The sequence below is a fragment of the Pan paniscus genome, chromosome 22 (genome assembly GCF_029289425.2).
Source record: "Pan paniscus chromosome 22, NHGRI_mPanPan1-v2.0_pri, whole genome shotgun sequence".
Lineage (NCBI taxonomy): Eukaryota > Metazoa > Chordata > Mammalia > Primates > Hominidae > Pan > Pan paniscus.
Window position 1 is genome coordinate 14681785 of NC_073271.2, and position 288358 is coordinate 14970142.

A 288358-nucleotide genomic window follows, 5' to 3' on the forward strand; every position below is an offset into this window, starting at 1 on the left:
TATGTCATGAAATTTTCATATAATTGGCATTTTTCTCGTTTATGTATTTATTATGCCCTTCTATCTTACATTTTGTTAACTTCTGTATTTTATGTGTCTGGTGGTCCAAGGCAATGATTTTTAAAAATATGTGAGATGAGAGAGGAAGATTCTAGGCCTAGGTGTCCACACCATCTTAGGAATAATTTTGCTGCACCAGTGCAACAAGGGAAACAACACAAATCCTTTTGAATGAAAGCTACTTATAGGTAGATTTTTTGTTGTCTAGAAATCCAGTTCCATTGAATTCCATTCCTATTCCATCATGCTCTGTTTGTGGGAAAAAAATTGATGAACGTAGCAATGGCTTCTGCACAATTAAAAAAGACACTTCACGGCAAATCCTAATCATCTGAAAAGTAAAAGTGCTGATTATTTTAAGTCATTGGATTCTCAAGAGAGAGTAAAGATTTTGCTGAAAATGTCTTACTCAGTAAAAAGGCTCAGGAAGCACATTATTTAGTAGCAGAAGCAGAATTTATTTCTTAGAAAACTTTATGTTGGTGAGAACCCACTAATGGTAGTGTGTACAATTATGGGGAGTGAAATTCTAGGGAAAGTTGAGACATTTCCTCTCTGCAGTGGTTTGATATGTCAAGTCATCATATCACGTAAGGCTGAAGAGATTTTGTATAGCAATCTGATAAAAACAATAAGAAGTTTTCTATTTAGGTTGTTGTGTCAACAGATTTCACCAATAATTGTCATACTGTAGTATTTGTAAGATTTGTAATATGATGGTGAAATCCAAGAAAAATATTTTGCTGAAAAGAGTTACTTGATATTAGTGAAGTCCAAGATAGATTTAATTTTCTTTCGTGTCTGGAAATAAAAGGCCTGTTTTGGAGGTTCCCTGCTTACATCAGTACAAATGGTAGGTCATCAATACTGGCTCCATGAAATATTTTTGTCAACCCAGTAATAACCCCCTGATTTCTTCAGAGAGGAGTTTGTATAAAAACTCTTAGAGATAAAAGTTTTTAAAAATTTTAGATGAATATACAAAATTATCAACTTCATCAACCATCAAATGGTTGGCTTTATTAATTTGTATTAATTAATTTTATTATCATTCAAGGGTGATTTAAAAACTCTAGAAACCTGAACTCAGAGCACATAAATGTCCTCCTGGTGCTGTAGCAATTTGTTATCTTAGCAGAAGCAGAGGTCTGAAAAGTAAGCGTAGGAGTGCTTTCAAGAAAAGCGTAGGCCAAATTTTGCTGAGTCAGTTGAAGATAAAAAAAATGGTTATAGAACATAACCTACTCAGCTAACACACTTTTCCTCATATGAAATAGTTGCCAGGGCTCTGCAAGGTCCTGGGGAAAATGTTTTGACCTCAAGTAGCAAGAATCTTGCACTTAAAGCTCATAATAGCCATCCTCATAGATGTGAGGTAATATGTCATTGTGATTTTAACTTGTCTTTCTCTGATGATTAATGTTGCTGGGTATCTTTTTGTAGAACCTATTGGTCATTTGTATGTCATCTTTGGAAAAATGTTTACTACAGTGTTTAGCCCAGGTTTTCATCACGTTGTTAGATTTTTGTGATTGAGGTGTAGAAGTACTTAAGTCAAAGAAGTCAGAGTCACAGAAGTATGAATGCTGCATGATTTCACTTATATATGAGGTATATAAAATAGTCACACTCACAAAATCAGAGAGTAGTATTGTGATTTCCAGGAGGTTGGGGGCAGGGAGAAATAGGGGGTTGTTTTTCAAAAGGTATGAAGTTTCATTTGTGCTACGTTAGTAAGTTCTAGAGATCTGCTGTGTAACAATCTCCCTATAGTTAACAATATTGTATTGTATACTTAAAATTTTGTTGAGTGTTTAAAAAAGGAAACTTGTGAAAATCATGTTGCAAATGAAAGTCTTTAGATGTTTCCTTGGCTGCTTGGGTTTGAGAAAGAGGAAGGCAAGTATTGAGAGAAGGCATGTGTCATGTGTAAGGTGTCATTGAAACCCTCTGGAAGAACTACATAACATTGAATACCCCTGTCCCTCCTTCTCAACACAAGCTTATGGCAAGGGAGGATCCTTTCTCTGCTTCTCCCACTCAGCCTCGGAACTTGACTTTAAGAGAAGGACGGCAATCTGATCATACAGTCAGTATGAGATATACTGATCTGACTCTAGACAAGTTCTGGATTTTTATGAAGGGTATCCAGACATTCACAGGACGGTAATGAACTTTTTTTTTGCTGCAGTTTCCAACTTGTTAGATGCATGAGCAAGAGTTTTCTTCTTTTATAAGCATCATGAACAAGGAAGAAAATCACTTCATTTCTGTTGAAAAAGAAATGTGTATGCATCTCAAGTTTGGTTTCAAATGAGTATTTTTGCAGCAAAATAAACATAAGTTTCACATGAAAGACAAAAGTCCTATCTTTAGTTTAAAACACAATACTTGTTACGGTTATATAGCTTAATTCAAAAAGTCACAACATCAACACATTTACATAGGTTTACTAGTGCTATATTTTAACTTGGACATATCATTTTGAAAATGTATTTCCAAAGTCTTGTATAAAAAGAGACATTAGGCTATATTTTTGTTTGTATTGCTTTGGTTAAAGGTTTTAGTTGCTTTATTATTCAACATGGTCAATAAAATTTTATTTACATAAATAAAATTATTTAAAACCCATTTTATATCTTTATTAAAATTAAATCTACTCACTTCATCTTTAGAACAAATTAATCCCATTTTGGCTTAAGCTAGGTGTTATGTTGTCCTCATGAGCCTTTAAAATTTATGAAAAGAAAAGAAAGAGATTAATTTCAAGAATCATAAAATAAGCTCTACTACTTTTTTAAAAAGAGTAGGCATTAACTTTAAAGCTATTTAACTTGGAAGAAAAATTACCTTTATACCACATAGCATTGCTCTTTAGCATCTTGTATAGTAGCAAATTGTGGTGAGACATTTAGGTCTACGTAGATACACTAAAAATATAGTCAAATGTGAACTAAATAAAGGAAAATATGAAGTTTTCTTTGGCTAAATACTGACTAGCATTAGAATTAATAGTATCTGTGAGAAGGGATAACCACAGAAAAAGAGAAGGACAAGTTGGCTAAAGTCAATAAATGAAATTATGATTGAATTATTATACTCATTATGTAATTATACAAGATATTGAAATGACTATATTTATGTAGGGGTTCCCTGAGATCCACAATGTTTTTTAAGGGTTCTTCCAGTGTACAAATTTGAGAAAGGCTGATCTAGGCATATCAGGATTATTTTACTCAAAGCATTTCATAGAAATCACTACACAGCAACCTTAACAAATCCTTTGGCCAGGTGCGGTGGCTCACACCTGTAATCCCAGCATTTTGGGAGGCCGAGGCAGGTGGATCATGAGGTCAGGAGTTTGAGACCATCCTGCCCAACATGGTGAAACCCAGTCTCTACTAAAAAAATACAAAAATTAGCCACACATGGTGGCCCACGCCTGTAATCCCAGCTACTTGAGAGGCTGAGGCAGGAGATTTGTTTGAACCCAGGAGGCAGAGGTTGCAGTGAGCTGAGATTATGCCACTGCACTCCAGCCTGGGCAACAGAGCAAGACTCTGTCTCAGAAAAAAATTAAAAAAAAAAAAAATAAATAAATAAATAAAAAATAAACTTAAAAAAAAGTCCTTTGTTTATCCTCCAGCTAGTAAACTCATCATTCAAGATTTACAATGGTTCCAAACTTTCTCAGTTTTCTGAGAAGGGAATTCAGTATTCAGACCTACCAATAGTGATTTTCTTTCTCGCCCTAGAAACCTGCCCCTCCTTGGTAAATGACACCATTATCCATCGTCATTCAATTTTCAGTTTGAAATGTCTCCTTTCCTCACTCTCTCCTGCCACTTAGTAGAGCAAGTCCAATCCAATCTACCTTTGTAGCATATCCTGAATCCTCACACACCTCTTTCCATTGCCACTGCTACCCCCCTGTGCAAAACACAACGATCTTTTGCCCTGATTATCAAAATAGCTACCTAACTAGCCTCCCTCCATTCACTGTTTCCTTCTGCCTGTCCAATCTTCTCTGTAAAGAAACTGTGAAAAATTATCAAAATCTCAAATCATCATATCCTTTCAGTTTCCCCATCCTTCTCCCCAAATTGAGATTCTTCAATGGTTTCCAATCATGTTTAAAATAAAATAGATTTCCTATCCCCAAGGCCTGTAATCAGCCCCCTGCCCACATCTGTGGCTTCATCCTGTTTGATTCCCCTGACTCTAGGTCTCCATGCTTCAGCCCCCTTGCCCCTTCTGTTCTCTGAAGGAGCCAAGCTCATCCCCAGCTTTCTCCTTTGCACTAGTTTGTTCCTTTTCCTCGAGATGTCTAGCTCCTGATTTTCACACGGCTATTTATTTTATTTACATAAATAAAACTTCTTGTGTTTCAAGTCATCTCTTAAAGTCATTTATCAGAGAGCCCTTTCCTGAGCCTCAATTTAAATTAGTCACTGAGTTACTCTTAAAAAAAAAAACAACTAATGTGTATTTGACAAATAAAAATTGTATGCATGTATTTACAGTGTATAAGGTGACATTTTGATATAGGTATACATTGAAATAGTTAAATCAAGCTAATTGACATATCTATCACCTTACATACTTATCATTTTTCATTGTGGGAATATTTAAGATCTATTCCTTAGGAATTTTCGAGTATTCAATACATTATTTTTTCTTTCTTTTTTTAAAATGACAAAAAATTGCATTTATTTGTTGTGTACAACATGTTGTTTTGAAGTATGTATGTATTGTGGAATGACTACGCTGAGCTTAAATTAACATATGCATTACTTCACATGCTTATCATTTTTTGTGGGGAGAAAACCTAAAATCTACTCATTTTGCAATTTTCAAGAATACAATACATTGTTATTAATACAATACTTTATTTATTTATTTATTTATTTATTTATTTATTTTTGACGTGGAGTCTCGCTCTGTCGCCCAGGCTGGAGTGCAGTGGTGCGATCTCCACTCACTGCAAGCTCTGCCTCCCAGGTTCACGCCATTCTCCTTCCTCAGCCTCCCGAGTAGCTGGGACTACAGGCGCCCGCCACCACACCTGGCTAATTTTTTGTATTTTTAGTAGAGATGGGGTTTCACCGTGTTAGCCAGGATGGTCTCGATCTCCTGATCTCGTGATCTGCCTGCCTCAGCCTCCCAAAGTGCTGGGATTACAGGCGTGAGCCACCGCACCCGGCCCAATGCATTATTATTAACTATAGTCACCATGCTATATAGTAGATCTCCTGAACTTATTTCTCCTTTCTAACTGAAACTTCGTACCCTTTGAACAACATCTCCTCATTTCCTCACCATCACCCCCAGTCCTCAGCAATCGCCATTCTACTCCCTGCTTCTATGAGTTCAGCTTTTTCTGATTTCACATGTAATTGGGATCATGTGGTATTTGTCTTTCTGTGCCTGGCTTATTCCACTTAGCATAATGTCCTCCACGTTTATCCATGTTTCATATGACAGAATTTCTGTATTATATCTGTTTCAATTATCTGCAGGGCACTTGGCATTTTTGCAGGTTTCTGATTTATGTATAATTTATTTACTTGTTTTGGGTTTCTTCCCAATAGAAAGCAAACTTAATGAAAGCAGGGAGGTTATATATTATCTGTATTGTTCACCACTGTATCCCCAGCCAATAATACTACCTGGCACAGAAAAGTATTTAAATAATAAATAAATCAGTCTTTTTTTATGGCCACACTAATGAAAATACAGATTGTTAGTGACTGGCATATTATCTCCCTTCCAAGTGGGTTATGAGGAGAAGGTCAGAGGCATGTGACAACCCTTCTGACCATGGCGAACATCATGTGACTTACACAAGTTATATGGATATCCTCATCACCTTAGTTTCCTCGTGTGTAATATAAGAGTGTTGGATCAGAATTATGTCCAAGGTGCTTTCCAGCTCTACATATGTACATTTCATAAATAAATGTGAACTGTACCTTAAGATTCCAGTAGCTGTAATTACTAAGTATCTGTATCAATCTCTACTTTCAACTGTAACAGCAAGAATATCATGCATATTAACACAGAGATCCTTCATGTGCCTGAGATATTCTAATCAGCTCTTATAACATGGTATGTTATACACTATATCTCAAACAACTCTTGCTATTGCTATAAAATTTTCAACATGGAACTTTGATTAAGATAAAGTGAAGAGATAATAATGTTTCGAAATCTTAGGAAATTTTTTCCTGTTACTGAGGTGGGGGACTTTTCCAAAATGTATTTCTGTCTTTTGCTGGAAATATTTATTTCAGTTTCCTACAGCATTGCTATAGCATTGCTGTAGGAAATTAACAGTAATTGGTGACTGGCAGTTCAACTGACAGAAACACATTATTTTGCGGGGAGGTGGAGGAAAAGCATTCGCAAACTCAATATGAATCCATTTCGGAAAGTAGAGTTGTTTAGAGAAATACAAATATCTTCACTCAGTTTTTGCCCACTTACTGAAAACACAGTGTGAAACTAAAATTGAAAAAGCAATGTTCTTCTGAACATCTTTCCATTAAATATTGCATCATATAAAAATAGGATTTTATGGTTATTATTACACATATTTTCTTCCGTTTCATATGCAGAATCTAAAAAAGTCAAAGTTATAGAAGCAGAGACTAGAATGGTGGTTGCTGGGGGTGGGAGCAATGGGGTGATGTTAGTGAAAGGTTACAAAGTTTCAGTTATGCCAATGAATTGTTCTGGAGACCTAATGTACAGCGTAGTGATTGCAGTTAATAATAATGTATACTTGACATTTGCTAAGAAAATAGATCCTATATGTTCTCACGACACACACACATGTGCATGCACACAAGCACACACACAAATAGTAACAATGTGAGTTAATATGTTAGGTAGCTTGATCATAGTAATAATTTCACAATGTATATGTACATCAAAATATTACATTTGACCCATGAATTATGTATAGTTTTATTTGTCAATTGCACCTCAGTAAAGCTGAAAATATAAATGTGTGTGCTTTTATAAATATAACTAATATACTGAAGTAAATATAAATTTAAGTATATACTTTAATTAAATTTGAGAATGATGTGTTAAATAGCTGTAATATGAAGGATAATGTATGAAACCATTATTCTCAATTTAACATAGTGCCAATTAGCTTAAAAAATTTATCATGGCTGAGCGCAGTGGCTCATGCCTGTAATCCCAGCACTTTGGGAGGCCAAGGTGGACAAATCACTTGAGGTCAGGAGTTCGAGACCAACCTGGCCAACATGGTGAAACCCTGTCTCTACCAAAAAAATACAAAAGATTAGCCAGGCGTGGTGGTGGTGCATGCCTGTAATCCCAACTAATCTGGAGGCTGCAGTGGGAGAATTGCTTGAACCCGGGATGCGGAGGTTGCGGTGAGCCAGGATTGCACCACTGCACTCAACCTGGGTGATAGAGCTAGACTCCATCTCAAAAAACAAAACAAAACAAAAATTTATTGTAACCCTTTAAGAAACTGTGAAGAGATAAAACAGACAGATGAGGTTTGAAGAGTAAAACCGAGGGAGAAAATAGCCAACTTGATAGCACACTGGGTGCCATTTTGAATTCCAAAATTGGGGTCCCAAGAAAGCCCAGGAAATGATATAGAGGCACAAGTCACCTGGGCAAAGGACCATCAAATGGGAGGAAGAAGAAGAAACTGTAACAGCCAAGAGGAAACTTTGTCAACCGTATGATTACTCACATGAGCGTATAATTTGCAAATGCAACCAAATACATATTTCACGACAGTTTAAACTTACCTAAGCATTTCAAGTCATCATTAAAGAGAGAGACATACAGTTGAGTTGGCCATCACAAAGCATTTAGTTAATGAAAAGCCATTGTTATTAGTAGCTTTATTATTTATTTGAAAATAGCAAGCTGAAAGTTATCTACAGGTCAGCAAATAGCATAGACAATTGAAAGCACATAGATTCCTTTAGCATCTACAGTTTTACCTAATTAGATTTTTCAATTAGATGCTATACAGTGCATTATACAAAGAACTTCCATATTCCCTAGGTAGATATAATAGTTTATGGATGCCTTACATTCTGTTAATCTTGATAAAATGGGAAATCAACAGCAAGATTATACTCTTCATTCCCAAAGATCATGTAAATATTTTCAACCATATTAAAACAGACTGTATTTCCATCAACTATTTGTACTTTTTCCTCCTTTGTGTCTCAAATGGTAACATATAATTTATAAAGTTTTATTGTAAAACAGTGATTTTTTAACTAAAAATAGAAGGCGGCATTATAGTTATTCAAAACAAAGAATAATATAACATCCTATGATACCATAACAAATTTAACCCATATGATTTGACATTGTTATTTGGGATAATTTGTCTCTATACAAAACAAAATATAATCTCCAAACTCCCAAAGAGCAGAATTTCTCAATGTTTTGCAACTTTTAGATTTCTGGTGGTGTTTTGTGGTAGAATAGTAGAAGGGTAAAAGACATTCCTGAGATAAAATTAATTTTTCTCTGTGACTCCAGGATGTGCCCATTATATTAATATGTCATATTTTTACTACATAAACATGGAAAACTTCGAATAAAGGAAGTAATTACATCATTAAAAGGAAAAGTTATATTCTGTGGCTCTGGACAGCCATGTTGTATGACCACCCAAAGTGAGAGAGTGGAAATCAAAAATTTAGCATATATTAGAATTTTGATATTGTCATTTAACACAAACAATTTTTCTTAAATATGCAATATTATAAAATTACTAGGAAACAGCATTTTGGTTTAAAAGTAAACTTTTCAGTCCCTGTCTACTACCATTTTAAATATATTGAAAGAGATGCTACAGGCCAAGGAATTAAAATAAGTTGATTAAGTAATTTCCTGCTGGATAGAAAACTTAAAATGCTAATAAGTTTACATTCAGAGATTTAGTTCTCAAATAACAGATTTGATTTATTTGTCAGCTTTTAGATATCATAGTAACAGAACTCCAGAAAATATGTAAAAGAGGAAAATAAAGTGACTGCTCATAAACCAGGCAGCATGGTCTCAGGAGGATAATCCACAGTAACTTTTAAGGGCGGTATTGTTTCAATCAAACTTGATTTAGGATAAAAGAAACAAAACTTGTTACTTTTTAATAGACTTATTTTTTAGAACAGTTTTAGATTTATGGAAAATTGAGCAGACAGCACAGAGAGAGTTTCCTTCCCATACACTCCCTCTGCCCAGACAGTTTCCTCTATTATTAACATCTTGATTAGTGTGATAATTTTTTACAATTGACATATCAATACTGATACATTACTATGAACTAAAATCCATAGCTGATGTTAGGATTCACTCTGTATTGTGTAGTGTGTAGTTTTTGATGAATGTATAGTGTCATATATATCATATATCCACCATTACCTAAAAAATCCCCTTTGTTCCACCTATTTATCCATTCTCTCCTATCCTAAATCTCTGCCAGTCACTGAACTTTTTCCTATATCTATGGTTTTGTCTATTACATAATGTCATATAGTTGGAATCCTACAATATGTAGTCTTTTCAGGCTGGCTTCTTTATCCATTTAAGTTTCTCCTACATCTTTTCATGGCTTAAGAGCTTGTTTCTTTTTATTACTGAATAATATTCCATCCTATGGATATACCAGTTTGTTTGTCCATTCACTGTTTGAAAGACATCTTGGTTGTTTCCAGATTGGGGCAGTCATGAACAAAGCTGCTGTAATCAATCATTCATACACAGATTTCTATGCAGATGTAAACCTTCAACTCATTTAGGTAAGTATACAGGAAGGCGATCTCTTGATCTTCTGGAAAGACTATGTTTAGCTTTGTAAGAAACTTTCAAACTCTTGAAAAGTGGCTGTACCATTTTTCATCCCCATCAGCAATGAATGATAGTTCTATTTGTTCTGCATTCTTGCAGCATTTGATTTTGTAATTTTTTTTTATTTCAGCCATTAGAGATTTGGGCTTAGTGTTGATTTGGGTATTTTTAAAAATCTTTTTTAATTTGCATAGTTATAATATCATGAAGGCAGTGAAATCTATTGACTCAAATACAAAAAGTAAAAATTGTAGACATAGTTATATCTAAAGAATTATACTGACAAAATGTATAAAATTTGCAATATAAATTCAATAATCTATTAAATTGAGCTTTCAAGTAAGTTGTTTACCTCAAGATAATAACCTTAAAGCTGAATATTTCCACCAGTTTTTTTGTTTCTTTCACAAGGGAAGTACTTTTATCTGTGGAAGTCTTTCTCTTTTTATCCCGTTAGAAATATAATTTACTTCAGAGAAAGTAATGTGAACATGAGAAGTAATTATAAACAAAGATAACTGGTTTTCCTCTTAATATCTCCTATCTCATTTCTCACAGATTGCATACATTTGATACATTTCACAAAACCTTAACAATTCTTAGAATGGAAAAAAAGATTGAAGCAGCTCAATTTTTTATTCCAATTACTTAATTGGAACCGGCAGTGAGTTGAATTGTGCATTCAAGTCCTAACCCCTGGAAACTATGAATGTGATCTTCGTTGGAAATAGTGTCTTTGAAATTTAATTAGTTAAGCATCTTGAGATGGCCTTAAATCCGATGACTTGTATACTTATAAGAGGAGGACAGGACAATCAAAAAGAGAGAGAGAAGGTCATGTGAAGACAGAGGGAGAGATTGGAGTGATGCAGATACAAGTTAGGGAACTGGAAGTATTGCTGGGAGTCACCAAAAGCTAGGAAGAAACAGGGAGGAATTATTCCCCAGAACCCTCAGAAGGAACAGAGCCCTGCCTACTCCTTGATTGCAGACTTCTGGCCTTCAGAATTGTGAATAAATAAATTTCTATTGTCTTAAGCCACCCAGTTTGTGGCAATATGTTATGCAGTCGTACTAAAAAAAATAGGGAATATTTAATATCTGAATAATATCTGGTTAACGTCTTATTCTCAGGAACACAAAGATATGAACCAGGCTATAGGATTAATGAAGCTGAGTTTATTCCTTAACTATAAAAGTTACTTATTTTTTGTTATTGGCAATTATTTTTTATTTCACTACTGTAAGCATGTTATTGCCTAAACATTTTAGGGCTTAGATTTTATAAATGGGGAATTGTTAAAATGTTCATATAAATTTTTATTTTAATAAACTCTTATATGGTACAAAATCATTTACTTGCTTCAGAATAGGTAATCAAAATGTAGCCTCATTATATTTAAACTCAGTTCCCATAGGGTACTTTGCTTATTAATTTGGTGTTAATTTAATAACAAAAAAAAGACTTCTAGTTTGAAGGCCAGAAGATAAGTGAATTTCCTTGGCTAGGGAAAAGTACAACCAAACATTTCATAGAGACTTATTTTGAAGGTTTTTTTCTTTCCTTGGTATATTAAACTAGGACAGGAAACATTTCTAATAAAACAGTGAACAACTGACATAATGAATTGTTTGACTTAATCTGTAATCTAAAAGTAGACTTCTTTAAATGCAGAAAATATTTTGGATTTTAGAGGTTGTGTCCTGAAAGAATTTGAGTTACGTGTTGTGACTTATAGACCAGCAAAAGACAGAAGCACATTTGAATAAAGTTCATATTTTTAAAAACTTTTTTTTTTTTTTGAGAGGGAGTCTCACTCTGTCGCCCAGGCTGGAGTGCAGTGACGCGATCTCGGCTCACTGGAAGCTCTGCCTCCCGGATTCCCGCCATTCTCCTGCCTCAGCCTCCTGAGTAGCTGGGACTACAGGCGACCGCCACCACACTCGACTAATTTTTTGTATTTTTTAGTAGAGACGGGGCTTCACCATGTTAGCCAGGATGGTCTCGATCTCCTGACCTCGTGATCTGCCTGCCTCAGTCTCCCAAAGTGCGGGGATTACAGGCGTCAGCCACCGCGCCCAGCCTACAGACATTTTTTATTAAAGTCCACAAGGTTACCATGAAAGCTTCTTTCAATTGGTATAAAAAGAAAATTGTATTCAAATAATTTCTGAGAAAATGAAATGGATAGTTTCTGAAATTAATCATTTAATACATTTCAAGTTAGAATGTTTTATTGATAATGTGGATGAAAAAAGGAGAGCATATATTATGGACTGAATGCATGTGTTCCCCAAAATTGACTTCTAGTGTGCTGTATTTGGAGTAAGGAAATCACTAACATTAAATAAGTTCGCAGGGTAGAACCCTAACTCAATAGAATTAGTCTCCTTATGAAAAGAGACACCAGGAAGCTCTCACCCCTTCTCCACCCTTGGCACATGCATCAAGGAAAGGTCATGCCTTTCTTCATACATACTTCTTCAGACATAGAAAGAAGGTGGCTGTTTACAAGCAAGGAAGAGAGCCCTCACCAAAAATCAAATTAGTCTGCCCTTTTGTCATGGGCTCCTAGCCTCTAGAACTGTGAGAAAATAAATTTCTGTTGTTTAAGCCATCCAGTCTGTGGTGTCTTATTACAGCAGCCCAAACAGACTAATACAGCATGTAACCACAAAATTAGTCCTTAACTGATCATGTTTCTTAGTGATTTTATATAAACTTCACTTTTAACCAAATGAACTGAAGACAATGGAAAAACCATTTGGTTTTTAATACAGTGACATCAAATTTTCATATTGGTGCATCTTTGACCTTAAAAGTATAATATTCTGCACAGTTTAACATAGACAGTAAATATGCTGGCTACGTCTACATCTACCAAAGCCAGCTTATTGTTCAATGTCAGTTCTTAGCGTGAATAATTTAAAAGGAAGATCCATCTCGAAAAATCTTTGTTAGAGAATGCTGTCTGATATAAATAAAAAATAGTAGTTTAGATGGTAAAGAATGATCCAATTATTAAATGAAACTTTGTTTAAAATTCAGTGTTTTTTTGTATTTGCAAACCAAACTAATTTTAAAATTGTCAAAATTATTCACTTACATTATTTAGTGTTTCTGGGTTTACAAGAACTTTGTTTTGCTTAAATCTGAGAGGATTCTGGCTCAGATAATGTTTTCATGATAAGGGAAATAGCTAAGAGACAAGCAAAGATCTATAGGAACCATTTGAGTATTTACTAGCTTTTGACATATGAGGAAGATGTCAGCTTAGAGGGCTAATATATAACTTTTAAAATCAAGTTTTGAAAGAATTTCTGCAGTATTCATAAGTGATTAATAAAAAGCTTACATGTAAAAATGTGTGCATAAATAGGCATGCAGTTCGTTCTAAAACTTCAAACACTGTTTCTTCTAAGTTGCATTCAAATCTCCATCAAAACATTATTAATTTATAATTTTAAGTTTTGTTTCTAGCTACACATTCCATTTTCTTGTTATAATTGAAAGTATAAAGAAGCTTTCAGTTATATTAATTTGGGTCTGTAATTATACTTACAACACTGTCGTTCCCAAGTTTTTCACCACAAGAGTATTTTTTTACTACTTTCTCTCATTTACCTCACACTTGGTAAGATTTTGTTCACCGAATATATAGTGTTTAGAAAATAAAGCCTAACTAATTTGACATTAATCAAAGGAACATATTAACTTGCTTCTGATCAACATAAGATATTCAGTCTGGCCACTGGGCTGATATAATTTCAGTTAAAAGAAAAGCAGTCTGGTATTTTAGATAACCTGGGAAGTTTGAACCAAAGCAAAGGTAAGCAAATACATGGCTGTGATTGATCGTTATGAAATATTAATCTGTGGACTCCATTCTTATCTTAAGTGATTCCCTCAAGGAAAAATGCCACCTGGAAAACAACTGATACAAATCTTCAAATTCTATTTCTGTTCTTTATATGCTAAAATAACCTAACATAGTGTCCTTTATTACCTAACATCTCATTTTTACTCAAAAGCTGTTATAACATTTGGTATCTTGGAAATGAAGTAAAACACATTTCTATTAAAAGTAACAAATTAATTAAAGTCTATTGTTATACTTTTTAATACTACTTAACGTGATAGCTAAGAGAACATATTTTGAAATGAAAGAACTCATAGCAATACTTTGAGCAAGGCATAATTATTTAGCGAGTCTGTGACTAAAAAAATCTTAAATACATCAGCTTATTGAAAATATCTTTTAAAAAACCTGCATCTTCTTTTTTGTGTTTTATTGACAAATTAATTTTTAAAACTTTAGGATAATATCTCGAAGCATCTCTGCAGTTTACCAATTAAGATGCTGTATATTTTAAGAAACTAGTATAACTATTGAAATGGAACAGAAACCCTTACCAGCAACTATTTAAGATGCCATGATGGATGCTTATCTCTAGGTCATACCATAGGTCATGCCATAGACCTATAACCTTGTTTTCAAATAAGTACTGCAGTTATCCGGGAAATAGGTAAATAAATGTCAGTAATGATACTAATACTTCACAAATGGATTGCAACTACATTAAATGTCAGATTCTGTCATTCTATGATACTTAGCATATTTTTGATATGAAACGTAGCTCATGTTAACCACTGTAGTTTCTTATTTCCATCTGAGTTTCTGTATCTGGAAAATCACTTAACACCCCTGAGTATAACCCTGGAGTGAATTTCAAATGATGAAACACTAGAGTTTGGCCTACTTAATGTAATAACATAGATATTCAATTTTTCAAAATATATACCATATTAAATATTTTTCTTCTTCATTCATTTATGGGTACAAACAAAGGAACCCCTGAAAACTATTTTTCTGGGATCATAATGAGCCTGTAATTTTTAGAAAGAAAACTCTATTGTCACATATATTTTATACGTTCACAAAAGAATCCTGGCTAGAAGTCCATTGAGAAAACCACATTGCTTAATTCTAGTGAGACTGAAACTTTGTAGAAAGGGTGTAGTTTACCTAACAGGTGCCACTAGGATGCCCTTTCTTTCTCTTGTGTGATTGCTCTAGCTAGGACTTCCAGTACTATGTTGAATAATAGCAATGAAAGTGGGCCTCCTTGTGGTGTTCCAGATATTGGGGAAAAGGCTTTCAGCTTTTCCCCATTCAGTATGATACTAGCTGTGGATCTGTTGTACATGGTTTGTATTATGATAAGGTATATTCTTTCTATACCCAGTTTTTCAGTTTTTATCATGAAGGGATGTTGAATTTTATCAAATGCTTTTTCAGCATGAATTGAAATGATCATATGGTTTTTTGACCTTCATTCTGTTGATATGATGTATGACATTGACTGATTTGTATATGTTGAACCATCCTTGTATCCCTGGGATAATTCTCACTAGATCGTGATAATGATTTATTTATTTCTGCTCTGATCTTTATTATTTCTTTTCTTCTACTAATTTTGCATTTGGCTTGCTCTTCTTTTTCTAGTTCTTTAAGATGCATTGTTAGGTTGTTTATTTGAAGTTTTTCTACTCTTTTGATGTAGATGCTTATAGCTAAAAACTTTCCTCTAAGTACTGATTTTACTATATCCCATCATTTTTGGTCCATTGTTTCCTTCATCATTTGTTTTAAGAATTTTTAAAATTTCTCTCTTAATTTCTTCATTGACCTACTAATCATTAAGGAGTATACTTTTTTTTTTTTTTTGAGATAGAGTCTCACTCTGTTGCCCAGGCTGGAGTGCAGTGGTGCAATCTCAGCTCACTGCAACCTCAGCCTCCTGTGTTCAGGTGATTCTTCTGCCTCAACCTCCCATGTAGCTTGGATTACAGGAATGTGCCACCACGCCTGGCTAATTTAGGAGCATACTTTTAATTTCCATGTGTTTGTATAGTTTTCAAAATTCCTCTTGTTACTGATTTTTAGTTTTATTCCACTCTGGTCAGATAAGATACTTGATATAATTTCAGTTTTAAAAAGTTAAACACTTGTTTTGTGGCCTAACATGTAGTCTATCCTTGATAATAATACATGCGCTGAAGAGAAAAATGTGTAACCTGGAATCACTGGATAAAATGTTCCATAAATATCTGCTTGGTCTATTTTGGTCTGTAGTGTAGATTAAGTCCAATGTTTCTTTGTTGACTTTCTGTCTGGATGACTTGTTCAATGCTAAAGTAGGGTGTTGAAATCTCCAACTATTATTGTATTGAAGTTGATCTCTCTCCTTAGCTTTAATAATATTTGCTTTGTATATCAGAATACTGCAGTAGTAGGTACATATATATTTCCAATTCTTGTGTCCTCTTGCTGAATTGACCCCTTTATCATTTTATAGTAACCTTTCTTGTCTCTTTTTATAGTTTTTATCTTGAATTCTATTTTGTCTGATTTAAGTATATCTACTTCTGCTCTTTTTTGGTTTCCACTTTTGTGAAATACCTTTTTCCATTTCTTTATTTTTAGTCTCTGTGTGTCTTCATAGGTGTTGTGTGTTTCTTTCAGGGAACAGATTGTTGGCTCTTGTGTTTTTTTGTTTGTATTTTTTTAAATTCAGTCACTCTGTGTTTTGCTTGAGGAATCTAGTCCATTTACATTCAATGTTATTATTGATAAGTAAGAACTTACTCCTGCCATTTTGTTGTTTGTTTTCTGGTTGTTTTGTGGTCTCCTCTTCCTTCTTTACTTCTTTATAGTAAAGGTGTTTTTCTCTGGTGGTGTTCTACTTTCTTACTTTTAATTTTTTGTCTATACATTATATGTTTTTTGATTTGAGGTTGTCATTAGGCTTGCAAATAATATCTTATAACCCATTATTATTATTATTATTATTTTATTATACTTTGAGTTCTAGGGTACATGTGCACAAGGTGCAGGTTTGTTACATAGGTATACATGTGCCATGTTGGTTTGCTGCACCCATCAACTCATCATTTACATTAGGTATTTCTCCTAACGCTATCCCTCCTCCAGCCCCCAACCCATGACAGGCCCTGGTGTGTGATGTTCCCCGCCCTGTGTCCAAGTGCTCTCATTGTTCAATTCCCACCTATGCGTGAGAACATGCCGTGTTTGGTTTTCTGTCCTTGTGATACTTTGCTGAGAATGATGGTTTCCAGCTTCATCTATGTCCCTGCAAAGGACATGAATTCATCCTTTTTTATGGCTGCACAGTACTTCACGGTGTATATGTGCCACATTTTCTTAATCCAGTCTATCATATAACCCATTATTTTAAATTGATGACAACACTGATTGCATAAACAAAGAAAAAACAAATAAAAACTCGACATTTTAATTTTATCTACCCACTTTTTAACCTTTTGCTGTTTGTGTCTTATTATACTGTCTATGTTTCAAAAAGTGGTCATACTTCTTATTTTTGATTGTTTCAACTTTTAGTGTTTCTACTCAAGATATGATTAGTTTACATATAACAATTACAGTGCTATAATATTCTGTGTTTTCCTGTGTACTTACTGGTGAGTTTGATGCCTTCAGATAATTTTTTATTGCTCATTAATGTCATTTTATCTTGGACTGAAGAACTCCCTTCAGTATTGTAGGACAGGTCTGGTGGTGGTGATGAAATCTCTCAGCTTTTTTTTTTTTTTTTTTTTTTTTTTGCAGGGAAAATCTTTATTTATCTTTCATGTTTAAAGGATATTACCATGGGATATAGTATTATAGGATAAAAATTTTTTCCTCTAATACTTTAAATATCTCATGCTACTCTCTCCTGGCCTGTAAGGAAAAGTCTACTGCCAGATGTATTGCAGATATATTTTATTTTATTTGTTTCTTTTATCTTGCTGCTTTTAGGATTCTTTCTTGATCTTTAACTTTTAGAAGTTTGACTATTAAAACTTTGTTTATTGAGGTAGTCTTCTTCGGGATATATCTGCTTAGTGTTCTATAACCTTCTTGTACTTGAACATTATCTTTCTCTAGGTTTGGGAAGTTCTGTGTTATTATCCTTTTGAATAAACTTTCTATCCCTATCTGTTTCTCTATCTCCTCTTTAAGGTGTATAACTTGAATTAGATTAAGATTTACTGTTTTGAGTTTATTTCTAGATTTTGCAGGTGTGTTTCATTCTTTTTAATTCTTCTTCTTTTTTTTTTTTTTTTTTGGTCTGCTCTGACTGTGCAATTTCAAATAGCCTGTCTTCAAGCTTACCAATTCTTTCTTCTGCTTGATCAATTCTATTAAGACTCTGAAACATTCTTCAGTATGTCAATTGTATTTTTCGACTCCAGAATTTAGGCTTGAATCTTTTTGATTATTTTAATCTTTTTGTTAAAGTAATGTGATAGGATTCTGAATTCCTTCTCTGTGTTATCTTTAATTTCATTGAGTTTCCTTAAAAACAGCTACTTTGAATTCTGTATCTGAAAGATCACATATCTCTGTCTTTTCAGGATTGGTCCCTTATGTCTTATTTAGTTTGTTTCGTGAGGTCGTGTTTTCATGGATGATCTTGATGCTTGTGAATGTTTGTCGGTGTCTTTCTGGGCATTGAATAGCTAAGCATTTATTGCAGTCTTCATACTCTGGGCTTGTGTGTATCCATTTATCTTGTGAAGGCTTTCCAGGCATTCAAAGGGACTTGGGTATTATAATCTATCTTTTTGGTTACTGCAGCCGTATCTGCATTAGGAGACACCCCAAGCCCAGTAATGACATGGCTCTTGCAGACTCAGAGGTACAAATTTGGTTGTCTTTGGTAAGATGCAGAAGAATTCTCTGAGACTCTTGTTCTCTTCCCTTACTTTCTCCCAAACAGAGTCATTCTCTCTCTCTCTCTCTTTCTCTGTCTTTCCCCCCGCCACCCCCGCCCCTCTGTGCTCAGCTGCCTGGAGCTGTGAAGGGGTTACACTAGCAGCTCTGTGGCCTCCACCACCGGGACTGTGCTGGATCATACCTGAAGCCAGTACAGTACTGGCTGTCACCTGAGGCCCATGGTAACCATTGCCTGTCTACTGCCTGTGTTTGCTCAAGGCCCTGGGGCTCTACTATCAGCAGGTGTCAAAGTCAGCCAGGCTTGTGTTCTTTTCTTCAGGGTGGCAAGATCCCCCTGGCCCTGGGCAGATCCAGAGATGCTGTCCAGGAGCCAGGGCCAAGAGTTGGAAACCTTAGAAATCTGTGTGGTGCTCTATTCTACTGTGGCTCAGCTGGCACTCAAGCCACAAGACAAAAAGTTCTTCCTGCTCATTCTTCCCTTTTCTACAAGCAGGGGAGTCTCTTCTCGTGGCCACTACTGACCCAGGCCCACAGTGAGTACTTCCTGGCTACAGCTGATGTTTACTCAAGGTTCAAGGGCTCTTCAGCCAGCTTATGGTAAATTTTAGCAGGCCTCTGACTCTCTCTTTGGGACAGTGGGCTCCCCTCTGGCCCAGGAGAGGTCCAGAAATGCTATCCCAGAGCCAAGGCCTAGAATTGGCAACCTCAAGAGGCTACTTTGTGCTTTACCCCACGTGGCTGAGCTTGTACCTAAGTTGTAAGACAAAGTTTCCTTTACTCTTTCCACTCCTTTTCTCAAGCTGAAGGACACTCTCCCCATAACCATGACAGCTGGGACTGTGCTGGGTCACATCTGAAGCCAGCACAGCTCTGAGTCTCACTCAAGGCTGACAAGTACAACGTGGGTATTGCTGCTCATTAATTCAGGGACCAAGGGCTCCTTAGTCAGCAGATGAGGAATCTTTCCAGGACTGGGTTCTTCCCTTCAAGGCAGTAGGTTCCCTTCTGGCCCAGTGTGTGTCTAGAAATGTTGTCCAGGAGCTAGGACCTGGAATGGGAGGACTTAGGACTCTGCCTGGTGCCCTATTCTACTGTGGCTGAGATAGTATCCAAGTTCCAAGTCCTCTTTATTCTTCTCTCTCCTTTTCTCAAGTGGAAGATAGAATTTTCTGCTGGAGCTGCAAGCTGCAAGCTGAACTGCCTTGGGTTGGGGTATAAGTGGTGCAGGGACTCCTAAGTCCACTGGCTCTGAGCCCCGCACAACACCAGGACTTGCCAGGAATTACAGTCCTTGTGAACTATACTGCCTTCAAGTTTATTTAGCTGCCCAGAGTACTTCATCCCAGGATGGTGAAGCTTGCCAGAACTCAGGTCCTGACTGCTGGAATGGGTCATTCTCCTCTGGCTAGGGCTGGGCTAAACACTCCCTTTGTGGTCTCTAGCTGAGTTATGCTCCATGTTGCTTTCTGCTGTGACAGAGCAGCACTGAGTTCCAATGCAATGTCCCACAATCACGGCACTTCCCCTCCCCGATGTGCACAGATTCTCTCTCTGTGCCACATGGCCACTGCCTGGGGGATGGGATGCAGGTGGTGTTGGCAATTTAAGACTCTTTCCTACTCTCTTCAGTGACTCCTTCAGTGATATGAGGTCAAAACCAGGTATGTGATTGCTCACCTAGCTTGGTTCTTATGAAGGTGCTTTTTTGTGTGGATAGTTGTTCAATGTGATGTTCTTGTCGGGAGGACAACTGGTGAAGTCTTGTATTCAATTATCTTGCTCTGCCTGCTCAGGTTAAAAACCTTGACTCCTCTTTTCACATCTCCAATAGACCCATCCAGTCCAATCCATTTATTGTACCTGAAAACATCTAGAAATTTATTCCTCCTTATCACTTCCACAGCTACTACCTTGGTTAGGCTGCTGTCATTTCTTACGTGGTCTACTGCAAAGTCTCCTAATCATGAACTACTAAACAGAAGCAAAAGCAACTTTTGCTCTTGACCCCTCACAGTCTTATTTCAACACAGTAGCAAGAATGTCAGAGTAACTCTATCAAAACTCACATTACTCCTCCAAAGTTGTTCCATCACATTCAGAATAAAAGTTAAAGTCCTTAAAATGGCCTTCAAGGTTTACACTGTTTGGCACTTGTTACCTCTCTGAACCACCTCCTACTATCATCCCTGATTGAATTTTGTTCCAGCTACACATTACTTTTGACTTGCCTCAAAATAACCAGGCATGCCTCTGCCTCAAAGACTCCCACGCAAGCCTCACCACTCCTGTTCATACACCTGCCTCTTTTCCTTTAAATATTTATATATTTTATTCCCTTGCATCCTACACATGGACACACACACACACACACACACTCACACTCACACCCTGGCCGCATTCCTGCTGTATTTTGTTCCATAGCACTTGTCATTCAGTAGCATAAAATGTGTTTTAATTACATAGTCTCTTCATTTACTGTATATTCCCCCTCTCTGGTTTTGAGCTCTAGAAGGCAGGGATTTTCTGTTTCGTTCAGATCTGTACCTGTATTTAGGACACTGAACAGCATATAGGTGATACTCAATAACTATTGAATGAATGAGTTACTTAAGCTAGAGGAAAGCATGTCAAATTAAAAACAATCAATGGCCCAGCAATGAGTCCAAAAGGAAAAAGTTAGCATCAGAATCTCAACAGGTCAGGAAGAGGTTTGGTGGTCTTGGGACATTGTGAGTTAGACTAGGACATTCTGGAAATTCTATGCCTGAGACCCACAGGTTTCAAGATGGATTGATAAGTCACTGCTTTTCAGTTGCCAACCATATTGGCCATTACTATCTTTCACATTTACTTTACTTTTTTCCCCCCACTTCTGGGGCTTACTAATTAATCATGATGGCAAAAGTCGTCAATTTTGAAGAATTCATATATCAAGTGTGCAATAGTCACATATGGTTAGTGGTTCCTGTATTAGACAGAACCGACCTGGAACTTTTCAATCATTGCACAAAGTTTTATTGATCGTGCCTCTCTAGGCTTGTTTTTGCTAGTTGCATTTTTTTATTTATTTGTCCACCATAAATTTATTCATTTGAAAACAGTTATTCCATGATGAATATATGAGAGTCTATCTATTAAGAGTGGTAGTGAAATTTAAAGAACTTAGAATCCATGCAGAAAAATAAATCATAATTGTTACACAATAAATGTTCCATTAGAAGCATATGCAGCGTACTAAATGGACAAAAATAAAGCAGTAATTAATTTTGCTTCGGGAATGGGAATGGTCATTTAATACATGCTTTGAGTCTTTCTTTTTGCTATGGTTATAACTGTCAGAAAGAAATAGCTGAACACTGATGTCTAATATGTTTATATTTATTGTTGAAAAAATCCAATTGATATCAGTCTGAATGTTAACGAATAGCATGACTTTGCCACTGCCTAAACAATATCATAGTTAATAGCAATTTTGATGTCTGAAGCCACCATAATTGCTCTCAGAAATCAATAGATCAATAAGAGACTCTTTTTGGTTTTAGATACAAGTATTGAACCACACATCATAGTTTGAAAAGGTTACTTTTGATCACGACAACCCGGATAAATTTAGAATTAGTTTGAAAAACAAATAGAAACAAGTGAATTCTTATTTTTAAAGCCTATACCTTTAGACTTAAAGCAGTACAAACATGCATTTACAATTTTGTTATATATTATTTAAATTTCATGAGGCTTTGGGTGTTTTCATTGGATGTACAAATTTATTAAACTACAATAGTTAATAAATAAAGCCACAGCTAAACAATTTTCTAAACACACTCAGAATTTGTCTACATTATAGTTTAAAAAGTAAATTATAAAAAATTAATTGGGACAATATTTAATACCTGAAATTTAATCAGGAAAAGTTTTAGAGAAAGCTTTCTGTAAATATTCACTTGAATTGAGAATTTCTAAATTCATCTCTTTCTTTGATTCTTTCTTCATCTATATAAAAATTGTGTGCTGATATTCTTCTATGACAATGTCATATTTGAAACATTTCTCTCCAAGGGAAATAATCCCACAATGAGATGTGTAAATACCATGCTTATCTTAGCTGGAACTACAAACAAAGATGAAAGCAAAACGCCTATGTCCATCATGTTATTTGGAAGAAGTGATGGCATTATCATTTAAAGAGCAATTGCTTGTATTGATTGCATTCAGCATTTAGGAAACACTAATAGAGATGGAGATGTGATGGTTTGTTTGTTTTCGAAGTAGTTAGGTAATGTCAAACAAATGATCTGGGTCCAAATCTGACATATGAACAATTCTTCTTTCAGCATATGTTACTGGAATTGCAAGTAATGATCTGATCGAAGATACATCTTTTGAGACACTCTTATAATTTAGTCAGCTTTACTGGTTTAGATTGTTATTTGGACATTTTCAACCTTTAATAACTGTAAGGCTTGTACCAGTACAGATTATTTATTGCTTATGAAATGATTATTAGCAATGTTAAAATGCCTACATTTTCTAAGGAGGTAGAAAGAAATCTTTCCTGACCTAGAATCCAAACAAAATGTCCCAAAGGTACTGAGCATTTTCTCTTATTTAGTATACACCAACTAAACAACCAAATGCTATTATTGCCCAGTTCTGTTTTGGCTGTGTTGGGACACAAAAAACACTTTTCAGTTATTGCAACTAACAGGGTTTGAGTACAGTAGCATGCTTCTAGTCATTCACTGGGAATGAAATTGGGGTGGATGAAATTAATGGAAAGATAGAAGAAAAGAAAATACTCTGAGGTAGACTTGGGTGTAAAGGACGCCCAGCTGAGATTGGAGTATAAACTTGAACAAGGATGGAGAAAATAAGACTAGATACTAAGAACTTGGGGTCATCTGATTGAATTATGGCTGGGTATCTTCAAAGCCACCTAGCATAGTCAATGGAGATTTCAATTAGGACTGTATACCAGTATAGGGATTTTTATCTATAAAATTGAGGCAGCAGGAAAAAGAGCTGAGACCAGCAAATAGGAAATGAGTCAAGTCAAAATGAGTTTATTTATCAAATGTTAGAGTTCAGGCAGTCACTATCCCCACCAGTTTTTTCCAGTGATCTGGATTGACAAGTGGGAAGGAGGGAAAGACCCTTAATAACTTTTTCATCTTAATAACTATTTCTTCTATACTGGGAAGGTGCAAGCCAGAAATTCTAAAATATGTGGGGAACAATGCCAAGTCTTTTCTCAAGAAGTTCAATGAGTCTAAAGTAACTTTTTTTCTATCCGTAGACTCTAATAAATTTGCAATGCCAACTTTGTCATCCACCTATTTCTTCCCTGTATCCAATTTCCTTATTACTGGTTTAAATTTTGACTTGTATTATTACATTAGCCTGATATTCTCCCCTCTTGACCTTCATAAGTCTTATTTATCCATTAAGAAATGTTGAAAGTCGCCTCAGTTCTAAAGCTTTATCATGTCTGTTCATTATATTGGATCACACCTTCCTCTGACCTTTCTCGTTACTTTAAGTAGTAATTATTTTATAATATGGTTCAGTTTGTTCCATATTTTTCCTACTAGACTGCATGCTTAGAATGGATAAGACTAGTGTTTTAATTATCTTTCAATCTCTCTAGCACCTAGCGAAATTCTTCCCATACAGTACACGCCAATAAATGTCTATTCAATCAGATTATAACCTATCTACACATATTATAAGCCTGGTTCAATCACTTATTGTCTTCAGAGAGATTTTTTGCCTATCTTGCCATTAGCTCTTCATTTGCAAATTGAGGAAGCAATCTACTTTCACTGAATATGTAAAATAATTTTAGACTTAAGGAATGCATATATGGAAGAACCAGGAACAGCAGTTATAGACTCATCACGTACGTCTCGAACATCTAAAATTTGCCAAGCACTCTTCTAGGTATTGTTAATTACTAGAAGAGTCTTATCAGGGCCAACTCAGTACAGAGAACATTTGAACTGAGCCAGAATCACTTAGGCGATAGTCACCTTATGTCCCTAACTTACAGCGTAGGCCAATCTCACACACAGCTGCATTGTTTGAAAGATTCTTTAAAAAATAGTATAGAAATAATAAGAGTGTAAAATTAACAACATACATACAGTTAGAGGAAAACATAGCATCCAAAAGGATAAAAATGGTAAACCAAAATGATATTTAACAAGAAAATATAAGCAAAGATATTCATGATAAAACAACTGTAATAAATCTAAGAAAAATTAAATAAATAATTTTCACAAAGAAGGTACTTTGTTCTGTGACTGTCCATGATTGGCAGCCGTCTTGCCTCATAATTGTCTCCCAGTTTGAACTCACTTTAGGTAATCCATAAAGGGAAGAGAGAACTCAGGCTTATTTCGTTTCTCAAACATGAAAAAAAAAAAAAAGGTTTTATCAGAATCTCCTGCTTTGGGAAATCCTCTTCTTTCATACTATGATAATCTTGTGCAGTCCAGGTAGGGCTAGTCCTCCTACCTACAAACTTCCACCTCAGGAGATAGGCAATTGATCTTCTCCAGCATGAAAGCAGGAGCAATCAGGTTTGCAGGAATTTATTTTATGTGGAAGGAATACGTCTAATAATAAGATCAAACATAGCAGAGAGATATATAAAGAGGCATGGTCTTGACGATATCTTTTGAATCCCTTCATTCAGCCTTCTTCAAATTTAGTTCAATTCCTTGACTCCCAGGTATGTTGGGCTACTGTATTGTCTTTGGCCTTAAGTTAGTTTGAGTTGAAATATATACTTACATCTGAACAGCAATCCAGATTAATGCTTTTTCTTTCAGTCTTATATTTAGCATATTTAGCTTGTCCTTAAGTCATCGATGATTCAGGGACCAAGTTAATTCTTGAATTTGCCATTTGATTTGGGTTTCCTCCTAATGGTTATTCTGAAGGATTTGGTTGGTTCTGGAATTTGGAGCCCTAACTAATATCAAACACTGGTTAATCCGGAAGAGGCATACATCTGGAGAACTCGCTACTTCTATCTATGAGTTTACTCTCAAACTTCTTGGGAAATCTTAACTAAATTGGTCTCTCTGCATGGGGAGGATACAGTGACATTTTTATCTGGGTGAAATTACCATTAGACTCTATTTAAGCAATTAACAAAGAGGTTTTTAATATGGAGGTTTAGCTTTGGAGTCAAATAATTTTTTTCCTTTGGTATTATTTATCTTTTTCCTTTTTTTGCAATGCTAAGATATGCAAAATATACGTTTACATTATTTCTTCTCTTATATGTTAATTTCTTACTTTATGTTCCCTTTTCTTATTTCCTTCCTTTCTTTCTTGTTTTTTTATGGTTTGTTGGATTGATTGATACATAACAATTGTACATATTTATGGGGTACGTGTAATATTTTGATATATGCATATGAAGTATAATGATTAAATCAGGGTGATTGGAATATCCATTACTTCAAATATTTATCATTTCTTTGTGATGAGAACATACCAAATCTTTTCTCCTAGCTATTTTAAAATAGACGATAAATTTCTGATAACTATAGTCCTCGCATTATGCTATAAACCACTACAACACATTTCTTCTATCTAACTGTGTTTTTGTACCCATTAACAAGCCTCTCTTCAGTTATTCCTCCCCATTACACTTCCCACTCATAGGTAACAACAATTCTACTCTCTACTTCTAGGAGATTCATTTTTTTAGCTTCCAAATGTGAGTGAGAACATGCTGTATTTGTGTTTTTGTGCCTGGCTTGTTTCATTCACATAATGTCCTCCAAGCTCATTCATGTTGTTGCAAATGACAAGCGTATTAGTCAGTTTTCGCACTGCTATAAAAAATACCTGAGACTGGGTAATTTATAAAGGAAAGAGGTTTAATTGACTCACAGTTCCACATGGCTGGGGAGGAATCAGGAAACTTACAATTATGGTGGAAGGCAAAAAGGAAGCAAGCACCTTCTTCATGAGGTGGCAGGTGAGAGAAAAAGAGAAGCGGGGAAGTCCCAGACACTTATCACACAACCAGATCTCGTGAGAACTCCCTTACTATCATAAGAACAGCATGGGGGAAACCGCCCCCATGATCCCATCACCTCCCAACAGGTTCCTCCCATGACACGTGGAGATTACAATTCAAGATGAGATTTGGGTGGGGACACAGATCCAAACCATATCAACAGGATTTCATCCTTTTTTATTGCTGAATAATATTACAATATATACCACATTTTCTTTATTCGTTAGTCTGTTTATAGACAAGTAATTTAGTTCCATATCTTGGCTTTTGTTAACAGTGCTGGCATAAATGTGGAAGTGCATATATCTTTTTGATATACTGATTTTCTTTCTTTTGCATATATACTCAGCAATGGGGGTGCTGGATCACATGGTAGTTTTATTTTTAGTTTTCTAAGGAATCTTTGTGTTAGTCCATTCTCATGCTGCTATAAAGAACTGGCTGAGACTGAGTAATTCATATGGGAAAGAGGTTTAATTGGCTTACAGTTTTGCAGGGCTGGGGAGGCCTCAGGAAACTTACAATCATGTCAGAAGGGGAACCAAACAGATCCTTATCCACATGATGGCAGGAAGGAGAAGTGCCAAGCAAAAGGGGGAAAAGCCCCTTACAAAACCATCAGATCTCATGAGAACTCACTTATTATGAGAACAGCAGCATGAGGGTAACTGCCCCCCTGACTCAATAACCTCCCATTGCGTCCTTCCCAACAGAGGTGGGGATTACAGGAACTACGATTCAAGATGAGATTTGGGTGGGGACACAGCCAAACCATATCATGTCACCCTGGCCCCTCTCAAATATCATATCCTTACATTTCAAAACCAATTATGCCTTCCCAACAGTCCACCAAAGTCTTAACTTATTCCAGCATTAACCCAAAAGTCCAAGTCCAAAGTCTCATCTGAGACAAGTCAAGTCCCTTTCACCTATGAGCCTGCAAGTTAGTAACTTCCTAGATACAATGGGGTACAGGCATTGGGTAAATACACCCATTTAAAATGGGGAAATATTGGCCAAAACAAAGGGGCCACAGGCCCCATGTAAGTACAAAATTCAGTGGGGCAGTCATATCATAAAGCTCCAAAATTATCTCCTTTGACTCCATGTCCCACATCCAAATCACACTGATGCAAGAGGTGGGCTCCCAGGGCCTTGGGCAGCTTCACACATGTAGCTTTACCGTGTACAGTCCCACTCTGGGCTGCTTTCACAGGCTGGCATTGAGTGTGGCTTTTCCAGGTACACTGTGCAAGCTGTCAGTGGATCTACCATTTGAGGTCTGGAGGATGGTGGCCCTCTTCTCACAGCTTCACCAGGCAGCGCCCCAGTGGGGACTCTGTATGGGGGCTGTGATCCTACATTTCCCTTCCACACTGCCCTAGCAGAGGTTCTCCATGAGGGTTCTGCCCTGCAGCAGACTTCTGTCTGGACACCCTCTGAAATCTAGGCAGAAGTTCCCAAACCTCAGTTCTTGACTTCTGTGTACCTGCAGGCTCAACAGCATGTGGAAGCTGCTAAGGCTTGGGGCTTGCACCCTCTGAAGCCATGGCCTGAACTGTACCTTGTCCACTTTCAGCCACAGCTTGAGTGGCTGGGATGTAGGACACCAAGTCCCTAGGCTGCACACAGTAGGGGGGATTTGGGCCTGGCCCACAAAACCATTTTTTCATCCTAGACCTCTAGGTTCATGATGAGAGAGGCTGCCACAAAGGTCCCTGACATACCCTGGAGACATCCCCATTGTCTTGGTGATTAACATTGGGCTCCTCATTACTTATGCAAATTTCTGCAGTCAGCTTGAATTTCTCCCCAGAGAATGGGTTTTTCTTTCCTATTTCGTTGCCAGGCTGCAAAAATTCCAAACTTTTGTGCTCTGTTTCCTCTTGAACACTTCACTGCTTAGAAATTTCTTCCACCGGTCAAGTTCAAAATTCCACAGATCTCTGGGGCAGGGACAAAATGCCACCAGTCTCTGCATAGCAACAGTAACCTTTACTTCAGTTCCCGGCAAGTTTCTCATCTCCATCTGAGACCACCTCAGCCTGGACTTCATTGTCCATATTAGTATCAGCATTTTGGTCAAAGCTATTTAACAAGTCTCTAGGAAGTTTCAAACTTTCTCACATCTTCCTGTCTTCCTAGCCCTCAAAGTCTCTTAGAAGTTCCAAACTTTCCCACATTTTTGTCTTCTGAGCCCTCTAAACTGTTCCAACCTCTGCTTCCACATTTTTGGGTATCTTTATAGCAACACCCCACTCTGCAGTATCAATTTACTGTATTAGTCCAATCTCATGCTACTGTAAAGAACTGCCTGAGACTTGGTAATTTATAAGGGAAAGAGGTTTATTGACTCACAGTTCCACAGGGCTGGGGAGTCCTCAGGAAACTTACAGTCATGGCAGAACTGAAAGCAAACATGTCTTTCACATGATGGCAGGAAGGAGAAGTGCCAAACAAAAGGGAAAATGCCCCTTGTAAAACCATCAGATCTCAAGAGAGCTCACTCACTATCAGGAGAACAGCAACATGGGGGTAATTGCCCCCATGATTTAATTACCTCCCACAGGGTCCCTCCCAAGACACATGGATATTATGGGAACTACAATTCAAGGTGAGATTTGGGTGGGGACACAGCCAAACCATATCAACCTTCATACTGTCTTATATAGTGGCTATACAAATTTACATTCTCACCAACAGAGTATGAGAGTTCCCCTTTCTCCACATCCTCCCCAAACTCTGTTATTTTTTGTCTTTTTGATAATAGACATTTTAATTGGGATAAGTTTATGTCTTATTGTGGTGTTGATTTGTATTTCCATGATTATTAGGGATATGCAGCATTTTTTATATACCTGTTGGCCATTTGTATGTCTTCTTTTGAGATATTTCTATTCAGTTCATTTGCCCATTTTTAATTGGTTAGTGGTTTTTTTTTTTTGCTGATGCATTATTTGAGTTCCTTATATATTAAAATTATTAGTCCCCTGTCAAATAGATAGTTTGCAAATATTTTCTCCCATTCTGTAAGTTGTCTCTTCACTCTGTTGATTGTTGCTGTACTGTGCTGAAGCATTTTAGCTTGATGTAATCCCATTTGTCTATTTTTACTTTTGTATCCTGTGTTTTTGACATCTTAGCCCCCAAAATATTTGTCCAGACTAATGTCCTGAAGTGCTGTCCCAATATTTTCATTTAGTAGTTACAGAGCTTCAGGTCTTACATTTAAGTTATTAATCATTTAAATTTGATTTTTGTATATGATAGTCCATTTCCTCTTATGTAAGCATAACTACTCTTGCATGCTTTTGGTTTCCACTTGCATGGAATATCTTTTTTTCATCCCTTCACTTGCAGTCTATGTGTGTCTTTACAAGTGAAGTGAGATTTTCGTAGGTAGCATATAGTTCAGTCACTTTTAAGTCCATTCAGCCAGTGTATATCTTCTAATTGAGGAATTTAAACTATTTACATTCAAACTTATTATTGATAGGTAAGGACTTACTCTTGTCATTTAAAAATTGTTTTCTTCTTGTTTTGTATATTTTTGTTTGTTTCTTTCTTTCTCTCTTATTTCTTATCTTAGTGATTTGGTGGCTTTCTGTACTAACAATGTTTGATTTCTTTTTCATTTATTTATCTGGTCTTCCAGTGATTTTTATACTTACATGTATTTTACAATGGTAGATATTGTTCTTTCATTTCCAGATATAGGACTCCCTTAAGCATTTCTTGTAGGCCTGATCTAGTCATGAATTCTCATAATTTTTGTTTGTTCATGGAAAACTTTATTTCTCTTTCATTTTTGAATAATAGCTTTGATGGATATAGTATTCTTGGCTCGCAGTTGTTTTCTTTCAGCACTTTGACTATATCATCCCATTCTCTTTCTGCTGAGATATCTGTGATTAGTCTGATGATAATCCTTTTGTATGTGATTTGATGCTTTTCTTTTGCTGTTTTTAGAATTATCTTTGTCTTTGGTTTTTGACAGTTTGACTATAATGTGCCTCGGAGAGGATCTTTTTGGGTTCAATTCATTTGTGGTTCTTTGAGCTTCCTGTATCTGGATGTCAATATCTGTTGCAAGACTTACAAAGTTTTCAGCCATTATTTTGTTAAATAGGTTTTCTTTGCTTTTTTCCATCATTTCTCCTTCTGGAACTACCAAAATTGAAATATTTGTTCACTTGAGGGTGTCCCATGTGTCACATAGGTTTTCTTCATACTTTTTAATTCTTTTTTTTAGTCTAATTGGATTATTCCAAAACGCTTGTCTTCAAGTTTAGAAATTCTTTCTTCTGCTTAATCTAGTCTTTTGTTGAAGCTCTCAATTGTATTTTTAAATTTTGTTTGTTGAATTCTACAGTTCTGCGATTTATGTTTGGTCCCTTTTTATATCTCTTTATTGAATTTCTCATTGAGATCATTGTTTTCCTGATTTTTAAATATTGTTTATCTGCATTCTCTTATATCTTGCTGCATTTCTTTAACATCATGATTTTGAATTCCTTCTCAGGCATTTTATGGATTTCCTTTTCTTTAGGATTTCTTACTGAAAAACTATTGTGTTCTCTTGGAGATATCATGTTTCCTTAATTTTTAATGTTTCTTACTTCCTTATGTTGATATGTGCACATCTTGTGTAATTGTCACTTCTTTTAGTTTTATGGAGTGTGTTCTGTAGAGACTTCTCTCTTTCAGTCATCTCAATTAGATAGAGTGCTTTCATTTTCTTCCTGGTTAGGTACCATAGTATAGTCTTAGTATGATTTATTTGGCTATAAGCAACACAGGTTATGTCTGTGAATTCTTTAGTGTCTTAGGCTGTGGTTGTTTGGATACTCTGGTAAGGCTTTGCTGTCAATGGGTGTGCCAAATGAGCTGGTCCTCAGGACCCTAGATGGCACTTACAGGTATCAGCATTAGTGGTGGCAGGCCCCTGTTGGTCTCATATTTGAGCCTCTGAGCAGGGTGCACAGACACCATTAGGGGCAGCAGGATAGTTGTGCCAGTCCTCAGGATCCAGAGTGATGTGCATGGGCACTGGTAGTGTCAATGGTGGGTCTATCCTTGGGCTTATGAGTGGTACCCATAAGCACTGGTAGTATTGGCAGTGGGGAAGTGGGGTTGCTCCGTCAGCCTCTGTGTAGGGTGCATCAGCACCAATGGGATGGGTGGCAAGGTGGACAGACTGCTCCTCAAGACCCCAAGTGGGATGCATAAGCCTGCAGTGACTCCAGTGCTGGAGGGAGGTAGGTTTGCTTTTGGTGGTAGTGGCCTCAGGTAGGTGCTTTCAGGCCTTGAGGAGCTCATGCTTCAGTTTAGTTATCTATGTTCTCAGGAGAGCCTCCCTGATGTGCTGGACTGTCTCTATCCTGGGTTATAGGGTACTGCGTGGGCTCAGGTGCTGGTGGTGTGGTTGCAATCCTGAAGCTGTCTGCACTAATGTAGGGGGATCTTGGTGGGTCCCTGAGGATTTGGAAATGCAAGAGCTATTTGGCTTCAGGGCAGGATGTAGTCTAGTATGGGCTTTACTCAGAAAATCGTGGTGTGCTACAGCAACTTGGATACTGAAAGGTGGGAACCTGCACTAATTCCTTCTCTGAAACAATGCAGTTGTGTGATGTCCTGGCAGCTCCTTATACTATCTTCAGGGCCTGTGAGAGCTGAGGGGCTTTTTTTGTGGCTTGGGCTGCAGCTGTCTGTGGTGGGAATGTGGACTGCTGAAGACCTCTTACTTACCTAATTCCTGCAAGGGGGAGTCTCTCCTGGCTTCGAGTTGATCTGGCCAGCTGCCTTGCTTCCCTCACTGTGCTGCAATCTTAAGCTTCTGAACTTCAGAGGGTCTCTGTTGCTACCCTGCTGGATTCTAGAATTTTCCCATAGAGGCTCTGTTTGACATTTAGTTATGTACTTGATGTTTAGGTCTTTTTTTGTGGAGGAGGCAAGTCTGCTGTGTGTCTCAAGTCAGTCATCTTGATGATATCTCTCCCCAAATAATGAATTTTGAATGCAATAAGGCAAGATAAAATTTCTAAGACTACTATAAACACAAGGATGCAAGGAGATTCTCTGCCAGTACAGTCCCATATTAGAGATATGAAACTATTATAAATTTCACTTGAGGAATTAAGTAGAAAAAATATTAAAATGTAAAAAGAGCCAATGACTGAAAGGTATATAATCACCTAAGTGGGAAAAACTGATCAGAAAATATTAAAAAGTAAAATGATCCAGTGACTAGGAGGTATGTAATAACATAAGTGGGAAAAACTGATCAGAAATTATGGAGTGGTAATCAGTAAAAGTCATGGAAATTTAGAACCAAAGCATTTTGTTGGAAGAATTCAATCAGTGTATTTTCCAGGCTACTGTATCTCCAACAGCTATCATATTTTATCACTGGCATCAGAAGAAAATGATAGAAAAGATGTTCCCCGCTCTCCAAATTATAAAATTAAATTAATTTAAATTACATTAAAGTGTAGCTTTTTTGCAGAAGGTCATGTCCATAGCATTCCCTACAAGAAATACAACTTGTATAAGAGCTCAGAGGCCTCCTAGGAGAAATGGTCCATGAAATTTGAGACTTACGATTTACCAACCAGAATGCTAAGATCAATACTCCAGAATAAGTAAGGGTAACAGGAATTTCCTTATCTTTTGAAGGGTCAGACTGCATGTGGTAGGCAGATACGATTTACTAAATATATGCCTCTATATTTCTCAGCTTAAACTGCAGTTAGGACTTAGAGCACAAGGTGATTTGCAGTAGGTGTGTTTCTCCCGTTGTTCTCTCATTCTTTCATGGTGACCTCAAACCCACCAGCACCAAATGGCATAATTAAAAAAAGGAGAAAGGCTACTTTACCCACATCTGATTCTATGATAATAAAATAAACTTCTGTTGTCTAAAGCCATTGAAATATAAGGGTTTGTTACTCGAACCAACGTTGATTAATACAAGAAGGCAGGGAATGATCTCCTCCAACAGGAAAGAGTATATTCATTAGTCAATTTAGAATAATACTTCAGTAGCAAGAATCATGAAAATAAATGGAGCCAATTATTACCAAGAGCCCAGTGTTAGCGATAGAGTAAGAGAATACTAGTTGCTGGAGGGAAATAGCTTCAATCAGGGAGACTCTCTGTATCTAAAACTACTTTAGAGGGAAATCACAATGGAATAAATGAGGAAGAGCCCAATACGGCCCTTGCTGAATCTTCTTGGGACTCTGAATACTGATTTGTACTCCAGTTCCCTGAACCCTTCAGTCTGGAGCTCTGTCATAAGCTGCTACCAAATTGACTGAGGTCTCTCATATATTCCACCACTTTTTATAAGGCTGATTCTTGGAATTTTTAGACCCCCTTGACAGACACTTTCTGAGCCACTGATCTGCAAGAATAAGACTGATTGGTTTTGAATCCTGGCTTTTCCAAGCTGGATGACCCACTTTTAATTGTTTTATATAACTAGCTCCTCTCTGCCTTACTTTCTTGTCTTTAAAATTTGAATAATAATTATTCTTACCTCAAAGAGTTGACACAAAGATTAAATAAGATTGTCATGTAAAGTGCTTAAAACAGTTTGCATAAAACTACAATATTCAGTGTGGTTAAGTTCCCTCATTATTATTGTTATTTTTGCACAGGTGTCCAAAAGATGCTGAGGGATGGTACCCACCAGAAGCCTTGACAGTATTCCTGGATCTCCATTTAGGGTATAGTCTCTGGGATTTAAATTCTGAGCACAAATTAGTATAGAGCTTATTCCTCTTGGGAATGGGAATATAGATTTATGTGTTCTTCCCATATATATTCCATTGTTGAAAATTGCAATTTCCTTGGTTTTAAACATAAATTGTTTTTATAACATTTAGTATGAAAGCTGAGAAGGTAGTAGGGTATAGCCAGAGAATGAAGTATTAGAGTTAATATTTCAGGATTATAGTAGTTTTTTTTTCCTTCAACTTCTTATAAGAAATATTTGTTCTGTTTTCAGTCAGTATAATACCACTGCTTGTTCTTTTCATCAGGGCGGCTTTAGGGAGGCTGGTATTATTCATTCATTTCTTTATTAGAATGCTGGTTATACAGATGTGTTCACTTTGTGATGGTAAATTTATAGACTAGACATTTATAGAGAAGGTGATTTTTCAATAGGTGTGTTTCCTGTGTGTACAGTATGTTATAATTCATAAGAAAGTTTGAATGGAATTGCAGGCTGGTGTTCCTTACATTGTAGTGCTGACTTTTCTTCTAGATTGGAAACTTTAAGCACATCTACACATTATTTTATAACTTGTGTTATTACATAAAATAGCTGTTATCATGAATGTAGTAACCATAAGGATGCAATTGTTAAGAGGTGATATATTTAACTTGAATAAAACTTAGATTATCTTAGCTGAAAATGTAACCATTCTCAAAAAATAGCCATTATCTTTTGTTTACTTCTGAGTGTGTAACAAAAGTGTTTGGTCTTGCATTTAAGGACAATTGCTTTTCACTTATAGTTGTCACCTTATAGACTCAAATTTGCTCACCATTAAAAAAAAATCTGATAAAACTGTGTAACTTAATTATGTATTATTATTCTATTTGACATTTAAACTAATTTGGAGACATGTCCACCTTTTATATTGTTAACATAAATAAAGTAAATATGTAGCAATTTAAAAGAAAAATCTATTAAGTAGTTCATTGTAAAATATCCAAAGCATGTTGTGAACTTTTAAGAAAGACAACATAAAAAACTTTATATATGGTACTCTATTATTTTAGTAAAAAATAATGGGTAAGGAGAGAGAATACATATTTATTTTTTCTTACATATGCTTATAATATATCTAAAAGAAAACATAAGAGAGTAATAAAAATGAGCTTTTTTTGATGGGATGGATGGGAACAGGAGAAATTGGGAACAAGGTAGAAACCAGACACATAACAGTAAATATCTTTATGATTCCCAGTTATTGAAAAATATAAATAGACTGCCTACTCCAAATTAAATAAAAAACATACAAGTCTATAATAAACCTCTTAAAATATGAATTCTCTAGGTCTGGGGGGCCTTTATGCTCAAGACCCATATCAAATCATAGACATACAGAGATAATATACACCTCCTGGAGGAATGACCCTGTAAGCAAAGGAATCTAGCCCGTTGGGGAGAAAAATTGAGGGGAGGAAGGAGGAATCTAAAAAAGATGTCAGACAGGAGCCAAAAGAGAATCTTGTTGCCATGTAAGGTAGCTCTCGTTACAATAGCTGTGATGGCTACCAACTTTGAGAAAAAACTGAAGTGTATAATTTTCACAGACTTTTCCTTCACACTTGGGAGGATAGATTACGTATTTCTCCCAGAGTTCCAAGGAATAGATTTATGAGTTTAAGTTATAGATAAAATGAGTCATGATTGAAAAGGAAATGTTTTATTATTATTTTTTCTTTTGAGACAGAGTCTTGCTTGCTCTCTCAGGCTGGAGTGTAGTGGCGTGATCTCAGCTCACTGCAACCTTCACCTCCCAGGTTCAAGGGATTCTCCTGCCTCAGCCTCCCAAGTAGCTGGCATTATAGGTGCATGCCACCATGCCCAGCTAATTTTTCTGTTTAGTAGAGACAGGGTTTCTTCATGTTGGCCAGGCCGGTCTTGAACTTGTGACCTCAATTGGTCTGCCTGCCTCGGCTTCCCAAAGTACTGGGATTACAGGTGTAAGCCACCACGTTTGGCCATGTTTTACATTTTATATACTAAGTAGAAAATACTCTTCCTGTCTCTTAGCAATACTCATTGAAGTATTATTATATTATCTTTTATTTTTATATAAATTGATCTTTTATAATCACAGCCCTCTAGAACATCATGTTTTCTGTCATTTTGAATAAAGTAAATATATGGATTAATATATTTAAACCAGTTGATTAAAGTAGTAGTAATTTTTTTCTCCAGAAGAGAGAGAGAGAAATGATGGTTATGCAGAAAAAGCTTACATTTTCTGAAACATTGCTAAGCTATTCTGTTTTATTTATCTTCATCTTTCTGCCAAATGAATTTTAAGTGAAATAGCTGTCTTAGTCCATTCCGGCTGCGATAACAAAATATCATAAACTGAGTAGAAATAGAAATTTCTCACAGTTTTGGAGGCTAGAAAGTCCATGACCAAGGCTCCTGCAGATTTGGTGTCTGGTGAGGGCCCATATTCTCACAGACAGCACCTTCTTACTGTGTCCTCACATAGTGGAAGGGGCAAGGCAACTTTTTGGGGCTTGTTTTATAAGGACATTGATTCTATTCATGAGGGCTTTGGCCTCATGACCTAATCACCTCCAAAAAGGCCTCACCTCCTAATACCAAGATCTTGGGGGTTAGGAGTTCAACATATGAATTTTGGGGAGACACAGACATTCAGACTGTAGCAATAATTGTCTTAAATACTATAGAATTTTCTAATTGCAATAAGTTTTAACATAAATAGCTCTGCTATGAAACCAAGATTCTAAACATAAAAACTGTCAAGATTTCCTTTGTCTGATATTTACATTTTAAAACATTGTTTAAACACCTCTTTTAAAACTTTACAACATATATGTTGTGTGTAGTGGGTATTTAATTTTGCCTTGTCTATGTAATACTCATATGAAGAAGACAAACATGATCATTAAACTAGTAAATAAAATCTTCTCTTCACATAGTGGAAAGTCAATTTGATTAGAAAATACATATATTCAAGTTTAGCCTCTTCCAGTTACCATCTATGCAATGACATGGGAGGACAGGGAAATTGATATGTCCAGGTCTTGGGTGCCTCATGGTTAAATGCAGATGACATTATCTAATACACACAGGATAGTTAATGGAATTAAATAATAAAATTGTATAAAACATTTAATAAATTGTAATAATTTATAAAACATTCACTTGCTTATGGTATAGATAAAATAAATCTCTTGCAATACTTTGTTGGGAATATTTTTCTGCAGGGAAAAATTATAGCAACAATATCTAAATGAAAATATTGCTTTGCAATAAATACAAATAAAATTCTAACTTTCTAGAAGAACAAGACTTTTGTTTTGAAATCACTATTATATAACTGACAACTAACAATAATAAGTTGGCTATGGTTGGACCACACTAATTTTTCAGTTTTTTATCTTTTGACTGGATGGGAACCAACCTAGCCATTTGTGTGATACTGCCATTTGTCCACTGTTTTTAAAAACTATTGACATTAATCTAAGATTGACTTCCCTGAAGTCCTCTTATGTACTGCATCAATATTTCACACTAAAAATTAATTAATTTGATAGCTTACTCATTGCTGCCAATGGTTTAATTTTTTAAGCTACTGGGGTCACACACACAAGAGTGTGGATGTTGCAACATGAGACAGCAGAGTGATAGAGAGTTTCAAATTTCTGGACAAGTAGTCATTAGGCCATGTCTACGTACTAATAAACTTCTCATGTAAATCGCTTTCTCTGTCATGTTTTTTTTTCTTAATGTACATCTATAAGTGACAAAATGGTGAATAAATAAACCCACAGATGGTTTTATCTTAATGGCTGCATCATGGGATGCATCGTTAGTTTCATGTCTGTGCTACGCAAGGAACACTGGCTTTACTGCAGGCATCTGGCTGGCAGTTCCTCGGGGGTTTGTCACACACATAATCCAAGCATCCCAGCTGTGTTTTCAGTTCTCTGCTGTATAATTTGGCATGGAAAGATGCTCTTGGGCCAGCCTGATCCTTTAGGCAATTCTGTGAGCAGCTAGAAGAGAACTTGTACATCCCAAAACTCTATTATCTGCCCTGACTCCCTTCTTTCATTTAGATTGATTGATTTATCAACAATTTTCTCTTTTTAGTTTTGATTAGTGATATTTAGAATTATTGTAAAACAGAAGATGCTTCATCTTAACTAAAAGTGTTGACATAATGAGATAAAATATATAGTGGAATAATAATTAAATAACGAGAGCCCTACTAAATTCAATTACAAGTATTGTTGTTTTGTACTTTAGCTCACCAACTTAAAATAGCAGCTAGTGTGCAGTTTTTACCAATGCCTTCCTAATTTACCATACAAAGACAAATCCTCTCAGATTAAATGTCTATAAAGTATGTCTGGGAGAATTTCTAGGTTGAACTCATGAGGTCAATAATTTATTTATGAATCTTCTGTAGCTTCTTGGATGTTGTAGGGACATATAGTAAAAACAACAGACAATAGCAAAAGTATGCCTTTGCAATATATGATGGAGCATATAAAATATATAAAAATGGAAGAAAGTATAAAGAGGGCAGTATCAGATGAAATCAGGTGAAATATGACTTTTGCCTTCTTATATGTGCAGATTGCTGATTTGATGCTCATGAACTTGTGTATTCGTAAGATTTTCTGTGATAATTTTGAATAGCAAACAACCCACAATACTTCAATGGCTTACATCACAAATAAAATGGCTTATTTATTGCTTATTCACAGGTCTGTGGGATGGCAGAGGCATCTCTTCTCCAGGCCCTGAGTGCATTAGGTGTGTTCGATATATCTGGCATTCTGAGATCCAGGCTGAAGAAACACTGGTTAACAGGGTCATATTTTTCTCATGGTAGAAGGGAATAAATAAGAGACCAAACCAAAATGTGTAAGCATGTTTAAAGCTGCTGTGTGAAAAAAAGTGTATGCCATGTCCTATCTCATTTCCTTGGTCAAAACAAATCACATAATCAAGCCAGTATCAATGGGATGGACGCTCATAATTCTTCAGTGTTAGGGTGGGGGAGAATGGATATTTGTGGAATAATAATACAAACTACCCACAATTTGTTTTCTGGGCAACAAATATTAACTTCTTTTTCTTCTGCCCACAGAATGTATTCACCCCTACTCCAAACAACACGTCCATCCCCTCAAAGTTGTACACTTTTACAGCATCAGACTTAAGTCTTAAATCTTGTGATAATCGCTACATCATGTTTTCTCTTCAGTCCCAGAATTCAATCATGGAACACGAAAGGATAATCTTCGCAAAGAAGAAGTTTCCTGGTCACCTACATTTGGCCCCAAAGCCAATACCATGAATTTTAGATTTTCTTTCAAGCAGCGACTTGACTGTCAAATCAATTAATTGGGGAATTATACTCCTCCCAAAGAAGGTGTGAGGAAAAAGTAAATTTTTTTGCGCAGTCATACAATGTACCTCAAATGATTAAGTAGGTTGTAGTTGTGGAACTCAGGGGAAAAAAGTTTCTGTACTTACCCTGAGAAAACTGTTACCGTTAAAATGGTCTCGTTTCCTTTGATAATTTTCTCAGTGCCATTCAGGGTCCTCTTAGTCCTGGCTCCACATGAAGTTTGCTTTGCTAAAAAATTCCTTGCTGAAAAGAGCTGGGAAGACCTGGAACCACATGATATAAATCATTCAAATTTTAGGCCACAGATAGTTATTCTTTTATTACATGGAAGACATAGAAGAGATGATTTTCAATGAAGCAATCATGCAAGATTCAGGATTACATTCAGAATCACAAAATTAGCATTATTAGTTACTTGTTGTGAAATTGTGATTTTTAAATTAAATATTCTTACATTCCTGTGATTATTAAGAAGGGGAAAGAGGAATAAAAACTAAAAAGAATGTCAGCTATTGAGAGTTGTGATTACTTGGATTTTGTTATTTGAGATGCTTGTTGATACCATATAATATGGTTTCATAATTTTTTATGGAATATTAGAAACAAAGTGAAGGAAATACAAATGCAAAGAAGAACTTAACAGAAAATTTATGTCTAGTGGCATTTCATAAATATAAAGCTTGTTTAAAGAGGATTGTCTGGAGTCAAAAGGTGGGCTAATATGTCTCTTAATAGCATCATTATGTGTTAAAATACCAATCAAAAGGTAAAATGTATGACTAAGAATCACTAAGCAATCATAGTTATAATGCTTTTGGCGTAATTTTTGTCATTATAGACTAAAATTATTTTTATGCTAATGACTTTCTCAAAAGATGATTATAAAAGAAGTAAATATAAACTGCTAGAAATACAAATGCTTTTCTATTTTATGATTTTTTTCTTTCATTCGTACTTAGATGATTTTCATTTATCCCTGCACAGGTGTTTCAACCCTTATAATGAATTTGATTAAATTCAACCAATGTTTATGTAGCCCCGACCATGGGCGGAACACCTTAAGGACAAAAGTGGCCTTTTAATTTAGTGATACTATCGTCCATTGGGGAGAATACGGGCATTGTAGCTTGCTTTTGAAGAAACCATCTTACTCAGCTTTTAAGTTGAGGAAAGAACTAGTCAATGTTATAACAAAGTAGCGGTATTCCAATAAACATTTTGACAAGGTAAATTTCAGCTCCTTTCCCTGCCAGCCCACTAAAATGCTCAGGGTTTTGGATCCAACGTCATGAAATGACACTGCTCAGAGAGTGTCCTGCAGTCGCCTATTTATTTTATAACCTATTCAGCAGAAATTGTTTCCATGATTGCCAGCCACTGTGCATGTGCTCTATCTGTGACTTGGCACAGCAGTGCTTCCATCTGACTTAATTTAAACATGCCTCTTTTCCAACTATAACTTCCATTAAAGCCTGAAGCCTTTCCAAAAATGGGGCTAGACAGAGCATTGAACTGGCCATTCAAATATCCAGGTTGTAGTTCAGGGTTCATGACTATGTGGCTTGCCTTGCATTGTTTTTTAACCTATTGAAAAGAGTATCTGATACATACCTTTTCAAGGTTCTTGCACCCTTTTTTCATCCACTCTGTATCACTTCCCTTCTTCAGTATCTACAGTAAAGTGCAAAAGTCATCCAGCTTCAGAGTCTTTTCATCTGTCCTTTCTTTTCCGTCTGTTTGCTCCTCAGGCCTTAACCAAAGGGCCTGGTTAGGTGTTCTGAGGATGGCAGAGACTAGTCCTACTGTGCTTTGTATGGGGTTATGGATAATGGCTTCCCAAGCCACGGCACAGTAATGGGGATAACTGTCTTGGTGGTCCTGGGTAGTTACCGCTGGAGAAACTTGTATATAGTTTTATATAATAAAATGATGGGGAGGGCCAGCCATACTATAACACAGATCTAGTGATCCTGCCCCAGTTTCACTGGAACACTCCAGGCCTGGTCTATGCGGAAATTTAGCTCAGAGAGAAGAGCACTGTTGAACTTGATGTTTGGCAAACTTCCATCAGACACATGCTGTCTTCAACATTTCTACCATTAATTCTTAACTTAGCATTTGTTCAATTTGTTTACCATTAGTTCTATTATTTACTTAATAGTTTTTCTTTAAAATGATATAAATTATTCACTATTTTATTGTCTTATTCAAGCAGTAATATTTATAAAATCATCATTTTCGATGTGCTAATTATACTGATTTCTTAATACATATAAAATAAATATATAACTATTTGTCTTATTCCATTTGGCTGTTATAACAAAAATATCATAACCTGGGTCACTGAACGACAGAAATTTATTTCTCACAGTTCTGGAGGCAGGGAAGTCCAAGATCAAGAGGCTGAAAGATGTAGTGTCTAGTGAGGGCCTCTTCCTCATACATGGCACCTTCTGACTGTGTCTCCACATGGTGGAAGGAATGAACAAATGCCTCTTTAACGAGGGCACTAATCCCATTCATGAGAGGGGAGCTCCCTGACCTAATCATCTTCCAAAGTCCCCACCTCTTAATACCCACAATATTGTGGATTTGGTTTCAACATGTAAGTTTTGTGGGGAGCAAACATTCAGACGATAGCAGTATTAAATTTTTAAAAATCTATATCTAACCTTAAACCATCTCAGTCACCTTTGGGAAACATTGGTTTAGTCTTGGTGATATTTGGCTGTGTGACGGCTGAAGAATTAGGTGTCTGAAGGAGGAAATAAATAATGGTTAGTGGAGTCTCCAGTCTTACTAGTTCTGTAGCACAGCAGGATATATTATGTTTTTATGCTTTACATTGTTTTTAAAATGTTTTTGACAAATTATATAGTCAAAATAATTATGGGGTCCGTATAATTATAATGGTCCATATAATTATGGGGTCCACATGATGTTATGATATATATATATATATATATATATATATATATATATGTATATATATGACCTATGTATCCATCTATATATACACACACAGTGTGGAATGATTGAATCAAGCTAATTAACATATCAATAACCTTAAATACTTATAATTTATTCCTCCTGTCTAAGTGCAACTTTGTACCCTTTGACCAACATCTTCCCATTGCTCCCACTCTCCAGCCTCTCATAACCACTGTTCTACTTTCTGCTTCTATGAGATGGATTGCTTTAGATTCCACATAGAAGTGAGAACATATGGTTTTTGTCTTTCCGTGCCTGGCTTATTTCATTCATCATAAAGAAAGGCACATTCTTAAGAGGTGGTTTGACATTGTGTTTAAGAACACAGATGCTAGAGCCAGACTGCCTGGGTTGAAATACCAGCTGTCCACCCTTTTGCTGTGTGTATGACCTTGGGCAAGGTACTTAACATCCTTTTGCTGCAATTTCCTTATCTTTAAAACTGGGGACGGCTATAGTATCATAAGACATTCATGAGGATGAAATGAGTTAATATATTAAATGTTTCAAAACAGTGCCAGATACATGGTAACTATTAATTGTTGTTATTATTGTTATAGTTACTCTCCTAAGAGCAAGAAGGCCAAATTAAATCCCAGAGTTTTCGATAACATTATCCAGTGTGAAGATCTAAGTTTAGCTTTAACAGTTCAGCTTTCATTTTGCTAAAACACCGGAGCCAATATTGGGGGCCTTTTTTAAAAAAAAATAAGATAATTTGGCCTTCTTTCATAATGGTTAGGCTGCTGCTGGTAAGACTTTATGCATTCCCTTTTCTTCTCCTCTAAAGAGCCAATTAAAAGATTTCATATTTGAAATTTTCTCATTTATTACTTTACAGTGTGACTTACAACAATAAATATAATCAAGGTTTAAAAGTTTAAGCCAATAAAATACTGTCTATATTCCAACCGTAACTTCTTAAAACATATAATGCAGAATGCATAATATTTTAAGTTTTTGATGACATACTGAAGAATGATATTCCAGATTATATTATTCACACAATGAATCAATAGAGCATTAACTTCTTAAAATGCTGGAATAAATAAAGAAATTTACCATGTCCAAGGCTTTTTGGTTAATTGTGCACATTAATATAAGTGCAATAAAACAAATCATACCTTTTTATTTTAACCTTAAAGACAATAAATACTACTCGGCGTGAAAACAAATATGTTCTCTCGTTCGAATGCGCTACTTTTACTCTGTGACCGCCATCAGAGTCCCCTCTGTGAGCGGAAGTGATGTTTGCCGGATGAATGTAGCCTATTCCCTACAGAGCGTTACTTGCTGAGGTAGGCCCTCTCTTGGAAGGTTATCAGGTGACTTCCTTAGGTGTGCAGGAAATGGAAGCAGAGTGTGAACTATTTTCTTGCCCTCTACTGGTCGTGAAGCCTCAAAATGGCACAGCTGGCGTTTAAGCCAGAAAGAAACACCTGCTTCTCTCTGGTACATGTTTTTTTCCTACCTTTTCAGTCCTCTTCAAAGCTTTCATTATGCATATTTCGAGTGTATGCTAAGGTCTCTTACGGGTAACTCATGAAAGAAATTGTTCTTTGTAACATTTACGCAATATCTGGGGTAAAAGAGGATAATGCAACTAAAAGGGGAGGCAGGGAACAATCCACCCCTTTACCTTTGATTACCAGAAGTGGTCCCATGAGGCTGCTGATGTATGGGCACAAAGTGGGCTATCTACACATGTCACTGGAACATAAGGAGGAGGTAGAACAAAACTTCTGCACTGAAGGCTCTGCGAAGAAACTTTATTAAATAAAGTAGACATCTTTGGCGTTGAGTCGGAAAATGATGTACCAGACATGGTTCTGGTTCTGGGTTAACTTACCTTCTTGTTGAGAAGGTAAAATAAGTACATGTAAGCAGCTAAGTAATTTGAAAAATTAAATAGTATGAAAAGTTCCAGAAGGTAGATTTTCTTCAAGTACTAAATGAATTAGTTTTATCCATCTGGAAAAGGAAAGAAATAAAGTGGCCTGATGTGGCTTATTTGAGAAAAGAAGAGACAATTTTAGGAGAATAATAACATAAGAGCCAGGAATTGCAAAGGCAGAGAAAATTATGGAGGTGCCCAGTGTGGTAAGATAACATAAGACAGTCACTTGGTGTTGCTGGCTGATTTGTGAAAGCAGAATGTGGACATGAAGTACAAAAGATAAAGAGGGTCAGAATTTCAAGGGCCACAAATGAGGGACAAAGAAGCCCAAAATTTGTTCTGTAGTCCAGAGTGTAATTAAAAGCTTTAGAGCAGATGAATATGTAAAAGCCTGTGCATGTTTTTTTAATAGGACCTTCTGATGGTAGCATTATGCATTTTTTTCTAATTTTGTACTAGATTTTCTGCAAGTATATTCATATTAACATTGGAAGAAAATTTAAAAAACTAAAATACTGAATATATGATTAATCTATATTTTAGACAAAACAATGTGTTGATTATTAAGATTGTCTGTACTGGGCTGGAGGAGACTAAACCTAAACCCCAGTTAACTCTTTGGATTGGCTACAGGCATATCTTCAGTGAAGTAATTCCTGTTATTGTCTATAAAATTTAAGGGTTATTTTTGTTATAAAAGAGTTAAGAAGTAGTAGTCACCAAGGATAATATGATCAAATAATTTCTTATAAAATAGAAGAATCTGTCACACATGCAGCCAACTGAATGCATTCCACTTATAATAAATTACGTGTTCCAAACAGGTTTTCTACTAAAACTTATTGAAAATAGCATTTGGTTGCTATGACAACCTGGAACAGCAATTGGAAACTAGAACATTAAAGGTGAGACAGAAAAGACAGACAAATAGTTCATATTTAGCTGAATTGTATTCCTTTTTAATTCTTATAAATCCAGGGAGGAATGGAAATTCTTATCATGTTCAGAAATGAATAGTTTTCTACCTTAGCATCATATAGATTTAGAATGTCCAGTGTATTTACATCATCTGTTGGTTATTAAGTAAGATGAATCAATTGTCCTCCTTTTTTTTCTGAATCTCAGAAGTCTTCTCATCTATGAGCTTTGTATTAGTACATTATCACGCTGCTGTAAAGAACTGCCCAGGACTGGGTAATTTACAAGCGAAAGAGGTTTAATTGATTCACAGTTCCACGTGGCTGGGAAGGCCTCAGGAAACTTACAATCATGGCAAAAGGAGAAGCAAACACGTCCTTTTTCACAGGGCAGCAGAAAGAGAAGAATGAAAGCCAAGTGAAGTGGGAAGCCCCTTATAAAACCATTAGAGCTTGTGAGAACTTACTTACATCATGAGACTAGCATAAGGGAAAACCGCCTCCATGATTCAATTACGTCCTATAGGGTCCTTTCCACAGCACATGGGGATTATGGGAACTACAATTCAAGATGAGACTTCGGTGGGGACACAGCCAAACCATATCAAGCTTTGATTACTTTTTGTAGCTTTTGAGCATTTAGACCCTTATCTCAGGATATTATAGCTATTTATTAATTGAAACTCTGACTTTCAAAGTGTGTTTTATGAATCCTAAGAGTTTCACAAATTATCTCTAAGGTTTCTTTGGAAGGAAGTATGGTCACATGGCCACTTGACTCCAGTATTTTCCATGTCTTTTAGGTTTTACCTCAACACCACACTAGAAATTATAATGATGCAGCTCAGAAAGTGAGCAGGCAGTTTCATAATTCAAAAAATTTTGCAACATTTGATTAAAAATCTGTAAAATATTTTAAATCTCAATAATTTTGACATGAATTTCAGATAACCACTTGCACAATACATGACAAGTTTTCTACTTATATTTATAAGATATCCTCAATAAAAATGTGCTTATATTAACAGATAGATAAAATTTTATTTTGTGTTGTAATTTGTAGTCTTTTTAAAAATCTTAAAAATCAAAAAGTCACTTATTGACTTCCTAGTGTGCAAGACACTGTTAGGCATGGAGGATACAGAATATGTTATAGTATAGTATTTTTCCTGTAGGAGACTGGTGTGTCCACATAAAGAGGCATAATTTATACAGCTAACTATTGGAGAAGAAATATGCTGTGATTTTAAAAAATCAGAGCAAGAAAATTATTTTTGTGGAAATTAAAAAGTAAGCTTCATGTAGGATGTGAAAATCAACCACATGTTAAATATCAGGGTATGAACTGCACTGTTCTGGGCAAATTAGTACTTTGTCAGGCAACACAAGATGTGTGGTTACCATATTCTTGGAAGATGTTACTGGTGGGAGCATATAGCAGTGTGGAAGTAGAAAAGCAAAATTTAGACTATCTATCTAGGAATATACATCTGAATTTTGCATTTATCTCCACTCTCTCTCAGAAGAAATTACGTATAGCTAAAGTAAGGGCTACTCAGTGACTTCTGCAGAATAGGAAGCAAACATTAACCTAAGATTCTAGAATGCAGGTTACATGGATTACTCTTGAAAACCTCCACCTTTGCAAGCCTGACATCCTTGAGTGTTAGCAAAGGAAAGGAAGGTACTGGGGGGCTTTTCAGAATTGCCAAAGCCTTCTTTCATCTCCTTTACAGGAGTAAGGAAGTGTGGAAGAAAGGAGAATATCCTTCCTGTGTTGGTTGCAGTTCTTATTATACATCCCTCTTCTCTCCCACCCTTGTCACTCTAGAGAGTAGACAGGGGAAAAATCTTTAAAACCTGGATGCAGGTGAAGATTAAAAAACATTAATTCAGAGATTCAGTTTTGGATAAATATTTACCAAATACATAGCAAGTATTCTCCACCTACTGTTTGTTAATTAAAATTAACCCAAATTTCCCACCTACTGTTTATTTATTGAATAAACATAAAAATTTCCCATCTATTGTTTATTTACAGTAGGTGAAGAATAAAACCACCTACTGGTGGAGAATAAACTAGCTCAGAGCTTACAACTTAGTAGAGATGGACAAACATTAAATAAATACGCCCACAATTTTAACAGAATAAGTGCAATATGTGCTCAATAAATGTTTGTTAAATTATAGATGCAGTCATAGAAAAAACTGGGGGAGGATAAGCAGAGATGGACTTAGATCATTAGTCAGGGAAAGGCTTTCTGTAGATGGAGGCAAGGACAGAAAGACAGTATCTTCACTTCCTTTATGATTGTCCTAAAGCTTCTCAGCACTCTGAACTATTAACTTGGGTTAGAGAAAACCAATATAGAGTCTGGGAAGAGACACCAGAGTTCTAGTGGTCCTTAACATGTTAGAATAAGCCATGTAAACTGATGCGCATATTAGTCCATTTTCATGCTGCTGATAAAGACATACCCGAGACTGGGAAGAGAAAGAGGTTTCATTGGACTTACAGTTTCACAAGGCTGGGGATGCCTCAGAATCATGGTGGGAGGCGAAAGGCACTTCTTACATGGTGGTGGCAAGAGAAAATGAGAAAGATGCAAAACAGGAAACCCCAGATAAAACCATCAGATCTTGTGAGACTCATTCACTACCTTGAGGACAATATGGGGAAAGTGCTCCCATGATTCAAGTTATCTCCCAGTGGGTCCCTCCCACAACATGCGGGAATTATGGGAGTACAATTCAAGATGAGATTTGGGTGGGGACACAGAACCAAACCATACCAATGTGGTTATGTGAAAGTTCAGGGAGGGGTTGCTGTGGATGGGTGGTGGACTTGATTAGAGTATTAAGATTGTGAGGTCTAGCTTTATGCTCCATTTTATTCCCAGTAAGTAATATTTTTTCCAGAAGTCTTTACAGTCACAAGTAAATGAGTCTCAGCACAGACGGGCCTGAGTCCACTATGATTATCCTAGTCTTGTATGAAGAACTTTATATACATATTTTTGTAATTGTTGTATTATTCAACATCATAAATATTTAAACATCAAAAACATTATTTCTGATTTTTTAGTGCCAGATTAAATGACTCTTACCTATTAGAGAAGACAGGAAGTACATGACTAAGACATTCATGGTAATTTTGTAGCTCTCTGATGTTCTTTAACACTCTAGAAAATTAAGACTACCTTATGAATTTTTGTGCCCATTCTTTGGAGAAAAATATTATAGCACAAATTTCTTACTGTAACATGCTCCGTTAAATTTTTCTGCTGTAAAGGATCAAGCAATAGAAATACACTTACTTTTGTTGTTTTTCCCTTTCTGTTCATGTTTATTTTATAGGAGTTTCTTTGGAATGTAGAATATGTATACCTTATTGCAGATAAATAATAACTTTTCCTTTTTAAAAGGTAACCTAGAGGATAAAGAAACGTTTACGGGTGCTGATATCTATGGCTTATCTGACAGAGTATTCCTTATTATTTCCAAAATTTCTATATTGCTGTCCTGCATTATACACATGTATTTGGCATGTGAGCTACTTACGCTTAGAAACAATGTATGAAAGAGCAGCAGAGTGACAGATGTACCTCCAGAAGGATATTTAAATTGATTTTTTTCTTAATACCTTTGGTTTTTTTCCGTTAAATTCCCTCTAACTTTATATGTCAGCTCACATAATACAGTTTATTGCTATTATGGCTGGCTTTGGCACCATTGTTTCCTAGTCATTTGATATATTTGGAGAAACATTTAATATTTATGAATGCCACAAAGGAATATTTTACATTTTTTTAGGTCTTTAGCTATTCCTTTTCTTTACACCCTTTCCCTTTTAGTAAAATAAAACACTTTTATAGAAAATATCTTGCTTTATCAAAAATTCGTTTACAGTTTTATGGCCTCTTAGTTGGATTATCTTTTACTCAACTTGGCCGTCAATTTTATTTTGCTTTATTTGGATTTTTCATTTTTTGTGGCATCTGTGATATGTTGATTTATTAGTCAAAGGACCATAGAAAATTTTCAGAACTCCCATTTTCTGAATAATTTTGAAATTAAATGAGGATATAGCCATTTATTATAAATCAAACCATTGTCATTTTTATAGGAAAAAATAGAAGAGAAAGAAAGAGAGAGGGAGGGAGGAAGGGAAGAAAATAAAAAGAGATGGAAGATGTTAAGCTTTTTTTTCTTTAGTGAAATAAATTGTAAAGCTGAAAAGGACTCTAGAAATATCTAGCATAGCGATTTCCAACTTCGTTGAGTATGAAGCCCTATCTTTAACATACGTATTGTTTTTCAGACCTCGCATAATAGCAATTGTTATTTTGGTAAATATTGATCAGAATATATGGGAAAAGATTTATAAATTAAGTGACATTTTACAATTAAATTTACATTTCATTAGAACCATAGCATCTATATATATTTGGAAAATTAGTGCATATATGCAAATAACATATGACATTCTGGCTGGGGAGAATAAAGATGAACATTAGGAAAGTTTATGAAATAACAGTATTTCTGCAGTAGAATCTCATTCAGTCAGGAAACACAGAACTTCTGCAATTCATTCTTTTTATATTTATAAAGTGAAAACCAAACAGATGAGGAAAGTTGACCAAGATCAGGTTAATGAAAAATTTAGATTAATGTTTCTGCTAGCCAAATAATCTTACCGTAGTACAATATCACCCCCAATAAGGAGTTAGTCAATTATGTATCTAATAACTCAGATCAGACCCTTGAGGCAAAGTTGACTTTAGCTTACACATTTTTTGTTTGATTATCTCAATTTTGTTTGGTTGTATTAACATATATTAAGGCAAGATTTAGTAATTAAGCTGTGATTAGAATAAAAAGTATTGGTTTATACCAGATTACCAGCAATAGAAACAGATTTCATTACTTTAAATTAATAAAGAAGCATTAAAAAGAAATTTTAATTGAGTTGATAGTTAAACATGCACATATATTTATATGATTCTTTAGATCTGATAGGATATATTACTAGTAATAGAGTTCTATAAATATTTTTAACTGATCACCTGAATGATCAGAGCATGCAACAGACTGAACAGTTATGAAATTTTAACTTCAAGTTATAGAAAATCATGTGTATTAATGTGTATAATTCTTCATTATATTTCTGATATCGTTATGAACAATGAAGTTCCCCTAGACAGCCCTGCAAAAACTGACTTCTGGGATTATGAGGAAGGCGGAACTGGCTCCTGAATGAGGTAGGTCATGTATTCTACAGCATAGACATGTTTTGAAAAGAGCAAGTAAATCTCAGGTGAATTTGGCCAACTGCTTATCCTTACATTTAAGCCAGTTACACACCCACACAGGTGCCAAGGTGTCATCTCTAAAATATTGGGAGGGAAAACCTTGGATTCAATGCTGTCTTACTGGAAGTGATAACCAAGCATTACTCAGAAAAAAAAAAAACTTTTTGCCTATTGCTGAAGTGGTTATGTAGTAATGATTTTACTTTTAAACTTTCAAATATTTATTTTTCTATATCCTGGCAATACTATTGATAGTGCTCAGGAGAATCGTTAACTGTTATTAGATAAAGTATAATAGAATAAATAATATTGGTTAGTTAATGTTGGATTCTGAAAACATCTCAAATGTATTAATGTAAAGTTGTAATAATTTTAAACATTGTAACAAATCTCCTTTGAAGATTCTATTTGTCACTGTTCGATCTGGAGCGCAAATGAATGAAGCCTGCTGTGACTTAGGCTGAAGCCACTGTATGGAGTTGCCCATGTGAAGAGCCACTGAGTGCAGATCAGTGGCTGGAATTTAGGCTGTCTTTCCTTGAGACGTATTGATGGGCGCGTGAAGCAGATGCTCACTGGGAATTGCAGACATTTGAAAGTGAATGGTGAGAGTGAAGGAGTTCGTGATATATTTGGGATATTATATAGATTCCATAGTATACCCTTAAGAGTTCTGATATCACTTTTGAAAGCGTTGGATTCCAAATAATGTTTCTGTATTGATGTTTCAGAGCCTCTGGAGATTCAGCGATCGACTTATTCCTGAGATTCCTTTGTGGCCACTTTTACTGAGATCATCCTTCTATTTGGGGGCTTGAAGAAAGTGATGCATTTTAGGTGTTGAATAGATGCTGAGCTCCTTAGCCTAATCAGTTTGAAGTTCTCATTTGAATCTTTTTTTTTTAATGGACAAAGACCCTTAACTTGTGGGGGACCTCTCTCCTGACTGCCAGTCATATGGTCTTGTTTGGTATGAGCTGACCTGGAGCCCAGCTCCAGACATACACAATTCCTCACATAACCCTAAAGTCTCTTCTCTTGCTTGCCATAGAAAGAGCCCTTAATTTCTGGGTCAATTTGCAAACAATTCTTAAACTTCTAATTTTTTTTAGTTAATTTGGAACTAAAATGTGTCATCAGAAAACCATGTGTCTTCTATGACACCTTATGCATATCCACAAGAGGGAAAAATTAAAATCCTTTGTTAATAAAATTATGGAATATTTGTTGCTTTCCCCCAACTCCCAATAACCTTGTAACATTTTTCCAAAATACAATTTTGTTGAAAAATTTTAATTTATAGCCCCTACTTTTTTCCATATTGTATGGGAAAAAAAAGGAAGCCAAGAGAATCTTCCATCAGGGCTCTCCAAAGAGCATGCCTAGTAACACTCAGTGTTATATTTAAGACAACTCAAACTGTGATCTCTGAACTCAGTGATGACCCATCCAGATGTTTTGAAGTGACGGAGACACAAACAAAAAAAGCTGTTCTTGTCAGCCAGTCACCTTAAAAAACATCATATCTAAAAAGAACCTGTAAGAATTTATTTTCCTGATAAGTCAAACAACATCCAGAATAACTGCTGAACAGCCTTAGTTAATGAATGTGGCCAACTTAAACTGATATAATTCTAGCCTAAAGATAAGAAACTGTATGTTAGGAAGTCTGTGCAAACATATTGAGGATACAATTATTATTATAGTTTGGACTTCTGAATTACTAATACCATGAAGATGCTTCCTGACAAAAAATGCCTTCATTCGTGCTAGCTTTGTAGGCATGAGAGACATTTGGGCCTACTGATATATAGGAATATTTATCTAGTGCTTATGTTGTAATTTACTGGTATTCTTTCCCAAAGAAGGACCTGTTTACAGTAGCTCTGGACTGCATGAGTAACTGAGAGTAGGGTGGCATGAAAGGGGAAAGGAGATCCCCTTCAGAACCCTAGTTCTACAGGTATTTGGAGAAGCCATGGGGATCACCAGCATCAACCTTGACTGCTGCTAAAGAATTCCTGCAAATATGCCTCCAAATGAATTTCTCATCTATGCTAGCCATGACACTTGATTCATCCTTCCATTACAGCATTTATACACAGAGTTATTATTTTATTTCTTTCTCTACACTGGACTCTGAGCCCCTGGAGGACAGCTCTCCTACCATGGCTATGCCCAGTGATACTCTTTGACATGGTTTCCGGGGCTGAGCTATAGCTCTGTTGCCTGGAGGCATATCAGTTTTCCATTTTTCATTCAGAATCCCAGCAGTGTCTGTTTCTCGTGAATAATTAGCTAGTGTGAAAGTCACAGAATCCATAGCCTCTACAAGGTGCAAATTTATTAACTGCCCATGGTTCTGCAATGAATTAGTGTTTTTAAAGCGAATATAAGAAAAAGGAAGTGATAGAATAGACATTATTGTAGTTATTTTAGAATTCTATTTTTTTTTTTTTTTGAGACAGGATTTTGCATGTCCCCAGAACTGGAATGCAGTGGCTGGATTGTAGCTCACTGCAGCGTCAAACTCCTACCTCAGCCTCTGGAATAGCTGGGACTCCAGACGGAGCTAGAATTCTACTGTCACGAGTAGGGTGCATTTAATAATCTTTAAGGTCTTTCCAAGTGCTAAAATTTCTGATTCTGGAAGATTTGTCCTTATTGTATCAGTATTTACTTCCTTTTTCCAATAAAACAGTCCAACAGATGCTTACACTGTACCCGTGGCTTATGAAACCAAAGACATGAGGAAGTTAGAGGAAAGCGTACTTCCTATAAGACAAGTAATGTTATTTAACAAATTCTCATGCATTTAAAGCAACATAATGAGAAAATACCAATTCTACCGAAGCTCATTATGAGAACATTTTCAGAGTTCATACTATGGACTTGATATACATTAAATTCTTAAGAACTTCTCTCCAGTACTCCTGGAAACTAGGTATCACAGTCCTTGGGTAGACTGTTTTAATAAAGAGAGCGGGTCAGGTTACGAAAAATGCAGGTTTTCCAATGAGCTTTACTTCTAATGTATATCGTAGATCACTGATAGACGATTGCAAAGAAATACATACATTTCATTTTACCTCCAGGAAATTCCCAAGAATTCAGAATGTCTACTTTGTGTTGACGGTTTTCTCTGGAGTTGCAAACACTGAGAGTGAAATCAGTTTCGAAAACCATGCTTCAAATATTCCTTTCAATTTGCTCTTGTGGCAGTTTTCGTCAAACAACCTGCTTGGAGATAATCTATTTGCAGAACCTAGGTGGGGACAAACCTGCCACATTATATAATTCACTGAGCAGGTTTTGGCTCTCACTTCACCAATCCACCTTAAATAGTGGCTAGTGCCCTGCATCTAGCAATACATATGATTAAGCAATTTAGCACAGAAAGAGAAAGGCCACGCAACTTGGCAACCCCGTAGACATTTATCTTTGAGAAAACTAAACGGATCCAACTTTTTGCCAGAGTTTAATAGCAAAGCTGTCACATTTTACACAAATGAGTATCCAGTCCGCTAGCGAATGGAAAGAGGGGACAGGGAGGAGGGGACCAGAGGAGGCGGGCTGCTGACTGGACTGTTTTCAAAGGGGCTCCCGTGTTTAGGGGAGGTGCTGGGATGCTCCACATGGCTGGAGAGACGAAGTAGTTAAAAATTATTACTAGGGAGGGGGCCGGAACCTCGGGACGTGGGTATATAAGACGGTGCCTGAGCGCAGAGCGGCTGCTGCTGCTGTGATCCAGGACCAGGGCGCACCGGCTCAGCCTCTCACTTGTCAGAGGCCGGGGAAGAGAAGCAAAGCGCAACGGTGTGGTCCAAGCCGGGGCTTCTGCTTCGCCTCTAGGACATACACGGGACCCCCTAACTTCAGTCCCCCAAACGCGCACCCTCGAAGTCTTGAACTCCAGCCCGGCACATCCACGCGCGGCACAGGCGCGGCAGGCGGCAGGTCCCGGCCGAAGGCGATGCGCGCAGGGGGTCGGGCAGCTGGGCTCGGGCGGCGGGAGTAGGGCCCAGCAGGGAGGCAGGGAGGCTGCAGAGTCAGAGTCGCGGGCTGCGCCCTGGGCAGAGGCCGCCCTCGCTCCACGCAACACCTGCTGCTGCCACCGCGCCGCGATGAGCCGCGTGGTCTCGCTGCTGCTGGGCGCCGCGCTGCTCTGCGGCCACGGAGCCTTCTGCCGCCGCGTGGTCAGCGGTGAGTCAGGGGCCGTCTCCCCGAAGAACGAGCGGGCAGAGGGGACCACGGGGCGCGGCGGGCAGCCTGTTCTCGGGCGGAGGCTCTCCGGGGCGTTGGAAACCTGCATGGTGTAAGGGCCCGGGAGGAGGCGGGGAGAAATTGATTGTGCTGTTCTCCTCCCTCTCTTCTCTAACACACACGCGGAAAAGTTTAAATTTTTGTGAAGCGCTTGCTTAAGTAGCTGCGGAGCGAGCCTCTGCTTCATTACGAGCGGCATAGCCTTTTTCAGGAGTGATTTCCACTGTCTTTGTGAGAGAGTTGACCACACGGCCGGGCTCAGCACCTGCCAAAGGGGTGGGGTAGGGCGGAGGCAGAGGGAACCCAGAGACAGAAGAGCCACCGCAGAAATGCCACCCTCTGTCGCTCTGACTGGACTTTGGTCCCAGCACCATGTTCACTCGGATGCTTTCTGTGACCAGATCAGTTCGCTGTGGGTCGCCTCCGGATGCCTGGGCATTCGGTCTTTGTTCTCAGCAGGACTACTGGCAAGGAACTGAAGTGTGGTCATTGCGTGTAGATGCCTTTCCTTTGCACACTGCGTTCCAAGTTGGGGACTTCCCAGAAAATGAAGTCAGCTGGAGTTGGGCCGAGGTATACTTGGTAATGACTGCAGGTTCGGCACACAGTAGGTGCACAATTAAGTCGGTCGAGTCAGTGCATGGGAAATGGATCAAAATTGGCAAGCTTCCCAGGTTGTCTTTGATTTTTCTTTTTTTGACTCTCACTGTCCTGTCGTTGAACAATTTATATTGCAATTACTCTCCCTTACTTTTTGGGACGGTCTCTTCAAAAGGATACAGATTCTCGACGACCTAGGGTGAATGTGCTTAGGGCCTTACATAAAGGCTGATCATAGCTACACTTTATTGAAATCTCTTACTATGCTCATTGAAACATTGCAATAAGTATTTGTTGGATATATGTGTTTTGAGGTTGAAAAGTTTTTTTAAAACATAAAAAGCACAAATAGCCCTTTTCACTTTTGTACACCTATACAACAGGTGTCACTAGATGTAGAAATAGATGACAGATGACAGCAACTAATTCAGCTGTGAAGCCAGACCTTTAGACATTGGCATATTAAGCTTAATTGTCACTGATCTTCCCCTTAGCAATTTGTGATGTTCTACAGCTTCAGAATATAGTTCTTACATGTGTAGTTACCGATCACTCTACACTTTTTTCAGAATTTTCAGAATCTGTGACATTAGATCCTTTTCCTCCCTAAGTTAGCTGCAAAGAAAAAGTTCATTATATAGACTCATCTGATTTTGTGAATTACTTATCTGTCTTTGTATTTATCAGAATTATTCATGCAACTGAATGAAAAGCAGAGACCATGCTTTGAACATAAGATGTTTTTTACTCATTGACCTAAATAATATCCTTTAGATATGCTCTTGTTCCTAGGCCTCAACATTTTAAAGGGAGGAAAAATAATATCTAAAGTAAAAACAGAGCTTAAAAAATTGTTGAAGAGGTGTATTTTGCGTTCTATGAGTACATAATTTTTTCCAAACCTTTTGTTAGGTTTTCTTATTAAGCATTTATAGGCATCTTGTAGGTGACATCTGGAAAATTTCTAATTAACTGAACATGATCTATTTGATTTAGCATAAATGATGATGTTTATTTGATATTAAAATAATTAGTTATGTTTTTCTTATGAATAATTCAATTGTCTTTGGTCATAAAATTCACATTGAAATTTAACCATCTATAAATTGATTTGTGACTTTTATTCTTTGAAGACTAACTTCTTAAAAAGATATATTTTGACCACAGTGGCCGGAGAACAGAGCAGCCTGAAGCCTGACATTTTTGTAGCAATAGTTTCTAATGGATCTATTGTCTACCTGGTCAATGTAAGTTTTGAATTGGTGCATCAATTTTTCGTGCCACTTGGGACCATTCACCAAATCTTTATTGAAGAGTAAGAGCCTCTTTGGGGCTGTTATTAGGAACATACTTGCAACATATGGAATATATTTCTATTTGTTAAATTTCAGTACAACAATTTATAATTTCTATGTAGGATACTCAAATAATCACTGACCGCAGAAAAATAGACACTCACAAAATAATTCTCCACAGAAATTATCTTTAATACTTTAAAATATTCAATAAGGTACTTTCCAATACTTTTAAATACATCACCTTTTCTAAAGTTTAGAGCATTACTTAAAAATAAAGTGGATATATTTTAGCAAGAAATGACATTTCAAACAACTTCGTCATCGTAATCTGACCCATGAGATTTAGTGGCATCTAGTAGTAATAAGAAAGTATTTTTTCTAGGTCAGTGGTCATGATTATTTTGATGTACGAATATGCAAAACAATATGTGACATGATGATAGTAATCAAAGCCTATTTATTGAATTTATGATGCTAATTTGGAAACTACCTTTAGGAGCTTAGACCTGTACTGATTTCTTACTACACACAGATGTGTAGAGAATATCTATGGGAGCTGCAATCATTTAATTTTGTGAAGTGACTGGTGAGTAGTGATGTCTTCTTTAGGACAAAGGTAAAAGGATTTTACTTGTAGGCATAAGGATAAATATGAAGGATTCCAAATTCAGGTCTCTAAGTTGGGAGGATATGTTTGAAGAGCAAGTGATACTTTTAAACATTTTAAGTGTTTTGAAGTAATGTGTTTCTTTTTTTTTTTCCTTTTTCTTTCTAGTGTGCATAGCAGTGATCCCCCACCTATTTTTGCTGCAAAATGACATTATGAATATTTCATGGTGCTTCCAGATTTCTCCAGGACACTTTTATATATATCAGTTTAACTTTATTAAAACTGGCACATGTTTTATTTAGGAGACTGGGTGATTTAGAGGCCTCTCTTCTTATCCTGTGGATACCATAGAATATTGCAAATTCATGGGTGGTGAACAGTAGCACATACATTAATACAATATAATATAATATATACCAAGGGAGATACAAGAAAAACTGCTGAGCCTTTCTCAGCCTATGGAACTATTCTATGACATCATTAAAAGCATAAAATGATGACAGTGCAGTTTTCAGAGATGCAATTACTTTAAGTATCTCTCGGGCATGAAAGGAACAAATTAATCTTATTACCAGTCATTTAATGAACTAACCATTTATCATAGCCATTATTCTTCAACTGCTGTTTGTCATCATTTTATGGTTTTGTTTTATAACTCTTTCCCAAAGATGGCAGTATCTGTTACATTACCTTTATAAAAGGTAATGTATTTTTTATATATATATAAAATATATGTATAATACATATATAATATATATAATACATATATGTATATATTATATACATATAATATATATGTATAATACATATATGTATATAATATATGTATATTATATATGTATATATACATAATATATGTATATATGTTATATATAATATATGTGTGTATATATGTATATGTGTGTATATGTATGTATATTATATAAGTATGTATATTGTATATGTATGTATATATACATTGTATATGTGTATATATGTATTGTACCTATAATATAATACATATATAATATACGTATATAATACATATATAATATACGTATATAATACATATATAATATACGTATATAATACATATATTATATACGTATATAATACATATATAATATATGTATATAATACATATATGTATACATATATATTATGTATACATATATGTAATATATACATATATATGTATATATATATTATACATATATGTATTTATATATAATATATAATATATATTATACATATATGTATTTATATATAATATATAATATATATTATACACATATGTATTTATATATAATATATAATATATATTATACACATATGTATTTATATATAATATATAATATATATTATACATAATATTATATATATAATATTATATATATTATATATAATTTAATATATATAATATTATATATAATATATATAATAAATATATATAATATATATAAAGGAGTCCAAGGTTAAAATTCAGAAGATGCACTCACAAACAATTTTTACTATTTACAACAACTTTCTGTGTCAGGAATTCATATACAAATAGATGGATGTGTGCGACTCTAGGATGAGAGTGTTTCTTTTACTATTTTAACATATTCCTCATGATATAACACAGGATGACAACTTGGCTAAAGTTATACTCTTTGTAATGTGGAATGCATTCAATTTGGATCTAGTTTGTTTTATTTGGAAAATAAAAAGACTAGATAAAAATTTATTAAAGGCATATATGGTTTGAAAATCTGAGACAGAGGCAACATTAATTCTTATTTAAATATTTGTAACAGAAAATCTAATTCTGTTTAGAAACAAGCTCTCAATGCACAAGCCTTGCTTATATTAGCCACCCAATAATCAATAACAGATTAATGCTTATGATTCTGACATAGATAACATGCACAGTGTTTGTGTTCATCAATCCCTTTTGTTCATGAAATATTTCACCTTTATATTAGGTTTGAGACATATGGAGACAGCATAGAAACCTGGTAAAAGCATGGAGTATAGAGCCAGATGGCCTGGTTTCACAACCCAGCTTCAGCACTTGTGAGCTGTGTGAACTGCCCTCTTTGCCTCATTTTGAAAACAGATAAGAGCACCTATGTCATAGGATTGCTAGGAATATTAAAAAGGTTCAAACACAGTTATGCAGATTGTGCACTGTGTCGAGGTACAAGCCAAAGAGACAGGAGAAGGAGCTCAGCTTGGCAAGCCCAGTGCCTGTAGCTCAAGCCACCTAGAGGCAAAATCAACTTTTTCTAGTTGAACAGTCTATAAGAGGGACCTTTCTGCCATCTCTCACCAGGAGAGGTCATCTTTTCCTAATTTATCCCAAAGCATGGATTGTGGTAGAAATGAGGTGCTGCATTCTAAATTATTGCTAAATTTCAGGCTTTTATTATTAGAATCATTACTTCTATAAAACTCATAACTGGTCTCATTATTTAAGTAAGAAGACTGAGGCCAGGGGTGATTAAATAATCTCAAGTACCCAAAGTTCAAGTGTAGAGTTTGGTTTCAAAGCTAATTCATTTTGATTGGCTACATGAACTCTTAAGTCACAATGATACTTGGTTTACTACTTATTATTCTAATCTCCATTGTAAATATTCTGATTTTAAAAAAAAATAGTCTCATGCTCTTCTCAGAAAGCTTACGCATTTTCCAACTGGAAAAGTAGGGCTTGCTGCTGCTGCTGCCACCATCCAGAAAATGACCACAACCTACATTTATAAACTTAATTTAAAATTATAAATAAAATTATAAATAAATTTGTTTATTAATGTAAGAAAATAGACTCCAGCTATAGTGCACTATGCAATTAAGTACATTATAAAATCTCTGTTGTAAAAATAAAAGTTTATTATAATAAAACTCTTTATAAGAAAAAATTTGAAGAAGTTGGTGTAACATTGAATGCTGAACGCAGAACACTTGAACACCAGTCATTTTCTTTTTAGTTCAAAAGTGTTGGCACTGGTATCACAGTCCTTGCTGCACTGTGTATGGTAGTATCAACATATTTATCAGTGTGATTGTGAGGGGGGTAAGAAGAAATTATGAAAAAGAAAAAAATATCTTGTGTGAGTCTAATAAAACATTCTAAGTTAATTCAGTCTGGTTTGGGGAATATTTACCATGTGGATGCTCTTTTTTACTTTTTTTTGCCACTAATGGTAGATCATAATTGAACAGCAGGAATTTGTAATATGTCTTTTATATTTTTATTGAAAAAGTGATATAAATTCAATATTCACCTAATATTAATAATATATAATTATAGCGTGAGATATTAGAAAATATTTATTATTTTCATAACTAACTGAGCACTCAACTATCAGAAAATAAACAAATATAAGCAAAAAGAAAACCAAATTATAGATCCTTTCTGCTCAGAAAGAAAAAGCAAACTACCCTGACTTCATGAGTTTGGCCCCACTTTATATCATTGCCAAGAGCATTTAAACCTCTGCCAATAGTTAGCTCTATAGAAATTTTAATGGCTAAGAAAAAAGACAAAAATCATCTACTTATTCATGGAAAGAGTGATGAAATCTTTGTTGTGACAGTGATAGGAATGTTAATAATAATAACTTTCTCTAAATAAAAGGGCCTGTTTATTTATGTAGCTGTGTGTGAAACTAATAAGGATGAATATTTCTTTTATATAAAATAAATGTATTTTATTTATTTTAATATATAAAATAAATATGTATTTTATTTATTTTAATATATAAAATAAATATGTATTTTATTTATTTTAATATATAAAATAAATATGTATTTTATTTATTTTAATATATAAAATAAATATGTATTTTATTTATTTTAATATATAAAATAAATATGTATTTTATTTATTTTAATATATAAAATAAATATGTATTTTATTTATTTTAATATATAAAATAAATATGTATTTTATTTATTTTAATATATAAAATAAATATGTATTTTAATATATAAAATACACATTTATTTTATTTATTTATTTTAATATATAAAATACATATTTATTTTATTTATTTTAATATATAAAATACATATTTATTTTATTTATTTTAATTATTTATTTTAATATATAAAATAAATATTTATTTTATTTATTTATTTTAATATATAAAATATTTATTTTATTTATTTATTTTAATATATAAAATATTTATTTTATTTATTTATTTTAATATATAAAATATTTATTTTATTTATTTATTTTAATATATAAAATATTTATTTTATTTATTTTAATATATAAAATATTTTATTTATTTATTTTAATATAGAAAATATTTTATTTATTTATTTTAATATAGAAAATATTTATTTTATTTATTTATTTTAATATAGAAAATATTTTATTTATTTTTTTATTTATAAAATATTTTATTTATTTATTTATTTTAATATATAATATATTTATTTTATTTATTTATTTTAATATATAAAATATTTATTTTATTTATTTATTTTAATATATAAAATAAATATTTATTTTATTTATTTATTTTATATATTAAAATAAATATTTTAATATATAAAATAAATATTTATTTTATTTATTTTAATATATTAAATTAAATATTTATATACTTTATATAAAGAAGCCTCTTTTATATAAAAGAAATATTCTATAAAATATTTCTGTAAAAATTCAGTGCAATCTATACGACAAACCTCCATGACACACATTTACCTATGTAATAAACCTGCACATCCTACATATGTACCCATGAACTTAAAATAAATGCTTAAAAATCCAGTGCAGAAAAACTTACATATTGAAATACTTTTTAGATTTAAAAATTAATTAGCTCCTAGTGCACATCTAGCAAATAAATTATCTTGGATTTTATTTTCTCAATATGTTTGTAGATAAATTATCTTGAATTTTATTTTCTCAATATGTTTGTAGAATCCTGGGCAGATCTTTTCTCTCTCTTGTAGATAAGCCCACAGTAAAAGGATGTCTTCAATTGCAGATGCTAGTTGACATTTAGTAATTTATAGTTCGATGGCATAAATGTAACCTTAGTGTAATAGAACCTGTTATATGGTTCTCTGAATCCTAATCTATCCCATAAAATGTTGATGGAAGATTTTATCTGAACATAACATTTGAAAATAAGAGACAGAGAAATTCTCCACGTTATCTCACAGAATGAGACGAGAGGTAATTGTAATTGTTCTCTAGGAAAATTGGCTTTTACAGAAGTGGGAAAGTTGCTTCCAGAAGATCTGCATTAACAAAACTTTTCTGGGAATTAGGGCAACATTTGTTTCCCAGCTGTTTGGAGTTTCACTGCATTAGTAGCCAAATGTGATCAGCTGAAAGAGCGGTGAGACGTTCAATAGCTGCTGCTTCTGATGATTTTGCTGCAACTTGGACCAAATTTGCACGATAAGGTGGAAATCAGTAATAAAATAGAATTGAATGTAAAGAAATTCAGTGTCAGCTTTAACTGATTGTATATAAACCCATAAAAATTGTGCAATATATTTATAATTTCCTGAAAACTGCCTTGCTAGATCTGAACTGTTAGTGACTTTTCAGTTCAAACTCTGTAGACACAGCTGATGATCAAACTTTAGAGTTAATATATCTGTTCCAGTTGACGATGGGCTGCTGTCTTGATGCCCTGAGAGTCTCCCGGCCGTGTAGCCATCACAAGCTCTACTCCCTCAAGCAGGACCGGAGGACTGCTCTACTATCCACAACCAGAGACACGGCCTGGCACAGAGAGTGTCAAGCTGTCTATTGTCCAGGGCCTGCACAGCACTGATTGTTAATTATTTTAAATATAATCTCTCTCCCTAGGTTTTTTCTTTTATTATTATTATATCTGTATAAACTAACATAATGGTGTTAGAAATTTCCACATGAAACCTAAAACTCTCATGCATTTAATTAGAAGTACTATCTTAATTTTATGAGTTAATTTACATCACCATTTTTGTATGCTCATCATGAGTAACTCTGTGCTGCATTTATTTTTTAATACATCAGAGATAATGAACAGTGACTTATAGCATATGCATCATACCCAGGAATTCCCTGAATGTTTGGGGCTTTGTTACATATAACAAACTTTTTACTCACTGAAAGGTCTGGCTATTCTGTTTTGTTTTTTTTTTTAATATGACATTTTTTGACATCTTGCAAAACAATCTTCTTAGGGAAATTTAATATTTCAAAAGTGCTGGGATAAAATCCAAGGCAGAAAGTTGTTGGAGTGAAAAATTGAACAAGTTAAAAACTCAAGGGAATGTAATTAAGATATATTTGGACACTTAGAACTATGTAAAGGATGTAGTAGATGAAAATGGAAACCGCGTGCTTCTAAATACAGTCATGAAAATACAGGCTTAATGGCATTGTTAGGCTCTGACTGAGAACAACCATTTTAAATGATGAAATCATCACAAAACTTAGTAATACATTAGGAGAAATTTTAAAATAATACATTAATTTTCAGAGTCAACCATTGGGACTTTCTGTTAATTTGGGACTTTCATGATCATCTCTCAAAGAATATTTATTTTCAGGCTGATCTGTCCTCCTGAAGTCTCTCTAACTTATTTCCCATGGTCATTCATACTAATATGTTCTTTTTCATTAACAATTTGGGCAGCCTGTTAATTTGTTCAGATTTTTTAGTGTGTTGCTGCTGGGTCCAGATCACGGTCACGAAACAGAGGGAACAACTCTTGGCTTGCTTGCATTGCCAGAACTACTATTTTATGATTGGTTGTTCTCAGTTTGTGTCAACATATTGAATGCCTATCACTCAAACACTGTTGAGAAGTTAGTGACCTTCTACTGATTTCTGTGCCTTTCTCCCTCTGAGTGTCATCATAGGTCATTAACTGCTGACTCCAGAAAGGAATGGATATGATACACTGGCTCAGTGTGATGTACTGTAATTAAAGTACAAAGTTTGAATGCTTTCTTTTTTTTGCCAGTATTTAAATACTAGAATCTCCCCCACCCCCAGAAATCCCTGACTACTGACAACTTTTACTGATAGGCTACACAATTAAATACATAGTAGAAAAGGCCATAAATACCAACAGGAATAATGTTAATGGAGATGAACTGTAAGAAAGTAGAGAAACTATTTCCTAATTTCTTAGCATAAAGTAATTTGTCTAAATTTTACATAAAGTAATTGACAGTCTATTTTCCGGGTCCAAATCTAAGCTAAACTAGGGCAAGACTAAGAAAGTAGAAGAGGCTATGGACTATGGAAAGCAGTTTGGGCGTAAGAAATAGTAACAGAGAGGGATCCTTGGCAGTTTTAAAAGTTGACAGCAGAGAGCAGAGGTGAACAAAAGCAGAAGCAGTGAAAATCAAAACAAGACAGAATGACCATTCTGGAGATTGTTTATAATCTTGCCATACATTCTTAGTGGTACACAAGGGTGAGTGTAGACAATAGAACAATAGAAAATCCATTGCTTATAGAACTAGCTAAATCCTATACACCGTAATATCCTTGACATCAATCTATTTATATCTGTTTATCTATCGTCTGTCTATCTATCTATCTAATCTGGCATATATATGTAAATATAAATATATACGACTTTATTATGACCTGATACCATGCATATTTGCAATTATTTCACTTGATAATTAGGAAAATTAGCACTGCTTAACATGTAGAGGTATGCGAAATTTAATTTTGAGATTTTTTTTTCAAACTCTTTTTGCCTATGTGTTTAAGACTTCACAGATGTTATTAGAGCAGAATTTCATTATGACATCTGAAAAATTCTTTTAAGCTTGTTTGTGATTCTGGCCAATATCTTGAAATAAATTGATTTTCAGTATACTACAAATAATGACTTTATTGGGTATAGTATAGACTGTACATAATCAATAGATGTCAGGATAGGTGGTTAGGTGGTTAAATGGAATGCTGTAACATGAAAACCTTTAAGATACAGGTTTAAGATAAAAAATAGATTTTAAACTTCCCTTCCAAATTCAGAGTATTCTATGTATGTATTTATAGATTTTGGATATTTGGTTGGTCCTAATCTTTATTCCTGAAGAAATATGTAATAAAACCACCAGTAGTAAGATTAACTACAGAAAAAGGTGAATTTAAATGAATTTGTATTTAAGTTTAACAAAATTCTGAGTTAGGGAAGGTTTAAAAAATGTAATACTATTACTTTCAAACTCATAAACGAATGAATGGAACATTTTTAAGGTTAAATTAGAGGAAGACATTGTTATTTCATATGTGTTTAATATATAAGTAGAGCCTCTAAAGCTGAGAGAAATAATTTGTTTTCAAGTCTGCTAAATGTTTATTACCTTAATTGTTTTGAGCTAATAATTTAACTGTCTTTGAAAGACCAGTTTGGCCAAATTTCAGCCTACTCAGGTCTCCATCCAAATTGTAAGAAATTGACAACAACCATTGATAAGATTTTACTAGCTCTTTTATTTCATGATATATTCATTCCACTGTTCTCTAAGCCATCATTTTTTTCACATTTAAAGTATATTCATTTTTTTTTAAAAAAGTACTTAATTCTTTAAGTTCATAGTTGGGAGATTTTAATTTGCAATTTATCACTTATCAGAGATGTCTCTGTAAAATGAGAGAAGACATTGGCCTAGGAATTGGAGTTTACACACAATATCTCCCCAAAGACCCCAGAAAATACCCAAAAAATTGTTAATGAGATTTTTTCAGAGATAGTGAGTACTTTAGAACTCTATCTTGTCACTTCCAATGTAATATTATATTAATTAATCGTTTATTACTACCAATTACCTTCATTCTGTCCCCTTTTAACTTTCAATTTTAATAGATTTGTTTCGGGTATAAAAAATGAAAGCAAATATTTATACCTTAAATCTGCCACTTTGTATCTTCTTCAGAACACCTTACATAAAATTGTTTCATTATATATTACTTGTTTTTGATAATTAATTTGCTTTATGAATTGTTATTCTTCTTTCATTAAGTTTTAGCTCACTTTACTATACACTCCTGAAATTCCTTTAGCTATTTTCATTTGCTTTGTTAATTGGTTTATAGAATCTAAGCCAGAAGAGTTATAACTTCCCTTACAAACCTTGCTTGAAGTACTGGGTTTAAAAGTTTATGTTGCAAGTTTACGAGGGAATAAATTTGCTTTTACAAATTGCAAGCAATAGGCTAGAAAATAAACTTTATGAAATAATTCAGTGGGAGAAGCATTTCTGGTAATGTATTTTCTGCTTTGACTGGTTCTTACATTTTGATTCTTAGTGTTGTTACAAATAGAGTTCAGATTATCAATATATGGGCATCTTTTTTTTTTTTTTTCAGGCCAAAAGGTGTGTTTTGCTGACTTCAAGCATCCCTGCTACAAAATGGCCTACTTCCATGAACTGTCCAGCCGAGTGAGCTTTCAGGAGGCACGCCTGGCTTGTGAGAGTGAGGGAGGAGTCCTCCTCAGCCTTGAGAATGAAGCAGAACAGAAGTTAATAGAGAGCATGTTGCAAAACCTGACAAAACCCGGGACAGGGATTTCTGATGGTGATTTCTGGATAGGGCTTTGGAGGAATGGAGATGGGCAAACATCTGGTGCCTGCCCAGATCTCTACCAGTGGTCTGATGGAAGCAATTCCCAGTACCGGTGAGTATGGATCTTGAGCAGTTGGCAGGTGCTCTGGGGAACTCCAAAGATAGAGGGAGGACTCTGTTACCTGTAGAGGATGTCAGAGTAGGACAGGCAGAATCATTTAGTAGGCATGTATCTGAGTGTTCCTATTACTCTCTGTTTGCAGAAACTGGTACACAGATGAACCTTCCTGCGGAAGTGAAAAGTGTGTTGTGATGTATCACCAACCAACTGCCAATCCTGGCCTTGGGGGTCCCTACCTTTACCAGTGGAATGATGACAGGTGTAACATGAAGCACAATTATATTTGCAAGTATGAACCAGGTAAGCAGTAGCAAAAGAAGGTATGGAAGATTTTGTGCATGTTTAATTGTATTAAGTTTTGTCTTTAATTTTGACTACCTGTGGCTCTTTTTGTTTTTCTGCTGTGAAGTAGAAAATTACCTTGCAGCTTCTCATATCACTCGTGTAATGAAGCATATCATATGCTGTAGAGCAAACTGTCCAATGAGCTCAAAGAAGAGAGTAAATAAAAACATCTGGAGAGATGTCTTTAAGAAAAAATAATCATTTCTTACAATAAAACCAAATATTTTTGTAAATAGATTTTATAAACAATAAATATTTTAAAATATTTTAAATGTTACTATAATATGTGGGAAGTAGATGTAAGTTACCAAAGCACCTATAGACTTACACATGTGAGCAGCACTTCTTTATCTGACTTTAAGAGAACAAAGCACTTTCTCCTGGATCATTTGCTTATCATTTTATGGTATAATACTTGACATGTGGTACTCAGTAAAAAGAAGACTATCATAGCTCATTGCCCCATAGTGGAAAAAAGTAGGAAGATGTGACTCGTTCTCCCTATGATTCCTATTCTTGAAATATGTCTCCTCAGCTTTCTTTTGAAATCTCCCACTACTTGTCATATGCAGCAAATGGGAATCTTACATTGACTTGAGCTATACTGGCATGGGTTCTGGATTTAAAAAATAGTCCATTTGAATTACTTTAACTAGGATGGATCGTCTGAATTCATATTTGACTGAAAGAGGGACTAATACAAACTCTGTGGACTCATTTTTTAAAATCATCTAGAAAGTCAAGTTAGATCCTTAGGCTTTGAGATTTTTTTGCTGTTTTTCTCCTCCTCAGCGTTTGGAAGTGTCATTTTAACTCTTCTGAAGAGGTGTCTGCTTGAACTCATAATACGTGTTCACAGAAGGCAATTATAGTTGAGTACTGCTGCTTCCATTATTCTCCTGAAATTACATGATTCTTTTTCTCATAATACCAGAAAACACAAAGGATTATTTGGATTAGACTTACCCTTCTCTTACATTTATCCTGCTCTTGAGTGTATTAGCCACCTTTTTTTTTTTATCCCTGGTGAGTTTATTCTTTAACCATCTTGGTTGCTAAACCCGTCATTACCCTCCTGGAAGTCTTTGCAAAGCTGAATCTGTTATGCGCTTATGTCCTCTATTTTTCTCCTGGAGAAATGTAAAGTTGAAATCCTCTGATATTTTAAATTTGTGACATTCTATGTACTTAAGACTACTGGATAATACAAGTACAATATTATGCATTATTCTTAATATTACATTATCGCCTTCTCCTTTCTTTTGAGTTCAAAGGTCAATTATTTGACCCTTCATTGTATTATATTTATTTTATTTTTGCATCAAAATTTATGCCATTATTTAGGACACTGTAAATCTTACAATCTTCTTTACTTGTTTATGTATTAGGTAATCTAGGTTTACATTACTCATGCAAGAGCATTTATGATATAAAATTATTCTTTCTTTATCTTCTCCATTCTACCCAAATCTTCAAATAATCTATATTTATTAAAATATTATTTTATGTAGTTTTTGTTTTGAAGCACATTCATGGGTTTATTGTTGGCCTTATTAGTGTGCTCAGGATTTTTATTTTTTATTTCATGATTTAATCTTTTTTGTCTTTTTATTTATATTTAGTTAACCCTCCTTGAGCTTAGTGTCTGCTTAGTAAAGGATGTTGGTTTGATTAAATTCCTTGGTTATGTAATCAGTGCTTGATTTTTAGTGATATTTTGCATAATATTTATATTATTTGTTTAAAAATACCAGTTGACTAGGCATAGAGTGACTAAGTTCTCTAGAAGAGTAGGTATAGTCTAGGACTGAATCTGAAACCCAGAGGAGGCTATTAAAATGTCAGAGTTAAATCTGTGTACAAGAGTAACAAATATTTCTACAGAATGGATTATGATTAAACTTCCAACAAAGGGGGACTCTATGACATTTTAAGGCAATGTAAGAATGGTAAACATTAAATTAAAATTCTTCTCTATCCTGAAGACTATATAAGAACATGGGTTCTTATTTCAATTGATAAAAGTAGAGAGTTACACTTTTGGAACAAATGGAAACAAATTTACAGGTTTTTAAAAAAATAATTCAATTTATTTTCATTGAATTATTGATTTAACAAATAGTTCCTTAAGGAAAAGAAAAATAGAAAATAGAGCAATACGAAATCATGACAATAAACTTCAACAATTTTAAAGTGTGTAGCAAGAGAAAAAAAAGCCAGGAATAATAGTTAATGGATGCTGGGCTTCATACTTAGGTGATGGAATGATCTGTGCAGCACAGCACCATGGCACACGTTTACCCACGTAACAAACCTGCACATTCTGCACATGTACCCCTGAACTTAAAAGTTAGAAGAACAATAAAAAATAAAGTGTGTGGAAATTGAAGAGACATCTATAAAACTAGGGAAAGAAACAACTTGCAAGCTTTAATTTAGTGTTATTATTATTATTTTTAAAAGTAGACACTATTGGAAAGCAAATCTAAGGATGGCATTGTATGTGCAGAACAGAAATGTGGCTTAGAACGTTGTTACTTGAATCATCCATTCCAAATGCAATCCACATACAGTCATCTGCTGATTATTATTGCAAGGGGAAACCCAAATAATACACTGATATTAGTAAAGAAATTATCTTGCTTGTCTCTGAACTGCATTTAATATATCACACTCTTAACGTTTGCCAATTCTTGGTTATCCTTGCTTAACTTTGTAACTGGTCCGCCATTATTGCCTGCAGCAGGCTATCATCAGCACAGTCCCACTGTTGATTGCTAATTGCAATTTGGAGTTTTAAGGGAGAACATATCAACTCCATCTTTTATTCAAAGAGAATTAAATGTTGACTTTATAGTTAGATAATTTCATGTAAATTTAAATTCAGAATATATTTTATTAGCTGTAAGCTGTTCAGAAATCAAAATTCTGATGTTTTTATTTTATAATATAATTTCATATTTATATATGATTTCAATTCTTTTGTTTAATCATTATATATGATGGTGGTTCTTATTATTTACAGAAATTAATCCAACAGCCCCTGTAGAAAAGCCTTATCTTACAAATCAACCAGGAGACGCCCATCAAAATGTGGTTGTTACTGAAGCAGGTAATTACTTCATGTGCCTTTAACTTCATCAAGAACTGAACTGTACTTTCAAACGCTGCTTCATGTTGACCCCAGTGAAACTTGTCTTGCCTGGGGAAGTGGTTCACTAAGTATGGTCCTACGGACATTTACTTTTGAACTAGGTTAGAAAAAATTATGCTAAGCTAGTATTTGAATAGAAAAACCTGTTTTGTTTTCTTCAGAGTGGTACTAAACTAAGTGATCCACATTAAAATTTGGATCTGGCCAGGCACAGGGGCTCACACCTGTAATCTCAACAATTTGGGAGGCTGAGGCAGGTGGATCACTTGAGCCCAGGAGTTTGAGACCATCCTGAGCAACCTGGTGAGACCCCATCTCTGCAAAAAATACAAAAAACTAGCCTGGCGTGGAGGTACACACCTGTAGTCCCAGCTACTGGGAAGCTAAGGTGGGAGAATCACGTGAGTCTGGGAAGTCGAGGCTGCAGTGAGCAGTGATCATGCACTACAGTCCAGTTTGGTCAACAAAGTGAGACCTTGTCTCAAAAAAGCAAATAACAACAACAACAACAACAACAACAACAACAAAACACCACCACCAACAACAAAAGAACTTTGGATCTACAAGAAATTTCTCTAACAACACGTAGGCGTCATGATGCAAATTGGCACATTCAGTGGAGAGCAAACAGGGGTGTGCTGGTAAATGTTTAGGGATTGGTTGGATCCTTAAATTGCTTGAAGTCAAACAGGAGTGGGAGGAAACAGCAAATTATCGCTCAGATACCCTATTGCTCATGAGTTTGTCTTCTGTTAACAAATGAAGTGATGCGCAGTTAAATGGAAAGCTTTATCTACATCTGGTCCACTTTGACCAGAATTATTCAGATTAGTCATGATGATGACTTTTAATTTACAAGCTAAATGCATAGTTCTTCAATTTGCTTTTTTTGCATAGACATGATATTAAGGCTTAGTGATTTTCACTTTTCAGGTGCCTGGTTTTAAAACCATTCAGAACATCTAAACCTAATTAAAAAGATCAGTAGGCTGGGCGCAGTGGCTCACACCTGTAATCCCAGCACTTTGGGAGGCTGAGGCAGGTGGGTCACCTGAGGTCAGGAGTTCGAGACCAGCTTGGCCAACATGGCAAAACCCTGTCTCTACTAAAAAATACAAAAATTAGCTGGGCGTGGTGGCAGGTGCCTGTAATTCCAGCTATTTGGGAGGCTGAGGCAGGAGAATCACTGGAAACTGGGAGGCAGAGGTTACAGTGAGCCAAGATTGCACCATGCACTCTGGCCTGGGAGACAGAGCAAGACTCTGTCCCTCCACAAAAAAAAAAATTCAGTAATCACATTAGAAATACTTTTTTCTCTTTTGAAATTGAGCAGATGTTTATTAATTTTAAGTTGTATGGAATTACAGTGTCATGGTTTTTTAATTTTACTAATAATACCTAGCATTATCAAATGTGATGGAACAGGATTAAAAAATGATTCATTTTAGAATTTAATTAAGATCAAGTCTTTGTGCTGCTGGAGTCTCGTGTCTCTGAGTTGTGACTGTATCATCAGTTAATATTTATATATTTCATTTTAATCCCAGTGACTTGTATGGAATCATGACACTAAGCTTATTGGCTAGGTAATTACTTACCCAATATATTTACAATAATCTTAATAATTATTATTTTTAATAATAAGTACTTATTTTTGTAAGTAATGATTGAGAAGGAGTAATGAAATGAGTTAGCTAAGGTTATTAATGAAAGCTAGTCCATGTCTGAATTGTAGATTTAATAATAGTTTTGGAAGTATGGATATCAAATTGGAACAGTTTGATATCACTAGAGATCAGTACAATTCAATTTTCCGTTCAGTAAAATTTTGTTTTTAACTTTTACCAAAACATGAATACAGTCATGTGCCACTTAACAATGGGGATATGTTCTGAGAAATGCACCATTAGGCGATTTTGTCATTGTGCGAACATCATAGAGTGTACTTGAACCTAGGTCATACAGCTTACTACACATCTAGGCTGTTTGATATGGCCTATTACTTCTAGACTACAAACCCCTGCACCATGTTACTATACTGAATGCTGTAGACAACTGTAAGACAATGGAATTTGTATATCAAAACCTATCTAAACATAGAAATGTATAAAATAGGATATCAAATATAAAAGATGGTATACCTATGTAGGGCAGCTCCATTATAATCTTATGGGACCACTGTCACATATGTGATGCATCGTTGACTGAAATGTCACTGTGGTGCATTACTGTATATTATGTCATTAGATTTTTCAATATTTTGAGAAGAACTTTGGGGTCAATTTATTGAAAATTCTATTTCACCTGAATTTTTTGAAACATTCTTACATATTTTTGCTTTAGAATTCTTCCTCAACTATCTTTTCACATGAAGACTGTTTTATTTTGTAGGTATAATTCCCAATCTAATTTATGTTGTTATACCAACAATACCCCTGCTCTTACTGATACTGGTTGCTTTTGGAACCTGTTGTTTCCAGATGCTGCATAAAAGGTAAATAACTCATATATGTAGAGACAATTTGAAAAACTTTAAATAGGTTTTCAGAAATGTTTTAAAACTATTAGCATAAAGTTAATTATATTTTAATTTTCCTTAAGAAATCCTATACATACAATCTAATAAGATATACATTGAGGATAGAATTAATGTAATATAACATTTAATCCTTACAGGACTTATTAAGCAGTTACCCTTCTGTTTGTATTTCTCAGTTGAGAAGGTGGTGTCTTAGATGGGTTACCTAGTCTGCCTTGGGTACCATAGTTAGTGTCCACGGTGAATCTGAAATTTGGATGTTTGTAAACTTCCAACATATGCACTATATTATACTGTTTTTTGTTTATGAAGTATAAGAATTAATGCTAAACTTTTCAATCTAGATATCAAGCTATATGTAAGACTTGATATTTGTAGGTTCATTTTTTATTACTTTTCAAAATTCAAGTCACAGGTTTCTGTTTTATTTCAAAAAGATCTTTTAAGAATAGGAAATAAAATACAGCGGTTCAAACAGGCCACTTTTTGGCAGGTATCTTGAAATAAAATCCTATATTTTACCAGCAAGATTTCTGGGGGAATATTATGACTTTTTATCTGCTTTCCTATACCCTTGGGTTAGAGAAGTTTTTCCATGTGTGCCAATTTTTTAATAAAAATGAAACAAAATTCAATATAATGAAAATGTATTTCATTGTCAAATAAAAAATGAAATATAAATATGTATCAAAAGGAAAAAAGGAAAAGCTATTCTGTTTATATAAGAGCATGTTTGCTAGAATAAACTAGACATCTTTGTCTGCGTGGTTTAAATAAGAACTGATCAAGGGGATGCCTCCATCAGGAAGGACCTGCAAACAAATTCATTTTCCTCTTTTGACCTTACTTCATCTTCTTCTTTTTCTGAAATAAACCCTACCATTAAGTAACAAAAGACCCAGAAAAAAATGAAGTAATTCTTAAATGAAATACTAATTCTACACAAAAGCCACATTAATAACCTTTTTTTTTTTTTACCATTTAGACCACTTTTGTGCTTTTTATAAACTTTCTTGGCTTATTTTCCATACATGTTAGATGACTGTAGAATAAAGTTGTGTTGATCTTACTTATTTGGATGAAAATCTACAAACCATACAATTTGGACATAATATTTTATTAGTAACCAAAACAGCTAAATCTAAGTGAATTAAGTAATATTTTAAAAGGGTAATGGTCAGGTGTGTTTAGAAATAGTTCTTTTTTCTCTTTGAGGGAATTCTGCAATGTCTGGTAGATGGAGGAGGGGATGGGGAGACGCCTGTGAGGACTGAGGCAGATGCTGGGAACTGGGGCTGGGATGGTCAGGGAGCAAGTAAGTGCACAACACAGTGAACCGGGACAAACACTTTTGGTCCAGGCAGGAGATTATCTTGAGGAAACCAGCCCAAAGAAATCTACTTTTGACAGGGCATCCAGTAGAGAATGACTTGGGTGGATCACCTGAGGTCGGGACTTTGATACCACCCTGACTAACATGGCAAAACCCCATCTCTACTAAAAATACAAAAAATAGCCAGGCGTGGTGGCGGGCGCCAATAATCCCAGCTACTTGGGAGGCTGAGGCAGGAGAATTGCTTGAACCGGGGAGGCGGAGGTTGCAGTGAGCCGAGATCAGGCCACTGTACTCCAGCCTGGGCGACAGAGTGAGGGTCTGTCTCAAAAAAAAAAAAAAAAAAAAAGAGAGAGAGAGAATGACTTGGATAAACTCAGGAACAGGGAACTTCTGCAGGTGCCTGAAAAGTTATCGTGTTATGGAAAGACAGAAGATAGCAGAACCCTAGGCACAGGCTGGAAATGTGGGCCAGAATTCCACATGTGACAAGGGTGAAGTTGTATCTCAAATCTGGAGGAACTCAGAAACTGTTATGTTACCAAAGCATGAATCTGCTATTGAACCACATTGGTTTCAGAGACTGAGGCACCAGTAAGCTTCCAGAAATCAAGTGACTTAGGTGCAGAGCTGGAGAACCGATGGGAGGAGCGGAATAGGCACATCCGTACACATAGTATAATAGCATTGTTTTGATGATTTGACATTAAATTCAGCATCTATTAGTGACGGGACTCAAGGAGCAAAATGATTTCCAAAATAATTGATCAAAGGAAATAAAGGTATTTATTGGTGAATAAAACGGAAATGTTTAATATTGTGTCAGGCACATGTTTGTAGGTGTGGAACCAACCCAAATGCCCATCAATCAATGCATGGATAAAGAATCTGTGGTATATATATATATATTTATATTTATATATATTCATATATTCATATATGTATTCATATACATATATTCATATATATATATGATGGAATACTACTCATCCATACAAAGGAATGAATTAACGGCATTCACAGCGACCTGGGTAATACTGGAGACTGTTATTCTAAGTGAAGTAATACAGGAATGAAAAACTAAACATCATACGTTCTCACTCACAAGTGGGAGCTAAGCTATGATGATGCAAAGGCATCAGAATGACACAGTGGACTTTGGGGACTCGGGGGAAAGAGTAGGAAGGGGGTGAGGGATAAAAGAATACAAATTGGGTACAGTGTATACTACTCAAGTGATGGGTGCACCAAAATTTCACAAATCACCACTAAAGAACTTACTCATGTAACCAAACACCACCTGTTCCCCCATAACCTATGGAAATAAAAAATTAAAATAACAACAGCAACAACAAAAATGAACTCTAAATTAGGAAATGTCAAACAGGAAAAGATATGTTTTGTTTTCTCTATCATTCACAAGAACTATTTGCCATCCTCACATATTTGAATAATCTAGAAGTTTTTGGAAGAATGGGAAAATATACTGCTGAAAGGGGGAGTCTTTCATAAATAACTGTCCGAGATATCTCCCTTTGGACCTAGACATGCTTAGTTTAATAAGAAATTTTAGGCACTAAACATTTTTTCTTATGTTTTTCAGTAAAGGAAGAACAAAAACTAGTCCAAACCAGTCTACACTGTGGATTTCAAAGAGTACCAGAAAAGAAAGTGGCATGGAAGTATAATAACTCATTGACTTGGTTCCAGAATTTTGTAATTCTGGATCTGTATAAGGAATGGCATCAGAACAATAGCTTGGAATGGCTTGAAATCACAAAGGATCTGCAAGATGAACTGTAAGCTCCCCCTTGAGGCAAATATTAAAGTAATTTTTGTATGTCTATTATTTCATTTAAAGAATATGCTGTGCTAATAATGGAGTGAGACATGCTTATTTTGCTAAAGGATGCAACCAAACTTCAAACTTCAAGCAAATGAAATGGACAATGCAGATAAAGTTGTTATCAACACGTCGGGAGTATGTGTGTTAGAAGCAATTCTTTTTATTTCTTTCACCTTTCATAAGTTGTTATCTAGTCAAGGTAATGTATATTGTATTGAAATTTACAGTGTGCAAAAGTATTTTACCTTTGCATAAGTGTTTGATAAAAATGAACTGTTCTAATATTTATTTTTATGGCATCTCATTTTTCAATACATGCTCTTTTGATTAAAGAAACTTATTACTGTTGTCAACTGAATTCACACACACACAAATATAGTACCATAGAAAAAGTTTGTTTTCTCGAAATAATTCATCTTTCAGCTTCTCTGCTTTTGGTCAATGTCTAGGAAATCTCTTCAGAAATAAGAAGCTATTTCATTACGTGTGATATAAACCTCCTCAAACATTTTACTTAGAGGCAAGGATTGTCTAATTTCAATTGTGCAAGACATGTGCCTTATAATTATTTTTAGTTTAAAATTAAACAGATTTTGTAATAATGTAACTTTGTTAATAGGTGCATAAACACTAATGCAGTCAATTTGAACAAAAGAAGTGGCATACACAATATAAATCATATGTCTTCACACGTTGCCTATATAATGAGAAGCAGCTCTCTGAGGGTTCTGAAATCAATGTGGTCCCTCTCTTGCCCACTAAACAAAGATGGTTGTTCGGGGTTTGGGATTGACACTGGAGGCAGATAGTTGCAAAGTTAGTCTAAGGTTTCCGTAGCTGTATTTAGCCTCTGACTATATTAGTATACAAAGAGGTCATGTGGTTGAGACCAGGTGAATAGTCACTATCAGTGTGGAGACAAGCACAGCACACAGACATTTCAGGAAGGAAAGGAACTACGAAATCGTGTGAAAATGGATTGGAACCCATCAGTGATCACATATTCATTGATGAGGGTTTGCTTGAGATAGAAAATGGTGGCTCCTTTCTGTCTTATCTCCTAGTTTCTTCAATGCTTATGCCTTGTTCTTCTCAAGAGAAAGTTGTAACTGTCTGGTCTTCATATGTCCCTGTGCTCCTTTTAACCAAATAAAGAGTTCTTGTTTCTGAAGAATGATGACTAGTCCTGTCTAAACTTGTTATGTGAAACAAGTACAGATATGTTTGCATCGATCGATATATAAAGTTGAAAACAAACAAATTACTCTTTAAAAGTGTAGTAATAATGGAAGGCGTGATTATGTCTAATATTTTTCCTGTCAATTCTTTTCAGTTAAATAATGTATTTTCCTCAACACAGTTCACAACTAGCATTGGTTGGCAAAGCGAGGAAGCAAAAGAGAAATCAATGGGCATTGCCCATTTTCAGCTGCTCAGAGACTGAGAGAATGAGCAGCTGCATTTGAAGCTGAGATCTGCCAACATGCAGCACTCCTCCTCTTTCTTTTCTTGGCTACCTATCTTTCTGGGTAGAACTGGAGACCAGTTGCTGGGACCTAACCTTTTTCCTCCAAACTACTATCATGTATTTCTCCCTCTAGTGTGGACATACTGGAGGAAAACCGGGTGTTCCCCCTTGTCTTTCTTTGCCACCATGGACTATAACAGCTGCAAGGCAAAAGCTTCAAATCAATGGAGAAATGCCTGGCTTTTGCCTTTGATCTTTATCTAGGTCTGGGTAACTCTTCTGGTATCACCAACTAAACCTATAAGCTACTGGAGGTGGAAAATGAACTTCTCTTTTATTAGAAAATGGTAGTAATCCTATATCTTTCTTAACAGTTTCCTAAAATTTTAGCTAACCTTTGGGAAATGAAAAATACATGGTGTATCATCTGTTGCGTTAGCATTTTTAGAATATATTTTTGCTATATGTTTTGAAATGCAGATGAAATGTGCAACAATCTTCAGGTACTAAAACAAATAATACCCTGCTGGTCAGTCTATCTTTCCCAACTGTTAGACCACTGGAAAGGTGTTTGTTAAAAGGAATCGTGTGTTCAGTGGTGATACGATTTGGCTGTTTCCCCATCCACATCTCACCTTGAATTGTAATAATCCCCATGTGTCAAGGGTGGGGCCAGGTGGAGATAATTGAATCATGGGAGTGGTTTCCCCCATACTGTTCTCATGGTAGTGGATAAGGAAAAAGTGGAAAGGAAATGGAAGTTCTCCTGCATACGCTCTCCTGCCTGTCTCCATGTAAGACATGCCTTTGCTCCTCCTTTGCCTTCCACCATGATTGTGAGGCCTCTCCAGCTATGTGGAACTGTGAGTTCATTAAATGTCTTTCCTTTATAAGTTACCCAGTCTTGGGTGTGTCTTTATTAGCAGCAAGAAAATGGACTAAAATACGTGGCTCCTAATTTTTGTCCAAAGAATGAATTCTACAATTTCTTAACAGGAATTTGCATTCGTCCATCATCTGGCCACACCTTCTTCATATAACATTTTCCCCCTTTATCTGTTTCCCAGAGAGAGAGTCTTTTGGTATGATAACACATGATTCTCTATTTAACTGACTCCCACCTGCACAGTGGATCCCCAATATCCTCTTCAATGCCTCTGTAATAATTATTCTTTCCAGGTGTAGTTCAAATCTCCTTTCTTCCATAAGGCCAAGCCATACAATTAGTCCCTTCCTTCAACTCCTTTTAACCTTACTCTCTCTTCTATTAAATTGTCCCATGCAAGCATGTGTGTGAAGGTGCGTATGTGTGTGTGTTTTTTATTAACTATGAATTTTTTCTCCCCAAATACATCAAAAGATTCTGTGTGGTGAGCTAAATTGAAGTCAGCACTTATTCTGGAAATGATCCAAGGGATTAAACAAGTGAAGCAAATTCATTTATTACACATATTTGACCTTCTCATGGGTGATTCAGCTGTGTCTAAATAAGTTTTCACATATTAGAAATATCCACTGTAACACACATAAACCAAGACCAGGATTTGCAATAGGTGCATTTCTTTGGTATGTCTGATTATTTATTTGAGACTTAAAAATACTAGCTTGAAATAAATAGGTAAAATTTATCTAATATACAATGACCATATCAGTTAATTATTTATCTTTTATTTAATTAACTTATTTAAGAGGAACGTAAAATCAATTTAGTCCAGGCCTGTGACATAAGCTAATAGTTTCTATTAGTGGGGAAAATACTAAGGTTATGCATATGTTGAAAATTTTGATAGAAAAGACAGAGAAACAATTGAGTTTCTGCTAATAGCAGCAAACTAAACTGGAACTAGAAAATTTATGGCAGTTTATTTCCAACAGTGACATACTTTGGGAAAAACAATTTATTTTCTTTCTTTTTTAAATTCTGCTCAAATTTCTTAAGTGTATGGTATATGCTTTAAAATAACATCCCTTTAAACAAAGTAAGTAATAAAAATAATCATTAAGAATTTTAAAAATGAGATCTGTGAAGAAATACCTGTTCACAATGAAATACAAATGCATTTAATGGTATTTTAAAGTTATTCTGCATTGCTATGGTGAATTTTATTATTTTAAAAATTTTGTTTCCCTGGCCCCCTAGCATTTCATTGGCATAGGTAAGAATAAAAACCTTTGGTAACTTTTTAAAATTTTTGTACGAAACACTTAATTTCCATGCTTTCTAGAGTAGAATGGGAAAATAATGCGACTTTCCTGTTTAGTTTAAGAAATGCTCTAATGTAGAAAACTTTGTATCCATTCGGTAAACCTTGATACCCTGGCATACACTCCAGGGCGATTAGGCAGGGCACACTTGTATCCAAATGAGGTCACACCAGCAAGGAACCACCTGTTGTTTTCTTGGCACATTAATGGTCCTCCTGAATCCCCCTAAAGAGTGAATTGCAAAACAAAATTGTAGATATGTGGTCAATTGATCAAAACATATAAAATTATTTGTATCAAATAAATTAAAAAATAAAAATTAAAAAATATGATTTAATTGCAAGTCATCTGTATATATTCTCACTTTCACTCTAAGTCAGGAATAAGAACCTCAGTAAGGAGACAGAGAAACTATAACAACTAAGACATAATTTATAATTTTTACAGTGCACCTTTTTAGTAAAAGTTTCGCCACTTTAATTAGGCATTTTGGTGGCTACTAAGAAGTTCTTTAAAGCACGACTATGAAGAGCATCCCAAACAAAATATTTATTAAAAGCCAATCATTTTATTTAAGGAGATCTGCTGTAAGTGTCACAAAGGACACTGTGAAAAAGACAAATTATTTCACAATATACTTTTTGGAAAAATTAGGAACTCACACATAAAGTAGATTTTAGTTCTCTTGGGTAGTATTATCTTTTTGGGGCTCAACAAACACCATCCGATTTGAAAAACATTTCAACTGAAATAAGGAAGTCTGTGATATAATTTTTAGTGATAATTGCTCATGTTTTCGTCTGAGATTTCAAACTAAGAAATATTTTTAATTTTTATGAATATTAATCACAGCAGATCCTAGTAAAGTAAATTTCATAGATTTTATTTGCATATGATTCCTGTGTAATGCAATGATAATACAAACATCTAATATCATTATTTAATGACATAAAATTGACAAGTATTTTTCCTGTATTAATTGGGCAAATCTTTTTAATTAATTTGTTTTTTATATTTATGAAGACATTTAAAGTTTTATGTGTTTTGAAATCACTGGCATAATAGAATATTTCAATCCCAGCTCGATGCTAGAAATTATCCTGAGAGACTTTTTGTCTGATCCTTTATCATCTTTGGGCCCTATATTTAAAGAAAAAAATGTAATCTATCAATGCACCCTTTTATCCCCTCCATACACAGCAACATAAATTGCATTGGCGACCATAGGTTACCAACATTCTAGTGTAACAAATGTGTGCAAGCTGTTGGAAAGCAGGGACTGTGATTTCTATTTCTGCATCCCAAACCCTTAATCTGTAATATAGGTTCTGAAATATTTATGGAACAGTTTATATTCAAGGATCAAAATACATTTTATATGACTTGGAAATTATTAAAAATAAACTTCAGCTGTTTGGATATTTTTTAAAGGAGTAATTTTTTTTTACATATCTTCTAAAACAATTTAATTTTTTAATAGACAAGAGGATCCAGACAGAATAAGGATTTTACCCAGAACATACTGGGTCAGTTGCAGTTACTTAAGGATCCTGCGGCAGACTTGTTGCCTGTCGGCTGGGTGGTCTATCTGATTGGGAGACCTCAGTCTGTTTCCGTTACTTCTTTTCATCTAACTATAACACATCAGTTTAGTTATGTAACTTCTCCTTACCTTAATTTTCTTTTCTTTTTTTTTTACATTTTACTTTAAGGTCTGGGATACACATCCAGAATGTGCAGGTTTGTTACATAGGTATACGTGTGCCATGGTGCTTTGCTGAACCTATTGACCCGCCCTCTAAGTTCCTTCCCCTCACCTCCTAGTCCCCAACAGGCCCTGGTGTGTGTTGTTCCCTGTCCTGTGTCCATGTGTTCTCATTGTTCAACTCCCACTCATGAGTGAGAACATGCAGTGTTTGGTTTTCTGTTCCTGTGTTAGTTTGCTAAGGATGATGGCTTCCAGCTTCATCCATGTCCCTGCAAATGACGTGATCTCATTCCCTTTTATGGCTGCATAGTATCCCATGGTGTATATGTGCCACATTTTCTTTATTCAGTCTATCATTGATGGGCATTTGGGTTGGTTCCAAGTCTTTGCTATTGTAAATAGTGCTGCAATAAATACACGTGTGCATATGTCTTTACAGTACAATGATTTAATCCCAGTAATGGGATTGCTGGGTCAAATGGTATTTCTGGTTCTATATCCTTGAGGAATTGCCACACTGTCTTCCACAATGGTTGAACTAATTTACATTCCCACCAACACTGTAAAAGTGTTCCTAGTTCTTCACAACCTTGCCAGCATCTATTGTTTCTTGACTTTTTAATAATCGCCATTCTGACTGGCATGAGATGGTATCTCATTGTGGTTTTGATTTGCATTTCTCTAATGATCAGTGATGTTGAGTTTTTTTTTTTTTTCACATTTGTTGCCTTTCCTTAATTTTCTGATTTGTTCAGTGAAGGTATTAATATTTCATCCTTCCACTGTCTTGGAGATATATGAGTACTTCAAAAATATGCACGGGACCTGGTGCGGTGGCTCACACCTGTGATCACAGCACTTTGGGAGGCCGAGACGGGTGGATCACCTGAGGTCAGGAGTTCGAGATCAGCCTGGCCAACATGGTGAAACCCGGTCTCTACTAAAAATACAAAAAATTAGCCAGGTGTGGTGATGGGTGCCTATAATCCCAGCTACTCGGGAGGCTGAGGCAGGAGAATCACTTGAATCTGGCAGGTGGAGGTTGCAGTGAGTGGAGATCATGCCACTGCACTCCAGCCTGGGCAATAAGAGCAAAACTCTGACTCAAAAATAAATAAATAAATAATAAATAAATACATATGTAAATAAATATTTTAAAAAATATGCATGTATTTACAGAACATAAAGTATTAACCTTAAATTTATGTTTCTAGTGAGATGCTATATTTATAAGTAAAAATAAAAATCAGTACCTTCTTTGAGTGTCTGAGTGCAAGGGTTGGTGACCGTTTTTGTTGAGAACAATACTTCTCATACTTTAGTGTGCATCAGAATCTCCTGGAAGATGTGACAAACACACATAGCTGGCCCCACCCTCATAGTTTCTGATTCAGCAGATATGTGATGAGCCCTGATAATTTGCATTTCTAGCAGGTTCTCAGGTGGTGCTGCTGGACTGGAGGCCACGCATTGAAAGCCATTGGAATAGAATATGGCTTGGAATGGTAGGTAGAGTGTCAGTCACTAAATTTTAGGTAGAGAAGATATTCTTCAGCCATTGGTGTTGCCTTGAAATCCAAACTACTACCACTAAAAGGCAAGCCTTTGGTAAGTCAGAAGTTGTGGATGACTAATAAGGCACATTCTTTGCCACTGTAAGGCTAAAAAATGATGCTTCAAAGAACTTAAATAATGTATCAGTAATAACGTGTTCACAATTTTAAAGAATGCATTCTTATTTAATCAGTTAATCCTGTTATAAAACATAGTATTAAAGTTGAACAAAGAAAATCATGTGACAGTCTAGTGTATTCATTACTCAGTTATGATAACATTTTATTATACAAGGTATTACCTTATGTGGGAGACTTCTTACTTACCAAGGAATAACATGCTTAGACTGTGTAGAATCAGAGCTAGCTATAAGATTTCAGAGACCTGGCATGAGTTAATGACTTAATGTAACCCTAAAATCAATAGCATCAGCCGTCATATTTTCTGCCTAGTGCGTGAGGTGTCTGCCACACAATCCCCATTAGCTGTAATTGAAGTTGTCCAGCTGATTTCCCTTCTGCACAAGAATTCTATAGATCTCCTTCTAAGTGGCAATATATCTTACCTTTAGCACACTTTTCATTTTAAAAAAGAAGTATAAGACCCGAAGATAAATTTTAAACAAGAAAAAAGCCATCCTATTTGTCTTGAATTTGCAAGCATTTATCAAAGCAGAATAAATGTAAAACTAAGCTGGAAGTTTAACACAACTGAAGACATTGATTTAACTAGAGGACTTACATACAGATGATCTGAATAATCATCAATTTAGATGGCTTGTCATGTATTGATAGTATGACATATATATGTTAATATATAAAATAAGTTGCTACACTTTAACACAGTGAAACCATTTTCCTATGACATAAACTGCTATTTCTCCATTTAGTAATTATTCATTTGGTCAGTAATGCTAGCAGGTTTAATCCAGCAGACATTAAAGCATTGATATGTTATTAATTTTCAAATATAGAAAATATGCCAGAAAATTTATTTACTAAGTTTCATAATAAAAACTGTTAACATTTTTGAGTAATTGCTCGATGCCTTACATGGGTTATCTCATTTAAACCTCTCCATAAACCCTAAGTCACTTGCCCAAAGTCTCACCAATACGTGTTAAAGCCAGGATCAAACAAGAGTAGTCTGAACGTAGAATCCATGCTCTTCATGACTGCCCCATGCTGTACCTAAAAATTAATTACAATTCTAAAATCTAGCAGAACTTCCCTTTTTATTTATTGTGTGTACTTGGATTTCATGGAGCTAATAGACAGGAACATTATTCTTAGGTGGCAAGATATTTCAGTGAAGTTACTATGTGGGTAAGAGTTTTTTTCCTAATGTCACACAGGTCAAGAGCTATTGACACTTCAAATTTATTGCAATATTGACATTAGCACTACAGCAAGTTCAAGTTACTACATTTCTAATATACAGTGTAAACGATAATATAAAAACCAGAGCCAGGGTTATGCCAGTCTATTAAGTTATTTACTTCCCTTTGGTTAGCTGTAAATTGACTCTAACGAGGCTATGCAGGTTTTCATCAAGAAATTACTTCAGGTTACTGCACGACTGTATGATATTCTAAATTCAGGGTTGAAATTTAGAGGCCCACAGACTAAACTGGCCCTCAGGCCCTGTTTTTGTTTGTTTGTTTTAAGTTTGCATGGGGTTTAAAATAATTGGAAATTTGAAAAGAAATTGCTTTTAGATAAGGTGCACACTTTCTGGCTCAACCCAGGTCCACTGCTCATTTTAGCTGGCTGCCTCACACATTCAAGTATTATGTCTAGTCTCCAAAAACATCGATTTGTAACCTATTTTCTTAAAAAATAATTTTTGTTTCCAATGCTCAGGTCTACCCAAGAGGATTACGCAAATAGGCAAAAAGTAACAGTTTCGTAAAAGAAGAGAAATGAAAGAAGCTTATTTCTTTACTCCCAAATTATTGTTAAGCAATGAAATAACTATAACACCAGTGCTTTCTGAAAATGTACAGTGAGCAGTTTTACATCTTTACCTGACAAGAATCTATTCCTCCTTCTTCATAGCCTGCACATATCATATTTTCAGTAATGTTATATTCTGGCATCTGCTGTTGGCATTTCTCATTTGATAGAAGAGGAACATCAGCTTCTTGCAATATGTTTGCAGTAGTACCTGCTCAAAATGGAGAATGCAGCCAGCCAGTCAGAAGTGATCAACATGCATCCTTGAATGAACTACCATCAGTCTTATTTATTCCAACATTTCACTCTCATTATCAAGTACTGTGTATATATAATGGAGCTAAATACTAAACCTTGCACACTAAAGCACATAATAAAGCCCATCTGTGGATTGTGCCAAATGGATAACAGGAAAGCTCTTCTTTTTTACCGAAGGGCTAGTAGGAGCGATGGATTAGACTAGATGGTCTTTGGGCATCTTCTGTGATTTTAAACAGTTACAGGATTGCTCATGGGGGAAAATGTTCACCAGCACAAAGTGTTTCATTCATGGAAATTAGCAACGGCTCAGAAATCCAGAAGTGCTTTTCATTTGGCACCTGAGGAGGTGCTCGCTTCTGTATAATAGCATTCAGCTTCTTTGTGGTGCTGTGTGAGTGAGCAGGTGCACATCAAGCAGAGGACAAAGCTCAGATGAACTATGCCCTGGTCTAGGGGCAATCAGCTTGTCATCCATACCCAGGTGAAGAGAAAGGAGGCATTTAAAAAAATAAAGCAGAGTATACTTACCTGCTTTTTACAAAATGATTCATCCACTAGAAGTACGAATCTCTGCTGAAATACTAATCCCAAGAGAGATGTGAAACAAGCAGGTGTCTAGTGCCCCAGAAAAGGTACATGATAAGCACTTTCTAATAATTAGCATTTCTATTTGGTTCCTCAAGAGAGGCAGAACGTTGAAGAGAAGTTAGTACCTTTGACAGCCATTGATGCTGAAAAAATTTATGTGACCTCATTTCTAGCTAAATTTAATTCATGCACTAAAAAGATGAAGGAAGCAAAAAAAGTGTGTTCGTGCACACGTGCACGTGTGTGTGTGTAATTAAATGCAAAACAGATATATATGACTCAGTAGTGCATTGGTAAATGTATATCAATTTTCTCTCCAGAAAAATGAAAGCCCCATGGTCCTTCTTCTCATTTTACTGATGTAAACACTTCCACAATGATCAATTTCAAGGTACCAGCATGGCAGTGAACATGGAGTAAACATTACTAGATAACTTTTCAAGTTTGACAATGGACTATAAGTTAAGAAAATGAATTGCAGAGATTAAAATGGAGGAGAAAATTTGGCATCTCACTGGTATCCATTCTATGAGGATCAAGGATGGCTTGGCAGACTTTAATTTTATAATAAAAACCAAGGCCACTTCTGCTGCTTGTCAATGAATTAAAATTTGTTTGGTAGATGATAAAACTGTTTGGTAAAGGAACATTTGAGCAGTGTCTGTTTACTGATTGCCTTGATGTAACCAACTAGTATCACCTCATTTCTTCCTAGTGAACAATATGTTCACGGTTTTCCTAGCTAATCAATTAGTATAATATACTCAAAAGATTGAAAACTGGGATTTTTTTTTTTTTTTTTTTTTGAGACGAAGCCTAGCTCTTGTCCTCCAGGCTGGAGTGCAATGGCACAATCTCGGCTCACTGCAACCTCCGCCTCCCGGGTTCAAGTGATTCTCCTGCCTCAGCCTCCCGAGTAGCTGGGATTACAGGTGTGTACCACCACTCCTGGCTAATTTTTTTTTTGTATTTTAAGTAGAGACAGGGTTTCACCATGTTGGCCAGGCTGGTCTCGAACTCCTGACCTCAGGTGATCTGCCCGGCTCGGCCTCCCAAAGTGTTGGGGTTACAGGCATGAACCACCGCACCCGGCCAGAAAACTGGGATTTTATGAAATTAAGTAGATGGAAGTCATAAAGCAAAGTTCGTAAACTATGTGAAACTTAACATCACTGAAGAAATATTTAAACATGATCTAGCTGTTTATTCCTAAATGAAATTGACCTCAGATACAGTTTATTTCCTGGCTCCATACCACTCTTAGAGACTTTCTTAAGTCAATCAGACATATATCTTTAGTAACAATAAGTAAACGTAAGCCACATTTACTCAGCTTTTTAAAAAAAATCCAAAAACAAAAAAAAACTTCCTATGAAATAAAGAGTTTCAAATTTTGTTGTTGGTTAATTTGTTTCTGAAGAGCCTACACTGTGGTCATAAAATGTCTTTTAGCTTGAAGTCTGAAAAGAAAATATCTATCTAGGAATCATTTTTACTGTTTAAATTTGAAGTTTAATAAATCATAATATTTTTCAAGAGGGAGAAATATATGAATATACAGTCTTTGACTTCAATATACTTGATGGACAGCAGACATGAGGCATTTTCAGCAATACAGTGTCATTGCTGTGAAGAACTTTTGTAGGAGTTATCAGAAAAGCATTTGACTTAGAACTTTGTGCTTTCTCTTATAATAGGTAACGACATTTTAAATGTGAGTACTTTGATTCTGAGACCCTCTACCTTTCCACAAGATTTTCTGCATTTTCATCTTAAATACATTTAGGACTTTTAAACATCATGGCTATAATTTGTTGTGACTGCAGGGATCAGATCCTCTTATCAGACTACAGAGCTTTATTATTTATGAGTGGTTAAAACTCTGTCCCAGATAGGGCACTCCTATTAGAAATTCCACAGCCAATGAGCCTTATGGTTACATTTAGAGGGTATGAAGTATGAGAATACTTTTCAAAAAAAGTATGATTATTTTTAATATGTATGATTTCTGTGTTTGGAAAACATGCAGTTGAGGCTGGGGGTGAATGGTGTATCAACTGATGGATACAATGTAAGATTCATGTCAAATCTGAGACCTCTTGTCAGTAAGCAGAATTAGCATGTTCAAGTTACAAGAGATTCCATTCTCATTTTAAGAAAATGTTGAGTGTGAGGCCTTCACATTATAAATAAAGATAGTTTTATTAGTTTGGAAAATGTGACAGGTAATAATTTGGCTTTTGATGAGACTTTATCATGTGCTTTACAAAAATACACTTTTGTAACCCTAGTTTATATTCATTTTAATGAGGCTTTTAAGTTTATCAGAGTGTTTATAATACTAAAACTAGATATTGAGGTTGGGGGACACTTGAATTCCCCCTCAAAAGAATATAGTTTTATAATATCTTCTATGCAATCTGAAGAAATTTTTAAAAACTCTACAAATATATAGGCTGGGTGCGGTGGGTGGCTCACGACTATAATCCCAGCACTTTGGGAGTCTAAGGCAGGCGGATCACGAGGTCAGGAGATCGAGACCATCCTGACCAACATGGTGAAACCCCGTCTCTACTAAAAATACAAAAAAAATTAGCCAGGCATGGTGGCGGGCGCCTGTGGTCCCAGCTACTTGGGAGGCTGAGACAGGAGAATGGCGTGAACCCGGGAGGTGGAGTTTGCAGTGTCCCAAGATGGCGCCACTGCACTCCAGCCCGGGCCACATTGCGAGACTCCGTCTCAAAAACAAACAAACAAAATTCTGCAAATATACAAACTCTGCAAGTATATCTTTGAAAGCTCTACAGATACACAACTCTAAATATATATGTACATGCTTGATGGTACTTTTAGGAGATATTGAAAAAACTGTTATATAAGAATTGCAAAGATGTTGAAAGCATTCACAGGATATTATGATAGTCTGTTTTTCACCAGTAAGGTTTTTTTTTTTTTTTTTTGAGTCTGATAATTTACCTTGATATACAACCGTCCCCCAACCAGCAATAGAACAATTTCTTCCTGGAGGAAAAACTTGATTTTCTTCTGGTAAACAAATAGGTTGTATGTAATCTGGAAAAACAAGCCAACAGCAAAATGAACAAACGAAGAAAAAGAAAGAACAGATTTACAAGCATTTCTAACAAGTTTTAAAAATCAATAACAGTTAATCTAAAAAACATGTTTTTTTTTTTTTTATCCTACCTGTAAAAATTTTAGACATCGGTCTTAGGGGAAATAGGCATTTCAGAGCAGCACTTTTTGACAATAGATCGGCTACCACTGGTGGCCCTTTAGGGTCTTTTACTAGTCTCCTCGTTAGTCTTTTTTTTTTTTTTTTTTTTTTTTTTTTTTTTTTTTTTTTTGAGACGGAGTCTCACTGGGTCGCCCAGGCTGGAGTGCAGTGGTGCGATCTCAGCTCCCTGCAAGCTCCACCTCCCGGGTTCACGCCATTCTCCTGCCTCAGCTTCCCGAGTAGCTGGGACTACAGGCGCCCGCCACCACGCCTGGCTAATTTTTTTGTATTTTTTTTTTTTAGTAGAGACGGCGTTTCACTGTGTTAGCCAGGATGGTCTCGATTTCCTGACCTCGTGATCTGCCCACATTGGCCTCCCAAAGTGCTGGGATTACAGGCGTGAGCCACCGCACCCGGCCCTCATTTCTCTTTTATAGTGTAAAAAATGTCTTAGTTCTGGAGGTAATCATTTATATTTTATTTTTAAATAAAATTATGGTGCTCAATAGAAAGTGGTGCCAGTTCTCTGAAAATTACGGTAAGGATGATTTTCAGCATCAATTAATAGAAATTTGGGCAAATGTTCTGAGGCTTTTTTATTTTCCCCAATTATCACCATGTTAAAAAAGCTTTTAGGAGATTGTTTTACAGGGCAATTATGGAAGCACTGACATTGGTCACTGATGTTTAAAGCCCTTCTTGCATCAATTTACAAGCCAACTGGCACTCTTAAGCACCCACTGCATGTAAGACCTAGGGCAGACACAAAAATGAATAAGACACAGTGCTTATCCTTAAGGACAGGGATATACAACTAACCATAGCAATAGTCTGTTTTTGATAAGTGCTGTAATGCATGTATAAATCAAACCCCATGAAAACACAGAGATGGCAGCACTTTCTCCTAACCGGGCACTGAAAAAGACTTAGGAATAAAAGTCAGAATTGAGCAGAGCCCTTCATGATAAAGTTCACTTTATCAGGGGATTTCTTGCACATTTTCCAGGCATTTGGAGGAAGTCCTTCGTTTGTCACTCAGATAATATTATCGAATCTCCATTAAAAACTTCATCCTATGAAGGCCGGGCGCGGTGACTCACGCCTGTAATCCCAGCACTTTGGGAGGCCAAGGCGGGTGGATCACGAGGTCAAGAGATCGAGATCATCCTGCCCAACATGGTGAAACCCCGTCTCTGCTAAAAATACAAGAAAAAAAATTAGCTGGGCATCGTGGCATGCACCCGTCGTCTACCTGGGAGGCTGAGACAGGAGAATTGCTTGAACCTGGGAGGCGGAGGTTGTAGTGAGCCAAGATTGTGCCACTGCACTCCAGCCTGGGCAACAGAGCGAGACTCCGTCTCAAAAAAAAAAAAAAAACAACAACAACAAAACAAAACAAAAAACCAAACTTCCTTCTATGAATAACTTAATTCTTGCTCACTTTCCCCACAGAACATGTGTTCTTCTCTCAGTTTATGTCTTACTCTGCTTTTTGGTAGATGAACCTACCTTTCTTTTACATGAAAAATAGAGAGGGCATGCATAATAACATCATCTATTTATCTGAGCTTCTCCTTTGAGTTTCCTGTTATACAGGGCTCAGAGAGTTTTATTCTACTGGTTCTTTCCGGAAAGTTGAATTTAAACATCCTGATGAAAGAAATTTAATATATTTCTCTCTACTCCCTAATCCCATTTAAGTTCCAATGATTTACATAACAAATTATCTAGCTTTTATGAATTAATGCATTGACATTGATAATATTTGAAATCTAATTTTGAATTAATTTTGGCAGATAAGATGACTAAGAGTGATTTTTTTTTTTTACCTGTGTAATTCACTTTAAATTCCAGATGCATCATGGCAATGTCGTTGTCCTTTCTTCGCCTATTGTAATGAGGGTTTATGACAATTTCATCTATTAATCGAGGGACTGTTTGAGGAGAGGTCAGATTTGATTTCATATGCAGGCCTAGGATTGCTGTCCACTTGGATGGCTCTAAGTTTCTCCTGAAAATTGTAATGAAGAAATATGAGACACTCTTCATCCAAAGCAGTTCCTTTCTAGAAGATCTTCATCATGACATTTCAGAATATGTTTCTATCCTGAAATGTTCTTTAATTTCTCTGAAGAATCATCATTTAAAAATATTCCTCAAATCTTTATTTTTCTGATCACAACATAAAGAAAGCCCTAATTAGTGCTAATCTCTCTGTTTCACTCCTCTTAAGTCATATGCTGAGCTCTAGTTCTAGATTGTGATTCTCAACTGTGGTTGTACATTGCAATCTCGTGGGGTGCTTTTAAATAATGCTGACACCTACTTCCCCTCCTCCCCCGATTCTAATGTACTGGGTCTGGAATAGTCCACCAGACAATTTAAAAAATACTTTTAAAATTAAATCTCCAAATTTGTGCTAATATATATAATATATGGCTAGGTTGGAGAACCTCTGCCTTAGGTCACATTTCACTGTGGAAATTGTGTCCCTGTTAAGGGCTTTTTCAGACAATTGTAGCAACTGTAGTATAAGGGAAGGAAGTTCAGATGCATTTCCCATTTAGAGAGTCATTGAATTCACATATAGTTAAAGTAAACAAGCCAGGCGCGGTGGCTTACGCCTGTAATCCCAGCACTTTGGGAGGCCGAGGCGGGCAGATCACAAGGTCAGTGGATCGAGACCATCTTGGCTAACACGGTGAAACCCCCCCGTCTCTACTAAAAATACAAAAAATCATCCGGGCGTGGTGGTGGGCGCCTGTAGTCCCAGCTACTTCGGGGGGCTGAGGCAGGAGAATGGCGTGAACCCGGGGGGCGGAGCTTGCAGTGAGCCGAGATTGCGCCACTGCACTCCAGCCTGGGAGACAAAGCAAGACTCCGCCTCAAAAAAAAAAAAAAAAAAAAAGTAAACAGTATGCCTTATTATAATTTTTATAATCTAACATATAAACTTCAATAATCTCCATATACAATGTTGGCCATCTATAATAATTGGTAAAGGATAACACTTGTGTTGTAGAACAGATTAAATTGGGTACTATATTATAATTTGAAAGTGTGCAAGGAGTTTTAAATGTGCTATTGGCCTGCGATTTCTTCACACAAAGGAATTATCAGCTGGAATTAAGCCAGTTAAGCCATATTCACAATGAAGGTAAAATTCAATGGTTGCAATCCTAGGCAGAGCTATTGATTCAATTCTTAACAGTCGCAAATGCCTCGTTTAATGTGGTATTTAAATATTAAAGTCCAAGTCACTTACAGATGTATAAAGGGCATGAAGTTACTTACATCTATCTATCACTTTGTTTTATTTACGAAATTACTATGTTTGGTCAGGTAGCAGTCATCAGTAAAGCCAGTGAGCGTCCAAGCATTCAGTAAAGCATCCACTGACAACCACATTGCATTAAAACTTGAAGAAATACACCTAAGTGCTCTGTAGCAACAAAATACTACTTGGTGCCAAGTGCAATGCCAAGAACTTTTGTATCTCTTCATTTAATACTCATCATAATTTTACAATGGGAACAAACTAGGCGCTGATTATCTAAATGGTAGGAGGTGACTTTAACTGGAGCTGCCTGACTTTAGAGCCTGCACTTAACACCAGTGACTGGGGTGCCTCATACAGCTCTGAGTGGGGTGCCGTGGGAGGGATTGAGAACTAGAAGGAAGGACTGGAGATGTGGGGGGCAAGAGGGAGAGATAAGCTCTGCTGTTGCTTTCCCTGGTCCCACATAGGGGAAGTTATCTCTCCTCCTAGTGGTTGGTGGCAGCTCCTTAAGTGGCTTAGAGACTGGGCCAGGAGGTCATTATGGTGCTGTACAGGCTTGACAAGAGGTCTTCTTGCTTTCTCTTCTCCAGGTCAGAGGAATCTGTACTTCAGCCATGCTTGGCATCTTGATAATTTCAGACAGCACCCCACTTCCACTGTACCCTGGGATTCCCGTGTCTACTTTAGCCTATGTAGGGAGAGTGAACAGAGCCAAATGTCTTCCCTGGTGTTCTATTTCTGAACTTCTTTCTCTATCATATGTTAAGTATATTTCCTAAAGCTCAACTGGTCAGTTTTCACTTGAGTAGCCTGCCTGTTAAGACTGACAGGTAACAAGTAGTTACTTTATTTTAAAAATTGTATGATTTTTTTTTTACTCAACATTTACCTCACACATTCACTCAATATTTACAAAAAATTAATCTTACAATTACTATACCGTATGTTTTGTGTTTGGCATTTTATTAAATTTATTTATACATCATATTTTCTGTTATATTCATATAACCAATGTATTGTAATAGTATTTATAATTTATAGTATATGATATAAATTATCTATATAAATAATATTACCTATATTAATGAACTATTAATATTTGCTCACAGTGTATGAGATCATTATATATAAGTTGGAGTTAACAGAGGACATGTCATTATTAAAAATTATAGGATTGTCTCCTCAGATGTTTTCTACATATTTTATCTTCAGAATTTTTCATATAGAAGTTCAGAGAGGTGTATGCAGTTTATTTGATATAGATTTAAATAAATGTTAAATTAAGGTATTTCAGAGAAAGAGCATCTAAACTCCCAAATTCTTCTCTTTTGTAAATACTATACTTTATCTGAGAACTAACCAACATAATTACTGATATGAGAGAGCTTGTAGGTAACATAGTTTAGTAATCAACACTTCCTTTCATTATTTTAAGGACTTGAGTAGAAAACCAATATATGAACCAGGAACGTGCAGATTAAATATACATGCTTCAAGCTACTCATCTCATTTAATACAATTTACAACAATATTAATCTGACACATTCTTGATAATTTCCAAAATTGTTTATTGTGCCACACAGAAAATAGCCTCTCTTTCATGTTTTTATTACTTCAGTATCTATGAGCAGCACCATGGATAGGAAAAATTCCGCCGCCATGTATCATTTACATCTTTCCTTCAAAGAGAAAGGCTGCTCCACAAACCTTTCTGTCATGCACTTAACTTCCCCGCCACAAAACCAACACTAGCACAAGCACCACCAGTACTACTTCATCTGGCCGTAATTTTAGAGCTTTTCCTCGGTGGAAAATGACTGGAGAATACAGAGCTTACAGCCAATAGTTCTTAAGTTCTAGAGCCACTTGAGGAAGTTTCTAAAACTTTAGATTTCTAGTTTCCATTTCCAGAAATTCTAATTTGGAAAGTTGGAGTGGCACTCAACAATCTGTACTTTGTAATCACTGTTGGGATACTGAGCAATGCAGAAAACTTCCTAGCTTTTTTATATACCCAAATCTGAGGGGCAGGTGAAGACAGCCTTCAGAAAAATCATTTTAGATGAAGAGATGGGACTTTTTATGTTTTTAAAATCTGGTCTCAAAGCATCTCTTTTCTAGTAAAGGAAGGAAGAGCTATAGCGCAGAAGATAGACGGGCATAGGAGAAGGTGAGAACCACCTTGAATAGGAAATCCCCAATCCGGTGGGGGATAAAGATCGCAAAGATAGGGCATCTTCAGATAGAAGTTGGCTGAATTTACTTTCGGAGGCCGAGGCAGGTGGATCACCTGAGGTCAGGAGTTCGAGACCGTCCTGGCCAACATGGTGAAACCCCGTCTCTACTAAAAATACAAAAATTAGCCAGGCGTGGTGGTGCACGCCTGTAATCCCAGCTACTCAGGAGGCTGGGGCAGGAGAATTGCTTGAACCCGGGAGGCAGAGGTTCCAGGGAGCTGAATTTGTGCCATTGCACTCCAGCCTGGGTGACAAGAGCAAAACTCTGCCCAAAAAAAAAGAGAAAAAAAAGAAGTTGGCTGAATTTTTGCTGCATTTCACCATCTGTCCTGCACAAGCAAGACATTTATCATAGTAGCAAGAGAAAGAGAAGCACAGCAGGTTGGAGAGGGCAGAAAAACATACACTCCTGGTCTCTGTAACCCCAAAGATGCTTCTTTGAAAAAAAGATGCTTTTTTCCCATTTCCTGAGATGCAGAAGCAGCACCAGACAAGATGAACTAGTGGTACCTCAGATATATGTGGCTATGTGCTGATGTGAAAATAACTTCACCACTCTAGGCATCAGGATGTCCATTTGTAAGTGGGACTTTCAATGCAGTAGAAAGCAAATATGGTAAGACAGCTATGATAGAGCATCACAACAGGCTGAAGGGAAAGTAAAATCAATGGGAATCCAAAACTGTAAATTAAAACCTTTTTCCTGTTTTACTATTACTAAAGGTGGCACAACAGCAACCTCAACAACTTTGCACCATGCCAACACTGATGTTTACACCCAGCACAGCATTTTTGGTCTCTATTTTTATTCTCCTCTGAATGTAATGAGGATTCCTAGATGGCTAGCCAATTCGAATATTTAAGGCAACTGAAAGTTAGAATGTTTCTGAAACATAGTGTTGTTGCCAGAGAGTACGAAAGTTTTCAAGAACATCGGGCAATTCTGAAAGTACAAAGAAGCCAGATTAAATGAAATAACACTGGCGAAGTTTTAGCAAGGTGACTCTCATATAATGATCATTATAATTACCCTAGTTAAAAGAAAAGAGTTGTTTATGAAAGGCCATGTGTCCGCAATGAAACTCAAAAGAGAAAAGTTAACAGGTGCAAAAGGTAGTTTTATTATAAAAGGAGGGTAGGCAACAAGAATATGTTTAATTTTTCTTCCTTTTCATGAGTAAGGACAAGAGTTTCATATATGTGAATATTTTTATTTAATTTTAAGTAGAAATCTGTTTTTAAAATATGGGTATATGCTTATTTGTGTAAGTTTAAGAAACAGAAGTAAGTACAGCAAACCAGAAATAGGCCAAACACTCCTGAGCATAATTTTACTTGGTAGATTATTCCTGAAACTTAAGGAATCATCTTTGAACTCTTTTCTTCACTTGACTTCCAGGATTCACCATGCACTTGTGATTTTCCTTTCATTTCACTCTCCATTCTTCCTCAGTCTTTTTTTTTCCCCCAGGTCTTTTTTGTTCATCTTAAACTCTAAATCTTAGAATATCCCAGGGGTCTGCCTTTGGCCTTCTCTTTTATATCTACACTGGCCTCATACATAATCTTAACCAAGTCATTATTTTAAATACCTACAATATACTGAAAACTTCTAAATTTGTATTTTAATTCTTGACTTCTTCCATACAGTCTAGATTTGTATGTCCATAGGCTGACATCATTGGCTGATACCAACTTGGATGTCTAATAGGCAGTCCCAAGCTTAATGTATAAAAATCAGAACTCTCACTCTCTTTCCAATCCAATTTCTTCCTGTTTTCCTCATCTCAGTAAATGATATCAACACTCACTCCATTCTCTTTTCCTTACTCCATATCTGTGATCATTAATAAATGCAGATGACTCTAACCATCAGAACTTACTAAAGAGATCCAGCCACTTCCTCACCTTCTTCAGCTATGGTCCTAACTGGTCTCCCTGATTTCACGTTTGCTCCTCCCAGCAGTCCCATCTTCACACATTAGCCTGATTGGATAAGGTCACTCTTTGGTCCTCCACATGGTCCCTCATCCTATTTACCTATTTAGCCTCCTGAGACCTCTCCAGGGCTCGATCCATAGTTCCAGTCTCATCACTGCCGCTCTGCCAATCCCCTTCTGGGCAACAGCAGCAGGGCTTTTTGAGGTGTCTGGAGTAAGTCTACCTCACTTCTACCCCAGAGCATCACAGTTTGCTGTTACTTTAAAAGAAATTTGTGTAACATTCTCCTTCATTTCTTTAGATTTTCCTTCCATTTTCAATTGGTCTGTGACGCTTTCTCCAGCCACTGTATCGAAAACAACCTTCTTGCTCTTATCATATTTTCTGTTCATACTACTTTTCTTTACTGCATGTATCACCGCTAAAGTATTTATTTAAATGTTTTTCAGCCTTAACATGTCATATAAACCTTATCAGAGGAAAGATTTTGTTGGTCTGTACAGCACTATCATCTCCAAACTTAGAAAACTACTTAGCACAGGATAAGTGCTCAGCAAATGTCATCTGATTGAATGGATATATAAAAAACAGTAAGCAATCCAAGAGCAGGAAGGAATGAATATTACCAGTGGTTCCTCATAACAGCCAGGTAAAGGGCAGAGTTGCGTATCAATCCACATCATTTCACTCTCTGTTCTTCCTCAGTCTTCTCCCACCCCACCCAGCTCTTTTTTCTTTTTAATGTTTACAGTCTCAAACTCTAAATATTAAAATATTCCTTCTTTGTGTAACAAGTGGTTATGCAAAATAACTAAGAAAAAAGGTGGCTCAACAATGTGATCCAAGATGAGGAATTAATTATCAAAGTAGAGGTAACTTCAGAGATATGATAGAAACTTTTAGGAAATGAAATTTCTGAGCACACTAATAATTATAATGAGATACATGCCAAAGAGACATATGTTATTAAATAGTGGTAATAGAATGGTGTCAAGGAAATGGATTGCATGATATGGGTCAAGAGAGACTTACGGGAAACACAATTTTACAGGGAAACACAAGATTGGAAGTTCATATAACCTCTAATAAAGACATAAATCTAAAAAGTCTTAGTGATACAGTAAGATAGTATTAACTTTTAGGAAGATGACTAGCACTCAAACTTGAAATATGTTGGAAAAGGATCCAAGACCTAAGCTCTAACCAAAGTCAATATTACTAACCTACCCTTGAAATCTCTACTGTCTATGACTATTTATCAGAGAACTAAGAATAGAGCTACCATTTGATCTAGTAATCCCACTGCTAGGAATCAATCCAAAGGAAAAGAAATCAGTGTATCAAAAAGATACCTGCATTTGTGTGTTTATAACAGCACTATTCACAATAGAAAAGATACCGAATCAACATAAGTGTTCATCAACAGACGACTGGATAAAGAAATGTGGTATATATATGCAATGAAATACTATTCGGCCAGGAGAAAGAATAAAATCATGTCTTTTGCAGCAACATGGATGGAACTGGAGGCCATTATCTTAAGTGAAACAACTCACATGCAGAAAGACAAATTTCAAATATCCCCACTTATAAGTGGGAGCCAAATAATGTATAGTGGACATAAAGTGTGGAATGATAGATCAGAGAGAGTTAGAAGGAGGGTGCTGTGGGAGGCGGGTGGATATTAAGAAATTAATGGGTAGAGTGTACATTATTCAGGTGATGGATACCCTAAAAGCCCTGACTTCATCACTATGCAATCCACCCATGTAACAAAATTACACTTGTACCCCATACATTTACACAAATAGCATTTAAAAGAGAAGTCTCTATTGTCCTAAGAAAATGCTCTTCCTTTTTTTTTTTTTTTTTGTAGAGACGGAGTGTTGTGTTGCTCTGTCTCCCAGGCTGGAGTGCAGTGGTGCGATCTCGGCTCACCACAACCTTCGCCTCCCGGGTTCAAGCAATTCTCTTGCCTCAGCCTCCCGAGTAGCTGGGACTACAGGCGCACGCTGCCACACCTGGCTAATTTCTTTTGTATTTTAGTAGAGACGGGGTTTCACTGTGTTGTCCAGGCTGGTCTCAAACTCCCGAGCTCAGGCCCGCCTCGGCCTCCCAAAGTGCTAGGATTACAGGCATGAGCCACCACACCCGGCTGCTCTTCCTTTTTTTTATCTGCAAATATTACCATAATCTTAAAATGATATTATAGTATTTCTTCAATCTGAAGAACATTATATATTACAAGCCTAACTCCCTAGAACAATAAGACTAGGTAGATAAACAGAAAAATGAAATTAAACTAATTATATGTATATTTTAGGATAGGTTTAAGAAGAAATTAAGTATTTAAAAATTATTGAATTGATATATGTCCTGTGTTCTGCTTAAAGCATGAGGCATTCAAAAAAATCCAAATTTTAAGTGGTAATTATGGTATCAATTAAGTAATGTTATTTTATTATAAATGCTTAACTGTTTAAAAAGTTGATTTTCAAAGTTTTATTAGTTATATCAGTTTACTAAATGGAGTACTAAATAAATTATAAATAGGCCGGGCACAGTGACTCACACCTGTAATCCCAGCACTTTGAGAGGCTGAGGTGGGCGGATCACCTGAGGTTGGGCTTTCAAGACCAGCCTGACCAACATGGAGAAACCCCGTCTCTACTAAAAATGCAAAATTAGCCGGGTGTGGTGGTGCATGCCTGTAATCCCAGCTACTCGGGAGGCTGAGGCAGGAAAATCGCTTGAACCCGGGAGGCGGAGGTTGCGGTGAGCCAAGATCGTGCCATTGCACTCCAGCCTGGGCAACAAGAGTGAAACTCTGTCTCAATAAATAAATAAATGAAGTATAAATAGTAGTGTGTATTTCTCACCATGCCCCAAATACCTCATATATGAAATTATTTATTTCAGGAGTGTTAACACATATTTTAAGGAATTGTTTCAATAAGAAATCAGGTAATCCCTGTGATGTCTCTGGTCTGCTCTGAAAAGCTAAATTAAAGAATGAGATCTTGGCAAGAGGCTCCCTGTCACTAATTTCATCTTTAATAGATGTCCGTTCAATGACTGTGATCCAGACTGTAAATCTATATATGATTGCCCACCCACGTGACTCCATATTTGCTTCTGGAAGCTGGGATGTGAGTGACTAGAAAGAGGTAATGGAGAAACTTTTTTGGGTGATTGGAATGTTTTATATCTTCAGAGGAATGTCAGTTTAACAGGTGCATGCATTTAAAAAATGCATCAATTTGTATACTTAAGTTTATGCATTTTCCTATATGTCAGCAGGAAAAAAGAATGGAAAACAAATATGAAACCTTGGTTGATGCGTGTGCTTTATGCAGTAGTATGAGTCAGCAATTCTCAAACTCCTTTTTGTGTTCCAGGCTTTCCAGACTTCAGCAAATACATCAATAGCTTGTGGATAATAGGAACAATGTTTTTTGTTATTGGAATCAAGATGTAAAAATACAGAAGACAAGGTTAGGATTTATCCTGTAGTATTCTATTGGTGTTGGAGTCATTGTTTTGAGTATATATTTGTAGGTATATAATAGAGCTTTGTTCACTGTGTAGTTTTAGGAACAGGACACAACATCAGTAGCCGTAAGCACACAAGATCGTGTTTACCAAAATACAGAAACAACTGAAATTAGTTAAATAGAAATAAGGTTTCTTACAGAAAAGTTGACTTCAGGACTAGGATAGAAAACACACAAGATTAACCTGGAACATCTTATTCTGACAGAAAATAAAAGAAGTTCTCAAAGAGTAGGACTATATTAAGGCTGATAAAGGAGCAAGCTTGAGGGTTTTTTTTTTTTTCAAATAGAAGAATGTTCCTACCTAATAACTGACCTGTATTCAAAAATATTAAAAACAAGAAATACAGAAAGGGGCTACTCTACACTAAAGGAGATGAAAAAAGTGTAGCATCCAGATGCAATACACTATCCTGAATTGGTTCTAACATGGCAAACATGCAAACAAAATAAAGAGCATATTTGTGAAATTAATTAGGATTGTATTTCATTAATGTTAAATTTCCATGATTTGCTGTGATTCTGTAGGAAGTGTCCTGTTTTTAGTAAAAATACTCTGAGTACTTAAGAGTATAAAAATACATCTAACCTACTACGAAATTGTTCAGAAAAAAAAGTCTCCTGACTTAGAAAGAGATGATAATAAAATATACAGAGGAAAATGTAAGCAATTGGTGAGTCTGAGTAAAGGTATAAAGAGCTCTGTACTATTTTTGCAATTTTTATGCATGTTTGAAATTATATCAATATAAAAATTTCATAAAATAAATATGTTGAATATCTATTGTGCAAGACTTGGCGTCTTCTTTCATAGAGCTTTCCTATGCAGGAACTACAACACAATCAACATTTTATTGCACATTCTTGCATGAATCGCGGTAGGCAAAAGCATTGCAGCATCTTATTGTTGTCCTGACAAGCAAGACAGATATCCTTAGGAACTTCCTACAGATGAGGAAACGGAAACTTAGAGATACTAAGTTGCTTGTCCATAATCACACATGTGATTTGTTGGATATACAGGATTAAAATCCTCTCCTTTTGTTCAAAGTCAAACTTGCCCTTTAAGCCACAGGAAGGTTGGCCCACACTTCCAAATCCTTCTTTTAAGGTTGTAAAAGGACAATACCACGATAGAGAAACCGAACAGGCACAGGGTTATTTAGAATCACTCAGGAGAACTTAGCCTGAGGAATGCAAATGAAGTGTTGATGATAAGATTAAACAGAAGAGCTGTTCAATTAAACCATTTAACCACCTGCAGGTTAAAACACCTGGAACAGGTTTACACTGAGGGCAAGCCACTTGTGTGGCATGAGTTTAATAACTTGCTTGATCTGAGTTATTCTTTTTATTAGGAAATTAAGCTTTCCATAGCACAATTAGGCTTTTAAAGAGACAGATAAGAGCCAGTATTAACATACTGATAAAACAGTTTTTGATTAAACTATCTAAAACAAGATCAGAAACTTTCTTTGTTAGAGACATGAAGTAGAAAGCAAGAAAACTCTTAGGCATTAGAGAAAAAAAAATAATTCCATTGAATGCCTAAGGAGAGTAAAATGCGTGGTTGGTAAGGATAGTTTTGAATTTATCAGAATTCTAGTACAACTTACCTTTGCTTGTGCTTAAGTTGAAACTGAAAAGACATTTTATTGTCCTATGTGATTGTGTGAGAGAAGCAGGAGCCTAGGAGAGCCAAAGTAACACCATTTTAAGTTCGGCCCCATCTTGAGACTAACAAGACACATTCCTTGCTGGTCATGACCCATAGTCATAAAATGTTTATTGTTGAGGAAGCAGCCTAAAGATACCTACAAGGACACATTCCTACAATGGAAAGTGCAAATGTATCAACACCCATAACAATATATGCTTTCAAGATAATTATGCTTTGATGTACTTACACACTGCAATGTCAAGGATTGTTTTCTCCAAATCAATGGAATAATAAATTTTGTCAAGGTTACTCTCATGTAGACACAGCCTAGTTTAGTATTTACATAGACAAGACCCCCATAGAAGAAAAACTTAAAGACAGGGCGTTCCTTCTCTTGCTTTCTAAGGATGCCCTACTTTGTGACTCAGGAGCTTTCAATAAACGATCTTTTTGCACTGCACTCTGCGACTGGCCTTGAATTCCTTCCTGTGTGAGATCCAAGAATCCTCTCTTGGCACCTGGATCTGGATTCCTTTTCTCTGGTAACAATGGGACATGTGTTTATACTAGGTAAAACTGCCTTTCTATTTTCTACACATATTTGTTGTCTGAAAAGCTATGAGATTGGTATCATTAACCTATTAGAAGTACATCTGTAAAATAGATAATTGAAAGACACCACTAATATTACTGTGAGCCTGATTGACGTTTAGACAGCATATATTCGGCAAGAACATTAAACAGGAATTTGCCAAATTCAAGGTTGATATAGCAAGGTTGCTAACTTATTAAGATGTACCTATGTGCAACAGAAAACACTGACTCTTTAGCTAAAACTAGCTTTAATTTGCATCACAGTTAGGATACAGATGTTACGCTATCCATGACATGTCCAACGCAAACAACATGTGTAAAGATTAAAGCCATGTTTAGAAGGGGATGGAAAAATTGCCTCTACAGACGCTTGTTATAGTATGAAAATAAATTACAATATGATTATTAGGAGGCAGCAAAGTCAAGAGGGTGCACTTTAGTTAAGGGAGAGGCTGCAATTTAGTCTCCAGGATGTAACACTCAATGGACAGAATCAGAGAGAGCTTTAGATGTAGATGGGATGGTGCTGTCGGCAGCTCCTTTGGAGACCAGCTATTTGGCAAACCTGAGAGCTAGTTGAGGGTCCTTTTTCTCCAAAGTCCTGGGATTATGCATTTGAGTCTACTTTCACTCTGATATAATGGGTATTTAGGCATAAGTGCAATCTTTTAATGTTCATTCTACCTGGCATTCCCCATCTCCTTTAAAATTTTCACAATCTCTGTGTCTGACAGTTGGTCTTTATTTACCCAAGGACCTTAAATATCTATGTGGGTAAGGAAAGTTGAGTCTTGTAACCTGATTAACTATGGCTGCCTCGTCCATGCCTGGTTCTTTCCTCGTCAATGCCTGGTTCTTTCTAACATGGTTCTTTCCTCTGAGGTTCTGGATGCTGGCTACAGAGAGGCTTACTCTAATCCTCATGGGTAAGGTCATTCACTGGACACCTCACTGACATAGGGACAGGAGATGGGTCCTAGATCAAGCTCATGCGTATTCTATGAGGAAGCTCCCTTTTTTCCTGACCGAATTCAGAACCATGTGACTGTCTAGAGAGGTGGCATCTTTGATGTGGAAGAGGAGCATGAACATGTTCTTGGGTCCATGATCATTTAGCTTTTCCTCCTTTACTCCCACCCCCTTCCATCCACTCTGTTCTCTCCTCTAGGACTGCAAAATAAATGTCCAAATTCAACATTATCTTGTCCTATTATAGTACAAAACAGAGTCAGATACGGTTGATATTAGTTCTAAATTTCAGTTAATAGGTAGCAATCAAAATAGATCTGACTTAAGAACTAAATACTTTTATCTTAATTCTCAACAAAGTGCTTATCCATGGACTTCCAGAGCACAGTATAATTGTAATTTGAGGGCTACCTAAGAATACTTTCTGATATTGACAATTTGCTAGCAATAAATATTGGACAAATTGAATGGTAACCAGTACAATTTATACAATAAATACTAATTTCATGCTCTTAAAAATGCTTACCTTTTGAATTGGCAAAAGTTTCCATTTTTATGTATGTAAAAGTGTAAAAAGATCTAATGATGTAATATCTAATGTAGAAGAATTAATATTCATATCTAATGCAGGATAATTTTTAAATTGTATCTCTATTTTCATACATGACATTAATGGGAAAATAATTGGAATGTTTATAATGTCATAAACAGCAGGATTTCCCTGGTGGGATGGTTTTGTGATGCTGCATGAAATGGGACGCTTGGCAGTGTCTGCTGTGGTGACCTAGTTTGGGAAGGGACACTTGACATCACACTCACCCATACACGCAGTGTGCGGCGGACACCAGCCAGTCACTGCTGACGAGAGATGCGCCGCAGAGCAGTCGGCCACCATAATACAGACCCACCACCCAGGGCCAGGCCCCTTCTTTGGCATTACTTCCTCCAACAATCTTTGGGGTGATGTCTTGAGCCGCCAGTTTTTTTCCACAAGCTATTAAAATAATTGGAGAAAGAGCATCTATTTCATTTTTGGCATTTCTTCTGATGGTGAAAATTGAGTGGTAACAAAATAACTTCAGGTGACATAAAACTCTATTCAGAATTTTAAACAGAATGCTTGAAGTGGGATATGACAATATATTTACTTACATTTATGGTTACACTGTAACCGAATCAAGGAATCCTGTAAACACTGTTGACTGTAATAGAAGAACAATCATATTTTTAAAATTATGCATTTAATATTTTAAAGTCAAACACCATATAGGTTATCCTACTTTTGCTTTAGTAAAATGGACATCTTAATGTCTCATATATGAAATATAGGGAGACTGAATTGTAAGCCGAAGAAGCCCCAGTTTAATGTCAAATAGAGGTGAGTTTGCATCTTCATTCTACCATTTCTATGTGACTTCAGGGAAGTTGCTCAATATCCCTGAGACCCAGTTTCTTCTTCCATAAGATGGGGGTAATAATACTTTATTGGAGTGTTGTGAGAATAAAAAGCAATATTTGCAATAAAACTATTACAGGGCCTTATACACAATGAAATTCTATAAATGATAGATATTGTTATGTTACTTGAACCGACATTGGTTTTCATCATTCTATAACACAGAGTATGCCTCAGTATTGCCAATCTGACAACTATTCCGTGCCCAACACCGTGTATGAGGCTGTGTGCTTCATTCAGGGAATTGAATGATGAATGCGTCACAGGTGCTGCTTTCAAGGAAGGCAGACACGTAAGAAGCACATATAAAAGAAAGCATAGGCAAAAATTACTGAAAACTCATCACCTGCTTAGAAATTTAAATACCAACTTTTTTTCAGTGTCAAGAATTCCATTTTAAACAAAAACTAAGCAAATTTGTTTTACAGTGCATTATACTTATCAGCCACTAGAGATCAGTATAACACAAGAAATTAGAGTACTTGCTCCCACTATTTCCAAATGCAACCACTGCAGATATCGGCTACATTAAAACACACATTATACATGCAGATACACAAATAATTGTAATGACTTACTTACATTTATATACTTAGCTACAGCTAATTGTGCATGCTGTTTAGATCTTTAAAAATGCAACGTAAATAAGACCTAAGATCCACACGTCTAATCAAAGCAATTCAGTGTTTCAGGAAAATATATGATAAAGTTTATTTGAAATCATATGTATACATATTGAATGACTGGCATATTCTTTACAACACAGAATGATTTTAGTTGAAATATAAGGAAGTCTATCTTTTTAGTAACTAGTGTGCATGCATGTATATCAATCTAGATATATCGACATGTATTTATAACACCCCAAGGAAGTCTCAATTAACTCCCCTTTTTTTCACCCTGTGGTGGGAGATGGTGGTCTGAGTCTGCATGTATCTCACAATAGGTTACAGAATCAGAATAGGCCGGGCGCAGTGGCTCATGCCTGGAATCCCAGCACTTTGGGAGGCCGAGGCGGGCAGATCACGAGGTCAGGAGATCGAGACCATCCTGGCTAACACGGTGAAACCCCTTCTCTACTAAAAATACACAAAAATTAGCCAGGCGTGGTGGCAGGCGCCTGTAGCCCCAGCTACTTGGGAGGCTGAGGCAGGAGAATGGTGGGAACTTGGGAGGTGGAGCTTGCAGTGAGCTGAGATCACGCCACTGTACTCCAGCCTGGGCAACAGAGCGAGACTCCGTCTCAAAAAAAGAAAAAAAATAAAGAATCAGAATATAGGTCAGTAGATTTTTATAGTTGGCTGAATCATTTTCCCTGACATCCTCTTCTTTTACCTATTTTTTATTACAACCACTAGCGCAAGGGCATTTTCAAAAACACCAGTTTTCATAGGGATACAAACATAATCATCTATGCAATAAATAATAAATGCATAAATAAATTAACCAAATAAATAAATTAACATATGTCTGCTTTTCTGCCAACCCAATATAATGTGGCTAATTAAGGAAGAGATTAAGGACATTTAATTAACTGGCTTGTTGATGTGATGAAAGGTTAAAATATGTCTATAAATGATGTCTCTCTCAAATAGCACACACATACATTATAATAGTGATGTCAATGGAAAATGATACTGGCATTTCGTTGATAAGCATAGAATAAGCTAGTTTTGATCTCAAGCATGCATATAATTAACATAAATGATTTTAAATAATTTTTTTCTTACAAATTTTTAAATGCCTCTAAGACGTGAAAAGAAGAAATTCTCAATGTTCAAACTGCTTCAGGATCTATATGGTAATATAAATTTAGACATGCCTTACAGGAAAGGAAATCTAGAAGCCTGCTTTCTCATTTGCAGATGCTTTGCTTCATATCTGATGAGACTCATAATATCAGTCAAGGCCCAGCAAACATTGATATAAAACATTCAACTGCAAAGTTCTTTTTTTGGTACTCAAAATACTCCTTTATCATTTTTATTTTTTTACTGGTTAAGCTCACAGAAATGGTAACTTTTCATGAAAAACTGAATAATTATCTAATTTCATTTTTTACCATTAAACAAAATATACCAGCAAAGCATCTTAAATCCTTGTTTGTAGTTATGGCTTCTTGCAGTTACATTCTTCCCACCCACAGCTGTTCTTTAATGGAACTGTAAAATTCAGAAGCCAATTTCAACAAAAATTACCATTAATACCCAAATAGGAGAAATGACTTAATTTAGCTAAAACAGATCTTCGAATACAGGAAAGATGCTGCTTTTTAATACCTTGGTAAAGGCTATAAAAGTAAACCTAATATTAAAAAGTAAAAGAGAATATGTAGACACGATGAAAGGTCTAGACTTCTTCATTTAATATTCATGATCTATTTGCCAAGGAAGAGAAAAGAATATCAAGATATTCCCCTCTTTCTTCTCTTTTAGTGGTAGCTAATTTGTTCTGCCTCCATTAGTCTGATCAACACTGGACCTGTTTTATCCCAGTTCTCACAATTTCTTTCCAAGTGATTTAATTATTTATTAATCTGAGGCTAATGATAAAAAAGGGTATAAAATTAAAACATGTCAAATCCCTATGAGTGTGCCAGAAATTTACATACAGAATATTTCTTTTGACCATCTTATATGTATTAGGGTTAGAAAATGTTATCAGATATTAAATAGATACTGTTTGAGATTACTTAAATAATAAGTCAAATAACTTTCAAGATTATATGACCAGTATGTAATAGCATTCAAATCTGACTGGCTTCAACAATCTATCTTCTGCCATGTCTATGTACGACTAGTCTAAGAACCGATTTAGGGACCCACCTGGGTGTTAGTATTAAGTGGCCATCAGGTGCTGTGTTTAATTTGACAAATGGTCCACCATCGGTAGAGAAGATTGGCACTGATGAGTTTCCACTCCTAGAGAAAAAAGAAAAAAGCATACAGACAAAACAAAAGCATAAAGAAAAGACCATAAGCTAGACTTTCAGTTCCTTAATGCTGTGGACATTAAAACAAATTATGGGATACCAGCCAAAAAAATGAACGTTTTAATATAAAACTTCATGTGTTTTCCTATCTAAAGGATGATGCAAATTAGTAGAATTACCCATAATCACATGAAATGTCATTTTAACTTTAATGTAATATCTTTAGTCTTTGTTTGCATTCTTATGTATTATTTTACAAAGTTAAATCATTACATATATCACTTAGTTACCTGGTTTTATAAATGTGATTTTTTCTATGTTGTCAAATAGTTTCCATAAAAACCGCTTTGAATGACAATTTCCCAGCATTGCTGTACTGTAATTTATTAAGCTTTTCTCCTGTTGTATAGCTCATCTTTTTTTAGCTCATCTTTTTAAAAGTGCATGTAGAGAACAACATAGACAGAGACTATCTTCAGTGTTTACTTTTGCTTTGTTCTTGATATTTCATTCAATTCAAAGGCTAACAAGCCCTAATTTAAAGGAAGTCATGTGATTGCACTAAAAGAGAGACTATGCAGCTTTGGCCTGCAAGTGTCAATTGGTGAGGCACCACAGGGTGGAGAGAGACACCTCTGTGTGATCAAAGACATCGAGGCCCCAGGCTTTCTTTTCCCTGAAAACCTATAATTCTCATGCTCTCAACTGTGAGCTCTAATTGAAGATTTCTCTTAATTATCCTGACACTCTTTTTTAGACTTAGCTGGAGACTTTTAGCTTTTAATTCTTAATCTTGTTTCTTACCTTTTATTTCAGATTTTAATCATCATATAAAAATATGCCTTTAGGCTGGAAACATCCTGAGTTCTGCTCTCTTCTACCGGTGAGCAGGGAGATGATGTGGTTCTACGTTTTGGAGTACTGTGATGGACCCACCCATTGCCTCTTTAAAAGAAGCCCCAATGTCTTCCCCAGGCTATTGCCAACACTGATCCTTTTCTGTCTGTTTCCAGGGAACTTCCAAGTAACATTCAAAGCTTTTCTGATCAGTTAGAAGACACGAACTATTTAGAAAGTGATTCTTCTCTCTTTTAATGCTTTTATCAAGCTGAAAGAATGTTTAGTAACTTTCATCTACTGAACATAGAGCTGGGACAATAGATGTCTATTTAATGTTCCAGAATTTAAATCTTGCACTTTTATTTTGTAAACAGATAAAAGTAACTGAAACACACAAAGCCATTACCATACTTTAATAAAGCCTGAAATGGATTTACCAAGGGAAAGATGAGCCTTGGAATTCCTATTGTTAAAGATTATGCTATTCCACCAAGTGGGCAGAAGGAAAATCTCATTTAAATATTTATATAAAATGTATTTGCTATGGCTTAGAAAACAAAACAGGTGTGAAGATGTCAAAGGGTAGCTGAGAATGTAGAAAGTCTGGAATGCTCCAGATCATGAAGAACTTCACAGATGCAGAACAGTGGTATTTAAGGACTCACACATTTAGAGCAGACTGAATCTAGATAAACACAGATGTTAGAGGACCTTGAATTTCACCATTCTTGCAGGTTTTGGTAGAAATCCTCACAGTAATCTCAGCTTTCAAAAATATCAAGGGATGCCATTTCAAATTAAAGAGGTTTTAGTTGTGTTTTGCTGTCTGCAGGCTCCAGAAACGTCATTGGAATTGGTTGATTCGTGAACATCACTGCTGCCAGAGTAAAGTTGATTGGTTGGGAGAGTCATTCTCCAGCCTGTCTTCTAGACATCTCTCTTCTTTTCTTGTGTTTGATCATTTCTAGTTTCATTTCTAGTTTCCTCATTCAGCTGAATGCCTGCCCTGTGTTTAACATTCTTCTAGGTAGTTTTCCACGTTCCTGACTCCCCATGACACATTCTCAAAGTGATGCTCTTTCCAGACAAGCAGCACCAGCCTCAGGAGAGAACATAGGTCCAAAGGCAAATTCTCCACCCTCACTCGAGGCCGACTTAGCCAATAGTCTTAGGCCTGCTCTAGGGTAGGGTCCGGCTATCTGTATTTCACCAAGCCCTCCAGGTGATCCTGGTGCCTGCTACAGTCAGGAAATCATGTTACAGCCAAATATAGCATCTTTTTCTGCTACTGGCATGAGGCTCTGCTTTTTGACATACAAAGTGACTTCTAGTTACCCAATAATCTGTTTTACGGCACTCATGTCTAAATGAGGAAAACTTTTGAAAGGTGTATCATTAAAAATAGATGTTAGAGAGGTGGATTTTAGACTCTTCACTTATCTATAGCTATCCTTTCCCCCGTCTCTTGGATATCTCTTTTAAGACAGAGCCCGAAGGGATACATTCCTTTTTCTTTCTTTCCCTTTCTTTCTTTCTTTTTCTTTCTTTCTCTCTTTCTTTCTCTTTCTTTCTCTCTTTCTTTCTCTCTTTCTTTCTTTCTTTCTTTTTTTCTTTCTTTTTTTCTTTCTTTGTTTTTCTTCTTTCTCTCTTTCTTTCTCTCTTCTTTCTCTCTCTCTCTTTCTTTCTCTCTCTCTCTTTCTTTCTCCTTCCTTCCTTCTTGCCTTCCTGCCTTCTTTCTTTCTCTTTTTTTTTTTTGGATACTCTGTTGCCTAGGCTGGAGTGCAGTGGCTCAATCTCGACTCACTGCAACCTCTGCCTCCCAGGTTTAAGTGATTCTCCTGACTCAGCCTCCCGAGTACCTGGGACTACAGGCGTGTGCCACCACACCTGGCTAATTTTTTTTGTATTTTTAGTAGAGAGGGTGTTTCACTATGTTGGCCAGGCTAGTCGTGAACTCCTGACCTCAAGTAATCCACCTGCCTTGGCCTCCCAAAGTGCTGGGATTACAGGTGTGAGCCACCACACCTGGCCAGATACATTAATTTCTCTGGAAATTCACACCAAAATTTGGAGAAAAACTGAATTGAACAAGTATTTAAAAATTATATGTAAATATTTTTTAAGCAAGCCTATTTATGACACATCTACTTCTGGCATGCATTTGGATAGGATTGACAGTGATTTTTTTTAAAACATATGCCTATTCTACAAGGAAAGATGACTAAAGCCAAATTTTTAAGAATAATGGGTATTCAGTAAATGCCACTTGTTCCACCCTGAGATTTTCAAATGCTGCTCCAGGATGGCACTTTCACTATCCAGCAGAGAAAATTGGAGATACATATACACATGGATAAAAGATGTGTAATCTTATTTTCTGAGATGATCTTTTCAACATTTTTAGTCTCAAATTTAACATGAGAAAACAAATATAAATGTGTCATCTTGGGTTATTTAGAGTAGTTGAACAAAATACTCCTTCAAAACTAGTTACAAAATTATCACATAATTACATTTTTGTACTAAATATTGTTACCAGCAACATAAGAGTAGGGTATAGGGCCCTCAGTTCATACCAATGTTTCTCCAGATGTCAGTTCTACATGTTAAATTTGGGATTTGTGATGGACTACCTGCATTTCAAATCCTGTCAGGTCAAACTCATTCTTTTTCTGACTAAACACAATGTATTTCTTTGTAAGCACAGTAAACAGATTAAAAAGCAGCAGAAGTTTACAACAAACTATTCCTTATTTTAAGAAATCACGAGGCAATAAATATACATTAAAAATCTTCTTCACAGAATAAAAGATTACCCTATCTGAAGTCACCATTTACTTTTGAAAGACAAAAATCTCAGAACTACTAAAAAATTGAATTCAGAGGAAATGTATTATATTAAGTTCTGTAATTTAAGCACGCACCTGAGGCTCTTACTGCCTCAGTTTTCTTTTCTTGCAAGGAAATTAGTTGTTGATTTTTAGAGAGGCACTCTGCGAATATGAAAACTAGACTGTACATTTTCTAAATCTTTAAAATGTTCCATATTTGCAGATTTAGATAACTTCATTACACATTCACATAGCTGTTTGAAATCAGAAGTTTAGTATCACACAGAAACTCCATATAGCATTACCTTGTTGACATACTAATGCCTCCCGGAAACCTATTTCTAAGCTTTTATTGCCATTTTTATAGGTTATATAACCTCAAAGAGCTCTCCTTACTTCAGGAAAACTTTATTCCATGTAAGAAAAGAAGCATATAGATGCAACCATTATTATTTTTGAGGTCATAGATGGAGTATAAAAACATACTCATAGATGAATTCTAGGGAGTAAAAAAGGATATCTCAGGGATACTTGCGTGGTATTAAATCTTCTGCCTCTGTTCTTAGTCCCTGACTAGGTTTCTTCTCTTTTGTCTCACTTCTCAGGCTGAATTTGCTGTGATAAGAATTCTTCCCTGGAGCAGGAGCTTAGGCGGGGATGTTTTAAGGCCTTTGGACACACTAAAGCTAAAAAGAATAATAATGCATGCTGCAAATACTGCAGCTAGGCACTGTAGCTCATTTCACACCCCAAAAGGTTTAAGTAATGAATAGAGCCAGGTGGGATTAGCCTGAAAAGGCTTTTGGAGAAGGACGGTTGTTTCTTTTCAGATTGGAGGGAAAGAAGGGGATTGATTTAGCAGGACAGAAGGCAGGGGGACCATTTTACAGGCAGAGGCTTGGTGGATAGAAGAGATTTGATGGCAAATCATCCCACTAGGAGAGTAAAGGCATGTGGGCAGGTAGGTAGAAATGCCATTTCTGAGCTGGACACATTTCAACTACAATTATTTAACCATGTATTGCATTTATAACAATACACCTAGCACACACCTAGCCCAGTGATAGCTCTTAGCAAACAGGTAAGTTTAATTAATTTTAGATTTTCTGACTTCCACCCTTAGGAGTTGATGGCATTTACTCAGAAGTAAAGAAATGTCAATAAAAACAATTATCTTAACCTAATCAATTTCTACTTTTGTGGAAGCTACTGTATTAAGAGCAAGAGGTAAATTGATGGGTTAGTCTGGTAGCTATTCTCTGTTATCTTACAGATGCAATGGTATTACAAAGGAAAGAAACTGCTGGTACCTCCTTCCTACCAAAAATACGTCTGAGAGAAGTGATACTTCTAGGAGATTGTCAAAGAGGCAGAATCTCTTCATGGGCAACATCTTGGAAACCTTGGGCAACGTGAACCACTTTAACATTATTTCCTTAGCTGCTGCTGCTGTTGGAGTTCCTTTTGTTTGTTTGTTTGGAGTAGAAGACATATGACACACACCTCTACATTTCTTATTAAGTTTTCTCAGTGCATTATCACTTTCTAAGTACACATGAGTGAAATTTCCTTTAGAATTTAGTGTCCTTTAGAACTTGTCATCCCTTTGGAACTGTTAGCATTTATCTTATTTCGTCAGGAAAATTACATGGTTTTTTAATGTTTTCCTTTTTGCGTGGGTCTCCAGGAATCTCAGACATAAGTGTTAGTAATTACACTGACCTTTCATGTTTTGTAGATTTGCCTCTTTATTTCTTTGGATCTTATTTTTCTGTAGTATTCTATAAACTTACTGCATATGTTCTTTGTTATATAGACCTCAGTTCCTTTTTGGAAAAGAGATAATGGAAGAAAATCATGGGGGAAAAAAGAAAGAATAGAAGCACATGAGGAAAGAAGAAAGAAAATGAGGAAAGGAGAAAGAGGAAGGAAAAATTAAAGGGAGGGAGGAAAAAGGGGATATTATTTCACTGGATTTTATCGATTTTATTCAAAAATTGTTCTTCATCTCATAGAATATATAGCGTTAATTACAAGTTGAGCAGTTGGAAGCACTTTTTAGAATAAAAGCAGAATGAATAAGGAAGGTTTTGTTATAAGCTTCATAGGGCTAAGGTTTTCTGTCCTTACCTATTTCTGTTTTAGAATATAGAAACCTCCACTTTTCCAAATAACAGGATCTAAGGAAATGATAAAGGACATTGTCTTGGGTGAAAACATACTCTCTTGTTTTTATATAACAAAATAAATACCTATACATTACAGAGAATTTTTGGCAGATGATTTGTAATTGTGCCAAAACATAAAAGATGTTCTCCCTCTTTTGTGTGTGTAATTATATTCTGAGTAATTTCCTGACAACAAAGAATCTCTTTGGTGACAAAATACATATTAAAAAGTGTAAGCCAAAATAGGAGTGAAAGACAAAGAAGATTCTCCCTGAATGGTGGTGGTGCAAAGAAATGACATTTCACAAAAGTCTTGATTTCCAATAAAATATTTTCAAATGCTTAGTAGGAGAAAGGAGGAATAATGTTTTTCCAAGTAAGAAGTAAACCAGTCTGTGGGTGGTGAAAACCTTGCTATGGATATTTTTCACTCTGTTGATGATATCCTTCTCAGATTTCTGATGCAGGTTCTAAAAAATTCTCCACTTGATTTCATCTATGCCAGGGTTTGTGGGGGTCTAGGGTGGTTCTAACAAAGTCAAAGTACGCTAGGACAAACTAAGAAATGTCCTGGATTAAGTCAGATGATTCTCAACAGGGTGTTTAAACCTGGTACGGTAGAAAAAAGTTGTTTGATATGTGTGTGTGTGTGTATCTTTATTTTGTTTTTATTACCAGGTGAAATCAAAGTGTCAAAGTTTGGGGATGCTTTGTATAACTTCTATGTTGTTTTCTACTGAAATGAGTATATGAAGGATCGTGCGTGTCTTGACTACTCTGTCAGAATGACCTTGGCCTTTTAAAGAACTAAGACCTCTGGGTCTCACTCCAGCCAGGGTCCTTCACCTCTTTGGAATCCATGGAAGTTCATGATAACATGTAGGAGGTTTGTAGTTGGCAAAGAAATAATTACATCTTTATTTTTACTAACTTTAATCTCTTCTTCTGATACAAATGTAGGTGATTAACCACAAAATTATTAGCAACATCTATAATATGGTCACCAAAATGAACTGCAGATATATTCATATCATATTGCAGTTGCTAGATACATATAAAATATCATTTATGTTCACCTTTGATACTACAGTGGCCATTAGAGCCACCAGTGTATCTTATTAAATATGCTAATAAAGAAATATATATTTCCATGGATTTAAACATGTTTGATAATTATTTTTAATGTAATAAATTTCCTTTGTAGTTCTGTGTGTTTTAGTTTATATACTTAAAAATACTCTTTTTTGTGTGTAATTATATTCTTATTAATTTCCTGGCAACAAAGTCTCACTTGGGTGACAAAATACATATTAAAAAGTGTAAGCCGAACTAGGAGCGACAGACAAAGAAGATTCTCCAAATTAAGTTTCCCCAGACTGACAAAAGTACCTATGACACATAAACAAAGCTTGAGAGCACTTACCCTAGGTGGTGGTTCTCAACTCTAGAATGCATCTGAATTACCTGAAGGACTTATTAAATCACAGATTGCTGGGCCTTACTCTAGACTTTTGGGTTCAATAGGCCAGAAGTAGGATTCCAGGATTTGAATTTCCATACTTTTTTTTTTTTTTTTTTTTTTTTTTTTTTTTTTTTTTATTGAGATGGAGTCTCCCTCTGTCGCTCAGGCTGGAGTGCAGTGGCGCAGTCTCGGTTCACTGCAAGCTCCGCCTCCTGGGTTCACACCATTCTCCTGCCTCAGCCTCCCGAGTAGCTGGGACTACAGGCGCCCGCCACTGCGCCCGGCTAATTTTTTGTATTTTTAGTAGAAACGGGGTTTCACCGTGTTAGCCAGGATGGTCTCCGTCTCCTGACCTCGTGATCCACCCGCCTTGGCCTCCCAAAGTGCTGGGATTACAGGTGTGAGCCACCACGCCCGGCCCCTTGAATTTCTATAAATTTATCCCAGGTGATTCCATGCTGGGATGGAATTTGGTCCTAAAACCACACATTGAGATCCACTGACCTAGACCATTCTGAATCTAAGAGTCTGAGGCTGAGACTAGGTGATTCTTATGTATAACCAGGCTGTACCTTCAAGAGCTGGTGTAGCTGTTGTATTACAAGTCAGTGGTACACCTGTTGTCACTCCCTTGCCCAGAGCAGACATAATTATCTTATCACTGTGCTTTCCCCCACCCTGCTAGATATTAAACCTATTAAGTATTAATGTTAAAAAGTATCAAATTATGGTAGTTTGCTATTAATGATTTGCTCTTTAATTATTTTTAATTAATGCATTTCTAATTTTAAAATGGAGAAAACATCAGAGTTATAATTTGTGCTTCAAGTAAATGATGGACTTTGTAGTTAAGTCAATTAAACCAAATTAAAATAAGATTTCTTCCACCACCTTGCCCAAAGCTTTTCTCACCCACCCCACCACAGTAACATAGCTAAGAATAAAAGTACCTTCTGTGCTGAAGTTGCAAATCAAAAAATTTTAAAAATGTAAAATATTATTTATTTCTGTGTAAAGTTAGCAAATTAAGTAAAAATCATCTAAAGCCAAAGGTTACATTTTTTTTTTTTTACTGTTCCCATATCTGTGTTGTTGTTTTGTGTCCTGAGTTGTAATAAGTCAAGGTTTTCCCCACATACTTGAAAATTTTGGGACATTGGCAGAAAATATGAACAAGGGCAGAAGCACTATATGTCTACCACCTCCTTAAACTAGGATGAAACATAGGTTCTATTTCCAGTGTTCCGGAACTCAGTGCTAAGTTGTATAAACAAATTCACTGTGGTGGTTACATCAGAATTTAAATGATTATGCTCTATGTTTTTGAAAGGCTTATTGAAGAACATTTTAATCTCTTCCCCCAGTATTTTCAAAACACCGCTGCAATGGAAGAACCTTGGGGTAATTCCGTTTTTTATTAGCATTTGAGAATGTAAGGCTCAATTTGATGTTCCTGATATTTAGAAGTATCTTGGACAGGACTAATATGGGATTTAAAAATTAACACCAATTCCTCATAGGCCACCTTATTAGAACACAAATAACTTAACTCCACTTTTGAGATATTAGTATTTCCTAAATTCTCTAAAGTTTTACAGAAATGATGTTTTTTTCTAGATTTTGATGATTTAGCAGGGTAAATCTGCTATATCATTTATATATTGGGTTAGTAACAGGGAAATGCTATTTGCTAGGAAATACCATTAAAAAAACACTACCCTAAGTTTTTTTAACCTTTATTGTTGCATCAGTATAAAATGTTTTCTTTCATGCTTTGATCAAAGACATGAAAATGTTATTCAAGGTACTTTTTACTTATGCATGTAATGAATGGTAGGAAATGAAAATGTTTAATATAAAAAAAGGAAAGGCTAATGAAATAGGCCTCATAGGATTTACTAGAATCTGAGGGGAATTGCATTTTGTACCCTATCTGCATAAATAATCTTGAGAGACTACAGTGGCTTTTTAATAAATTGACTATCAAATTACTTTCTACTGCAGCAAACACACATCATTTTAAACTCACTAAGTTTTCTTTCAGTCACCATGCACCAGTCTAGACAAATTCTCATTAAGGATATAACTTTCTTTCAATTACTAGAGCACTATGGAGACTATTTAATAAGCACAGGCTCAAAGATTAAAGTCTTTGCAGAGATTACCTGACTCATTTCTGAAGAAAGCAAGCACCTGACCTTCATCAAAAATATTGTATCTAAGGCAGTGGGATGTACTACTTGTGTTACATACACTAAAAAATCTGGTTATTTGTCTCTGTATCTGGTTAGAAGGACTATGATTCATGGGAAATGGGATCAGTGAACTAGAGAGTAGAATCTGGCTGGGGAAACCACGTAAGTAAATAGAACAGAGCTGTGTGTTATCCACTCAGCTCAGGCCATTTTCTAGAAAGCCTTCCTTGACATGCCTTTATTGACTTAAGTTCTGCTACAGCACATTGCATTTATCACATTATATTGTAATGATCTATTTATGTGTCTATCATCACCACACAAGCATGTAAAGCCATGTCTTATTTATTCATGGAACAGATACAATATCATCACCTGTGCTTAGATTTCTGACCCAGGAATAATAATAATATATTTACATGATATACTGTTAAAATGTAATAAAGATGGATGTTTCCTTCCAATGCATTGGAAGGAACGTAAATGTAGGGATCCACATTTTGCTATCACCCAACTAACAGGTTTCATTCAAATTAATTGAAAAAAACTTCTGTCAAAGTAAAGTGTTGATCATTTTGACCTTTGTGAATAACTCATCTTAACCCAATACATCCTCCAGGAAACAATGTAGTTAAAATTCACAAACCACAATGGAAAGAACTCCTCTTTTTATAATCACATGGTGATCTGCGAAAGGTGATGAATTGAGACACAAATCTGGGCAGGGAAAGCCCAGTCATCCGGGGCACTCGGGTGCATCAATTGTGGAAGCAAGGTCAAGTCCCCAATCTCCTTAGCTTAATCTTTAGAAACTAAGTTCCTGAGTCTATACAGCAGCTCCTGAGCAATTGAATCTAATGGCTTCCTAGGACCTCACCTCTTTGAATTCACTATTGAACTAAAATTAGTGTTTAAAGTAGGAATTTGGAATGAATGCCACTTACCCAGTTCTTTACTTGAAATGAAAATAAACAACTGTCACTTTCTGGGTTTTGTTGACTCTTTATCACAAAAATTGTTTCTCCTACAACTTGCCCTCTTCCAAGACTTTATGTCTGAAAGCTCCCCATGTTTAAAGAGTTTTTGTTGAAGTTTATAATGTAGAATAAAAAGAGTTACATACAGACACACACACACACACACACACACACATTTAAAGTACAGGAAGACTCTGACTAATATGCATAAACCAAATCGATTTTTTAACATATACTATTTATAGAAAATATGCTCAATAAAAGTAGGAATAGAAAGAAATTACAAAAGAATGTGATTTGACCCCATTTTATAAAAAGTTTAAAAGTACATTTATGAACAAAGATCTAGAAAACTATACACTGAGACTTTTTTTTTAAAAGTTCTGGGACACATGTGCAGAACGCGCAGTTTTGTTACATAGGTATACATGTGCCATGGTAGCTTGCTGCACCCATCAACCCATCATCTACATTAGATATTTCTCCTAATGCTATCCCTCCCCTAGTCCCCCACCCATTGACAGGCCCTGGTGTGTGATGTTCCCCTCCCTGTGTCCATGTGTTCTCATTGTTCAACTCCCACTTATGAGTGAGAATATGCAGTGTTTGGTTTTCTGTTCCTGTGTTAGTTTGCTGAGAATGATGGTTTTCCAGCTTCATCCATGTGCCTGCAAAGGACATGAACTTATCCTTTTTTATTGCTGCGTAGTATTCCATGGTGTATATGTGCTACATTTTCTTTATCCAGTCTATCATTGATGGACATTTGGGTTGGTTTCAAGTCTTTGCTGTTGTGAACAGTGCTGCAATAAACATACATGTGCATGTGTCTTTATAGTAGAATGATTTATAATCCTTTGGGTATATACCCAGTAATGGGATTGCTGGGTCAAATGGTATTTCTGGTTCTAGATCCTTGAGGAATTGCCACACTGTCTTCCACAATGTTGGGAAAACTGGCTAGCCATATGCAGAAAACTGAAACTGGACCCCTTCCTTACACCTTATACAAAAATTAACTCAAGATGGATTAAAGACTTAAACGTAAGACCTAAAACCACAAAAACCCTAGGAGAAAACCTAGGCGATATCATTCAGGACATAGGCATGGGCAAAGACTTCATGACTAAAACACCAAAAGCAATGGCAACAAAAGCCAAAATTGACAAATGGGATGTAATTAAACTAAAGATCTTCTGCACAGCAAAGGAAACTATCATTAGAGTGAACAGGCAACCTACAGAATGGGAGAAAATTTTTGCAATCTAGCCATCTGACAAAGGGCTAATATCCAGTATCTACAAAGAAGTTGTAACAAATTTACAAGAAAAAAACAAACAAATTTAGAAGAAAAAAACAACCCCATCAAAAAGTGGGTGAAGGATGCGAACAGACAATTCTCAAAAGAAGACATTTATGCAGCCAACAAATATATGAAAAAAAGTTCATCATCACTGGTCATTGGAGAAATGCAAATCAAAATCACAATGAGATACCATCTCACACCAGTTAGAATGGTGATCATCAAAAAGTCAGGAAACAACAGATGCTGGAGAGGATGTGGAGAAATAGGAACGCTTTTACACTGTTGGTGGGAGCGTAAATTAGTTCAACTAAACTGATTATTTATATAATGAATAATGAAATTCATTTCCTCTCTTTGCTCTTGATAGGAATTTCATTCCTGATGAGGCTGACATCACTTGGATGAGGCTTGGAGCTGGGAAGTTTCCATTCTAAATGCACAGCATTTGAGAATATAACAGGAACAGGAAGCTCTCAGTTCAACTGTAAGAAGCTAAGTTAGGTATAGAAGGAACGTACCTCAACACAATAAAGATTATATATGACAGAGCCATAGTTAACAATATATTAACAGGAAAAAGTTGAAATCTTTTCTTCTAAGAACTGGAACAAGACAAAGATACCTACTCTCACCACTCTTATTCAGTATAACACTGAAAGTCCTAGACAAAGCAATTAGAATAAAGAGAGAAATAAAGGGCATCCAAATTGGAAAGAAGGAAGTCAAATTGTCTCTGTTCATAGATGACATTATCTTATCTATAGAAAAACCTAAATACTCCACCAATAAAAGGACTTGATCATTGAATTTAGTAAAGTTTCAGGAAACAAAATAAACAAAACAAAATCATTACAGTTTCTGTACATCAACAACCAACTAGCTGAAAAAGAAATCAAGAAAGTAATCCCATCTACAACAATCACAAAAAAAACAAACACCTAGAAATAAATTTAACCAAGGAGGTGAAAGACCTCTTCAAGGAAAACTGTAAAACACTGATGAAAGAAATTGAAAAGGACACAAACAAATGAAAAAACATCCTATACTCACGGATTGGAAGACTTAATATTGTTAAAATAACAATACTACCCAATCCCTATTTAATGATAGGGATTTAATGCAATCCCTATCAAAACACCAAAGACATTCTTCACAGGAATAGAAAAAAAATCCTAAAATTTGTATGCAACCACAAAACACACCAAATAGCCAAAGCAATCCTGAGCAAAAAGAACAAAACTGGAGGCTTCACACTACCAGATTTCAAAATATTCTACAAAATTACAGTAACCAAGATAACTGGCATAAAAATGGACAACAGACCAATGGAACAGAATAGAGAACAAGATAGAGAACCCTGAAATAAATCTATGTTTACAGCCCACTGATTCTTTTTTTTTTTTTTTAACAAAGGCACCAAGAACATTCACTGGGGGGAAAGAACAATCTCTTCAGTAAATGATGCTGGGAAAACTGGATAACTATATGAAGTGTGAAACTAGACCCTTATCTCTCACCATATAGAAAAATCATATCAGAATGGATTAAAGAGTTAAATCTAAGACCTAAAATGTTGAAACCACTAGAATAAAACACTGGGGGAAACACTCCAGGACATCGGTCTGGACAAAGATGGCTTGAGTAAGCCCATAAAAGCACAGGCAACCAAAGCCAAAATGGACAAATGGGATCACATCATGCTAAAAAGCTTCTACACAACAAAGGGAATAACCAACGAAGTGAAGAGCAAATCCACAGAGTGGGAGAAAATATCTGCAAACTATCCATTTGACAAGCACATATTAACCAGAATATATAAAGAGCTCAAACAAATCGACAAGAAATAAAAACAGGTATTCCGACTTTAAAAATGGGCAAATTATCTGAATAGACATTTCTCAAAAAAAGACATACAAATAGCCAACAGAATATGAAAAAATGCTCAACATCACTAATTACTAGAGAAATGCAAATCAAAACCACAATGAGATATCTCTCACCCCTGTTATAATAGCTTTTATCAAAAGAGAGGCAGTAAGGGATGCTGGTGAAGACATGGAGGAAGAAGAACACCCATAGACTGTTGGGGAAAATATAAATTAGTACAGCCACTATTCAGAACATTATGGAAGTTTCTTAAAAAACTAAAAATAGAACTACCGTATAATCCAGCACTTCCACTGCTGGGCATATATTCAAAAGAAAGGAAATCAGTATATCAAAGAGGATATCTGCCCTCCCATGTTTATTGCAGCACTATTCACAATAGCCAACATTTGGAATCAACCTAAGAGAAAAGCATATGTTTTATAATTAGAAAACTTTGGGCACATGTTTTTATAGATAGGTATATCTATATTTACATATACATAGAGTGTATATATAATGTATTGCTTAAGTATTTGGCACTGATTTTTAAAGACAAGGATTAGTCTAGAGTTTAGCATTACAATAATGTACAAAATAGACATGGTTCTTCCCTTTATAGACCTCATAGTTTAATATGACAAACAAACTTTAAATGATATAGTGTTATAAGTTATAAAGATAACCACATGTGAGCCAACATGGTTAGTAATCACTAAATCTTCAAAATCATTAAGGATCAGAATGGTGGGTTAGAGTTGCCAGGTTGTAAAATGCAAAATAAGTATGTTATTACTGCTCATTACTTTCATTTTCTACCTAATTACTTAATTACTTTTAAGACTTGATGGGAAGGTAAAAAACAAATATGGTGAAATTACATATTTGATGCAAGCTATTAGTGCATTAGACTGGGAGGTATAATACGTTTTTGATGAGTTATTAATTGGAATTTTTACTTGCATCATCCTTGCTGAGAATATCTTTCTTTATCCTTCTATAATGTAAAATTTATAGAAATACTGTAGCGGGAGAGGGTATGCAAAATTTTTAATTTTAAAGATATTTTACAAATTTTGCATAACCTCTCCCACTACAATAGTACTTCTATAAATTTTCCAAAAAAACTATTGTAAATGTGTTGCAAAGATATAGCAAAAGCATATTGTCTGTAGTACCCTTGTGATTATTTATGTATATTATGATATAGGATAAAATGAAATATTTCATTAAAAAATCATCAAAAAATATAAAATCATGAGAAATGCTCACACATAAGTATTTTGTATAACAGTATATTGTATTTTATATAATATTTACATGTACTTATATTTATACAGTATTCATACAAAGGTTATTAACAGTGGTTATTATTTGAAAATGGGGTTAATCAAGATTTTTATTTTCTCCCTTTTGCTAATGTGTATTTTCTAAATTCATAACTTTATAAATTTTAAAGCTCTTATTAAACCTAATTTGATAGTAATAAAAAGGTTTGCGAATCTCTTAAAAAGGAACTCAGTAGAATTACTTACCCTAGTCCCAGCAGTTGACAAACATCATTTGAAATCTGGATGGTCCAGTTCTCAGCACAAGCTGTATGCCATATGCTCTGGATTCTGAACCACACTAAACCATTGTTGTTCATTGTGCCATTGAAAAAACGCACTAAAGACATGGAGAGTATAATGGTAGTTACCAGAGACTGAAGGGTGCGGAGTATGGGAAGACATCATTCAAAGAGTACAGCGCTTCATTTAGACAGGAGGAATAAGTTCGTGAGATCTCTTGCACAGCACTGTGACTATAGTTAATAATAATGTATTGTATATTTCAAAATTTTGCAAAATTTCAAATTTTCTCATCATGAAATATGGTAAGTATTTAAAGGTGATGGATAGGTTGATTAGCATAATTCAATCATTCCTCAATCTCTCTCTCTCTCTCTATATATATACACACTTTTTAAATATATATATACACATCCTCTATATATACATTCTCTCTCCATACTTTCTATTAATATATATTACGTATAATAACATCACATTGTAACCCATAAATATATAGAATTAAATTTTTCAAATATACAGCAAATTTTTTGGAAAAATTAACAAAAAAAGAGACATTAAAGAGATTAGATTACACATGTGGTCATTTTGACCTAAATTGATAGGAGTAAATTATGGCCTCTAAACTAAATGTGCAATGTTCTTAATATTTCGAGTTTAGAGATTGATTGTAGTTTTTCTTAAGAGCATGATGGAAGGTCTAATTTGAAAAATATAAATTTAGTAGACAATTTTGCTCTTTTATGTAACCATAAAAATGGAAAATGCAGAGATATGCAAGTTTATTACAAATCTATACAGCAAATAAACAGAAAATAAAGTTATCTGTGAAGAGTATATATAAGAGTATATATAAACTTAGTTTCTGAAAGAAGGAAACTCAAGTTTAGGGATTACTTTAGGAATTCCCTCCCCACCAAAAAAAAAACTTTCTTTGTACTTGCTTTTATACCATTTGATTTCTATCATCTTACTCATCATTTTACAACCATTTTGAACAGAATTTTAAGGCCATTAGTGGCCAGGTAGGGGCTGGACCAAGCTAAGCGTGTTCATCAAGGGAGGAAAACATCAGTAATTGTAGTCTTACCTACAAACACTATGTTGTAATTCTATAAAATAATGCTACATTGTTTACCTTTTTTTCCTATTATGACAAGAGCTAAGAGCAGTGACTACAGAATTATACAAACTTAGGTTCAAAAACAGCTATGGCCCTTACTGGGTGTGCAACCTTTGGCAGCCACTTATCATTTCCAAGCCATAGTTTCCTCATGGGTAAACTATAGCCAATTTTTTTTTTTCTTTTTTGAGATGGAGTTTCGCTCTTGTGACAAAGGCTGGAGTGCAATGGCACGATCTGGGCTCACTGCAACCTCTGCCTCCCAGGTTCAAGCGATTCTCCTGCCTCAGCCTCCGGAGTAGCTGGGATTACAGGCACCCACCACCACACCTGGCAAATTTCGTATTTTTAGTAGAGACAGGGTTTCACCATGTTGGTCAGGCTGGTCATGAACTCCTGACCTCAGATGATCTGCCCACCTCGGCCTCCCAAAGTGCTGGGATTACAGGCGTGAGCCACTGCGCCTGACCAACTATACCTAATACTTGTTGTGGATTTTTTTTAACTTAGTTACAGTGCATGGTACATAGTATGTAAGTGTTAAATATTTCCTTAGAAATAAAAAGACATAATAAAAGTATCCATTACTCATAATGTTATTGAGGTGTGGAAGGGGAGCTGGACTGAAAACTCAGCAGGGCAGGGGGAGAAAGTGAACTATAAGTAAGCACACAGGTGCCTCTGAATGTGGGCAACAAACAGAAAACAGTAGCCAATATGAGTGGTGCTAGCCTGCTTGGCCTGGAATGTTGTCTCTGTGGTATTCTCGGCTTCCTATATGGGTATTTGTTGCTCTAGAATTACAGTTAATAAGTGTGACCAAATTGAAACAAACAATAAACTGAGGCCTGCGTATTAACTTTTCTTCTATCCAGATGGGGACAGAGGTGCTAAAATCATCTCAGAGATGATATGTTCTTGTTCCAAAGCATCAAAACAGGTCCTAATAAACACACTTATAATCTTTCTTTGACACTGTAGAATCCAAATGCAGAGGCTAAAGTCATAAAAGTATTTTCCTAAAAATAAGACATACCACAATCTGCTTCATCTGAGCCATCCTCGCAGTGCGGATGACCGTCACAGAGATTCACCAGTGGAACACACTCTCCATTTTTACATTGAAAATGGTCTTCCTTGCATGGGTCTATGGGGAAAGAATGTTTATTGTATAGGATAAAGAAAACACAAATGGATGATTCCAGAGTACAAATCCCATTTGCTCCCGTTTAAACATGAGTCCTTTGCCACAGCTCAAGGTAGAGCCAGCTTTGATACTGAGTAAATGATGAGTTAATGGGTGCAGCACACCAACATGGCACATGTATACACATGTAACAAAACTGCATGTTGTACACATGTACCCCAGAACTTAAAGTATAATAAAATATATATATATAAAATAATAAACATGAGTCCTTTGCCACAGCTCAAGGTGGAGCTAGCTTTGATACTGAGTAAACGACGAGTTAATGGGTGCAGCACACCAACATGGCACATGTATACACATGTAACAAACCTGCACGTTGTGCACATGTACCCTAGAACTTAAAGTATAATAAAATATATATGTATAAAATAATAAACATGAGTCCTTTGCCACAGCTCAAGGTGGAGCCAGCTTTGATACTGAGCAACACCATCTACTTGTTTGCTCAGAAAGCCTCAGAAATAGTTTCCAAGCTGATGTGTATGTAGCTTTAGAAGAGTGTGGATGAAACCTCAGACATCTCTTTTGCAGCAAAACTCAGGGAATTTCTAAGAGGTGGCTGAGAGGTTGTCAACTCACCTCTTCCTCGTAATTTTGTTAGTATCTCTTCAATAAACAAACTCCTCCACCCCAAACGAACATACAAGCAACAACCATTGAGCTGTTACTCAAGCACAGAGAGGTCCCCTGGCCTCACCATCCAAATGACACTTCCAAACCTTTGTAAGAAAGAAATGTGGAAGTTGTCTGTTGGTGAGATCAAAGTTGGATTGGGTCGGAAACAGAAGGCTCAATTAAAGCTTGGTCAGGCAGGAAAGGGTAGTTACAAAGAAATGGAAACTTTGCCGTATCGGTAATGTGAAAAGAAGTTGAGGATAGAGCTCCAAACAAGTACAGCAGTGTTGGAGGCATGGGCATGTGCTTGGCACATGGAGACACAAAAGGAAAATGAAAAACCTGGGCAAAGAAGAAATTGGGTAGCTCTGGAGGCCGTTGGTGGTTGTTTCCAGAGTTTGGGTTGTGCAAAAAGAGGCCTAGTGGAAACATTCCTTATTTAGAAGTAGCTGCTGCTGTTTCCTGAGATTGTTCGGTCTTTAAAAGTTTTGTTCTGGGAGAGCCCTCATATCACTGGGAGAGAGGGGTTTGCTTCCCTCTTCCAGTGCTTTCTGATTATGGCTTAGGAGGTACAGTTATGTGCTGGAAGGAGAGTAGGAACTCCATGAGGGCCACTTGGAATTTGGTTCCCTAACAATGGTGATGGCTGTCAGGTGTGGAGAGGCTCAATGTCTTATCCCCTACATGGCACGTGAACAATCATATGGGAAAGAAAAAGCACTTGATAAAAATAAGAAACAGGGAAGCTTCTATTTTGAAAACTATTAGTGACTATTAGTCAATATAATAACATTACTATTACATTGCTTTCGAGGAGACTCAGTTCAGGTTAATATGATTTCAGAAACAAATTATAAAAATATCCATGGAGACTTTCTGAATTTATGATGACCAAACATAAAGCCACTTGAAAGAAATTATTCCTGTTGTTTTAGAATCTAAGTTGTAGACTCACATCTGAGAGTACTGAAAAATACCGTTACACTTCTAAAGAGAGGGACTCAGTATAGCCATACTACACTTATAGAAAAAAATACCAAAAGTAGTCCAGCAACTATCAATATCCATCATCTATTTTCAGCTTTTTAATAAAAGGGCATTAGAGTATTTTTCTAAAAAATATATTGAATAGAGTATTTGAGGGGGGGTGTTTTTATGGGGGTAAGGGGAGGGTGGTGCTATCCAGCAAACCAAGTGTGGGATGCCCTAAGAGAATCAATTCTTAATTGAGTTGCCTGAAAGAAGCAAGGTCAGCATCTCACTCCCTGGCCAAAAGTTGACTACACTGCATAACCACAAGGACCAGGCTTTCATGGGACTAGTGTAAGGGCTTTCAGATTTTTTAAAACTCTGACATTAGTATGAAACAGATTTTAAGTAATAACTCTAGGATACACATCAATGTGTGTGTTTGTGTGTGTGTGTGTAACTAAATTAAAATTTGCTTTTACTCTGTTCTATTATTTCCTATCCCATCCCATCCCATCCCATCCCATCCCATCCTATCCCATTCTATCCTGTCCCATCCTATTCCATCCCATCCCATTCCATCCCATCCCATCCCATCCCATCCCATCCCATCCCATCCCATCCCATCCCATCCCATCCTATCCCATCCCATTCTATTCCACAACAAGGCATAACATTTGTTGGGTAGTGAAACCAAATAAATTCATTTCACTACCCTGGTTTTTGATAAATACCAGGATAAACTGAAGTATACTGAAAATATTAATGAGACAGCAACATTATTTTCCTGAAGTTTGTGGGCAGATAGCTGTGTAAATAAAGATTGGTATCAATTCCTATGAAATGAAATCAGAAGTTAGGAAGTTGGCAAGGTGGACACTGGAAAGATGATCAGATGACAACTGCCTGGCAGGGAAGCCCGGCTCTAGCACAGAAAGTGGAGGAATGGAACCTGGGGATTAGGGATTCGGAGCTGAACCAGTTTATAAGAGATTATTGTACTATAAGAGGTGTATTGTCTATAGTGCAATATTCCAGGGCTGGTGGAACAATGCTCTGAAGAGCTCACAAGTCTGTTTCACAACAGAGCTGGCATTTGGCCAGAAGCTGGTGTTTGCCAAATGAAAACTACAATGGTAAAAATAAATAAATAAATAAAAATAAAAACTTCCTATCTTCCAACATTGGAACGATGGGAAGATGGGGAAAAAAGGGAAGTGGAAACTAAAATAAAGACAATATTTCCACCCTCCTCTGCCTTAAGTTATTAGGCCAAGGTCTGTGCCTGAGTTGAGGGATAAAAGAAGCTTTGAATTAGATGATATAAAAGTGTTGATATTATACTTGACTGTTAATTTTAACACTTAAAAGTGAGTGTAAGTTACCCAGATAAAATGATTTAACACCGGAAGTAACTGAAAAAATGTAGAGATCTGCCTGAAATATTCAGAGCCAAAAAAGGAGATTTGAATTAAAATAGAGACAAATGAACCTTTTGTTTTGCTTATATGGTCATTGAGGTCAGTCATTCTGTAAACTGAATATACAATATGCCAGCTGTAATACCCATAAAGCCATGTTTTCTCATCTTTGTATGTCCAGGTCTTGGTGAAATGTCTTGCACAAAGCAGGGAATAAGTAGATATTTTTAAAACATAAAGTAAATTAATGTATGTTAAAAGATTGATATGCCTCAAAATAAGTATGAAGCTTAGTAATAGAGTCAATGTAATATAAAGCAATTTTTAAAACTATGATTTCAAATAAAGTTTAAAATTTAAGATAATTGGCTGATGGTAATTCTAGTGATTTGAAAAAAATAAACAATTTTATGAATTATGAAGATATAATTTACTTAGTTAAATTTCAATAGTGGTTAAGACATAGGACCTAAAGTAATATGACCTTGGTTGATGGTGCAATTTAGCCATTTCTTTTAATATTTCTTTGACCTTGGGCAAAGAAATTAGCCTGAGGCTCAGTTTCTTTGTCAATAGGAGTAAATACTACTTTTGTCTTAGGTGTGTCAGGAGAACAAATTTTAAAAGATAATGAAGTGTATTTATCATACCAATACATATACAGAGAATACGCAGTAGATAATATTTTTAACAGTAAAAACAGTAACAGTAAAAAAAAATCTTCTTCACCGATTTTTTTTTTTTTTTTTTTTGAGACAGAGTTTTGCTCTTGTTGCCCAGGCTGGAGTACAATGGCGCCATCTCGGCTCACTGAAACCTCCGCCTCCCGAGTTCAAGTGATTCTCCTGCCTCAGCCTCCCAAGTAGCTGGGATTACAGGCATGTGCCACCACGCTGGGCTAATTTTGTATTTTTAGGTGAGACGGGGTTTTCTCCATGTTGGTCAGGCTGGTCTCGAACTCCCGACCTCAGGTGATCTGGCCGCCTCGGCCTCCCAAAGTGCTGGGATTACAGGCATGAGCCACTGCGCCCGGCCTTTCACTGATATTTTTTAAGTTAACATTTTTACTCCATGTGCTAGTTGTGCTGTTTCTCCCTACGAATAATGAAATAAACGAGAAAACATACCTAATCCTTTCCTCTTAGTATCTTACAACAATAATTGGAGCTATTTGTATACTCTACTCTAAGCTTTGAAGAATTCTGTATTTTTTCATCTGAAATCTAAGTTACCTTATTAAGAAAATATTTTTAGAAAGCCATGGCTGGTTGTTTCTACAAACGTTTATACCATGAGAAAATTTGGTTACATATCTCAAAATATAATGCTATTACGGAGGTTCTTGAAAATGTAATTATCAATTTGTTTCACAAACATATTTTTAAACCAGATTAGTGAGATGACAAATGGGCAGAGATAATTACAGATTCTAAAGACAGCATTAATACTTTGACCATATATTTTATCTTTCTGGTATTAATTTTCCTTTAGAAAATTGGAAGTCTTAAATGTAGGCAGAAGTGTTTGTATTCATATATTCTGTCTAAAATATATATTTTAATATACTTTATTTAAAAAGTTGACAGCATGAATTACATGTCCATGATCAATTATATTGATATACTTACAGAATGTTAGTCACCACCCTTTATTTTTAAATTATCTTATTACTTTTTTCATAGCTTACTGAAATCACTATGTAAAAAATGAGTTCTCAATGACAATAATTTAATCATATATACATTTGCTGATAATTTTACCCTTTTACTAATGTAGATAGGCAACATTTAATTTGAAAATCACATACAAGTTGAATGGAAACAGACAAATATCTGAATTAAAATTTAAATGATAACATAAAAATGTTTTAAAAATGTAATTCATTTTTGTGCTCTAGCTGAAGCTGTTAGGGTTATATTCTATGAATCCAGAAAAATAATAACTTGTTTCTATAAGCTGAATGAACTGGATGAAAAAATGCTGAATGGGGAAAACTGATCTATTGTTACTGAACTGAACAGAAATTTTAAAATCTGAGAAGTATAAATAAGCTCTTTCAAAATTTTCCTTACATGCATAAACTGGATTCTGATTTTTTGCAACATACAATAGTTCAGCTTCATTAAGCAGTCTTTAATCCAACAGTTTAACTCTCTCTGGACTCTTGAAATCTTATTTCTGATAGTTTTATGCCCATGGTGAGAGAGAGAAAAAGAAATATTGCTAAGAATTGAATTTCCCCATCTCCTTTTTATGAAGTCTCCAGTAGCGTTGCCTCATTTAGTCAACATATGCTTGGTTTAAAATGGAACGAAATTGATCTCTAAGCACATGCCACACAATCTGGGGAGGGCTCAAACCCCCTAAATGTAATCAGCTGCCACTTCCACAGTTGCCTGATAAACACTGTGGAATTCCATCGTTAAGACTCTGAGTATCAGAAAAGAGGAATAAGGGGACATTTATAGGAGACAGATCTTAATAAATCTATATTACATATACTTTATTACAGTAGAAATGGAAATGTTAGGAACATAGTACAAAGAAAATAAGATACAAAAATACACTATACAATTGTGTTAAATTTCAACTGAATGCTTGGAAGGTGGCCCTAAAATAGCTCCAGAAGACAAGTGAAGTAAAAACGATTTTTTTCCTTCTTTTTTTTTTTTTTTTGAGACGGAGTCTCACTCTGTCGCCCAGGCTGGAGTGCAGTGGCGCGATCTCGGCTCACTGCAAGCTCCGCCTCCCGGGTTCACGCCATTCTCCTGCCTCAGCCTCCCGAGTAGCTGGAACTACAGGCGCCCGCTACCACGCCCGGCTAATTTTTTGTATTATTAGTAGAGACAGGGTTTCACCTTGTTAGCCAGGATGGTCTCGATCTCCTGACCTCGTGATCTGCCCGCCTCGGCCTCCCAAAGTGCTGGGATTACGGGCATGAGCCACGTGCCCGGCCGCAAAAATGATTTTTGTTGCCCATTTATACTTTTTTCTAAAAGAACCACCAAAGTAAAGTGCCAGGATGTGTGTCCAATCTCGCTTTCCCTTACCAGCTTGATTAGCCTCCACAGCCAAGTCCCTGTTTCTGTAATTGCTTTTCAGTCTTTGGGTATAAAAAATCTCGACGGAAGCAGACGGTGCTGATGAAAACTCAATCATTCCGTTACTCACTTCCCAGCAGCATCTGTCCTATGTCTAGGAGGAATGTGAAACCACACTCCCCATGTATTTATCATGCAGTGATGGGCATTGAAGACTCCGTTCTAGCTTCAATCAGGGGAATTTTCCCTTAAAAATAACTTCATACACTACATACTAATTTAACAGTATAAATGAAATCTAGCTATAGGCAAAAGAAATCTAAAGAATCTATACACCATAAAATTGGTGTCTTTTGCGTTGAGAGAAATACATTGTGCTCTGTTTTTGAGTTTGATCTTGAATCAAAGTTGCTTATAATGTTTTTCAAAATCTTTGACATTGTGTTAGTTTCATTATAAGAATCTGAGACAGGAAATAAATGCTGATGAGGATGCAGAGAAAGGGGAACATTTATACACCTTTGGTAGAAATGTAAAATAGTACAGCCATTTTGAAAACCAATATGAGGCTCCTCAAAGAACTAAGAAATATAAAAACTAAAAATATAACTACCATATAATTCAGGAGCCCCACTGCTGGATATTTATCCAAAAGAAAGAAAAGCAGTATATCAAAGAGATATCTGCTCATCTATGTTTACTGCAGCACTATTCTTAATAGCCAAGTTATGCAGTCAACGTAAGAGTCCATCAACAGATGAAAAGAGAGAGAGAAAATGGTATCTTTGCATAATGGAATATTATGCAGTCATAATAAATAATGAAATCCTGTCATTTGCAACAACATGGAGGAAACTGGAGGACATTATGTTAAGTGAAATTGCCAGGCACAGAAAGACAAATGTTGCATGTTCTCATTCATATGTGGGAGCTAAATTAATTGATTTCATGAAGATAGTAAATAGAATGGTGGTCACCAGAGGCTGAGAAGGGTAGTGGGGAGGGAGGATAAAGAAGGGTTTCAATGGGTACCAAAATAGAGTTACATAGAAGGAATAAGATCTAGTGTTTGGTAACACAATAAAATGACTATAGTTAACAATAATTTATGGTACATTTCAAAATAACTAGAGAAGACAATTTGGAATGTTCCTAACACTTAGAAATAATAAATGTTTGAAGTGAAGAATATTTCAGTTTCCCAGATTCAATGATTGTAAATTGTATGCTTGTATTAAAATATTACATATACTCCATAAACATGTGTAATTATTATGAGTCCATAAAACACAATTTAAACAAACAAACTGTAACTATAACTTTTGATGGAAGAGATTTGTCTCTGTCTTCCTTTTGACAATCCATTTTCCTCTTTTCAAGTCTTTTCTCCTTTCTCATTTTCAATTTAAAATAGGGGTTTAAAGACCTACTTTTTCTTAAAAATTTTGTTTCAAGATACTTTCACTTTTGCAGATGGTGGAATGCCATGTGCTGTTAGTTTGTTCTCATGCTGCTAATAAAGACATACCTGAGACTAGGTAATTTCTATGAAAAAGGAGAATTAATGGACTTGCTGTTCCACAGGGCTGGGAGAGCTTCATAATCATGGCAGACAAAAGAGGAGAAAGGCGCATCTTACATGGCAGCAGGCAAGAGAGAGCACGTGCAGGGAAACTCCTTTTTATAAAACCATCAGATCTCATGAGACTTACTCATTATCATGAGAACAGCACAGGAAAAACCCACCCCCATGACTCAATTACCTCCCACCGGGTCCCTCCCATAACACATGGGGACCATTACAATTCAAGGTGAGATCTGAGTGGAGACACAGCCAAACGAAATCACCTATAATTATTTCAATTGTTTGGATACCTCAATAAATCTAATCCCTTATCTGTTAGAGCACAGTATTTTTTTAAAAAATCTCAATTACTTCAGGTTTTACTATTTATCTCAATTTCTTTAAAAGTATAATACTTCTTTCAAAAATCCTTTCCTTGACAGAATTCTTGAAAAAAATTTAGGATGGCCTCCAGTAGAATAGTATTAGGCATTAGGTATTTACTTGCTCTATTTTATGATATTTCGCAGAAGAGAGTACATAATTTTACTGCATTTAAACAAGCAGTTATTGAACCTTGTATATTTTTTAGTTGTGGGATTTTCTCCTTAAAACATGAGAAATATTACTTCATTGTTTTAATGTTCATAATTGAGTGAAATATAAAGCTGATCTTATTTTCAACACTTGCAAAAATATTACTTTTTCTGCTAAGAATTTTCAGAAAAATTTCCCTCTTGAAATTTAAAACTTCACACAGAAAATGTTATAACACTGATCCCTGCTTATTAATATTTTTTATTGAACACACTAAGACTTCATGATTTTTCAGGTAATTTTATTCAGATCCAGAAAGTGTATGATTTTTCTTTCACTGTATCTTTCACTATTAGTTTTGATCTGCTTTTATGTTTTCAATTTCAGGAATGTTTATTGTTTTCAAATTTGGTTTGGTGTTTTTACCTGCATGCCCATTACAGACTCTCATATGTTTCCATCTCTCTTTACTTATCATTTTTTCATTCTTCATCATGCTTTCCTGCAGCAATTTTTGCGGAAATGTGTGTGTTCTGCACAAGAGGTTTTGAATAGTTGTGCGGTAGACCAGAAAACTAGGTGGTTCACACTGCTAACAAAGGCCTCTAGTCAAATCAGAAAGATTTGATTATGGCAGAGTTTCACAGAAAATTGCTCTGGCCAAAGACGGCCATCTTCTTCCAAATTTCTTGAGAGGAGACTTTATTGTAACGTCACTTGTGGGAGCCGGTACTGTGCAAAGACTATTCTATCAGGAGCCAAATATTATATAATAATTCAAAAAAATTAGGGTCATAATTTTACATATAAAAGTATTGGTGGTAACATTTTGTGTTTTTCTGTCATCTAAAGTTTGCTATTAACTAATTTGCTTTCTATATAACAGTAAGAAAGATTTAGCTTTTCTCCAACATTACATAACCAAAGTCTGTTGTATCTTAAATGTGCTCAATATTAACTACCAAAATGTCCTCATCTATGTCCATCACCCTTCTATACTTTAAAAGTGTAACTCAAATGTTGAATTAAATTAAAATAATAGGTACACCACAAAGAGAAGGAAACTGAAATAGCAGATAAAATAATTGGCAAACAAACATGGTTATAGTATAATCATCAGCAACAAAATAATCAAGAAACAAAATCAGTGATTCAATTCAAGATGACATTTTCAAAATTATCTTGATTAACATTTTCCAAAGCAATGATCAAATTTTCTTCTAAGTTAAATTCTCGCCACACACACACACACACACACATGCTTATGTAAATACATATCTATTGATATTTGCATCTCAATGTATTTTCTTCTTTACCTAACAAAATCATGTCATTTTCTATATTTCTTCTTTTTAGTGTACTCTAAGATAAATTATAATTTTGTGTACATCTCAAAGTATTTACTCATTAATTATTTTTTATTGATCCATGTCACTGTTGCTTGTAAGTAAACAGATTGGCTTCTAAAATCAGTCACAAAATCCAGATTAATCGATTGAGCTACCACTTACTTCTACCTAAGTAGCATGCATAATATCAGTTGTGCTTCATTTTCAGGGCCAGATGGTAGACCTCTTTATCTGCCATAAAGATTAAAGCAGGCAGCTTTCTGGGATGGTGTCAAAAGCCCTGGTCAGTTGTGAGTGGAGGAACAAAGATAAACATAACCTAATGGTAACTGGATTTTGTATTAGATAATAGGCCAGATGAAGATGAACTATCCAACTCTACCTCTTTTCTAGATATTCAAGTGAAATACATCAATTCCATAAATATTTCTCTTCCTATGGAAGAGAAAGAGAGAAGTAGGAAGTAGCATATATTCTGTTTTTCTGACATATTTGCACCTGGAAAGAACCACTGAGTTGCCGGGCAGTTCTATGAGACAATTCATAGTCCACGTGAAGTATCAAGTTACAAAAAAATTCTCTGCAGATTGTTGAATGCAAATATATGCAAATATTAAATATATGAATATATATACATATTCACATATATCCATATATATATACACACACACACACACATACATATATCCATGATGAACATGCCGCTATTTTGTTTGCTCCTGTTGATTATTTTATGGATATACTAAAACACCTAGTGTCGGAGGGTTGGGCACGCCAGCAAATAGCATTAAATTCCTACACTGTGGTGCTTTACTCTGGTTGTCTCCAATAAGTTAATGATGTTAATTATTTAATTGAATGTTGTTGGCATGCCAACAGCTCTCTTGCCTGTTTCCTTCTTCGCTCTCTGAAAATGTACTTGACATGGGAAACATGACAGTCTTCTTTCCTTAGAGGGTCAGGTACTTTTAACATTTAACATGGCCCTCTTCAATGAACAAAATTCAACACTCCTTACACATCAGAGAAATCCAAGTAGGTCTGCTTAAAAACTTTTGTGGCTGCCTACTTTGAACGAACTCAGGTAATGGTACTACAGGTGTAAAGGAGGAAAAATCATCTTCATTAAGATGAGGAAGAATAAGTGTCACAGAAGGAAAGCATTAAAATCATGATTTTGGTCTTGAAATTCAGTATACCTTGCTGTTTTGCTCCAAAAGTTATGATGCAATGTGTGATTTATGGGTTCTTACCTGGAATCCCCAAGTGATAGCCAGTAGTAAAGTTTGCTTTAAACCCTCCTCTTGCCAACACATCGTTAGTGATGAGAAGCACAGTCATTCTGTTGGTGGTAGAGAACACATCCTTTACTGGGCCAGGCCCTGTGTACACAGCTGTTCCAAAGGAAAACGAGATAATCAGTGAGATGATCCTTTGGATCTAGAAGGAAATGTACCCCACATCTCAGTTCCATCTGCCAGACGTAGGGCTATATGCTACATGGCTCACTCATAGAGCAGCCACAAGTAAATGAACACACACATTCTTTTACATTTTGAACACTTTTCAACAAAGCAAACTTCTCTTTAAATTTTGATATTTCTTGAGGTTTGTGCAACTCTATAATGTAATGATGAATTACTTATAATATATGTGACTTAGTACCACTGCTATTCAAAGTTCATGTTATCCCAGACAAATGACTGACTACTTATAAAGACCTTTATAAAACAATGGAGTTTATGGTCACCTTTACTAAATTTTTGACCAAACATATTCAGTATTTTTTTGTATGTGGAATCATAAACCTAATCTGAAGGATGGATTATTTAGAGATTGAGAATATTAACTACATGGTGGCTTTTAAACCTTTTCCCCTTAATCCCTCAGCTTTGGGGATTTCATAAACAATAAAACATTCTTTACTATATTTCAGCTAATTAAAAAATACATTTATTAAAAAAAGTTTTATATATTGGAAGCCCTGAAAGTGATTCAGTTACAAAAGACCTTCCTGCCTACAAATTTTAAAACAATAAATCAGAGATCTTTCTGGAATTCTTATTTATTTTTCAATGATTTGTTTAACTATTAACAGATGAAACGATACGTTTTAATTTTTTAGATGATGAGAACTCTGAAGTTTTTATTTGAAGAATAATTTGATATAAAATAGAAAAACTATTTAAAACTTTTTTATATGTGTATAAAAAACCAAATTTCAGATTCCTCAGTTCTTGCCACCCTTCTAGTCCCAAAAAAATTTTCTTTATTTGTTCTATGTGTGGCTCCCAAAATCCTCTCCCAGGAAGCTCACACTCTAGAACTTTGTGAGATTTTGCTGTAGAATTCCACATAAGGGTTGACTGATGAAAAGGTTGGGGAACCCTCCCCACCACACTGTCCCTTGATGTGCCCTAGAAAATTTTCTCTGGAGTATTCATTGATTAGGTGCAGCATTCATGTGATTGTATCCTGACTGCATATCTATTAGATCAGATTTTACAATACTTGATGAATACAAGTCCAAAGCACAGTTAGATAAAACACTTTTTTGTGTGTGGGAGGGCGATAAAACACTTTTTAGTTGTATCATTTCATTCATCAAAATTGATCATTTGAGCATCTTTATTTAATGTGTGACTTATCAAGAGACACCTTTTTCTTAAAAATGACCAGCCTGGCCAACATGGTGAAACCCTGTCTCTACTAAAAATACAAAAAATTAGCCGGGCGAGGTGGTGGGCGCCTGTAATCCAATCTACTCTGGAGGCTGAGGCAGGAGGATCGTTTAAACCAAGGAGACAGAGGTTTCAGTGAGCTGAGATCGCACCACTGCACTCCAGCCTGGGTGACAGAGTGAGGCTCCATCTCAACAACAACAGCAACAACAAAAAATAGTGGTAGTTAGATAACATGTTAGCTATTATGTTTGACTGATAGCTTTTTAGTGTGTCAGCATGTATTCTATGATCTATAGAATACACAAAATTTCCTCTATAATAGTACACTCTATAATAGCACAAAAATTTCCTCTACGAGAGTACACTCTCCCTAGCCTTATTTTAAAATAATCAATAAATAAAAAAGAAAAATAAACTGGTCAATTTTTGAAGCATTCTCAGGTACCTACACAGAAGCAGCTAGTACTAGAGACACAGCCAAAGTAATAATAAAATGTAAAGTAAAACTCATTAAAAATTTTGTATAACACAATTTGAATAGTTTGAAGTAAAATAAAAACTGATTTAAGAGCTATCTTTGGACATCCGATGTACACATAAAGAGAACTACATAATGGGTGTCCTTAGCTTCTAGTCTCCAATGGGTAGTGCTTGTGGTAGTCAATTAATACCAGCTGGTAGGAACTGATGACTCAAAAATATTGTCCAAAATAGTTAAACTCATGGAGATAGAGAGTAGAATGATGGTTACAAGTGGCTGGAAAGGGTACTGGAGGGGTGGTGGAGTGAGGATGATCAATGGATACAAAAATATAGTTAGAATGAATAAGATCTAGTATTTGAAAGCACAATAGGGTGACCACAGCCAATAATAAGTTACTGCATATTTAAAAATAACTAAAAGAATATAATTGGGTTGTAACACAAAGACAGGAAAAATGCTTGAGGTGATGGATACAGTATTCACACTGATGTGATTATTATGCATTGTAGGCCTGTATCAAAATATCTCATGTATCCCATAAATACACACACCTACTATGTACCCATGAAAATTAAGAACAAATTTAAAAAGTAAAAATAATTAGTCCTGCTTTGTGAAGAACGTTCAAGAAAAATATTACGTTGTCACTATTTTAAATATACCCTATATTGTAAGTTCCACATAAACTCATGTCACTTTACTATTGTATTTTCATTTTGCAAGTTGTAAGAGTGATTACATTAATTAAGAAACGCTCTTTCCATCAGCACAACATCTTGAGCTTTACAACCTTTACAATATTCAGATTGCAGACTTACCTAAGAGCAAGGAATCAGCTTCTTCACCATCTCTTATTTCAACTACATCGTTAATATTTTCTAAGTCAAATTCTTGAAAATGAAGTTGTATATTCTTTCCTTTTTGTGCATTTAAAATCCAAACACCTAAAAAGTAAGAAGTAACATTTAATTTGGAACACACTTGGTGATTTCTCTTAAAAGCTTCACTCTCTTGAGAATTTCAAATAACTTAAAAAAAAATCAATTTTTTTTCCACTTCATGAAAATCAGTGTTTCAAGGTGTTTCTTTTTTCTTTTCATTATTTTTTTTTTGGTGAGAAAATATATTGGTTTAGTCAATAATATTTATAGTAACATTTCAATTAAATTTGAAATTAGTATAATTGATATTTTTATGAAATGGAATACTTTAATCAAAGTTTACAAATATTATTTTACCTCTACAATATAACATTTATGAATATCAAAGGATACTAAAATTATAGTTTCATTTATTTAATTTTCCATGATCAAATTTAGAAGAAAATTAGGTAATTAAAATCCACTTTATAGGACAAGTAAGCTTTAATATTTATTTTAAAATTTTTGCATTTATTTACATTTAGTTCATTAAAAAAAACAAAATAAAACAAGACTACCAGCATCAATAAACACTTCTTGTTTTTATTGATTTCGTAAATAATTCAACCTTCAGATTTTTTTCTAGGCTATTCTTCTCTCATTCTGTATTAGTTTTCTCATTCACTCTTAAGAAATATAATTATATTTATATAGTAAAATTTCTGTCTTTATTTTCTGCTCTTTTCTCAGATGCAGGCAAATTTATTGACTTATTTACTGTATATGGCTGTACATATTTCAAATCCAACATGTTCTAAAGAAAAAGCAGAATTATCTCTTTTGCAAACTCATTTATCTTATTCTTCCTATCTCAGTGGCACTACTAATCATCCACTCATAGTTCTCTATACTTGAAACCTCAGCACCTTCCTTGACTTCCTTTCTCCTACCACATCCAATCAATCACCTAAGCCTGTTATTACTACCTCCAACATCCTTTGAACCCCATTTACTTCTCAACGTCCCTTGCCACCACAACAAGAGTTCAAATCACTATAGTTTCTCATCTCCTAATTGGTGATGCTGATGATTCTCATCCCTTACCATCTATCTCTGATCTAAAATGCAAGCTCGTTTTTATCGCCATTTTCCTGTAAACCATTCAAAGACTCCCTAGTGCTCTCAGAATAAATTCAAACTTCATAACATGGTGTAAAATTCTTTCACACTTCTAATTTTACCCATTACCATTATTTAATTTTTCTTGGAGATTCAAGAAACAGTTGTCTCCTACTTTGGTATGTCAAGGACTCTCCACAGAGTCCTGCCTTTACCCTTATTATAACAGTATTTTGGACATTTTGTGCCTGACAACATATCTGAGTCACCATCTATACTGTGCTACATTTGTGTCTTCTTTACTTACTTCAGATTAAGGAAATAAAGTATTGAATACACATTTGTCAAATAAACAAACATTTTTAAATTTAATAAATTTCTCCAAATTGTTTAAATGTTCCACTTCTTGTTGGATTTTTCAGATTATCACTTTGTTCAAATGATGTTTAAAAGATGTCTTCAGGCCGGGCACGGTGGCTCAAGCCTGTAATCCCAGCACTTTGGGAGGCCGAGAAGGGCAGATCATGAAGTCAGCAGATCGAGACCATCCTGGCTAACACGGTGAAACCCCGTCTCTACTAAAAATACAAAAAAATTAGCAGGGCGTGGTGGCGGGTGCCTGTAATTCCAGCTACTCAGGAGGCTGAGGCAGGAGAATGGTGTGAAACCAGGAGGCGGAGCTTGCAGTGAGCCGAGATCGCGCCACTGCACTCCAGCCTGGGCGACAGAGCGAGACTCCATCTCAAAAAAAAAAAAAAAAAAAAAAAGATGTCTTCAGTGTGAAGCAGAGATAACTCTGTTTCCCCAAAGAAGTCAAATTAGATTAGTTGCTGTTTATTTTTTGGGGATGAGGTATTTGTCTACAATATTGACCCTATATGCACCTATGAAAGTGATGCTCTCATCTCTTGATCATCTGAAGGAACAAGGTTGGCTTTTTCTGAAGACACATTTTTCCCACCATTGAGCCATTTCTTTCATTGACAGAATTTTCCATTTAGCTTAGTGGTCTTAATAAGGCACGACCATGGAAAGATGTTTTTTACCCAGTCCAGACTCCTGAAGTGGAACCTTTGTAGGATGGGCTAGGGAATCTGCATCTCCAACACAATCTTTATGTATCTTTATATGAATTTATCTATTTAGGAACATTGATGTAGAGGTAGTCTTTATGCAGTTTTAGCAAACTATTTTCTCTAGACAAATTTTTTAGTGATCTTTCTTATAATTTTATTTTTTATACTGGAAATAATTACATAACTGTAGCTATCTGCTTTATTGGCTCTAGTGTATATTTGCAAAAAGTGTGAATGCTACAACTGGTTCTTTACTTTTTAATACTTTCCATTGTCTTTGTCCTATGAAATTGCAAACTTGTTAAACACACTATAGACATTATATGCACAAACAAGGAGAGTGATTTAGAAAGCGGTGTCTGGAGTAACACTGGTTCTCTCACTGTTGTTATTCAACTTCTAAATTTGGAATTATAATAATGACACCTGCTTCAAGAAGTTCTTGTGGGAAATGAATGAAATAATGTATATTGGGCATTAACACAGTGCCTGGCATGAAACAAATGCTATATATATTTAGCAATTATTGTTATTTTTGTTGTTATATTAAGCAATCTTATAGGTAGACATGATAGGTGTACCCATGTTTGACAAATTTATAATCTACTTTGCTGCGTCAAGGGGAGATCTACATTTCATATGGACATTTGTTTCTGATGACCTGGAAAAGAAATGACTCACAGAAAGCCAGATTAGGGTAGCTGTTTGGAAAGTTCATAGAACTGAATGTTGTATTTGGCTCCCACAGCTCAAAAGGTCCTCCACAGTCCGCTGAAAAGGAAAGCAATGGGAAATCATCAGTAATACAATGTTTATTTCAGAGAGATAATACCATATGCCAGCGAATTTTCAATTACATTTCTTAGAATACAAATTTTGACAAGTAAATTTTAGAGTCATGTTAGGGTAAATGCTGCAGTTTAAGTAAAGGAAAAATACAGTTAAATAGATAAGAGCTCTAATGATCAGTGATGTTGAGCTTTTTTTCATGTGATTGTTGGCCGCATGTATGTTACCTTTTGAAAAGTGTTCATGTCCTTTGCCCACTTTTTTGTGGGGTTGTTTATTCTTTTTCTTATAAATTTAAGTTCTTTATAGAAGCTGGATATTGGATCTTTGTCAGATGCATAATTTGCAAAAGGTACCATCTGACACCAGTCAGAATGGCTATTAGTAAAAAGTCAAAAAATAACAGATATTGGAGAGTTTGTGGGAAAAAATGAATGCTTATAGACTGTTGGTGGGAATGTAAATTAGTTAAACTATGTGGAAGACAGTGTGGTAATTTCTCAAAGACCTAAAGACAGAAATACTATTTGACCCAGCAATTCCGCTACTCAGTATATACCCAAAGGGATATAAATCATTCTATTATAAAGACACATGCACACGTTGTTTCATTGCAGCGCTATTCAAAATAGGAAAGACATTGAATCAACCTAAATGTCCATCAATGATAGACTGGATAAAGAAAAGGTGGTACATATATACCATGGAATACTATGCAGTAATAAAGAATAATAAGATCATGACATTTGCAGGGACATGGATGGAGCTGGAGACCATTATCCTTAGCAAACTAACACAAGAACAGAAAATCAAATTCTGCATGTTCTCACTTATAAGTGAAAGCTAAATGATGAGAGCACATGGACACACAGAGGGAAACAACACACACTGGGGCCTTTCGGAGGGTGGAGAGTGGTACGAAGGAGGGGAATCAGGAAAAATCACTTGTGAGTACTAGGCTTAATACCTATGTGATAAAATAATCTGTACAACCAACCTCCATGACACGAGTTTACCTGTGTAACAAACCTGCTCTTGTTCCCCTGAACTTAAAAGTAAAAAAGAAAATTGGAAAAAAAAATAGATAAGAACTTCTCAAAATTTCTTTAGCATTCTTATGGCCTTTGTGAATCTTCAAGAAAGCATGATAGTGCACAGCACTTCCCTAAAATTATTTGTACAAAGGAAATTTTTTGTCAAATATCTTTTATAAATAGGTTTAATAAACTAAGATATAAAATCCCTACTGTAGAAAATGTTTACCTAAAATAAAATGAATTCAATATTTACCACTCTCTAACAAGAAAGGCTAGTAAATCATTTAATTCTGCAATTCTTGATTTTCCTTTTTTTTTCATTTATTTATTTATTTTTTGGTAGTCTTAAGGGAAAGCTTCACTATTCTGCACATTGATAGTAAGGAAAGGGAGACAAAGTGAAACTTCATTTGCTTAATAAATGCTTAATCAATGCCCCGATCTGGTAGCCAACATTGCGCAGAAGCCAGGTTGAGACGGGTAATTATTAAGGCAAATTTATTAAAACAACAGAGCACAGATCTTCCAGCTCAGAATCTGACACTTTAAGTAGGTAGATTAACTTTATAAAATTCTTAACATACTTTGTTGTTTCATTTATTAGAAACAAATTCTGAAGTAATGTAAAAAATCATCAACTATTTTAAACATTCTAATTGTATCTAATTCTTGTTACCATTATTATGTGTTAAAACAAGACCAAAAGAAGAAAAGTAATCTCATTTGAAGAATGCAGAAAACTGGAATAAATATATTCTTTTCTATTATGAAAGGCATATAATACTGAGATTATTTACCCCCAATAAACTAGAAATCAGATTTTGGGAGGGATAATTAAGTGTCTCTACATCTATGACAGTGTTGATAGCCATACCCTCTTCCTTAATCTCTCTTTCATATATGTTCTGCCTTATTTATGTAAGTCACTTGAAATTCATGTGCATCTTCAAAGTTTATGTGTAACACACTGCTTAGATTTGGGTTTCATGATGCATATGATGGGACAGGAAGGCAATTACTCTGACTCAGTGTCGGGATCTTTGCCAACCTGTCCTGTTTTGTAAAGAGATAGGGCATGGTCCTGTTCTTCATGCCTTTCAGGGCCAGGTTTGTCTAGACCCAGATGAACTTATCAAAATAATAAAATGTTTTACCAAATCTTGCAAAGTGCTTCCATGCATGTTATCTCATATAGGGAGAGAATGCAGTGTATAAGAGGAGGATTTGTTGGAGCTGGTGGATGAAAATTGTGGCTCTGAGTTAGTTGTATTGGAGACAACTAGATATATATTAAGGATTTTTTGGATTGTTGTAAAATTAGACATAATTTAAGAAATGTTCCTTTGCATTACCTGCCATACTTAGTACTGGTTTTCAAGGCAATCTTGTGGATTGGGTAATTACTATTATTACTTCAGTTTTACATGGAAAATCTGAGAATTACAGATATTCACTTGCTTTTTAATGCCATACACAGCCACCTAGTGTCAAAGTCAAGACCTCATCATGGTTAATCTCGAGCTCATCCCACAGTAATTTACTGTCTCCTATTGGGTTGATTAAACTTTGGATAATTTCCACCATCTGGTTCACACTGCCATAGGCAGGGTTTAAATTGAGTCTCTATAATTGGCACTTGATACGTACATAACAAAAAAAGGAGGGCAGTGGATGAAAGCACTGACAAGTAAGGTCAAGGATGGGTAAACCTAGAAGGAAGAAGAGAGTGTACATGGGGTGCTGAGGAAGGCATGTGAACCAAAGAAGGAACAACAGTGGAGAATAAGGGCAAGTTCTCAACAGGAAATCATGACTAATTTACAAAGATTTCAGAAGAAGGGTCTACCACAATCCTATAACCTCTACATACACATGGCACATTTAATTTCAATAATTCTACATTGCTATGAAATACTTCTTTTAATCCTTAATGAGACCAGTGAAGGAGGGAATGTCTAACTAACTTCAGGGACAAATATTACACTGAGATATAAGACTGGGAAAAATTAACTTCCTATTTCACAAATTTAGCAGTGGCCAATACTGGGTTTTAAAAAAAAATCTTTTTGTATTTTTGTTTTTTACCATTATTCTTATTTTATCCTCAAGTAACAGGAAGAATGTAAAACCTTATATTCCTGATAGAGTAAATAGCTGAGATTTGGAAAATGCATTGGATTTTGACATAATTGAACACTTAGTGTGCTATACTTAAAGATGAGTAGGTAGGATGTTAATGAGCACATAACAAGAACTCAAACGTTGTCAAGTGTAATAGTTAAGCCTGTCAAGGCAGGCAGTTTACTTAGGATTTTGCCACTAAACACAAGTCTTGGAAAATGCATCCCTTTAAAATACTTAAGTACTTTTTGAAATGCATTTAAATCATAATTATCAAATAACTGACCAATAAGACATCTCTGATCCCTGGCCTGATAAAATAGGTCAGTTACTCTCTGCATATAAATGACTGTAAAGAATTGGTAAAAACACTTTAAGTCATTCTAAATATGACACAATTTATTTTAATGGTGATGTTGTTCTAGCAGAGATGTGGCATGTGCCTCTAATAGAGAAACAAAAGATTCATGAAATGTAATTCCAAATATCACAGTCATGCTGTGCCATTAGGTAAAACATCCTCAGCCAGGGAATGAGAGTAAAATAGCCTGTCTGGTATAGGGAATTATATTCATTTATAGTGTTAAATTCCTTCATTTTTTTTCTTCTGGGAGCTGTTCTCTTAAACACTTGTGTTCTGATTAATTTCTTACTATGCCAATAGGGATTTTCACTGCATATACTATGTAAATATCATGCAGTATTTGGCAAAGTGGTTGCCAAGGATAGATATTTTCCTTGATGCATGTCATTTTTTACTCCATGCTGAAGCTTCTGATGTCCATGAAATGTGTGTTAATGCAGAGGTGTTTACTGAGGGGTGGAAAAGAGAAGAGCCTAGCTTTCATCTACAATAAGAGGGTTTTAATTAAAGATATTTATGGCAAAACAAGAAATGAGAATATGGGAAAAATAGATTTTTGATTGATACTTTATGTGATAGAATTAATAGATGTAGCTTGAGAAATAATACCTCCTATTGATTGATGTTTGAATATATAAAAAGTGGCTAATTTTCAAAATTGGCTATTGTTTTTCATCATTATTGTAATAGATACACAAATCTTTTGGTATCACAAATAGCATTTTAAAAGTTTAGGTTGTAATTTAAAGAAAAATGTTCCATAAAATTTTGTGTTCATTTGATCAAAATTTATGTTTTCATTAACAAGTTATAGTGATCATTCCTGATATAAATATTTTTATTAAATGTGTAACAATAAAGTTCAGATTTTTATTCTCTGTACTCTAAATTTGGTTATCAATAAAAATCCAGACAATGAGAGCTCAAAAACGTAGGCTATTAGTTTGCTTTGTTTTGTCTTGTTTTGAGATTGAGTCTTACTCTGTTGCCCAGACTGGAGTGCTGTGGCTATTCACAAGCATGATCGTAGTGCACCCGAGCCTTGAACTCCTGGCTTCAAAGCATCATTCTGCCTCAGGCTTCCAAGTAGCTTGGACAACAGGTATGTGCCACTGTGCCTGGCTCAGGCTATTAGTTTTAGAGGTAAAATAATTAAAACAAAATAGAACAACCCAAAACACACTGATACAACTAAGCAAGCAGTTCTGCTGAATATGGCCATCAATTTCAAGAGAGGTAGAGAGGTAGACAGGTACTGATTGATTCATATCAACATGAAGAACTAAAGGTAGATTATTTAGCTCTAAGTATTAGGTCACATCTACAAAACTTTCCAAATTAACTTTTTTTTTTTTTCTTTTCCCCAGAGAGACAGGGTTTCGCCATGTTGGCGAGGCTGGTCTTGAATTATTGGCCTCAAGTGACCTGCCCCCCTCAGCCTCCCAAAGTGCTGGGATTACAGGTGTGAGGTACTGCACCCGGCCATGCCAAATTGCCTTTAATTTACATTTGGAAGTAGAAAATGGCTTTAAAAATGGTGAAATAAAGAAAAACTGTGGAAATAAAGAGTGAATATTGAAATATCTAATACTATAGCTAGGTGTTTTGTGTTTGTTTTTCTTTTTAATTAGTTTTAAAAGCCCCAGAAATAAGCCAGGGGCCTGAAATGTGGATTTTGTTTTGTATACACCTATTTCTATTCAGTAGGTATCTTGTCATGAATCATCAAAATTGTTTTAAATTGGCTTGATCATCACGTAATGGAATGTTTATTCTCTTAAAGTGTACTCAGTGCAATCCCCACATTTACATTCATTTGTACCAACGTCACAGAGCAACAGTTGTAGAATCGATGCAGCAGAAAGTTATTAAAGTCATGAAATGGAATAATCTCTGTGGTTATGAAAGCCGAACTTACATTTCCTCAGACTAGGCACAATGTGGGTTCCCAGGAAAGAGGGAGGAAACTGAGTGTTATTACTCAGTCACTGATCTGGGACTGTTTTCTTCTTTAAGTGCTCTATACGAAGCCAAAGAAAGGCTATTAGCCAGTCAGCCATGGCTTCCTTTTATTACTGCTTAAACAAGCCATTGATCTGGAACCAAAAAAGCTCTGCTCAAATAAGAATTTCACTGAACCAATTGCAAATGGCATTAGAATGAAATTTTTCAGAATACATTTGATGGTAATTAATGTTTTCTGCTGTGAAAAATATTGTCTTGAAGTGAACCATTTGGAAACTGGAACAAATAGACTCCGGGCAGATTCTAAAGTTTATATTTTCAAATCAGATGGGTTATTCTTTCATTATAATTTCCCTATTGTTAAAATAGACAGGGACACCAAGCTTGACATAAAGGTGCTATCTTTTTCTCTTTCTGATTGGAATATAAATATGAAGACTATAAGCGTCATATAGATACATTTTTAACTTAAGAAATCATATTTAAAATTTTGTTTCTATGTATGATATGATGTAAAAAAGTTACCTCAAATTTTCTGTTTTAGGTAGTGATGAGATGTTGCTACATTTTAAATATCAGGTCCAAGAAACTATGTTACTTCCTCCTAGAAAATTTTTCTTCTTTATTATTTATGAATAAATAGGGGAACAAACTAGCAGAAAGAATTATCAAGAAAATCTATCATGTTAAATGATTGAAATATCAAAATAGCAAAATGTTGCTGATATTTGGTATCTGTAGGAATAATTACTATTTATCAAGCAAGCCATGATTTTAATGATGCTGAATGTTGTTCTTGCAAAAAAACTCTTCCATATAATAAATAGGTAGGGTGTGGGTCACCTACACAAAATGAAGTGAGACAATTATTTTCAAACAATGCCACAAATCCAAAATTACTGCATTTATGTGGGTATTTTTTCCTACACCCATCCCTACCATCATTTCCAAACTTTAGTTTTGGTACCAAAATTTTGTTTAACAAAAGTTTCATGTCACCAAAATAAGAGTATATCCAAAAGAGAGAGGGACAGAGACAGACAGAGAGAGAGATAAAGAGAGAGAAAGAGAGAGAGAGAGGCTTAGTCCATCTCTAATAGTATTTACTGATCATCAATTATTGTGATATTAGGAATCAGTCATACACTGGTAAAGCAAAGGTAAATTTGACCTAGAGTTTGCTGTGAAGGAACTCACTTCTTGTCACAATTTTATGACCAATATTATTCCATGAGAATGTATGGTACTTTCCTGCTTTTGCATCCATTTTATGAGTATCACTCCGTCTTTTATCTGCACGCTTCCTTAAAGCCTTCTTCTGCTCACATTTTTTTTTTTCTCCAAAGTCCTCTATCACTTACTTCTCTCATGTATTACTTTTAGGGGCATATAATTACACATTGCTTCAAATATTTATTTATATATTTTTTCATGTATTAATGGTTATTGCTACATCTTACATTTCATCTGCAGTGTTTAGCAGATGGCAGATATTTATAAAATTTGAATGAATGATTAAATATTGAGTAACATATATATCTCATATAAGCATCTAAACATATTAATACACAAGATAGTAAAAGCAAACCGATCTTTTGGTGGAATGTAAGTGCTCATTCAATATGGTGGCATGGGATCAATATGACAATATAACTACTGTCTTCAACCTAATGGTAGCTCATTTGTTACATGTTCTCAAATACCCATAATTAACCTTTAGAGCCTTTTCATTGTTAAAGCCACTCATCTGAAAAGTCTGCTTTTTTTCCTTGAAGATTGGAAGCAGAAAAATATATAGTTTTGGAAGTAAACCAAATTTGGATAGGCTCTCCAAACTGATTTGCTGATATAATTTGGTAAAAGTATTAAGTGTGCTTCGAAGAAAATGAGAAATGGAAAAAGTACTGCGTTTGTGGGATCAGATCCATGCAGAACAAAACACACATGAGGTTTAACCCAAGAAAAGCCGTAGAGCTAAGTCAGCTTCCAACCACCACAATCCAAAGAAAAAAGCATTGTTTTTTTTGCATAAAAACACATGTAGTGAAAAAATCCCTATAGAAAGTCAGTGGATGTTTGTAATTATTTATTATCATAGGCATTTTTCTTTTTCTGTCAAACCCCTAATCTGAAAGTAGTATGAAGTGATTGTCTTCTTTGACATGGATAATTTGAACGGTAATGGGTTTTGTTCTGAAATGTCACGCTTCCAATTTGACTTAAGAGCACAAGTAGACACAGGCTCCATTTGGTTCTTTTGAGTTAAAAGATCTTATAGGACATTGTGAATCTTGATCACTTCTCAGCAGTAACACATGAGTGGCCCCATGAAAGGAACATATTCCAAAGCCTTACAAAGGTACTGTGATAGTTAATATTGAAGGCCAGCTTGATTGGATTGAAGGATGCGAAGTATTGTTCCTGGGTGTGTCTATGAGGGTGTTGCCAAAGAAGATTAACATTTGAGTCAGGGGACTGGGAAAGGCCAACCCACTCTCAGTCTGGGTGGGCACAATATAATCAGCTGCCAGCACAGCTAGAATAAAAGCAGGCAGAAGAATGTGGAAGGATTAGACTGGCTGAATTTTCCAGCCTTCATCTTTCCCCCATGCTGGATGCTTCCTGCCCTCAAACATCGGACTCCAAGTTCTTCAGTTTTCAGGCTCTTGGACCTACACCAGTGGTTGCCAGAGGCTCTCAGGCCTTTGGCCACAGACTGAAGGCTGCACAATCAGCTTTCCTACTTTTGAGGTTTGGGTACTTGGACTGGCTTTTTTGCTCTAAGCTTGCAGATGGCCTATTATGAAATTTCACCTTGTGATCATGTGAGTCAATACTCCTCAAAAACTCCGTTTCATATATACATCTATCCTATGACTTCTGTCCCTCTAGAGAACGCTGACTAATACAGGCACTATTTAGGACAAAAATATTTTAGGTGATCTAGGTCTGTATGTTCAAAGTCCAGGCTTGATTAGTCATTGTTATTAAATTATTTTAAAAATAGACACAGTAGGTTTCAGACTTAACTCTTAAAATTACTCCTTAAGAAGGCCACAAAAACCTCAAGGCACCCTCCCCAAAGACTACAGTAGACCATGCCACGTGGCCAGTACAACATTTGTTTGTATTCCAGTGAAAACAAAATGGAAACCAGCTCCTTTATTACTTTCGAATATAAGAAAGATACTAAAATCATCATTAATATGCTCGATAACGAAGAGTGATTTTCATTGTGGATTTATGTGTAACATGTAATATTTTGCTAGCCTCCATTTGGCTTATATTTTGAAGTCTTTAATTTTCAGGAAAAATAAATAACAGTAGGTTGAGATAATGAAAATAAGCCAAAGGAAGATCTACCTGAAAATAATTATTGTTTTTTGTTTGTTTTGTTTTGTTTTTCTAGAGACAGAGTCTTACACTGTTGCCCAGGCTGGAGTGCAGTGACATGATTACAGCTCACAACAGCCTCAATCTCTCAGGCTCAAGAGGCCCTCCTGCCTCAGCCTCTCCGGTAGCTGGGACTACAGGTATGCACCACTGTGCCCAGCTAATTTGTGTTTGTTTGTTTTGTTTTGTAGGGACAGAGTCTCGCTGTAATCCTCAGGCTTGTCTCAAACTCCTGGCTTCAAGTAATCCTCCTGCTTCAGCCTCCCAAAGTGCTGGAATTATAGCTGTGAGCCTCCACACCTGACGTTAATGATTTAATAAGACAAAATACACATGAAGGTTACTTACTAGGAAGTTCTGGTGGAGGAGTTGGCACCAAAGTTGGTTCTGGATAAAGACTCCCATTGCAAATCCCATATGTTAGGCTAATGTCATCCAATGCAATATCACTCAGGATCTTGTTTTTAAAAGCATTAAAAGCAACCTGCAATTCAGAGAGGCATATGAAACAATTTGATTCCATTCTAATCTTCTCTGACTTGATTCTTCTTGTGAGCCCAAGAGATTCAATATTGTCTAGAGATTCAATATTGTCACCTTGAACTATATGGTGACCGTTACTACATAGTGAAATCTTGACAGATCATGCTTTTTAAATTCTTCTGCTGAACCCAACCCCCTTATTATGTGTTCAAACTGGCTAAATTTCCAATGATGTCTTCCTTCTGAATTAGTCAACATTGTTACAGTTTCTATCTCTCTGTCTGTGTCTCTCTTATGATATTGTCATACTCCATTGTACTCTGTCATGCATATATATCATCTGGCAGGAGAAAGCAATTTTCTCCCAAATTTCTTCTTTCAGCAATATTAAACATTCAGGTAGTTTTCTTCCTTCTTAGAGCATACAAAGCCTGAAGAGAAAACACACTGGGGGTGAAGGGGACGAGAGAGAGTATGAGTGTAAAATGATAATTCAGGGCCAGCTGTTACTGGTCACAGTTCACCCAGGGTGTTGATGTGGGATACTGTGCAAGGGTGGTGCCCAGAGGACACAGAACCAGATTTGGAAGAAAGGTCCAGTGGCCAGAGGTAACATATTAGGTTCTCAGGAACAGTGGGTATTTTAGCTGTACTTTCCTGGATCCTGTGCTATGTAGAAGAGGAAAGACATAAATTGAATGTCTGCTATATGCTATTTGCTATGCTAGGCACATGGTATACATTGATCTTATTTAATTTTCAACACTCATTCATTCACTCATTTGTTTATTCATTCCACCTACTTCATGCCAGACATTATTCCAGTAAGTATTATTTTCTTCCTTACACATATGACCTAATTAAATTTCAAGGAGACTATGGTGACTTGCTCATGATTTCACAACAAAATGGCAAAGCCGAAGTGCACGTATCTGTAGAACTTGACACTCTCGCACCACCTCATGGGCTGTGAGAAACTGGATCCAATTATATTATTTAGAAAAGATGCTCAGTGAGTATAGCCACATCTGGCCACTGCAATACTGACTTCCCCTTCTGCTGTCTCTTTTCTCCCTGGCCTTTCCATTTTCCCTTACCCTTCTCTGAATTATCAGAAAACAAAATTGGAGAGGAAATGTCCCATAAAAGGATCAAGAAGAAGAAAGAAGGAAAAAGGAAGAGAAGGAAAGAATGATGGGAGAAAAACAGTTGAGAGTCATTAATTATTGCCTACCTTACACCAAGTCATGGGGAAAATCTGAAGCCTTTGATGATGGCAGTGTCTGTCCAAATATACATCTTCTGAAAGTGATACTCTTGTGTTTGAAATTACCCATTTAAAATATTATTAATTTGGTCAAACTAATAGCCTCTATTATGCCATATTTTAATTGCAAAGACCCTCAGGAAGAGAACACATTAAAGTGTTATTTGAAAAATTAATTCACCTTAATGTGAAATAAATGATCAGAGACTTCCCAATGCTACAGCTCATATAATTTGTTTCTGAAGGAAATACGTGGAGATTAAATCAGAGTGGGGCAGGGTGGGTGGATGGCTATGGGCATAGGGCACGGTTGACCTAGGTGGTATTTGTGAAAAGCTGAAAATTGTAGGTAGGCAGAGGGCTTAGAGATAAATGGTTGGCCTATGCTAGAAAGTTGCTGAAGGAAGCTGAAATATTCTAAAAGACTTCGATGTATTTTATGGACCATTATAAGCTGTATTTTCATTAGTACATTGTTCCTCAATGATGGTTTTTAATAGGCTATTGAATAAATAAAAATAAAATACTCCAAGGTAAAATGTGAGGTAGATTGGGCAAGTAGAGAAAGTGACTTGATTATCTTCAGAAAATAAATTAATTTTTTCACTGTATCATTCTAAATATAATTGTTCCACACAAAAAGAATACAAATATAAATAATAAAGTATTTTGCAAACCTTAAATTTAACTGTTTCATTTAGGGTTACTTGTCCATAATTCCAATTGTCTCCATAATTTCCTTCCTTTTGGAAAACTGTCTTCTCCATATTTTGGTCATTGCTGATATTAATGCTTAATTTATGGACATTTTCACCATACATATGATACCTAGTTTGGAAAGAAGCAAAAATGTTTGGATTCCTACAACATTAGAATAAGTCCTTTTCAGAGCTTTTCTAAATTTTTTATTTTCTTTGAAATAATCTTTTTTTTCCTTCTGGGTTTTGGAGTTGCTGGGGATGGGGAGAGGTGTCTATCAATCAATGTTTTATTGCTTATCAGTTGGGAAAAGTAATAGTATATGCATTAAAACTTTAGCCAACATCTTAGTGAAATATGAGCCTGGTGGCCTGAGCAAGGCAATGTTACCCATTAAAAAAGACAGCGTTTAAACAGGTGTCTACAACATACCAGAAACTAAGGCAAGCTGGCTCCAAAGTGGGGTCCAAAGGGAGGCTTAAAAGTCCCACTCGTTCTTGTCTCCCTCCTGGTCCAGTTGGGGTAGAAATGTAAAATCCTGTAAAAATATCAAAAAAAAATTATTTCACTTAAATATTGCATTTTCATTGTGTGACAAGTAGACTTTGTAAGCAGGAAAGAAAAACTTTAAGAAGAAAGGTTAAGGAAATATATTTTAATATAGTGGACAGGACACTATACTCGAGCTCAGAAAGCAGTATTTTTGCCATAACAGATTGTTATTGACAAAAATAGATTAACACTGGGCCTCCCACTTTATTAAACAAGAGTCTTGAAGTGGAGTACCACCAAGGATATATAAAATTCTGACTTATTATGAGTCACTAAATTATTCAGTCCAATTCCTGACTTAATTCTAGTTTACTAGATATTTTGATTAATTCACATGAGGATATTTAGAGATGCTGGTAGACTAACTCAGAATATACACATATATTTAAATACAAATTTGAAGGCAAATTTAAGAGTTTCTAAGATTTTCAGTTTTATATTTCACTGAACACTTCATATCTCTAAATAAGAACTTGCCTTATTTTAAAACAGTCTTATCTTTCTTTATTCCTATGAACGATAAGTAATCAGATCACTGAGAAGCAGGAAGCATGCTAATCCATATAAAAGCTTTGAAAATAGCACAAGCCACTGCATAAAGTGCTTTTTGGTCTGAAATTCATTCTTCCAACCAATGATTTCAGTCATTTGAAGTTTGCGAAGGGTTGTTGGGATAACATTTTGAACATTTTCTTAGGGGAATTTATTTTATTCTTAGTTTCCTGCTCACATATTATGACAGGAAGCAAGAATCAAGTAACAAAATAGTATATAAAGCAAATGTGATGTTGGATTAATCTAATTTGATTGGACTGCAATTTTTTATGAGATGATGAAATTTAGTGTTTACTTGAAATCAAGCATCTTCTCTCTTGTGCTTTGCAACAGAAAAATATAGGCAATGTTGCATATAAACTTTAAACTCATTCATTTATGGGATGCAAAGTAAGAACAAGGCATAAAGAAAAGAAGCTAGTAGAACTGCCTGTAGTATATCAATGCATATTTAGACCAGTGAGGCAAAAATTATTCAGAATAAATGAGTGTTTTATCAAGGTGAAATTATGGTCAAGTGGCTTAATAAATGTAATATGTACACATTCATTTGCTTTATATGACAAACTATTAATAATGTGTTTAACATTTTATATTATTAACACATTACTCCTATTTTATATAATGCTGTAATATTTCATGAGTACATATCTTAGCTATTTTGTTAGTGTTCTAATTATATGACTGAATGGAGAAGAGTGGCCTAGATACAGAAGAGAGGTCCCACAACCCAATCTTCAAATGCACAACTCCAAATCGCTTTTGAATTTACCTTACTTTTGATTACTTAGAACATAACTGGGGAATAAATAATTAAAATACCACTTAATGGCTGGGAGCGGTGGCTCACGCCTGTAATCCCAGCACTTTGGGAGGCCGAGGCAGGCGGATCACGAGGTCAGGAGATCCAGACCATCCTGGCTAACACGGTGAAACCCCATCTCTACTAAAAATACAAAAAATTAGCCGGGCGTGGTGGCGGGTGCCTGTAGTCCCAGCTACTCGGGAGGCTGAGGCAGGAGAATGGCGTGAACCCGGGAGGTGGAGCTTGCAGTGAACCGAGGTCGTGCCACTGCACTCCAGCCTAGGCGACAGAGAGAGACTCCGTCTCAAAAAAAAAAAAAAAAATTCCACTGAATATCATTAATAAATACTCAAATGGTTAGCCTATTCAGAAAAATTTCTAATTAGCTACAATTATATAAACACACATCATGCTCCTATTTATGTTTGGCCACATTCACAGTCAATAGTTATAATTTGAAATAGTTTGAATCTGTTTTTCACTTAGTAAGCAGTAATATATTTGGAGTTTTCAGTATGATCAAAATATGATGCTATGAGTTCTTTTGTCAGTGATCAGGTAAAACATAATTAATTATGTAGACTATAGTACCTTATAAATCTTGCCTAGAGTAAATATCATATAGAATTGCATATTATTGAATATAGTAAAATAATATATAACATTAAATTTCTATTTTTGTGATATCAGCTACATTCTTTAGTTAACAAATTAGAAGATGAATAAAAGCCTTTATAAAATGCTAAAGTTTAAGAGTAGAGATTTGTAGTTTACATAAAACTGTACTTAGTCTAACCACTAATTGTCCTTAAATTTCATCTATAACATTTTGCCCTAAGGGATCACTTGATCTCTGGTTAACAGATGCCAGATGCAGAAGAAATTATTGTATTCCAAGGCATCCCATTCCGTTTCAACATGATTAGAAAATTATTTTCTTTTTTAAAAAAATAAGCTTATACGCACCTATTATAACTAATTTTGCCTTGTGGGACTATTTACAATATAACATATTTGTTAGCTCTACAAAAGTTTAAAGGCCACTATTACATCTCTCCTAAGTCTTCTCAAGATTATCCATCACTTTTTTTTCCTTACATAATTTTATTAAGGCACAGTTTCAGTTTGCTTCTTTAATTTGAGAAGCTGTCAATTAGCTGTACATTCAGTTGCTTCCACTTAAAGTATGGAAACTCACATTCACACAACATGTCTGTTGCGCTATCTCACCAGGGAGCAGAGTAGAAACATCCCAACGCATGGAACTATTACTGAAGACAGACCATCATTGTCACTATTTCCAAGTGCATCTCACTTCTAGCTCTCTGACTCTTCTTGGGAATCATCTCTTACACCATTGCTCAATAATACTTTCTTATGCACAATCAAATTAGCCCCTTATTCAAGATCTTTTATTATCTCTTTATTTCTTATTAAACCAAATACAAATACAGTCTGATATTTGAGGCCCCTGTGTTATGACCTCAATGTCATTTTCCGGCTATTGCGCCTATACTTCATCTATTTCCATAGAGCACTTCTGCAAAATTAGATAATTTTAATATTTCCAAACACCTAGAAATTTTTTGACACTTTGTGTCTTCTTTTTTTCTCCTTTACGTCCTTCCACTTCCCCTTCCAATTGTACCTTGTTAAAATCGTATCAGTTTTTTGAGGTCATTTAAATCAAGCTGTCATCTCCTTCAGAAGGCCTCCCAATTAAAAGTAACCACTTTTTCTTTTGAATTCTCAGTGGCACTTTGTACTTCTCTGATGTCATTCGGTATATTCTGTCATGTATATATTTTTTTTCTTGAGATGAAGTTTCACTCCATCATTCAGGCTGGAGTGCGGTAGCCAATCTTGGTTCATTGCAACCTCTGCCTCCGGTGGTTCAAGTGAATCTCCTGCCTCAGCCTCCAGAGTAGCTGGGACTACAGGCTCACGCCACCATGGCCGGCTAATTTTTGTATTTTTAGTAGAGATGGAGTTTCGCCATGTTGGCCAGGCTGCTTTCAAACTGCTGATCTCAGGTGATCCGCCTGCCTTGGATGTGTTGGGATTACAGGCATCAGGCACTGCACCCAGCCTGTTGTATATTTTATTTATGTTTATATGTGACTTTTTAAACTTGCTAGAACTTTTGGAAACAAGAAAGACACTTTGTTCATTTTTTTTTCTGTCTTGATATGAATTAGCTGTCTGTCGTTTAACATATTTTTGTTACAGATTTGCTTTGCTTTTAAATTTATTAAATTTCTACATAAAAGGAACAATTAAAGAGATTTTTTCATAACCACATGGGAATTTATATGGTCAAAAATAATTTCTTTTAAAACCCTTTGACTTCCTTGAAATGTCTTCTAGAGCTCTTAGAATCAATCTCAGTCAACTTAAAACCCAGGATATTGGCCAGCCATGGTGGCTCACATCTGTAATCCCAGCAATTTGGGAGTCCAAGGCAGGAAGATCACTTAATTTAAAAAGAGAGGCCACCTTATACTAATAATAATGATAGCTGTGGCTGTTTTTACAAAAAAGAGAAGGGGGAGTTTGACAACATAATGAGGCCCCATCTCCATAAAAAATTTAAAAAAATTGCTGGGTGTGGTAGAATGCACCTGTGATCCCAGCTACTCAGGAGGCTGAGGTGGGAGTATCTCTTTAGCCTAGGAGTTTGAGGCTGCAGTGAGTTATGATTATGCCACTGTACTCCAGTCTGGGAGACAGAGTGATCCTGTCTCTAAACAAATAAATAAGCCCCAGAAAATTGAATACACTTTGTTTACTTAAGCCTGTAATGATCTCTTTTTTGAACTATTAGGTTTTTCTTAAAACTTCTTTCCATCACTTTTTCCTGCTTATCTCTTCATGAATTGAACCTAGCCTCTTTCCACCCAACATCCTAATTAAAAAGCAAAACTTCTGAGCATGTGCTGATCTGATATAGAGATAGCAGAAACTGGAGAGATAGTAGAACTTCCTGAGATCCTAGAAATCCCTCTCAAGAAGGAAATAGGCTGATGCAAATTGTTTCATGATTTGTAAATACATATGTAAAATTAGCTGAACCTAGTAGATAAATATTATTAAAAGCTTAAACTGATGCATGGCCTAAATTCAGTCAGATTTTATCAATTTTAGAAAGTAATATTATTTCCTAAAATTCAATATCACAGGAAAGATAAGAAAATAAAAATATTACTTTTAAAACATTAAAGTTACACTTATTTTAGAAAGTTTATATGCTAAGTTAAATGAAGATATCTAAAAGAACTAATATGATTTTGAAAATTGAGCAGAGTGACTATTTTCCTCCCCAACATATGACTTAGAACAGTACCACAGCCAATGTATGTTTCTTGAATACTTTTGCAGTATGAAAAGAAAGTAGTTATAATACCTAACATTTATATAGCACTTCCTATGTGTCAGGCATTTTTCAGAGTTTTTTTTCTAAACATAGCAATCAATTTAATGTTTATTACATGCCTTTAATGGCAGGTCCTATTGTCCTCAACCTCACTTTCCAGATAAGGGAATTGGGGCAGAAATAGAAGATAGGAAACTTGCCTAAATGGCAGGGCTAAGATTTAAACCTGGCTAAGACTCCAGGGTCTATATTTCAATGGTTTTTACTACTAAACTATACTACCTCCCACAGTATTACAAACAACTGCAATTTCATTGGTAAAGGAAACGAAAGAAACATTTTATTTGAGCTATGTAGTCCTCTGCGATCCCTATATTTCTGAAGTTTCCACATATTATGAACCTCATTTTTCCTGAGCCTTCTGAATGAATGGGCCACTTCTGAGCACCTCAAGATGCTGTCCTGCCTCAATACCACCTTCTTGACCAATTCCTTTTGCTTCTAAGAGGTACAGAGAAACCCTGACTGCTGACAATACAGAGATTTAGAAGCCATAGCTTAACCAGGAGAGAGTTCTTCAGAAGGACTAGAAAAATTAAGAGCCTTAGGTGTTCTTACCTAAAGCAGTATTAATTCAAAGTTTATCTGTTTCATTTAGTCTTTTCTGTCACTTAAGGTAAAGGCAAAGAACAAAACAATAAGACAAACAACAAACCTGCCTGGATAAGAGGAACATCGAGAAATATTTAATTCTCTTTCATTTCAGAGATAGGATGTTCTGACACATAAAAAAGCAGGCTAGAAGAAAAACGCCCTTTGGAGAGGAATAACTGGTTGATTATGAAATCACAGGTATGGGAGTTGGAGAGGACCTATTAAACCCTATCATCTGTCCTCATTATATGACTTGTCTAACTTTAAAAAACTCCTGCTACTACGCTTTCTCCTGAGAGTTCATTTCAGACCCGACTATTTAAAACCTCCACTTGACATTCAACCCGTTTCACTTTGGTCAGTTTCATCTTATTTCCTTAGTTATTTAATCTGTTGGCAAGCCGAAACCATTTTCCCCTTTAATGTACTTATGCTCTTCAAATATCAGTGGAGTTATTTTATCTCTTATTAGGATGACATAAAAGCAGAAAAATGATAATTTGAACATCAGAGATTTCAACCACATAAAAGGTATCTGTCATAGTCAATAGATATAAATGCTTTTTGCACTTTCCTCTAACTACTCTTGTCCAAGTGTGGTAGAAACTTTTTTTTTTATTACAGTAAAGAGAAAAAAAAGATCAGATTATTTGACTGTTTTAGGCCAGACCCCTTCAGAGAGTTGGGGTGATTATCATGTAGGGGTTAGTTTTCAGCTGCGCAATTAGTGATTTTTCCATGGAGAATCAGGCTCTGGGAAATAACTTATTCAAAGAAGATTAATTATGGATGAGAGTATTCATGTCATCATTTTCAACACTAAACGTTTTTTGTCTTATGGGGTTGGCCATTTACATAAAGAACATTTTTTATGTGAAGGCCCACACTGGTGACTCATTTAGCTGGATCCTGTTGGCTTCAGTTAAAAACTATATTCAGAATCTGACCTTTTCTCACCACATCTGCTCCCACTGATCTGAGTCTCATGACCTCTTCTCTAGTTAGGCAATGGCCTTCCACCAGTCTCTTTTCAACACTCTTGCCCTCGCACAAACTATCTTTCAACAGATCAGTCATGTTCCCTCTGCCTGGAATAATCTGTGTGGCTAATTCTTTCAATTCCTTACAGTTTTGATTCAAATGTCACTTTTTCAATGAGACTTACTGATCATCTTCTTCTAATTTGTAACAGCATCTTAGCCCTGCCTTCCCCATCCTCTTACAAAGCTTCACATTTTCCCAAAGTACCTATTCACATTTAACACACCAAGAAACAATTAATTTTATATATATATATATATATATTTCCTATTTACTGTTTTTTCTTGCTAGAATTTGTGTTTCATGAGAGAAGAAAATTTGGTTTATTTTGTTCACAGATATATTCTGAATGACTTGAATAAGGCCTGGAGCTCAATAAATGCTTCTTAAATAAAAGAACAAAATAATACATTTGAAGGGGCTTTTACTGATGACTCTGAAATATATTAAAGTAGTCACTTTTTACTAAAATCTATTTTTATTAAGTTGAAATAGTGTGATGAACCATATTTTGATATTCTAGGGATATCATTCTCTAAAGAAGTAGGATTAGTCAGATATATTTCTATCTTGAAAAACATTAACTCTTTAAAGTCCTTTAACTAAATGTCACTCACAATTTATGTTAAATCAACCACTTAATTTTCAGGTCTTAAAATCAGGAATATTAATCTTTGTAATTGGTCATTAATAACAAATTGCAATGCCAATTTGCTTAGAATTTTTGTTAACTTTAGAAACTATTTTATTCAGTCAATAACTTATTCAGAAATTACTTGAGTCAAAGTTGTAGATATTTATTTACATATTCAAAAATAATTTTTGCATGTTAATTACATTCATGCACTGAGAATACCTGATACGGTTTGGCTCTGTGTCCCCACCCAAATCTCATCTCCAATTGTAATCTACATAGTCCCCATGTGTTGAGGGCAGGACCTGGTGGGAGTGATGGGATCACGGGGGCAATTTTTCCAATGCCGTTCTCATAATGGTGAGTTCCCACAAGATCTGGTGGTTTTATATGTGTTTGACATTTCTTCCTAAACACACTCACTGTCTCTTGCCTGCAGCCACGTAAGACGTGTCTGCTTTGCCTTCTGCCATGATTATAAGTGTCCTGAGACCTCCCCAGCCATGCAGAACTATGAGTCAATGAAACCTCTTTCCTTTATAAATTACCCAGTCTCGGGTATTTCTTTATGGCAGTGTGAAAATGGACTAATACATGCCCTATTAATTCAAAGTTAAAAGAGACTAGGTTTTTGTTCCTGAAAAGAATACTGTGGTAAAAAGAAACAAATAAGTGAGTAAATATAATGCTATATAATAGGAAAAACGGAAGAGGTGCTTAGAATATTTAAGGGGAAAAAAATTTCAACTTGGAGGTTTTGGACAGACTTTGTGGAAGTTACTGTATATGACCTGTATCCTTAATGCCTAGAACCATAGCTGGTTAGAGGTGGCTTTTAACGTTTGTTTGAATGAGATAGTATTCTTATCAGCAAGTCATATTATAAGATGAATTTTGACTAAGAAAATTATATAAATTCACAACTTTTCACTGTATTTTTTTTTGTAATTTTCCTTATACATTCCTTCTAAGATTTGTAACTCTCACTTCAGTGATTATATTTGGTATTATGAATATGTGTTCCAAGACTTTCATGATTGATCTTCCCACTACAAGTTCCTTAGCTTCTAATATTTCACCATGATTTCTGGTTTCTCAGCAAAATATTATTGTCTCTAATATTTCCACCTGGCATCAATTCTAATATCTCATTCAGATGAAAAATGTACTTAGAAATCACAACCTTGCCCTATTAGCATGCTTTAGAATCAGACTTCCATAGGGCTTCTCAGAAGAAGCAAGTCTATCTTTGTTTCAAGATTATGCAATCTTGTATGTTGAAAATGCTAAGGAATTCTTTAAAGGAACATCGGAGATAACAAACAAATTCAGCAGGACTGCTGTTGGGTCTAAGATCAATATGCAAAAATCCATTTTATTTCTGTGCATTAGCAATGTACAGTCAGAAAACGAAATTAAGACAAATAGACCAAACTTCAGAAAAGCTAATTGCCTCACTCAAGTCTACTTAGTTAATAATAAGTGGCAAGTCTAGGATGACAACCTAGTCTTGTCTCTAATGGCCTCTGTGTACTTTTCAACATTTTGCAAATATATAGGGTAAACCAATATATTTCTTGAAACACACTCACTTTTACTTGCCTGTTTGATTACCATTTTTCATTTAATTAATTGAATTTTTAAAAAACCCAAAAAGACTTTTGCATTTAATACTGCTCACTTTACACTGCAGTACAACACATACCTCTTTCCTTTTGATTTATGAATTAAAATCGTTTTGACTTCTGAATTAAATGAATTATACCTGAAGCATTGCCAAAAGTGTGGTCAAAATTGGGTCCAGTAAAAGGAGAAAAGGTGCTTCCCTGAATCCTTTCCCATTCATTATCATCATTTAGATCCTGGACCCAGAAACAAAAGCCATCCTCAAAGTTACAATTAATTTTCTCATAATCTGTGAATGAAAAAAAAGAAGGAATAAAAAAAATTTAGTCCATAATGTGAGTAGTTATATTAGATTGTATTGAAAATAATCTAACCTTACACAGCTTATACTTCAGTGGTATGTACAAAATCATTATTTTTTTATTGATCTTAACTCTGTTGCATTCTATTTATTTTTTTTAAAACAGCTTTTTGTTGCCAACTGTGTTAAATTAATACATTTCCTATACTCTGTCAGGGTATTAGCAAATATAAGTTTCTCGTTTTTTAAGTTTTACATCTTGTTTCCATTGGTTCACCCACATAAACTTTGTTCCATATTTTTCTCTCTCCTGTTACTAAATTTAATACCTTGATCCAAATTAAGTTTATGTAGAATTTTCTCTGAATTAGTTTTATGCTAGTATTTTGTAACTTGCAATGCTTGCAGCAAATAAAATTTTAATTTGATTTTATAGTGATTTATAAGTTTTCTCAAATTGGTTAATTGATTCCTTTGAAAAATGTAAACCATTGTCCAATTTCTCATTTCTTTTTAAGTTCTAAGAAGAGAAAGATGCACATACAAGATACTCATTATAAAATTGCATCATGAAAATTTTAGATTCTGCTACCTTTAAAATTCCATCATAACATTAAAGCATCTAAAAATTAAAAAGCCAAAAAATAAATAATACTTACTATTAAGCTCACTGCTGTTAAATGCAGTATATGTTACATTAAAGCCAACATAATCACTTTCATCAGATTCTATAAGAAAGGTGGCAGTAACTTGGTTGGAAAAAATTCTTATTGTGCCAGGATTAGTTTCCCAAATAGAAGCTACAAAATAAAATAAACAACTGTTATATGTATATATCTATCTGTTCATCTATCTATCCATCCATCAGTCCATCTACTGAACTATCAGTTTGTCAGTTGATCTATACAAATATCTATCTGATACCACTTAGTTAACTAAAAGCATTAGTCTTACATTTGTTTTAATTAAAATATCTCTTCTCTCAAACATTAGAAAGCCTCAAATTATTATACATATTTATGGTTTGATAAAAAAGGTATTTTTAATTTTTAATTGTTAGCTTTATGCACTATATATACATAGAAAAGATGCATTCATTTACTGGCAAAGTTCATCTAAGAAACATTAGTTAAGCAGTTTTGAAAATTAAAGTCAACTTAGCTTTATCAGGTATTTACTGTGTCCCACTCACAGGGGCTTAATCTGGGTAAAATAACAGAAACAAAAGAGTATTGTTTGGCTCTTTACGCTTGTAACTATACAACCTCAAAATAATACCAGGTGACTTAAGATTGTTTCTACAGCATTTTATATTGATGTAATATTTGTCTGTCTTGAGTACAAACTGCTTAGAGGATTTTTTTTTCATTTTTGATTGTCTAGAGTTAGTATAATACTAGGATTATAAAAAGCTTTCATATGATGCCTTACAAAATCATTGTTACATAAAATTTGCTTTTATGAAAATGTACAGCACATACATTTTCAAAGGGGGTGATCTTGCCTTTAGTGGAGTGAAAATTGGTTTTGAGGGAGAAAAACAGTTTTAATTTTTAAATGTGTAAAGCTCAGATATACCCACAGTCCATGAACAGATACACAGAATATAGTGCATATGAAATATTAGACTTTCACGAGGAGCTGTTAGAAAAAAACAAGGCCTGAAATGGTCTCTTAGTGGAGGTGATAATGAAAAAAGTGTTAACAAACAATGCATTAGCATTTTAGTTTGACAATCTGAACATGGCATCAGATTCAGGCCTATAAAAAATACCATACTTGCAGATAGGAGACAATGAACCACTGTTAAATAACAGTGAGTTATTTAACATTGAGTTCTGAAAAGAGATACTTTTATGAACTATTAGATATCTTGTGATTATGTAGTAATTAGGAAACAATGTGATACATACAATGGCATTTCAACATAATCTAATAGAAAGGACATCATGAACAAGCATTGATTCACATCTTAATGTTTTTCCTCAAAATGTGTGTCACGCATTCAATGTTTTTTATGAAGAACTATTATTTAGACTGTTGCTATGGCAGCATGCATACCTGTGTAATTTTAATACTTCTCATACTGAAAACCTTTGGAGTTCATAAGTGTTAGTCACTTAAGGGATGTGAACATTCTAGAAACTTTAAACCTATCTGCCTCTTTTTTGCTTTTTATTCCATGGCAATGGAATTCTCTTGGACAGTGGCCTCTGGCTGGCTTTGAATGTGGTTGGTGGTTCAACCACACCCTTGGTGTGTTGGATTTCATAGTGTGTTGGATTCTCACGATATCTAATAGAATTGTGCTAGCCTAAAAAATCCAGGAGCTTACCTTGAATTCCATTAACCTGCTTCAGAGATACATGAAAATCTCCTAAAATGGTGTAGAATATGTGTCTGTAGAGATTTTACAAAACTTTCATCAGATAGTCTTAAAGTCTCCTTGCCTAATAAGAGTCCCAGGACTACAGATCTAGTGAAAGCCATGTATTTTACAAATCCAGGGAGTAGTGGAGGGTAGTGGTTAACAGCAGGGGCTCCAGCATCAGTATTTGATTGAGTCTTGGTTCCATGTCTTACTAGACTACTCTGTGCCTTTCTTCTGTAGTGTTACAACTTTTTCCCATAAAGATTTGTGATAAGGAGTAAAAGTAATTCTCATGTAAGACAGTGACTGGTATATACTAAATGCTTAGTGAATTCTATCTTTTGCTTCTCTATCTCACCAACTAGGTTGTAAACCTTGAAAAGGATGAGATCATGACTTAATGCTTTCTGTGCCTCTGTCATTGTACCAAAGCATAGGAGATTTTTAATCAATATTTGAGGGCATATATCATGATGTGAGTAAATAGAGTAATAGAATTTGCCTACATAAATGAGACAGGGTTTGTGTTGAAAGAAAAAGAAAACAATTACCTAATATCTTTTAAAGGATGACTTTTTTCCTATATCACAACTGATAAATTTTTAGACATTCCTTAAGAAAATCCAATGTCTTCACTAAAAATCCAAAACTTTTATGGATGTTAATTTGCATAGACTGATCAAGCAGTCACTCTTAAATGTGAATTAACTCATCATTTGTCTACTAACAGCAAAGGCTCTGGTGAATAGGTTTTGTGAAAGAAGAAAGAAGTATGATACAGATGTGGGGAATTTGGAAAGAGGGCAATGGACGGGGAAGACCAACTTTCTACAGAATAGGATTCAACAGATCTAGTTCAAACTACTTATATTATCCAATTTATAAGAGTGAAAAGGCGGCAACTAGAGTACCATCTTTATTATAAAATAATTTCTAATATATTCAACACGTCTTAGTGAGTGCCCACTATGAATTTAGTCTGGGGCCAAGTGCTGATGACATAGAAAAGAAGTAACCAGTTTCCTCTATTAGAAGAATTTATATTGGTGAGTTATTAAAAATAACCATAAAATTATTATATAAGGGAAAAATGCTATGGGGGTACTAAAGAAGGAATCTTTAATTTTGCCAGGCACTATGATTGGCGAATCTTTGAGAATTTCTGAAAGGGATGACTTAAGCAAACTTAGTGCTTGCTAAAATAAACTTTTCCACATAACATACCCCTATCAACAGAAGTGAATTAATGGGTACTTCTGAGTATACATAAAAGTGTCCTAATAAAAGCACAAAATGTGTTGAAAATGCTTTGCTTTGAATAATATTTGCCTATATTGTTTAATTCTATAATGCAGTGTGATTATTTTTGTTGTAGGATAAGTTGACAATTCAGGAATATACACTATGTTTATTGCATAGCTTTGGCTATAGCTATGCACACTTCTGTGTGCCTCAGGATAAGCATGGCCTTACACAATGTTAAGCTACAGTATTAGAAATATATTGTCAGCAGTCCTGTGGGAATGGAATACCAGCTAAGCACTTGAGATATAAAGAATGGCATAACAACTATGCACTCAGAGACACAATTCCTGGGCTAAGCATTTTGAAACCGTTTTCAGTGTGCTAACCTAGGCATTTTTGTTGTCTTTCTTTGAAGATGCATAAAAACATTTATAGATTTTTCTGAACACTAAATTAAGTAAGCTCACTCACCGTCTTCTACCCCTTTCATATGAAGTATTAATAATTATTACAACCATTGAATTCAATATTATACCTTCATCATTGCAACTTAAAGAAAACACTTTTGAAATAACTTTCCCAACGCTCTATTTTGATTTACTTCAATTTTCATAATTATTTGAAGACTGCACTATCACTTTACACAATGTCTGTATTTCTCTGACGCTTTTTAGCAGTTAGAGAACTTTTGCATCACAATTGTAGATTAAAATGATGGAAAAAATGCCTTTAGGATTTGTTTATGCTGATTTCCCCCTAATCAGGTATATAACAACTATTTTATGATGATAATTCCTTACATTGTCTCTATATAATCCCACTTACCCTAAGTAAAAAATTTATATATTTCCAATATTGTACAAATAATAACAGTATTTGAGATTGTATATTTTGAATTGGAATTTAATGAAAGCAAACCTTGTAAGCATCTTTCACATAAAGAAATTGCTAAAACATTTAGGGAAAGATGAGCTTGTGACTTGAGAATGAAAGTATCTGCATTATTACCATACAAATTAACTTTACACTTATGGGAAATACTGCTTGTTTCCATTGATTATACACTATAATACCATATGATAGAAATATATCCCAGTTGGTGTAAATTCAAATAAACAAACCTTGAGTTTCTACAATACACCAGACTTTGTGCTAGATGCCAGTTGTAAGATATTATTAGTTTTCTTAGAAAAAGTTAGAATTTTTAATTGTAAAATTTAACACCCAATACACTTTCTCACATTTTTAGATTATAATTAAAATATTTAATTTTCAAAACTTTAAAATAAATGATTATTCTGAATATCTTAAAATTAAGCAACTACCTATTATAATATAACTACATATTCATTGATGTTTTCTGCTTGGATATTCAGTTTCTTATTATATTTTTATGGCAATTAATTGCGTATTAGTCACATCACTATGGCTAAACATTTTAAAATTTATTCACAAATTGCTGATACCCTAACCATGTGAAAATAATATTTAGACAGACCATGGTATTTGAAGAGTTAAGAAACATGAGAATATCTTATGCCTACCACTTACTCAGCCCCCAACCTCTACCAATTTAGATTTTATCTTCTGTATAATAGGGATGATAATATCACCTACATAATTGGTTTGGAAGAGCATTTAGTCAGTCAACTCAAAGTGCTGACAACACTCCTTTACACAGTGTAGGTGAAAATATATGGTAAAGTTTATTAATGTCACATTAGTCTTTGGAAATATTTATATGAAGTAACCTATTTGTCCACCTATGTAAATATTTATGTTGATCATAATTTTAAAAAACTGCATTTATCAGCTATAGAAATAGATTATGAACTGGTTGGCCCATTTTTTTTTAAGAGCAAATGTGACTTACCATGAGTTCACATGTTTTATATATACTCATTATGATATTTGTACTTGGGCTTTTAAGGCACAAAGAATAATGGTATTATGTTTCAAGTCAGAGAGTTTGGGCTTTGATTTCTGCCTCCAACACTGTGAACTTACGGTAATTTAATATATTATACCTCATTTTACTCTTCTGTAAAACATATTTTGCAGGTTTGTTGAAAATATTAAATAAGAAAATGCACATTGATTATTCAGTAGAGTATCACACAACAATACCTAATAAAAATGAGATATTATTAGCATATGCTTAAATACTTCTCAAAACATTAAATCTGTAAAAAATTATTCAATAGGATTCACTTTTCATTACCCATAAATACAATTTGAGAGGCAAAGTTCTTAAAATAAAGTTATTATATAAAATTTAATCACAGGTGTCACCAACCTTATCTTAGCTCTAGAACACTTAACTATTTCTCCAACATGCGAGGAAAACTAGTTATTCCCTCGGCTTCATTTCCGCATTCTCTACCTCATCCTCACTTTATTTCCCCCTGGAATTTTGCCCCTAATTTCACTGGTTACTGTGAATAGATCTGTGCATTTTGGGGCCCAGTGGAACAAAGGGGCATGAATAGAAACATATTACTAGGGCATTCCCTGCCCTCTTTTCAGCTTCCAGCCCCGTCCATGTGTAACGATAAATGGTTATATAGTAACAATACCATCCATCCACATCTATCATTTACTTAGCCTATCTCCTTGGCTAGACAGTGTTTTAGCCACTTTATTAGTAATAGCCTGCAGGAGACCGAGGAGCAGGATGAACATAAAAAATGACAGAACCTCTGTGAGTTTACAGCCTACGCAATGCAGAGAAAACAGAATAGTAATTTTCAGGGATTGTGTGAATTTGGTTAATAGGGACTAACATTTAAACAATGTATGGTAACCAAATATATAATTATAATCCTTTGACAAATTTCACATAATTTTTAAGATATTAATTAGGAGAGGACAATGTTAAAACGTAACTGCTTTATTATGAAGATCACATAGAGCACTAATTTTCTAATTTTTATAATGAGAAGCAATTGTTTTTTTTTTTTTTAGTTTTATAAGTTTCAAGTCCATATTCACTTCAAAATCAAAGGGAAAACATACCACTCCAAAAATTTACCCACATATTTTCATTTTCATAAGTAATTGTATATTTGTTTCAACTTACCTCTTAAAATCTTGCTTGATCCTACACCTTCATAAATATCTAATATATCTGTATAATATGTATTAAAATCATCGAAGCTCAGTTTAATGGAAAGTCCTTGGTTTACACTAAATTAAAAGCAAAAAATAGATTACCAAATTTTTAACAGTTGTCATATTTCTTAATGCATTCTAGAATTCATATGTGTTTTCTTGTGGTGAACACCACATAATATGATATATACTCTCTTAAATTTTTAAGTGTACAGTGCAGTATTGCCGGTTATGAACACAATGATGTACAGCAGATCTCTAGAACTCTTTCAGGACTGAAACTCTATATCAGTGAATGACAACTCCCCATTGCTTAGTACTCCCAGCCCCTGGCAACCACCATTCTCCTTTCATTTCCATGAGTTTAACTACTTTCTATGCTTCATGTAAATGAATTCATGCAGTATTTATCTCTCTGTGACTGGCTTATTTCACTTAGCATAATGTTCTCAAGGTTCTTCTATGTTGTATGATATACAAGATTTCCTTCTTTATGACTGAGTAATATTCATATATATATATCACATATCCTTTGTTCAATCATTGGATGATGGACATTCAGGTTCTTTTTACCTTTTGGTTATTATAACTAATGTTGAAATGAACATGGGAGTGCAGATATTTCATTGAGATAAATATTCAGAATTGGGAATGCTGGATCATATGGGAATTCTATTTTCAATTTTTTGAGGAACCTGCACACTGTTCTCCATAGCAGCTGCACCATTTCAGGTCTTCTCGATATCATTTGTGGAAAAAGACTATCCTTTCCCCTTTGTGTTGTCTTAGCACCCTCGTGGAAGATCATTTGATCATATATGTGAGGCTTTATTGTGGGCTTTCTATTCTGTCTATGTGTTTGTCTTTTTGCCAGTACGTTACAGTTTTGATTACTATAGCTCTGTAATATATTTTGAAATCAGGAAGTGTGAGACCCCAGGTTTGTTATTTTTTCAGTTTGTTTTGGCTATTCAGGTTTTGTTGTGATTCCATATACATTTTTGGATTTTTTTTCTATTTCTGTAAAAAACCTCCATTGGTATTTTATAGGGCTTGCATTTGATCTGTACATCACTTTGGGTAGTATGAACATTTTAATTATGTTAAATTGTACAATTCATGTATACTGTTCATACCATCAAGATGACAGCTATCATATTCTATAATTGTTATTTACATACTTAAATGTCTTTCCTAACAGAATTTATATGACTCAAGGACAGGGATTAATTCATTCATTCCTGTATTATCTAATACTTTGTAGAAACTAGTGCATGCTATTGATATAAAAAAATAATGTATCTAGCTGCCGGTATAAGAGCATAGAAGGAAAAGTGTGACAGGTTCATCAGAAAATTTAAATTTGATATTTAAACTATTTTCATTTTCAGATAATAGTTTCAGAGAGGGGAGACTTAGTGAAACCTCTATTTACAACTCCACTGTCTCATTAAAGTGTTATAATCAGAAATGTAAATAACTCCTCCAAGTGCTTTGTAAGTACCAAGTTTCTCTGAACCCCTTGGAAGGGAGATGGCTAAAAGAAATAAAAGTGTGTATGGGAGAAAACATCTAAGCCACCTTGGGCATGAGTTTGGCTAGATCATCTGCAAATGGACCCAGGAAAGGATTAAAAAGGCTAGTAATACTTAAGAGATTTAGTTTCCAAGGCAAAGCAGGAGCCCTGAGAAGTGGTCTGGCCTCTGACTCTGGCCATGGAGGATACTGAGTGAACAAGGCCTACAGGCAGGGACATGGCAAGATTGGCTTTTAGGTTCACCACCAGCAGTAATGTGGCCAATAAGGCAATCAAGGACATTCTTCACAGAGTTAGTTAATTTTTGAAAGTCTAAAAGTCATTGTTGAGAACTGTTCATTTGTGGCAAGACCTCAGGTTGATCAAACACCATACTATAATTATGGCCAGTGGGGTGGAGTTCAGGGCTGAAGTTTAGTCTTCAAGTAGTGGGGTTGGTGTTAGTGCAATGGCAGCTACTAGCAGGGCAGCATTAAAAGACAACTAAGCAGAAACTCAGATTTTTGGACCTACTGGTGTTTGCTGTAAGGGACATAAAGTTAGAATGGTGGTAGGTTATTAAAAAAAAAACAAACCCAAAGCATAAACCTATAGACTTCAGCCCTGAGTATCAGATTCAGCAGTTCCAGAGTGTATTTTGGAATGTATATTTTGAGAAGCTCCAAGGGCGATTATGATGAGCTCTTAGGTTTGAGGGCCCTTGAAGTATGATAGGTAAATGCAGGAGATGCTACACTCATGGCTACTCTAAGACATGTCTGGTAACCACCGGCAGAGGTAAGGGGATCAAGGTGAGAGAGCAGAAGATCATCCCAGACTAGACAGAGAAGGAAAGTAAAGCTAAGTTTGAAGCTGTTTAAATTCTGCCTCTGTTATGTCAGTTCAAGGACTGGGGGAGTGAGCCTGCTGGTGAGACCTTTAGAGAATCTGGAGTCAAGCTGGAATAGACAGAGATGGAAGAAATAGGCAGACTTGAGAGATGATTTCTTAACTAAAGTTCTGGTGTGCCTGGGCAAGAATATGGTGAGTGTTTTTTCATCTGATGTTTTCAAGCTGTCAATCTAAGGAACGCAAGCATGAGGAGCCCCCTAGGACGCTTTGCTTTCAGAGTACCTCTGCTTTTCCAAAATAGATATTTGGAGGTAGAAGAGACAAAAAAGTGCCGACGATTTTCCACCTCCTTCTGATTCAGAAAATTCAACTCACTTCCAATAAAACCACAGGGATTTATAAAAGTAAGATTAATTGGAGAACATAATCAGATTTTGTTATAATATTAGATATTTCAGTTACCTTCTGATTTTTTGAAGGGATTAAATTAAATTTCTTTAAATTTAATTTATACACTTTGTATTATTGTGTCAGTAGTTAATATTTTTATAGACCACTTTTATTGAGCATTTAATATGTGGCTAAGCACTTTACATTCATTATCATATTTAATAATGACTTCTTTGAACATAGTATTTAGAGATGTGGAATTCTACAGACACAGAAATTTGGAGTCAAAGAGGTTTACTTATTTGCCTGAGATCACACATCTTGATCTGATGATGTGTGAAGGTCTTGATCTGAAGATCTTAATCTGAAGAAGTTAGATTTGAACCCACACAAACTGTCTCCAATAACTATATTCTTAACTATTGGCTGTATGCTAACTGTGGTCTTAATGTAATTCAAAGGATGAGCTGGTCCTGCTCAAAATATAGTTTAATTGCATCTTAAACATTTCTCCTATATTTAATTGATCTTAAACCTTATAGAAAAATTATTGTCTTTAGTCTCATCTGATCACTATTGGGAAAGAAAACAACTATTTGGTACAATGCATCACTAATATAATAATCAGCTTTGAGAAAAAATAGATTATTTGTGTGATTAATTAAATCATCATTTTAGCATAAAGTACACTGTTTTGGGGTAACATCTTAGGTTCTTCAGGTTTTTAAAATAATCCATTTATCAATCATAGATTTCTTTAAATAGTTTCAAAAATTAAGTAATGGAAAGAAACTAAAAACAATAGGGCCATAAAATTTTTAATTAATATAGGATAATTTTTGCGTAAAGGACATTATCATTACAGCAAAAGTTTATTGTGTGTTCTGCTCATAAACCCTCTAAATGTGACCTGTCTTTATTAAGAAGTGAACTTAGCAATTAAATTATTTTTATTTGGTATTAATAAAATTTCAAAGATTGCATAAAAATAGTTGTGTACCCAATTATGCAGATTAGTTACATTCTTTCCATTTTCAGTGAAAGATATTTAAGATTTTCTACAGCTTTCTATTGACATTTTAAATAAGTGCTAGAGTTAATATTTTATTTTCCTAATGACCAATGCTAATAGACATTTATAAATGCTTCTTTTAAGTTTGAAGTGATTATGTGTGTGTGTGTGTGTTTCTGCATCAGAAAAATGCTTTATATAGATATATAAACACATACAAATGTAGGTTGAAAACAATATTCTCCAACTTGGTTAATTTTTCAATTGGCAAGAATTACTTAGAACTTCCATTTTTAATTCATAGTCTTATTTTTGACACACCAATTGCATGTTATCTAGAGCAGGAAACAAAGGAAATTGTGTTTTTAGTTATATTACATATCTCTCAAGGGGCTGCACTCCAAATCGAAATAAAAAATAAAGGGATATTCTTCTTTCCTTGAACAATGCCAAGTAAGTGTGTATAGAACAATCTTTTTCTCACATCTCCTCTCTGGGATATGTCTACCTGGGTGATTAGTTATTGGGCCATTTCATACTGTTTGGCAAGAACCTGAGGCTCTGACTTTTAACTTTCTTTAATCAGGTATTATATGTCAATATAATCTATCATAAATGTAATCATCAATATCAATCATCATCAATATAATCACAATGATTAAAATTATACTATAGGTCAGACTGGTAAACCATAATCCCATCTAGCTATTAATAGAAATGAACTAATTAGAATATAATTTTTCATAGTGAATTCTATGGAGCACTTATTCTGCATGCTCTGTTGGGGAAATATTCAGTATTTTAACAAGAAAGTTTTCATTGGAGACTTACATTGCATGTTAACATATTTAAGGCTATAAGAAGTCCTACTTTTAAGAGTTTTAATAAGTTTATTTCAGGATCTCTTATATTTATATGAATACAAATTCTTTTTATCCTTGGAATATCCGGAAGGAACTTAAGGTGTTCCTTGTCTATGAAAATGCTTAGGTAAACTTTAAGGTAGATCAGCTATCAGCAGCCTAATTATTTTGATTATCTTCATGATTGGGTTGGTTAATTGAATTAAGAATGTGGAGGTGAAATACATATTGACTGATCCAAATGTCTTTCAAGATATAGTAAGAAAGACATGTATAGAGGCTGTTCCCTGCTCTTAATCTGCTGTAACTGAATCACACCTTTAGAGATTTCCACATGGTAAGCAGCAAAATGAGAAAGAAAATATTTTATAGACAAATGCAGAAGATGCGAAATTCTACTTCTCACGATACACAGACATACATGTATGTTGTTTGCCTGGCCGCACATGAATAATGTCCACCACAGAAAAATAAACTTGCTTCAGAACCCAATGAGATGACCCCACTTATTAGACAGTATTGTTCATAGCGCAGAATAGCTTTTTAAAAGGTTAAAAATGATAGTATAGTTTTTTGTACAGTTTTTCAGTTGGGAGGTTTTTGCTTCATAGTTAATGAAAACAATGATTCTTTAAAAAACTACTGAAAGCAATAAGACGTTGCATCAGAAAAACGCTTTATGACTTAAGAACAGAAAAGATAAGATCTTGTATTACCGTATGATCCACTGGCAGACAACACTTGTTTCAGAAGGTTTTGGATAATGAGTAGCCTGGAAAGACCCAGATGATCCAGTTAACAGAAATCTTCCATCACAAACTGTGGCTGCAAAACGATGCCAATTAATGTTAGACAAAAACAATCTTGGGATTCAAATTGGCTGCAAAACATTTCACAGAATATTCATGGCAAAACCTGTACAAGGCTATTTTATAAAACTGAAATGATAGTAAGATTTCATGTTTGAAACCTATTAGCCATGTTCAAATACTCACACACATCCTATCGTGAAATATTTTAGAAAAATTTTCTTTCTCTCTTTCTCTCTCTCTTTCTCCTTCCTTTTCCCTTCCTTCCTTCCTTCCTTCCCTCCCTCCCTTCCTTCCTTCTTTCCTTCCTTTTCTCTCTTTCTCTTTCTCTCTCTCTTTTTCCTTCCTTCCTTCCTTCCTTCTCTCTCTCTCTTTCTTTCTCTTCTTTCTCTTTTTTCCTTTTTTTTTTTTTTTTGAGACAGAGTTTCGCTCTTGTTGCGTGTGCTGGAATGCAACGGCGCGATCTCGGCTCACGGCCTCCTGTGTTCAAGTGATTCTCCTGCCTCAGCCTCCGGAGTAGCTGGGATTACAGGCGGCGGTCACCACGCCCGGATAATTTTTGTATTTTTAGTAGAGACGGGGTTTCACCATGTTGGCCAGGCTGGTCTCGATCTCCTGACCATAGGTGATCTGCACTCCTAGGACTCCCAAAATGCTGGGATTACAGGCGTGAGCCACTGCGCCATGCCCAAAAGCATTGTCTTTCTAAACACCCTTCCCTAAGCTGCACTTTAAGTGTATTCTTCCATATTTGCAAGGAAATAAATATATCTGAATTGAAAACTGCCAGTTCAGACAAATAACCAGTCATTTTTTGTCTTATTTTTATAATTAAATTGGAGCTAGGTGAATTTCAAATATATGTACAAAGTGCTATGTTTTCTTGAAAAAGATTAGAATAAGGCCAGGAAAATGATGGTACTAGTGGCCTGTACAGAATTCCATCCAACAAATCTGTTAGTCCATCTTTTAAAGTTCATTACTCTTACTCCTTTGGGAGATAACTAGTTCAATGTTTTCTATATTTTCATTCAATACTCCTGATTAAGCCTTTTGCTTTCCATAATTACTCATTTTCCTCTTTTGGTTTTCATAGTAGATTTATTTCATGAACCTCTCCTTAATGTCATGCATTATTAGTTGCCTTTAATTTATATCTGAATAGATTCCAACTAGATTAAAATCTTCTTGAAGGCATGAACCAGGAGCCATAACTTAGAGATTTTTGTTTTTTTCATACACTTGCTATGTATAGTATATGCAAAAATCCACCTTGATTTTCACAACTTTTAGTCTTTCTTACATTATCTTCCTTCTAGTTAGTTACTTGGTTATGTTGACACAATATTCTAAAATTATGACCCTTACAATGTGTCTTTTTCTCTGCATAGATTAAAAATTCTTCATACGGAGAAACATTAATGGAGGTTAGAAAAATCAAAGTAATATGTCAAAATTAATTTGCCGTTTTTGGAATCTGAGTGTTTAGAATAAGCTAATTCTAAACTGAGCTATGAAAAAGCTCATCGTAAAATTATAAAGTGATTCTATCAAATTACATAATACAAGCTATTTTATGACAAAATATTTTATGTATATAAAATAAATACATTAAAAATTAGATAGCAAATAGAAATCTTGATAAAAATATCATGTGTTTATTGGGTTTTTGCTATTTTTTGGTATATATATTTTTTCAGGTGCATAAAAATTTACTTTGGTAACTTAAGTTTATTATTCAAAGTCTGCTTAAAAACAATGGCCTAGGAATTAATTCATTAGCTTATGATTTGGTAACCTGATTTCCAGAAGAAAAAAAGAACGAAAATAAGAAAAGAAAAGATAATAAGTCAAGAAGCAAGGATTAAATTCTGAACAATCCGGCACAGATCACAGGAAAGAAAGAAAAATAGTGGTTTGTTGAGTTAACTGAATTGCCTTATGCATAATGATTACTGCAACAAACAAAGAAAATTAAGGCTAATTTGTCATGATTTGAAGATAGATAGTAAAATATGTGACTTTTTAATGACTTGCTAAATAATTTTCCAGTTGTAAAAGCAAATCTCTTTTCTCACCTTCAACGCTCTTTTCCACTGTAAACCATGCCAAACAAGCAGGGCAATTAATGCCTTAGATTCAAAGACCATAAAAACAAAAATGGCATTTGCTTGCATTTTATGTGGTATATAAAGCTTTTAAATCACAGTTTGTCGAGAAATAACATGGACTCAAAGATTGTAGACAGTGTAGTAAAGTCTACTGCTATTGTAAAGTTTATATTTGAGTTACAATACTTAGGAAGCAATGAGGTAGGGTGCTCAATCTTATCAGTGCTAAAATATAACTGCCAACATTTATAGAGTGTTTACTATGTGCCGGTCATTTTCTAAAGTTATTATATATGTATGAATGTAATTTGCATAACAACTCTATGATGTTATGGGGGAAACTGAGGCACATATGGGTTAAATAATAACCATAAGGCCTCCTAGCTTACAAGCAACAATTTAAAGCAAGGCAGCCTTATTCTAGAGCATACTGTGGTATATTGCCTAATATCACTATATATATATACATCTATCACTATCGCAATGACATCACCCACTCTTTGAACTGAAAAGCAGGGGGGAAAGCATAAATAAAAGAAGAAACAGAAAATTTTTTAAAGATTTCCATCTTTTTCAATGTTCTTAAAGTTAGAATACAGATCACATTTGCAATAATATTCCAGAACAAATAGGAGGATGCAAAAGAGACACACACAGAGAGAGAAAGGGAACAAAACAAGATCCCTTTAAGCATTTGTAAAAACCTGTTTGTAAAGCTGATAAAATTTTAGTCATTTTTCCCACCTGTTCACTACGCATTTTTTTGGGAAAGGTATCAACAGCTTTGCGCTGCACAATGTGATTCATGATTTCCAGAAAGCCATGTTACGTCTCTAGTTTCAAAGATGGTTCTATGTTTGACAAACCCTCTTTCAGTTCTTTCCTGAGCACATGACTAAACTACACTTCCCCATATCCCTTGGAGTCAGATAAGGTCATGTGACTGAGTTGGCCAATGAACGATTGTAAAAGTCACTGTGTCTATTTCCAAATATGGTTTCTGAACATATCTGTAACATTCTTCCTTTGTCAGTCAGCTGGTTGTGAAGGATCCAGTAGAGGACTCTGGGGGCAGAGAGAGTGGCAAGTAAGGAGCAGGCATCCTGAATGCCTAGAGCACAACCCTTTGCCATCTTTCTTGCACCGTGATATAGGTGATAAATAAACTGTTATTGTTAAGATTGTTTATCATAGTATTTAGCCTGTCCTAAAGAACATGATCAATTTTCCTGTCCAGTATTCTATCATGTTACTAAGTTTTAGTGGGAATGGATACTCCACAGGTCAAATTCTGCTCTAACGAGGCTCTAGTCAATTCCTGCATTCAAGCAAATATAGAGAATATTCCTAAATGTATTTAAAATAAAATTACAGTAGTATTGAAGTATTTCTAATAGCAACGCTCAGAATGCCAAAATATTATCTTTTCAAGACAGAGGCTTGTGTAAGGCACTTTCTTATACATTTTTTTCATTTAATTTCAGGATGTTTCTGGAGAACCTGATAGTGCAAATGACCATGAATGAAGCAGGATAGGTTTTCAGGAAAAAATATATGACCCAGTTGTGGATGAGTAGGATGACTAGGTGTTTAGGATTGTGACTTATTAGACTGTGCAGTGCTTTCTAGTGCAGCATCAGAAAAAAAAATCTAAGTAGAAGATAAATGAGCCTGTCAAATTATAGCAGCCATTTGATTGCACTATCAGAAATGTTGCCTGTAATAGGATGCAACACATAAGGGTAAGCACTTAGGACCCACGAAGAACTCCCTCTGCTGGCTGAATATTCACTAATTGTGTCTTTGCTCATGGCATTCAAATCTCCAGGATATATAAATCAAACATGATCTATGCTCACTCACCAAGCTGTATTATGCATATACACGTGAGGCATGCAAACTATGAGAACACTTGCCAACTTCCAAAGAGTTAAGCATTGGCTTAAAGGCTGTGAATCAGCATCTTTCCTTTTCATAGGTCAGCTAAAAAGTGAACTTTCCTGCTGATGTAATTCTAATCAGAAGACGAAAACAATTTAAAGAAATCTTGTTTCAGCTATAGTCAGCTGTAAGTGTGCAAACCTAAATAACTAAAGACTAAAAGAGGAAGTTGCATGAGGAAGACAATGTTAAGATGACTATCAATAACACAAACCAGAATTAGAGCTCACAGCTGGAGCAAAAAAGTAAACAAATCGATAAGAGAGAGAGAGAGTAAAGGTAAACTTCATATGGGAAAAATTCTCTTAAATTAGTTTTATAAATTTTTCCATGAATATAGATTGATGGACAGTGGCTTTCAGGTGGAAATAATGCTGCTGGAAGTTTGAGCTGGTGCTGAAAGTCATTAGGCTTGTGGGCTCACCATAATCAATGAATGAAGCAACTTAAAATGAATAAAGCAACTTGTACTCTTAAATTCTCTCTGGATAAAAATAGATTCATTGATTGATTTAAACAATATTATCCCACAAATAATTCGAATTTATTTACCAAAATAGATACAATACTTACTTAAACAACAACAACAAAAATAAAATCAAGAAAATGGAAAGTGACGGTGTGTAAGCTTGAGAGAGTTAGTGACATGAAAGGCTGGTCACTACTAAGGTTCAATTAACAAAAAATCTTCATGTTACTAAAAAGTAACAACCCAGTTTGACTATGTTTTTAAAGCAAATTAAGATAATTACTTCCATTCTAATACTGAGGCTCATCTCCTGAGTTTAGAGTGGCTCATAAAAATGATTCATAGCATTAAAACTTATTTTAGGACAAATTATCACACTTACATGATATTCCTATGGTTCATTTTTATATGCACTGATATTAGTTCATCATGAAAATTATGAACTCCATGAGCATAATAACAAAATAATAGGTGCAGTACATTTTTCAATTATTTGATTCATATATTTTGGTAGTTATGCCTTTTCCTCTATTTAAGGATATTGATCATCATTATATTGGCTTAAAGCCATGTGTCTAAGTTGACATACACTATTATTTTTGAAACAGAAATCAGCATCACCTTTGTTACCTCATGATGGCACACTTGCATCATATTCTCCCTGAAAAGATTTTGGAAAATGCCTGAAAGCCATAGCAAAGCAAGAACATTGCTTTCTTCTTCTTTGAGTAACTTAGTTATATAAAATAGATTAAAAATATTCTGCAGCCTGCACTTTCTTCCAATATGTTCTGAGTGTACTTCAAAGTCTGTAGTTAAACTTTAAAGGTCTGAATTTTATCCAAGAACATTTGCATCGGGATTGCTTAGTGGAAATCTCTGTAGTAGAGTTGCCTTTCATTGAGTTGGTACCGGGAAACAGACCAAATGCCTGGCTTTTAAAATGTGTACTAAGTGGATAGGTAGCTTTTAAAACTTTGGTCGTTATTAGAATATTCATCTTTAATTACTATCAAGCAAGATGAGAAAAGTGTAACAAATAATAGAAAAGTGTAGCAAATAGTAACTACGGTCTTTAACACACTTTGGGCACTAACTGTATTTATAGTCAGTTTTAAAACTGATTATAAGCCATACCAAAAAATATGCAGTTAATACTTTCTGTTAAATAAAACAAAATATCAGTTAGACTTATCCAAAGTCAGCAGTCTCCCCTTATCCACAGGGGATATTTTCTAAGACCTCCAGTGGATGCCTGAACCATGGATAGTACTGAACCCTATATCTACTATGTTTTTTCCTATACATACACACCTACCATAGGAGATTAACAGCAATAATCACTAATAAAATAGAACAATTATAACAATACTCAGAATGATGTGCAATTTTATACTTATACTTTGTTTATTTCTGGAATTTTCCATTTACTGTTGTGCCCTGTGGTTGACAGCAGGTAGCTGAAACTGTGGAAACCACTAATAAGGGAGAACTACTGTAGTTCTATGTGGAAATCTTCTTAAATGTGTTACACACAGAAACAAATTACCTATTTAGATGCTGCTTTCTAGTAAACTTTTCTAAGTGGAATCCAGCTATGAAATGAAGAAATAAGTAAAAGAGTAAATATGTTTAAATCAACTAGAGCCATGCTTGGTATATGGTAACTGCTACTTAAGTGTCAAATAGTAATAATAATGGTAAAATAATGTTATTGTCATTAACACTCAAAAAATGCCAAAATATACAAATGAAACACAGAAGTTTTACTTATGAGGCATTAAGTTCTTATTCATATCTTATTTCTACTATTTATAGAACTACAAGAGGCAAATAAAAGGAACAGTCAGAATTTTAATATGGTGCTCATTGAGTTAGGTACTGTTAAAATGTTGAAAGAAAAAGACTGATATGATAGTGAAAAAACATGAAAACCATTAGTAAGAAGTGAGAATGTCTATCAAAGAAGTCAAATTAATAATAGTTTGGATTAGTTTAATATAGAGAAGAGACGAAAATTTAGCAACACCCATCCCCACGTTTATGACAGACATTGTTAATCACATCTCCCTTTCTGTAGTGATCAAATGGAATTCTGTTTAATTAATTAATATCTTTAATATTATTTATAAAGTTTAGGAAAATATTAATACAATTATTTTAAGATTTTGTATTATATTTTAAAAATAGCTATTTAAATAGCTCATTCTTCAGTAGTTTCAGGTATTTGAGATTAGAATGTGTGTGTGTGTGTGTGTGTGTGTGTGTCTACAGTGAGGGAGGATAAAACAGAAGGGGAGAGAGTAGGGGGGAGAACTTACCACACATTTTATTGTCTTCGTCAGAACCATCTGGACAGTTTACTTCTCCATCACAAAATAAATCAGCTTTTATACACGTTAGAGCATCAGTACAAGGACTTGAACCAGGCAGGCACTCTATGGGGACATTTCCTTTAAAAAATAACTGAAATTAATTTCCAATTGATGAGATATGTACAATGTTTAAATATTTAATAGGCCTTTTTGCCACTGGGGTTTTTACTTATAAGTATGTTCTTCAACTGCCATAGGAATATTTATTTCATTTGCAAATCAATCATTTGTAAAATTAGAGCATTTTAAATTTTGAAATTTCATGTGGGGCAATTTTGGAAAGCTTATCACATCATCTGCAACATCTAGCAGCCACTTCATTTACTCATAAGCTTATTATTTGAAAATATAGTGGCTTAAGTCAAGGTTTCCATTCTGTAGAGTACATTTACCAACCAAAGTCATTTTAAAGTAAGATAAGCACTTAAAATTCCCAGTGCACTGTGACATTGAACAATGAAGAAACCTAATGGCTATTTCTGTTCAGTATCTCTTTGTTCCTTGGGTCAGAGATTCTTAGGGGATACACTGTAAACACACCCCTGCAGGGTTTCATGCCATCTTCTGGAGGGTATCCGAAAAACTTGCACCTCTCAGCCTGACTTGTCCTTCACTTGCCCCACTTTCATAAACTTAAGTCTAGAGATGCACCAAGAAACACATTTTACTTCTAGAAATTAACTTGGGAAGTTTAAGAGCAATTCTGAAAATAAGCCATATTCTTATATGCCTACAAGATAAAGACTTTAAAAAAAATTTTTTAGGCCAGTGTGGAAATTTGAATACTTCTGCCTCTGAATATAACAACAATGATGGTGAAAAGTTTTGGAAATCTTTAACTCATCAGCATTTTTTTTTCTTTTTGGTTGTTGTTCTTAATCTTAAAGCCAGAACTGTACTGCCATCTGCTGGGTTTTCAAAATATGAAAATCTGAAATTTCTCCTTCTGCTCTATAAAATTAATTGGAAAATAAAAATGCCCATGTCAATGAATCTACTAAGTTACTTCTTAATTAAAAACATTTATAGATTTTTGCTGAGTCTACATACAACTAAATTAGACATTTGTAACTGGCTGTAATTAAAATGAATATAAACCAATGGGAAATTCATGGAACACCCAACATCTAAAATTATAGGACAGAGTAAAGATCAAAGCCATTCTCAAATGATAGAGTACTCCCATGTAGGAGAATAATAAATAATAATAAAAATATCATTTAATAAACTCAAATGCATATATTTGTTGATATTTAAGAGCTATTCATCAAAAGTCCTTAACCATTGAGTTATTAATCCAGAAAACACATAATATTTCATAGAATCTCATACATGCTTTATAAATAAATAAACCAAATAAAGCACTATACTTAAAACTGTGTCTTATTTTACAAGTAGCTAATAGAATTCCAAGTATTCAGCATTTCAAAGATGAATTTGGGATACAGCTAGGAACATATATCACTTTGGCTGTCCTAATGCTTCTCATGGGAGCTCCACTTCCTGATGTATCACATCTCTGTTCAGTATCTGTTGAACTCTTGATTAGACCCCAAAACCACACCAGCAAGTCATACCACTTGGACTCGACTGATCTCATGAATAATCATTTATTGACCCCACAAGTATTTATTCTGTACACATTTTTGTCATGGAATTTTAAGAGACACAGATAAAAGAATGAGTAAGGCAGAGCCTCTCTCTTTTTATGAAGCTTCAAGTTAAGTGGGGGGAAATTGTTTATGTACAAATTATATTTTAAAGAGAGATTTAAAAAGTGCTATGGGAGCATCAAAGTTTAAGCAATTAGTTTCCTTCTAAGGCAAGAATTAAAGACATTTTTACAGAAATGGTCATATTTCAATTAGTTTTTGATGTACACCTAGAAATGCACCAGGAGGAGAGAGGTATGGAATGTATTTAGTGATGTGTGAAAAGTACATCAATATATGAGAAACAGATGAGTCTCACTAACATAGATGGTGGGATGTTTGTGGAAGGCATAGTAGGAAGGCAGTTTGGTACCAGATTCTAGGAAACCTTTTTATCTTTGTTAAGTGTTAGAAATACTTTTCAACAGGCGATGGCATTGGAAGATTTTACATATATCTGCAATATGACTAGTCCATGTTTCATAAAGGCAATTGTAGGACCATGTGAAACACCACTTGAATAAGACCACTGGAGAAGCAGTTTCAATGGCCCACATGAAAGATGAGGGCTAGAACTCTCACAATGGCAGAGGAGATGGGACGTGGACTCAATTACTACTTTACAGGTAAAATTGATGAGCTTCAGTGACTACATTTGCTTCTGAACAAGATTAGTGGAGGTGAAGAATGGGATGCTAAGGAATTGGCAGTTGAATTACTGAAGAGGCCATTTGGGTTACTAATGGCCATTAGTCGCAATAGTGATTATGAGATGAACAAATTGTGGGGTTAGAAACTTGAGTCTAGTTGGACGTATTTTGAATTTAAGTTGGAATATTAGGTATTGTTTTAAGTTGCACTCTGTCTCTCTCCAAACTATTTCATAAACATTCTTCAACTGACTTGGTCCATGAGGAAACAGAAGTTTTCTGTATTAAAACTAGTATGAAAAATATGAATGTAATTCTTATGCAATGGTAGTGAGTTTTAAAATTTTTGTCAAATTGTATTTTTACTGAGTCTTCTCTCACTCTTTCATTTCCTACATGAATATATATTATTACAATTTCTAAGAAAAATCATCAATTAAAACATTAGCTGTTATACCCAGCCAGATGCCAGTTTAATTTAAATGGTTTTGCACTCTCAAACTAGAATTATTGACTTCAGTATTACTTGGTTTGTATTTCATTACTTAATTTTTGTTCTAATATTTCTTTTTTTCTAAGAAGTCTGTACCAAAGTGAGTTCCCAACAGATAATTTTTAGGAAAGGAGTTTATCAATTCTGGTTAAAGAAAAGTAAACAAAGAGAATAATAATTGATTTCATTTATTAAAAGCTAATCAAATTTCCTTCATGTTAGGCATTATTAACTCAGTGGGAAAAAGTGCACTTGTTTTCTGTAATCTATGTGGTATTTTACCTTCAGGACACTAACTTTTGACATATTATGAAAATACACCAGTAGATTAGTATTACTTGGAATTCTGCAAATAGAAGGCTTTAATTATTTATATTGTAACATGAAGAATTAGGTATACACTCAAAGGTGATTATTTCAGAGTGATCCAATGTCCAAACAATTTCCAGTTATTTGACATTAGGAACCTCCTGTGCCTACGGAGAGCAGGCTCTGTGCTAGGCATTGTGGAGAGTAAAAAGACTAAAATCCATTATTTTTTGCCTTCCAAATAATTTGTAAGAGATGTTATATACAACATGATAAATTGAAACCATGGTTTGGAAATCATAGATTTTTATTGTCCCTACAATTTGAAAAGGGATAATAGTACTTGGTGGCCAAAACTGGTTAAGACAAATTAAGCTCAAGATCCTGATAGCTTACTCAATAGGAAAAGCAGAATCTTCATCTATGAATGTTTGCCTTTAGAGGCCAGTTTTATTTCACTATGTTATATTGGAAAATAGATATCACCTTACAGAAATTCTCATTTACTGTGTAGAACAAATCTAGTTTTTTTAAAAATTTTATTGTAAGCAAGACTATGGCTTTTCAATCCAAATGAAATTATTGGTAGAAAGATTCTTTAGTAGTCTTGATACCATGTGAGTAGGAACGTCTTAAATTAGAGGAGAGTGCTTAGCAATATATAAATGTTATTTTCTCAAATGCAGAAAAAGAACGATTCCTAAAGTCACAATACCTTTGGTATCAGGTAAAATCTCTGCATCTCAGTCTTGAAGTAATTAAATCGAGGAACATAATTCTACCTTGGGTTGTTTTGGCCCAATTTCATGTTTTTCACTAAATCAACCAGTTATTCTTTTTCTCCAATTCTCAAACTTTTTCACATAGTGGAATGGTAGCAAGATTACATTTTTTATGAGATTGAGAAAGCCCATGATAGTGAAACTTTTGTTTTCTGCGGCTATTGCTGTAAGTAACAGTAAGTAACAAAGGACTAGAACAAGCTGTAGTGTAGGAATCCCTCAAACATGGGAGCAATTGCCAAAACATCCCCTCTAGGCACGCTGTAGCACTCCAGAAATTAATCTGTGTAATGTCACCTCAGTTCCAGTCCTTCTCCTCTAGTGTTCTAAGTGGGTTAGTAAAGCTTAAAAGTAATTGGCAACAAAAGCAGCTGAATGATAGAGCACAATCCTCATGGACTTTGTACCGTTATCACAAAAAATTCTCTTTGGCAGAATTTATAACGGCACTAATATCAGGTATATGATGCATGCATCTGTTGATTTTTCTCAAACTCTGTCTTCCAGGCATATAAAAATGAGAATAAACTTAACATCCCTGAAAGGCATATTCATAGTAAATTACTGCTTGGAAAATGCAGTTTTCATGTTTAATTGCCTCGTTCCCTTTTATAAATACATAGTATCTTGCCGTATGAGAGGAATAAACGGCAAGGATGACTGGGCATTTATGTAGTACATGGATTCACTAATAAGAAAAAGAATATGATATTTCACCACCTACTTACCTTATAATAATAGTTTGAGAATTGATTAAGGTAATCCAATACAGTCTCTGATAACGGAAAATGTTTAGAAACAAAGTTTTTTTGGAGAAATAAAAGTTCAGATCAAAATGAGCATTACCCAGTATAATAATCGTGTTTTAAATTTAGGGTTTTTTATGAATCTTTTAAAGAAAGTATCCAAATAGTTGTTTTGTTCAATTCTGTTTCATCAAACTCAGCAGGGGGAAGGAGTAGGGATCTAACATTGGCATTGTTCCTCCTGCTCCTTCTCAGTGGGAGTCACCATGTTGACGATGGTACAGTGGTATCTGTATTATCTCTTTTTCAATTCTCATGATCATCCCCTAAGAAATATATTTTAATCTCCTTTTCAGATAATAAATATAAAGTTCAAATAGGCTAGATAGCTTGCCAAATACATATAGACTGATTGTTGAAATTAGGTAATGCGTGAATTCACCCACGTCTTTTTAGTGATTGAGAATGTATGTTACTTGTTGATCTTTATTTTGACTATCAATTATACAAAATGTGAAAGACAGGGCTAAGTGTGCACTGCCCCCCATTTCTTTAGTTTACATGTAGAAGAGATTTCTGCTCCACTCATCAGGAGAGAAAAATATGGGTGGCATACTTTCCCATGCTCTCTGACCCCTCATTCATCATTTCCTTCTTTGTCCAGAGAAAATTGGGCAGATGTTTCAGCCAATTCTTTATACTTTTAACAGGTATGTCTTCAGAATAGTAAAGGAGAAAACCTTCTTTTAAGTCCAGAGCTTTCTGGCTTTATTTGAAACACTGTTTCTACCTAATTCATTGTACATATTACTATTAGGACATTTTATACAACTAAGAGGGCCTTAATGACTTTGAATTAGATTAATCATTTGATGAACCAATAAACAAATAGAAAAATGGCATTAATTTGGATACTTGTTACTGGCTTTCAAGGTTTTAGGAGCACATTTTTCAAAATATATTTAGCTTACTTATTCAGTTTATTTTTAAACCAAAAGAATTAGCCATTATCAATCCCAAAAGCATTTGTTCAAAAGTGTGTTGGAAGGGGATTTGAGAGGCTGTAAATAATTTTCCACATTAGAGACAGGAATGTGGGCTCAGTGGCAGGCTTGCTTTTGTTTTTTGTCAATATGTTGTGGTGCTGTTTGGATATAACCTAAATACAACTGCAGAAAGGCTTATTCTATCATAACAGATCTTTACGGGTTTTAGAATTGTGATGGCTTGTTTCCTAAAGCATTTTGATTGATTCGTGTATTGCTTTGCTTTTCAAATATTACACCAACAATTTTTATGCAAGAATCCTTTATCCTTGCTAAGAATGGCTTTTATAATTTTACAAATGTTTTCCCTCTATGTATATAATATTTGATGTAAATTTTAATAATATAACATGGTAGAGATATTGTTGGGAGCTGACTGAAGATCTACAATATTGCCTTTATTGAATTTACTTAAAGGGATTAGTGACACACCCAGGACATTTTATATGAAGATTAAGTTATGACCAGAGAAGGTATTTTAGTTGATTGACAGAAGCACAGCAGACAATTCCTAGAAATACAGAGAAATTGGCACACCAAAGATACATACTGAGAGTTGGCACAAAGTAGATACTTAAAAAAAATTCCTGAATGAATGAATGAATCCAAGGCTACTTTGGTTCTGCTTTGGCCACAAGTGCTGTGTTAATAGGAGAAAGCAAGCATGTCTAACTTGTATGCAGAGATGATAATCAAAGGAAAAAAAATCCCTAATATCTGATAAAATCTGCTTCCTTAGTTGAAACCTTTTGATACTACTGGTGACATTCTTATCAATAGGTAATCACAGTTCTGTTAATAATAGACAGAGGATAAAAGTGAAATCTGAGAACTCAGGCATTAGCACTAAATATGTTGTTTACTTTGGTGAAATCCAGGGCTAAAACTGCAGACTTTTATGCTCTTGATTTCTTGTCTATAAAATAGGCACAATATTTATTGCTAAGGCATCAGAGACTTCTCAGGGGTCTAAAATAAAATGTACGAGAAAACTTTCTTTCAAAAAATAATAATAATATTATTCAAACTGACCTGGAGTTGCCAGATGACTGGTGGTTGTTAGCTTGTCTGAAAAATAAATTATATTAAAATAATTATTACCTATTTTAAACTAATTACCAGGAATTTATTGTATATTCATTCTGTATAATAATTAACCTAAGAATTTTAAAAGTTATTACGAATTATTAGTGTCCATTTAGAAGTATGTCATTTGTATTTGGATTTAAAAATAAATCTTTTATGTTTTCGATGATTTTTAGAGTTGTAGCACAGAGGTTTTTAGATTTTTAACTCCTCTTTTATTTTCTAACTAAAGAAGACAAGGTTATTCAATGATCAATAACTAAATGCGAGGATTCATTAATCTCATAATGACCATAGACGTAAATGTTCCAGGTTAATTTGATGTTATATGAAAGAGAAGCGTGGGATATGCTTAGACCATGGGCTTTGGAATCAGGAGGAATTGCTTTTGATTTCTGAGTTTGACACTTAGTACCTGTGTGACCCTGGGCATGTTACTTATTATTTAATTTATTCTTTCAAATAGAAAAATATTACGACCTCTCTACAAAATCATTCTGATAATTGAAATAGGTAATGTTTGTAAAATATAGTACCTGGCTAAAGAGGATGCCTTAAAAAATAAGACTTCAAGTCTTATAAAAATTGTCATGATTACTATACCAAAAGTAATATCTTCATAGTTTTATAACTATGAAGTTTGAAATTGTAGCTCGAAAGATGGAATGAAGAAAATGCTGGAATAGAGTAGTTAACATAAAGTCTGAATTCTCCTTTCCAAAGTGAAATATATTCTGAAAGTGATCTTTCTTTATCTCACCCTTAGTGACCTCCCAAGTGCCATAGCTTCATCACCAAGGCACCATGATTGGAGCCGTTTATGGAGATGTCACACACACACACACACACACACACACTCATATATCTCTCATATATAACACACACACTCATATATCTCTCATATATAACACACACACACTCAAATATCTCTCATATATATTTGTATATAAAGTTTAAAATATGAAAGGAACATTGAAATTGGAAATGTATATCCTTGGCATAAGTGATGAGGCATTAGGAACATTGTAATATTATGAATTATGTTATTCCTAACCAATATAAGCTTCTTACAACTTGATATGAAGACTAAATGCCTCAGAAATAGCTTCAAGAAAAAAATGTATATTTTCCTAGGTGATAGAGTTTGATGATCACTAAGTTGTATTTTTAAAAGTGCCATAAACACTGACCTGAAGTTGTTGCAGGGCTTACTGTAGAAAAATTCTCCAAAGATGCTGGAATAAAGTTGATTTAACACATGGGTTTATGATATAAATACATTACAAAACATTGAGTACAACTTGAATATTCATTCAAAGGGCATCTGATCCTTTAGAGTTCCTATTTTATCCTCTGCCATGCTAAATCTTCCTATTTATTATTTGGTTGCAATGCATTTGATAAATTTCCAGAGTCTGCATATTGTCTCTATGCAATTTACTTATGCAAAAAGTTTGCTTTATTTTGTATCTATTTAAGAAATATATCTGTTTATTAATCATAGTTCTATAGAATAATTTACATTTTAGCCAACTAATATAACACGATATGCCACATCTTGGCATACCTAGAACCACTTGTTTTACACTAAAATATATGAAGGTAACAATTGCAAAACAATCTTTCACATAATGAATATTTCCTTGGAACTAAGTGGTATGCAAGTAAAAAGTGCTTTGCACATAAGAGACAACAGCTGGCAATTTTCTTTGAACTTTAACATGTTTAATAGTTTTAAAAGGATAGACTCACCTATGCAAGATATAAAGGAAATCAAAGCATATCTCATCAAAAACCATGTGGTGAATTTGTTTTTATTCAAAACTATATTGATGATAAGTGGGCTAAGAAGTATATTCATTTCTACTAACTAGGTGGTTTATTTCAGTATTTCATCATTTTTGAATTGTGTTGGTTCTATAAAACCTATTGAAGTTTTATAAACGATATATGGTAGAGCGTTGATGCTGAAGATAAAATAAAATTTATGTGACTTTTAATAAATAATGTGGTTTAATTTTTTTATGTTTGACAGCATATTATACAAAACTTTAAGATATCTATGTATAATTTAACTTAACAGTTAAATTATAGTATTTAACTGTATACTATAGTATACTATACTGTATATATACAGTATACTATACTGTATATATACTGTATACTATACTGTATATATACAGTATATATACTGTATATATACTGTATATATACAGTATATATACTGTATATATACTGTATATATACAGTATATATACAGTATAGTATACTATACTGTATAGTATAGTATTAAATTATAGATTTAATAGTAAATCTTAACTAAATTTAAAACTTTATAAATTTGAAAATTCACATGATACAAATGGATATTAAACTGAAATACCTACAATTAACTTGGTACCCTGTTTATAAATGTGTTTTAATACAATTCAACAAATTAAATGTAACTTCTACTTGTTGAGAATATTCTTGGGCTGATGTTGCAAAACAGTTTATTACACTTGTGATACTAATTCTAAATTAACTCAAAGGATATGGTTTCATTGAATAAACATACAATTTTAAAAATCACAAACTCTATTCCCCCAGATGATCCAAATATAGGAAATCATGAAAAAAAGTTTCAGCATATCTGTCAATTTGCTTGCCAGAACAGACCATCAGAAACCAATGCACATTCAAATAGAGATAGTAAGATGACAACTTTGGGGCCTATTGGAGGACGGGCGGTGGGAGGAGGCAGAGAATGAGGAGAAATAACTAACGGGTGCTAGGCTTAATAACTGGGTGATAAAATAATCTATACAACAAACTCCCATGATGCAAGTTTACCTACATAACAAACCTGTACATGTACCCTGAAAAGTTAAAAAATAAAAAATGAAAATTTCATTTTTCCATGTCAAAAAAGAAAAATGACTATAAAAAAATCAACTAAAATTGTTCAAAGATAAAAACATTACAAACAAACTAGTATAAAGGACAGACATTAGGATCAGACCACAGGGGTCAGAATGCCTAAGTCTAAATGACTGTGTGAAAAAGGCCATTTACCAAAAGTATCTGTATTTTGGTCTTCTCCTTGATTGGGGGATAGTAATGACATCACATAAGAGCATTAATGTAGAGAGTAAAAATGTTGATAGATAAACCACCTGTTCTAGCTAATAATAGCCAGTAGTAGTTTTCAGCTCATCTGAATCAAAGATTCAAAATAGACAGTCTCTGCTCAAACAGCTGTGACATGGGTCCAAACCATCAGTAGAGGAAGGACTAAGAATTTATCTTCTTGCTGAACAGGAGCTGCAACATGTTGCAGGAGACTCAATCAAAGAGGAAACTATGCTTGATGAAACAGTGCTCTGAAGAGAAGCAACTAGAGATCTACAATCTCATATCTACTATTAGAAAATAAACAAAGAAAACTCCTGGATGTTTTTATGCATTTGATTTAGAGGCAAACATACCGATTGATCTCATTTTGTAGCAAAAATTAGTTGAACTAATTAAATAGTTAGGCTATTTAGAGTTTCTCTTTATTCCCCTCGGTGTAGATATTTATGTATTGGCTAACTTTCTAACATCCAAAAATTTCTGAATTCCAAAATGTATTTGGTCCCAAGGTTTACGGGTAAGGGATTGAATCTGGATGACCTTGGCAAATTACTACTGTTCTCAACAATACTCAATAAGGACACTGTGTTTGTTGAATTGAATTGAATGAAGGATAATTAGAATGGAAAATTTGGAACAATCTAAGCATTTACAAACATATTTTTTGTTATTTTTGATGTTCCACATTTCTTCTTTTTTGGTTTATTCTTATGTTAAAATTACTTATCATTTTAAAAATTAATATTTAATTTTTATAAATAGGTAACTGGAAGGGATCAAACTCATTGACTCCACTTTTTTCTTCTTTTTTTAGCTCCTCAATTAGAAATTGGACCTTGCCACCGGATTTTACAATCTAACAATGTCTAGAGAGAGTTCCTGAAGTTAGGGTATGCTTGAACACTGCAAAGAATGCATAAGACCCACAAACTTCTATGCATGCCAACACTTTCAGAATCTCCTGGATATTTGGTATTTTATAAACTTTTTCTCATTGATAAGTTTCTTCAAATACAGTTTCTTCAGATTTTACTTTTCTCATGTAAATGTGTCACCTCAGGCAATAAGACATGTTCCTAAGGTCAAGCATGATTCCACTTCCTCCCTGGTATATTGCTAGAATTTTAATTTCATAGCTTAATGATTCAAAGAAATCAAATAATGTTCACAGATACCTAGGATATCAACGCTGTTCAAATCAATATGGAAAGTGACCAGTTGGCTGGATTTATTTGCTTCAAGGCCTTGAATCAGTTCTTCTTTTACATTTTCATCTGACACCCACTGGGCAAAGAAAAGGTCAAATATGACTATAATGCTGCCATTTCTGCAAAGCAAAAGAGGATATAAGAGGAAAAAGTCAGCCATCTTCAACTGATTTGTGTTCAATTCATGTTAAATGTCTTTGAAATTCTCTATAGTTATCATCTTGCTAATTCTCATTATACCTGTGTAAGATAGTCACTTCAAATATTATCTTTATTTCATGAGGGAAAGAAAAAGTGAACTGAAAGACTAAGTGCTTTTTTGAGAAGAGAAACTCCAAAGTAGATGCAAAATTGAAATCTGAGTTTTCTGAGTTCCACGTTCAAGTACTCATCCCCAGGCCAGCATGTTCCTGAGACCCTTGTGTTAAAATCACGTGGTCTCTTTGCACTTACTCTGATTTTACTGTTTGGAGAAAAGAAGGGTACGGATTTGTAGTTTTTCATGGATAATTTCTAAGTTGGGGGAAATCTAAGGTAGTTTCACTGGTTTCAAAGAAAATTTTTCTACATAGTTTTAAAAGGCCTGATAGCAAGCTTATGGCAACTAATCTATATCTCCCTCTTCTTCTCTATTTTGCTTAATATAAAATATCAAAATATGCCCTGATTTCAAGGGATAGAAAGAAAACAAGGGTATCTGGGTCTATCAGGGATTCACAAGAAATTCAATCTCAGGTCCATGAGTCGGGACTGTCTTGCCTGCATGATCTCCAAACATAGCATTAGAGTTCAGTCATATAGCCCTAATCATCTTCCCCCTTGATTTTATCCCCTGCTCTGTACCATGCATTTTAAAAGGTAACTTTTTCTCAGTGTAAAGAAAGAGAAAAATGAATAAATTTTTGGCGAATAGGGATACTTGGGAGATTTTTGCACTCCTGCTTACATTTCTATTTGCCATATGCTATCATTTTAGGGTATGACCACTTGGGAGACAAACTATAGCTCTGATATTTATTCTATACCCCTCAATAAACTCTAGGCACTCATGGTATACTTGGCTGCTTAAGACACAGACCAGGGCAAACTAAATTTTGCATGATATGTTTGCTGGTTTCGAATTATGGGAGTTATATATTCTTGTGATATATGTAAGTTTATGAGCTTGTTGAAGGATTTTCTCAAGTCCAGTAGAATTCTTTATTTATCTCTCCATCTATCTATCTTGATAGAACCTACAGTAAATGTTATTTTTTCTTCCATGACTGGATATAGAACTAGAATATTCCTGAAAGATCACAGTAGATCAGCATCTGCAGTAGGGGGAGTATATTCCTTCTTCGTGTCCATGGCACTATTCAGTTTCACAGTAATTCATTTCCAGGAAGCTGGTCTTTCATTTTTAAAATGAACAAGATATAATATTTTTGATATAATATTTTTATAATTCACATGTATTAAATAAATTATATAAAATTATAGAAGGTTTAACTTTCTAATCATTTGCTTAAATTATAGCAGCCAAATCTTGTAAATGAGAAGGTTCCCTAGTAACTGTTTAGTTCAGGGTTTCCCAAACTTACCCATACATGAAATCACTGTTGTCCTTGGTAATGATACATTTCGTCACAGACACTACCTTTCATCTACTTTTCCACACTTGTGCTGGCTGGCTAACCCCTAATTTTACTGGAGAATAAGCCTCCATTTTTTTAGGAAAGGTGGCATCTTCTTTAACCATTCTTTATATCAAACATGGTTTTATTCATGGGTGTATTACCTGGCCTTAGTCAACAGAATCTGAAGGGAAGACTAATGGAAACTTCTGGAAAACTTTTTTATATCTAATAAAAGAACAGCTCACAGTAGATTACCACCCTTCGTTGTTGAACATTATTAGGTCTAAATAATTTGCCGAAACTGCCACATCTACCTTGAGACCATGAGTGAGGCCATGGTTGATAAGCCAAAGATAGCGTAGCAGAAGAAGGAAAGTACCCAAAGCCCTGACTATGTCATTGTCATTGTACTACTGAATTAACTTCCTTTAAAACCTCTAGATTTCTTGTGATGTCAGATAATAAACACTTTTTTTTTTTTGAGACGGAGTCTCTCTCTGTGGCCAGGCTGGAATGCAGCGGCACGATCTCCGCTCACTGCAACCTTCGCCTCCTGGGTTCAAGCAATTCTCCTGCCTTAGCCTCCTGAGTAGCTGGGACTACAGGTGCCCGACACCATGCCCAGCTAATTTTTTGTATTTTTAATAGAGATGGGGTTTCACCATGTTGGCCAGGATGGTCTCGATCTCCTGACCTCGTGATCCTCCTGCCTCGGCCTCCCAAAGTGCTGGGATTACAGGCATGAGCCACCATGCCTGGCCAATAAACACTTATTTTTAAGACACTTTTAGTCATGCATTCTGTTAATGGGAATTTTGAAAATTCTAACAAGCATACAACTGTCAGCCCCTATCCCATATTTATATGAACAGAAGGTAATTACCCTAATTTTGAAGCTGAATATTGGCCAATATTTTCATTTTAGCAGTGAGGACACTGAGGCTTAGAGTAATGTAGGTAACTTTGCCTAGGGTTATACAGCTTATTAGTGTCAGAGATAGAAAAGAAACCTAGGGAATCTGTTTCCCTAATGTGTTTTTATATAATTCCCATCCCCCCACACTCAACAACACTTTTATCAATTCTATTCTGAACTATTTGTCAGCAGGAAAGAGGCTACAGCACATTTACCCTAAAGGCATGTCCAGGTATTTTATTCTGTTGCATAGTTAGCAGAACTTTATATACAAATAGATGAAAAAAACAGCTAGTTGGATATTTTTGGGGAGAAGGGAAAGATATTTATTTCTGCAATACTTCCAAAAGATAGAGCACTGCCTTTTTTCCTCCTCCTCTTCTTCCTTCTTCTTTTCCTCCTACTCTTTTTCTTTTTTACATTATGTCTTCCTAATCAACCTCACTTTCCAAGATAGTTAAATGGACAGGACTGATTGTGGTTAAAATGAAGTGAGAGTGAACAATATTAATTATTTTCTCTCTCTCCAATCCCCCATCTTTATTTTATCTTTGGTTGCAGACCAGAAAACTTAAATTCTGATTAAATCTGTTTTATTTCTATGTAATTTCACAGGTTCAATTTGACTGAACACTTGCTTTCATTTTATTTGAGTTATGGAGTAAAAGAGGTAAGGTATTTTGGGCAAAGAAAATACAAATCTGGAATTTTGCTTCACTGAGTTGAAAGTAACTGGATTAGTTCATCCTCAGGCATAAAACATTTTTCTTTGAAAGGTGTGTTCTCTTAGTTGTGAATTATGCATTACATTTAATAATTTATACTTTGCAAGGATAGGAGTTGCATATCCTATATCCACATAAAGTTGTAGCCTTTAAAATTTATTTTCTTATTTAGTGGAAATGTTGAGATGAGAGAGATAAAGCAGAAATAAAAAAAGTCGTAATAATCATTTGTGATTCACCTCATAAGAAAGCTGAAGCTGTTTAGTTGTTTAGTAATGAAATGAGAATTCTTCCTTTAGGTTAAAAAAATGACCATTTTCATTTCAAAGTACTAGTCCTTGTAAAATAACAGTTTTTCTCTAAGGCAGATAAATCCTACTATGGTACAGAAAGCTTGAGTATAATAGAGCAAAATATTACTTATCTCATATATTCCTTAATGATATTGGTAACCTTTAGGGCTGCTGAGTAAACAAGTCTTTCCTTTCCTAACTTTGTGGCATATCTGTGCTCAAAGGGCAAAAGAAACTGCATGTTGCCACAAAGGGTAAATAGTTCTTTATTAAAATAACCAAATGCTAAATGTTCTGGTGAAAGCACTTTCCACAAAGCAGAATGAATGAAAGTATTCCCCAAATAGACCAAACCATTTGCTTACCCTGAAGAGTAGCTACACACACATACACATACACACACACACACACACACGCACACACACCCCAAAATCATACAAGTTAGTAAGTGGCAGAGATTGGCATTAAATATTGTGAAAGTAAGAGAAAATAGTTCAATGACTAAATCTAGTATTGGAGTGCTAGAATTTGATCATATACACATACATGGTGTGAGTTTAATTAAAATCTATAACAAAAATGTAAATAGGTGTTTTAAAGGATTTATAGATATACAGTTGATGTAGGTATTGTTAGGTGAGAACTCAGTTATTTCTGTTTTCTGATTTTATCAATTGGATTTTTAAATTAAAATAATTTATAAAGTTAATAATGAGTCTTCTACTGTTTCCTATGAGTGGAATACGTATATTTGTAGGTGATTATTTAAGGTAAAGTAATCCTAAGTGTTTCATTGTTACTGTCTCTCCTGCTCCTGATTTCCTTTTTCTATCCTCCTCTTCTAGGTCTCCCAAAATAGCAACAATGTGATTTATCTAACAGACGTTTTCATGAAATTCCTTTGCATTGCACTTTTCAAAAACTCACTTCTGATTTAATGGCAGCTCAGCTACCACCAGAGGGAAGTATCTCTACACTGATGAAGTACATTATTTGACAGTCATTATAAAATATTTGTCAAGGTCTGGGCACAGTACTGGCCTCCTAGGTAGCTATAAAGGAGGGGAAACAAACAATCCCTAAGCTCAAATAATTTACAGTTTCAAATGTGGTGATTTTGTCATCTAGAGAAATAAAAGATTACTTACTAAATATCAGAAAAATTTGGGATTTTGGTAGCCCACCAGGCCTATATATAAAAGTCTATATTCATCAAATTTTCCCAACCTAATGTAAGTGAAGTTATCCAGCATGTTGTAGACATGTAAACATAAAGGGTTCCATTAGCAAAACTATTCTGATAAACTCTGCAATGGACACTGTGCTTTCTGTATGGATTTCACTAGGCAAAGCCCAATTCAAGAGAGGCAGGCACCTAGAATACCGATCCTTAAAGGAGGTTAAAGCCTTTTGGAAATAAATCTGAATTGATGCTTTACTGCAGCTCTCCAGACTCAATCCTCTACAAAACTAGAAAAGAGAAATTCGTTTCATTCACCACAAAGTAGACAAATAGCTTAAAGTGAACCAACAAAAAATAAAACTTTCCTGTGTAATGTTACACTCACAAAATAAAGACTAAGTACGCATTTTTATTAGCATTTTGAAAAAGTTAAAATAATTAACCTTTCCTGCATGTCTGTGTTTCTCCTTTTAGTTCTGATATTGGACCAATGAAAGAGGCTAAGAGATTATACACTCCAGAAACAGAGGGAAGGGACTATGTACTGTAGGTAGGAAGGAAGACAGCAGATGGGTGTAGGGGCAGCTCCTGGGATTAAGATGTCAGAAATATGCAATAGAGTAAAGAATGATATGATAGATAAGGAAATAAAGAAAAGAAAGACAAGAGAAAGAAAGAAAGAAGAAAAAAGAGAAAGAGAAAGAAAGAAAGAAGGAAGGAAGGAAAGAAAGACAAGAGAAAGAAAAGAAAAAGAAAGAAAGGAAAGAAGGAAGGAAGGAAAGAAAGAAAGAAGAAAAAAAGAAAGGAGGGAGGGAGGCAGGGAGGGAAGGAGGAAGTAAATTAAGGAAGGAAGGAAGGAAGGGAGGAAGATTAAACCTTTTTACGTAAAAAGATAAAGCTTTCATTGTGTCTGTATTTGATAAGATTAAAAATTCACCTCTGATTTAATAGTAGCACAGCTACCACCAGGGGAAACCATCTCTACACTGATGAAGTATATTATTTGAGAATCATTATAAAATATTTATCAAGGTTTGAGCATTGTACTGGCCTCCTTGGTAGCTATAAAGAGGGGAAAGAAATAATTCCTAAACTCAAATAATTTACAATTTTAAATATAGTGATTTTGCCACTTAGAGAAATAAAAGATTATTTACTAAATATCAAAGAAAAATTCTGCGATTTTCATAGCCTACCAGGCCTATATATAAAAGTCTATATTCATCAAGTTTTGTTCCAACAGGAGATGGGAAGGCACTGAGGTTTCTTTTGACCATTAAATAAGCTTCATTTGACCTTCTGCCATTGTTTTTCTAAGCATAATCTCTTTTACCTTTGATTTGACTTTCCTACCTCTTTTTGGTCACTAAAACTAAGGATTCTGTTACTGATGTCAGAACTTTTGTGATGATCATATACCAATTATTTTGTCCTTAGGATCTTTGAATCAATTGTTCCTTATCTGAGATGTGAGACTAACCTTTCTATAAAGTCAGGCTCACTGTGTTTCTCCAATGTCCTACCAGTCCCCTATGACTTTAATTTGGCATGAGTTCATTGTCACACTCTTAGGTTTATATTTAGCAAATTCATGATGTCTCAACATCTTCTTAGTAGCCCTCAATGCCAGCTCTATTATATCCTCAACATGCTACATTATTTTTTATCTTTATCCGAAATGGCTTTCCTTGTCTTCTCCACTCAAGTAGTCCCTATCTATGCTTTTCAGACACTGTCCCACATTTTTCATAAAACTTTCCATGACCCACCCTTTCAAGTCAAGGGATTCCTTCACCCAGTAACATGTCTGTGCTTTTGGAGAACTATTTAAGGATTCTCAAGTTAGTTTATTTCTTGTAACAAAAAGTTAAAGCCATGGTAACTGTATAATTATTTTTATAGCCATAGGATGAAGATCAAATGAAAAGATGCTAATCTCTAACATAATATTAATAGGATGAAGATTAAATGAAAAAATGATAACATCTAACATAATATTCATTATGTTAATAACAGCTGCTAAATAATTTTTCATTCATTTGCTAGGACTTTATAGAATACATATGCTGTGGTGGGCATTAGTTAGGTTCTGAAAATACAGGTATCAAAGATACATTCTCTGCCCTAAGAGAGCTCCTATCCTAGTAAGGAGATAGACAAATCAACAATTATGCTATAGTGTGAGAATTGTAATTTAAATGTAGATACATGGTGCTAAATGCACAGGGGGAAGAAGTACCTAAACCAGACTAGAGTGTCAGTTAAGTGTCCTTGGGAAGGTGACATGGACTGGTTCTTAATGGGTTCTGAGGATGGAATATAAGAAAGGATGCAATAATAAGGAGAGAAAATGAGAGTGCCAGTATATTAATCCATTTTTACACTACTATAAAGAAATACCTGAGACTGGGTAATTTATAAAATAAAGAAGTTTAATTGGCTTACAGTTCCACATGGCTGGGGAGGCCTCAGAAACTTACAATCAGGGTGGAAGCCTAAGGGGAAGCAAGGACCTTCTTCACGTGGTGGCAGAAGACAGAAGAGTGTGAAGGGGGAAGAAGCCCTTATGAAAACCATCAGATCTCATAAGAACTCACTCACTGTCATGAGAACAGCATGTGGGAAACTGCCTTCATGACCCAATCACCTCACACCAGGTACCTCTCTCAACATGTGGGGATTACAATTAGAGATGAGATTTGTGTGGGGACACAGAGCCAAACCATATCATTCTGCTTCAGGCCCCTCCCAAATCTCATGCCCTCACATTTCAGAACACAATCATGCCTTCCCAACAGTCCCTCAAAGTTTTAACTCATTTCAGCATTAATTCAAAAGTCCAAAGTCCAAAGTCTCATCTGAGACTAGACAAGGCTCTTCTGCCTATGAGTATGTAAAATCAAAACCAAGTTCATTACTTCCAAGTAATGTACAAAGGGGTTACAAGCACTGGATAAATGCTACCATTCCAAATGGAAAAAAAATTGGACAAAACAAAGGGGCTACAGGCCCCATGCAACTCCAAAATCCAGCAGGGCAGTCATTAAATCTTAAAGCTCCAAAATAATCTCCTTTGACTCCATGTCTCACATCCAGGGCATGCTAATGTAAGGGGTGGGCTCTGACGGTCTTGGGCAGCTCCACCCTAGTGGCTTTGAAGCATACAGCTCTCCTACCCCCACTGGCTGCTTTCCCAGCTGGCATTGAGTGTCTGCAGTTTTTCCAGGCACACGGTGTGAGATGTCAGTGGATCTACCATTCTGTGGTCTGGAGGACGGTGGCTGTCTTCTCCAGAGTCAGCCCAGGGGGGACTCTGTGTGGGGGCTCTAGCCACACATTTTCCTTCTGCACTGCTCTAGCAGAAGTTCTCCATGAGGGTTCTGCCCCCACAGCAGACTTCTGCCTAGATATCCAGATGTTTCCATACATCCTCTGAAATCTAGGCAGAGGTTCCCAAACTTTAATTCTTGACTTCTGTGTACCTGCAGGCCCATGTGGAAGTTGCCAAAGTGTGGAGCTTGCACCCTCTTAAGCAATGGCCTGACCTGTACACTGGGCCCTTTTAGCCATGGCTGGAGCTGGAGTGGCTGGGACGCAGGGCACCAAGCCCCAAGGCTGTACACAGCAGTGGGGTCCTGGGCCCCATCCACGAACCATGTTTTCCTCCTAGGCCTCCAGGCCTGTGATGGGAGGTCCTGCTATGAAGAACTCTGGCATGCCATGGAGACATGTTCACCATTGTCTTGGCGAATAACATTTGACTCCTCATTACTTATGCAAATTTCTGTAGCTGGCTTCAATTTGTCCCCAGGAAATGGGTTTTTCTTTCTGCCACATAGTTAGCCTGCAAATTTTCCAAACTTTTATATTCTGTCACCTGTTGAAAGTTTTGCTGTTTAGAAATTTCTCCTGCCAGATACCTTAAATCATCACTCTCAAGTTCAAAATTCCACAGATCTCTAGGGCAGGGGCAAAATGCTGCCAATCTCTTTGTTAAAGGATAGTAAGAATAACCTTTGGTCCCTTTTCCAATAAGTTCCTGATCTCCATCTGAGATCACCTCAACCTGGACTTCATCATCCATATCACTCTTAGCATTTTGGTCAAATCCATGCAACAAGTCTCTGAGGAGACTCCTTCCCGTCTTCTTCTGAGTTCTCCAAACTATTCCAACCTCTGCCTGTTACCTAGTTCCAATGTCACTTCCACATTTTCGGTTATCTTTATCGCAGTACCCCATTCCTGGTGCCAATTAGTCTTTTTTCACACTGCTATAAAGATACTACTCAAAACTGGGTAATTTATAAAGGAAGGAAGTTTAATTGACTCACAGTTCTGCATGACTGGGGAGGCCTCAGGAAACTGAAAATCATGGCAGAAGGTGTAGAAGCAGCAAGTACTTTCTTCGCAAGGTGGCAGGGAAGAGAGAGAGTGGGGGAAACTGCCACTTATAAAACCATCAGATCTCATGAGAACTCATCCACTATCATGAGAACAGCATGGGAGAAACTGCCCCCATTCCAATCACCTCCCACCAGGTCCCTCCCTCAACATGTGGGGATTACAACTTGAGATGAGATTTGAATGGGGACACAGAGCCATATCACCCAGTAACGAAAACATAGATAAAAGAGAGAAAGCAGGATGGTTTTGAGGGTGTACAGATGATGTGGCAGGACTGAGGTAGAAGGCTGTGTCGAGTTGGGGAGGAGAAACAGAAGGCCAGAGTGTGTTTTGGTGACAGAGCCATGCAGTACACCTGCATTTAGTATGATAGCACTAGAAAAAGTCTTTAGGTATTTAAGGAGTGAGATATGAAGATGGAGAGACATTTATTCTCTAAAAAACTAGTAACTACAAGCAGGATCAGTGGATGAAAATCAAAGAAAGAAAGAATTTGGTGATAATAATAAAGCATGTTCTAGTACCTAAAGTTATAAATAATAAACAAAATATACTAATAATCATGATTATTTAATAGGCTGTTTGTAGGATGTCCACAGCAATATTGAAAAAAGATTCCTAATTTTTGTTAGTCACATTATATGAGAAAATTAAATTTAAGCAGTATGAATCTCTTTCTTTTGTTGGACTAGAATGAATTTTCTTTAGTCTGTGAGCATTCCAGCTCAAAGCAGTCAAGCAAAGGCTAGACTACACAAGAAAAGAAAAAACTTTTTCTTGCACTATCACACAAACTGTATATACAACCTGACATGTAATGCCTAATAACGTTAGTAAAAATTTCTTGACTCTGTCATATCTCCCCAACAATATTTTTAATTCCTCACAGCAGAGATTTTATACCTTAATCATCACATAAATTACTCATGCCTAATTTATTATTAATGTCTGTTATATATTAGTCACTTAACCCAGAGGTGCCCTTTGTAAGTAGGCAATTAAAAACCAAATAGCCTATCAAAACACAGAGAGAGAAAACCAGTTCTAAATATACCAATACAAATTAAAATGTCTTAATGATAGTGGTTGAATGAGCTCTTTAATAAAAGACTTTCTCTTAATATCTGTATTCTCAGAACCTAGTTAAATGTCTGTTTCTAAGTAAGCCCTATATGTATGTTAAATACATAAGCGAGCAAATGAATGGATGACTACCTGAACATTTATTTAACTCTATGTTGACAAGATAAAAATATTTGCTTCAGTTTTCCAGTATCTCTTTAATATATGTTTTGCCTATTTTTTGAAGTACTCTTTTTAGTGATTCTACTCTCCCCTTGTGCAAAGCACAGAACAATATTTTATATTTTCGTCTTTATCTTTATTCCACTATAGGGGGATTTTAAGTTATGCTGTATTTCAAAGCATGCTCTATCTCTCATAGAATTTTAGGGATATTAACCCTGAACAAACTGAAGATTATTTTGGGAAGATAAGGAAAATTCTGCTTTCTAAAATTACAGAAACTACAGGGTAACTTTGTTTCTATCATATCACATTTGAAGAACTGATTTTAAAAGCCTCAGATGAAACAAACAAAAATAATGTGTCATTTTTCAGGAAGAGGTAAAGAAAAAGTAAATAATGATAATTTTCATTCTAACCAAATAGATGTTTAAATCTTCATGTATGGCATTCTCTCTCTCTCTGTCTCTCTCTCTCTCTCTCACTCTGTCTCTCTCTCTTTCTCTCACATACACACAAACACACACTTACTTTTGATACTTTTGATGTATCTATGAACCATATAAACTGTACAGAGATACTGTAGACTACCTCATTTTCAGCTTGCCTCCAGTTTTTACTAAAACAACAATGAGGTCATTATGAAAAAAAAAAAAACACATTCCTACTAAATTATAACAGTATTACAATCTAAATGATAAAAAAGCCCCTTATAGACTTCTGGATAGATCAGTACACCTTTAAATCCAGTGACAGATTCTTATAAAGGTTATTTCTCCACTCGTTTAACTCATTCCACTCTGACTTTCTGAGTATTTTTCTATATGCTAACTCCAGCAACTAGCATTGTCAATTCATAGAAGAGTAACACATGCATAACCATTAAAAAGGAAAAAAATAAGAGAATAAAAAGATTGTAAACTTAGGTACTGTTTACCCTAGTCTGAGTATAGATTATCCCATCAGTTTTCCCATAAAGTTAACGAACACTTTAACCTACACAAGTTTAAAAATCAGAGTGGAGAACAAGGAAAACTAAAGGTGCAAGCACAGGGCTTGCTTGGAAAAAGGTCTATGGCCATTTAGCAAATGAACAAAATAAGGCACCCAGAGGGAGAGTAGCCACTGAGAAACATACAGCAAACACTGCTTGGACAATTCCTGAATATGTGACTCTTTAGCCTTAACTTTCATTGCTTCACTCTGTCTTGAGTACTTTTTTAATATAAAAATTAGTAGTAGAGGACAGCATGAATGTTTTAGACAGACAGACTAATGGCAGCTTGACATTGGAAAAGTAACCTAGCCTCTCTGAACCACACTTTAATAATTCACGACAGGCTGATAATCTAAAACTTCACAAACCCCTAGTGAGGAAAGCATTGGGTGACATACACAAATACATGGTAGTAATGTTACACGGAACAAATTGACAAGCTTGTGGTGATCTTCTGATTAGTACTGAGTATTTAGTTTGCTAAATGAATTGGTATGCCAGGAACACCATCAGTCCATATATACTTGCCATTTTTCTTTTTAAAAATAGGGCTAAAGTATCTTAACCTTTTCAAAAATAATTTAATTTTTAGGGAGCAAAATGTAAAACATCTGAATTTTTTTAGTGTTATTATGATGCCTTATTATTTATCTAATTGAAGACATAAACCTTAAATATCAATGGACAATGTAGACAAGAAAACTGTAATAATTTCTATCAGACTGTCAGCTGCACAAAAGCACAAAAAATATGTAATTTTAAGGCCCTGGAATATAATAAATAATACATGAATAAAAGTAAAATTAATATTCAGGTTTTATAGGTCGCAGTGTCTTGAAAACCCATAGGGAGGCTGTTGTCCTCTGCTATTGAGCTTGTACATTGTGCTTTCATTTCAAATTGTGGGCTTGGAGCTTTCAGCTACCTTCAACTGCAGTGCAGCAGCTGCTTAAAAACTAAGACATATTTACTCTCACGGTAAAGGAGTATGGAAGATGGCCAGCTGTAACTAAAGAATATTGCCATCAGTCTAGCTTACTTAGATGTTTTTCTCCATGCTCATCTTGGCTTTCATTGTTCTCCTTCCTGTTCCAGGTTTACTGTCATCCTTCTTATTTCTGTAGAAAAAGAGAAGTTTCCTTTTCCGTTGCATCTTCAGCCCACCCATCTATGGTGAAAAGCAAACCCACCCTCCCTAGAAGTTGTTATATTCTGTGGGCTCTGCTACTCTAACATTCTCATATGAAAGGAGAGCACATGCTGAATCAGAACAACAAAACTCCATTCAAACACATTCCCCAACACCTACTAGCTGTGTGATTTGAGGCAAGTTATTTTTCCAAGCCTCGGTGTCGTAGTTGTTTAAGGCGGAATAATTGCATCTCCCTCACAGTCATTTGGTGAGGAGTGAATAAGAAAATACATCTTACAGCTGGGTGCTGTGGCTCATGCCTGTAATCCCAGAACTTTGGGAGGCCGAGGTGGGCGGATCACAAGGTCAGGAGATCGAGACGATCTTGGCTAACATGGTGAAACAGCATCTCTACTAAAAATACAAAAAATTAGCCGGGTGTGGTGGCAGGCACCTGTAGTCTCAGCTACTCGGGAGGCTGAGGCAGGAGAATGGCGTGAACCTGGGAGATGGAGCTTGCAGTGAGCTGAGATCACGCCAGTGCACTCCAGCCTGGGCGACAGAATGAGACTCTGTCTCCAAAAAAAAAAAAAATCGGTCTGTCTATCATCTATCTATCTATCTATCTATCTATCTATCTATCTATCTATCTATCTATCCATCTATCATCTATCTATCTATCTTAAGTCACAAAAGGCTTGGCCTGAAATAGAGATTCAACCAGTGAGTTTCCTTTTTGCCAGCTTGTCATAGGATCTCTGTTTTACCTAACCTTCTGGAATATTGTCTTTCTTTCTGTGCTTTTTAAATGTGAATTATTGTGAAGGCTTTGCTCTCTTCCCTTTTTCAGCTACCCCAGGTCTTGATCAGTCTTTAACTTTTTTTTCTTGGAATCCTCTCCCTTTGTCTTTTTCATTTTTAACTTAATTTTATAAATTTACATTTTTCTTTCTTTTATATTATATGTATTTTTAACTTTCCAGTTGACTTGTATCTCTATTCCAAAAGCCCTTTGGTAGTTTGTAGTTTAGAAAACTTTAGGTTCAGAGAGATGTCAGCAAGATTGTCAAACTCTCCTTCATGATACAACAGCAACAACAACACACAGGTCAATTTTTTTTTGTGACAAATACAAAAGCTAATAGTTTAGAAAATAGATCTTACAATAGAAATAAGAAAATAGTTCTTACAAAATTTCCATAATTTCCATATGTTACAGATTCAAACATTCATAGTGTGGAATTACATCATTACATTATTAATCTAAGATTCGTTAGTTTATTGAGCACATACTTTACTTTAAGCAATCTTATGCCTTCTGGGTACACAGTGGACAAGTACCTTCTCTCTAGGTATTTATAGTATAAATGAAGCAGGGTGATACAATATTATTTTATTAAATGATAAGCAAGCTTTTTCCAAATGTTCATAGCAAGTCAAATACTATATCTGCATCTGTACCCTCTCCATGTGTCTCTGCAAGATTTTATTGTCAGTAGAGAGAAACATATTAACATAAGATCAATTATCAAAAGTTATTATTATTTGCTACTAAAATGAAAGTTTACGCTGTGCCACTTTGCTTAATCCTCAAAAAATGTTGAAAAATTTAAATATTCCTCTTTTCCTATATATAGTGATGCTATTTTACAAATATTAGCAAAAAAATCACTAATTTTCCGTCAGTAGAAAATTTTTGAGCTATACTCACTCAAATTGTAAAACTCTTGAGTTCTTATATTCATTCTTCAGATTGCTTGATAGAAAGATCTCATCTATCTAGAAAAATATAAAAGATTGAATGAGTATACTAAATTTAAGATTTTAACTTTTGTTGAAAAATTTATACAAAGCAATCTTTATGTTCTGCTTAGAGTTGGGGCAATTTTCTCCATAGTAATGGGGCTCATACATTTGAGTATCTTGGGAATATTACATTTATTCTCTAGTTGTTTCACATTGAGAAAATGGTGTTTTCGGCAAGTAGTTAAACTATGTTATAAAATTTTAAACCAGCTGTCAGTCTCCTACCATTTGCTGAAGGTCAAAAGCAAGAACTTTGAAATCCACTGAGAGTTTGTCTTGCAAATTAGGATTATATGTAACTCCGGATGTTATTTTAAATGTCCCTCTGGCTTCATGACTTTGTCCAAGTGTTGCACCTAGATAAATTAATAAGGAAAAAACACTAAGATTTTGGATTATGAGTAGGAGAAAATATGCACATCTGTTAAGACATAGAAGTAAAGCTCTCGCTTGATGTGTTAGCTCTGTAGTTCTTGCTTTTTCTTTGTAGTCTCATGTTTCAAAATCAGCTGCTTTCTTTCCCCAGCTGTCTGATTGTTTTAAAAGATTGGAAACTAAACTTTTTTTCCATTCTTTCAATATTTTTTTTCTTTTCTTTGAAGTCTAACCCACACTCCAAGCTTCCAAGTTTTCATTATTATTGTTATTGAGATTCCTGTTGGAAGATACACGGACTGATGAACTCCCACCAATCATGGGAAGTGACTCAGGGAAACATGGTGAGAAGTGAACCATTAAAAGTTTTGTAGTTGCTTTCAGATACTTCTTGAACACCTAGCATCCAGGGACACCACTGGGTTTTGACATATGAATTGCTGTGAAGATTTCAGTGTTTTGGTTACTTTGAAACATGACTTTGAGGCTACTTCTTTCATTCTAATAATTATAAAAATGGCATGCATGACCTTGTGCCATTAGCTGGTGACTGTCTTTGTTGAAGACGTTATTTAGAATGCTGTAGAAAATAGATAACCTCACTAGGAAAAAAAATGTAAAAAAAGAAGGTTAACGAATTAAATATAAACATGGATAATAAAATGTGTCATTAAGTCCTACATAATCCCTTTATCAGCATATTTTCATTGACACTGATTTATGTTTAAAATGAATTGCTTCAACTGAAACTCACAATAATGAACTCATTAGTAAATATAATAATAATGACATATAATTCTCACAATAATCTGGTGTGAGAAGACGTAGTTTCTTCTTTTCTGAGATAGGGTAATTGGAGTTTAGAATGATTAAGAAAATTTCTCAAGATAGTAAAGGTCTTAAGCAACAGATCTGGAATTTGGTCATTGAAATGACTGACTCTACAACCCAGGATCTCTATATAATAATTGACACCAAACTATCCCATTAAGAGGATAATTAGAAATAATAATTCAGGCAGTATGTGTGCATATAGTCTAAATAGCTTTAATTGCATAATTGATGTAACATATTATTTATGCTATTTCATTTGTATTTTAAATACTCAAAATTACATTGAAGTTTGCATGTTTAAATGTAGAATACAAAGAAGGACTGAGGAACTACAACAGATTAAAGGAGACTAAGGAAGCGTAATAACTAAATCTTATATAGGAATCTGCATTGGATCTTAAGCTGGTAAAGGGCATTAGTGGAAAAACTGGTGAAATTTGAATAAAGTATGTGGTTCAGTTAACGATACTGTAGAAATGTTAATTTTTTGATTGTGACAATTGTACTGTGGATAAACGAAATATTAACATCCAAGGAAGCTGGGTTATATGAGAACTCTGTACAATTTTTGCAACTTTTAATAAGTCTAAAGTGAAGTCAAAAAAAGTATAAAAAATGTTAAAAGTAGTATGTGCTTTGAAAGCCCTAAAGACTCTGCAAAAAGGCTCCTGAAACTGATAAATGACTTCAGCAAAGTTTCAGGATACAAAATAAATGTACAATGTCAGTTGCATTTCTATACGCCAAATACATTCAAGCTGAGAGCCAAATCAAGAATTTAATCCCATTGTCAATAGCCATACAAAAGATAAAATACTTAGGAATATCTCTCACCAAGGATATAAAAGAGACCTACAAGGATAACTACAAAACAGTGCTATAAAAATCAGATAACACAAACAAATGGAAATAATTCCATGCTAATGGATTGGAAGAATCAATGTTGTTAAAATGGCCATACTGCCCAAAGCAACATACAGATTCAATGCTATTCCTATTAAACTATCAAACTCATTTTTCATAAAATCATAAAAAAAGATTCAAAAATTCATATGGAACTAGGAAAGAGCCAGAATAGTCAAAGCAATCCTAAGCTAAAAGAACATAGTCAGAGGCATCACATTACACAACTTCATGCTATATTATAAAGCTATAGTAACTAAAACAGCATGGTAGTAGTACAAATACAGACACATAGTCCAATGGAACAGAACAGAGAACCCACAGTAAAGTAAAGCTACACATCTACAGCCATCTAATCTTTAACAAAGTTGACAAAAATAAACAATGAGGAAAGGACTTGCTAGTTAATAAACAGTGCTGGTATATCTGGCTAGCCATATGCAGAAGAATGAAACTGGATCCCTACCTTTCGCCATATACAAAAATTAACGCAAGATAAATTAAAGATTTAAATTAAGACCTCAAACTATAACAATCCTAGAGGAAAAAAGGAAAACATCATTCTGGAAATTATGCTTGGCAGAGAATTTAGGACTAAATCCTCAAAAGCAGTTGCAACGAAACCAAAAATTGGCAAGTGGGGCCTAATTAAACTAAAGATCTTCTGCACTGCAAAATAAACTATCAAGAAAGTAAACATACAACCTATGGAATTGGAGGAAATACTTGCAAATGATGCATCTATATCCCAAATCTATAAGGATCTTAAATAATTGCACAAACAAAAAACAAATAAATCCATTAAAAACTGGGCAAAAAACATGAACAAGCACTTGTCAAAAAAAGACATACAAGTGGCTAACAAATATTTTTAAAAATACTCATCACCACTAATCACCAGAGAAATGTAAATCAAAACCACAATGAGATACCATCTCATGCTGGTCGGAATGGCTATTACCAAAGAATCGAAAAACAACAGATGTTGACAAGGCTGCAGAGAAACAGGAATATTTATACACCGTTGATAGAAATGTAAATTAGTTCAGCTACTGTGCAAAGCAGTTTGGCTATTTCTCAAAGAACCTAAAACAGAAATACCATTTGACCCAGCAATCCCATTACTGGGTATACATCAAAAAGAAAATAAGTCATTCTACCAAACAGACACATGCACTCATATGTTCATCACAGCACAGTTTACAATAGCAAAGTTATGGACTCAACCTAGGTGCCCATCAACGGTGTACTGGATAAAGAAAATGTGGTACATATACATTGTGGAATAAGATGCAGCCATAAAAAAGAATGAACTCATGTCCTTTGCAGCAATATGGATGCAGCTAGAGGCCATTATCCTAAGCAAATTAATGCAGGAACAGAAAAAACAAATACCACATGTTCTCAAGCATAAGTGGGAGCTAAACAGCAGGCACTCGTGGACATAAAGATGGCAACAATAGACACTGGGGACTACCAGAAGGGGAAAGTGGGAGAGGGGCAAGGGTTGACAAACTAACTTCTGGGTACTATGCTCAGTACCTGGGTGATGGGATCATTCATACCCCAAACCTCAATATATGCAATATACGCAGGTAACAAGCCTGCACATGTGCCCCCTGAATCTAAAATAATAGTTTAAAAAGAAAAAAATAGCAGTATGCGTTATGATCTCCGATGTATTGGTAAAGCATTAACTCGAATCCCTTTTTATATTTAGCTGTTCACTGTTAAACAGTATTATCACTTATAAATATTTATTTTCTCTTTCACTTGTAAAATAACTAACCTTTGTATGTTTATTGAACAACAGGGATTCCAATGGACTTTCAAATGCTTATAGATCCTTCAAGTTATTCACAGCAATTAAATAAGACCAAAACAGCCATTTTTCTAAAAGTTTAATTCAATCTGTATTATCTTTTAGTACTTTGTATAATTTTATAAAATATCCACACTTTTTTCCCTTTAAAATATAGCCCGTGTGTATGTCAATAGTTTTTAAATAGACCAGGAATTATACTAAAATTATTTAATAAAACTATGGCATGTGCATTACATTCTAATTTAAACTTACTTATTTACTAGAATAAAATAGCTAACCCAACAATTGTGAATTTAATAGGTAAAACTAAAATCACTCACAATGGAAAGATACGGTGGCTCATGCCTGTAATCCCAGCATTTGGGGAGGCCGAGGTGGGCAGATCCGAGGTCAAGAGACTGAGACCATCCTGGCCAACATGGTGAAACCCCACCGCTACTAAAAATACAAAAATTAGCTGGGCATGATGGCGCGCACCTGTAGTCCCAGCTACTAGCAAGGCTGAGGCAGGAGAATCACTTGAACCCAGGAAGTGGAGGTTGCAGTGAGCCGAGATCGCGCCACTGCACTCCAGCCTGGCGACAGAGCGAGACTCTATCTCAAAAAAAAAAAAAAAAAAAAAAGAGAGAATTTATATGCACATATATATATAAAGTTCATCATTTTAAAAATGTAAAAAATTGTTTAAGAAAAAATAAACTGTTAATACGTAGGTTATTGCTATGCTTTCAATTTTTAAAATTTACCCTATAAATGAATAAGTGGTAAGATGGACTATAAGTTCTAGAGCTGGATAGTCTAGTTTGGAATCTTACTTCTGCTACCCACTAATAATGTGAACTTAAGCAAGTTACTTCTAGTCTCTGTCTCAGATCCCTCATCTGTAAAACGAGCATACCAATAAGCTTTCATATGTTGTAGCTACACAATACATTTGAAGGTATTTTAAAAGCTGTTGGTACAAAGTTAGCTCTAAATAAGATTTATCATTTCTTATGCTTTTTCTGTTTATCAAAGTTGCTACTCAGTTTGTGACCTTTTTAAGTCTACATTTATATCCAAGTTATTTTATACTAGTAGAATTAAAATGGTTAGACTGATAAGAAAATGAAGATAGAAATAAACAATATCTTCTGTTAACTTTGCATGTTTATCTACTTATATATTCAACAACATTAATATGTTTGTGATTTAAATTATATCAACACAAAATCAGGGGCCATGAAATCTACTTGATTATATGTTGAAACCAAGATACTTATTTAACATTATTTATTTTAAAAACTACTCAGTCTCATGCTTAAATTCTGCATTAAGTTTCAAATTACATACCAATTAATTTTCCTAATATTCTCTGAAGGGAACTACAGAGAAGTACATGAAGGCAACATAAATATTTTGTCATGAAGATTAATTTGAAATATTAGATTGAAAACCCAAAATAATGCATTTAGTTAGCAATGAATAAAATAGACTTACAGAATTACTGACACTCAAGTGTGTACATTCAGTTGAGAGCACCTTCACGAGCCAACTCCATGTGACTTACCTCGTTGGGATTCCTTGATTGTCAGGCAGGATACTGCAATTAATCCAGCACAGAGCACTACCAATATGGCAAAGAGAGCTGCAAACATGATTTCATAGGAGCTGAGAGAATGATGCCTAGAAGATACGCTTCTTTTTGACCCCATTTTTGGTTTTGAAGGCTTGCTAATTTAAGAACTGAAAGAGAATATAAATAATTCTACCAACTGAAGAGTAAAATCTCTCAAATTTTTAAAGATGTGTAAAGCAACAACCACCTGTCTACATGCATACCAGTCAGTGTAAGTGAGTTGTGTATGTCTCTTTGGCAAAATTATGTCTGTATACATTAAGTATCATTAAAAGGGTAGTTAATCTTTAAGAAGATATAAATGAGTAAAGATGCCTAGAGTTGTAAACGTTAACTACCTGAACAGGCCATTTGCCAAGGTGAATCAAATTAAATTCATGTTGTAAACAAAAGACATTTTATCATTTTGAGAACTATTAAGAAAAATGTGAAATTCATGACAGACAAATTAGTCACTAGGCACATGCATCTGATATTCATAGAGAGAGTTCCTAACAGATCAACCTTCTACCCTCTGACTCAGATGATTCTTAAGACGCTTCTCTTATATGTTGATATAGACCTTCTAAAAATAACTTTTAGGTGCAGATGTATATAAAGCCTAACATATATATCCTCTCTCTGTGTACATATACATATACATATATTCCTTATGGAAACAATCAAAAGTGTTGCCAACTTTGTTATGTCACCCATGTGAAGTTATGCAAAGTAAGGCAGTATTACATAAGGGAAAGTACACTTAAACAAGGCATTATATGGCTACTCTTTATGGCCTTGTGCAGTTATTAATGAATGGGAGTACCTGTCATAAGAGGAATAAAATATGTGTTTCTATTCTAAGAAAATAGTCTGGGTGGGGAAGACATTGCTCACTTGCCCTGGACTTTATTTCTTTAAATATGCCAATTAGAACAAGAGAACAGGTTAAGATAATCATAGTTATAGTTGTAGATATATGCTTTATGGAAAAATCAAAGTCATTTTCTGATAATCAAATTACAGTTTAGCATTGGGATTATTCACACCATGAATAATGATGAGTTCAGGAACTTTAAAACACAAAAATTAAAACTAAATAAAACCGAATCTATTCTGAAGTAAACCAATGTGACTTTTATTCTGGTAAATAAAACTGGCAGGAGGTAAGAAAGTTTTAGATTGGAAACCCCTAACACACTGAAATTGTGGCATATTATAATGGGCTAAGATGAACAGTAGCTGCTTTTCTTCTTCTTTACCCATGAAAGAAGAGAATTGCATGTTGCCCCCAAACTCAAGAATTTTTGCGACAAAAATAGAATTATGAGTAAACAAATGTATGTCATTGAAAATATTTATATTTTTAGCTAATTGACTTAAATATATATATGAAATATATATATGAAATCAGAGACACCACTTATGGACTTGGGAGAAGTTTATTTTATTTATATTCTAGGGGACAATTATAATAGGCCAGACCCTCTGATAAAATTGGAACCTACAAAAAGTGCCTCTTGAATTTGGAAAGCCAAAGTGAAAGCACAATGACTGTTTTCTTTGTATGACTAGTGCAGAAGCAAACCCTAACCCTAACCCTAACCCTATGTAGTTATGGAATTCTAATTAAAATAAAAAACTGACCTTAGACATATAAGCAAAAATTAAAAGCCTTAGCAATACTTAGTAGTGTCATATAGAGCTTTAAGTTACATTTCTTTTGACTTTATAGAAGGAAAGCAGAAGACAGTGAGTTCACATGTCTGCTTCAAGCATAGCCATGGATTAATGGATAAAATATTAGATTGAAAGCCCAAAATAATGCATTTAGTTTCAGAAATAAAACTTTCACTTTCGATCACAAATTCTCCTCAAATAATGTTTTAAATAATTATATTTAGTATCAAGCAAATGAGTGAAAGAATAGCTTTTTTAAAGAAGGCAATAATTTATGGAGGACAGACTGAAATTAAACAAACAGATGAATGTGAAAAATCAAATCATATATCTTGAAATTTTTTGAAAAGTTATTAAAATAAAACAGGACTTGCCCTATCAGGTAACAAAACTCATTACAAAGCTGTAATATAAAGAGAGTGTTGTATCAGTCCCAGCAAAGAAAACTGTCTCAGTGGAATTAAGTGCCCATAAGTGTGATTTGCATATGGAAACTTCATATATGAAAAACGTAGGGCATTAATAATAGGTTAGAAAAGAGTGGCTCTTCAATACATAGTGCTGCATTGATTTGTTCTCCATCTTCACATGAAGGACTTTAGATCTTCATCTCACACTGTGAAGAGACAAAAATTCCAGGTGGATTAAGCATATATAAAAAGCACGGAAAAATTTTAGAAGAAAATATAGAAGAATGTCTTTCTAATGATAAGGTATTGAAGGAATTTTTAGAAAAGGATTCAAAAATAAAAGGAAAAATCATGAAGAACATTGATAAATTTAGCCAATAGTAACATTGACTTTTCTTTTTTTAAAACAAAGTTTATCTAAAAAATAAAACCCTAAGCCACAGACTTGTGTTTTTTTCTTTACAATTTTTTTCAAACTGCATATGTTTTCATTCAGCTATGACAGAATTGAACTGAGGCAAAAATTTTGGTATGAGGTACTTACATTTATTTTAAAGGCAGTCCAGGAAACCTCCATGAGAAGGGCTGGGAAGTGAAGAGATGGAGGGTGATAAAGCCAGTGAAGACTGGGTGTGATCAAGCCAGTTACCATCGTAGGCATCTGGAACATAAGTCTGCTTGGGACCTGTGTGAGACAGTGGGAACACGTGTCAGAGCTATCCCACTTAGGGGGAAATAGAGTGGAATATTCATTTGCCAAAAAGCCATGCTCATTGGTTGAGGTTAGCTTCTGGGACGTCAAGTCTGGCACTTCGAGTTACTCTGGGTGAGTAGAGCATCCAGGGAAGCTGACTTCAGTGTGCAGAGATGAATGAGAGGGCCTGTGAGTATAGAATCCTTACAATAGCTGCTATGGCTTACAAATAAAAAACACTCTTCAGAAATTAAAGAGATTTTCTATTGACTAACAGATAAAAGACAAGTAGCAGGCAATTGACAAAAAGGGCAAAACCAAACAAAAAAGAAAGAAAACAGGAGCACACAAATGTCTATAGGTGGTCAATGTTAGTAGTAGTTATGGAATTCTAATTAAAATAAAAAACTGACCTTAGACATATAAGCAAAAATTAAAAGCCTTAGCAATACTTAGCAGTGTCATTCATTGCTTGTCTGAGTGAAGATTCAAATAATCAAGTTGAATAGCAATTTGGTTAATATCTAGAAAAACTAAATGCACACATACAATCTGACCTCCAAATTCCCTTTCCAGTTAAATCTGGGACAAGTAGACAATGAGATAATATTCATTATAATACAATTATAATAAAATTTTAAGCCCTACAAAATATAGGGAAAACTTAAATGTTCATCAATAGGAAAATGAAAAAGTGAAGTGTATTATTTTTATAGAATAAAATGTTATACACAAGTTTAAAGTACATGAACTAAAGTTGTATGTACTAAACTAGAAATAATAAAACAAAATTATATGCAAAGAAACAAGTTTAGAGGGTTATATGTGATGTTGCACAGCCTAAAGTAGAAAAGAAAATCATTTGTTTAGTGATGCAATTCTGTGGATAGGAGTGTACCCGAAAACGATAAATAGAAAATCCGTATGATGGTTACTTCTGAGCAGAAAAGGGGTTGGTTAATATAGAAATAGAACAACAAGGTGTATTTGTATTGCATTACTTCTGTTAAAATATTTGAAATACATTAATGAACCACATAAACTTTGACACAGTTAGAGGATTAGGACATGTGAGTTAATATTCTGCATTTTTTAAAAAAATAGATCAAAAGTTAAAGGGGAGACATAAGATTGAAGTCTCTGTGGTATTATTAATAATTTTCATCTTACCAAATAATTATTAAAATTGAAAGAAACTTTATGCACTAAACTTTCTTTTTCTTTTTTCTTTTCTTTTCTTTTTTTTTTTTTTTTTTTTGAGACAGTCTCATTCTGTCACCCAGGGTGGAGTGCAGTGACATGATCTTGGTTTACTACCAACTCTGCTTCCTGGGCTCAAGCAATCCTCCCACCTCAGCCTCCTGAGTATATGGGGCTAAAGGTGTGTGCCATCATGCCCAGATAATTTTCTCTTCCCCCGCTTTTTTCTTTTTGTAGAGATGAGGTCTCACTTCGTTGTCCAGGCTGGTCTTGAAGGAGCTTTTCTATTGTGAAAAGTGTAGAAGTTACAAAAATGTCCCCATTAGCCAAGTCACTGAATGCCCATAGGAGAATAAGATAATTATTTTAAACATATACTTGAGACATTTAACCATATAAGATAAAACGCTTTATGTGAAGTGGAAACAAATGAATACATATTTGGGATGGCAAATAAAGAGAATATACAGCTCTAGATAGGGAAGATCACTAACTTAAAGAAAATTTCAGTGAGTAAATTGTTGTGTACCATTTTGGTAATGGGAATGACATATTCTGGTTAGGTGAATAATGAAGTAGAAAGAGACTTGAGGATAGTTGGGTATGGAGTGGGTGTAGCCAATGCTTTAGTTTTTGAGACTCCTAAAGGTGGATTATAATTATTTTTGCCTAGGGCAAATAAAAGGGTAAGAATAGAACAGAGAAGAAAATTAAGAGTCTGATAAGCTCTTGATAATGTTATAGAAGCAAACAGACCATGTGCACAACATATAGTGTTCATTTGTTCACAAATATGTGGTTTTATACTCTGACTGTATGAAGTAGCAGTAGAAATTGCAGAGTTCCTAAAGATTAAAGCCATGAACACTTCTGTGAAATTTCATTCACTGTTCAACACAAGATGAGAAAACCCAAACAGCTTTCACCTTTAAATAATTTTGTGTGGCTGGGTTGTAATCAGATAAATATCTCTAATACAGTTACATTTTTAGAAACTAATATAAAATAAGAAAATATGTATTCTTCATCAAAAATACTTCTGGACATTTCAGAGACTTCTTTTTTCTCCAAAAATACCAGTGCCATAGTCAATGAACACTCCTAGGATTGATGGTTCCAAATTGATATGAGCTTAAGAAATACACATTTGCTTTTCTCCAAGACTGGTAATTATTTCTTTGACTTTCTATATAATTTTAACATGTTATTCTGAGATCTAATTGGCAAATTCTTTGTATTTTAGGTTTTTAAAGGGGTGGTCATCTTTATTCACACACAGTCTGAGGACTATTTAATAAACATCTTAACTAGGCACAAAGGAGAAGGTGGACCTTTAAATATTATTAAATGTCTTTATCATTGAGGATTCTTAAGTACTGCAATCTAAGAGATTTGCTTACTGGATATTTTTGTTTATTTTTTTGACCCTTGAAAAATTTGGCTGGATATAAAAATTTGGGCTATTCTCTGGTACTGAATATTGAACTAGTCCTCCTTTATTGTTATAAAATAAAAGAGTTATAGTTGTAAAAATCAATTCAATTTTAATTGAGGATGTATCATCATCAGTCAGGTTGTTTTAAAAAAAAAGTGTGTTTAGAAGAGCTGATGGATTCCATATTCCATGAGTTCATTCATATGTGAGAAATCTTCCTCTTTCTTTTATACTTGACTGATAATATATTGATGCATGGGTAAGTGACAAGTTTTTTTTTCTTGGAATTCTGAAGATTTTTTTAATAGTGTGTTTTTCTTTCTGCCACTGAACATAATTATGCCAATGTATGATGCTAACCCTTTTTCTTACTTTTGTATGTGACATGTTTTATATCTGCCTGAATGCTTACAGAATTATGTTTTCATACTTGAAGTTCAAAAGAGAGTAAATTGGCATTGATTATTCTGAATTAATCTTTCTTAGAATGTGATGTACCTTTTTCAGTTTCCCTTTCATCTCAGGAAAAAAATCCTTTATTAAAGCTTCAAATCTTTTTTTGTGTTGTTGTTGTTCAATTTACTAGAATTCATAATGGGGTTAGGGTCCAATTTTCCTTAAGATGAATTATCTTAGTCATTTATCTATATCTCTACTTTTCTTGTAATTATTTCATTATATCTGTATCTCCCTCATACATTTCAATTATATGCAATGTTCAACTGTGTATTTCTGTTCTCTGCCATCTCTAATTTACAGATTTGTGTAATGCTGTTGCTTTGTTGTAATTGATTTTCATAATTATAATCTTTCTATTTTATTCAAATTCTGGATTTTGTTACTGGGTTCTTATTGTCTTCAACTCATTTATTAAGTTTTAAAAGTAACAAATAGTACTGTTGAAAATTTTTCTTTGATTGAGTTTGCTTCCAAAATCAGTTTTTGGAAATATTTTCTATACAATCTCCCCCTCTTCCCCACTTCCCCCCTCCCTCCTTCCCCCCTTCCTTCCTTCCCTCCCTCCCTCCCTTCCCTCCCTCCCTCCCTTCCTTCTTCCCTCCCTCCCTCCCTTCCTTCCTTCCTTTCTTCCTTCCTTCTGTCTTTCCTTCTTAGGTATATTCACATGTCTTCCACACTATTTCTTTCCATCTGGTTCATGCTTGTCGTAGTCCTACCTGTGTTATTTTTCATTGTTTTCCCATAGAGTAGGTTAATGTCCTTACATTATTATGAGCTACAGTTTTGAAGAAATTAACCTGGATATGCATTTTTTTTTGCAATTTAAGTGGTTAGAGAAAGGTTTTGAGGCAGGAGTATAAATTCACATGAGGCTGTATACAGCCTTCTTTTGATGGCCCATATTTCCTTCTCTTTTCTGCAATTTTGTTAAATATCCTGTACAAAGGTTCCTTTGTACTAATGTGAGGTTTATTCTATCTGTGAATGTGTGTGGGATGCCACTGGGATGCCACTGTGCTACATACTATTCTCTACAATTTAATGAGTAGCATTAAGAATTGACAAACTCCTAATAGCTCCTCCCATCTCCACTGAGATCCTGTAGCAGTCACTGATCCCTAGGGTTTGCTAGTCCTCAGATATTTTCCCTATCTTTATTTCAGGTTGCCTGCTTACCAGTCTCCTGTTTTTCTACAGACTGCAAAGTATTAATGAAAATTAGAACTTTTTTGAGTTTCTTTTCAGCAAAATGATGGGGAGGGGAGAGTTTGTAGATGAATAATAGAAAAAAAAAAGAGCCATGTTGAATTCCCTACTATTTTTGTTATTGGATGGAGTGTATGCCTCAACTTTATTTTTCTATTGGTTTTTTGTTTTCCTGTTGATTAGTTTTTGTGATTTTTTGACTGGTTTGAAACCAGTTTATAAAATTGAATTATATTCTGGAGAAGGAGGTTTTAAGCTTCAGCTCCACTCAAATTTTATTCAAAAGTCCATGTAACTTCTGACCTAAAGAACTAAAGACTATGCCAATTTTATTCAACTTAAGGATATATCGACTTTATTCAGCCAGAATAATACCTAAATATTAATATAGATGTTATAAAACCTCACTGGCTCTAAGATTGTATGCATGGACAATATCATTAGTTATTTTATCTACACTATTAAAAATACTACCAAATCTAGTATTTAGCTGATTACTACTTTACAGAAGGATACAAGAAAACTGAAAATTCACAAACTAAAAATGCTTTAAATTAATAATAATCTCTTGCGTTGTTTACAATCCCATTAAACAGAAGTTACATTCCTCTGCTACTTCTAGGTTAATCGTAAAGGAAGTCCTTAAGTATGATACATGCTAGAATATTCTTTTTGAAATATTTTAATTGCTAAAAAGTGTATTTGCCATTCAAAAGGATGGTGTGTTGTGAAAAATATCACTAGACATGTTGACAGAAGACCCAGCTGTATATATAAGGATTGACACTTACTAGGTATTCTTAGGCATTTTGTTAAAACTTTTTTTTTTGAGCTTCAGTTTTCTACTTTGGAGAACAAAGTTATTGATCTTAAAATCACTTTCCTTTCTAAAATTTTATGACTTCATGATTTTTATGGTTCCTTCCAAAGGAAAGTATATGATTTATGTCTCTTTCATTAAAAAGTCTTTTTTTCCCTGAGATTTGTTTCAGATATTCACCTAAAAATCACCTATGTGAGACTATCTTTTAAAACAGTTTCTTAAGATCTTTTCCTTCATATCTCCCACTGACCTTTAATTCTCTTTGCAATTCCTTTTTATCCTCCTCTTGTCTGACTACAGTGAAACCATATTTACTTTCCCTTTGCTAATGCAAATTCTTGCTTCCTCTCCCTTCATCCTTTGTTCCCACTCCACATGTGGTTTTTTACCTTGCCATATGAAAGTCACTCTCACCAAGCATATTTCCCTAATCTACTTTTGTCTATAAAGTGGATTATGAAACTTTTGAATAAAAGGCATTATACCAGAACATGCTGAACCGCATAGCACTTAACTCTTCCGAAGGAAATAACTCTATTCATGGCAGTATTCAAAAATAGACCTGTATTTCGGGGAAGAAACACGAACCAGGCTGGGAAAGATTGCTTTTTCCTCGTAGGGGTTACCACACTTTTTACAGCATCCTACTTGGTTAGTAGGAAGCTTTGAAAAAAATATCAGCATGTTCTTCCCAATCAGCTGCTAGTTTAGATCATTTTCAAAGAAATCCCCTGTGTATCCAGAATCCTAACCAATTCACAATTCTATGATTTCAGATTGTTGTGCCAGCCACATCTGTAGCTCAGGCAAGATTTATCTTCTCACCATGTTACTTTTTAACTTTAATAATCCTAGTGCCCAGAGGTCAAAAGATTATTTGATATTGAAAGAGAGTGAGCCTACTTGTCAGATTTTCTCAATGCTCTTTTATCTAATTTCCCTGCTATCATCACCAAAGTGTTATACCAACCTTTACTTTGTCCACAGAATCAGTTTTCCACATCCGCTTGCTAAGTTCTGTCTTAACACAATTCCAGGAAGCTTGTTCTGTTTTCTTTTCTAAGCGAAAGAATAAAAATAAAATCCAATTAAAAGATCACCGAATTAAAGAACTAAAAGTTCCTGACATGGTCTGGACCTCTAAATTCCCAAGTAAAAATTTGCATTTCATGTTTCTGACTATGTCTTTTTAGCCACCATCCAAATAAATTCATTGGGTAATATTTTGTACTAGGTAAATACATAGCTTCTTTGCTGCTGTTTTATTTTTAACGATGTCAGTTTCGAGAACAAAGTGGCCAGGTATGTAGTGTGATTTTGCTTAATTTGTACTTTACCTAGAATTATGTGTTTGATTAATGTGTCTAGTAACCCTACTGCTGCTGCTGCTGCTGAGTTGGGTCCATTAACATTAAAAATAAAATAACTCACAATAACCAGGAAGGTTTCATTATTAAGTCATTTTTTTACGACAGGGAAGTCAACGACAGAAGCATGAGTCTGGTAAAGTTGGTTAGGTGTAGGGAATTAAACAGCATAATAACATGTTCAGTTAAATTCCTTACATTAGATCCTTGGAAACGTTGTGTAAAAATAAGATAAATTTTAAATAAATATAATTGTGGTGGTGATCATTCTCTATCTGTATTCATTCTTCCCTTTCTCCTTTTAGAGACGAAACTAACTGAACTTTACCTGTGCACCACAAGCTAGCTGCCCTAGTTTTCAATCTTTCTTCAGTTTAGATGTGGTCATGTGTAGGTTGCTTTTTCAATAAAATCTTAACTATGAGTTTGAATTAGAAATTTAAGTGTAATTCATAATGCATTTTCCCCTTCCTGCCTTCCCTCCCTCCCTCCCTTCCTCTTCCTTCCTTCCTTTTCTTTCTTTCTTTTTCTTTTTCTTTCTCTCTCTCTCTTTCTTTTTCTTTCTTTCTTTTCTTTTTCTTTTCTTTCTTTTCTTTTTCTTTCTTTTCTTTCTTTCCTTCCTTCCTTCCTTCCTTCTTCTTTCTTTCTTTCTTTCAGATGCATTAAGTGTCTAATTTTTTTTGAGACAGAGTCTCACTCTGTCACCTAGGCTGGAGTGCAGTGGCTTGGTCTCGGGTCACTGCTACCTCCACCTTCCAGGTTCAAGCAATTCTCTGCCTCAGCCTCCCGAGTAGCTGGGATTACAGGCGCCCGCCACCACACCTGGCTAATTTTTTTTTTTTTTGTATTTTTAATAGAGATGGAGTTTCACCATCCTGGCCAGGCTGGTCTTGAACTCCTGACCTCGTGATCCAGCTGCTTCGGCCTCCCAAAGTGCTGAGATTACAGGCATGAGCCACCGCACCCTGAACTCTTTATTTCTTGCTTTAGGACAGTGTCTGGCTCTGTCGCCCAGACTGGAGTGCAGTGGTATGATCATAGCTCACTGCAGCCTCAAATTACTGGTCCCAAGCGATCCTCCCACCCCAGCCTCCCGAGTAGTTGGGACCACAGGCACATGCCACCAGTCCTGGCCCTTTTTTTTATTTTTTGTAGAGACAGGCTCATAATGCACTTAAAAAAATATTTAAAAGTAATTTGTTTACAAAGTGCTTACTCGTTTATGTGATAGTAGTAATTATTTAGCTATAATATTTTAATGACATGCTTTTTCTTCCAGTAACTATTTCAGCATAGAAATATTATAGACTTAAGGAATGCATAGAAACTTAATAGACTGTCATTAGAATGTTAAGATATTATTTCTGCTTTTTATTTCCTTTAATTTTTAAAAATTCTTACAATTTAAGGTATTTATACTCCATTTTTAACAGTTTTATTAAGATACACACCACTGCACATATTTAATGTATACAATTTGATGAGTTCAGACAAATGCCAATAATGTAAAATCATCACCATAATCAAGGAATACACATGTCCTAACACCTCCCATTTTCTTTGTGTCCCTTTACTTCTTGTGTGTGTGTGAGTGTGTGATTTTTGAACATAAATTGAGCTTTCAACTCTTTCTTACCAAATTTTCAAATGCACAATATCATATTGTTAACTCTAGGTACTATGTTATACAGCAAATTTCTATAACCAGTTTATCTTGCATAATTACAATTTTATACATATTGAATTCTTCATTTGCCCAACTCTGCAGCCCTTGGCAATCATTATTGTATTGTCTGCTTCTATGAGTTTGACTATTGTAGATACCTCATATAATTAGAATCATGAATTATTTTTTCCTGTGTGAGTGGCTTATTTCACTTAGCATAATGCCTTCCAGGTTCATCCATGCTGTTGCAAAAAGCAGAATTTCCTTCCCTTTTAAGGCTGAATAATAATCCATTTTATGCATATATCACATGCTTCTTTATCCATTTATCTGTCAAAGGACACTTAAGTTGTTTCCATATCTTGGCTACCATGAATAATGTTGCAATAAACGTGGGACAGAGATGCAGATATCTCTTTGTGACCCTGATTTCAATTTCTTGGGATATATACCCAGAAGTGGGATTTCTAGATCATATGGTAGTTCTATTTAAAAATTTTTAAGGACCTCCATACTGTTTTCCATAGCTGTTGCATCATGTTACATTCCTACAAACACTGTATAAGCGTTTCAATTTTTCTACCTTCTTGCTAGCCCTTATCTTTTTTTTTTGATAGTAGACACCCTAAAGGTGTGAGGTAATATCATTCATTGTAGTTTTGATTTGTATTTCCCTGATGATTAGACATTTTGAGCACTTTTTTACACACCTGCTGGCCATTTCTGTGTCTTCTTTGGAGAAATGTCTATCAGGGTGCATGCCGATTTTTAAATTCAGGTTACTTGTCTTTTTGCTATTGATTTGTGAGTTCCTTATATCGTTTTGAAATGTATCCCTTATCAGATGTTCGTTTTGCAAATGTTTTCTCCTATTCTATAGGTTGCCTTTCAATCTGTTGTTTCCTTTCCTGCACAGGAGCTTTTTAGTTTGACATAGTCCCACTTCTCTAGTTTTGCTTTTATGTTCTATGATTTTAGTGTCCTAGTCAAGAAATCTTTGCCAAGACCACTGCCAAGAAGGTATTCCCCTATGTTTTCTTCTAGAAGTTTGACAGTTCAGATCTTATGTTTAAGTCTTTAGTCCATTTTTGTTTGATTTTTGTGAGTGATGTAAGGCAGAGATCTACTTTTGTTTTTTTGAGGGTAGTGTCTAGTTTTCCCAGTTCTACTTTTTGAAGAAATTATACTTCCTTACCCATTGTGTATCCTTAGCACTGTTGCTAAAGATGAGTTGACCATATATGTATGAGTTACAGCTGGTCTCTTTATTTTGTTCCATTTAATATATCTGTCTTTATGCTAGTACCATACTGTTTTAATTACTATGGTTTCTACCACTTCTATTCTGTAAAGTCCTGGAAGTCTTAGCCAGAACCATTAGGTAAGAGAAAGAAATAGAAGGAATCCAAATTGTAAAGGAACAGAATAAAATGTTCTCTGTTTGCAGATGACATCATCTTGTGTGTAGAGAACCCTAAAACTCCACCTACACAAAATGTTAGAACCAATAAACAAATTGAGTAAATATGCAGGATACAAAATCAATGTACAAAAAATCAGTTGTATTTCAAAACATTAACAAGGAACCATTCTAAAAATAAGCTAAAAAAATTCCATTTACAATAGCATAAAAATCATACAATATTTAGAAATAAACTTAAGCATGGGGGTGAAATACTTATACAATGAAAACTGCAAAACATTGATGATGGAAATTAAAGGAGACACAGATAAATGAAAAAAAACATGGCTTTCTATGGATTGGATGACTTAATATTGTTGAAATATAAATATTAGCCAAATTGATCTACAGGTGAAATGCTATATTCATCAAAATCCTAATGGTGTTTTTTACAGAAATAGAGAAAAGAATCCTAAATTTCATTTGGAACCACAAAAGACCCAGAGTAGCCAAAGAGATCTTGAGAAAGAAGAGCAAAGCTGGAGACATCACACTTCTTGACTTTATACTCCATTTTAACCTTTACTTTTTCAGAATATCCTAGAGCAAAATTCATATTATCCTTATATATCTTTTGAACAGTTGAAATTTGTAGACTTACTATTATCATAAGGCATTTGTTTTTACAGCCCAGTGTTCGATCTCCTTGGTTAGTAATATTCTCTTGAAGACATTGGCCCCTTGTGCCTTATCCATACCATTACAAAGGGGGATGATATTGGTTAATTTTTGAAATTCTAATACTTAGCCAAAATGTGAAACTCTTTGATAAATTCACAAACTATTTGCAGCATATTGTAAAGAATTTTAAATTTAGTTATCTTGTTTATGAGTTTAAATTATCCAGATGACTTTTGACTTTATCTTTTGCTATTGGACATGATAAACTCATTCATTCAAGAGTACATACATTTCATGCCCTACTAACACCTTAGAGGTACTTATCTATTGATAACACATTTTCTATGCTCTTTACTTTGTATTAACGAGATTACAAATCATTGATTCTCAAGTAAAGCTGATACATACCAGATTTTGAGATAAACCATGGCAGTCAACGTCAACTCTCTTCATAAAGATAGTGGTAAATTAAGCATGTCAACTTACATTTTGACTAATAATACAATTAATTTTTATGTATAAGATAGTAATTTTAACTGTGCTTGAATATCAAACCAACTATAATAAGAAAAAAATCATGTCAATTGTAACATTTCAGCCAATTTTTACATAAAAGGCCTTAGAAAGGTAATTTCAAGATTTTGGAGCATGTGTAACCTAATCATTATTTATTTGGCACTTCTATTTTAAATTGTCTATTACCTTTTCTCACATAAAAAGAGCCATGTTTTTACAAGTTGAATCAGAAGTCTCTACTTTGTGAGGGTAAGAAAGCAACAATTAACCATTCCAGAAGTTTACATAATCCTATGATTGTCTCCCTCTCTTATATGAAACATTCTGCCACAGCAAACAAGCAGGTGCAATTACAGCCAGACTGAGATTTCTGGAGATAAAGAATAAACAAAGATGGCATGAATAGGTCCTAAAACACAGTAATCTAATTAAAATATGCAATTAAAATAGTTAATGCAATTTTCTATGTCAAGATACTACAGAAAAAAGAAGATATGTTTTGAAACATTTTAAGACTGCTACTACATAAGTTAGTATCTATGCTGAACAAGATTTGGTGTGCTCACAATTTAATTAACTTCAGGCTCTCAATAACCGTGTGATAAAAATAGAGCCTAAACCCCTCAGAAGTCTGTATCTGCTAGATGTTTCTGATCTAGAAAATAAAATTAACTCTTCAGTGAAATGATCCAAATAGATTGCCAAGAACTAATCTTGCTCAATGTGAATCGATCCATATTAAGAAAATAATTAGGAGAATGCTGTTATCAGAGGCAGCAATATGTGTCAGTCAAAAGGGTAGCCTACACACATATAAACACGTATACACACAATCACACACATACACACATACACATTCAAGCACAAACACACATATATTCACACACACACACATACTTGGAATATAATTGCCAGAAATGCTATATCCGTTTCACAAGGAATTTGTTCAAAAAAATATAAAAAGCTATGCTACTGGGAGAAGTTGAGCTTGGCTAGCAATTTAAGAAAAGAAATCACTTGGATCCTGGCCTCTTTCTTCAGCTAAAAGGTAATGAAATGTATTGCTCATTTGTTCTTTCTGTCATGTCCAATTAAAACAAAAGAAATGAAACTTCTCTGTCTCTTCCAAACAGGCTCTCTCCTATGGTTTCATTTCACCCATTAGATACTTTAATGCTTGCTACTAGCTGGAAGACGATACCCAAAATACAGTGTCTAAGGGATACCTTACTTCTGTGGATTAGAGGTGAGAGAGTTAAGAACCTTATTTTTAAAAGTATTCTGTGGTCTTTCTGCATCTCTTATCATTTTTATCTGTTGTAGCGATGGCTAAGTGGAAAGAGAATGTCATTCTGCTGCCAGTACTGTGGAATACTAACAATTTTACAGCCACATACGTAGAAGCGACAGTGGCCATATCTGTGTGGGAATGGTGTTATTTGCCTCTCTACATCAGCTGGATGGGCTACAACCTTAAACTTGGGTCAACCTTTCTGCCCTTAGGGATTGATCTATACGTGGCCTCTTGCTGAAATAGGGAAAATGTTACCCCCCCAATCATCTTTTACCCTGTAGCCCTGCCCATTCATCTCTTTGATTTGGTCTACGTATTCTTTTGCTCTATAATCTATTAACTATTAAACGTTATAGCTGCTACTTATAGCTGTGTTTTTAGTTCACAGAAGACAATATTGTGATTTAAATATTTAAAAATAATATTGACCAATCTCTGCTAGAAAACATTGTTAAAATTGGAATCTCCAGAGAAAAGAAATGGGCACCTCTTTGTGGCAATGGCTGTTGATTCAGCGTATGCTATACATGGTAGATCAATGCAAAAACAACGCAGTTCATACTATTTGCAATTATGGGATTGCCTCATTAAAAAATGCTGTCATACTGCTCTGAAAGCTGACCATACAAGTTAGATCATTCTTGTCATACCCAACTAAATCAGTGTTGAGCTGGGGGAAAAAATCACTCAGTGAATGTGCAATTGTTCCAAGAATGTAATTCTCTGCAAGCCTGGTAGAAACAGCCAACTTTAACCTGAAACCAGTTTTATCTAATAGCTGCTGAAGCAACTCCAAAAATAGTCTTACTCATTGCTGTCACTTACCGATTAAAACTTGCCAGCTCCCCAAAACTTTCCTAGTGCCAGTGAACTTTCTTGATAAGCAATATGTGACATTTCCTCTCTTTTTTTTTTTTTTTTTTGAGACGGAGTCTCGCTCTGTTGCCCAGGCTGGAGTGCAGTGGTGCTATCTCTGCTCACTGCAAGCTCGGCCTTCTGGGTTCACGCCATTCTCCTGCCTCAGCCTCCTGAGTAGCTGGGACTATAGGCGCCCGCCACCACGCCCAGCTAATTTTTTGTATTTTTAGTAGAGATGGGGTTTCACCATGTTAGCCAGGATGGTCTCGATCTCCTGACATCGTGATCCACCCGCCTCAGCCTCCCAAAGTGCTGGGATTACAGGTGTGAGCCACTGCGCCCGGCCGACATTTCCTCTTTTTCTAAAAACTCTAACCTTCTCTTTCTTCTTTGGACATACCAAAGACCACCTGGTGTGTGTGTATGTCCCAAATTGCAATTCTTGCTTTCCTCCCCGAAATTTTAACTATGGAGATCCACCTCTACATTTTATTTGACTTTGACACCACCCTGGTAGAAAAGTATCCTTCTCTGCTTCACTGACATGAAACTTAGCCATGCATCTGTAGTCCTTCCTGTAGGTGGAAAATACATCCTGCCCTGGTATGTGACTGTTTTTGGATAAAGAAATGGGAATACAAGCAAATCAGAATGTGATTGGTTATGTCTTTTTACCCCTTCTACCATGAGAAAAGTAATTTCCCGGATACAATTGTTCTGTCAACATGGGTTGCAAAGTGAAGATATGTGAAGGAGAGTAACAGCTAATCAACAACGGACGCACAATGTGGACAAGAAATTGACATTTGTTTTTGTTTGCTACTGGGACCTGAAAGTCATTTTTTTAAATGTAGCATACCGTAGCCTAGCCTGAGTGATACGGTAATTTTAAAAATATGTGTAGGAAAAGGAGGGCTGTAATTTCCTCAGCACTAGACTAGACATGAAAAATTTTAAGTTTTCTTCACATTTTTCTAACAGTGTTACCTTAAATGGTTATTGAATTCCTCCAATGCTAGCTTCTGCATCTATGCAATGAATGGTTTGGATGAGACAATGTTAGCCACCTTTAACATCCTTTGAGTCTGTGATTCGAGTAAACCTCAAAGCATGGCTAAAGTCACCATTATTTAGTTTTGCTGAAATCTCCTTCTTTTTATTACTTCCTTATTAGGTAGCTAGGTGGCACTTTGTGGTAGAATAGAACACAAAGTCTATTGAATTTTCTGTTTCTATGTGGCTAGGGAAAGATCTTCAATATTTGGAAGGTATAATAAAAATTCTCAAGTTGTAGCGAAGGTTAAATTAACCACTAGCCATACCTTGGATTTAGTAAAACCTGCATGTTACCTAAAACAATTAGTAATTTGCCTTTGACTTAGTGATATTTGTCATTGTTAAAGCTGTCACACTAGGTCAATAGATGCAACAGATAACAAAAGCACTTGATCTTACTGCTGTATAAAATAAGCTTTTTATCTTGGACTTTGTTAAGTTCCTTTAAGAGAGTTTTCCAAATAGCATGGCCAGGCTTTGGCACTGAGGATGATACTGCCTGCGAGATTCACAATGTAGATGTCACTTTGGCTCTACTCAGATAAGAGGTATCACTGCACTGAGTCACAGCAATATAGAGTCAGATGCTTTTCTGCTATGTAGGCTTTCTCCACTTCAACCCCAAGAAGTATCTAGGGAGGATTTCAAAAGTGTATGGCTTTAACACTTAAAACATCATTCCTAAATATCATCCTGAAGCTTGTTAGAAATGTTGAATCACTCTAGAATTATTAAATAAGGATGTGCATTTTAAGATCTCCAGGTGACTTATATGTACACTACATTTCTAAAAAGGGTGAGCTTGGAGAAACTAAGATATTCTCTTTTGTAGCTGTTATTTTACATATATGACATGGAGGACTATATCACTAAACACTATACCACTAATATTGGAAAATATCATAGCACTAATATAGGATCAATGTAACTTGCAATGATGTAAAAATATGCAGCATATTTCAAATGGATTCTCAATCTTCAAATATTATGTAAGAATCTTGATTTGGTGTTTCAAGATCTTGGTCACAGTTTTCAGTACTCCACTCTGATTGTAAAGGGAAGGCAGTTTGCATAGAGGTTGAAAGTATTGGTTCTGGGTCTAATTTTTTGAGCTAAAACCTTGGCGTCTTGTTACTGTGTATAAAACTGTGGATAGTTTTTACTTAATTTTCCTGAACTTTATTTTCTCATCAACATTATAGGGATAATAGTTACCTAATAGTTAAGGAAAATCTTTAGAAAAGTTATTTGAGACCAGATGTTTCTATCCCTGGTCAGTTAACAATTTTTTCTTTCTTAGGGTTCATTAATGAAGTTGTAACCAGTGTTTTAATTTAGGAATGCCAAAGGTCAGTATATATTTTTGTAAGATAACTGTATGGTTTCATTAAAGAAAAATATTTGACATATGCAATTTCTATTCCTTTGTTTGAGGATTGTACTCTGTCTTTTGAATGCTCTTCTCCTTAATCTATTTATGGAATAGTTTGCTCCTTTATGTAAGACATGAATAAGATTTTTCTGATATAAAAGTTTCCCCAGGAAGATAATGGATTAAGCCTTATGGAGACTTTAAGTAGATTTTATTATCTTCTATAACTTCATCATTCACTGCTCTGAGAAAAATGATTATTGATACACCCCTTCGGTTATGTCCACTGAAAATTACAATGACAGCTTTGGGCATGGGACAGCTAAAACTACGAGAGTTTCTGTCTTCAGGCAGAGGGCTGAAAGCAAGTATTACTCTTTTTTTTTTTTTCAGACTACGTCTGGCTCTGTCACCCAGGCTGGAGTGCAGTGGCATGACCTAGGCTCACTGCAACCTCTGCCTCCCAGGTTCAAGCGATTCTTCTGCCTCAGCCTCCTGAGTAGCTGGGATTACAGGCGTGCATCATCATGCTTAAGATAATTTTTTGTATTTTTAATAGAGACTGGGTTTCACCATGTTGGCGAGATTGGTCTTGAACTCCTGACCTCAGGCGATCCACCCTCCTCAGCCTCCCAAAGTGCTGGGATTACAGGTGTGAGCCACCGCCCCCAGCCCTGAAGGCAATTATTACTCTTAATGAAAAATAAACGGAAGGTGAAACCTTTGGTGACTTGATACTTTACCTTATTATGTTTATTTTTTAAAAAAATCACAATGTGCTTTACCTCTGATTGAAGATGCATGTAACTTGAGCAATGGATCCCAAAACATCACTTCATGATGTTATTTTGAAAACAGGATAAAATGATATGAAACATATAATGATAATTACTTGCAGTTAATGATCATTTACTATGTGTGATGTGTAATTCTAGGAATTTTACATGCATTTACTTATTCTCACAATAACCCTATGATGTTAAACAGTAGTAGCGTGGCAGGTGCTACAATTATTCCCATTTATGAGATGTGGAAACCAAGGCACAAAGCATTTAAATAAATAGCCTAAGGTATCAAAGCGGATAACTGCCATTTTCAGAAAATAAATTCAGATAGTCTGGATCTTAACACTAAATTCAATAGTTTTGCATGTGTCAATTTATCTGAATTCTGGTTTCATTCTTCAAATACCCTTTTCTGTATAGCTCTGGGCTAGGTTGGGCAAATAAGAGAAATTTGTGAGGGTTAGCAGGCAGATGGGAAATAGCAGTCAGGAAACTAGGAAGTTGGTGCCAGGGCTCCCGAATTACTGTAGGTCTCAAATGCTGATGCTGATCTGCTAGCTCATCTCATTTGCATGGGGCTCAGCTAGCGCAGATTTCCTTCAGGTTCTTTAAATCTTAGGTCAGGCTCATATGCAGTGCCTGTGTGGAGGGTCTTAGCTTCCTCTGCAGTTCACCAAAGGCAGGTTACTCAAGGCTAGATGTGGATTTACAAATGATAAGAAAAGCAGAGACTGGCAAATATGACTTATAGTTTACTCTTGTGGCGTCTCCTCTGAGGTTTTGCTTTTGATTTCTCTTTCTTTAGGTCCAGATTTTATTCACAATTGCCTGCCCCACCAACTGCCTGCCCACTCCCAAATGCAGAGGCAGCAGCCTGCTATAGATTTCGCTGTCTCTTGTCCTTGATTCCTTGTTAGTGACCTTTCTCTGATCCTCTAACCATACCCTTTTTGTTCTTTGCTTCCGTGTATTCACTCATAATTGTGGAGAGTTCAATCTCTAAAATAAATTCCTTTTTTTTTTTTTTTTTTTTTTTGAGACAGAGTCTGGCTCTGTCGCCCAGGCTGGAGTGCAGTGGCACGATCTCGGCTCACTGCAAGCTCCGCCTCCCAGGTTCAGGCCATTCTCCTGCCTCAGCCTCCCGAGTAGCTGGGACTACAGGCGCCCGCGCCCGCGCCCGCGCCCACACCCGGATAAATTTTTGTATTTTTTTTTTTTTTAGTAGAGACGGGGTTTCACCGTGTTGGCCAGATGGTCTCGATCTCCTGACCTCGTGATCCGCCCACCTCAGCCTCCCACAGCGCTGGGATTACAGGCATGAGCCACCGCGCCCGGCCTAAAATACATTCCTAATTCGTATTGCTCAGTGGTTCCGCTTTCCTAGTGATACACTCAATTCATATGCATCTCTATGAAACTGAGAAAATACTGATTCTCTAAAAAATAAAATATTCCCTGATATTAACAGATTATAGCCCAAAGTGATTAGCATAATGCCAGGGAGATTATAATCATTTAGTAATGTTCGGTATCATCCTTATCTTCATCTTCATTTTTTTTCTCCTTGAAAAATTAACTGAAGTATGATCACAAAGCAAAACATAAAGGAGACATTCAAGTGTGCTTTATTTAAAGAAAGAGAAGTTTCAGCCTGGCATCAATAATTTGCCTAAATATTTTAACTGAAAGAGAATGCTTTCACACGGTCTCAAAAGAAAAGTCATTTTCTTTTCATCTGAAAACAAGTGTTTTAAATGTTTTTTTATCAGTAGATTCATAGTGTTATCTGAGGTCCTACATTTATTCTTTAGGCTTACATTTACCTCAACAATAATTTCCAAAAATCATCACCTCTGCTAACTTGAGAGAAGATTCTATTTTCCAGTTACTGAATGGTCCTTTTTCATGCCGTTCAAATCTGAATATCTTGCTTAAACTCCAGTGCCCAGACTGCTCCCAATTGTCTAGTAAAGCTCTCAGCCCAGCCAAACGTTGTGGAGAAACTATACAGCAATTCCTTTTTGCAACACTCTTGTTTTGACATCTCAGTGAGTCTATTTACATGTAGTAATTTCCCAGTGCCAGTTAAAGTCAGAAAAAGTGATTCACTGTGGCATTCTTGCAAAATATGACAGATGGGCTCATTAGTCTTTTGATTCATAAAAGCCATCATGTTGTTTTGCTTAAAATAAGAAGCAAAAAATAAGCAAGTCCTTGATAGGTTTAATTCAGATCAGAGCAAAGTAATGCCAACTCTGCAGATTCGTGTAAAGAACCGACAAAAGGAGCTGGGGGAAAAAGGACTGTGCAAATGAATGCATTATTCTTTGTAAAAAAGTTATGAGCCATAAAGTAATGGTTAAAAAAGAGCTAGGCATCTGCAACTAGGCAAAGAGATTAGAAGAAAGCAACAACAACTAGTAAGTTATATGCTATTTGTTGTGTTTTCTTGATGTAAATATAGCAGTAGAAAGAATGAAGACATTAAATGCGAATTAAGAGAATATATGTATTCATATATATTAATTCATATATAACATTATATATGAATATTATATATTCATACATGTGTGAATTCATATGTATGAATATATATGATATAATAATTTTATGAATATATGAACACGTATGAATTAATATACATATATATTAATTCAAGATGCCAGAGACTTTAAGAAAAGAGGAATCCCTATCAATGGATAAATAATATGATACAGAATAGTATTTATTACTTAAGAAGTGAAAATTTAAAAGAATATATATTTGGTGTGTCAACACCAAAATGTCTTCCAGAAAACTCTGGTAGAGTAGTTGCATGCCAACAGAAGACTATTCTTATGGAAATTTTCATTTACATTGATTAGCCATTAATGTTTTGTTGCAATCAGCAAACCTGACTACTATAAGGACTCCACAGTCAAATTTGAATTTAAAATTATGGATGGTAGATTGTCAAATCTTATTTGTTGTCTTGCCTTTAAACGATTCTAAAAGAAAGGCTTCATATCTTGCAGAATTTTTAATTGTTAAGTAATATCAATAATTAATAATAACCCAGGAGATTAGTGAAAAGAAGTTTCCTATTGTAACTCTTCATTGAGCAAAAGACTTCTGTCGGTCAATTAAAAACATCTCTATTGCTGGAGAAATAATGGTTCTTTCACTTTCTTATGAGTTGTGTCCATTTCTGTGATGGCCTTACATGATACGTGAATGAATCATAAGTTATTCCTCAAACTCTTAAGAAGTATTTATGTAGCTGTGTAGATAAATAATTTAATTACCTGTGTAGAAATAAGAACTTACGAAAGCTTCAAATGTTGTGAATAATAACGTAGTGGAAAATTCTTTTGCCTCATCCACATTTGGGAAAAAGTGCTTAAAAAAATCTCCCAAATATATCTCTACACATTTTTCATGGATATTTTGATAATTCAGATGCATCAGTATTCTGGGCTTCAAGCACTCTTGGTGTAAAAAACCCTTAATAACCTAAATGCAATACAAGAAAAATACATTATTTGGTGGCAAAAGATAAATAGAAAAACATTAACATTGATTTTATGCTCTGTGCCAGGCTCTGTGCTATGATTATTAACAAAATATTAATAAAATATCTTTTTATTCACCTATTTATTTGCTTCCTAAATATGTGTAAGAACTCTTTTATATCCTGCATACCTTTCTCTGTAATGATGTCTTCCTTTTCTTTTCCAGCTTCAAGGGCCCACAATTACTTTATTTTACAAACCCTTATTTAGCAACTATACACAACACACACTCACAGTGACAAACAACATAAGTAGTTGTACTGTGCAGATAATAACTCACTTAATCCTCATGTGTTCTGTGAAGTAGGAATTATTATTATCTACTTTTTATGCAAAATATCAAGGAGTAGTATAGTTAATTAACTTATCTATTGTCACTTAGCAAATAAGTGGCAGATTCAGAATTCCAGCTCAGGCACATGATCTGGCTACAAAATGAAGCTCTCATGTAAAATATTGTGATATGTAAGAGAAGAAACTTTATAAGGGGCTTAACTCAATTACCTCCACTTTCTGATTTGAAAACTATTTGATTTTATTAAAACTTCATGATATGTCAACAAAATATAAACAAAAGTCAATATGCTAAAGATGAAGAAAGAAAATCCTTACCTGTTTTCATCTTTAAACAGCTCTTCTGAAGCATGCAAACCCTCTTTTTGGTCTACGCTATGTGATAAAAAGCTATTTGTTTTAGCCACAGTTAATAGAGGACTTTAGTAATGTCAACAAAATTGGTTCCATTTTGAAAGTCTGTTGAACTTCACCTATAATATTTCGTGCATTGTCAAAGATTTGGTTTATTTCAAAATTATGCATTTTCATTGATAACATTTGAAAAATAAGAATGTGGAAAAAATGTGTTGCCAAATGGTTTGTCAATTAATAGTTTAGTGATCACATATTTCATTTCTTCCTAGATGACGCACATGTCATAATCTAACTGACTTCTTTTTGCCACAGGCATTAAAAAGAACAAAAAATGTCTCAATTGGATTTTATGAAACAAACACATAAAGGAAGTGTTCGCCTCTGCATTTCTTCCCTCCGCCATGCCTGGTTTAGAGTGATTAATCCCTTTTGGTGTTTGTTAAAAAACATGTTATTGATGTTATTAGAAGCCCATTTCATTGTAATTAATATCGCTGGTTATTAGCTGTTCTTACGAAGGAAATGATTGGCTCTAGGCATCAACTTATGTAAGTTGTACAAGGCAGCAGCCCTCTGAGAACAGATTCAATTCTCTCTCCTTTGCTAGCTCATTTGTGTCTGTCTGAAGCATGCAGTGTTAATTGCGTAGCCCAAAATCTACCCACTCCTTGCTCTTTGCCAACAGAGCCCCAGTTTTTATCAGATTGTGAAAGTGTACAGCTTTTTTAGAATTATAGTCAGTCTAACCCTCTAAGCCACACACACTTATTTTCCATTCTCCTTGCCTTACTTACTGACATTTAAGGGAATAAAAGTCAACATGCTGAAGATGGATAAATAAAATTCTTAACTGTTTATTTCTTTTAACAACTGTTCTGATGCATGTAAACTCTCCTTTTTGTCTATGCTTTGTGAATAAAAAGCTATTTATTTTAGCCACAGTTAATAGGGGACTTTAGTTGCAGGCAAAAACATTCATTACTACTTCACCATCTGAAATAGACCTGCTCAGGACCGACCTACTTCCACAAAGGCTGACCGATCAAAACATGACTGAGGATTTATATTTTATCATTGTTTACCTAAGAAATATACTTATTCAAATCATTCTTCTAACCAGGAAAGTGTTTCTCTACTTTTTAGAGAAAAAAACACCTCAGTGTTTCAAATCTGAATTTGGGAGTTTTTTAAAACATTTTTTTCCCAAATGTGGATAAGGCAAAAGAATTTTCCACTATGTTATTATTCACAACATTTGAAGCTTTGATAAGTTCTTATTTCTACACAGGTAGTTAAATTATTGATCTACACAGCTAAGAGTTTGAGGAATAACTTATGATTCATTCACATATCATGTAAGGCAGTCACAGAAATGGACACAACTCATAAGAAAGTGAAAGAACCATTATTTCTCCAGCAATAGAGATGTTTTTAATTGACTGACAGAAGTCTTTTGCTCGATGAAGAGTTACAATAGGAAACTTCTTTTCACTAATCTCCTGGGTTATTGTTATTAATATTAGTTAACAATTAAAAATTCTGCAAGATATGAAGCCTTTCTTTTAGAATTGTTTAAAGGCAAGACAACAAATAAGATTTGACAATCTACTATGCATAATTTTAAATTCAAATTTGACTGTGGAGTCCTTATAGTAGTCAGGTGACTTGGGTGCTGTTAAAGGTATTCAGTTTCATAAGGGAAGCTGAGCATAAAAGTTTGGAAAATTTGCAGGCTGACAATTTGATAGAAAGGAAAAACCCATCTTCCGAGGAGAAATTCAAGCAGGCTGCAGAAATTTGCATAAGTAACAAGGAGCCAAATGTTAATCACCAAGACAATGGGAAAATGTCTCCAGGGCATGTCAGAGGTCTTCATGACAGCCCCTCCCACCATAGGTCTGGAGGCCTAGGAGAAAATGATTTTGTGGGCCGGTCCCAGGGCCCCCTTGCTATCTGCAGCTTATGGACTTGGTGCTCTGCATTCCAACTTTGGCTGAAAGGGGCCAATGTAGAGTGCAGGCCATGGCGTCAGAGAGTGGAAGCCCCAAGCCTTTTCAGCTTCCACATGGTGTTGAGCCTGTGAGTGCACAGAAGTCAAGAATTGAGGTTTGGGAACCTCTGCCTAGATTTCAGAATATGTATGGAAATACCTGGATGTCCAGGCAGAAGTTTGCTGCAGGGTGGGGCGCTCATGCAGAACCTCTGCTAGGGCAGTGCAGAAGGAAAATGTGGGGTTGGAGCACACAGAGGCCCTACTGGGGCACCACCTAGTGGAGCTGTGAGAAGAGAGCCACTTTCCTCCAGACCCCAGAATGGTATATCCACCAACAGCTTGCACTGTTCACCTGGAAAAGTTGCAAGCCCTGAATGCCAACTCATGAAAGCAGCTGGGAGGGAGGCTGTACCCTGCAAAGCCACAGGACAGAGCTGCCCAAGACCATGGGAACCCACCTCTTGCATCAGCATCAGTGTGACCTGGATGTGAGACCTGGAGTCAAAGGAGATCATTTTGGAGCTATAAAATTTGACTGCCCTGCTGGATTTCAGACTAGCATGGGCCCCCTAACCACTTTGTTTTGGCCAATTTCTCCCATTTGGAATGGCTGTGTTAACTCAATACCTGTACCCCCAGTGTATCTAGGCTTTTGATTTTACAGGCTTATAGGCAGAAGGGACTTGCCTTGTGTCAGATGAGACTTTGAACTGTGGACTTTTGAGTTAATGCTGTAATGAGCTAAGACTTTGGGGGACTGTTGGGAAGGCATGATTGGTTTTGAAATGTGGGGACATGAGATTTGGAGGGGCCGGGGTGGAATGATATGGTTTGGTTCTGTGTCCCCACCCAAATCTCATCTTGAATTATACTCCCATAATTCCCACGTGCTGTGGGAGGGAACCAGTGGGAGATAATTTGAATCAAGAAGGCAGTTGCTCCCATACTGTTCTTACGGTAGTGAATAAATTTCATGAGATCTGATGGTTTTATCAGGGGTTTCCACTTTTGTGTCTTCATCATTTTCTCTTTCTGCTGCCACGTAGGAAGTGCCTTTCAACTTCTGCCATGATTCTGAGGTTTCCTCAGCCATGTAGAACTGTAAGTCCAATTAAACCTCTTTTTCTTCCCAGTCTTGGGTATGTCTTTAGCAGCATGAAGACAAATTAACATGCCTACTTAGATGTATGAACAAAGTTTCTAGTTCTAGTGTTTGTAATTTGAGATTACTTATACTATACTTGCAGCTTTGCCTAGTTTTCTTCCTAAAATGTTCAACTACATGTTACTCTCATTGAGTACCTTAATATATTTCACATCCATTAAGAATTTTAAAGAGAGATATGTATTTTTGCTCAAATAATTTCTTAATTTAAATATAGTTTTAATTCACCAGAGCATGAATCCAAGTAGTTAAAAATATGTATGTTGTATGTTCAGCTCATGAATCTTCCCATTATATTTACTATTACTGGTTGATGCATGTTAGCACTTATCACCTTTTCACAATGTTAGCGTCAGTCTTTGTGAAAGCTGTACCTCTTAGTAAATATCTGAAAATATTGCATTAAAATTAAAATTTGGGGTCACAAAAAAGTCACTGTTAGATGTGTATCAATGCTGGTGAATAATCATATTTCACAATTAGTGACACCTTTTTCTATCTGCTTGAAGAAGGTTATATAGCATTCTGTTTTTGATAGTTTAAATGGTTTCACTCAAAAGATGTGTAGTATCTGTCCAAAACATTTGGTCCCATAAAAAAGAAACTATGTTTTGCCTTGGGTAATTTTATGTTGCTTGATCAAAGATCTAGTTACTTATTTTGGCAGCAGAAAATATATTGGTGAAGGTGTTCACCTAGAATGAAGCTTCAATTCTATGGGGATAGATTCATTCTTTATCTTGGTGGTGGTTGCTCAACCAAAACTGGGCATTTTTCAGCTTGTCCAACTAGTGTGGCAATTGTTATTAGGAAACTTCTTTGATGAAATCATCACTTATGCCATACATATCCAATAAAAGAAGAGCAGAATTACTACAATCTGCTGCTCTGTATGCTGGTGCAATAACACCAAATATTAGCTTGTCAAATTCATCTTATGCAAGTTTGTGATCAAGGTTTTCCAATCATTTCCGGATACAAGTAATCATGAGACACAGGGAAAACAAGGAGAGGTCTGGGCCCATCAATGTAGCTCTGATATTCCCTTCTTGCAGCAGTGGAATGCACTCTGGTCCACAATATATCAAATGTGTAATAATGTATGCAGCTAGATTATTTACATAGAAGAGAGTTCTTTTGGTCTTAAAAGACATTCTTTTTATTCTTATAAATTATACAGCTTTTGTGACATTTTCCAGGCAAATGTGCTCCAAAACTCTACACATGTTAGTTTGCTTAGCATGTACAGTCTTAGAACAGATATATCTGACTAAAAGCAATCCATAGGAAGGAACTCTCCAGCTAGCAAGACCATTAGTTCATTTGTTATTAGCAAATTAGCAAATTGTCCAGATCACCATTTTTCTTTGCTGTAAAGTCTCCCAGTAAAAACAGAAAAAGAATTTTATACTTGCTGTGTTAGTTTATAGAATAAAAATTTGTGCTCCATCAAGGCTACAAATGTCTTAAGAACCAGCCTAGCCCAAGGATGTTATTGCTTTTATCCTGAAATGTTTTATATTATAATAAATATCCTGTGTACTTACTTTCCAGCCAGGTTTTTCCTTTGTAATTGCTGTATTTTATGCAGGTTGACATATTTCTTAATATGGTCTCACATTGACCATATTATGTAAAGTTTTATCATGGCCCTATCCCTTGATTCTGGGTCTCTTGGTCCATTCTTTCTGTTTTCCATTGAAACTTCGGAATTTCTCCCCTGTTTCTTTTCTTTCTTTGTCTTTTCAAAGATGATATTCAAGGATAGTAGTTAAATATGTTGATTCAAACAATAGCTTGTATGGCAATTTAAATTTCATTTTAAATTATTGTATATATTTTTCCTTCTTTTCTCCAATAAGAACTTTTTTCCAAAGTATAGTTGTGTTCAAACTATGAGTCCACTAAAGCAATTATAATTAAATAACTTGAATAGTTTAATTTAAAATGATTTCTCATATGCATAAAATTTTTCTTACTAAAATTTCCATTTACTTTTACAAGTTTTTCCACTTTAGAAAATATAGGATTTATCTATGCAATCAAAAATGCCTACTAGAGCCTTTTAGCTTTTCTCTTTCTGAAATGAAAATGAAATGTACCAAATTACCTTTGGTAAATGCACTTTCTAATTCTTCTATGCTACTTCCACATATTGATTTCTATAACAGAAAAAGTATATATGTTTACTAAAGTGTGTCAATGACTTTCTTTTACTTTTAAGAAAATAAGTAAAATTATTGGGTGAATATTCAAGGAATTTTAATACAGTTTTCTTACATTTATCTTCATCTTCAGATCCTTGCACTGAACTGAAAACTTTAATTCTGAATAATTTGTAGCTTCCTGAATACATTTTGCTTTGTCATGAACTCATCCCTTCATATAAAGTATTCTCTTACACTTGGGTTTCTGGATTATCATTTCCTCCATTCCTCTTTCCTACTTGGAGGCCTCTTATTTATCCTTTAAGCCATATTCCAAGAGTTTTCTCCTCTGATAATACTTCTCTGAACTCTTCTATTATTTGTAGTTTGAGACACTATGTCTTTATCAATTTCCTGAGCTATTTATGTAATATTTAGTAACATTATGAAAATAATAGAATCTTACTTTTGTGTCATGTTAAGGGTTGAATTGTGCCTCGCCAAAATACACATGTTGAAGTCCTAAATCTCAGTACCTCAGATTGCCACCTTGTTAGGAAACAGGGTCATTGCAGATGTAACTAGTGAAATTAAGTGGAGGACATAATGGAGTAGGGTGGGCTCCTAATCAAATCTGAAAGGTATCCTTATAGGAAAGAAGGTTATGTGAAGACACAGAAATACAGGAAGAATGAACCGTGAAATGGGAGACAGAGACTGGAGTTATGCTTCCATACGCTAAAGAAAGCATCAGGCTACCAGGAGTCGGGAGAGTCAAGGTAGCATCCTCCCCTAGGGGCTTCAGAGAGACCACAGCCCGGCCCACGTAGATTTTGGATTTCCAGCCTCAAGGACAAGGAGATAAGAAATTTCTGTTGTTTAAAGCCACCAGCTTGTGGCACTTTGTTTAGGCAACCCTAGGAAACTGATTGATGTCATGAAATTTTAGATGTCTTGGGAAACAGTAAAATTCTTCTCTAGTTTTTATACTCATCAATCATGATGTGATTTTTTTTCTTCTCCGAAAAAGTTGGGACTAATTATTTGTGAGAGTTAACTATTTTTGTCAAGTAAGTAATGCAAAGATTCCTGTGTACCTTTCTCGGAAAGATAACTTTGTATCATGGCAAAAAATTGAACATTTAATAAGTAACATGGTGAAAAATCCCAATTTAGAAAGTGTATGAGTTTACTTTTTTCATGTTAATACTAACTAGCAGTCAATATGCTGACACTGAACATACCTTAAATGGGGGAAATGGAGTCATTGTTGCACCTGACCACTGCTAGCAATGTTTGTCCTGGTAAGTATTTAAAACATTTTAGTGTCTCAAAAGATGGAAAAAAATGGCCTAATCCACACTGACTGATGAGAATAATTCAGGAACAGCAAATTAAAACCAAATTGGTATTATCCACATCTTGTGCAACTCTTGTGTTGAAAATAAAGGAGCAGGAAAAACTTTTTGATTAAATTTCTGGAACTTCTGCCTCATTTATCTTAAAAATAACAGAGTTTAGGCCTGGCATGGTGGCTCATGCCTGTAATTGTAGCACTTTGGGAGGCAGAGGAGGGCAGATTGCTTGAGCCCAGGAGTTTGAGACCAGCCTGGGTAACATGGAGAAACCCTGTCTCTAGAAAAAATACAAAAGAATTAGCCAGGCATGGTGGCTGAGGTGGGAGAATCACCTGAGCTTGAGAGGTCAAGGCTGCAGTGATCCATGATTGTGCTACTGCACTCCAGCCTGGGAGACAAAGTAAGACCTTGTCTCAAAAAAAAAAAAAAAAAAAATGAAAATAACATAGTTTGAGGATATAAAGAATACTCATTTCAGATTTTGGTAAGGGCCGATTATGTTCAGATGTACCTTCTAGCTGTTATTATTAACTTTATACATTTTCCTAAAATGTTATGATGAGTAATTTGTTTTGGAGTTTTGCAGACAAATTGTAATTAACATTTTTCTTATTTTGAAAAGTTGAAAAATATCTGTCCTTCAGTTTCTGGAATTTGTCCAGTTTGTTTTTTAAAAAATAAATGATCTGACAATTGGATACTCACTACTTACTCTGAAAAGCCATTGTTGCCAATTTGGCAGGTCCAATACAGGGGTAAGGAGCTCTTTCACATGGATCCATTTGTTATACTACTGCTCTGCGGTGCAAGATTAAATTAACCTCTCCTTTGTTTTTTCTTTCATGTGAAATGGCTTCAAATATTTTATTTTGGCTGGTATCAACCTTCTAAAAAGATAGCATATACGTGTTCGCACATCCAGCTACTTCAATAAAAGGAAGACTCACCATAATCTATACCTGCAGCTACATCTACATTGCACGTATACTCATATCTATAGCTAATCTCTATATCTCTACACACAGAGATACATGCACATATATACACACATTTATATATGTACACACATAAGTATAAACATGTATAAATATTTTTATATTATTGTTACTGTTCAATTACATATATATGTATTATATATCTTAGATTCAGAGAGCTAAATATTCCATTTTTGTGTCTTTTTCTATCTTCAGTTTTAAGATGCTCTTTTCCTAGGTAATTTAATACCCATTTCTCTTAGAGAAGATGACAGAAGCAGACACATATCCAGAATAGCGATTTTTAAAAATATCTATGTAAATAGTCATAAATCTGGTGTATTTACACAGCTATTTGCAGAACAATTACTGTATTTTGGATTACTACCATACAGGAACATAACTGCTTTGTAAGCTTTCTAAAATATTTTTTTCTAATAATCTCTCACTTCTTCTGAATAGGAGGTATATATTAGCTATATCATTGGATAAACATCTTAATCCATACAATGTTTTAGAAATATTTGAAATAGAAATTACATATTTGGAAGAAAGATTATTAAAAGGCACTATTAGTTACTTTTAAATAAATACATTTAAAAACTCATCTATTGCTCATAAATTAAACATTATGCATAAGTTATCTAGCCTTATATAATTATAATTTGATTGGACAAATTGAGTCTTTCATGTGTACTTAGAATTTATTTGTTAAGTACTTTAAAAATAGATATTATCTTTTCTAAATCTTTGCCATCCTTGACGTTCCTTGAGGAAAGAAGTCCTTGGAGGAAGCAATAACCTCTACCTTGTATTTATATCCATCCTTTTATTTCACTTACTTCAGATAAAAATATAAAAAACACCAATTTTTTTTTTTAAAAAGATAAACATTACTTGAATACCCTTCATTTCCTTCTCCTGCCTAATTGCCCTGGCCAGAACTTCCAACACTATGTTGAATAGGAGTGGTGAGAGAGGGCATCCCTGTCTTGTGCCAGTTTTCAAAGGGAATGCTTCCAGTTTTTGCCCATTCAGTATGATATTGGCTGTGGGCTTGTCATAGATAGCTCTTATTATTTTGAAATACGTCCCATCAATACCTAATTTATTGAGAGTTTTTAGCATGAAGGGTTGTTGAATTTTGTCAAAGGCCTTTTCTGCATCTATTGAGATAATCATGTGGTTTTTGTCTTTGGTTCTGTTTATATGCTGGATTACATTTATTGATTTGCGTATATTGAACCAGCCTTGCATCCCAGGGATGAGGCCCACTTGATCATGGTGGATAAGCTTTTTGATGTGCTGCTGGATTCGGTTTGCCAGTATTTTATTGAGGATTTTTGCATCAATGTTCATCAAGGATATTGGTCTAAAATTCTCTTTTTTTGTTGTGTCTCTGCCCGGCTTTGGTATCAGGATGATGCTGGCCTCATAAAATGAGTTAGGGAGGATTCCCTCTTTTTCTATTGATTGGAATACTTTCAGAAGGGATGGTACCAGTTCCTCCTTGTACCTCTGGTAGAATTCGGCTGTGAATCCATCTGGTCCTGGACTCTTTTTGGTTGGTAAGCTATCGATTATTGCCACAATTTCAGATCCTGTTATTGGTCTAGTCAGAGATTCAACTTCTTCCTGGTTTAGTCTTGGGAGAGTGTCGAGGAATTTATCCATTTCTTCTAGATTTTCCAGTTTATTTGTGTAGAGGTGTTTGTAGTATTCTCTGATGGTAGTTTGTATTTCTGTGGGATTGGTGGTGATATCCCCTTTATCATTTTTTATTGCATCTATTTGATTCTTCTCTCTTTTTTTCTTTATTAGTCTTGCTAGCAGTCTATCAATTTTGTTGATCCTTCCAAAAAAACAGCTCCTGGATTCATTAATTTTTTGAAGGTTTTTTTTTTGTCTCTATTTCCTTCAGTTCTGCTCTGATTTTAGTTATTTCTTGCCTTCTGCTAGCTTTTGAATGTGTTTGCTCTTGCTTTTCTAGTTCTTTTAATTGTGATGTTAGGGTGTCAATTTTGGATCTTTCCTGCTTTCTCTTGTGGGCATTTAGTGCTATAAATTTCCCTCTACACACTGCTTTGAATGTGTCCCGGAGATTCTGGTATGTTGTGTTTTTGTTCTCGTTGGTTTCAAAGAACATCTTTATTTCTGCCTTCATTTCGTTATGTACCCAGTAGTCATTCAGGAGCAGGTTGTTCAGTTTCCATGTAGTTGAGCGGTTTTGAGTAAGTTTCTTAATTCTGAGCTCTAGTTTGATTGCACTGTGGTCTAGTCAAATTGTCCCTGTTTGCAGACGACATGATTGTATATCTAGAAAACCCCCTTGTCTCAGCCCAAAATCTCCTTAAGCTGATAAGCAACTTCAGCAAAGTCTCAGGATACAAAATCAATGTACAAAAATCACAAGCATTCTTATACACCAACAACAGACAAACAGAGAGCCAAATCATGAGTGAACTCCCATTCACAATTGTTTCAAAGAGAATAAAATACTCAGGAATCCAACTTACAAGGGACGTGAAGGACCTCTTCAAGGAGAACTACAAACCACTGCTCAATGAAATAAAAGAGGATACAAACAAATGGAAGAACATTCCATGCTCATGGGTAGGAAGAATCAATATCGTGAAAATGGCCATACTGCCCAAGGTAATTTATAGATTCAATGCCATCCCCATCAAGCTACCAATGACTTTCTTCACAGAATTGGAAAAAACTACTTTAAAGTTCATATGGAACCAAAAAAGAGCCCACATCACCAAGTTAATCCTAAGCCAAAAGAACAAAGCTGGAGGCATCACACTACCTGACTTCAAACTATACTACAAGGCTACAGTAACCAAAACAGCATGGTACTGGTACCAAAACAGATATATAGATCAATGGAACAGAAGAAAGCCCTCAGAAGTGACGCCGCATATCTACAACTATCTGATCTTTGACAAACCTGAGAAAAACAAGCAATGGGGAAAGGATTCCCTATTTAATAAATGGTGCTGGGAAAACTGGCTAGCCATATGTAGAAAGCTGAAACTGGATCCCTTCCTTACACCTTATACAAAAATTAATTCAAGATGGATTAAAGACTTAAACGTTAGACCTAAAACCATAAAAACCCTAGAAGAAAACCTAGGCATTACCATTCAGGACATAGGCATGGGCAAGGACTTCATGTCTAAAACACCAAAAGCAATGGCAACAAAATCCAAAACTGACAAATGGGATCTAATTAAACTAAAGAGCTTCTGCACAGCAAAAGAAACTACCATCAGAGTGAACAGGCAACTTACAGAATGGGAGAAAATTTTCGCAACCTACTCATCTGACAAAGGGCTAATATCCAGAATCTACAATGAACTCAAACAAATTTACAAGAAAAAAACAAACCACCCCATCAAAAAGTGGGCAAAGGATATGAACAGACACTACTCAAAAGAAGACATTTATGCAGCCAAAAGACACATGAAAAAATGCTCATCATCACTGGCCATCAGAGAAATGCAAATCAAAACCACAATGAGACACCATCTCACACCAGTTAGAATGGCAATCATTCAAAAGTCAGGAAACAACAGGTGCTGGAGAGGATGTGGAGAAATAGGAACACTTTTACACTGTTGGTGGGACTGTAAACTAGTTCAACCATTGTGGAAGTCAGTGTGGCGATTCCTCAGGGATCTAGAACTAGAAATACCATTTGACCCAGCCATCCCATTACTGGGTGTATACCCAAAGGATTATAAATCATGCTGCTATAAAGACACATGCACACGTATGTTTATTGCGGCACTATTCACAATAGCAAAGACTTGGAACCAACCCAAATGTCCAACAATGATAGACTGGATTAAGAAAATGTGGCACATACACACCATGGAATACTATGCAGCCATAAAAAAGGATGAGGATGAGTTCATGTCCTTTGTAGGGACATGGATGAAATTGGAAATCATCATTCTCAGTAAACTATCGCAAGGACAAAAAACCAAACACCGCATGTTCTCACTCACAGATGGGAATTGAACAATGAGAACACATGGACACAGGAAGGGGAACATCACACTCTGGGGACTGTTGTGTGGTGGGGGGAGGGGGGAGGGATAGCATTAGGAAATATACCTAATGCTAAATGATGAGTTAATGGGTGCAACACACCAGCATGGCACAGGTATACATATGTAACTAACCTGCACATTGTGCACATGTACCCTAAAACTTAAAGTATAATAATAATAAAAAAAAACATTATTAATTTCTTTCTAGATCATCTCTTATACCAGAAAATGGTAAAATTAAAATACATCTTTTTAAAAAATGTTAAGGAACAGTAATTAATATTGTTTCATATTTGTATGGTGCTTTATACTCTCTATCACAAATACCGTCTCATCATTTCACAGTAAGAATAACTGCCAGCACCATAAGCTATACCTGGCCCTGAGTCACAGTAGGAAAATCAGCAGCAACAAATACCTGATAACAAACAATAATCTAATTTAATTATATGCAAAGTGTATATGCTTGTATGTACTTATTTATTGTGAAAATTATGAATCAAAACTTTTCTGTTAGACATGACTGTATATCAATTTATGTAGATTTAATTAATGACTTCAAATAATTATAAAATAATGCTTTAATGCTAAACATTGTAGAACATTCTTTTGGTTTCCATAAAATCATGAAGCCCAGTAGTCTACATGATTTTCTTCGAAATCTTTTAATTAATCAGGGCTCTGAATTCTTTCGTATAAATCTTCTTTCTTATAGTTAAAAATGTTGAAAACAATCAACTCTAAAAGTCAATTCTCTCTTTATAGTCAGTTCCTGATAATGTCTCCCAAATGATCCTCAGAAATTACTGCTGGCCATTTGAGGTTTACACATATTCATCTCTGTATTTGCTTTTACAAACTTACCCATGGAAAATGATCTTTTTTGTTATAATGCTTTGCATTGAAGTAGTTCATTATATTTAAAAATTTCAATTAATTTTGCTAATACCTCATGTTAAAGGAGCAAGAATTTCTATGATCATATAATCGATGGAAAAACTGTAGCACAGAGAGTTTAAAAGATTTACCCATAGATATTCATCAAGATAACAGTTTAGTTGATGATAACAATGCAGAATAACCTATTTTTAAGCAGTTTTTATTCTTTACTCAAAGCAGTCTTTTCTAAGTATAAAATGAAGTTTTGAATGAATTATAAAAGTAATGAATGAGTTTTTTAAACATACAACATTTAAGTATTATGGTCACCAGAATATAAAATATATAGCACAGAACTTTTATACTAACTGCATTATTTTTCCAATTCAAATAGCATTGGTCATCGTGTTTTATAGAAATAGAGTTTTGAATGTGGGAGTGTTATCTCTTGACACTAGACAGTAGAATTTACAAAAGCATCGTGATGAAAGTGACAAGAATCAATAATGGGAAGGAGAGGTATAAATTAAATTGGATTTATGGATGGAAAAAAAAGAGACTAGTTAGATTTAGAGGCAGAAAATTATAGCACAAAGAGAGACTAGATACCATCTTTAAAGCTCTTATTGAAATGTAAAATATTTTTAGTAGATAGCAGTGTAACCCAGTTCAGAGAGATTTATCCAAAGCTAGAAATCACTTGAGAACAGAAAGCAGAGATCTTAGATAATGACTTCAAAGGCACAAAATGTTTTCATGAGGGAAACCTGTAAAGGTTGTGGGGTTGTTGTGGATAAGTTTTATAATTACACAGTACCATGGGACCATAGATGACTAGGCAAAATTCTCAAGGAAAGTTGTAGACACATTTTACCTATGTGGAACTCACACAAAACAAAACTGTAGTGATGTGTATTTTCATTGGCATCAATATAAAGAGTCTATGTAACGAGAAATAAGAAAGCTTTGAGATCACAAATCTTAGAACCTCCACTTCCCTATTTCATAAATCGATGTGTATCAGAATCTTAGTCATACGTGATGATCAGGATGAATTGTAGGATCATATGGCTTATTTTTCATATTTATTATCCCATGCTATAAGTAGCACCTATTTTCAAGGTTTGAAATTCTTATAAGCTACTCAATTTTAAAAAAATCAGAAAATATTCATTGATTTTGTGTACTTTTGAATAATTGTGTATTTAACAAATGGTTTGCTAAATTCTTGTCATGACCTGTTCATGTAAATAAATTCTTATCATGACCTATTTATATAATTGACATTCATTGTAGTATCTTTTATAACATTCTTTAAAGGTCTGATTTAAAAGAAAATTAGTGTAATATAGTGATTGTTAATAATATAGTTGTTGGACTTTTTCTGCTTAAAGTATAATTACTTTGATGTTACAGAATGATCAACCTACTAACAGCAATTGTTTAGATGAGCTATTTGAACAATTGAACAATCAAGAAATTCTTGTAAAAAAATAGGATTATGAAAGTTGTGCCAGGCGTGGTGGCTCACACCTGTAATCCCAGCACTTTGGGAGACCAAAGCAGGAGGATCACCTGAGGTCAGGAGTTCGAGACCAGCCTGACCAATATGATGAAATCCTGTTTCTACTAAAAATACAAAAATGAGCCAGGTGTGGTGGCATGCACCTGTAATCCCAGCTACTCAGGAGGCTGAGACAGGAGAATCGCTTGAACCTGGGAGGTGGAGGTTGCAGTGAGCCCTGCACTCCAGCCTAGGCAACAAGAGTGAAACTCCGTCTCAAACAAAACAAAACAAAACAAAATAAAACAAAACAAAACAAAACCAAAAAAACAAAGAGACCGGGCGTGGTGGCTCACACCTGTAATCCCAGCACTTTGGGAGGCCGAGGCAGGCAGATCATGAGGTCAGGAGATCAAGACCTTCCTGGCTAACATGGTGAAACCCCATCTCTACTAAAAATACAGAAAATTCGCTGGGTGTGGTGGTGTGCACCTCGTAGTCCCAGCTACTCAGGAGGCTGAGGCAGAAGAATCACTTGAACCTAGGAGGCAGATGTTGCAGTGAGCTGAGATCGTGCCACTGCACCCCAGCCTGGGTGACAGAGCAAGACTCCATCTCAAAAAAAAAAAAAAAAAAGAAAGAAAAGAAAAGAAGATTGTCAACTTTAGGACACATTATTATTATTATTATTATTATTATTATTATTATTATTTTGAGTCTCACTCTGTTGCCCAGACTGGAGTGCAGTGGCAGGATCTCGGCTCACTGCAACCTCTGGCTCCCAGGTTCAAGCGATTCTCCTGCTTCAGCCTCCTGAGTAGCTGGGACTGCAGGCACACGCCACCAATCTCAGCTAAGTTTTGTATTGTTAGTAGAGACAGGGTTTCACCATGTCAGCCAGGCTAGTCTTGAACTCCTGACCTCAAGTGATTTGCCTGCCTAGGCCTCCCAAAGTGATGGGATTACAGGCGTGAGCCACCACACCCGGCCCAGGACACATTATTTTAAAGAATCTCTGATGATCAAAGTTGTTCCTTAGTTTAACGTAATCTCCTACTCATTCCTCCTCTTCTTTCATTGCTACTTTACTATAACTGTCCCTTGTGTTGTTAAAATTCCTATCTTTCCAATAATACTGTTTTACTTTAACATCAATGAATTGTTTTTTCTTAGTTACCTTGAGTCTTATTTTGATTAATTTTATTTTAAAATATCCTGTATTTCGTCTGCTCTCTCCATCAGATATGGCTGTTTCCTAAGAACGATGTTTATCCTACTTTGCTCATTATTAGCTTTTGGCATGGATGGGCTTGACGTATTTGCTAGCAGATTATCTACTATAAGTAATAAAACATTCTGGCACCACATTACTATTTGTGTAAACCAGACAAATGTTTTCTGTACTTTTTTCTCCTTACATATATATTTTCATTCACTCTTGCAAACTTTTGCTCCAAATATAAGTTAATCTATAAAGTAGTTATTTATATTTTTAAATAAATTATTCAAAGTAATCAATGCTAGGTTTTCTCTAAAATATGCAACAAGACAAGGATGCCCACTTTCTCCACTTGTATTCAAAATAATACTGGAATTACTGGCCAGAGCCATCAGGCAAGAGAAAGAAATAAAGGGCATCCAAATTGGAAAGGAAAAAGTCAAATTAGCCCTGTTTTCAAACCACATGATCTTATACTTAGCAAAACCTCAAGACTCAACCAAACCACTGTTAGAAGTGATAAGCAAATTCAATAAAGTTGTAGAATACAAAATCAACATACAAAAATCAGTAGCATTTCTATATGCCAGCAGCAAACGATCTGAAAAAAATTAAGAAGATAATCCCATTTATAATAGCCACAAGTAATATAAAATACCTAGGAATCAATTTAACCAAAGAAGCAAAAGCAATATACAAGGAAAACTATAAAACACTAATGAAAGAAATTGAAGAGGACACAAATCAAAAGATAGTCCATGTTCATGAATTGGAATAATTAATTCTGTAAAAATAACAATACTACTCAAAGCAATACACAGATTCAATGCAATCCCTATCAAAATACCAAGAAAGTTCTTCACAGAAATAGAAAAAAATGCTAAATTTATACAGAACCACAAAAGACCTCAAATAGCCAAAGCAATTCCAAGCAAAAAGAACAAAGCTAGAAGCAACATACTACCTGACTTTAAAATATACTACAAAGCTGTAGTAACCAAATAAGCATGGTACTTGCATAAAAACAGATACATAGATCAATAGAACAGAATATGGAACCCCAAAATGCATTCACAGCCCACTGATTTTCAACAGGCACGGAAAACACACATTAAGGAAAAAGACAGTCTCTTCAATAAAATTGCTCTGGAAAAGCTGAATATCCACATGTCGAAGAATAAAACTAAACTTCTATCTCTCATCAGTTGTAAAATCAGCTGAAAATGAATTGAAGAACTCAAAGTAAGACCAAAACTGCTAGAGAAAAATAGGGGGAAAGCTCCATGACATTGGTTTAGGCAATGTTTGTTTGTTTGTTTTTTATATAACCCCAAAAACATAGGCAACAAATATAGACAAATGAGATTACTTCAAACTACAAAGCTTCTGGACAGTAAAGGAAATAATCAATAGAGTGAAGACACAACTTACAGAACAGGATAAACTATTTGCAATCTGTGCAACTCTCTAGGGGTTAATATACAGCATATATAAGCAACTCAAATAACATAATAGCAAAATAACAAATAATTAATAATTAAAACATGGGCAGAATATCTGAATAGACATTTCTCAAAAGAAGACATACAAATGGACCAGGTGTAGTGGTTCACGCCTGTAATCCCAGCACTTTGGGAGGCTGAGTCAGGTGGATCATGAGGTCAGGAGTTCGAGACCAGCCTGGCCAATATGGTGAAACCCCATCTCTACTAAAAATTAAAAAGCCAGGCATGGTGGTGGGTGCCTATAACCTCAGCTACTTGGGAGGCTGAGACAGGAGAATTGCTTGAACCCGGGAGGCAGAGGTAGCAGTGAGCCCAGATAATGCCATTGCATTTCAGCCTGGGCGACAGAGTAAGACCTCAACTCAAAAAAAAAAAAAAAAAGACATACAAATGACAAACGAGTATATTAAAAATGGTCAACATCACTAAATGATATGGTTTGGCTGTGTCCCCATCCAAATTTCATCTTGAACTGTAGTTCCGATAATCCCCACATGTTTGGGAGGGACTTGGTGGGAAGTAATTGAATCATGAAGTCAGTTACCTCCATGCTCTTCTGTTGACAGTGAGTGAGTTCTTATGAGATCTCATAGTTTCATAGGGGCTTTTTCCCTCCTTCATTCTGCACTTGTCTCTTGCTTGTTGCCATGTAAGATGTGGCTTTGCTCTTCCTTTGTCTTCTGCAATGATGGTGAGGCCTCCCTAGCCTTGTTAAAGTGTGAGTCCATTAAGCCTCTTTTTTTCATAAGTTAGCTAATGTAGAGTAGGTCTTTAGTAGCAGCATGAGAACCAACTAGTACACTAATCATCAGAGATATGTAAATCAAAACCACAATGAGATATCACTTCACCCTTGTTAGAATGTCTGTTTTCAAAAAGATAAAAAGGAAATGCTGGTGAGGATGTGGAGAATGAGAATTCTTATACACTCTTGGTGAGAATGTAAATTAGTACAGCCATTATAAACAGTAGTATAAAGGTTCTTCAAAAAATTAAAAATATAAATACCATATGATCCAGTAATACCAATAAACGTATATCCAAAGGAAATTAAATCAGTATGTTGAAGAGGTATCTACATTTCTATGTTTGTTGAAACTGTTTTATTAATAAAGTCACCACAGTGATCTACATACATTTGGTTTTCTGAGAATGTGTTGAGAATACTGGTTATGCATCAAACAAATGGATTATGACATTGTGTCTAATTGATGTTACAAATCAATACAATTTACTAAAGAAGAATCACTAAGAATGCAGACTCTGGAGTGAGATTTCTTTAGCTTATAGCTAAATATATTTAATATCCATGAGCTTTGGGAACATGGGCTAACTAAGGAAACTTTCTTCACATTTCTTCTACCTTTAAAGTGGAAATAATTATAAGATATTCCTCATGGGGCTGTTATAATGATCAAATCTGACAATAGATGAAACACACTATAAAGATGCATACTATATTTTGAAAAATCAGTAAATTTTAATTATTTCCTTTTATTTAGTTGGATTTTTTAAAATAGAAATATTCTAAGCACAGAGTGTATGCAACTTGAATTTATTACTCTATGGCCTATCATGGAAACAGTGTTGTTATATGATACATTTATATAATTTTAAATATCATATCATACTGTGGTCCTAATCTAATATTCAAATCTCATAAACTATCATTTTTGTAGTTGTTTCACATTTTTAATTTAGAAACATCAAGGACTATTGCTTTGATGAGCTATTATATATTGCTTTTCTGTTAGGCTTAGTAAGCAAATATAATACTTCAGTAAAAATAATGATAAACTATTTCTTTCAATGATTTGAAAGTTGCCTGATATTTTGAGATAAAGTCTAGTATATCTTTTTTTGAAACAGACAAACTGGGTCTTAAAATAAATCAGAACAATAATGCTGTTTATATTGGTGAGTTACATGAATCCACTTGGTAAATAATGAACAGATGTTCTACTAATCAAACTATACAGACACAATTTGCTTTTCTGACCTAAAGGCCACACCCAAGAAAAGCTGTTGCTCATTTTGTTCTTTCACTTGGGAAAAGCAAAGGAGAAATTTAATATTTCTCAAATGAATTGTGATCTTATTCCAGGAGCTTTTGAAAATGTAGCATTATATACAATATAGAATTTCTATATAAAATACAGAATATGACAATTCACAAAAACCCACCTTGCACATATTCAATCGTATTTAATGCATATAGTATGCTGTGAGATGGTGATCTTAAATTTATTTCATAGATAGAAAGGAACCCAGAGTTGAAGTTACATGTCAAGGTGGTACATGTGTCTTCTGACTTCAGAACCACTAGTGTGTGTTCTCCCAACAAGCAGGAAGAAAGTGTCTTTCTATTCTCTTTTTTAAATTGTGTAACTTAAGGATTAACATTCCTGAGTTTAATATCCAATGCTATTACTTACTGGTTATGTAACTTTGGTTAGAATATTGAACTTTTATGTTCTTCTGTAAGATGGGATACTAATTGAACCTCCTTCTGTAGGCATTTGTGACTGCCTATGAGCTAAATCATGTACAGTGTTTAGACGAGACCCCAGTACAATCAGCAGTCAGTACCTACCACATCTTATTATTATCGTTTCCTTTTTGAAACCAAACTGTCAAAATTGTGAGTATCTTGGCAATGGAAAATTTTCAACTCTTCACAGTCATCCTTGAATCACTCTCAGACCATTTCATTAGGGCCTAATGGGAAATGTTCTTTTTCTGAGGCGACTCAGTAAACTCATGAATCTTTCCCTCAAACACACACACACACACACACACACACACACACACACACACACACACACACACAAACCTATATAAAATGGAAGAATAGCCTTTCAATTAGAAAACACAGAAAAAAGAAGATACAAAGAAAATATATGTAGCACTTATGAGATCAAGCCCAGTTTTTTCATGAAAACATCTGCTCTTCAAGTTTCCATCCCTTGGCTCTCACTTAAGTATTTTATTTTCAACTTATGGAAGCAATTACTTGAATGCAAACTCCAGGGAAGTAAATGGCCGCAGCATATAGCTCATTCAATGTACACTTTTGCATTATCTTATATACAAGGCACATTAGTTTTCAGGTTAGTAAAAATAATCTTAACTTCATATTTTTATTGCTTGTGGGAATTATTCCAAATGAAATAGCATGCACATTTCATTGTTTTACATGGTTTTTTTTTCTAGCATATATTTCATCTGGGGTTGCATAATGGAAAGATCTATTTTCTTCTAAAACCTTTTGTCGTAGTTTGAAAGGATCAACGGCTCCTCCCTGTGATTCAGTTTCACATGGCGATTTCCTATGAGCCCTGAAAACATGGAACCTCAATGCATTTGTTTCTGCTTAAGAATTATAAATCTTCTTACTCTATTCTGTGATTATACCATCCCTTGACAATGGTTTTGCTAAAAGATTTTCAAAAGCCGAGTTCTGGGAGTAGAAGGAGGTTCAACTTTGAATGCTATTTTCTGATCAATTGGAGCTTCTTAATCCTCTTCCTTTACTGGACTGTGCTCTGGTAAATAGCTGTCAGCAAGGGAAGGAGTTCAATACCTGTGGGCCATGACCCACTTAAAGGCTTCTTCTTTTGGGAAAAAAATCCAAGACAGCCTTAAATGTCAGTATTCTCCTGGAATGCCCTTGTGTCAGCTTCAGGGGTTCAATTGTCATGCGTATCTATAAATTCCAGCCTTTTCAAATAAAATACTGGAAGTTATTACATCTGTCAGGTGAAGCAGAGGTAAATGCAAGCCTTGAATATAAAGATTTGATTCATATATACACCGTCAACAATAAGAAAGCCAGACAGGCCTTCTAATATTTGGACATACATGATACATTCTTCAGTTGTGTATGATATTCATTAAAAATTGGCTGATTATTCTTATCCTACCCATTTTAAGATAATCCACAATTAATCACTGGCCAAGCATTACAATGCAATGTTCTATCAAATTTATGCAAAAGATTCTCTTTTTTTAAAAAATACACTGAATCCTCCCTTTTTATTTCAGATGTGGTGTTTTGTTAAGGATTTTATTGTAATACAGTTCTTCAGTTCCCTGAAAGTTTAGATATATGTAAAAACTCATTTCTTAATAAAAAGCCCATCATAAACATGAAAAGGGTAAAATGACATAATGTGACAAATGTTGCTATTAGCTTATCTATTGTTATGGAATTATTTTTACTGTACACAGTTCACCAAAAAATAAAAAACTGTCAAAAAGCTACTGAACTAAATGTCTGTTTTTATTTTAGTGAATTGATCATAGATTTGTCTGCCCTTTTTTTTGAGTTGTTAATCAAATATAAAAACCAGTCATGATTTTGTGCAAAACTACAAATACATGCATTTTTAAAATGTAGAGACACTGAAAATAAAAGCCAATTTAATTCTCAGGAGGGATAAATCTTGGTTTCAGCAACAAGAAGCATTGAGGTGTTTAAGCTGCTTTGGGGACAGCATTATAGAAGGGCAGAAGAGCCCTGTGTGCTTACATGAGCTCTGGTTTGTCTTTCTCTCTACAATTTTCTGCAATTACAAAATATATTTTGAGAAGAGCTTATGCTTTCTTGAACAGCTAACATGTTTCACTTGTTATTAAATTTACTTTTTCTCTCTTCTACTGTTTTCTATACTTTCCTGGTGGAAAAGGTTCAGTTTTTGTATGACTGTCCAAGATGAAAACAGAAGATACTACACATTTTTGACTCAGTGAGTTTAGAGCCAAAGATGATTGTCAATCAATGTCAAAGTTCACAGTCATGGCATGCATAAGACATGCATGACATGCATGCATAATTTTATGCATGCATAATTTTATGTATGCAAACGCAAACTTATGCATGCATAATTTTATTTTCTCATTGTGATTCTTGCTTCCAGTTGATGTGGTTCAATTCAAAAAAGATTCATTATGATTTTACCTGAGATCAATAGCTACCTCCAAATTTTTTGGAAATCAATGCAGGACTGAGAAACTACCTTCCACATTGTGTTCTTGGGGAGATATTAGCTAGTGGCAGGTGAGCTTATGTTTATGTGATGGCACCTGCGAGTACATAGAGGTTGAATATGTTAGTAACATATTTAAGGCATACTCAAAACTTAGGGATTCCTTGAGTCTACAATTTCATAAGCATGGTTTGTTAAAATTAGCACCACAAAGGTTTAAGGAATAAAAACAACTTTCTCAAGTTATTTTTTACTTATAACTCAATGTATACACACACATAAGCAAACACACAAAGGAAACATAATGTAATATTAAAATTAGGCTGGGTATGGCAGCTCACGCCTGTAATCCCAGCACTTTGGGAGGCCGAGGTGGGCTGACATATTCAGCCCAAAAGCTCTAGACCAGCCTACACAACATGGCGAAACCATGTCTCTACAAAAAATAAAAAAATAATATCCGGGCATGGTGGTGGGCACCTGTGGTCCCAGCTACCTGAGAGGCTGAGGTGGGAGAATCACTGGAGCCCTGGATGGGATGTTGAAGCTGAAGTGAGCTGTGACAGCATCAGTACACTCCAGCCTGTCTCAAGAAAAACAAAGAGATTCAATACAATATTTTGAACTGGAATGTTACAAACTGAATAGGAATATGGATAAAGATGAACTAATCGATGACAATTTCAATATGAGCCAATAGAAATCATTTTATTTAACAGCTTTATTGAGTTACAATTAATATAGAAAAACTGCACATATTTAATGTGTGCAATTTGATGAGTTTGGACGAAGGTAAATATCTGTGGTAACATTATCAAAACCAAGGTAATAGGCATATCCAACATCTCTCAAAGTTTCCTTGTGTCCCTCTCATTGTTTTTGTAGTATGAACATGTAACATAAGATCTACCATCTTAACAAAGTTTGAAGTGCACAATACTGCATTTTAACTATAAGGACTGTTATACAGCATATTTCTAGAGCTTACTCATCTAGCACAACTGAAACTTTATATCTTTTGAACAACTGCCACAGTTTATAAACAACCCCACATTTTTAATTTTGCAACGTCACATGTCAATCCCTTTAAAATTTTTTTTGTATTGATGTGTCAGTTTTGTTGTCTTCCCTCTAAGTTGAAAACTACCAGCCTCTAATTTAAATCCAGGCATCTGGATCTCTCAAAAATCGCACAAAATAAATGTGATTATATTTCCATGAGGGCCCTCCAGATATTCATAAACACGTGTCATGCTCTCCACCCCATATCTCTGCTTTTCTAATGTATTAGTCAGTGTTCTCCAGAGAAACAGAACCAATAGAATGTGTGTATGTGTGCACATGCATGCACATGTGCATATACACACATATATACAGAAACATATTTATTTTAAGGCTTGCCTGATTATGGAAGCTGGCAAATACAAAATCTGCAGGGTACACTGGCAGCCTGGAGAGTCAATGATGCAGTTCACATCTAAAGGCCATCAAGACTGTAGATTTAGAGATGAGCTTATTTTGCAGTTTATGCAGCTCCCTCAAAAAATTAAAAATAGAACTACTGTATGATTCAGCAATCCCACTTTCAGGTAAATATCCAAAAGAATTGGAATTCAGATCTCTAAGAGATATCTGCACTCCTATATTCATTGCAACATTATTCACAATGGCTAAGATATGGAAACAATCCAAGGGTCCATCACAGTGAATGAACAAAGAAAATCTGGTATATATGTGTATAATATGAGTAAGACTCAAAAGAGAAGGAAATCCTGCCATTTGAGACTACATGGATTAACTTGAAGGACATAATGCTAAATGAAATTAGCCAATCACAGAAGGACAAATTCTGCAATATTCCACCTGTATGAAGTATCTGTAAGAGTTAAACTCATGGGAGCAGAGCATATGATATTTGCCAGGGGCTAAGGGTAACAAGCAAATTCATAGTTATTTTTACTTTGATTTATTGAGATCTAGTTGTCAAAGGACAATATGTGAATATTGGAAATTAAATACTAGAAAATTTAAACTTTAATTTTGCAACAATGGAGACAATATCATATAAGAAACTCAATTTATAAAGCTCCAGAGGATACTCATGCTTGTAATATAACCCCTAATTTGAAATGTAGACATTTTGAAAATGCTTTTGTAGAAAAATTGCCTAGATGTTGAATGCATCATTTCTTCCTTGCTAACGTGATATTCTTTTGTACACTGATGAGATGTTTCCTTCCATAAGGATTCCAACTAAGTTCTTCAAATAGAAAGAAGTATTTTCTTTTGCCCCGAAGCCATTTTAATATGTGTATTAGTTAGGGTTCTGCAGAGAAGCAGAACCAATAGGATATATATAGAGATATATAAAAGGAGATTCATTCTGAAATTGGTTCAAGCAAATACAAAGGCTGAGAAGTCCCGTGATATGCCAGTGAGCAAACTGGAGAACCAGGAAAGCCAGTGGTATAATTCAGTCTGAGTCAAAGGCTCAGAACAGGAGGAGCCAATGGTGTAACTCTTAGTCCCAGTACAAAGCCAAGAGTCTGAGAGGGGAGGGGCTGCTGGTATAAGTGCCATAGTCTAAAGGCTGGAGGATCACAAGCTCCAACGTCCAAGAGCAGAAGATGGAGAAAATGAATTTGCCCTTCCTCTGCCTTTTTGTGCTATCTTGGGCCTCACAGATTGGATAATGCCTGTTCTCATTGGTAAGGGCAGATCTTCTTTACTCAATCTACTGATTCAAAAGCTAATCTATTCCAGAAACATCCTCACAGACACATCCCAAAATAATATTGTATTAGCTATCTGGTGTTCCTTAGCCAAGTCAAGTTGACACACAAATTTAACTATCACAGTATGTGATATAGCTTGGCTGTGTCCCCACCCAAATCTCATCTTGAATTGTGGGTCCCATAATCCCCGTGTGTCATGGGTGGGACCCAGTGGGAAGTATCTGAATCATGGGGGCAGTTACCCTCATGCTATTCTTGTGATAGTGAGTGAGTTCACATGAGATCTGATGGTTTTATAAGGGTTTTTTCCTCCCTTCACTCCTGCCACCATGTGAAGAAGGACCTGTTTGCTTCCCCTTCCACCATGGTTGTAAGTTTCATGAGGCTTCCCCAGCCATGTGGGACTATTAGTCAACTAAACCTCTTTCCTTTATAAACTACCCTGTCTTGGGTATGTTTTTATTAGTAGCATGAGAATGGACTAATACAGTGTGAAAATACATAGCTTTTCTTAGGGGCATAGGAGATAGACAAATTTTAATGTTCTGATAAAGCTCTGTTATTGTCAATGAAATGACATAATCATAGTCCTTTATGGAAAGCCATTACACAGGTTCTAGGTATTTTTTCATCAACATTAGAGTTACATGAAAAATATATCTGCAGTTAGGAAATATTTAGGCTGATGAAGTTAGGACCTGTACTTGCAAGAAATATCAGGCCTTCAGTTTCTAAATTCCTATTAATAAGCTCTCTAGATGTGGGAATTATATATTTATCAAATTTTACTTCTGAACATTAGCTCTTTGCAGAGGTTTTGAACTTTGCTCTTTACAAGGAAAATGTCTACTTACCCTTCATTCCTGTTGTCAGGGAGGAGAAGACCTCCTTGAGTTCCTCAGCAAAGAAATCTAGTTTTAGGTTAGCTATCAACAGTGACAATCAGCGAGTTTGGGGGAAATACGTGTAATAATTAACTCCCTAAAACTATTTTAGAAGAGAAGGGATAACAAGTAATTGTAACTAATTTTAACAATTGCGAGGATGAAACCAAATCAAAAAGGAAATAGGAGTGAAAATGTCCCTCCTTGCATAGTATTGTATAGCAATCTAGATAACACTTGATTTGGTTTCCTCAGAACAATTAAATTCTGGCACCTTGTAGGTTACTAAGATGACTAAACCAATGCTCTTGCAAATGATTTAAAGTAAAATAAATTCCGTGAGTAAAATTATATGAATCTAATTAACATGGGAAGTAAATCCTTTAATTAGAAAAGTCAAATAATTATTTTTCTTCAAAGAAATGAAATTACTGCAATTACTTTTTTGAATAGATAATACAGAATTATTTAATAGATAATTTTAAGGTGCCCACAAGGCAGGAATTTAAGTAGTGAGTAAAATATTTACAGGGGATTCAGGGATTAACTTTCTCCTTTGGGAGATTCCTTAGAACTTCAGCCTTCATTTACAAATCCTAAAATAGAATGATTGTCTAATGTCAGCGTTTCACTGAACAACTACATAGGCAAATTTATTTTTATCTAAGAAGTGAAATAATTACTCGCATAGGTTCTTAAGTTACTTATTAAAATGATGTTATTTATAATTCATGTTAATTAAACACATACACACAAAGCCCACTTATTTTGCCAGTTACATTTCTCAATATTCAGGACATTTCAATTGAACTACAAGTTTTAGAGGGAATTTGAGACTAGATCTGAAGAGGGCTACCTAGTTTCCTAAATTTCAGTAAGATATTTAAACCACTAAATTAAGATAATCTAAAAATAGCATGAGGAAACAGTGCAAATATTAAGCAAGACTCTTACTATGAAGCTAGTTAGAATAGTTAATTAGAGCTGTATATTATTCATTAATGTAAATCACATATAAATAATTTAATACATAAGTAGTGCTACTACTGATTATAAAAGTAATCAAAGCATACACTTGGAATAAATGTATTATCCTTGATACATATGTTCAAACTCAATAAAGATTTTCAGAAATGTATATCTTCCTTTTACAAAGTTATGAGTAATTATTTCAAACGACAGGTAACTTCCTTTTTAGGTAAGATACGCTGTTCTAGAAAATAAGATGTAGAAAGAGCCTCAATTCAGCAGTCAATACCCAAATTTAAATTTTCTATAGTGAATTCCATAACATTTAGGCAATAGAATGTTAGGTTTAAAAAAGTGGACTCTGTTATTAGACAGAGAGACATTTGAATTTGTTCTTTGCCCCTTACTGTGTGACCTTCAGTAAAGTACTTGACCTATCTAAGCCTCAATTTCCTATTGTGAAATGCATAGTAATTGTAACAATTTGGTAGATTGTTGAAATAATTGAAATAATTATATGTAACTTGCTCAGCATAGTGCTTACCGAGTATCTTAACATATGCGGTCTGTTATTATCATAGTAATTTTTCATACAGACTTAGACAAGAAAAATGAAAGACAGCATGTGAATGGTGTCAGTCTTAAAATATTTGAGGCTTTCATATTTAATTAGGCCAGAAAAAATATTGGAGACACGTGCGTTTCTCACCTACCCCAACTTCCTTGGGAGAAATGAAGTTGTGCTAAACCTCTTTATAAAGGAAAAGCAACTTCTTACGTTGGAGTGGGTGCTGATGGGGACTTGTCATTAAAAACCCTAGATAGTATGCTATGTACAGGAGATCACTTAAGTTTCAATGTGTGATTATCTTTCCAGGAAGTTTAGGAATGCAAAGCGACGTATAATGTTTGATTTGTGAAACTAACAATCTTATAGTAGTTATTAATAATGCAATAGAGTTTAAAATCCTGTAGCAAAAAATTTTGTTTCTGCAAGAAGATAAAGCAGTTGGGCTAATAAGAAATGGGCTCCCACTTCTAATAGGAAGTCCTTGATTTCAGCAAGAAGGCAACAACCTAAGCCTTCTACTTCTAGGGAATATTTGTTGGTAAGAAGGAGGTGACGATTTCTAAAAACCACTAAAAATGGCCGAATCCTTATCAATAGATGGACACATAATTGACATAATCTACTTTTGTTGTTTAAATTCTGTGGCCTGAGCACTTAGATAACTTTTGAATAACCAACTGATTTTGGGAGCCCAGAAACTTTTGAGCATAATTCTAGAAAAATGAACATCATCTCCATCCGTTGTTATACCCTTTAGTAAGAGAGATCCTTATTCAGACTGAGCGTATACTGCATTGAGACGAAGGCCAGGAGGTTAGTGTAAGTGTGCTTGGTGCTACCATTTCCTTCTTTGTCCACTAATCAGAAATAAAATGACATAATTTTTGATAGCCTTATATTAAGGTATAAGGAGGATTGAGGTTAAGGCATTCTTCACATTTATTTTGTCATTTAGCTAACTCAGACACCATCTGGAAGGAGCTGTTGGAACCTTGTGCATGAATGAAAAAAATAATTGAGGAATTAGGGAGCTCAAGCATTCTTTGGTAAGTCACAAAGTGGTATATTTGGGAAGGCATGACAAAGCTTACTTTTGGCATCTATCTTCAGGGTGGGAAATTTTCGTTCTTTTAGACTATATTCAGTCAGTTTAGTCAATTTACTCATATTGAATGCACACTATGCCAGAACTGTGTTAGGTCTTTGAGGTTTCAAGAATCTCAAGTGGTTCTCAAATAGATGAAATTCAGCAATGGTTGCTGGATATCTTTTAATCAAAGGCAGAAGTAGAACTCCAGAGGAGTTACGGTTGTTTTCACAAAGTGGTCGGACAAAGTGTTTCCATTCATGAAATTTCTGACACGGGGTAGCTGCTAGACATGTGAGAGATGAGCCTATCACTAACAATAGAAAATATTAGAGTCAACATTTTACTGCAAAAACTATGTATTTCACAGCCACAGAATGGATTAAGCGTTAGTTCTAACAATGTCTCCATAACACCCGTAGAAGAGAATCTCAACCCTAACAGACCCATGGTACTTTTCCCAAAATAAAATTCCTGGTTGGAGAACACATGCAGACTGCTACACAGCTGCCAAAAATACCATGAGCAACTATTTCTTTTGATCATGTGAGTTTTCTAAAGTGAAAAATATATCTTATGATGATTATATCATTTTAATTTTCATGAAATAAAATTTATCTTTTTAATTTTGTTGTTATTTATTCTTTGTCTTGTTTCTTTGATAGTAAAGATACTCTCGTTAGCTTTCTTCTAGGACCTTCATAGTCTAGCATTTACGTTTAAGTCAATGATGTGTCTTTGATTGTGCTTTTGTATATGTATATGGTGTGTATAGGTATATAAAGTGTACAAGGTCAAGTTTAGTTTTATTCCATGTGGATATTCATTTACTCCAGCATTATGGTTGCAATAAATTTTCCCCCAGTTAATTTGATGCATTTATAAAAATCAACTTATCTTATAAGGGTGCATCCATTTCTGAACTCTTTAATCTGTTCCAGTTTTCAACAGGTCTACTCTCTTTTTTTTTCTTTTTCTTTTGAGACAGAGTCTTGCTCTGTCACCCAGTCTGGAGTGCAGTGGCACAATCTTGGCTCATTGCAACCTCTGCCTCCCAAGTTCAAGTGATTCTCATGACTCAGCCTCTCGAGTAGCTGGGACTGCAGAGGCGCACCATCATGCCTGGCTAATTTTTGTATTTTTAGTAGAGAGAGGGTTTCACCATGTTGGCCAGGCTAGTCTCGAACTCCTGGCCTCAAGTGATCCACCTGCCTCATCCTCCCAAAGTGCTGGGATTACAGGCAAATGTGTCTACTCTTAAGTCAATATCTCATGTCTTGGTTACTGTTTCTTTAAAGCAAATGCATATGTCTAATAATTAAAATGCTACAAATGTGTTGATTTATTTTCATAATTTTTGGTCTTATTCTAGAATGTTTACCTTTCATATAAATTTTACAATTGACTTGTCAAAGTATGCTGGTATTTTCATGGGAATTGTTTTAAATATATCAATAAATCTAAGAAGAACTATTGATTCTTCAGACTTGTTACTTCTCTGTGAACATGATACATCTCTCCATTTATTTTGATTATCTAAAATTGGCTCAGAGAAGTTTTGTAATTTTCAGTGTAAAGGTCTCACACATAATTAATTAAATTTATTTCTAGGAATGTTGTTTGATGCTATAATACATGAATTTTTAAAAACCAGTAGTTTATTAATAGCTTATAATAATACTATCGATTTTTATATTTTGATATTTTATTCTGTTATGTTTAAATATTACTCATTATGTAGGTAGTTTCTTGGTAATTTCTTTTTTATATGTAGATTATCACGTTCTCTGAGAGAGATATAATTTTGCCACTTTCCTGTATTTATGGCTTATATATATTTTTCTGCCTCATTGCATTGGATTGAACCTCTAGAGCAATATGGAAAATGAGTTGTCAGAGAAAATATTCTCAGTGTTAATGAGAATGAGTTCAATATTTCACCATTAAATGTAGTCTTAACAGTAGGTTTTTTTTTTTTGGATACCATTTTCTTCTGTTGTATCAGTTGCTTATAAGTTTTATTCTGAATTATTAAATTTAGTCATTTTTTCTTTCTCTATTGAGTGGAACACAAGACTTTTCTTTCTCTTTCTATTTATGTAGTACATTCAGCAGTTCATTGAATAAACTCGTATGATAGTACCCATAATATTTTACCTAAGTTATTCGATTATTTATCTGTACTGTGCAGTAATCAGAGTTCTGCAAATAAACAGAAACAATAGAATGTTTGTGTCTGTAGAAAGAGATTTGTTTTAAAGAATTGGCTCACCCGATTGTGGAGGCTAGCAAATGCAAACTCTGCAGGGTGGGCTGGCAGGTGGGAGACCCAGAGGAGAGTTCATGCTGCAGTTCAAAGGCAAAGACTATCTGCTGTAGAATTCCTCTCACTCATGTGAGGTCTATCTATTGTTCTATTCAGTCACCTTCAACTGATTGGATGAGACTCATCCACATAATGAAGGACCCAATGCTTTACTCAAAGTTCACTGAGTAAATGTTAATCTCATCTAAAAACACAGAAACATCCATGATAATCTTTGACCACACATCTGGGCACTGTTGACACCTAAAATTAACCACACATATTATTGCTATTTCCTTCAATGGCTGTGAATTCACCATGTTTTACACTTTAATTATATACTATTTTTATTTGACAGTTCACCTTGAAATCAGCCTGATTTCCCCATAGAACTGATGTTTATGGTTTTCCTTGAATGAACATAGAAATTTACCTTCCTTGTCTTAGAGCTTGAAAAAATTACATTTGTCTTATCTTAGTTCCTTTCTCAGCAAATCGACCATCAGGTTTCCTGACAGTATCAAGGAACTGAAACTTACCAGATCACTGCATCTGGCCAATGAGACGTAAGATCTCCATCCATCACGATTGCCTAACAGACCACCTGCTACCCATTGACCAACTCCTCTTTCGTACACTTCCCTAATTTCTGTTTTTCGACATGTAGTTACATTTCTTCCCTGCTCTACAAACCCTTAATTTTAGTCACTTGAAGAAACGGATTTGAGATTAATCTTCCATTCTCCTTGACTGTAGCACTCACATAAAGCCTTCTTTCTTGGAAATACTCATTGTCTCAGTGATTGGCTTTCTGTGTGGTGAGCAAAATCCCTAGTGTTTCAGTAACAACTTAATAAAGCAGGATTTAAAAAAAATAAATGTACTGTATGAATCTTGTAGCATGAATAGCAAGGAATTAAGAAAAACTAAAGTCCCCACACATAACCTTTTTCAGGAAGGGAAAATCAATATCTTACAATACAGTTTTCATTCTAAGAAATACTACACATTTTATGTTATAAGCAAAATTTTATGGAATAGTTTATGAAATAAAATTGAACCTCATAGTTTTAAATTTCTTTGTACAATAATGTTTCCTTTAGACACTTCCCCATCCTCCTTTTAACTATTTACTATATAATTTTTGTCATAACTTAAAGTCGATTTATTTTCAGTGCCTTTTAAAAGTTATCAACGATCTTTGGATACTATAGTTGCCCTGAGTTCAACTTCATGTTTTATAAAATAGGCACAATCTTCCTTTATGGGAGGAGGAGTTTCTTTCTATGTCTTTGGTTATTAGAATTAGAAAAACTGCCTTGATCAGCATATATTAAATTTTTTAAAGTTAAGTTTTTCACCGCTTGTGAGACTAATTTTATTGTATTCTTCACGTGATGATGATTATGATGTGACTTCAATTTACCCTTCCTAATGTGACTGTAAATTTTCATGTAATGAAAGAAGAGGCACAACCAAGATTACTGCACAGCATTGGTAACATGTAGAAAATATATTTCATATTTTGAGAAGAGATAAACTCTTAGCTCTCAAGGTCACGGAATGCTGACAGTTAATTGGTCTTTTGAGAAATAAAATCTTGAAAGAAGACTAAAAATTGCATTCAAGTATTACTCAAGATTGTGTATAATAGCAATATGAAAACACAATGTGGTAAATTATAATTAATTATAATTGTTTGTTTCTACAAATCATTGCTACATACAAGAAAGTGTGATGTAGACTAGTAATTTATGCTTGGAATTGCTATTTTTTTAACTACCTGTCCAATAAAGGTTTACTTCAGGAGGGTATATTACACCTAGAAGAAAATTTATTTAATTAGATAAATCACTATTAGACATAATCAAGCAAATATTGTGTTTGTAAATGGCCATATATAAGGAAGGAACACCATTATATTTGAATAACATTGTTAAAATAAAATAAAATAAAACTTTTGGAACATTTAAGCAGACTTTATTAAAAATATTTTTAAGATATTGAGAATTTGAACATGGCCTATGAAAAATAAAAAGCAGAAGTGCAAGCAAGAAAACAGTTGTGCAAGTGGCTTTCAAAAAAAATTGCTTGCCTAAAGAGTTCGGTTTGTAGAGCATCAAGAAAATCACTCATTTAAGATTCACCAAGGTTGAAATGAAGGAAAAAAAAATTTTAAGGGCAGCCAGAGAGAAAGGTCAGGTTACCCACAAAGGGAAGCCCATCAGACTAACAATGGATCTCTCAGCAGAAACTCTACAAGCCAGAGAGAGTGAGGGCCAATATTCAACATTCTGAAAGAAAAGAATTTTCAATCCAGAATTTCATATCCACCCAAACTAAGCTTCATAAGAGGAGAAATAAAATCCTTTACAGACAAGTAAATGCTGAGAGACTTTGTCAAATCTCTCACATAATTTTTTTAACATATTTAGCATGATTAATTTAACAATATTAAACTTACATGTAAATGGGCTAATTGCCTCAATTAAAAGACACAGACTGGCAAATTGGATAAAGAGTCAAGACCCATCGGGGTGCTGTATTCAGGAGACCCATTTCACGTGCAAAAACACACATAGGCTCAAAATAAAGGGATGAAGGAATATTTACCAAGCAAATGGAAAGCAAAAAAAAAAAAGCGGGGGGCGGGGGTTGCAATCCTAGTCTCTGATAAAACAGACTTTAAACCAACAAAGATCAAAAAAGACAAAGAAGGGCATTACCTCATGGTAAAGGGATCAATGCATCAAGTAGAGCTAACTATCCTAACTATATATACACCCAATATAGGAGCACCCAGATTCATAAAGCAAGTTCTCAGAGACCTACAAGAGACCTAGACTCCCACACAATAATAGTGGGAGACTTTAACACCTCACTGTCGCTATTAGAGAGATCGAGACAGAAAATTAACACGGATATTCAGGACTTGAACTCAGCTCAGGACCAAGCAGACCTAATAGACATCTACAGAACTCTCCACCCCAAATCAACAAAATATACATTCCTCTCAGCACCACATCACACTTATTCTAAAATCAACCACGTAATTGGAAGTAAAACACTCCTCAGCAAATGCAAAAGAATGGAAATCATGACAAATTGTCTCTCATACCACAGTGCAATCAAATTAGAACTCAGGATTAAGGAACTCATTCAAAACCACACAAGTACATGAAAACTGAACAACCTGCTCCTGAATGACTACTGCATAAATAACGAAAATAAGGCAGAAATAAAGAAGTTCTTTGGCCAGGCGCGGTGGCTCACGGCTGTAATCCCAGCACTTTGGGAAGCCGAGGTGGGTGGATCACGAGGTCAGGAGATGGAGACCATCCTGGCTAACACAGTGAAACCCTGTCACTACTAAAAATACAAAAAATTAGCCGGGCATGTGGTGGGCGCCTGTAGTCCCAGCTACTCGGGAGGCTGAGACAGGAGAATGGCATGAACCCGGGAGGCAGAGCTTGCAGTGAGCTGAGATCGTGCCACTGAACTCCAGCCTGGGTGACAGAGTGAGACTCCGTCTCAAAAAAAAAAAAAAGAAAAAGAAAAAGTTCTTTGAAACCCATGAGAACAAAGACACAATGTACCAGAATCTCTGGGACACAGCTATACCAGTGTTTAGAGAGAAATTTATAGCACTAAATGCCCAGAGGAGAAAGTGGGAAAGATCTAAAATCGACACCCTAACATCACAATTAAAAGAACTAGAGAAGCAAGAGCAAACGTATTTAAAAGCTAGCAGAAGACAAAAAATAACTAAGATCAGAGCAGAACTGAAGGAGATAGAGACACGAGAAACCCTTCAAAAAAATCAATGAATCCAGGAGCTGGTTTTTTGAAAAGTTTAACAAAATAGATAGACTGCTAGCCAGATTCATAAAGAAGAGAGAGAAGAATCAAATAAACACAATAAAATATGATAAAGGGGATATCACCACCAACCCCACAGAAATACAAACTACCATCAGAGAATAGTATAAACATCTCTATGCAAATAAACTAGAAAATCTGGAAGAAATGGATAAATTCCTGGACACATACACCCCTGCAGGACTAAACCAGGAAGAAGTCAAATCCCTGAATAGACCAATAACAATTTCTGAAATTGAGGCAGTAATTAATAGCCTACCAACCAAAAAAAGCCCAGGACCAGATGGATTCACAGCCAATTTCTACCAGAGGTACAAAGAGGAGCTGGTACCATTCCTTCTGAAACTCTTACAAACAATAGAAAAAGAGGCACTCCTCCCTAACTCATTTCTTGAGGCCAGCATCATCCTTTTACCAAAACCTGGCAGAGACACAAGAAAAGAAGAAAATTTTAGGCCAATATCCCTGATGAACATCGATGCGAAAATCCTCAATAAAATACAGGCAAAACGAATACAGCAGCACATCAAAAAGCTTATCCACCATGATCAATTCGGCTTCATCCCTGGGATGCAAGGCTGGTTCAACATACACAAATCAATAACTGTAATCCATCACATAAACAGAACCAATGACAAAAACCACATGATTATCTCAATAGATGCAGAAAAGGCCTTGAATAAAATTCAACACCCCTTCATGCAAAAAACTCTCAATAAACTAGATACTGATGGAACATATCTCAAAATAATAAGAGCTATTTATGACAAACCCACAGCCAATATCATACAGAGTGGGAAAAAGCTGGATGTATTCCCTTTGAAAACCGGCACAAGACAGGGATGCCCTCTCTCACCACTCCTATTCAACACAGTGTCGGAAGTTCTTGCCAGGGAAATCAGGCAAGAGAAAGGAATAAAGGGTATTCAAATAGGAAGAGAGGGAGTCAAATTGTCTCTGTTTGCAGATGAAATCATTGTGTATTTAGAAAACCCCATTGTCTCAGCCTAAAATCTCCTTAAGCTGATAAGCAACTTCAGCAAAGTCTCAGGATACAAAATCTATGTGCAAAAATCACAGGCATTCCTATAAACAAGTAACAGACAAACAGAGAGCCAAATCATGAGTGAACTCCCATTCACAATTGTTACAAAGAAAATAAAGTACCTAGGAATACAACTTAAAAGGGATGTGAAGAACGTCTTCAAGGAGAACTACAAACCACTGCTTAACGAAATAAGAGAGGACACAAACAAATGGAAAAGCCTTCTATGCTCATGGATAGGAAGAATCAATATGGTGAAAATGGCCATACTGCCCAAAGTAATTTATACATGCAATGCTATTCCCATGAAGACACCCTTCACTTTCTTCACAGAATTAGAAAAAACTATTTTAAATTTCATATGGAACCAAAAAAGAGCACATATAGCCAAGACAATCCTAAGCGAAAAGAACAAAGCTGGAGGCATCACACTAACTGACTTCAAACTATACTACAAGGCTACAGTAACCAAAATAGCATGGTACTGGTACCAAAACAGATATATAGACCAATGGAACAGGAAATAAGCCTCAGAAATAACGTCACATATCTACAACCATCTGATCTTTGAAAAACCTGACAAAAACAAGCAACGAGGAAAGGATTCCCTATTTAATAAATGGTGTTGGGAAAACTGGCTAGCCATATGCAGAAAAGTGAAACTGGATCCCTTCCTTATACCTTATACAAAAATTAACTCAAGATGGATTAAAGACTTAAATGTAAGACCTAAAGCCAAAAAACCCCTAGAAGAAAACCTAGGCATTACCATTCAGGACATAGGCATGGGCAAACACTTCATGACTAAAACACCAAAAGCAATGGAAACAAAAGCCAAAATGGACAAATGGGATCTAATTAAACTAAACAGCTTCTGCACAGCAAAAAAAAAAAAAAAAAAACAAAAAAACCTACCGTCAAACTAAACAGGCAACCTACAGAATGGGAGAAAATTTTTGCAATCTATCCATCTAACAAAGGGCTAATATCTAGAATCTACAAGGAACTTAAACAAATATACAAGAAAAAAACAACCCCATCAAAAAGTGGGCAAAGGATATGAACAGACACTTCTCAAAAGAAGACATTCATGTGGCCCACAAACATATGAAAAAAAGCTCAACATCACTGGTCACTAGAGAAATGCAAATCAAAACCACAATGAGATATCATCTCACACCAGTTAGAATGGTGATCATTGAAGTCAGGAAACAGATGCTGGAGAGGATGTGGAGAAACAGGAATGCTTGTACACAGTTGGTGAGAGTGTAAATTAGTTCAACCATTGTGGAAGACAGTCTGGAGATTCCTCTAGGATCTAGAACCAGAAATACCATTTGACCCAGCAATCCCATTACTGGGTATATACCCAAAGGATTATAAATCATTCTACTATAAAGACACATGCACATGTATGTTTATTGCAGCACTGTTCACAATAGCAAAGACTTGGAACCAACCCAAATGCCCATCAATGATAGACTGGATAAAGAAAATGTGGCACATATACACCATGGAATACTATGCAGCCATAAAAAAGGATGCGTTCATGTCCTTTGCAGGGACATGGATGAAGCTGGAAACCATCATTCTCAGCAAACTAACACAGGAACAGAAAACCAAACACTGCATGTTCTCACTCATAAGTGGGAGCTGAACAATAAGAACACTTGGACATGGAGGGGAACATCACACGCCAGGGCCTGTCGATGGGTAGGGGGCTGGGGGAGGGATAGCATTAGGAGAAATACCTAATGTAGATGATGGGTTGATGGTGCAGCAAACCACCATGGCATGTGTATACCTATGTAACAAACCTGCACGTTCTGCACATGTATCCCAGAATGAAAAGTATAATAATAATAATAATAAACTAAGTTCCTACTTGCCTATCATGGAGCTATAATTTGAGGACAAGAATGCATTCTTTTGAGTAATAAGTCTTGATAAATCCAATACTGAGAAGAAAATAGCAGATAGAGTGGTTTACCTTTGATTATTTTATTAAAAAATACCTAACATATCAGAGTTTAAAAAATTGTCTGACTTGGAAAAATGTTTTAGGGAAGAGATGAAAAGGGAAGAAATAAAGTAGAATTCCTAAATCTAAAATATACAGATTCAATCAGTGGGGGAAAATTGTGTGTCTGTGTAAAGAGGAAGGTGGGGCCCAATCAGGAGCTAGAACGAGGGACCTAAGACTTTTGTTGTGGGAATGATAATATGATAAAGATATTTTATAATATTGTCCTATGGATGCTACCAATAAACGAATCTCAGAAGCTAGTGGAGTGAAAATAAATGGGAGATTATGGTTGCATGACCTGAGAGAAACTGAAAGTACGTCAAAAAGTGTATTTGTGTAGTTTTAGTTTTAGTTTTTTAAAACAGAAGAGAAAAAGAAAGACAAGAGAGGAGAGACAGAGAGACAGTGGAGGAAAAGAGAAAGAGAACTTTTGAAAGTTCCACAAAAAGTTGAAGAGACCATATTTACATAAAAATTACAAAATTATAGGATATATAGTTGGTTATTTAAACTCTACAGATTTCTATATTCAAAAGGATTACAACTTTTGAGGTCTTATGTTTGTTTTTAGGTCCTTAGAGATTTGGAAGGCTTACAATGACTATTGACAATCCCTATTTCAACCCACTCATTTTTGGACAAGAAACAGAGAGGCTCCTTTTGTGATATCAGTGAATGATTTAACCTCAGTGCTATAGCTTTTCCTCTATTCTCCCACTACAGCATCACACTGGCCAAACAGACAACTGCTTTATTTCAATTATGGTGACACATCAGCCAATTCAGGTTGGTATAATATTGATATACAATTGCAGGTTACTGAAGAAGATACTTCTCTTGTTTATTCATTATCTATAATGTCTTTCACTAGCTCAGCCTCCTTAGACCTCTCTGGAGACTAATTTCTGGTGCATAAACAGAAGAGAGAAATCCAGGAAAGCACTTGGTTTTTCAAACAAACAAAAAAAATCAACAAAAAGTTTTGCCTTTTTTTATTTGCTTCATCAATTATTTCTACAAACTTTTATTATATACATTTAGAAGTCTTATATTTGATTTACAAATTGAGAAATGAACCACAGCTTCAAAAACATAATACAAGAAAAGCTTCAAAGGAGAATAATTGTTTTCTTTACCCACACCCAATGTTTTATTTATTTCATTTAGCAATAAACGAGTAATTGTACTTTGGGTATACACTTTGTCCCCTGCCTTTTAATTTACCCTCTATCATACCTCCAGGTGGTACCATATGTAATTCTACTTTGACGGTGCAAGCTGCACCCTGTTAGGTTTCAAAAATATGTTCTGGTAATAACTTTCAGTTTAGAAAAGCAAAACAAAATGTGGAGTACGCAGGCATAGTCATAAGTTACGACTTCCTCTGAATGAAAGAAATCATTCTAGTGCTAATAAAATTTGCATGTATATAAAGTAGAAAATCACATGCTTTAACATAAATACCGGAGGAAAAAGCAATTGCAGCTGGCTGTTGAAAGCCTTGGCTCTTATGTCCACCTGGCTAATGTATGCAGCCCTAACTACAGCTGCACTGCCAGCAGTTTTCCTTTATTTTTCAATTACAGTTTGGAGGCAGGAAGAGGGCATGTATATTATAGAATTCTTTTGGATGTAAATAAATGTTTGTAATAAAAGAAGGAGATCACTTCCTTCTTAAGTGCTTGAATGCCTAAATTTAGGCTTTGGGCTTTACAAAGTTATGGTTTATAGTTCCTTATCTAAATTTAATTATGCAATCTGATGTGTTCCATTTTAGAATTTTCCTGAGGTTCTGTTTATTGCCCTTGGCCTTCAGGCAACATTTTTTGTCACAAAAGAATTACCTAAATTATTAATATGCTCTGTTTTTTAGGATATAAAAATATTAAATTTTATATTTAGCTTCTGAAAATGATTGGGACAATTCTAGAAGCTTTGTAGTAAATCATCAGACAATTCCCCTCTGGTTTATATTGTCTTGCTCCTCATATAAACTATTATTATAATATTCATTACAATTGTTCAAACTTTGATTTAAATCAGGAAGAAAGTATACAATACAAGAGCCAGATATTATGATAGATTTTAGTGGGGAGTTAATATAATTAAGGAGCAAAGTTATTTTGGGGATCCTCCTGTAAACTGATTTGTAATTTTGTGGGGAAGACAAACAAATATGCAGTAAGTAATTCACCCTATTTCTGTTGGCCATAAAAATAACTGTCTCATTATTGTAGCCTATCTCTGCAAATAGTCTTCTGTCTTTATTAAATAGTCTTGTACCTATATTAAAGTCAAAAATAGCTCTATCTTTTTCCATGTTTCCAATAAGTAAATGATTCTGAATTTTCTCAATTACCTTGAAAGCAGAAATAGTAATAGAATCATTGTTAACCTTTGGTAAATTTCATAAATTGTCCTAAATATATTTTACATTGTTATTTACTCGGGTCTAAAACAAAGGAAAGATAGCCTAGTTTTTTTGGTAAATTTTCTGGTGAACAAATCCACTAGAGTCATGAATACTATAGAGTCAGGAATACTGGAGCAAGTCAGGATTACTTTGAGAATAGCCTTTGTTCTCTTTTAGTAAAGGTGTTACTAAGGCCTTGACATCAAGAAATCTCTACTTCCGTCATCTCTCTCCAACTTTTCTTTGGGCCTTCACATCTTCCTTAGTTAACTTTTTTCTTGCATACTATTCCATTCCATGTACTTGACCCTCCTATATTCCCTATCAATACAGAAAACAAAAAAATAGTATGCTTTTTAGGAGCCTCCCTGTCCTTGCAAACTGTCAAGAATATTGCACAAAGTGTCTATGAACTACAAATTTCTACTCAATTATACTGTATACCTAGGTCTAGATGACACGAAGAACTCTTACCCCAACCGAAAATAAATGAATTATAAGCAAATGCTGAGTTATTTCCCCCTCTGATACTCTGGGTGATGGTAAGTGTGTATAAAAGAAGCAGTATAAGAATATCTGAAAGTTTTAAAATTTATTTTTCAAAATTATGTTGGCAAGGTCTACCCAGAGATTTCATGTATATCTCAGTTGAGTTGCACAGACTCTTTATTCTCCTTTGTTGTTTTCTTTCCTTTGTTGTTGCAATTATCAATAGATAAACTTTATTTTACTGTGCCATTAGAAAGAGAGGAAAGGAAATATGAAAAAATGGGAGATAGAGAGGGCATATGATCTTATTCTGAATATTCAACATTTCAGAAAACAAGAGAGCCTCAAAATATAGTATAAAAAACTTTAAATTTATACAATGAAGTTTTTCCATGAAGATATTTTCCTCTTTGTGGAAAAAAGTATCCATAGAATGATTGTCTGGGGAACTGATTTTTGTATCTTTAAAAAGATTAGTCTAGAAATAGAAAAATCACAAGATACGTAAAAATTAGGATAATTTTTTTCAATACTTCTTACATCTCTATTACCCATGATAGTTGATATATGAAAGATGTCACTGAAACACCATTTTATACTGTGAAACAAAACTCCAAAGTGAACTATCAGAGATAGTTCACTCATTTTTTCTTGCCAAGGGCAGAAATTTGGGGTTTCAATAGAACTGTATTAAGGTTGCAAGATGTCTCTAAAAGGAAATTAAGCTGGTTTTGATAATAACAACAACAACAACAACAACAAAAAGAATGTCCTATTTGCAGATTTGTAATTTCATATCTATGATTTTTTCTATCAAGAGTATGTATATATGTTGCTATAGTGTTAGATGCATTATTGTTCCCCTACTTAGCCATCACTCTCTTGGTTATCTTAGCTGTTGTGTTTAGTATATAGAACTTTTTACAACCAAATAAAAGTTAATGGTCTAAATCTGTAACCATTTATTGTTGTAATTCCTGGAGGGATTGCTGTCTTCTTAATCTTTCAGTTTTGAAAAAAAAAAAACAGCATAATATGGTGTTTTTCCTGGTTCCTAAAGCCTAAGTAATGTTTGCTCAAGCTGGCAAACCTGCAGTGCAGAAATAAGGATACCTCAAAGAATGAGTATGTGGGATAGACACAGTGTCTTACACAATCCTATAAATAATCCATATTTTTGAAAACTTAATGATAATTTTTATAGAAACTTTTGCAACCAGCCACTCAAATGGCAAAATCACTTGCAGTGTTAAAATTCTGCATGCCCATACCATAGGCAAAATCAATGCAAAAAGTTGTCTGCTCCTGTAGATCTTTGCTTCCTTTCTCTGCCAGTTAGAAACTAGAAATGGTTTTATAGCTTGGCCACAGATGAAGGCAAAAAAAAAAAAAAGGCAAGATAATTCACCACAGCCAATAACATGAAGGGAATCAGCGAATCAACACTCACGGTGGTTGGCCTGATGAGGTGAGGGTGAAGAGCAAGAGAGTGTGGACATGCCTTTTTGTGTAACAGTCGGCTGAAGCAAACTGATTAAATGGAAAGTAAAAGGAAAATCATAGGGAGAGACAGAATAATCCATTTTTTTCTCAAGATGAAATGGCTTCAGTCAGAAGTTGCTTTAGAAGAAGATCTCATTACATAAATAACAAAATCAAGATGGAAAGTTTAGGTTATATAAACATTAAGAAATAATTGTTGCATCAGAAAAACATACACCTTTAAGAAGGATTACCTGTGATTTTATTTTCATATCACTAAAAAGAAATTTTTTTTTGTTCTATGAGAAAAGAGGCTGGAGGTAGAAGTAATAAATAAGTCTCATAGTGTGCATGTCATACCTTAACCAAACTAGCCTGAAATTAAATAAATGTATGTTCTAAAAATGAACTTCTCCCTTTTAGCCTATGGGGTTCAATTCAGGTAGCCAATTATTTGAGTGATATTTCTAAAAATACAGGATACATAGTAAGGGTGCAAATTTAAAGCTAAAAGAATTATATATATATATATATACACACACATACACACACATATATAATCATTTAATTGGCTAGGTTTGTATTAACTTCATGATATTCAAAGAACTAGCTTAAAATAATTTCACAAATCACTACAATAAATAAAGTGCTTGATGAGTCTAAATTATTGGTACAGGTCCAAAGAAAGCAAAAAATGAGGCTATGACAGAGAGCAGAATTAGAAAGGAAATATTTGCCCAGTGATGCAATTAAAATACATTAAAATTTTAAGTACAGCAAATCAGTGGGAAAAGAAAAAGAAACTGAGTAGCTACTAAAATCAATGAATGGACATATTTGAAGTTAGGGCTATAAGAAAAACTGCAGTATAATTATTTAATGTATCAATGACCTTGTTGAAAATGTGAACAGTAGGTAGTTATTCCAATAAGAAGGCACAATAATAGCACGTAAGATTGGTAAGATTCATTTAATAAGGCATGTGATTATAGTGATAACTACTACAAGATGGATGTTATTGTTTGTATCCAAATGAATTCCATTAGAATCACTTCAAAGGACTAGGATAAGAAATCTGTTCAAGCTGTTGTCCTAGCTCAATGTTTGAAATCCCAAGGGAGAGAGGTAATAAATAAGTTAAATGCAATAACAAAGCACCCTTATCTAAAGCTGAGTTCCTGGAGTAGCATAAAAATCAGAAGCTCTTTATGCTGGGATGGATTTTTCAAAGTACAAGTTTCTCCTTGCCTTTTAATAAGTATCTGGATAAAAGACAAGGGAGGTCATTGGCCAAAGGGAAAAATAGTATGATTTATTTTAAAATTTAGTTAGTAGAATGTTATTTTATAAAATCTGCATTTGGTTATTAGAACCCTGAAATTTTTCCTTACATTTATTAATGAAATCTGCAGGTTATATCCATAACCATGACCAAGGCCAGTCAGTTGTATCGATTATGATCAGGAAAAGCATACTAAATAGATCAAAAAAGAACCTCATAATATATGAATGAACAGGCAACAGGTCCAACTTTGACCTTTCTTAGAACAATCCTATAATATTTTACTTTACTACCTTTCTTTTTATTTTACCCATTATAAGTTGATGTGTGTTATTTTAATCATTCACAAGGTTACCTGTTTTCACATAAATATTCAGAATAAAATATTTAAGAAGGATTCTTATAGCAGCTCTAGGGAATTGGACCTGAGAAGTATTTTTTTCTAAAAGAGAAGGTAAAATTAGTTGTGCAACTGATAATACCACCCATTCACATCCTAAGAATATCAACTTCTAATTTTTCTTTTTTATGTTTTTGCCTGCATATTGTAATTCATTATTAAGTAAGGAGATTTTTTAAAAATACATTGTTATAATCTCCTTGTTAATGCAGTTTTTCTCATTAATGAACAGGAAAATTCACTTTATTGATATAATTTACTATTCACTTTTTCTTAACTGTTTCAGCTAGTTTGCCATCAAGGGTTTGTCCTGTCTTGGTCAGTCTCATTCGTATGTGATTGACTACAGATGGTATTAAATAGACAGATGGTATTAAACAAAGACTAGAAGCTAGTGATCATTAAGTTATTCAATGCTCCTACTTTCAAAGGGGCAGTTTTTCACTACACTGTCATCCTTTTTATAATATAAAGTTGCATATATATCCATATATGTTATATATATCCATATATCTCTGTATGTGGGTATTCCTATATCCATATCTCATATCTCCATCTATACGTATATGTGTATTTCTATACACCCAATAGCCAGAGAGATACATATAGGTAGATAAGTAGGCAGAGATATTAAAAAAGATATACATTTTGCTATTTTTTTTTTTGAGATGGAGTTTCACTCTTATTGCCCGGGCTGGAGTGCTATGGCTCAATCTTTGCTCACTGCAACCTCCGCCTCCTGGGTTCAAGTGATTCTCCTGCCTCAGTCTCCCAAGTAGCTGGGATTACAGACTTGCATCACCATGCCCAGCTAATTTTGTATTTTTAGTAGAGATGGGGTTTCACTATGTTGGTCAGGCTGGTCTCAAACTCCTGACCTCAGGTGATCCATCCACCTCAGCCTCCCAAAGTGCTCAGATTACAGGTGTGAGCCACCGCACCTGGCCTAAATTTTGCCATGTTTATATATGAATAAAGTGCATGAAATGCAAGGTGGCTGTTATGATCAACAAAGAGAATTCTTCAAAGAAGCTAGTAAGAGCTAAATAGCCAAAAGCTGAGAAGATCAGAACAAAAGATGTTATTGGGTTCTAGTACTCTTAAGATCTATGTTTCTCCCTTCCAATTATTTACTTCATAGAAAAGGCGGTCAGATTATCCTAGTCTGACTGAGGCTACACAAACCTGTCTTTATTTTCTGTGTAGTGGGGCAATGGTCATGGAGCTCAGACACAGGTACAAGAGCTCAATCTCAGATTATTAGAATCATGACGAATTTATCAGCCTCCCCAAAGACATTTACTTCATGTGAGTTAGATGAGATTATACAGCTACGTGGTCTAGGAAGATGTGAGACCATAATATAGAGCGCCCCCACTTCAGTATTCTCCCTCATAATGACACTTTTAACATTATTTCTAGGACAGCTGGGACCTAAGCCCATTGTTTTGTTTTTTTCCAATAGAGGCTGTAAATTATTATGCAGTAATGTATCAATCCAATAGAGATTCGATTTTTTATTTGACTTCAGTCATGTATAAATGCCAATCCCAAACTACTCCTTTTCAGAGTTGATTCCTATTCTATTAGCTTTTAAAACTGATATAAAGATTGAGCTAAAAAAAAGTCTATCTTTAGAATGTCAGATGTAATGAAACATAAAGAAATAAAAAACAAGTCAGGCAACAGTGGCTCGCAATTTGGGAGGCCAAGGTGCGAGGATCGCTTGAGGCCACACACGTTTGAGACCAGCCTGGGCAACATGGCAAAACCTCATCTCTACTAAAAATACGAAAATTAGCCAGGTGTGGTGTCGCGGGCCTGTAGTCCCAGCTACTCGGTAGTCCGAGGTGGGAGGATCACTTGAACCCAGGTGGTTGAGGCTGCAGTGAGCCATGATAATGCCACTGCACTCCAGCCTGGATGACAGAGCAAGACTCTGTCTCAAAAAATTTTCTTCTTTGATTGAAAGTTTTTCCTCCCAGTCATTTCAAAAAGAGGGAGAAATAAAAGGAGATTTCAATAAAAATGCTGATTATTTCCTGTTAATTTTGAATAAATGATATAGGTTGTTTGGCTGAAAACTGCCCTTTAAGCTCGCTTCATTAGTCACGACTAGCATGTGCTATAATTTAGAGACAAAGCCCACATAGTACAAACAAGGGAGCAATTACTTTGGCTTAAAGCTTGTAGTGCTTTGAACTTTATTTTTTCTCTAACAAGATCACTTTTGGACTTTGTACAGATTTTATTTTCTCACATAAAATTATGTCCTTATCTACATTTATTAAATGTAAGATTTAATTTTATTGACAGAAATATAGAAATGCTACATTAATTGCCAAGGGCTGGGTGATGCAGAATATGGTAAGTTAAGTATTAATGAGAATTGTATTTTACTGTGTTCCAAGAGCCAAAGAAGTGTTTGACATAATATTTATGAGTCTGAATTATAGGAACATTCTAACAGCATTAAGAAATCATATATGAAAAAAAATTATATGCCATAAAACTATTTTATCTGAATCATATTTCTTAGTATTCTTCTCTATTAAACAGCTGACTTAGGGCTTTAGAATATCCTGAGAAATGATGTCCTTCTAAGTGGGATTTATAAATACTTCTTGACAAGAAAAGATACATTTACTCCAATTTTTAGCATGTGTTATTTTATGACCTCAAATTGCAACCCTAGATTTTTTCCCTTATTGAAATATTTTTAGATTTCTGGTAGAAAAATGTATTTCAAATCATTGTGCAAGAGAAATATTTCTTTAAAGGGGAAATGAACTATAATATTAAAAAGAGACAAGCTTTTGGGGGGTTTCTGCAATCTGTTTAACAGGAGAAATAAAAAATACATGAAAACATTTTTGTGCTTGAAACGAACTATTTTATGCTAAAGTGAAACTGTCAAAATCAGCAAATATTTATCGGGCATCTCTGTGTTTAAGAAACTCTTCATATATCCATATATGTCATATATATCCATGTAGATAGATGGATTTCCATATACCCATGTCATCACAGCTCCGTGCTGTGGGTTTACAGAACCTAAAGAAAAACACTGCTGCATTAAAAATAACTTACAAGAAAAGGCTTTCATACCAATTATAGTAGACCACTTATAAGGATTTCTAGGCACAGTAAAGTAGCATAGTACTTGACTAATGGTTAGATAATAATAATGCCATTAATTTGCAGAAGTCAGTCTCAGGGCTGGTCAGTGCAGTGAGTGGGTACTTCTGCAATTCTCTCTCTCTTTTTTTTTTATTCCAATAAGGCTGTGCTAACTCCAAATGCCACATTCTCCCATTACAATGCATAACACTGGAAGAAAAAAGAGTAGAAAAGGGAAACTCTATTACCCTATATTTTTCTTTAAACAGTGAAAAGTGTTTCTGAAAAGCGCTTATCTGACTTGCAGAGTAATGAGGGCAAAAGTTAATATGATACGCCTTGACCAGTGGCTCTTAAAGTGTCATCTATGGCAACTTGTTAGAAATCCAAATTTTCAGGTTCCAAACCAATCTTACTGAGTTAGAAACTGGCAGTGGAGCCTGCAGATGATTAACAAGCTCCTCAGAACATTTTGAAGTACTCTAATGTTTGAGAATTACTGCGTTATACCAATTGTGACTCACTTCCAGCGGCTGGATATGAATTGGAGTAAGGTCTCTAATCATACATTTCAGAATTCTCACTGAACTCTAGGCTGTTCTGCATTTTTCGTGTGACTTGAAATAACAATTAGAAGTCATCAAAGGCCATCACATTTATAGATAGAAAGTTCATACAAATGATAGAGTCCATTATTATAAGATATCATTTCTCCTTTAGGGCTTTTAGTTGCAAGTAACAAACATGGAAATTTAACTGAAACTGGCTTGAACAGAAAAGGAGTAGAGAAGGGACTCATGTAATTCAGGTCATGTAGGGTCTTATTAAGAAACTCAAGTGACAGACACAGTCATAGCTGGGCTTAGATCTTTTCTCTTCCAGGCTGGCTTTACTCATGGCACTGGTTTCTAGGAGCTCCAGGATGGCATTTATCAAAGTGCAAATCTAGAGAAAATATAAAGTTTACTTTCACTTACTGAAGAGTCTGATTGAAGATTATATACTATATGTTGTTCATAATTCCTTTCTGAATAATCACCCTTACTGTAGCAATGTTTTAGGCTGTTTATCTCAGATCCAATTATATGCCCATTTTCAGACATGGGAATAGATTTAGACTCCAATCCTGTGTTTAAAAATGTGGTTATCACCCACAATTAGGAAAGGTTCCTTAATCCCAAGAGTGAAGGGACTTGAGGTGGCAAAAGTAAATTATGGCCATTTAAATCTATAAAGTCATCTGTGACGAATCGAATACATAAAAGTCAATAACTAATCCTACCTTGGGTCCGTAAGTGCCCCTGTGTATATACAAGAGGTTGAAATCTCTTAATCATGATTATGGAAAGGTAAATGATGTTTTTTCCCAGAGTAAAGTCAATATACATTGACTACATGATGCAGTAGCTAGAAACGTTAAAGCAGCCTTTGGAAATTAGTTTTAAGGCATGTTTCCTTTTTAGTACTTAAATCTCAAATGAATCATTTTCATGTCTCCATCTACACCGTCCCTACCCAGTTTGATTATCTCCCATCTTGGTTATGCTGTTCGTCCCTTGCTTTAATTTTAATCCTTCTCTATTCTAGCCTCTAGGGTATCAGATTGTTTCAGACAACTTTTTATTTTGGAATTCATTTATACTTACAGAAATAAATAGGGTAATACAGAAAGTTCTGTTGTACCCCTCTTCCAGTTTCACCCTTTATTACCACCTCACAGTACCCTGGTATATTCATCGAAACTAAGATTTCAACAATGGTGGATTATTTTATGTGAACTCCAGACATTAATTGGATTTCACCAGTTTTTCCACAAACATCCTCTGTTTCAGAACCTGATACAGAGTACCACATGGCATTTACTTGTCATGTCTCTCCAGTCTCCTCTAATCTGTGAGAGTTTCTCAGTCTTCCCTTGTTTCCTTGTCATCAGACTTGGAATTGTCTGATGTTTTCCTCATGGTTAGATTGAGGTTATATTCTTGGAAAGAACATGTCAGAGGTGAAGCAATCTTCTCACATTTTATGAGGGAACACACAATGTCAACATAAAATTATTGGTGAGATTAACCTTTACAATTTGATTAAGATAGTTTTGACCATGTTTCTCTATTTCTCAACTATAAAATTCCTATTTCCCCTTTCAACACCCTCCAGACTCTCACAGATATACAGGTGGAATATTCCTTATTCCAAATACTTGAGAACAGAACTCTTTCATATGTCAGATTTCTTTTGGATTTTGGATATTTGCATTATACTTACTGGTTGAGCATCCCACATCTGAAAATCTGAAATTGGAAAAGCTCCAGTGAGCATTCATTTGATGGTTATATTCCCACTCAAAAAGTTTCAGGTGTTTGATTTTTGGATTTGGAATGTTCAATCTGTATATATCAGGTTTAAAAAAATGCTAAGATTTCTTTCTGCATAATACTTTCATATGTCCATGGCCCTTAAAGTTGGAAGTTCCTGTGATTGGAATCTACACATACATGCAAACAAATACATACATTCATAAACAAATGCATATACACTAATTTTAATGTCAAATGTGGCATATTCAGAATTCACCAAAACTTAGGAAATGATAGTATTAATAATCAAGCCAAACTTTTCTCTGTGAAAGACTGTCAGGCCATTGGTGATTAAAATTTGTTTACTACCTAACTGGGCATCATAGTCAATAGGATAGTTCTGAGTCACAAATGCATCATGGCAATTTTCTTTCACAGTCAATTCCAGCCTTTAGGGACTAAAGAAAAATATGTTATTTACAAGAAAACAAACAAACAAACAACCCCATCAAAAAGTGGGCAAAAGATATGAACAGACACTTCTCAAAAGAAGACATTTATGTGGCCCACAAACATGAAAAAAAGCTCATCATCACTGATCACTAGAGAAATGCAAATCAAAACCACAATGAGATACCATCTTATACCAGTTAGAATGGCGATCATTAAAAAGTCAGGAAACAACAGATGCTGGAGAGGATGTGGAGAAATAGGAATGCTTTTAAAATATTGGTGGGATGGTAAATTAGTTCAGCCATTGTGGAAGACAGTGTGGCAATTCCTCAAGGATCTAGAACTAGAAATACCATTTGACCCAGCAATCACATTACTGGGTATATACCCAAAGGATGATAAATCATTCTACTACAAAGAAACAGGCACGTGTATGTTTATTGCAGCACTGTTCACAATAGCAAAGACTTGGAACCAACCCAAATGCCCATCAATGACAGACTGGATAAAGAAAATGTGGCACATGTACACCATGGAATACTATGCAGCCATGAAAAAGGATGAGTTCATGTCCTTTGCAGGGACATGGAGGAAGCTAGAAACCATCATTCTCAGCAAACCAACACAGGAACAGAAAACCAAACACCACGTATTCTCACTCATAAGTGGGAGCTGAATATTTCTTTCAAATATCTGTTCTAATAATACGATGGCCAGTCATCACAGTTTGCACAGTATTATGCTGGTTTTAGTATCTGAATTCTCTCATCCTGGGAAAACTTTTAGTCTTGTTCATGTATGGATTTTTAAACAACCAGCTCACGTTCTCTTAGGTGGTGCTGTAGGTTGACAAAGACTCTCTTACAATATAGTCTCCAGGAGATTTTAGTAGACTTTCTATAATCTACCCAGGCCATGGTTTAGTGAGATTATGTCATGTGAACTGTATATGCACCAATATTTGAAGGCATCTACAAACATATTTTTTATTTAAACCAGCATCAAATTCTACCAAACCCGGCAAGTTTAGTTTGTAAGTAAAGATGAAATGACTGGACATTCTAAATGGATGGACTTTGAGTTCTTTTGTCAGGGTACTCATGATGATGCAGACTTACCTATATGCTCTCACCTTGCCTCCCTGGTGACCTGCATGATTTATTTGTCAGAGAAAATGACTACCTTAAATCTAAGCAATGGGTAGTTATCAAATCTAAAAAAAATCTATGTGACTCAAAGGGAATTTAAATTCATGACTCTGCTTCATAAATACTAATCTCAAAGCAAGTCAACAAGATAAAAGATATTAACTCTTGTCCCATCTTCATGTGGCTCTTGTTGTATTACTAAGGGTCATTGGAGGCTGCCTAGCTAGTCACTATTCTGAAAATGAGACTGACATTAATCAAAAAGATAGCATAACGAAAGAGCAAAAGGGAACAACTTGTTCTAATCAACATTGAGTCATTGATAACTCCACTAATCGAACTCAAACAAGTCTGAAATACTGTGGTCTTGGAATCAAACTTGAAACCAGAGGCAGAGTAATGCCTGATACAATGAAATCCAAGCTCAGATTACTAGGATTTGTATCCTGACTCTACCATTTGGCAACTGTGTCCTCTGGAAAGTTATTTAACTTTTCTGGAACTTCGTTTCCCAATTTATAAAGTACTATTCCTAAGAGTCCCTCCCTTATTTCATCACAGGTACACCGACTTCATCTATTTTCCTAACTCTTCTGAGCTTCTGTTGGCTCACTTGCGAATTACTGGCTTTGACTGCCTCAATTGAGTGTTGTCAGGATAAAACAGAATAATGTATGCAAAGACTCCAACCCACAGTATTATTATTATTCAGTAGGTTATAGAGGTGTTATACATAATTTGTTTTTCCCTAATAAATAAAAATGTGAACATGTGATTTATCATGTTAAACATAATTTTCAGTTGTAAAACAATTTATGTTGCGACGTGATGTATCTTTTGCTGATGCATGCTTGATGTCAGGGGCACGGGGCATTGCACGTTAAACTTTGTACACAAATTATTAATGTCAAAAATAAAACCTACAGAAGACGGATTAGAAAATAAATATTTTTATCTTGAGATAAACAAAAAATCCAAGTCCTAATCACCTACATATTTTCAGCCACATGTGCAGTTCTATTAGTAAAACTCTCTCTCTTACTAAGGAGTAAAATTACATTTTACTCCTTTCTCCTATTTTAACCTAAAACGATCTCTCCTAATCTTTGCATAGCAATAATAGGTAGGTAATACATTAAAAACATCCTTTAATCAAAAGTCTATTTCAAAGTTTTACAACCACAAGTCAAATTTGTTTTCTGAGGGAATTAATCTTAATTTATATAATCAAAAACAATAGACGCAGGAGGAAAACATGAAAGCAAATTCTGAGGAAATATTTGTTTCATAGATTCAGGAAAACATTTTTCTTCAGATATGACTGAATAGTAATAATTTTTGTCTTACAGTTCTTTCACTTGCTTTACTTCAGCAATTACATTAGCATTAATATAATTTTATCTACGATATATTATTTCAATTATTTTATATACATCTTCACTTCTAATTTTTCTAAATATACTTATTGTATTGCTTCACTTTTTTCATTTTCTTCTCATCATATTAACCAACTTAAATTATAATATAAATAATTTCGATAGAGAGAATAGGAACATTATCCAATATGAACACCCATTTTGATGAAATTCCTGAGAATTAAATCTTCCAAAAACTTTATACATTTAAATCAGAATTTTTACACTTCTAAAAATAGTATCTTAAAATATATTCAAATAAGCATGTAATCTTAAAATTATTAGTTTTCTTTAGACAATAGGGTATGGCGACT

The 288358-nt window shown here is 35.0% G+C and overlaps 2 protein-coding genes across 4 annotated transcripts; one reads left to right on the forward strand and one right to left on the reverse strand.

Moving 5' to 3' along the window:
* Positions 1–54588: 54588 nt before the first annotated feature.
* Positions 54589–77790, forward strand: CHODL (chondrolectin). 2 transcript variants are annotated; one of them, XM_014343134.4, is made up of 6 exons: positions 54589–55192; positions 67081–67390; positions 67542–67699; positions 70770–70856; positions 73290–73392; positions 76374–77790. In XM_014343134.4, the coding sequence occupies exons 1-6, from the start codon at positions 55114–55116 to the stop codon at positions 76456–76458; spliced, it is 822 nt and encodes a 273-aa protein (XP_014198620.1). In that variant the 5' UTR covers positions 54589–55113; the 3' UTR covers positions 76459–77790. The 2 variants fall into 2 exon arrangements, with proteins under 2 accessions (XP_014198620.1, XP_054961267.1); XM_055105292.2 differs by lacking the exon at positions 73290–73392 and having other exon boundaries at positions 54657–55192.
* Positions 77791–79510: 1720 nt separating this feature from the next.
* Positions 79511–215920, reverse strand: TMPRSS15 (transmembrane serine protease 15). 2 transcript variants are annotated; one of them, XM_063601254.1, is made up of 26 exons: positions 215780–215920; positions 213098–213273; positions 207837–207967; positions 207517–207584; positions 193259–193410; positions 188916–188951; positions 182152–182283; positions 175217–175325; positions 169836–169942; positions 163800–163940; positions 162979–163128; positions 154032–154137; positions 153578–153728; positions 151499–151634; positions 142163–142252; positions 139245–139370; positions 136512–136652; positions 125589–125699; positions 123394–123526; positions 108107–108202; positions 104978–105027; positions 104645–104819; positions 91420–91601; positions 89332–89427; positions 85578–85717; positions 79511–80514 (listed from the first exon to the last, which is right to left on the reverse strand). In XM_063601254.1, exons 2-26 carry the CDS (start codon positions 213240–213242, stop codon positions 80359–80361), a joined length of 3060 nt encoding a protein of 1019 aa, XP_063457324.1. In that variant the 5' UTR covers positions 213243–213273; positions 215780–215920; the 3' UTR covers positions 79511–80358. The 2 variants fall into 2 exon arrangements, with proteins under 2 accessions (XP_063457324.1, XP_034803867.3); XM_034947976.4 differs by lacking the exon at positions 215780–215920 and having other exon boundaries at positions 213098–213405.
* Between the last annotated feature and the right edge of the window lie 72438 nt (positions 215921–288358).

Coding starts and splice junctions, on each gene's coding strand:
- CHODL (XM_055105292.2), top strand. CDS start 55,114: ATGAGCCGCGTGGTCTCGCTGCTGCTGGGCGCCGCGCTGCTCTGCGGC. Junction 67,700..70,769: donor TATTTGCAAGTATGAACCAG/GTAAGCAGTAGC, acceptor TATTATTTACAG/AAATTAATCCAACAGCCCCT. Junction 70,857..76,373: donor TGTGGTTGTTACTGAAGCAG/GTAATTACTTCA, acceptor TATGTTTTTCAG/TAAAGGAAGAACAAAAACTA.
- TMPRSS15 (XM_063601254.1), bottom strand. CDS start 213,242: ATGGGGTCAAAAAGAAGCGTATCTTCTAGGCATCATTCTCTCAGCTCC. Junction 163,129..163,799: donor TAACAGCAGTGAGCTTAATA/GTAAGTATTATT, acceptor TTTCATTCACAG/ATTATGAGAAAATTAATTGT. Junction 139,371..142,162: donor CTACCCTAATCTGGCTTTCT/GTGAGTCATTTC, acceptor CTTACTTTTTAG/GTGTTTGGATTTTAAATGCA.